Source organism: Panthera pardus, unplaced genomic scaffold, assembly GCF_024362965.1.
Source record: "Panthera pardus isolate Hobbes unplaced genomic scaffold, ASM2436296v1 HiC_scaffold_17, whole genome shotgun sequence".
Classification (NCBI taxonomy): Eukaryota; Metazoa; Chordata; class Mammalia; order Carnivora; family Felidae; genus Panthera; species Panthera pardus.
Genome location: NW_026526732.1, coordinates 19,081,159 through 19,319,518, shown reverse-complemented (window position 1 = coordinate 19,319,518; position 238,360 = coordinate 19,081,159). Strand labels below are relative to the sequence as shown.

General features: G+C 36.7%; 1 protein-coding gene, 1 long non-coding RNA gene and 1 other non-coding gene across 6 annotated transcripts; all 3 read left to right on the top strand.

Annotated features, from left to right (window-relative positions):
- Positions 1 to 602: 602 nt before the first annotated feature.
- STXBP5 (syntaxin binding protein 5) lies at positions 603 to 170,216 on the top strand. Of its 4 annotated transcripts, XM_019425024.2 has the most exons (28): positions 603 to 872; positions 2,186 to 2,283; positions 27,137 to 27,218; positions 31,033 to 31,133; positions 54,101 to 54,235; positions 56,450 to 56,513; positions 61,183 to 61,266; positions 64,590 to 64,713; positions 75,550 to 75,628; positions 92,820 to 92,974; positions 94,136 to 94,208; positions 97,243 to 97,390; positions 97,596 to 97,663; positions 97,984 to 98,024; positions 98,905 to 99,125; positions 99,630 to 99,808; positions 105,358 to 105,483; positions 107,129 to 107,280; positions 114,012 to 114,077; positions 118,768 to 118,827; positions 118,927 to 118,974; positions 130,957 to 131,007; positions 136,367 to 136,606; positions 138,046 to 138,415; positions 139,397 to 139,562; positions 148,855 to 148,966; positions 164,058 to 164,278; positions 166,038 to 170,216. In XM_019425024.2, the coding sequence occupies exons 1-28, from the start codon at positions 720 to 722 to the stop codon at positions 166,077 to 166,079; spliced, it is 3,459 nt and encodes a 1,152-aa protein (XP_019280569.1). In that variant the 5' UTR covers positions 603 to 719; the 3' UTR covers positions 166,080 to 170,216. The 4 variants fall into 4 exon arrangements, with proteins under 4 accessions (XP_019280569.1, XP_019280570.1, XP_019280571.1 ...); XM_019425025.2 differs by lacking the exon at positions 118,927 to 118,974; XM_019425026.2 differs by lacking the exons at positions 118,768 to 118,827; positions 118,927 to 118,974.
- Positions 118,981 to 123,775, top strand: LOC109252504 (uncharacterized). Its single transcript, XR_002074048.2, has 2 exons — positions 118,981 to 123,564; positions 123,674 to 123,775. It is a non-coding gene; the product is annotated as an uncharacterized LOC109252504 (long non-coding RNA).
- Positions 127,188 to 127,295, top strand: LOC128777866 (U6 spliceosomal RNA). Its single transcript, XR_008423183.1, has one exon. It is a non-coding gene; the product is annotated as a U6 spliceosomal RNA (small nuclear RNA).
- Positions 170,217 to 238,360: the final 68,144 nt, after the last annotated feature.

Sequence of the window (238,360 nt, the reverse complement as noted above, 5' to 3'; positions counted from 1 at the left end):
GCGGCGGCGACGGCGCCTGAGGAAGGCAGCGGGGGCTCTGAAGGAGCGAGGGCGGGCTGGTCCAGCGGCGGAGGAGCGGAGCGGAGAGCGCGGGGACCCACCCCGGGCGCCCTGCGTGCGATGCTGGGCGGGCAGCGGCGCTGAGAGGCGGGGAGGCCGAGCGGCGGCCGCCGCCGGAGGGCCGGCGACCCCCGGGAGGAGGAGCAGAGGAGGAAGCGCAGGAGCGGGAGGAAGCGCCGAGGGACTGCGGGGCCGGGGCGGGCGAGGAGCGGCGGGGCCGCGGGCCATGGACGCGGCGGCGGCGGCGGCGGGGGCGAGCCGGGGCGGCGGCGCGGCGCAGAGTCAGCCCGCGGCCAGGTGAGGCTGGGCAGCGCGGGCTCCGGGCGCCGCCGCCACTGCTGTGCCGCCGGGCCGCGGAGCGAGGCGGCGGCGGCGGCGGCTGAAGCGGCGCCACAGCAGCCGCGGCGAGCGGCGGCGGCCTCGGAAGAAGAGGGGTCGCCGCCCGGGGTTCTGGTGGCCGCTGCTCTCTCGTCGTCGCCGTATTTCCTGTTTGGATTATCTTGCGCTTCTCCCCAGCCGCCTCCTTCCCCTCGCGCCCCCGCTCTGCCCCACTCCTCCGTGTCCTCGGTCGACGCTGCCCTCGGCCCGGGCTCGTTTCCCGCGCCGGGGGACGCCTCTTGCCTCCCCTTGCCGGGCTGCGGGGGAGCCCCGCCGAGACCATGAGGAAATTCAACATCAGGAAGGTGCTGGACGGCCTGACCGCCGGCTCGTCCTCGGCCTCGCAGCAGCAGCAGCAACAGCAGCACCCGGCTGGGAACCGGGAGCCCGAGATCCAGGAAACGCTCCAGTCCGAGCACTTTCAGCTCTGCAAGGTGAGCGGAGCGCGCAGCCCCGCGAAAATTGGGGGGTCGTTTTCCGGGGGGCACCTCGGGCTTTTCCCGGGAATGCCAGGGAATAGAACGCCAGTATTAATTATACCTCGGATGGAGGGCTCGCTCCTGCCCAAGGAAGCATTGGCTTAGTGGGTTATTTTGGAGATTGACATCATCTTACTCCTTTTGTTTTTTCGTTTTGGGGTTCCCCCCCCTCCTTTTCACATGCAGCAGTCATTTCAAGGTTGCTTCTAACGTATTTCACCGACCTTTAATTTGTATTGTCAATAACCTTACAGCCTTTACATTCACGCATTTTAATGTAATTCACCAACTTCGAAGTTTCCTTTGGAAACAGTTTCGAATGAATATTGTTCATCAAAAAACCAGACCTGTTCAATTGGATATTTGCTTATCACCTTTCCCTTAAAATGTGGCCGGAAGCTTAAAATACGAAATCACAGGGTCCTTTCAGCATTCTGTTTGATTAAAAAGTTGGTACTGAGATTTTTGCCTATTAATGGCACAATTGCCATAGCGGTCTGTAATTGGGAAAGAATGATGCAGCGAATTAGTTCACTGGCTGCTCAGTGAGATATACAAACTTGTCTCGATGTTAATACCTGCCTTATAAATACCATGCTTTCATATGTCAGTTTCTTAAAAATGGCTGCATACACATTTTTGCCCCAATGCCCTGAAATTCGGGGTTTAACAGCAAAATTCAGAAATAATATGTTGCACTTTATTTTCATTCTGTTACAATTGCAAAATTTGGGGATAGAGGTTTGATAATCGCTTTCCTGAATCCTTGAGGAAAGTAATTGTATGACAGCTTTTCTTTAGCAGTACTTGCATTTGGGATCCAAATAAAGTAACGATGAAGTTACCACACTTGAAATAAAACACGAACTGCATTTTTACGTTAATTTACAGATCTCTTTTACTACCGCAAACTTTGGTATTTTGGTCTGAGACTTGATAGTATAGAGTGTTAAGACTTCCGTAGAATCCCAGTATTATGGAAGGGCAGAAATGAAAGTGTCACATTGGGAGGTATTTGTGTATGTGTGTGTGGTGTGATCTACACACACGTACACACACTCACTTCTTTTGGTTTCAGGTTCTGTGTGCATAAGTTTTGTTGATGTACGTTTTGTACTGTTTTGTTTTTTTTTTTAAGGCAGTAAGTGCATGTGTATGTGTTCTGCATCAGTTATAATTGGCTCTAGATTCTAATGCCTCTACTGACTTTTCTGTTTTTAATTCTGCTTGCTGCCTTGGTTGCTGTGATGTCATTTGCCCATCCCTAGACTGTTCGCCATGGATTTCCCTATCAACCTTCAGCCCTGGCCTTTGATCCTGTACAGAAGATCCTGGCGGTCGGAACTCAGACTGGTGCTTTAAGGCTGTATCCTTTCATTGAAAGTTTTTTTCCACATTTGCTGTATCTCCCCAGTCCTTCTGTGCTGCTGAGTAGTTGCTTTTTCCGTTTAAATTCCAAAAAATGGTATGATCAAGTATATAATATTTGTGAAATCATGTGGTGTTCGCTTTTCTCTTAATTATACATCTATTCAGGCTATATGTTGCCGGGGTGTTTCTCATCTCTCTGTTTATGGTAGCTAACTACGTATCCACATAGAGTTCTAAAGTTTTGCTATAGTAACTACTGTCTTTGCAAGGAGCTAGAAGTTTCTAAGGGGAAATCTCTTTGCTTATACTAGGGGTATATTGAATGCAATATGGTTTGGAATGAGATTTAAAGACAATAACATAGGACGCACCTTAACTGCTTTGGTAGATAGTGAATTTATGACCTATTGTGCTAATGAATTAGAGGTTGAATTTCATTTGGTTGTTTGACTTGCCCTTTGGAAAAAGAAATTAGAAAATAAATCGTGTAAATTAATTTGATGTAAACAGTTAAGAAGGGTTGATATTTCTAGAAGTTTTAGATCATTTTGTTAGTATAATGCAAATGGATAAGTGTATTCTCTTGATGTTTTCCCTTTCGTAGTCATATTTGTTATGTACACGTACTCTGAACTATTAATATAAGGAGAATTATTTTTCCTGACTATAGCATAGTTTTTCCGAATACCTACTCATTCTTCAGAATCATTTTTGTTTTTAATTCTGAACAGTGGAAAATACCTCTCACTTTTATACTATTTAACTCGAAATAGAATTGTTTTTATCATGAAATTTAACCATATTTAACTAAAATACACTTATTTTTAAACATTAAAATTTTTAAAAGTAAATGCTTTATTCATCTTTAGGATATCTGCTTATACATATTAAAGTAATGTGTTGGTAGTAAGAAAAAAAATCGTAAGGTGATCACAAAAGAATTACTATTGTCAAAAAAATAAATAAATAAAAAAGGAGGGAGCTTTACCTTTCACATTGTATCTGGCTCCTGAGAAGAGCGGAGGAAACTTGCTAAGTTAGTTAAACATGTGCTTTGCATTTTCCTTATAATCTTTTAAAATCTTTATTTCAAAGCAGTACTGTATATAGTATCAGGATATGCTTCAAGCTTCATTTGTGATTAGTGTGTTATCTTTCAAAAAACTTAAAAAGTTTTCGGATGGGCCATTAATATGTACTATTGAGTGAAATCTACTTTCATAGTAAATACCAGTCGTGCACACATTCCTGTTGAAATGGTAAAATCTGACCAGGCTAGATCTGAATCTGAATTTCCAAGAGTATGTCTCAAGGGCTCTTGCCCAAATGTCTAGATGGTTGAGACTAGAATTAGTTTTGGCTACAAATGTTTAGATGTTTTTATTCCTAAACCCAGTGATCATTACCTTCTAGTTTAGGGTTCCTGTTTTAGTCTTGTGAAGATGGGACTAAAATTTAATTTTGTCAGTATGGGTTCAAACTATTCAGCAAAACTCCATGTAGTGACAAGAATAGTGTATCGTTGGATCTAGATGGAATGTTTGGAACTAAAAGCAGACATTTTTTGTTCCCAACATAAGAATATCATCACTGGATTAAAAGAAAAAAAAATAAAGTTAAATCAGTTATTTTTAGATTTTGCTTTTCTTTTAAATGGATTCAGCTTTTACTGTTTTCTCAATGTAGTCTCAACTTTTTTTTTCTTTTAACAGCCAATCTGCCCCTTGTACTTTTAATGAGGACCACCGGCAAGTCCAATTTTATAAAACCAAGTATTTTTCTTTAGGCAAGACTGTTACCTTTAATGCATTTGAGTAATGAACAGGTTGACACAAAGAAGTTAAAATATAGGCCTAATTCTAATTGCCAAATAAAAGCAAAGATTGGGTGTCCCAAATCCTCACTTGTATGTGACTTGCTAATACATTCTAATAGCTGAACACTATGTGAAGGTGAACACCTAATTATAAGTTTACAGCTATAATTTTTTTTTTAATTTTAGAATCTTCTTACTGTATTTAGAATGAAGTCAGGAAGTCTTTTTACCAAACATGTTTTTACTTTTTAATGAGATGCATAATGAATATTCCAGAGTAATAGATTGGTTTGCCTTCTTTCATTTGACTGTGGAGGAGAAAGTAGGAAATGTTTTCCGAAGTAGGATTGAGCTATTAGAATTTGTAATACATATCTAATTAAAATATATATATATATATATGTATATGTATATATATATGTTTATTTTTGAACGAGAGACAGTGTGTGAGTAGGAGAGGGGAAGAGAGAGAGGGAGACATAGAATCCGAAGCACACTCCAGGCTCTGAGCTGTCAGCACAGAGCCTGATGCAGGGCTTGAACCCACAAACCGAACGAACTGTGAGATCATGACCTGAGCCGAAGTTGGAAGCTCAGCTGACTGAGTCACCCAGGCGCCCCAGTGCACATGTAATTCGACTAATAGAATGTCTTCTTAAATGTTGGACTATATGAAATTAATCTACTTTGAGGTTTTAAAAAAACTAGATGAGAAAGTTACATCTGATATCTAATGCTTACAGACAAGAAATAGGGAAAATCTGAATTTTTAAATTTCTAACCAGAAATGAGGCAAGATGAATTTAATGTATTTCCTGCATTAGTCTATAGCAAGTGAATGACATTATAAACATGCTTTATGTTTGAACTTCTTGGCTTCTAGAAAGAATGTGAGGTTGGCATATACTTACTGATGGGAAGCAGGAAAGCATAATTTTATATAATACATCATATATAGCAGTGACATGATTTAATTATTTTAATTCTCTTTTTGCCATGTAGAAGTAGGTATGATTTGGTTCTTATGATTAATCTAGGGATGAAAACTATTGGGATAAAATAATCTAATTATTTTCATATCAACATCTAGAAAGGGAAAAAAGGTTTGCATTTCTAGTAATGCTGCTGTTGTCCTTATCTAGATTCCTGGTTTACTAGTATAATTTTGAATTACTATAACCATGGGCTACTCTGATCTTTGTAAGGTATTTTTTTCGAAATGAGGTCATTTTATGTGTGACTCTTTCAAGGACTAAGCAGAAAACTGACATCTCAAGTTTATTGAATTTTTTAATAAAAATGTGTGAGTTTTCATTATAATTATCAAAATTATTTAAAAATCTCATTTATTGTTTTCTTGACTTGTGGAAGATACAGTAAAATAAGCAATCTCTGATAAGGCATGGATTGTCTTTTAAACTACAGTGTAATTTTGCTGAATGCCAACTTACAAGGTGATTTTTGTACCTTGGAGTTCACTTAACCAACATTTATTAAGCGTTAACATTAGATTATAAACTGTGGCCTGAATTCTGGTTCTTTTCTTTCTGTTAAAGAATTAGGTGTCTTTTAATTTTTTATTCTTTCAAAATGAACATGCTGTATTAGATGATTTCCTCGAGAAATAATTCTGTAATTCCAAGTGGCAATGTATTGTTTTACGGGAGTATTCAAAAGAAATGAAAAATGTGATTCTTCGTATAGTTTCCAGTCCTAACTAAAAGACTAGAACTTGTTAAACCATTGAATTTAGAGAATTTAGAAGTCTACTGACATTCTGTAAAGTCAGATTATAGGCAAAGTCATTGCACTTGATGATACTGCTACACATTAGTAGATAAGGATTCAGAGTAGCAGGGAAGGACTAGGAAAATTATTCTAGGCAAGCGATATGGGCAAAAGTAGAGAAAAGCAAATTATGGTAGTTAAGAGGAGTACCAAAGAGAGGCTGGAATAGTGATCCTAATTGAGTTGGAGACAGAAATAGGAGCCAGTTGGTGGAAAACCATGAATGTTCACCTGAGTTATCTGGTTGTTATTTGGTTAGGATTCATTATAGTTACGTATTCTTGGTCAGGATCTCTCAGTAGTGGTAGCATTTTGGGCTGGATAATTCTGTGGGTTTGTCCAGCACGTAGCAGGCTACTTTATATCCCTGGCTTCCACCTAGTAAATGGTAGGGTGCCCCTGCTGTTAGTATGTGGCAGCCTTAACTCGTACAGTTCTGTGTGCTCCACTGAACTATGCCCAAGTTGTTCAGTTAAATAGGATAATAATCCTACTTGGGTCATGCAGTTAGCATCACAATTAAATGCAGTAATGTCTATGTATAGCTTTTAAGACCATGCAGAGACTGTTTTGGTGAATATTCAGTATACGATATTGTGAGAGTTTTTCTGTAGTTTCAGTTTTCAGGTCCTTCTTTAGTTTATTTCAGCAAATACTTGTGGAAAGGCAACTAGTGCCAGACACTCTTTAGGAAGGCCTTGTTTTCATTTATTTTTGTTGCTAGTACAGTCCTAAAAAAATCTTGTAAGAGTACTGTTTGTTTGGTTTTTTTCTTTAAGGGTCATGGAACTGGCTCTTCTTAATCATAAGGCTGCAAAATTGCTATTGAGATGTGAAAGTTTCTTGCACATAGTAGGCATTAAATGATCATTTAGTGACTTTGCACTTGTAAGATAGTATTAGAATGTTTGACTTGCTGCTTATGTTGTAAAACATAATTACAGTCCTGAAAAATTTAGAAATGATTTTTGTTCAGAGTAGTTAAAAGGGAAACAGTGTAGCTAGAATTAAGCCCCATTTTTATCTCCTCTTCTCCCCTGCCATCCTTTTTGTCTATGGAAGAATTCTAGTCATTTGGAATTCTAGCTCCAGAGGAGAAACAAGGACTTTGAAATACTTTTACTTCTCAACTTAGTTCTTTATTGAAGAGGACTTTGTATAAAAGGAAGAACGAGTACTGTGTCAGCAGTAGGTTGTGATTCTCAGCATGAACTACTGCAGCAGGAGGAATAGGCACTTTTACTTTAGAAACAACTAGAAATGGTGCCTGCTTGGAAGCAGTTACTTTGCAATGAATTTCTTTCCGAGAGAAACAAGGTGTGATAGACTCTGAATGGAACTGAAAAGGGATAAGTTAATTAGTAGGGAGTCGAGTCTGCTTAGGAAGCCTTTCTGCCTTAAGTTAGATAGGTTTTTATTCCATATTCTTTGTTTTCCATTTGTTTTTTCGTATTTTTTACTTTTAAAATTATAACCTGATGTTGCCATCCCAGAGGAAAAGGGTAAAGGAATTTTGGAAGGATGGCTTTATCGTTAGAAGTGTTCTAGTCTTCAGACTAATTTTGGTGAAGCCAGCTGAAATGGGTTTCAGTCTCCTTTCCTGTAAAATGGGGAAATTGGGGGTGTGATATCTGGAGTCCTTCCATCTCTAGGATCTTAGAGTTTCATTTTCTGTAGAGGATTGGGAATGTTCTGAACCATTTCTGTCTAATGGGCTGCTTCGAGGACGTGTAACAGAGGATGAAGTATTGGACTCCATCCCATTGTGGGCCCCTTTACTTTGTGTCCGTTGATTACACTCAAAATCCAAGTCAGTAGATGCACAAATGTAAACCTTTGTTTACAAAATGGAGTGGGAAGGAACCTATGAAAAACATGCACTTTTTTTGTTGAAAACTCACGTTGAATACTTAAGATACTAGGTTGTTGCATTTTTATTCTATAACAGATAAGGTCTCGTTATGACATAAACTGGGGCGCTTAAAAAAAATTAACAGTGTACTTTCCTTTCTTGGGTGTAAATAGTAAGGATAAAAAATTAAAATGAAATTACATAAAATTACTACTGGGTTTTGTTAACCTTAAAAGTAAAACTGTAAGTTTTTTAATAGGAACAGATGGGTTTATTAGAGAATAAAAGAGAATTGCAATCCAGGACAAACAAGCTGCTAAAAACGGTAGGCAGGGGGTGCCTGGGTGGCTCAGTCGGTTGAGTGTCTGACTCCAATGATGTCAAGAATTCACGGTTCATGAGTTCGAGCCATGAGCCTGTCAGCATGAAACATGCTTCAGGTCTTCTGTCCTCTTCTGTCTCTGCCCCTCCCCCACTTACACTCTCTCTCTCTCTCTCTCTCTCTCTCTCTCAAAAAAAAAAAAAAAAAAAAAAATATATATATATATATATATATATACACACACACATATAAAACGATAGGCAAGTGCAGGTAAACAAAGGACAGACACCCTTTTTTAAGCAGAAAAGGACGTTGGGAAGGCAGTTAGGATCTACCAGTCCATTGGAGTAAACCAGGAATTCAAATTGTGGGACTTCTCATTGGTGGAGCTGTTGCCTGGGGCGGGGGGATGAGAAAAGTTGTCACCTCCAGCTGGAGTAGTGGAATAGAGGGGACTGCAAGGTCAAGTCCATCTCTTCCTGTTAGGTCTGCAGTTGATGATGAGTGGTAGGATATGAGCTCCCCCTGCCAAAACCTCCCAAATCCATTTTAGTGAGGGTTCCCATTACTAATTTTCACAGTTCCTTATCACGTGATTTTATTAATTTTTATATAAGAGATTGAATATAGAGACTTTTGAATTGTTGGTATGTAATTTGGGTGTTAAATTTGGTAATCATATGGTTACTTGGGGTAGTAGTAACTAGTGATATACATGTAAATAATTGGACGATGGGGTAGTTTTGCTAAAAGGTAAGCTTTGGTTGTTTGTCTTTGGTTTTAACTTCATGCATTGAAAGTGACACATTATTTACAAGAAGAAAATTAATAACGAGTGTCAGTATTGTTTTGTTTTATAATGTTTAAATGAGAATTTTTCTTCAGTGATTTGGCATATTATGATCATAAGAAGGTATACTCAGTATTTGAGGATTACAGATTAATGAAATGTTTTTGGTTTGAGCTACACAAATCTGTCTAGAATATAAGAGAATAATATAGAAAAAGGGTATTTTACTATATCACTACCTTATTTGTGTTCAAATATTATGTATTTAAATATACTACTATATTTGAATAGTATAGATTTTAAGATAGATTTTAAACATAATAAAGTACTACAGAATTTCTTAGGAAGTAAAACAAGGTGATTTTTGCCTTGATTTATGTGCAATAAACTAAGAGTTCATGAAAGACTACCAGAAGGTACTCGATAGACCTCTCTTCCCTTAGTCACGTATGACATAAATCATTCCAAGAAATAGCACCTTCTGATTTACTCAGAATTCTTCGTAGGTAGAAAGATGTTTATGTTTGTAATTTAATTAACTTATGCTTTAATTTGAACCACAGTATATCTAATTTTTATCTGCAACAGAAGAAAGATAAGTTGGTTATCTTCCCCATATTGTATAATTTTTAACATTTTTGGTGAATTTTTTTTTTTTTTTTTTTTTTTTTTTTTGGGACAAAGAGAGAGCATGAACAGGGGAGGGGCAGAGAGAGAGGGAGACACAGAATCGGAAACAGGCTCCAGGCTCCGAGCCATCAGCCCAGAGCCTGACGCGGGGCTCGAACCCACGGACTGTGAGATCGTGATCTGGCTGAAGTCGGACGCTTAACCGACTGCGCCACCCAGGCGCCCCTTTTGGTGAATTTAAATGCCTAGTAGTTACCCACTTTTCGATTTAGTAATCCCAGTCGTTTTAATCTTTCACTCTTGTGTTTCATTTTAAAGAAATTTTGGACATGAGTTATGTTTACTGCATAACTTTTTTTTTTTTCCTTTTTTGGCTGTGGAGGTAAGTAGGGGAAAGAATTGTTGACACAGGTTACTTCTTACTACTCACTCTTTCACAAAGGGCCATGTGTTCAGCAATTCCTTAAGTCTAGAATATATTTTATCCTGTTAAAATAATTCTTATCTTTAAAGCTCAGTTTCTTTGTCTCTGTGATGTATGTTTGATTTAATTTCATCCCCAGTTCCACCCATCTAGCCATCTTCTTAATTTAATGTTTAAAATCTAAATTTCTACATTACCATTCTTTATATTTTAAATGGCTAAAATTAGACCTTGTGAAATTATAACATTGAGTGGTATTTTCTTTTAAAACAAACTGTCAGAAACATTATAGCATATGAAAATATGCGGTGGAGTCTAAAGCAATGCAAATCAGAATTAACCAGTATCCTCTGTTTTATCAAGAGTCCAGAAACTGGAAAGTAGTTGGTATACAATTCTAAAACAGAAGAAATACGGATTCTTTTTTTTTTTTTAATGTTTGTTTATTTTTGAGAGAGAGAGAGAGAGAGAGAGCGCATATGTTGGGGAGGAGCAGAGAGGGAGACACAGAATCCAAAGCAGGCTCCAGTCTCTGAGCTGCCATCACAGAGCCCGATGCAGGGCTTGAACTCACGGAACTGCGAGATCATGATCTGAGCCGAAGTCGGACACCCAACCAACTGAGCCACCCAGACACCCCAGAAATACAGGTTCTTAAATGATCAACCTCATAGGTTGTCTACGAAAGATCATACTATGAGATGGGTGTGTTTGTATGCTCGCATGCCTTTAAAATAACGAGGATCTAAATCTAAATCTTTAGCTCAGGAGTCAGCAGACTTCCTGTAAAGGGCTAGATAGTAAGTATATTAGCTTTTTTACCAGTCTAGCACAAAAGCATCCACAGACATGGGGAGGAAGGAGTATAGATCTGTTTTAATAAAACTTTAGTTCTAAAAACGGGGGACTGGATTTCTCCCACAAGCTGAAGTTTGCCAATCCCTGTTTTAATTCATCAGGCTGCCTTGCTTTTAAATCATTAGTGGAGAGGAATGCTAAGGAAGGAACTACTACCGACATTTTTATAGTAAAGTTTCAAAAATTATACTTGCAGTATCAGTTTAAATTTAATCTTTTAATCATAAATAGAAAATAGTTTAAGAAAAAGTAATTCTTAATGATATATAGTACTTCTGTATGCTAAGTTAAATTACTTTCACAAATATTTGATCCTGTGGCAGAAGCCTTTTGTGTGTGTGTGTGTGTGTGTGAATTATAATTAATATGATAATGAAGATGCTTAGTTGGGCATCTTTTGGGGGCAGTTCAGTCATCAGTTCTATTGAAGTATTCAGCTTGTTTGAACCCTTACTACCTAATTTTAATTAAAAATGTTTGCATTTGTAGCTTTTTCTTATATTTTCATTAATATTATACAGAGATGTAGAAATATTTATATTTAGATTTTAAAAGATAAAAGTGAAAGTAAGCATTTTATTAAAATATTGCAATTTTGTGGATGTCTGCAAATTTTGAATAAAAAAAATTAGTAGAAGAAAACAACCTAAAAAATAACATATAAAAAAACCTCATAAAACCCCTAGAAGCAAATTCGGGTGCATGGTTACCTTCTTTAGAGTTAAATACATTGCATGTCCCTTGGGAAGAATGTGTGATACTTTAACTGAAAACTGAAATTAGATCCCACTTTTTGAAAATTTCTTATAGTTGCTCACTGGATCATTGTCAAGTAGCACTAAGTGTAGATATCATTTTATTCAGTAAATAAAGCTAATTTCTACTTGATTACGTTTCTCCAACTGGTGTTAGTCCTTTTGGAGGTTGTTATATAAGACAAATAAATGAATTGATGACATGCTGAGCATATTTCCTTTTATTTTTCTGAGAGAGCACGCAGGAGGGGGAGGGTGGAGTGAGGGGGAGAGAGAGGGAAAGAGAGAAAGAGAATCTTAAGCATGCCCAGCGTGCAGCCCAATGCGGGCTTGATCCCACAACCCTGGGATCTTGACCTGAGCCAAATAGTCACATGCTCAACCCAGTGAGCCACCCTGGTGTCCCATGAGTGTTCTTCTTTATTGGTGCTATGATTTAAAAATGAATGTTGATCAAGAGTAACTTACATTCCCTTACAGTGGAAAATACAGGGTTTTTAACTAAAAACTCGCTGATATTTTTGGTTTTATAATTCTTCATTTGAAAATTAAGGTTTGCTTAGCACATGGAATTTATAAAATATATAGTCTTAGAAATTATATGGTAATTACTCTTAAACGATGAGATTTTTTATTTTAAATTAGGGTTTTTTGTTGTTTTTTTTTTACATCCCTGGTTTGTTTTGTTTGTTTCCCTTTCAGTAAATGCTGTCTAGAATTTTTGAAGTTTTCCTGGTGAGGTTGTCTGTCGGAGAGTGATTAATCCTACCCTTTCTCGAAAGTACGTAATCTTTTCTTGTAATAGCGGTACCTCTGCTTTTTCACAGCAGTGCTCTGCCAAAGGTGACTATAAATCCAGTGGCACCAGCTATTGCAGTACTTTCTGCTAAATTGCTTTCCTTTTGTGTATTTTTTCTCTTTGTCTTTTGAAAAGGAGAAAAAGCGTCGGAGCAGATTTTTCCATCTATTCAGTCTTTGTACTGTATTTTTCATAATGGGCTGTATTTTTCTTTAAAATTCACTTTGCCGTACTTGAGAAAAGAACTTAGCCATTAAGCATCTGAGAATGGGTGCCGGGATGAAAGATGGTTTTTACTTGATATGTCAGAATACACATTCTTTTTTGTTTCTCTAACCCAGACCACTATTTATGACTGTATTTCTTGTAGACTGAACAAGTGGTTCGTTTAAGAGTGTATTTGTATACCAAAAGCTATTCTACATAATTTCCTGTGAAAATAAGTATAATTCATTTTGACCCCTTTGTAGACCATCCTGATTCCAAAGCAGGACATAATAAGAATGAATATTTTTCAACAACCTTAATTTGCTTACAAATAATAAAAAATTCTTACCAAAATAATGGTGGAAGAGGTAACTAGAGGTCTCTTTTGACCTGGTGAATACTCTAATTGTAAGTTAGTGTGGATGCTACAATTTGTTTTTTTGTTTTGATCTTCCTTTGATTCACATGAAAAGAAAGCAATTAAAACTGACATAATTTTTCAAATATTGTTGGGCATTTATTGCAAAATATTACAATTGTGTTGAATAAAGGAAGTTTTAAATGTTGATTTATGTATCTTTCGCAGTTAATTGTAGCATTTTATTAAATTTTTACTGCAGAAATAGTGCACGTTATAGTTTTGCTTAAATAGCACATTAGCAGGATGTTAACATTGTGAGTGAGCAGTAAAATTAAGTATGTCCACCCTTATTATGAGAATGTGGCTAACTTCATTTATTAATGTATTGATTTTTAATAGGCTATTTTTTGAACAGTTTTGGGGTTTTGTTAATATATTAATTATTTAATAGACTTTTTTGAGCAGGTTTTGGGTTCAGCAGAAGGTAATAGAGATTTCCCACATATCCCTATCTGCACTCAGCATAGCCTCCTTTATTATTCACATCCCCACCAGAGTGGTACGTTTGTTACAATTGATGAGCCTACACAGACGCATAATCATCCAAAGTCCACAGTTTACATTAGGGTTCATTCTTGCTGTTTGTTGTATATGCTATGGGTTTTGGCAAATGAATGACATGTATCCACCATTGAATATCGTACAGAGTAGTTTCATTGCCTAAAAATCTGTGCTCCGCCTATTCGTCTCTCTCTCTCCCCTAACTCCTGGAAACCAGTGATCTTTTTATTGTCTCCATAATTTTGCCTTTTCCAGAATGTCCCTATAGTTGGAATCATATAGTATGTATAGCCTTTTCAGATTGGCTTCTTTCACTTTTAACATCTAAGTTTCCTCTGTGTCTGTTCATGGCTGATAGTTCATTTCTTTAGCGCTGAGTAATACTCCATCGTTTGGATGTACTACAGTTTAGTTAGCTCTCCACCTACTAAAGGGCGTATTGGCTCCTTCCAAGTTTGGTAGTTGTGAATAAAGCAGCTATAAATATCCTTATGCAGGTTTTGTGTGGCTATAAGCTTTCAGCTCCCTTGGGTAAATACCAACAAGCGTCATTACTAGATTGTACGTATGGTAAGAGTATGTTTGGTATTCTAAGAAACTACCAAACTGTCATCTAAAACAGCCATACCATTTTGTTCTCTGACCAGTAATGAACAGGAGTTCTGCTGATCTGCATTGTTACCAGCATTTGATGTTGTCATTCTAGATTTGGGCTGTTTTGATTATCCTTGTTTTAGCTTGCAGTTATTTCTATGGTGACATATGATGTGGAGCATCTTTTTATATACTTATTTGCTACCTGTATGTCTTTGTGTGAGGTATCTATTAAGGTCTTTGGCCCATTTTTCAATTGGGTTGTTCATTTTCTTATTGTTAAGTTTTAAGAGTTCTTTGTATATTTTGGATAACAGTCCTTTGTATATTTTGGATGTCTTTTGCAAATATTTTCTCCAAGTTTATGGCTTATGTTCTAATTGTCTTGACCTTGTATTTTACAGAGCACAAGTTTTGAAATTTAAAGACATCCAGCTTATCAATTATTTTTTCATGGATGGTGCCTGTGGCGTGGTACCTAAAGTGTCATCGTCATACCCAGGACCACCTAAGTTTTCTCATATGTGATCTTCTGGGAGTTTTATAGTTTTGCATTTTGGTCTGTGATCCATTTTGAGTTAATTTTTGTGAAGAGCGTAGGGTCTATATCTAGATTCATTTTTGGTGGTAAGGTGTGAAGGTCTTAGTCTTTTAGTGAGCCTCTGCTTCTGGATTGTGGACTTCACAAGTGAATCTCAGGTGACCCAGGTAAGTTAGGGTGGCTAGAGTGGGTTCGAGTTGGGTCTTTCCCTTCTACCTGGTCAGTTCAGTTCTTTTTCTTTTTAATTTAATTTTTTAAAATTTAAATTCAAGTTACTTAACACACAGTGTAGTATTGAGTTTCAGGAGTAGAATCCAGTGATTCATTACTTCCGCATAACAGCCAGTGCTCATCCCAAGTGCCCTCCTTAATACCCATCACCCAGTTAGCCCATCCCCCGTCCACGTCCCCTCCAGCAACCCTCTGTTTGTTCTCTGTATTTATGAGTCTCTTATGGTTTGCTTCCCTCTCTGTTTTTATTTTATTTTTCCTTCCCTTCCCCTATGTTTATCTGTTGTGTTTCTTAAATTCCACATATGAGTGAAATCATGATATTTGTTTTTCTCTCACTGACTTATTTCACTTAGCGTTAATACCTTCTAGTTCCATCCACATTGTTGCAAATGTCAAGATTTCATTCTTTTTGATCGCAAGTGATATTCCTGTATACACACACACACACACTCACACACCACGTCTTCTTTATCCATTTGTCAGTCTATGGACATTTGGGCTCTTTCCTTAATTTGGCTATTGTTCATAGCGCTGTTCTGATAAACCCCTAGCAGTTTAGGCTTCTGGTTTGTGTCTTCGGAGGGCAGATCTTGTGAAGAACAGAGTGCTCCAGTGTATTTAAAAAATGGTTGCTTTTCCCCCACCCATTGCTGGAAGCAGGAGGGGATTCTTTTCTCAGATATTTGCTGTGGGAACTTGGTGGAGCTCTTTGAGGTAAAACTCACGAAAGTATAAGGATTCCCCCCCACTTCCTTCATGACTGGGTGCCCAGGGATTTGTGACTTTCAGACTTTTCTACTTTAAGATCCCAGCATTTCATCGATTACAGTTTGGATTTTCCTACCCTGGCACTGTTTCCTGTGGAGGTGTCTTACCGGCTGGTTCGTTTTGGTGAGTTGTGATTCATGGTATCGGCCTGTCTTTGCAGTTTTGGGGCCAGCGTTTTGCCCTGTCACCTCACTTGTCCTAGGGATCTAAGAAGAGTTGTTGATTTTTAGTCTGTTCAGCTTTTCCCTTGTTGTTAGGATGGGATGGCAGATTTCAAATTTCTTACGTGTTGGACCGGAAACTGAAAGTCTGTATTAATTTTTATAGGTGAAAAAATACATGATCTTCTAAAGAGGGTTTAAATTTGATGTTTGTCAAGTAGGTGAAAGTAAAGAACAGGGGTACCTTACTATAACAGTGTGAATAATTGTTATTTGACAAAGATTTTGTTTGTACTGCAAATACATTAATAGTTCTAAAAAATACAAAATGAAATGTTCTTCACTGTGTTAAACTGGTAAAGATATACTAAGTTCTTGCATTGACCACATTCCTATCAAGTTGATTAGAAGCTAGTTCAGATAAAAGCAAATTATTAGAAGTTTGGAAAATATACTTCTGATCAGATATTAAGGGGATTCATGACTATTCCACTTGAAGAAAGGAAGTCTGAGAAATTACTTATTGAATCATTCATATATAAATTTATTTTTATGGAAGATAATGCTTAATTCTATTTATGCTCATAGGGTTTTCCAGTTGTTGTTGTTGGTTTTTTCAACCATGGCTATCTGTTAGAATATCTTGTGGAGCTGAAAAAGATAAAATATACAAACAATGCCCAGACATTTACTTGGATTTCTTCTGTAGATATTCTCATTGAGTGAATCTGGCGTGGGGCTTGACATCTATGCATGTTTATGTGAAATCTCCGTGGATGCTTATAATGTAAAGCCAGAATTGAGAAATACTGGCCAAATGTTCGACAGATAGGGTAGCGGTATTCTTAGTGAGGCAGATGGTAGATAAGAAACATGTCTGGGCAGTGTGTGTAAGCTGACACTTTGCTATACCATTGCCTTTGGAGACAGAGCTGTGAAGCTGGTAGGACATATTTATGAAGGTGGGAACGAACTGGAGTCGCAGGATTGAATTACAGTGTTTCCCCATCCTAGCCTCATGTCACTGGACATGGGGACTAGCAATAAGAAAAGTCCATGTAATCTTAATAGGAAGTTGAAAAAGTTTAGTCTTGCAGGTGATTATCACGCTGATCAGGTGGAGGAGGCAGGTGAGGCATTCACTGACGAGAAAACTAGCACACATAGGTTGCCTTATATATCACAGCTCATCTGACATGTTTCCATTTTTTGACGAGGATACACGTATGATGTACTGCTTTTATCTGTTGACTTTCATTCATTCCTCATAACAGTGTGGGACAAAGAAATGAAATCTCTCAGCTGCTAAGTGATTGTTGTTTATTTTTACACTACCTGGTAGAGTTGGTCTGATGTTAAAGCTCCTTCTCTTCGTTTTTAGAATGCTTTCATCAATATTCTTTGACTACATTATGGTGGTGTTTAGATTTTAACTTTGTTATAATCACATTATGGTTAAGTTTCTTCAAGACTTAAGCCATTACAAATAAAAATCATCCACTGAGCTTTTATTCAGAGTGTTAAGCCAGTTGAGAGTAGCAACACCTTGAAGGCTTGCTTACTAGAGGCGTGAATTACTCTGTTTGCTGAAAGTACACGAATGTGCTGAAAGAAATGGCAACAGAGGTTAGTGGAAATCGTCAGAGTTTGTGATGGATTAAAATATCCTCCTGGGTTTATTTTACTGTGGCAGGGATGAACAGTTTACACTTTAAAGACTATTTTTGGTTTGTTAGCAGAATATGTGTTCAATGGAAGTTACTTTCACACAATAATGTATAATTAAATGTATAATACTGTAGGATAATTTATTAGTCACTTAAGGGTTCATAGAAAGTTTAATTATCCGTATTGTCATCTTTAAACTTTGCAGAATATAAATGTATTTTCAGAAACTGCACAGCATATCAGAGTTCTCCAGTTGTTTTCCGTCATTTTCTATGTTTTCCAGTCTTCCAGTCGTAGGTTGGAAAAGTGAATGTGTCACTCCTGTAGAGGTTGGAATAATGCCAGTACTTTCTTTCCTTTTTTTTTTTCCAAAGACAGGAATTGATGAACAGATTCTCTGAAAAGATATATAATCTTGAAAGATCTTAATAATTTACTAAGTATATACCAGTCTTGGTATTTTCACATTCTTCATAAAAAGTAGAGGTTGTCAAAATATGTGTATAATACACAGCAATAGTGAGAGCAGTGAAAACTTGCCTAGGAGCTGTCCTCTAAGAATTTAACCACGGGCTACGGTCCCATTGCCTGCTTCTTTGACTATTTTTTTATTCGGCTTCGCTGATAGCACAGTAGAAATCCCAGGAGGAAGACTAAAGTAAGAGAAATTTTTGTTGTGATGGTGATACCAGCCTCACAAATGATCGAAAGATAAAATGAATAAGCTGACCTTACAGATTCATGGAATTTTAAAAGCTTATAAAGGGTTTTCTTGTTGTTTCTCATCCATTAAATACTTTCTGTGTTTAAATCTTGAACGAAATAAAAATGTTTGAAAATTGAGTGCAAGACAGAAGGAAATGAGCTTAATTGCAAAAATGCTAAACTGTAGTGTGATTTTATTTTTCCTTTTTTTATGCTGCATTTCAGTTAGGTCGCTGAATAGTGAAATTCATTCATTGCTTCTGAAAGATATTTAAATCCTAGTTAAAGGGAAGACTGGATTCTTAAAACATTAAGAATATAATGTTTTAGGGGCGCCTGGGTGGCTCATTCGGTTAAGCGACCGACTTCGGCTCAGGTCACGATCTCACAGTTCGTGGGTTCGAGCCCCGCATTGACCTCTGTGCTGACAGCTCGGAGCCTGGAGCCTGTGTTCTGTGTCTCGCTCTCTCTCTGCCACTCCCCTGCTCACGCTCTGTCTCTCTCTGTCTCAAAAATAAATAAAACATTAAAAAAAAAAAAAGAATATAATGTTTTAACTTGTTCCATTAATAATTGCAATCATTTCCTGCCTTAAATTCTGTCTTTTGTTTTTGCCTATTTGTATTATCATTTATCATTCATACAAGCTGATTGTTCTTTTGTATAACAGCTTTATGGAGTTATTTTTACATACCATATAATTCACCCTTTTAAAGTATATCGTTCAGGACTTCTCATTATATCCACGGAGTATGCAATCATTGACATTTCTTAACTTCAGAACATTTTCTTTACGCCAGTAAGAAACCCCATACCTAGTATCAGTTGTCCTGCCTTACCCTCTTCACCCAGTCCTTCACAACCACTCACCTACTCTCTATTTCTATGGATTTATTCTGGACATAGCATATAAATAGAATCATGTAATATGTAGTCTTTTATGATTGGCTTCTTTTACTTAGCATAATGTTTCTGAGGTTTATCCATATTGTGGCATGTATTAGTGGTTCCTTTCTTTTTATGGCTGAATATCTCATAGTATAAATACACTGCTTATTATTTAATAATCAGTTGATGGACATTTGGATTTTCCTCTTTTTTGACTCTTAGGAATAATGCTGTGAACATTTGTGTAGAAGTCTTTTGTGTATGTATGTTTTCATCTCTCGTTTATATTCCTGAAGGAGTGGAATTGCAGAGTCATATGGTAACTCTGTTTAACGTAGAGGAATTGCCAATTATTTTCCAAAGTTGGTTGCACCATCTAACAGTAGTCCTACCAATAGTAATCAAGGATTCTCCTTTCTCCACGTCCTCACAAACTCTTGTAGTTGTCTTTTATAATCATATTAGAGGAGGTGGAGCGGTATTTTATTGTGGCTTTGATTCCACTTCTCAAATGACTAATGATGTTGAGCATCTATTTATATTTTGGCTCTTTGTGTATCTTCTTTTCAGAAATATCTATTCATATCCTTTCTCCATTTTTATTTTTTAAATGTTGGTTTATTTTGAGAGAGAGAGAGAGAGAGAGAGAGAGAGAGTGAGTTTGCAGGGGAGTGGCAGAAAGAGAGAGAGGGAAGATGAGAATCCCAAGCAGGGTATATGCACTGTCAGTGCAGAGCCTGACACAGGGCCTGACTCCACAAACTGTGAGATCATGACCTGAGCTGAAACCAAGAGTTAGACGTTCAGCTGACTGGGGCACTCAGGAGCCCCTCCTTTTTTCCATTTTTAAATTTGATTTTTTTTGTTATTCAATTGTAAAAGCCCTTTATATTCTGGATATTAAATCCTTAATCAGATACGTGATTTATAAATTCTCCTATGGATTTTTTTTTCATTGTCTTGACGATGTCTTTTGAAACACACAAAGTTTTTAATGTTGATGAAGTTCAGTTTATCTAGTTTTCCTTTTGTGGCTTATGATTTTGGTATTATATCTAAGAAACCACAACCTTATCTGAGGTCACAAAGACGTATGCTTTCTTTTAGGTGTTTTATAATGTTAGCTCTTACATTTAGGTCTCCATTTTGAGCTAGTATTTTTTATATAGTGTGAGATAGGGGTCCAAATACATTTTTTTCATGTGAATATCCAGTTGTCCTAAGGCCATTTGTTGAAAAGAGTATTCTTTTTCTATTGAGTTGTCTTGACATCCTTGTCAAAGTCAGTTGATCATAAATGTTTATTTCTCGGTTGTCTGTTTATTCTATTGATCTAGCCATACGGTAGCTAATTATACTAATACACTGTCTTGATTACTGTAATATTGTATTAAGTTTTGAAATTGGGGAAATGTGAGTTTTCCAACTTTGTTCTTCTTTCTAAAGATTGTTTTGGTTGTTCTGGGTCCCTTTCCACATTAATTTTAATCTCATTTTAGGCTAGGATTTCTAGCAAATAGCTAGGATTGTGACAGACTGTGTTAATTTTATAGATCAGTTTGATGAATATTATTCTGTTCCATGAATATAGGATGTTTTTTCACTTCGCTCTTGTTTCAACAATGTTTTGTAGCTTTCAGCGTACAAGTCTTGCATTTTGTTGAATAAATTTGTTCCTAAGTATTTTATTCTTTGAGATATTGTAAATGGAATTGTTTTCTTCATTTCACTTCTCAGATTGTTTATTGCCAATGTATAGAAGTACAATTGATTTTTGTATATTGATCTTGTGTTGTGTAGTCTTGTATTGTGCAATCACAACCTTTATTTGTTCAGTTGGGTTTTTTTTGTTGTTGTTGTTTGTTTGTTTTAGGGAATTCCTTAGAATTTTCCATATACAAGATCATGTCTTCTATGAGTAGAACAGTTTTAGTTTACTTCCTCCTTTTCCAGTCTGGACACTTTGTATTTCTTTTCCTTGCCTGTTTTCCCCAGCCAGAACATCCTGCATATGTTGAATGGAAATGGTGAGCACTAGTGGACATTGTCTTTTTCCTGAGCTTAACAGGAAAGTATACATTTTAATCTTTCAGCATTAAGTATGATGTGAGTTGTGGGTTTTTCATACATGCCCTTTGTCAGGCTGAGGAAGTTCCATTTTCCTTGAGTGTTTTATCATGAAAGGGGGATGGATTTAGTTAAAGGCTTCTTCTGTGTCCCCTGAGATGATCATGCGATTTTTGTCCTTTATTCTACTAATACAAGTCTTTGATTCTATGGGCTTTTGAAGGATAGGGTTGTTTACTCATTTTAATATCTTGCTTAATTTGGTAAGAACAGTTCCTCTCATGTAGCTTCAGTCTCTAAAATGTTTGTAGGCTGATCATTTTACACATGAAAACATTTGTAAGGAGGCAGTCTCAAAATTTTGACTATAATTAGAATAGAGAACTCAGCTTTTTGCTAATTCTGCTTGGCTATAGTGTTCTACTATTAAAATTAGTAGGTATTTGTTACCGTGAACTAACATGAGGAATGAGTCTGAAAAAAATTTTTTTTAGTGTTTATTATTTTGAGAGCGGGAGAAAGTACATGAGCTGGGGATAGGCACAGAGACAGGGAGAGAGAGAATCCCAAGCAATCTCCATGCTGTCAGTGCGGAGCCCCACGCTAGGGTTCAATCCCAGGACAGTGAGATCATGACTTGAGTGGAAATCAAGAGTCAGGTGCTTAAAGGACTGAGCCACCTAGGTTGTCCCTGGAAAACATTTTTTGATTGGTGTGTTGCTTTTGCCCAGTTGCCTTTATAATGTTTACTTGCTACTAAAAGTTGCATTTGGTCTAATTTTATAGTTTTAGACCAGTCTGACTTTATTTTGTACTCAGGTAAAAAATATTATAGATGTTTCTTCTGTTTTCATTCCCTGGTTTTAAAATGAGTGAAAGCAAGTCGGGAAGTGACATTTACATTCTAACCAAGGCCCATGGATACAAGAGCACCTGGCTGTTGGGAGTCCCAGACAGACCAGGTCCGACCACTCTCTTCTGACAAAATCAAAGCAGAGAGACGAGCGGTGGTGAAACAGGAAAGAAATTTATTTCCATGAGGCTACCACAGGGAATACAGCAGGCTGGAGTCTCAGACTGTCTTCAGTGTGCTTAAAATACTTCAGGAAAATGTGGGACAAACCTCAGTGGGTACACGCAGGTGGGCAGTAAAGGTCAGGTTGATCATTGTCTCAGGGTCAATTCTGTGAGCTCTTGCTGGTGTTGGGGCAGTCCCTGTTGCTTGAGGGGTAGTTTTGGTTCCATCATGGGATGCTTTGCCCAGTGGGTCCTTTGCTTGAGTTAGAAGATAAGCTGGAAAGAAGAACTTAACAGAAAGTACTGATTAAGGTCAAAATGGAGATAAAGTCCTCTTTTAATATGTGAAAATTGGCTCTTTTTTGGTGAATTAAGCCTTGGTGATTTATATATAAATATTTGTATGCATATATGTGTGTGTGGGTACTGGATTTAGATTGCCAGGGTTCAAACCCAGCTTCTTTATTAAGTAGCTGGATGGCCTTAAGTAACCTTGTTGTATCTCAGTTTCCTCTTTTGTAAACAACAGAGCCTATAGTAGAGGTACTCTTGTAAGCTAATACATATATAGTACTTGATACATATTAAGTGTTTAATAAATGTTAATTACTGTGATGATGTACTTAAAGGCTCCCTAATTCCTCCTTTCTTCCTCCTGTTCCAAAACACAAAACAAAAAAACCCATTTAGACAATTGAATAAATGTTTATTTTGGTTTTGAATTTGATTATATAATGTTATAGAAGGTTTAACTGGTTTTGGTCTTTTTTTCTGTTTATCTTTCCAATTACCTCTTTTTGATTATTCTTCAGTAATTGCTAGTTTCATCATGTTTTGTTTTTGTTTTTGTTTTTTTCATTATTTCTTTTCTCCCTGCTGCTTACTTAGAGGTTCATACCTAAATTCAAATACTTTGATTTCAACCTGTTTTAGTCTTGTCTTCTGCAGCTCTTATTCAGGAGTTATGATGGTGCTTGTTTGGACAAAACCCATAAGTAGTTGTGCACGCAGTTTATGGCCTGTGTCATGGGCCATATAAATTAGTTGGTTTACCCCAGAGACAAAGATGACAGTAAGATTAGGTAGATACCCTAGCTCTTGATAGGCGAGCAGTAAAAACAAACAAAAAAACAAAACAACAACAAAAAGAGACTAAAGGTATCCATTATAGGAAGATCAGACCATTTTAAAAAGAGTACACTGGAGTTCAGAATTATAAGGTAAGCTATATTGACAGCAAGAAATGCTCACTGTAGCCTTGCAGTTTGCCTTTGTCTTATAATTGATTGCTGCATATAGAAAGGAGCAGACACCATTATAATTATAGGTATAACTATATTAGGAATCTAATATAGTCAAAGTTGTTTTTTTCTTACATTATGATATGTCAACTGTAGGGTATCTTGAATTCTTGTTAAAGTAGTGAATATACCAGTTAAATAATGATAATGGCTACGATTTGGGAAGTACACTCTCAGTGGTTTTAATTCTCATCATAGTTCTGCAAGCTAGGCTAGATAGGTATCTGCATCTTGTAGATAAGAAAGTGGAGCGTTGTAGTAATTCTCAGGTCACAGCAAGTACTGGTGGAGCCGGCATGTGAGCCGACTTGAAAGCAGGTGTCTTAATTCTCACTGTGCCTCAGATGTTCCTGTGGCACATCAACAACAACAAAACAAAAAAGGATACCTAATTAGGCTACTTCTCAGGCAATTTGGGTTTAGTAAATTTGCAGTGGAGCTGTGATTCTGACACACTGCCTGGATTGAGAACTACTTGCTTTGGAACTTACAGTCTTTCAAACTAATATTTTTTGATTATATGTAAGTAATTTCCATTCCTTAAAATTTTATTTTAAGCTTTTTGTTACAATGAAGTAATGACTTAGGATTTTTTCCCCAACACATGGGACTTTTATAGTATCAGGATCCTTCAGGGCTGGCTGCAGCATAGTACTACCTTATCCAAAGGAAAAAAGAAAGAAATCAGTAGTAACCTTGAGAAAAAGCACTTATCTGAGCCTCAGAATTATCATTTGTAAAATATGGATAATAACTACCTTTCAGCGTTACCGTGAAGATTAAGTACAGTTATGTATTTAAGATACAGAGCCTAAAACTTAGTAGATAGTAAGTGCTTCTTGTTTATTAAAGTATATTGATCATCTTAGCTGTGACTATATTAATATTAATGCCATAAAAAAGTGCAGTTTTTCTGGCCATACATAGAGTAAGAACAAACCTTTCTTGACCTCCATATAACCGACTTCCTGGACTTACAGATACTTTCCAGTCTCTATGAATAAAATATTGATTGATGCTCACAGCATGCTAAAGTTTTCAAACCATTGGGCCCTAATTAGCAGAGCTGTTTGCTTATACTTTACTTAACCAAGAATCGGTTCTGTGTATTCCCACATCTGTTTGTGCCTGTTATATATGATGTTATAATCAAGTAATTAGTTCACTTTAAGAATATATAAACTGATGAAATGTGAATACAAAATGGAGGGTTTTTTTTTTTTAAGTTTATTTATTTGAGAGAGAGAGAGAACATGAGCAGGGGAGGGGCAGAGAGAGAGAGAGAGAGAGAGAGAGAGAGAGAGAAAAAGAGTATCTGAAGCTGACTCCGTGCTGTCAGTGCAGAGCCTGGCATGGGGCTCAATACCACAGACCGTGACATCATGACCTGAGCCAAAGTCAAGAGTCTGCTGTTTAACCAACTGAGTCACCCAGGTGCCCCAGAGGGTTGGACTTCATGAAGGTCAGTCACCTAAAATTTCTCTGATGCTGTATGTATAACAGTAAATGATCAGAAAAGAAATAGATTCTATGTGAATGCTACACTTAGAATGCATTGCCAGTATCTTTAAAGTTCCATTTAAAATATTAAACTACAAATCCTATACCGGGGTAGTTATAGCTATGTTTTATTTAAGAAAAACAATTCTGAACTCTAGTATTCAGTTAAAGAATACTTTAGGGGCGCCTGGGTGGCTCAGTCAGTTGAGTGTCTGACTTCAGCTCAGGTCATGATCTCGCGGTTTGTGAGTTCGAGCCCCGCGTCGGGCTCTGTGTTGACAGCTTAGAGCCTGGAGCCTGCTTCGGATTCCGTGTCTCCCTCTCTCTCTGCCCCTCTCCTGCTCACGCCCTGTCTCTCAAAAACAAGGAAACATTAAACACTTAAAAAAATATATATAAGTGTTTGGATAATATCACAAGATATGCAAAATTATATATGATTTCTGAAAAATACGATAGGTAAATAGAATTTGTATGATTTTTCATAATAGCTCACATTTTTCATTAACTTCTCATCTGATAATAAGAGAAGTTTTACTCCATGTAAAATGAGAATTTTAGAATATGCTGATTGGTGCCAGCAAGACTAATTTAGCTGGATGGATTAGAATTAGACTCACTCTGCTAGCTAAAAAGGCAGAGTCTGTGCTGTCATCCTGACAAAAGAAATGGATGAACAGAGATGTAGGTATTTCTTTTTTCGGCCAAACAGGTGTGATTTGGTACCGTGCCAGTAGAGCCATTGAAATCTGGCTTCCTGTAGATGCTTTTGGGCAATCGCTGTAGTGAAAATAGTACTATTAATACTGATGAGGGTGATGGTGATGGTAAAAGTTTAAAGATGTTTAAAGAGTAGGGTAGTATAAGCTAAACATGCATGATTAGTCTATTAGTTTATGAAATATTAGAGCAATTAATTGCTGGCAATAAAATGAACAAAATCCCTGGAAAATAAATATCTCCTAGAAAAACTTCTAGAACTCAGAAGGAAAAGGTGCAGAGAAAATAAGAATTTAACTTTTAGTGTGATTATTTTTACTTAAGAACCCTAGGGGGCATGTATTAATAGAATATAGGAAATAGTCTATATACCTGAATAATGGCATTGTATAAAGAGAGCTACAGTTTTATTAAATCCCATCATATCTTGCTTTTAGATGTAAATTTTTATTTTCAGTTAATATTTACTAACAATTTTATTAAATCCCATCATATCTTAGTTTTAGCTATAAATTTTTATTTTCAGTTAATATTTATTAACTAGTGAAAAGTAGATTAGCAGCATGTTAAAATGGCTAATTTCTTATTTCAAGTTTATGAAAATAAAAAGCATGTAACAATGTCTGGCACATAGTAAGTTGTGTAAGTGTTTGGATTTTTTGTTTTGTTGTTAGCATACCTTAGTATTAAGAGTAAAGACTCTGGAGCCAGAATGCTTATTCAGATCGCTCCTCTGCTGCTTTCTAGTCGTGTGACTTACAAGTTACTTGATTCCTCTGTGCTTCAGTTTCTTATTGTTCATAGGGGAGAAACTATATATTCTTCATAGATTATGAGGATTAAATGAGTTAATATATATGACATGTTTAGTATAATGCCTGACACAGAAAATGTGTGTTTATTTTTATTATCATGGGGAAATTAATAGAAGTTTGCATATTTTGTATTCAAGCCTGTTGTAAAAGATTGATATGTTCATTGGTAATATAACATGCCACAATTGCAAACATAGTTACGTGGTTATATTAACTTACACTATTGAAAAATAACACTATAGGTGTGAACAATGCCACTAAAAAGATTGGCTCCAAAAGCATTATTCTAAAATGACATGTCTCTGCTTTTCAGATTTGTTTGCTGTCTTGGGCAAAATTGGATGTTCTGCAGATCAACTATCTTTTCTCTTTTTATTTTAAGGGAAAGAAAAAAAAAATACCTGAGCCAGAGTAAAGTGTATTAAATATATTTTGTGTTCTGTATGTTGTTGTTTTTGATAGTTCTTTTGTTTTCTAGAAAGAACAGCTACTTATTTCTTCTAGACCTATAATCTCTGAGACTTCTGATTATGAGCAGAAGCTAGCTGATTTGATTGATGTGTAATAAATGTAACTCTGAATCTCAATCTCAGTAAAGAGCCTGAACTGAATATCAGGTCATTGGAATGTTGGTCTATTATATAACTTAGCAATTGCTACAAAAAGCCCACGCATACTATAGACTCCTTAATGAAATTAATCACAGCTTTGGTCGTCCAGGAGTAGAATGTTATTGTCAACATGACAGTGGAGCTGCAGTAATCCAGCTTCAGTTCCTGATTAATGAGGTTAGTGAATTGCTTTAATCTGTCCTACTTATATATGAAATAGGGGCACATCTGGTCTTTCAGATTTCTTGCATGCATTCATATTTAAATATTTGTACAAAAGTGAATTTCTTAAAGATCAGAGCTAATAGCAGTTCACTTTATGGCATCATCATGGGAAGTTACATAAATAATGTAAGATGTTTCTCAAGACAGTGTTGCAAATAGAATGGAATAAGGTGCTACATTTAAGTTTTAGTTCATGGATATTGAAAGTTATGTAACGTTAAAATCTGTATTAAAAAAATGGTTTTAGAGATTGAGTTTATTATAAACGACAAAATGTACTTCTCTAATAAATTATTTGAAATATAACCAGGAAACGAAAATCCATTAGAAACTGGTTATTGTCCAAAATTCTTGTTTTGTCACTTACTGGTTCAAGTAATTGATGATGCCTTTCTTTTTGATGGAGTATAAAGTTAGGAAGGAGCTCAGGAAACAAATACTATTTTATCAGCAGTGTAGACAGCATGCTTGCAGGTTTTAAAAAAAGTTTTTGCCATGACATGGAGCTGGAGAGTATAATGCTAAGTGAGATAAGTCAGAGAAAGAGAAATAACATATGATTTCACTCATATGTGGAAGTTAAGAAACAAATGAGCAAAAGGAATAGAAAGAGACAAATCAAGAAACAGACTCTTAATTATAGAGAACAAAGTGATGGTTATCAGAGGGGAGAAGGGTGTGTAGGGATGGGGGACAGGTGATGGGCATTAAGGAGCGCACTTGTCCTGATGAGCACCAGGTGAGGTATGGGAGTGTTGAATCACTATGTTGTACACCTAAAACTAATATAACACTGTATGTTAACTAACTGGAATTTAAAAAAGAATAATAAAAAGTTAAAAAATTAAAAATATGAGCAACACTGAGAATGATGTTTATTGTATGCAGTGATGGGCAGGAAAAACTGGTCATAAGAAATTACTCCAGAAAAGTCTCTTCTGTCTTCAGATGTGGTGATAGTCTGTGGACGTTCTTTTTGCCCTCATGTCCTTAGGTTCCGTGGAATAAATTCTTAAGTATATATGAGTGGAAAAAAACAATACTTGATACCTCTAACCTTATGTAAAATGTTTTTATTTATATCAGAATATTAATATGCAATTGTTTAGGCTTTTCAGGGTCAGAAGTGTAATTTAAAAACTTCAGTGTTCTGTGTAGAATTGTGTAATAGGTATTGTAAAATGTTAAAGTACAAAAGAAATCATAATATAGAAAGTTGTGGAACCCTGTTAGGAGGACTCAAGATTAGTTTCCTGTTTTTAAAACACTTTTGTTATGAAATAATTCTATTAGCAGTTAGTTTCAAAATAAAGAGGTCCTGTGTGTACTCCACCCAGCTTCCCCCAATAGTAACATTATGTATAACAGTAGTAAGATCTCAAACCAGCAAAATAACGTCCATATACTACTATTAGCTAGACTATAGACCTTATTTAGATTTCACCACCAGGTTTCTACATGCACTCGTGTGTGTGTGTGTGTGTGTGTGTGTGTGTGTGTGTGTGTGTGGTTCTGTGCAGTTTTATGACACATATAGATTTGTGTAATGACCACCTTGAACAAGATACAGATCAGTTTCATCATCATAAAGAAATTCCCTAAGGCTACCCTTTTGTAATTGTGCCCCTTCCTGCTCTCAGTCCCTAATCCCTGGCAACCATTAACCTGTTCTCCATCTTTATACTTGTGTTAAGATTATTTCTTAAGGCTGTACATGAACCGGGGCACCTGGGTGGCTCAGTTTAGTGTCTTAATTTCGGCTCAGGTCATGATCTCACTGTGAGTTTGAGACCTGTGTCAGGCTCTGTGCAGACAGCACAAAGCCTGCTTGAGATTCTCTCTCTCCCTCTCTCTCTGACCCTCCCCTGCTCACTTGCTTTCTCTCTCTCTCAAAATAAACATTAAAAAAAGAAGCTGTACATGAACCAATGTAAATAACATATTGCAGATTACCTATACACCTAAATTTTAGAAATCTTAAGTAGTTTATGTTGTCATTTGTATTACAGGGTTCTTTTTAATAGGAGTCATCATAGAGTTCTTGGATGTGACTTTTTATTTTACATGCTCAAATGTTACTTTTTGAGTACTTGAAGGTGATGTTACTGTTTTAAAAATGCTTTTCAAAATATGAATATTTAAATGAGGTTAGATAATGGAAATCTGATCATTGAGAGTAGGCATTTGCTTTTGTTTTTAGTAAACCATATATATAGGTAAAGGAGCCATCAGAGGAGGTGGTCAAGCTGTTATTGCCATTTTGGCTCTACATCTCTTCTTGAGATTTCAAAATGGTGTGTACATCATGAGAGAGAAGTTGACATGCTGTGAAACTATGGTGGAAATAAGAATGAAGAGTACAGATCTTTGATACTCTGAATCTTTGAGTTTCACTGCTTCAAAATGATGTATTTTTTATATATTTTTGTTTATCCTTTTTTTTTTTTTTTTTTTTTTTTTTTTTTTATAGGGAGAGAGGGAGAAAGCGTGAGTGGGAGAGAGGAACAGAGGGAAAGAGAGAGAGAATCCTGAGCAATTCCGTGCCCAGTGTGGTATCTGACACAGGGCTTGATCCTACTACCCTGGGATCATGATCTGAGCTGAAATCAAGAGTCGGGTACTCACCCAGCTGAGCCACTAGGCATCCCTGCTTCAAAGTGATATTAGATAAGACGATGCTTTCTAGTGAAAGGGAGAGTATGTGGACTTTATTTCTGCTTACTGGTAGTCATGTAGCAGTAGGAATTACACAATAGAGTAGCCTCCATAGAATTGCGAAAGGGGAAAGGCCTTGGAGAGATGATTTAATGTAAATTTTGCCTTTAGAGCTATTTTAATCCTCTCTGATAAATGAGAAACTCTTAAGTTAAAAAAGGAGATTTTAAAATTTCTCATAATAACCTAAATGATTAGAACTGCAAATCCTTTTTGAAATTAACATAAATTCTTCATATTACATTTTTTAAAATTTATTCTGTCAGTAGAGATGAAAAGTATCTGACTCTTTTGAGGAAAACATGCGCATGTCTTAAGAAATCAGCCTCAGTCCAGAGATTCTTAATCCTGTTCACACATCAGAATCACCTCTGAAGACTTTTATAAATACACAGAGGTCCTTGCTCTGAAAATTCTGGTTTGTCAGGTCACGGGTGAGACTGAGCTTCCTGTGTGATTCTCACCTAGGACCAGAGATTTTCTTCTCCATGCTTAACAGGATTTAATACTATCAGATATTTTAACTTTCTAAATTGGTTGATTGTTCAACCCTTTAAATATTGAAGTTAGAGTGTGCTAAATGGTATCTTTATTTTCTGTACCATTCTAGTAGTAGAATTAGGATCTAGGCATAGTACATTCAGAAGAATTTGTCTTAAGCCAAATAAAATATGAAGGTTCCTTCACATTGTATTTTTCTTTTACCCAAGGAAGATGTACGGTAGTGGTCAAGCCACCCAAATAGTCTGACCTCTAATTTTATATAGCTAGTTATCAACCTTAATATCCAACTAGATTCTAGTATGCTTGTAGTGTATAAGATACGAAATTATACTTTACTGAAGTTAAAACATTTCTTACACATACATATACATGTAACACACCGTTTTACACCTGCTGTTTAGAATTTGGGTGAGGCAAATATTTCTCTAAACTAAACCTATTGGCAGAAAGTTTTGAAGTCTGGGAAGATTTTTTTTGGCAGCTCTTTAGTAGCTTTAGTGTTTGCAAAATATATTCTGTGTAAAATGTATTACATTTTATTTTTAAGGGAGCTCTCGTGAGTGCCTTGGCTGATGACACCTTACATTTATGGAATTTACGTCAAAAGAGACCTGCCATTTTACATTCACTTAAATTTTGCAGAGAAAGGTAAGAATTCTTTGTTATCCTATATATGATATTTGTTATTCTATTTTGAAATGTTTTCTTTGAATTTTATTCTTTGATTTTATTTTTTTGTAATAGACTTTATGCACAATCTAAAAAATAATTCAAAAACTTCAAAGGATATGCAATAAAAAGCAAGTTTCCTTCCTTTCCAGACCCATTTCCCTCTCCAGAGACACCACATAAATTTGTTTTGTGTCCTTCTAGAAATACTTAGTCTGTGCATGTAGGCAAAAATCTCTGTATATAGCTCCTTTTTTTTTTTTTTTTTTTGCATAAAAGGGAAGGCATTATATATTCCTTCTTTAATTTGTGTTCACTCAATAATATATCTGATTGTTAACTATTGGACACAGGCCAGCCTTCCTTTGTCATTTTCACAACAGCATGATATTCCATTGTATGGAAGTACCCTAATTTAGTCAGTCTTCATCAATGGACATTTATATCCTTTTCGGTCTGCTGTTCGTTTCCTCCGCTGTGTTGTGATGTTATGTTACATATATGTCTTCATCCATTTATTCAAGTCTATCTGTGAGGTAAATTCGTAGAAGTATAACAGTTTGGTCACAGAAATCTCGTATATGACTTGTGAGCTTTGTGCTATGATTAGTAAGACCTTGTTTTTTACTTTCTTAATTCCGCTATAATGAACACACAGTGTTATGTTAGTTTTCAGTGTACAATATGGTGATTCAACACTTAGGTACATTGTTCAGTACTCATCATAAGTGTACTCTTAATCCTCTTTCACTTACTTTACCCATTCCCTCACCCACCTCCCCTCTGGTAACCATCAGTTCTCTATAGTTAAGAGTCTGGTTTTTTGGTCTTTTGTTCATTTGTTTTGTTTCTCAAATTTAACATGTAAGTGAAATCATATGGTATTTGTCTTTCTCTGACTCATTTCACTTAGCATTATACCTTCTAGATCCATCCATGTCGTTGCAAGTGGCAAGATTTCATTCCTTTTTATGGCCCAGTAATATTCTACTGTATATTAGACCTTTTCCATCCTAATTTGATTAAACATTCTCCCATATTTTATTTTTTTTTAATTTGTAAAATTTATTTAGTTTGAGAGGAATAGAGAGAACACGTGTGAGTGGGGGAAAGGGAGAGACAGAATCCCAAGCAGGCTCCATGCTGTCAGTGCAGAGCCAACTTGGGGCTCAATTCCATGAACTGTGAGATCATGACATGAGCCAAAATCAAGAGTTGGATGCTTAACCGACTGAGCCACCCAGGAGCCCCTCCCATATTTTCTTATAATGCTCTTAAAGTTACATTTTTGTGCTAAATCTTTAATTCATCTAGAACTTATTTCAGCATGAAATAAAAGTAAAAAATATAGCCCCCCCATTGCTTATGAGATATATTTTTTGATGTATATATAAAAATGTGTGTGTGTGTGCACGCACTCATAAGCAGGAGCAGATGTGAATATATACGTATATGTGCCAAAGTTAAGAAATCTGGGTCTATGTAGTATCTAAATGCAGTGAGGTTAGTGTCTTTAGGCCCTGTTTTCTGTGAAAGCCAGGCATCAGACTGCCCAGTGCATATCCAAGGATCAGACCATTCCTGCTTTGATAAATGTTGATCTGTTCAGGTTATATAAATAGGTCAATTTGTAAGTCTGGGTTTTTGCCCACGGTGGCCCTCCAAAGTAGGCAAGCTAAAAAGGCTGGTGAGAATATAGCAGTTCAGACTTCTTTAGCCAACACCAAGACCTGTTTACACCGTGTGGTGTTCAGAGACCAGAGTTGGCCGGGATCAGTAGCAAAATTTGCTGTTGGGCTACATCTTGCTTGGGAAGATAGATCATCTTAGTAACTTGGAGTCATGGTTCTGCTTCTTCCAGGAGAGGGACAGAAGTGAAGGAGGAGTTAATGGAAGGAGGGAGGGTGACATAGGGCAGGAAAAGCAAACAGTTAAGGTTCAGTTCTTTTCTACCTGCTAGGAATAGGGCCAGGCTCAACTTGCCAGGCAGAATTCCTTAGTCTCCTTGCCACCTGGATCGCAGGGGGAGTCCTGCATCAACTTCAGATGCCATCAAGCAGGTAGAGATAGTGATAGACATCTTAGTGCTAGTGCCCATCTTGTCAGTCTCATAGCACCTGCTGGAAATGGAAGTATAGGTCTAGCAGAGTTGCTGTCTTCCTGGTGTGATTTTACCCCCCACCCCGAGGGCATTGGACAATGTCTATAGACCTGTTTTGTCACAGTTAGAGGAGGGAGGGGTGAGCAGTGCTACTCGCTTCTAGTAGATAAAGGCCAGGGATGCTGCCAAATATCTTACAGTGACAAAGCAGTCAGTCCCTCATAACAAAGAGTTTATCTGGTCCAAAATATCAAGAGTGTCAAAGTTAGGAAACTGGACTCTAGCACATCACAGTGATTTCATTTGGTCCATGTAGTGTTGTGATCTGCTACCCACTGGAAGGATGCTGGTGCTACCAGGATGTAGAATTCCAACAGAAGAATGCCTGTGATACCTCAGTGCCAGTGGCCTGTCCATATTTCTCACCGGGACACAGGAATGTAGCAGTATGTGGTCCAAAATCACAAACATATACTGTGGGTTATTATGGTATATCTTCATGCAGAAAGGTCTGAAGTTCAACGGGTTGCAGAATAGTCACAGTCCTATGATGGTCAGGTATGAAGTAAGTCTCTTCAATAGTGCTTCCAGGGATGGTCTCCAAGAAATTCTGGTAAAAGTGGGTAAAGAATGGCGAGTTCGTCTATAAGGTGCCTGTAGGCACAATCTTGACAAACAGAAGGCACCTTTGTGTGAAGTACAAAAAAGGAACCTGTCTTCTTGGTGAATGCAGCCTCACAGAGTCCACCACTGCCTTCCTGGGTTGGGTGCTATTATGCAGGGCATATTCTGCACAGTTATATGCGATGGTCCTAAAAGTTACAAATGAAATAAACTGATAGAGTTCCCGGTTTTGAGTTTTGTAATAGTCTTTACCCACCTGACCAGCAGAAATTAGTTGGTCCTGTTCAAAGTTCAACTTCCCCTTGGACTTCATTAGGGCAATACTTGTTCCTTGAATATCCCCTTAGCATGAGATCCTCTAGGATAGCTAGACTTGTATGGCAGCTATTGGACCTAAAATGTTAAGGAATGGGCTTGATGTCTCATGGATGAAGCTACTTCTATTCTCTCAAGGCTGAAGTTCAGATTTCTTCAAGGGGCGGGAAGGAGAGAGGTAGCAATTGGGAGGAGCCTCACTTTCTTCCGTACTTAGCTACAGATGGGGAGAGGAAGGCACAGTAGAGGTTTCCTCCAGCTCTAGGAACATACCCTTGGTGGCAAGACTTAGCTGCCCCTCAGCCTGAGCTCTCTTTCAGGACTGTAATCTGTACCTGGATGGAAACCTTCTGTTAGAGCACCTATCTCTAGGTAGGGGAAGAGACAAAATCTTGCCATGCCCTGCTAGTCCTTCCATCTCCCACATTTGTAGGAATCTATCCTTTTTTTTTTTTTTTTTTTTTTAATCACTTTACATTCAGTTTTTATATCTGTGTCCATCAGGATAGTCTGTCTGGGTTATGCTATAATCTTAATGACTCAAGTCTTAATGACTTAATACAACAACAATTTATTTTTGCTTATACTATACATCCTCTGTGGGTTTGCTGGAACTCTGTTCCTTTTCATTACCACTATTCCAGAACCTGGCTAAGGAACAGCCGGTCTTTACAACATTGCCAGTCACTATAGGAGGGAGAAAGAGACTGTGGTGACGTATGTGTTGGCTCTTAAAGTTTCTGCCTGGAAATGACACATCTCTTGCACTCTTATTTCATGGGCTGTGGGAATAAGTATCATGGCCATCTCTCATTTCACTCTCATCACCAACAATTTTAAAAAGCAGGAAATCTTGTGAATATTTTTAATGACTACCAGAGTGCTTATTTTTATTCTTGACATCAAAGTACAATAACGAGTCGCCTAGTTGGTTTTCTCCTTATTTCACAGTGGATTCGGCCAACTTAATAGTTAAATTACTCCATTTCATTTTTATGCCATTTACGTTTTTACTTTTGAGACTAGGAAAGGTAGAAAACTATGAAAATCTTTATTTAATTTAAATAACTTTTCATTTCATTTCATTACATTTGTTAAATAATGTAAACTTTTTATCATAATATTGTTTTATTTTTGTAAGTAAATTTTCTTAATGTAGTAGAAATTTGTGAATATAATGTAAACTATATGTAGTGATTTAAATTATATTTTTTCATAATATGGATTTTTCCAGTTTTGACTTAGAAATTGTGCTAGAATACATGTAAAATTGATTATCGCAACCATTTTTGAGTGTACAGTTCAGTAGTGTTAAGTACATTCACATCTTGTACAACTATGTAATGTGAGTATTTGGATAGAATTTCACTTTTTTGGTATTGAGGAAAATACCAAAAGAAATACCAAAAGAAAAAGAAATTGAGAGTCTCAAGTCTTAGTTTTAACTATATGAAATTGGGCAGATTACTTTATTGCTTTGTGTGTTGGTTTAATGATTTGCAGAAATTTTTCCTCTTTGATCCATGTAATTCTTTATCATTTCTTTTCTCTCATATGTTAAAACAACTTCCTCTTATCCCAATTTATTCTATAGGTAATTATAGAATGCCTGTCATGTGCCAGCTTAATGCTAGCTGCTGAGTGTGCTTTGGTAAACAAGACAGACTTGGGCTTTGCCATTAGGATCTTGGTCAAAGTTAAGACAAGCTTAGCTTCCCAGATAGGCCTGTTAAAATGACATTTGTTCATAGTAAATAAATATGTATCTCAATTCCCGTAAATGATTTTGAGTTGGGGGATAACATAAACTTATAAATCTCCTCCTTGGTTAGCAACCTACGTATGCTGATTGTCAAGTTTAGTTCTTACCGTACGTGGTTACTTAGCTTCAGATATGATTTTCTCTATCATTGAAAAGCATTGTACCATACTGGTTAAGAGTTCAGACTTTGAGCCAAACTGCCTATGTAGAATCTTAGTGCATAGCTCAGTCACCTATTAACTGGATGAGTTTTGTGATCTGTAAAATGGATAATTACTGTCTCACAAAAGCCCCAAGGTGCATATTATAAAGTTAATACATATAAAATAAGTAATATGTACAAAGCATTTGGAACAGTGCCTTAGAAATCACCTATATAGTTGTTTTGTTTTTTTTAAAGGTATTGTATTTACTTAAAGTAATAATTTTGTAACTTGAAGTATCTGCATCAGCTGTACCAGAGATTTGACTTATTAGACAGTCTTTATAGAAACAACTAATTGACATTGGAAAATCCTTAGAGCCGATGATATTGGCTCTGCATGGCTTTATACATGTAACACAGAGATTCTTTGGCTTTGGTGGAAAATGAGAATTTGACAAGTAAAATTCTGTCTGGTAGGTTTTTTTGTTTTAATTAGAGTATGTTCCATTTAGCTTCTCTGTTTGTTTATTTTAAGGAAGTTTAATTGGGAGGAGTTCATGGATTTATAAGCAACTATAACTATCTGTTCTGCTAGTTTTTTATCACCTTGAACATGACCAGTATTCTCAACCATGTTAGAGCAGTTAAAAATATATGAAACATTTTAAGACTGAAGACTAAATTATAGATCTGGGATTTCCTCTTTAAAACCTTCTATTGTCTAATTATTATATCTCTAATAATTATCTCTAATAATTCTGTGTTGTTCATAAAACACTTTCACATAAATTTTATTTAGTCTCTGGGGTCAAGAAAAATTTCCCCAAGTGAAATTTCAAAGAGTAGAATTTTTCTCCATAAATATGTTAGACACCTGAATAGCTGAGTCTTTAATACTGAAATTAATGTATTTCTTTTAAGATATATTTCTTTTATTCTGACACATTTATATCTATTCATTTGTTATTAGATACAAGTACTGGTTTAGAGACTAAAAAAAGCATGCATGCATTCTAATGGTTAGGAAAATGCAATTTTCTATGGAATACATTAGTAATAACAAATTTCATCCTAACAGTTATCAATGGTGCATCAGTGTCCAAAGTCCTTAAGAAAAGAAAATATTTCAGAGATGGAGTAATTTATTCAGATACTAGGACCTCAGTGGAGGAGTTGATGCCTGTAAGGTACTTCAGGAAGTGACTGCTGCTGTAGCATTAGATTTTCTTAGTAGCAAAAAATAAATTATTGTAGAAACAAAAACTGATTTATCCCATTATACTCTTAATTAAAATATTACTTAAATTTGTGCTTTGCATATTCATGAGGCTTATAATTTGCTCAGTATAAACATGAACAGGGCATAGCTGTAAAAGAATATTTGGCTAGCTACCAGCCCTTAAAATATCTGTACAGGTCTTCCAAAGATTTTGAATTAATTCACTGCACATACTGAATAAGAAAAAAAAAATAATCATAATATTGCAACACATTAGAAATCTAGAATTATAGTTTTTGTAGTAATTGTGTCATATTGGCAAAATATTTCTCTTTTAAGTAGCTTAATGAAAAGTGTACAAGCATTAGAAATAAGAGTGATTTTGTGTGATGAAATTGAGGACTAGAACACAGTAATGGAATGGAATGCAGGCTGTTAGGAAACCTGACAGAGGGTCTGCTATTCTGGACCTAATTCTAATCCAGGAAAGAGAATTGCTTGGAGTTCTGTGGAAGTGATGAGTCATCTCAGGGATTATTAGAGAACCATGTCCTGAGACAAAATTTAAAAAGAAAAAGGGAAACTGTCAGTGTTTATTTAGAGGGAAGATGATTGTGATTTGATGACCTTGAGACTGTAAAAGGAAAGATGGTCAGGAAGTGTTGGATAGCTTCCTAGAAGAAAATTATCCATAACTAAGAAATTCTGACAAGGAAGTTCGGAGAGACATCCAAAGAGACTGGTCTAGTTACATAAGGGCCTTATGTATTCAGGTGTAAAAAGATTGTATGGAAGGAGGGGGACACATAATCAAAGGTGAATATAGGAATAATTTATCTCTCTTAACGGGCAAAATGACCTAAGGCTTGTGAAAAATAATAAAGACAAAATAATGAATGAAAACAGTTTACTTTTTATGTTGAGGGCAAGAAAGCTAGGTAGATTAATGATTGGTACAGTCGGGGCATATATTATTCCTCTAACTGTATTCATGTAATACTGGCTCAGACAAATTATGTCTTAGACTGCTAAAAAAGGTTGGCTCCTGTGCCATTATTGATTGGCCTAGGAGGAATATAGAGTGGGAACAGTGCTTTAAATTTGGAAATGAAAAAAATACACTTTAGAAGGTGAATGATGTTCAGTTCAGCAAACATTGGGTGCATTCTGTGTGCTAGGTATTGGGATAAGAAAGATGAATAAAATGCTTGAATAGCTTACATCAGAGCCCAGTCATATAATAAGTATGACATAATGTGGATAAATGTCATTTTAGAAGTTTATGTTAAAAACCTAGGATAGAATAACTAATTCAGTCTTTCAACTTAAAGATATACTGACTTCTTTTAAGACAGAAGTCAGTCATCAGGACAATGCAGACTAAAACCAACCAGATTATCACTACACATCTATCAGAAGGGCTAAAACGTTGGCTTGGATGAGACACTGTCGGAACTTTGCATATTCTGCTGGAAGTGTTAAGTTTTAGTCACTTCAGAAAAATGTTTTTGCAGTATTCACAAATTCCATAACCCAACAGTTCCTGTCCTAAACATATATGTGGGGTAGACAGAACTTTAAAATGGGTCCCAAGATTTCTGCCCCCTCATGTCCACACACCAACTTCTAGTTATTTATACAAACACTACTTAACTCTAGGTGAAGGTTTTTTTGTAGATGTCATTGAGGTCCCAATTAATTGACCTAATGATATAGAGCAGTTATTCTCAGCAAACCTGATTTAGTTAACTGAGCCTTTAAAAAGGACTAGATTCTTCCTGGCACAGGGTTCAGGGCATGACAGGGATTCAGTGCAAGGGATATTGAGTCCTACAACCACATGAGACTGATTTCTACTAGCAACCTGCTAGAGCTTCAGAGCGGATTCTTCCCAGAACCTCCAGAAGGGGACACAGGAGTGTCTCCTGGCTGATGTTTGGATTTCAGCCTTCTGAGTCTGAATAGAGGCTATGAGTCATGCAGTGCCTGGACATCTGAGCTATAGAAACAGAGAATAAATGAGTGTTTTCTTAGGTATTAGTTTTGTGGTAATTTGTTACACAGCAATAAAAAAAAAACAAAAACAAAAAACTAATACAGATTTTGGTACCTAGAAGTGAGGTGCTGCTGTAGCACATACCTAAAAATGTGGAAATTGCTTTGGAACTGGGCAGTGAATAGAGGTTGAAAAAAATTGAGGAATGTGATAGAAGTCGAAATTGCATTGAGTAGGCTGTAGGGCTCTAGACTTGGAGACTACTGCCAATGAGGACATAGAAGGGAGAGAGGAACATCTTTATGGAAACTGGATGAAGTGGTTCCTTGTTATTTAGCGGTGGTGGGAAGCTTAACAGAAGTGTCTCCTGCATAATGTGTAAGTGATTAACTTGGGTATTTACCTAATGAGATTTCCAAGGAAAGGATTGACGGTGTCACCTGATTTTTTTTTTTTTTTTTTTTGCTGCTTTATAGTAAAATGCAAGAGGAGAAAAATAAATTGAAAAAAGAATTATTAAAGGAACCAGGATTTGATGATTTAGGAAATTCTTACCCTGATCCAGTTGGTAAAAAAAATTGTTTCTCAGTATGGCATAGAGAAAAAACATGAAGGTGTGGCTGAACAACATTTTACTAAAAATCTAATGACTAAAGGTCCAAGTATTTAGTCACACAAAGAGCTCTTTTAAGAGATTGCAAATCTTTTTAATAAAACCAGAGAACCTCTAGAATGCTTTAAGATGCACAGTTTGAGAAAATTGTATAGCAGAATATTGCCAGCTTGGCCTGAAAGAGCCAGTACAAAATGAAAGGAGGCTGCCAGCCAGAAGCAGTCTGATAAAACTACCTACTCCAGGCAAGTGCTATCTTGGATGAAAAAGGAAGGATGGTTAAGAGGGTGGAGCTGAGAGCTACAGAGGATTATTCCCAGACCTTGAAACCTAATTAAGAAAATCCCAACGTTTGATTTCAAAACTGTTAAGGACCAGTGGCTCCTTTTTAACTTCCTCTTTTCCCAATTTTGAACAGGAATTTCTGTAACTCTTATCCTATGCTTGTCCCACCATTGAATGCTGAGCGTATTGGGGACAGATAATTTGTGTCTTTAGTTTCATAGGTCCACAGATGGACTGTAATTGTGCCCAAGAGCTATATCTAATGGATTCCAGTTGGGATTCTCATATGCAGCAAATTTAGATGATGAGATTTGGGATTTTTTAGCTGATGATAATTTAAGGGGATTTTGGACTTGATAATGTAACTGGTTGAGACTTTGGAGATGTAGGGATCAAGTGAATGTTTTTTATATTTGGGAGGAATGTGAATCTTCAGAGGTTAAAGGGCAGACTTAGAGCCAGGATTCTAACATGGTTCCCCAAGGTGTTGTCCCCTGGTATACATACACCTTCTCCTAATTATTCAACCAATGCTAATCGAAGTGATGCTGTGAAGGGATTTTTACAAATGTAATTGAGATCCTAAAGAAGTTGACCAGTCACACATGGAGTATATCTAACTGGTTTTAACTTTGGGTTACCTGACTTAAAATGGCAGCAAGTGAGCGGAATTACACTGGTTGGTTTGGCTCACCTCTGGAACTCAGCCTCCAAAGGTATATGGGTATCTTGAGGAAGACATGGGTACTCTAATGAATATCTGAATAATGTTAGGAAGGAGTGGAGTGAGGAATGGATTTTAGGTAGATAAATAACCAATATCCATTATATTTAACTGCTTTCAAAATGAAGTTGATACACTTAAATACTTAGCATCCCCTAAAAGGTATTATAAGGTCTATGATTCTACTTATTACCATAATTCATTTTGCTATGCTTCTCCCTTTCACTATGCATTATAATATAGTCTCCTTGACCTCATTTTTAAAAAATTTTTAATGTTCTATTTATTTTTGGGAGGGGGGTAGAGAGCGCACACGTGAGTAAGAGAGCGAGGGGCAGAGAGAGAGGGGGACAGAGGATCTAATGTGGGCTCTGCACCGACAGCAGTGAGCCTGATGCAGGGCTTGAACTCAAGAACCATGAAATCCTGACCTGAGCCGAAGTCAGACACTCATTTGGCTGAGCCACCCATGCACCTCATGACTTTTAATATATTTTTTTTAACGAATGATCCTCTCTCCTACCTGTTTGTATGAGCTGATCTCCCTGCTTAGAACATACTTAAGATTCTCTTTCCGTGGTTAACTTGTCTTTGTCATTTCTTTTACAGATTTTTCTCTAAATTCTCTAGTGTGGGTTTTGTGCCGGTTTTGTATTATGGCATAGTATGATGCATTTTCCCTAAAATAGCACATACCGTGCTTACTGTAATTGCCTTGGTTCCTTGATTGTCTTATAGATTAGAATGTAAACTATATGTTTTTTTTTTAATTATTCTGTTTCCAGCAGTAATCTGGAATTGTAATGCCTGACATCTGGTAAATGCTCAAAAAATTGGGGATTGGTTGTTAACTCATTGTCTTTGCAGAAACAGGGGAATCTCTTCTTCTGTAGAAGGCATGGTGCTCCACAGACTGTGTTCCTTACCTGGGAGATAAGTTTAAGAAGTAAAGTCTTCAAACAGAAAAACATGAGAGTATTTGCTTTCTGTATAATCTTTATTCCTCCACTAATAGATCCCAAACTAGTTAGGTTGTTTGATTATCTTTGGAGTGCTATTTGGTCCTTGGCCCACAGCAAGGTTTTAAATTTTTTTCTTTTTTGGTAAAAAGAGTGAGATGGGAGAATAAAGAGCTTTGAGCAGTAGCCTTCTTTTTACTGAACCAGCATGCCTGGGAGGTATAGCAGACTTCCATCTGGAATAGTTTGACAGTGATTTTTAAGATGAAGGTTTTATTTTTCTTTTTTTCCCTTACTGTATTAACACAAATTCTCAGAACAGTGTTCAATGATATTTTTGATAGCAAGTATATTTTTCTTAGTGATAATTTTAATAATATTGCCTTTAGGGCTTTACTATCAAGCATAACATAGGATGTTGGTTTAAGATTGAACCTTTTTTTCCTTTAAGAGTTGGCTGTCAATAATGGAAATTAAATTTTAATTGGATGCCTTTTTAGCCCCTTTTTAGATTGTCGTGTGATTTCTCACCTTCCTTTTTTTCTGGATGGCATTAATAGATTTCCCAATACTAAGCATTCTTGTATGCTTGTGAAAATTTTGGAATAGTACTGATAGTTCTTTTATTATATTGTTAAATATGGTTCTTAATATTTTTTTAGAACTTTTACTTTTGTTCAAAAGTGAGATTAGAATATAACTTTTTTTCTGTAACTGTCAGTTTTGGGATCAGGGCAGATACTTCCTTCATACAATGAATTGAGTAACTTTTGTGTCTTTCTCCTTTTCTTTCTTTCTTTTTCTTTCTTTCTTTCTTTTTCTTTCTCTTTCTTTCTTTCTTTCTTTCTTTCTTTCTTTCTTTCTTTCTTTCTTTCTTCCTGTTCTAGAACAGATAGAGAAATTAATAGAGGAATTACATGTTTGCAGAATGTTTTCAGAGTATACTTAAACTTTTTAGAACTGGATTTTTTTTGTATATAATTCTTAGATACATCAATTTCATCAGTGGTTATTGATCCTTTATGTTTTTCTTGAAATTTTTTTATGATTCAGAATATCATCAATTTCATTAAGATTAGAGGCTGTATCTACCTGTATTCTTGTGTGCTTATATTAATTTTTATACTCTTCATATCGTCTTTCTCTATTTTATCATATATGTATTAAATATAATTTGTCAGAGGCTTTTGTATTTAATTGTCTTTTAAATGTAGTCATTTGTGGATTTGTTTTATTTTTATCTTTTATTGATATCTAACTTATTTTTATCTCTATTCTCTCTCCTGTTTTGTTTTTAATCTCTTGACTTAAAAGTAAAACTTAATTATTTTAACTTGCTTAAAAATTAAAACACTTTAGGGCATGACAGTTATAAGATAAAGTCAGAGGATGGAGATTTGAACCTAAGAATTGTAGGGATTTTGGTGATGAAGACAGGAGAAAACAGAACAATGGAGAGAAAAGTAGTGATCAAAGGTATAAAGAAATTTTGTGGAGCTAAAATATCTTGATTTATTTTTTATTTTTATTTATTTTGAGAGAGAGATAGACAGCAAGCCAGGGAGGGGCAGAGAGAGAGGGACACAGAATCCCAAGCAGGCTCCAAGCTGTCAGCGCAGAGCCCAACACGAGGCTTGAACTCACGAACTGTGAGATCATGACCTGAACCGAAGCTGGATGCTTAAGCAACTGAGCCACCCAGCTACTGCCCCTAGCTAAAATATCTCTAGATTGTTAGGGCCAATAAATGCTCCAAAAACTGTGGACATACTGGAATTAAAGATACCTTAAAAATCATATTCTGACATTGTCAACTGTGAAAGAACTCAAAAAATACAGTAATCATCTGAAATTCCTCCTCTTCTCCAAATAATCATTCTTTCAGACCTTGTTAGAAAGCAACGATGTTGAATGTGTCTTAGTGTAAGGATAACTACTAGAAGGATACAAAATACATACTATTAAACTTCTAGAGGAAGAAAAAAGGAAATGAAAATGGAGATCAGGAAAAGCAAAAATAATAGAAAAAATATGGTTAAAGAAGGAAAAAATAGTTCAGCTATATCAGTAATCAAAATCATTGTAAATATACTAAATTCACTTGTTAAAATTTTGAAATTTTTGATTCAGTTAAAAAAATGCAGTTACTAAGCTTTTTATAAAAGATATACCTCAAGCTTAATTACATAAAATTTGAAAGTATGTGGAAGGAAAAAGGGGAAAAAGCACACATCTTATGACAAAATTTACAGTGTTCTTGGAAGTAACACTAGCAAAAATGGATAAGATCTATGTGGGGAAAATATTAAAACTAGTGAAGGAATCAAAAAAGTCTTAGGCAAATGGAGAGCTTCAGAAAAAGGAATATTCAAGTTTTAAAATGTCACTTCTTTCCAAATTAACCTTATAAATTCAGTGCTGTTCTAATTAAAATATTAACAGGGTTGTTCATATAAGTTAATAAGCTGATCCTAAAATGTATATGGGAAAAAAAAGACGCAGAATAACTGAGACATGTTTGAAAAAGAAATGTAAGATGGTGGGTCTTATTTTATTGGACATCAAAAAATATTGGAAAGCTGTAGAAATTAAAATGGTCTGGTAATAACAAAGGGAAGACCAGGGCGCCTGGGTGGCTCAGTCGGTTGAGTGTCCCACTTCGGCTCAGGTCATGATCTCATGGTTCCTGGTTCCAGCCCCGCATAGGGCTTTGAGCTGACAGCTCGGAGCCTGGAACCTGCTTCAGATTCTGTGTCTCCCTCTCTCTCTGCCCCTCCCCTGCTCGTGCTCTGTGTGTGTGTGTGTCTCTCTCTTTCTCTCAAAAATAAATAAACATTAAAGAACAAAAAGAAACCCAAAAAACAAACAAACAAAAACAAAGGGAAGACAAATGGATCAAAACACAGTGAGCAAACTGACACACACACACACACACACACACACACACACACACACTTTTGATATATGACAGAGGCAGCTTTGCAAACAAAAAAATGATGCAGCAAATAAAACAGGATGCAGTAAATTTAAAAAGTTGCAGTAAATAAAAAATACTGGGAGAACTCTTATCTAAATGGGAAAAGTGCTTCATAACAAAATAAATTGCAAACCAGTTAAAGACTTAAATGTAAAATGACCACAGAAAACTTAAAACAGGGAGGAGGATCTGTAAGATCCAGGCAGGTTGTGCTTAAACAACATACATGGAAAAGCACAAAGTGTATTGGAAAGGATTAAAGGTTCTGTATAACACATTTACCATAAAGTTAAAAGGCAAACCCCATCAACCAGGTACTGCTGGATAAGAACACAAAAATCAGAATAATTTGCACAATATTCTTTTTAAAAATAGCGACTCCCTCCCCTCCCCAAATTCCTCATGACTTATGTATTTTATGAATATTGAGAAAAAAATATGAAAGGATATGTTGACCAGTCTATTAATTTGATTTATAGAGAGTATATTTTGGAGGAGAGGCACACAATCACGATAAAACTAATTAAAAAATCATTTGAAGGGCCAACTGTCTGACTTATTAGTGAGTGGAGTATGCGACTCTTGTTCTCGGGGTTCAAGCCCCATGTTGGGTATACAGATTACTTAAAAAGAAAATCTTTAGAAAATTATTTGAGATAGTAAGTTTGTATAAATGTATAAATAAGGTCATATTTGTGTATATGTGTAATTCTGCCTATATACGAGAGAGAGAGAGAGAGAGAGAGAAACTTCTTTAATAATTAAAAAGACATAGCCGTAGACTGGAAGATATTTAGAGTACACCTATCCATACAACAAAGGACAGTCTAATATAAAAATGTAAAAGAGGTGTAGTTAACAGTTGCTGATGAGTATCAACAGCTTTTGTTTATCATAACATTCATTATGTAATACACTCTGGCATTTTCATTCCTCAAGGTAAGATCATTAAAAACAGAACTTTAAGCAATCCCCCATGTAATAGGGACAGTTTTTTCAGATGTTGTTGTTGGTTCTGTAGTTGATACATACTGTTTTCCTATTTGATGTTCATTGTTTTACTTACTGATATTCCGTTGATACTCAGTTTTTTCCATAGTCGTTGATGATGTTAAGGTGTCATTTTACAGGAAAGGTTAATATCATTTATTTGGACATCTTTCCAAAAGTTTTATAAAAACTGAAATGTAAGAAATAAAACAGTAAATCAATACAAATATAAAATGACCTTCAAAAACCTCTGAAGCTTATTTTTTGAAAAACATTTGTTACATTGTACTGCTGGGATATAGATATGATGATTTTTCTAAAGTGGCCATGACAGTTTATCCAGAAAGATAAGAGACTGCAAATAGAAAGGAAATCCTTTGAACAGATTTATAAATTGCTTTCAGCTGACCCTGCTGTTATTTTTAATATATTTCTGTGTCCATTAATGCAAACTTAAGTTTTCTTCTATTAACCGGTACAGTTAATTTAAGAAAAATATCAAATATGTTCTTTTTTATTTTCTTGTGTATTAATTCATTTCATAAACATTGATTGAGATTCTGGTCCATGCAAATACTGTGATAAATTCTGTAGAGACATGGAAGTTATACCTGCCTAAGGGAGATGAGATGGCAAATCATAATGTAATAGAAAATGTGATATAATATGTAGTGAAATTTTCTTATGAAATTTTAAAGATTAACCAGCAAAACAGTGTATCACCATGTTTTGAGAATTTTAGGTAAAGCATTACCAAAGAGCCCATGTGAACAGATGGGTAGGATTGGTGGGAATTCCCTACATTGACAAAGGGCAAAGGGACTTTCCATTATTTCAGATGCACAGTCATGAAGAAATTTCATGTTAGGGCACAGCATCTGTTAAACATGGCTAGGTGTGTGGTCCAGAGAGGTTAACTTTAGAAAGATAGAAAAGGTCTATGCGTGAAAGTCCTTTTATGGAAACATAAGAAATTTATATTCTCAATCTTTATCCAACTTTAAATCATTAAATGAATAACATATGAACAAGATACATTATAAGTGGGTATTGCAGATTGGTACATATCTTGGTTAATGAATAAGGGTTCAGTGGAGGAATAGAAACCATTGTAGGCATTAAGCATAAATGGATTCATTTCAGGGATGTAGCAGTTTATAAAACTTTGAGAAGGGTTCTAGAACTGTTGTGTTAAAAAATTACTGCCCTACACCTGCCTCTTAGCACAGACAATACTGTGGCTGGTCCCCACTGCTGCCATAAGTACCTCTTGCCATTCAGGTTTCCTTGAATATCCTTGTCAGCAGAAACAGCAACAGAAATATGGTCTATGCCTCACTTCTACCTGCAAATCTCAAGTTTGTAGAAACTTAATCTCATCTATAACTCTAGCCATGGAAGAGTCTGGGAAATAGAAATTTTAGCTTTCTAGCGTCTGTGGTACAGGAAGGCATATAGGAGAATGTGGAAGAGGCTGCCGAGTGCTAGTTGACCAAATCCCCACTGTAACTCTACACCGTTTTCCCAGATACATGTACCACCAAGTGTCACTAAATATTGTTTAGGAAGCATTATGGTAGAAGATAGGAAGCTGTTACAGTCTTCTAAGTAAGATAATGATATGATTTCTCTTGTCTTTGAAAAGATAACTCTCGAGGCAGCTAGAAATCGATTCGACAGTCAGTAATAATGGTTTAAATTAGGCCTAAGTCATGAGGATAGAGAGGGAGCAACTCAGGGATATTTGATGATTTTATTAACATAATAAATTCTCACATTTTATGTAGTTTGTTTATTTAATGAATTAAGTACTTATTTAGTAAAAGATTTGCTGAGAATATAGAAGTGATGACGTATTTCCTGTCATGTTGGGCTGATTTTATGGTGATATAGGCATGTAGATGAGCTTATTGGTTCATATGTCTTTATGGCTTAAATACAAATTTGTGTTTATACACTTATTTATAGATGACTAATTTTAACATTACTTAGACTGTGTTCTTCTGTTAAGATTGGTAATAGTTAAATCTTCCAGATTTGGTGCTTGTTGACTATATAACACTTGACAGACTGCTGCTAAAGCTAAACAGTGAATAGGATGTATGTATTACTTCCTGCCACTTAATATGTTACACGTTGTTTAAGTCCCTTAAGTATATACAGAAAGTACTGTGTTCCTAGTAACACTTTGTATAGAATAAGTGTATCTGTGTTTAAGTGCTGTGTAGGGAATTAGAATACAACTCTACTTAGTGACGTTCTGAGGGAGTTCAACTTGAACATCGGTATGTCTCGAATACATTTGTTTCAGTCACGCTTTTTTTTTTTTTTTGGCTCCATATTATTTATTTTAAGGTACATTTTCAGGCTCAATTTAATATACCACTCTTCATAATATCTGACCTTACTGTTTACTGAGTTTTAATGTTTTTCGCATGAGTCTCAACTATGACATTTTAGTTATCTTCAGTATAACATTATGCTTTAATATGTCAGCACATAAAGTTTACTTGCTCTCCTGGTATCAGTAAAAACTGAAGTCACTGTCATCTATTATGATCTATATCACCTTAAAATAAATATCTTTATAATAAGGGGCGCCTGGGTGGCTCAATCAGTTCAACGTCCAACTCTTGATGTCAGCTCAGGTCACGATCTCATCATGGGTTTGTGAAGTAGAATGTTGCATCGGCCTCTGTGTCGACAGCACAGACACCGCTTGGGATTCTCTCTCTCCCTCTCTTCGCCTGTCCCCCATGTGCTCATGTGCATGTTCTCTCCGTCCTTCAAAATAAAGAAATAAACATTGAAAAAAAATCTTGGGACGCCTGGGTGGCTCAGTCTGTTAAGCGTCCAACTTCGGCTCAGGTCATGATCTCACCGTTTGTGAGCTCAAGTCCCGCATTGGGCTCTCTGCTGTCAGCACAGAGCCTGCTTCAGATCCTCTGTCTCCCAGTCTCTCTCTGCCCTTCCCGTGCTCATACTCTCCCTGTCTCTCTTTCAAAAGTAAAATAAACACTTGGGGCTCCTGGAAGGCTCAGTTGATTGAGCATCCAACTTTGGCTCGGGTCATAATCAACATCTTGCGGGTTTGAGCCCCGCATCTGGTTCTGTGCTGACAGCTCAGAGCCTGGAGCCTGCTTCAGATTCTGTGTCTCCCTTTCTCTCTGCCCCTCCCCCGTTCACATTCTGTCTCTCTCTGTCTCTCAAAACAGAATAGAAGTTAAACATTTAAAAAAATTAAAAAAAAATCTTTATAATAAAAGCATATGAACAACAATAGTTAGGAATTTAATTTCAGTCAAAGGTAATGTTTGAGCTTCATGATAAATGCACTGTTGGCATTCTTAAAATTTTCCTGGGGTCTTTTTAATTTAATTCTAGAAATAGGATTTGTTTTCCTCTATGTTTTTATAGCTTTTCAAGTAAAAAGATTTTATTTGAGTGGATTGTACTAAATAACAGGTCACTTATCTATTGCTGCATATCAAAACATCCCAAAACTTGAGAAGCTAAAATAACAGCCATTTTGTTTGCTCATGATTTTGTGGGTCAGCACTTGGGTCGAGCTTAGCAGAAGCAGTCTTTCCCTGTAGTCACTTAATGCAACCACAGTGATCTGGCTGCTCTACTGGGTTGGGTGATCTAGCTTGCCTTACATGTCTGGTGGTTGGTGCTGGCTGTGGGCTGGGCCAGATTCTCCCAACAGGTTACACTGGGCTTCATCATACGTCACCTGGGTTCTGAAAGCACAAGAAACAGGTCAAGGCCGAATGTGCAAGTGCTTTTCAAATTCCTGCTTGTGGCACAGCTGCCCGTGTCTCAGTGGCCAATGGAAGTCACAAGATCCTAGAGTCAGTGTTGGGAGAGACCATATAAGGGGCGGGATACAGGGAGAGAGAGATCTCTTGAGGGACATTACTATAGTAATGTAGTGATACTTAGTTCATTGATGAAACTTTCCTGTTTTCAGTGTTTCTTTGTATCTGTTGATCTGGACTCTTTAAATTTGAAATCTGTTTGTCTGAAAGCTATTCAGTGCCATTTGTTTCATGACTACTTTACTGAAAAATAGTAGATTTCTATCATGGACCACTTTCTTAGAAACATTAACAACAAATCTCTCTCTTCTCTCTCTGTATGTATATACACACATACACACATGTACATATGTACACACACATAATATGTATATATAGTTTTAAGTGCTCCACTTGGCCTTTCCCTAAATCAGTGGCATGGTATTTTATTTGGTTGCATGGAATTTTAGTTTTCTCACTGTTCCTATTCCCACATATTCAGAGCCGTTAAAATTTGCTAATTAAGAAACTGTCAGTTTAATTGTGATAAAAACGACTTGACTTTCTTCCTTCTCAAATGAGTCAAATAACGAGGGTAGTTATGGTACAGAGTAATTTTTAAATTTGGTACATTGTACAAATACACTCCCATTATTTCTATATAAGACTCATTCTAGGGGCCATATTAAAGCCTTGGTGCCAGATCATTAAGTGAACATTTTAATTAAGTCCCTTCTTAAAATGTTAAGTAGTAGTTTTTACTTCTGAAAACAAAGATGCTTAAAATTTTTCAGCAGTGTCAGTTGGTTTTATAATTGAGAAAAAACTTACGATGGTAGCTAATACTGAAAAGGTGAATCCAGGGAAAAGTTCTAGATTTTTTGCTGAACATTGAAGAATTTATTCCTTTTTAAAAAAATTTTTTTAACATTTATTAACATTTATTTTTGAGAGAGAGAGCATAAGCAGGGGAGGGGCGGGGGGGGGTGGGAGAGAGAGAGAGAGAGAGAGAGAAAGAAAGAAAGAAAAAGAAAGAAAGAAAAGAAAAGAAAAGAAAAGAAAAGAAAAGAAAAGAATATCCAAAGCAGGCTCCAGGCTCTGAGCTGTCAGCACAGAGCCCAGTGTGGAGCTGGAACCCATGAACTGTGAGATCATGATCTGAGCTGAAGTCGTATCAACTGAGCCGCCCAGGTGGCTTATTTATTCTTTTTTTATTATTCTTAATTATTTATTCTTATTCTTTAAATTTATACTTATTTCTTTAAATACTTAAGAAACAGTATGCTGTTGCACTGGGAACAGAAAATATTGTATGAATACATCACAAATCTCTGGCCTTAAGATAAGTTTAAATTTCTTAAGCATATTATTTAAACAATTTTGTTAGTATTAAAATCAAAGATGGGTCATGTCATTGTATTAGCAATGTCATTAGTTACTGCTTTTCTAGAGTGAAGAATAAAGGAAAATTGCATAATAGTGGAAAAGATGGGAAGTTAGATATTTCTGATTTTTTTTTTTTTTTGTGAGCCAATCATTATTTTGGCTTATTTATTTTGAAATTATTTTTGAATTTTCAAAACATTTAGCTCTATTCATGTTTTAGTTTATAACACATTTCAAATGAAGTGGTTGTTTTTATGATGTTTATTGCATCGTTCATTTTATATTTGGCTTGCTGTTGGTACTTTTATGTAGCTTAAGTAGTTAAAATTTGCCTATAACTTCTAGTTGGTAGACTATCACGTGATAATTAGCTAACATTTATTGAACACTTCTCTGCTTCAGGCCCCATGTTAAGCATATACCATGCTTTGTCTTATTGGAGACTCAGGGGAACACTGTCAGGTAGATGTCCTTTACTGCTTAGAAACTGAGGTTCTGAGAGATTAAGTGGTTTACCAGAAGTCTCATGCTTGATAAGTAACAGAGCTGGAAATTAAATACAGGCAGTCTAATTCCAGAGCTTGTGCCTATGTGTTATCAGAATCACAATCTATATGCATAATTGCTAAATCCATAAATCTCTGAAAACACAAAATTTTAAAACCGTTTTATTTAGGGTATAATAAACATATAATACGCTCCACATAAAGTGTACAGTTTGATAAATTGACACATACATACGCGGATGAAACTGTCACCATAATCAAGATAACAAACATACACGTCACCCCAAAATATTTCCTTGTCCTCATCCCTCCCCTCTTCTATTTCTAGCCTCCGCTCCTGCAATCTGCAGGTAACCATTAATCTGCTTTCCATTACAATAGTTCAGTTTGCCTTTCGTATTGCATATAAGTTGTATATAAATGGAATTGTACAATGTGTCTTTTTATCTGGTTTCTTTCCCTCATGATAAGGATTTTGATATTCATCAATGCTGTTGCATGTATGAGTAGTTTATTCCTTTTTACTACTGAATACTATTGTTATGAGTATATACCACTTACCTGTTGATGGACATTTGGATTGTTTCCAGTTTTTGGCTGTTACAAAGCTGTTTGTAACATGTGTACAAGTTTTGTATAGATTATGTTTTCCTTTCTCTTGGGTAAATACCTAAATACAGTAGGTGTATGTTTAACTTTTTAAGAAACTGCCAGTGACTATAGTTAATAATACTTTTTATATATTTGAAGCTTGCTAGGAGAGTAGGAGATCTTAAAAGTTCTAACCTAAGAAAAAATATTTCTAACTATATGTGTGGTGATGAATATTTCAGCTAGACTTGCTGTGATCATCTTGCAATATACACACATATCGACTCATTGTATATATTTGAAACTAATATAATATTACATGTGAATTATATCTCAGTTAAAAAAACTGCCAAAAATCATACCTTAAAAATATTTAATGTGTTTGTGAGATACTGCCATTTTAGGTGATCTACAAAATTTGCATTATATATTTTTTTGAAATCCAGAAAATTCAGAATTCTGAAACCTATATGGCCCTGGAGTTTTCAGAAAGGTACTGTGGACTGCTTAGTATTTTGTGAAGTCATATGGGACTATAAAACGTTTTTTTGATGCAACAGACATTTTTGTGCTTTGTTTAATGTAGAAAATCCCTTAGAAATATGACATGTTATTATATAAAACCCTCAACAAGAAATACAGACGATGAACCTTAAATAATTATTTAAATGAACATTCCCTCTAGGAGGTAGACTATGAGTTGCACGTACATTTATTTGATAAGTATTTTCATCTTGAAAATTTTCTGTAATGAAATTGTGTTCATGGGAATAACAATGTTGTGTATGCTATATCTTGCTTAAAACCTAGTACCAGTATTGATGGCCTAGTACTGATTATTACTGTATGTTATTTGAAGTGCTGTTCTATTGAAAATTTGAATATATTTTGAGAGGCACAATAAATAGGTAGTCTAAAAAAATGAGCATTATATGATTTCATAACATACTAATTTTTTGGGCTAAAAATAAGTGCTACAAAAAGGACAAGATAGTTTCCATTCTTTATCTTGAAGTCAAATGATCTAGGAATAGAAAGTGTTTGGAATTACTGGAATGATAATAAACCTTAATATGTGCGTGTAAATTATAATTTGTTAATGAAGTCCTGTCATATCATTATGACATAGGAGAAGAGCATTGTCTAAGTGTGAGAATAGGGGATCTCTGCACTCCCTGAGGCTTACAAGTTACTGAAGAAGGTAGACCTTAACTGTCTTAACAAGGCAAGCCTGATAGAGATAAAAATTATTGGGCTATCAATTTGAATAAAGGTGTATTTGAACTGAATCTTGAATAGAAGAAAAATATGAACGGGAAGAGCCTTTTGCCTGGAAGGAATGGTAAGCACAGGTACTGAGATAGATGAGTGTGTTTAATAACTCCTGAGGAATGTAATAATACCTAGGGTCATGTGGGTATTAATGGTTTGTAGTTTAATGGTTAAATATGTGATGCGCCTAAAGTAACACAGTGGATGACATAGCCAGATTTGAAACACATGGTAACTTTAAAACTCATCTTCTTTCTGTCAAGCCATCATGTCTGTCTACTATAAGGCCTTCTGTTTGACATATAAGTTGAATTTGTATGTCGAATATTAATCACACGGACCCCTGAGTGGCTCAGTCAGTTAAGCATCTGACTCTTGATTTCAGCTCAGGTCATGATCTCAGATCGAGTCCTGTGTCAGGCTGTCCACTGACAACACAGAGCCTGCTTGGGGATTCTATCTTTTCCTCTCTCTGCCCCTCCCCCACTCATCTTCTCTAAATAAATAAATAAACTTAAAAAAATAAATTAAAAAAAATGTTAACCACAAGGAGTGGATAAATCTGGTTTCATATCATTTTTACCTTTCCTAAATTAGACATCATGATTAACCCTCTAATACAATTAACAAAAGTTACAGACGTTTTTCTAATTTCCTTTTTGGTTATATTTTCTCTTGCAGGGTTACATTTTGCCATCTGCCTTTCCAGAGTAAGTGGCTCTATGTGGGCACTGAACGAGGTAATATACATATTGTCAATGTGGAGTCCTTCACACTCTCAGGCTACGTCATTATGTGGAATAAAGCCATTGAACTGTGAGTTTGAGCAAATATTCCATATCTGAAAGTATCAGGACCATGTATGATATCTTTATATAATAGCTAATGAGTAAATCCGTGTGGAATTAAATATGTCAGACATTCTTGATATTAAACACAGATTTATTAGCCTTTTCTAAATATTATACTATTAACAGTTTGTACATTTAAATGTTCTGTATATATACAGATGGATAGATATGTGATCATATGTATATATAAACCTGTGTATGTATGTACCAATTGTAGCATAAGTTTAATGAAACAATTATTAGGTGAAAAACACTCCCAATTTTTTTTTCTGTACTTTTATCTTCTGTTTATTTTTCTTTCAGATGTTAGTCATACCCCACTAAGTTGATTTCATGACCCACTAATGGGTTGCCACCAGTGTTTAGAAAACATTGATCTAAACCGGTACTTGATATGTTTAAATAACCGACAAATATAATGTAAATGTTTACAATATAATATTGCAGAATTTGACAATTTGTTAATTTTGATATAATGATGATTGTTTTCATTTAACAATCCTTAATTTTGATATGATGATTGTTTTCATTTAACAATAGCAACAAAAACAGGGTTCAGCTGTAAGGCCTTAAGGATCTTTAGCACTAACTTTGCACTTTGTTTTAGAATCTTATCTTTATATCTTTTTAAATTTTTTTTTTAACGTTTATTTATTTTTGAGACAGAGAGAGACAGAGCATGAACGGGGGAGGGCCAGAGAGAGAGGGAGGCACAGAATCTGATACAGGCTCCAGGCTCTGAGCTGTCAGCCCAGAGCCTGACCTGGGGCTCGAGCTCACAGACTGTGAAATCATGACCTGAGCCGAAGTCGGATGCTCAACCACTGAGCCACCCAGGCACCCCAACTCTTATCTTTATATCTTATCTCAGGTTTTTTCTCATATTATTTAGACATAAAAATAAAAATGTATGGACATTGACAAAATTCATTTTCGATGTTTCGTTTGTTTTTAAAAATTTTTTTAACATTTATTTTTGAGAGACAGAGAGACAGAGCATGAGTGGGGGAGGGACAGAGAGAGAGGGAGACACAGAATCCGAAGTAGGCTCCAGGCTCTGAGCTGTCAGCACAGAGCCCAATGAGGGGCTCAAACTCACAAACCGTGAGATCATGCTCCGAAGTCGGATGCTTAACCTACTGAGCCACCCAGGTGCCCCATCTTTTGTTTGTTTTTAAACAAATAGTTCTGTATTATTGCATTCCACAGAATTTGACATAAGGATAAATTTGTGGCATCACTCTTAAGCAACGTCTTGGTCAACTATTATAATGTACTAAGCCTGGTTTTTCTTCCTGTGGCAGTAATGTTATCATATCTCAGTGCCTTGGTCCAAGGTGTGGGTTTTTGTGGTTGTTCTTTGAGTTGATCACAACATCCACTAGGTTGGCCTGGTGCAGATAGATGTCTGTATGGTTTCACAAAGGTCTCATGAAGTGGGCTGGTGTCTCAACCCTTGGAATTTATGAATAGGGAGGTGCTTATTCCTACTGTATGGGCATAAATTCAGCTCCATTCTTATCTATATGACTTCTTTTTCTCTGAGCATGTACAGTGGCATTAGTTTTGTTGTTTTGTTAAAAAACATAATAGAATTTTTCCTATTTTTTTGTGGGTGAACTATGGAACTATGGATGCTCCAGTTGGAAGCTAGAGTTGAGTAAAATAAGATAGCAATATTTTAGATGATGCTTATTTAAAAATATTAATTCTGAGAATTCTACCATGAGAATAGATTTTTTTTGTGCTAAAATACTACATTGAATATTCCTATACAGAAAGTGTACTTGTAAATTTTGTGGATTTGTATCAATGTCACTATTTTTCCTCTGATTGCTATGTTTTGTTTTAGTTTTTATTTAAATTCCAGTTACTTAACATACAGTGTAATATTAGTTTCAGCTACACAGTATAGTGATTGGGCACTTCCAGTGCTCATCACAAGTGGCCCTTTAGTCCCCATCACCTATTTAACTCATCCCCCACCCAAATTTTCCTCTGATTCCTATTTTGATCCATAGTAAGAACTATACATTTCTTACCAATTACTTACTGAATTGTTCTCACCCTTTATAAATACATCTTTATCGTCCATTCATTGGTTTCATTATAATGAATATATAGTTGTATTGAAATTTTTAATTGAGAAAAAAAAGTCTTGCTAACTTTTCTTTTTTAGGTCATCTAAATCTCACCCAGGACCCGTTGTCCATATAAGTGATAACCCAATGGATGAAGGAAAGGTAGAATTTTTTCCTAAAAAATGACTTATTACTTAAATGAATGGATCTTGGTATTTTTTAAAAAATATGCAAACTGTTCTAGTGCCACATGTATTTACCTTGCAAAGTTGACATTTCTAACAAATGTTGTCCATCATAGACATTTACTGGTTTATTTAAATATTATGAAGAACAAGTGAAAGAATTAAAATCATTTATAATTTTAAAGAACACAAAAAAACACTAAGACAAAATGTAATAAGTACAATTCAAAGTTATTTTTGGCATATTAAGATTTTGTGGAAATCTGGCAAAAACTGTTTTCTTTGCTTTCAAATTATTTTTAACACTTTATACAAATTTTGTAGCATTTAGCACATAATGCCTTATGTTAGAGGTGTCTCTGTACTCCTCACTCTTCAGTTTTTCTTCATAGATAGCTTAGATTAATAATGTAGAGATTTTTTAAAATATTACTTCACTTTTTATATTCAAAACCAGTTTCATATAGTCAGTATCTAGCTATTGTTTAGATTTGTTAATACATTTAAAAATAAAAATTCCTTTTCCATGAATCTCTTACTTAAATAGTTTTACGATATCATCCTACATAAACGCCAGGAAGTTTATCACTATCAAAAGTCAGTGAAATGAAACTTCTAGATTTTGTGAAGGTTTTTCCTTTCCTCAACTAATGGGAGTGGTCTAGCCTGTGTGTTGTATAACACTATTCTTTTATTTGCTACTGGGAAAACAAAGGCATAGCTCTACTGTTTGGAGTTAGCTTGTAATCATACAAATGTATGCTTTGAGAGAAACTTCACAGGAAGCAAGTTACAGTAACCTATATCTACACTTTATTTATTTGATACAAGGTACTTGTTTAGAAGCCTTTAGGTGGGAGGCATGGCAAGAGAATTGAAAACTTCCCTCCCTTCTTTCTGGATTCAGTCACTAAGTCATTTCAATCATTTCTTTGCAGTGTCTGTTTTTTATTCAACCTCATTACGGCCACTGTAGTTCAAGCGTTCCAACCCATTCATGAGTCGTTTCCAGATCAGTCTTCCTAGAATGCTGTTTTAACGTTATTGCTCTCCTTGTTGAAAAGCTTTCGGTGGTTCTGCAGTATCTAACAAGATACAGTTTCCTTAAAACATAGCTCCTAGGTTCCACTGTCTTTCATAACACCTTCACCTGAATGCTCTGCTGAAGCAAATAGTTATTGTTTCCCAGATGTGAGCTGTTCTTTGCTGCCTCCCTGCCTCCTGTATGGGAGTCCCTTTGTATGCAATGCTTTTCCACTGAATGCTGTCTGCTGAATTCGTACCCACATTTTGAGGCTTAGATTAAATATATATCTTTCGTGATATCTTTGCTGTTAATCCTGACTAAAAATGCTTTCTCTCACTTTCAAATCCATTAGCACCTTAGTTGTGCAAGTTTTACAGTACTTGTCACCTATTGCCATGTATTAGAAATATGTGCATATCTCACGTCCCCTGCGCTCGAGAGACCCCTTGAGCATAGAGAGATTTACAAAGGTTTATGTTTCCCATAGCACCTGACATAGAAATAGTAATTCCTCAGTATATACTTAATTTATTGTATAAATAAATTACGTATAGCTGCTTGTATCATCCTCACTTTTTGAAACCTGGCATTATGTTATTCTCCTTAGTTTCCAGAGTTAATCTCATCTAAACGTTGTTGAAATATTAAGGTACTAGACTAGTTTATATTGTCTAACCTTTGATTTCTAATAGAAAAGCCCACTTTGTATCAGTGACTCTTCTGCTGTTTCCAAAGATCTTTGTAACATTGTGTCACTAAAGAAAGGCGACGGGGCAGATTCCTTCAAAGCTAACCTTATAGGAGATGCCACCACAGTAAGCAAAGGCCTTGGCTAGGGAAGGTTAGGCATTAGTGTAAACTTACTTAGGATAGTAACAGTAATGACTGCCACTTACTGAATTCTGCTTTATTTTGGACACCGTGCTTTCTACTTTATATGCACTATTTTATTCGATCCTCTTAACAATTTGTAAGTTAGTTGTGTTCCTGAATTTACAGATGCTGAGGCTGACACTTGGTGTGATTACGTGTTCCAGAGGTACAAAGCTAGATAGCGACAGAGCTGGAATTTTGAATACTGATCGTTCTGATTCCATCCCCAGAGTTATTGATGTTGCAGAGAGTCCCATTCATATTGAGTGTACCCACTAATTTTTTTAGGAGAGAAGAAAATAAAAGGAAACTGCTCAACAGTATGTAAATTAACATCTCTGAGAAAAGATTCTAGTGGGAATTAATATTGAAAGAATTTTCCATGTTTAAATACCATATCTTTTAAGTTAGCTCTTCTATTTTTATAATATTTAGGAGATTATGGGGATTAAAGTCTAACCTGTTGACACAGATTTCTAACATTCTTAGGATATTAGAGCAGGCTAGAGATGTTAAAACTTACTATAACCCTCTTATGTTATTAACATCTGGATGGATAAAATTACTTCCTTAATGTTAAATGGCTACTAAGTAACAAATCTAAGACGAGAGCTTAAGGGACCTATGTCCTGAGCAATCCCGTGCTGTTTACACTGTATATCAACTCTTAAGTTTTATCCTTTTCCATCTCTTATTCCTGAAGTTTCTCTATTACTTCCCCCTCAGAAAATGCCATATTACATGTCTTAAGGTATTTAGAGGGACTAGGAGAAGGTAAAGGAAACAAATACCAGTTTTTCCAGAAGGAGTATGTATCTCACATTGTCTAGAAAAGAACAGTTTGTATTAGCAAAATTAACTATACTTCCTGACAAGGTGGGGGAAAGTTTGTTAGCTTCAATGATTGTCTTTTCAGATACCCCTGAAGTCTGAAACCCACAAAATTGCTATTTCATTAAAATTATTGGGACCGCCCCAGACTTTGTTCATATCCCCAGATTACATTACAACTATTAGCTACCTACTAGTCATTTATGTGTTTATTAAACAAATATTTATTGTCTTCTGTGTACTAGGCAATATAATAGATATTAGAGACATACAGATGAAAATGCATGTGTTGGCATAGGAGAAGGAAGATCTTAGTCTATCTAGAGAAATGGGGAGTTGGCTTACCCAAGGGAGCATCACTAAATTGAGACTTAAAAATGAATAGAAGATCACTCAGAGAATAAAAGAGAAGGAGGTTTCAAACAAAGGGAATACTGAGATTTGAAAAAGTCAAGTTCGGGGGTTGTGGGCAGAAGAGGTTTGATAGACAGTGGACAGTCTGTAAAGCAAGGACATGCATTCCATTCTGGAATTTATTTATTCCCTCCCAAAATATATTAAGTACCTACAACATATCAGTCAGGCTCAGTGTCTTACAGTGGTGGTGAACAAGATAAGACCAGTCCTTGCCTAAATAGACTAGTATTATAGTCAGTAAGAAAATTCAGCTAAGGAAAAGGCCACTATTGTGTAGCGATCCTTCAGATTAAAAAAATGTACAGAGTGCTGTTGAAGGACATAGGAATGGGATTGACTTACGTTTGGCAGGTCAAGGAACGCTTCCCAGAGGAAGTAATAGCTAAAACAACTTCTAGATGTTAGTAGGATTGGCCAGGCAAAGAGGGAGACATTGAAATGTGGCCCAGGTGGGAAGGCAGCAAAGGTAAGAGAGCATGAACAGAGAGATGTGCTGGAGTGTATTGGGTAAGAGGGATGTGACAAGGGACGAAGCTGGAGAGGTAAGCAGCAGTCACACCATAGTAAATCTTACAGGTCATATTACTCAGTTTGGACTTTATCCTAAAAGTAATGGTAAGACAATAAAAAAGTTTAAATGAAAGCATGCATTTCCATAATCAGGTTTGCGTTTTAGAACTGTTAAAACACTAGCTACAATAGGGAATGAGTTTAAAAAGGAGCAAAACTGGGGTCGGGAGACTGGGAGACCAGAAAAAAAAACTTTGTGTCTTGAACCAGGAGAGAGGTATTGGAGGTGGGGGAAAGTGGAGAGATAATGGAACGTAATTTTAAAATCACCGGATGATTTTCCCTGATGAGGGAGACGAGAGTTAGGGATGATCCTCCAGATGTTTGTTTGAGCAACTTAATGAACATTAAGACAGGAAATAGAGAGACACAGTGTAGGGGGAAAATAACAAATTCACTTTTGGACACGTTTACTTTGAGGCTCTTACGGAGTTAGTAAAGGGAGCCGTGACCACTGGAATTGAGTCTGAATCTCATGAGAAGGATCTAGGCTGGATATAACTTGGAACTTATCAATAGATAGATGAGTAAGTGAGATTATCTAAAATGTGTTGAATTAAGAGAGTTTGTAAACTCGAAAGCACCTACAAATGTTAATTTTTAGTTAGTAATTTATTATGTTATATTAATTAATGAAAATGTACACACCGGACTTCAAAATGGTACTGTTTTCTTTCTCAATAACTAGTTATATATGCTGAGTCACTAATCATCAAACATATATGTATGTAATGTATAATATTAATATATAATATATAATATACTGCAGTGCAGTATCCTCATCATTCATATGATTAGCAATGAAGATGTGTAATTATAATTTTATACTTAAAACGTGAATGATAATATTTATCTTTATTGTCAGCAAATAAATGTTTCACATAATTAATATCATTCCTAGGTCATATGGCATTTTCTTTTATTACAGCTTTTGATTGGCTTCGAATCTGGAACAGTGGTGTTATGGGACCTCAAATCAAAGAAAGCCGACTACAGATACACGTATGATGAGGTAATAACATTAGTTTTGCTACTCAAACGTTATTTTTGTCATTTTTCTAGTTCAGAACAGCTTCTCTAAGAACTTAATTGGTGATTTTAGTTGAGGCAACCTTTGTAATTGTAACACTTTTTAAATATATAAAACAGATAATCACATAGCTTAAAAGATTTAAAAAACAAAAAAATCTCTTCTCCACCCCTGTCTTTTGGCCTTCTAATCCCTTTACCCCTGGGACTAGTGTCAGCCTTTTATCTCGTTGGTTCTCCTAGAAGTATTCTGTCATTTACCAGAAAATTAGTAAATGTATCCTATTTTTTTTTATTATATACAAGTCATAGTAAACTGTAGACAAGTATAGTTTCACTTGTTTTAAGTTCCAAAGAAAGGGGTGCCTGGGTGGCTCAGTCAGTTAAGCGTCTGACTTCGGCTCAGGTCACGATCTCGCTGTCCATGAGTTCGAGTCCTGCGTCGGGCTCTGTGCTGACCCCTCAGAGCCTGGAGCCTGTTTCAGATTCTGTGTCTCCCTCTCTCTCTGACCCTCCCCCATTCATGCTCTGTCTCTCTCTGTCTCAAAAATAAATAAACGTTAAAAAAAAAATTTAAAAAAAAAAGATCCAAATAAAGATTGATTGTGGTTGACCAATGTCTTTTAAGTCTCACAAACTGTAGGCCTCTCCTCACCTTTTGCCTTCCCTCCTTACTGCATTCCTTCTTTCTTTTTTAAATTTTTTTTAACGTTTATTTATTTTTGAGACAGAGAGAGACAGAGCATGAACAGGGGAGGGGCAGAGAGAGAGGGAGACACAGAATCTGAAACAGGCTCCAGGCTCTCAGCGGTCAGCACAGAGCCTGACGCGGGGCTTGAACTCACGGACTGTGAGATCATGACCTGAGCCGAAGTCGGACGCTTAACCGACCGAGCCACCCAGGCACCCCTGCATTCCTTCTTTATGGCCATTTATTTGTTAAAGGTAGAGTCTCCCAAAGACTAGATTTTTCTGGCTCCGTCCCTCTTGTGTTTAACTTTTTTTTTTTTTTTTTTGCCCTTAGATTTCCTATAAAATGGATAGTATGCTGAGGCTTGATCGAATTCAGATTCATTTTTCATTTTTAGCGAGACTTCTTCATAAATGATGCTGATGCTTTTCTGTTAGGTGGAGTGTTAGTGTCTGTGAGGTGAGCAGGCAGTGTTGTTCAAGGCCTAGATTTATTAATGCATAGAGGTTGCAAAACGAAGGTGTAATTCTGTAATTCCTCCTCTACTTATTAACTCAGACACTTGAGTGTAAAGAGAAACTTCTTCTCATCTACTATTTGGTTAATAGTAGTACAGTTCTTAAGAAAAGCATCAATGATTCTCTCATTTTACTTCGATATTTACTCTAAAGGGGTTGTTCTCTAGTAATCTCAATGATGACCAATTTGTTCTTGCTTCTAGTTTCACTATGTACTTAAGGATTTAAACATGTTTGCTCTCCTTTGACGCGTTGAAGTTACTATTCTTACTGATTTTCAGATTGTTCCATTTTTGGTCAGTGAACCTCCTCCTTTTGGTTCCTGAATTCTTTGGTGATAATAGTCACGGATAGCTTCCCTGCCATTATTATAACAAAGTGTAACTATTAATTTTGCATATTTTTGTTTCAAACTTAGGATGTTTTTCTTATGAAATGTGGCTCAGTCAGTGTGAAATGGTATCCAGTAACTGTAATCTGGGGATTAGTAAGGGTCATGATTTCTAATTCAATGACTAGAGCTAGGAGGTGTATCAGTGGTTTTTCTTGTTTTTAAGATAAAATATGTCATGTCTTTGTATTGATGCTTTCAGTTACTTAAATAGCAGATGACATTGAGAAACTATAGTAATACTTGGAATACTTTATTAATATTTGCATAGTATCTTTGTAAGCAGAACTAAAAGAGAATTTCCTTTGTTTTCATAGCAGCATACTTTGTGTCTATTTTTTTCATAGTTTTTTAAGTTTTTATTTATAAGCAGCGTGTGGCTCAATAATCAAGAGCTCGTTGAAAGTATAAAAAAATATTTTTAACAGAAGGTTCCTATAATTTCATTGAAAGTTTTGACCTGTAAATCTATTTTCTACATTAAAGTCAGAGCAGATTTTAAAAACTAAATTGAACGAGATGATAGTAAACGTTGATAGTTTAAAATAGTTCAAGATTAAATCGAATGAGATAATAGTAAACGTTGACCTGTATATGAGTGGAGCTCTTAAGTTTCAGTTATGTGGTTTTGTGCTGCACTCAGCAGTTCTGCCGTATTCCAGTAGGGCAGCTTTTAAAGTCAATTGACCATGAAGAACTAGGAGTGTTATCAACTTGAGTTGAGAAGTTATTTAAAGAGGACCTAGGAGAGTGATTTTATTTTTGGTGGTTTTTTTGTGTGTTTTTTTTTTTTTTTTTTTGCAGACAGAATAATATTAGAACAAAAATTGAAAGGTTACATACTTTGGTCATATAAAAATATTTCTCAGATAGTTTTTAAGTGGCTCAGAGGTATAAAATAACTTTCTAATCAAAAAAGGGTCTCTTCAGATTTTAAAAATCATCTCATTACTGTGAGAGATGGGTAACATGTTGGAGCTGAGTCTGAGGTTTTTTTTTTTTGTTTTTTTTTTAGTTGATCTTAGTTCCAAATCTATGTTTCTGTCTTAGAGTTTTAGTTGATTTAAAAAATCTGTTCTAGGGGCGCCTGGGTGGCTCAGTCGGTTAAGTGGCCGACTTCGGCTCAGGTCATGATCTCGCGGTCCGTGAGTTCGAGCCCCGCATCGGGCTCTGTGCTAACAGCTCAGAGCCTGGAGCCTGCTTCAGATTCTGTGTCTCCCTCTCTCTCTGACCCTCCCCCATTCATGCTCTGTCTCTCTCTGTCTCAAAAATAAATTAAAAAAACGTTAAAAAAATTAAAAAAAAAAAAAGAATGTTTAAAAAAAAATCTGTTCTAATCTAATGCAACCAATTTTTTTTCTGATGGGATATTGATTGTAACTACTTGATAATTTAAGTTTAGCTATAGTTTATTCTGAGAAACTATAAGAATACATTGTTTTCGTGAATGTGTTGCTAATACATATATCACTATTATATCATCCTCATGCTGGCTTAAGGAATAAAAAGAATTAAAACAGTGTCAATATCGTATTAAATTTCATTTGCATTATAAGAGGGCTAATGGGAATGTAAAGGTTGTAACATGTTGACTTTAGCTTGGAAAATAGGAAAAGGTTAAAGTTGAAAATTATAATATTGATTGTATATAGCTTGGTGTTGAGATTTTCTTTCTAAAAATGGAATTCTTCACCCCTCTTCTATAGGCTATTCACTCTGTTGCTTGGCATCATGAGGGAAAACAGTTTATTTGCAGTCATTCAGACGGCACCTTGACTATATGGAATGTGAGGTCCCCAGCTAAACCTGTACAGACAATCACTCCACATGGTAAGAATGTATCCCTTTGAACGCTACAAAAATTGTGTACATTAAACTGTTTTGAATTTGGATTTTTTGTTTTGTTTTTGAGGATAAGGATGAGGGTTTTTTTAAGGAAATTAAAAATATATACACATATGGAAATAAAATGTAACAACCAGCTAATAAACTCTCTAAGTGTATTTACAGTTGATACTTCAAATTTGAACTTTGAGCAAATGAATGGCACATTGTCTTCTGAATATTGTTTGTCCAGTAGTCCAAAAAGTGAATAATTTTGTGAAAGATATAGGACTTTAAGCCTTTCTCATCTTAAAGTTATCACTTGCAAGTTGCATGCAGCTTGTGTGTGTGCAGCTTGTGTGTGTGTGTGTGTGTGTGTGTGTGTGTGTGTACTGAAACACTTTGAACTCTACATAAGGTAATTTTATGCATTGAAGAATTATGTCAAAGGTTCCCAAGGTCACCCCAAGTTTGATGATTTACTAGTGAGACTCCCAGGACTCAGCAAAGGGATGAAGAGTAAAATCAACAAACGGAAAAGGTACATGAGGTAAAGTCTGGAGGAAGCTTCCAATAGCCCTCTCCCAGTGAAGTGACACAGGACATGTTTACTTGCTCTAGCAATGAGTTGTTACCAGATATGTGAAATGTTGTCTAACATGGAACCTCATATGAGCCCAGGGGTTCGGAGTTTTTATTGGAGTCTCTCCACCAACACTTTCTGCTTTAGCGCATACCAAAATTTCAGATGCCCAGAAAGAAAGCAGGGATTCGTCATAAATTGTTTTGTTCATACAGACAGCTTAGGCACACTGTGTCACCCTTATCAGAATCGGCATTGTGGAAACCATCTCAAAAGCCAGTTACCAGATGCCAACCAAGAGCTAACCCTGCAAGCCAACCTTTCTAGGGATAGCAGTCTCAAGCTTGCTGTGTTAATTCTTTTCTGTGCAAGCTCTATTGACAGAACCTCTTAAGAAGGTTTTATTAGGGTGTTTATGAAGAGATTATGAAGGCCTTCTTTGAGTTTTGAATGAAGCTTAGGAATTTGTATTTCTTTATTAATCTGCATTCTCCAACCACCCTAAGAGATTCTTAACCAGTGAATTTAGGGAGATTAAAGGAATTGTTATTTTTTGGTAGTATATTGAAGAATATCCTGTAGCATTGCTAATATTTTATTTTTTGCTTTAAAATGATCAGTTCCTACTTTAAAAAAATATTAATCTAAATTATTGCAACATAGAAATTAAAGAAACAGTAAAATTAACGGTTTATCTACCTGTGTCAGGATGGGTTTTTAGAGTTGTTTTCTAGAAAAAAATAGTAATTCTTAAAGCCACACATTGTGATATACTTTACCATTGCTTTGTGGTAGCAGTCTTCCAGAAAAACTATTTTAAATTTGCAACAGGTGTATTTATGTGTGCATCCAGAGGATAGCCCTTAATGATTAAGGTTCCAGTTTTTCTTAATATATTTTCATTTTTTATTAGTGCCTAGTTCTCTAGTCTTGGTGATACTCCTAGGAATTCCCTTAAATTTTAGGATCTCCTAAGACCTCTACATCCTAAGAATCCTGAAAACCAAAAAGTGGATGATTAGTTTCAAACCTTTCATTTCAAATCCAGGAGAAAATGAAACTAGTATCAAAGATGATAGAAATATACAACATTGGTTTTGCAGTTTTAAGTTTATCTAAATTTTTATCTTTTTACGTAAGAATGGTACTTTTTTTTCTTTTTAACGGTTTGAGAGTAAGTTGTTGACATACTGCTCAGTCACCCCCAAATATTCCAGTATCTATTTCTTACAAATAAGAACATTCTCCTGTATCACCACCTTTTGCCTTTTATCAAAAGGGTCTATATGCAGATTACATTTAGTTGTCATGTTTCTTCAGTGTCTTTCCAACTGGAACAGTTCTTGAGCCTTTTCTTGATTTTCATAACTGACAAATTTTGAATATTGTAGGTTAGTTATTTTATAGAATATGCCTGCATTTAGTTTTGTCTGATGTTTTTTCATGCTTAGATTCCGATTGCACTCTCTGAAAAGGTTTGCTTTCTTTTTGCTGCCTTCCAAGTGGAACTTGTGTTTGATTTGTCCACATTGATGGTATCTTATACCTTGGTCCCTTGATGAAACTTCTGTCAGAGCTCTCTATTACAGCATTCGTTTTCCCTTTGAAATTGATAACTATTTTAACTTGTATTTGTAATCAGTAAATATTTTGATTTGAAGGGAGTACTTTGAGACTGTATCAACATACTGTACCTCCTCAAAATTATACCCTCTGTTTTTAGCACCCATTGTTGTTTCTTGGCTGGATTAACTTTACTGTGATAATTGCCAAATGTTGACTTTCTTGTTTAATCTTGATCCCTTTTTATGCCAAAATCTTAGCTCTTTGAGAGCAGATTTTCAGAAGTGGCATAAAGTTTCTATAGAGTTTGTAGTATCTTAGCAAAGTCACTAGCTAAAATTATTTTTAAATGAATAAGACAGAATATTTGTAGTAATATGTTCTTTTCAAAATTAGAATCCAAATAAAGTGTAAATAAGTTTTTTCTGTGGCAGGTGTGAAAAAGTAGGATGGCATTTATTGCATATAATAGCAGTCTAAAAATGTATATGATCAGAAGTACTCTTAATAAAATATGAATTATTTTCAATAGTAATAATGTTTACTGCTTATTGCTAAGGGTGGGTAACCTACCAGAGTTAAGTTTATGTTAATAACTGATTTCAGCGACAAAACTAAATACATTTTTATACATTAAACTAGAAAAATGTGTTTTTCATGCCGTAACAAGGTGTCATATATTCCATATATAACCATACTTGTGGTGTATAATTTGGGTGTACTAAATGTCTGCTTTGATGGATTGAAATTTAGGGTTATTTTCTCATTAGTGTCTTCTGTTGTTGTCTCTTGCTTTTACTTTCTAACAGTTATGGTAAATTACTTTAAATATACTAGACTTAAAATTTTGTCCATTTTGATTTTTTTTATATTTAAACCCATTTAATGGTTGGGTATCTTCTTCTTAAAAAGCATTTGTAAGCATTACCTTGATAGTCAGGAAATGATTGTACTTTAAGACTTCTGCCAGTACTTTTATTACATGACGTTCAAGGTAAGGAATAGCTTGAGATGTCCTTGAAGAATTTGTTCAGAAGACGTAATCAACCTAACATGGGGTTTTAAAGTCAGAAGATTTGTGGTCAAGCCCTGGTTCCCTAGTTTCTAGGTCTGTGGCCTTTGGGAAGTCAGTTAATATTTCTGAACCTCAACATCCTCAATTATAAATGGGGATAATAAATGAATTTAGCCTTCTGACATGGTTGTTGTGGGGATTATTTTTACTTAAATTCAGCAAATATTGGGGCTACCATGTGATAGGCACTGTTCTATATCCTGGATCAAATAAACAAAATATAAGTGAAAGTACCTGAAAACTGTGATGTGCTATACATATGTGATTATAATAATTATAAATCTGGGTCTGGTATTTATTTGATAGGATAGTACCAAAAGATTTTTAGATTAGAGTATTGTTCCCCAAAATATATTTCACAATACAAATTTTTCTTACGTTAATGAATTTTTTGGTGAAAAAGCATGTTATAGTTGAAGATTAGGAAATGCTGAATTAAAATTGAGCATTTTCTTCACTGTAATACTTCATAACCTTTAATGTGTGCTACGAATTTCTAAGAGTATATATGTATATACACGTACACACATATAGGTACATCCCTATATATATTATTTATACGGTTTACAAATGCATTTATTTTATGTGGCTTTTCACAAACTTATTTGACTTTAGTATCTTTTATTTGGAGGACATCTTGTGGTTCTCTAGTGTTCTATGAAGTACACTTTGGGGAATGATGGGCTTGAACTATAACTGAATCGTAAGATAGTTCTCCAGATGTGTTAGCTATTACGTTCCAGTTACCCTTTGATGATATCTTTCATAGCTAAAGTTGTTTGCCGGACTCTTCTTCTGAGGGGCATAGCAGTTATCTAGATAGTAACGATCAGATTTCCAGTAAAGGAAAATAATTTGAATTCATTTAAGATAATTTTTTGATACAATGTTGGATAACTTTACAATGCATATAAAGATGGTTGATAGTTACATTTTTTCAGAAAGTTTTCATTCGTGTGTCTAAAATACTTAATAGGTGATTTTTGACTAAAACAGTGATAGCTCCCTTTAATCTAGTTTTTATGAATTGCAGAGAACATTTCTTTGGCAATCAGAAAACCTGGAATGTAACTCTAGCTTTGCTATGTGTGAAATGACTTTGTGGAGGTAATTACTATTCTCTGGGACTTAGTGTCATCTAAGGTGAACAAGGTGATTTTTAAGGTGTAAAGTTTTGTGAATCTGTGGAAATAAAGCAGTATTTGTTCAATCTACTGACTGCAAAGTCATTTCATCTTGGTGGGCTATAAATGCTGTATCTCATATGGTAAGCCTAAGGGTGAGTTCCGCTTTTCTCTTTTTACCTGTTTGTCTCCTAGGACAGACAAGCTTTCATAATTTAGGAGGGAAGAACTTGATAATCCTGGAATGGCTCACATATTTACCCTGAAGCAATCATAATGATTCTATGATTTGCTGGTTCAGGGCACCACAGGATCTCCCCTCTAATCCTGGGTATGTGTGTGTCAATCAGAGTGAGATTTTTCTGATTGTCACCTTCATCAAAATCAGATGATTCTCAAAGGAGATAGACGTGATAGATGGTTAAAATCAATAGATGTCCGTTAAAGGACATGATATTTTAAAATTTATTTCCTAAAGCTTATTAATTGGTACAGTCTAATCTACTTATTAAGAAATAAACCAAGGTTGGGAAACTTTAATTCTGTTAAGTGTCACTGAAGAGAAAATAAAATCTTACATAAGTAAAAGTCAATACAGTATCTTAAAGATATGACATGCAAAAAATTGTATTAGTCTACCTTTAAGATTCACCGGAAGCATAAAACATTCAATAAATAATAAAACCATATTGCAGTTCTTTATATAGTTCATTACAAAGTTTTGCTCAGTTTATGAATTTGAAAGGACTTACCAGACTCCACAGAGCATATGCAAATAAAGCTTTTATTTCGAGGCAAAGGATATCATCCTGCAGCAGGAGAAACATAACGCAGGTAAGCATTCTGAGAGACGTCCCATATCCAAGCTCCCACAGGCACTTACATGTACACAAGGATCGTGCTGAGTCTCCCTCCAACCACCATCTGACTTCTGAGGAACTCAATTTACCCTTTCAGTGATCAAGCCAGTCTTGCCAAACCAATTAGGCCCATTGCCAGCCATCAGTAAAACTGTTACACTCGGGGTTACCAGGGGAGTTTTGGGGCGTTTTGGAACTTGAACAAGCATATCATAACTCCCGTTGCCCTTGGCCAAGAGTCAAAAACTACATATTCAGATATCTCCAGCTGGGGTGTCTTCACACTCATTAAAGAAAGAACACCCTCCTCGTTTCAGACTAGTATTGTTAACGGTGTGATTCTCCAGTGGAATCATTTTATTTTCTAGAACATCACCGTCCAATAGAAATGTAATGCAAGCTGCATGTGTAGTTTTAAATTTATTAGTAACTATACCAGTAACTGTTGAAAAAGGTCAAATTAGTTTTAATAATGTTTGAGATATTTCACATTCTTTTTTTATACAAACTTGAGATATTTCACATTCTTTTTTTATACTCTTTGAAATATATGTACTTTACAATTATACCACATCTTGGACTAGCCACATTTTAGGTGTTAAGTAGCCGTGTATGAGTGGTGGCTACCACGGTGGACTTTGTGATGGAGACCTAAATGATTTTACAATGAGAAACAAAATCTATATTTTGGAAATACTACTTTGATGGTAGTGCATCAGTTGAGCTGGCGGCAGAAGAGGGAGACCAATTAAGAAGCTTTTATAAACAATAAATATTGAAGATTTCGATCGTGACAACAAATGGGAAGAAATGGACATACGTGAATACAATTCTGGAATTTAATCTACAGGGCTTAGACCAATTCTTTGTGGCTGGGTGGTTTACAGGAATGGAGAGCAGGGCATAGTAAGAGATAAGAAATCAGATGTGACAAGGAGGTTTATATGATTTATTAAGTTGTTTTATAATTAACCAGCTCTTTTCAACAACTTATCAAGGCAGTTCACAGGTATTTGAACAAGCACAAGCTGAATAAGCACAGATTTTTGCTGCTCGGGTGACATAGCAAGTAAGAGGTAAAATGACACCTAGTGGTGAAATCAGGTGATCCTCTAAACATCCTGTATATGTGCTGTATTAAATCTTATGCCTTGTTACTTACTTGATTTAGAAAATGGTTAATCTAGGATTACAGATGAATAAATTTTTCTGTAATGAAGCAATGATTGGTGACATAATTTTAAAAATCTGAGTTGGAAAAAAAAAAAAAAAAGACTATGCTGATCAAAAGGACTCATTAAGGTCCACACAAGATTAATGAAGAAAGATGACTATAAAAACTGCAACATTTTTGACTTACGGAGATAATGAAACTACTCTGCAGCATCCTTATAGGGGGTGGGAAAAAAAGTTTACTTACAAAGAAATAAAAATCAGACTGGCTTTAAACTTCATTATAAGTTTAAATGCTGGACATGGTGGAACAACATGGAAGACTATTGAGCAAGACAAAAGCTAAGAATTTTGTACCTAGCCATGTTTTGTGCATGACATATAAAAGCTTCAACTTGTAAGGATTCAGTAGATACACCACTCAATGTCCTTCTTTAAAACTCATCCTAGCCACTGAAAGAGTGGTGGTGAATATTGAAATAAATTAAATTGAGCTACAGTTGAATAATTGTTTACTTCATGAAGCAAAATGTATACAAAAGTAACCTTTGAGAAAATAAATATAAAATTTATGTCCGCATTCTCAAGTTTTATCAGTCTGACGCTTTCATTAGAACTTTGGGGGGTAGAAGGAGACTAAAGGCCTGATGCTGGCTGTCAGAGCAGACATTTAACTTACTGGAAGGCCCTATATTTCTGAACATACTGAAATAGTGGTTAAAATCCTGTGTTCCTTGTACAGTGTGAGGGACTAATTTTCAGATTTAGGTGTCCTTTTTTTCTACCTTTCTTTTTTTCTCAATTCCCCTTCCCCACTCAGTAAACCAGTCTTCTCTCCTAGCAGTCCTTTCCAGTCCCTCGGTCTGGTGTTCTGCTTACTTTGTCACTGGCCACTTGGTTTTTGTAAATTAGGATGCCAGAGGTTCAAGTTTCATTACATTGTCATTTCATACAAAGAGGGGAAGAGATGATTCCCTGGGATCTTGAGGCAGGATTAGATGCTCTAATACCAGTTGACAGGTGTGTATTTATAAAAATTTAATGTAATAAAGGTGACATTTTGAATCCGTGGGAAAGCTATGATGGTTCAATAAATAGCGCTGGTAGGTGCATACCTCTATCACAACTCTTCAAATTGTACACTTTAAATCTGTGCACTTTGCTGTCTGGCAATTACAGCTCAATAGAACTATAAAAATAGCTCGGAAATTGTTAGAGGAAAAATACTTTCCCTGTGCCAAAATAAACTTCACAAAATAATGAAATGTAATGAGTGAGACTGTAAAGCAATTATAAGATACTGCAAAAAGAAACTTAAATGATGTGGGGGCAGGGAAGAACTTCGTAATAAGCATGAAACCAAGGAAGGGAAACCAAGGATCCCATAAATGTGATCGTATCTTGCCAGTCCCTTCTCCCTCAGCCTTTCCCCATGTTAGCAGCCCGGTCCCCTTTCCTGTCCTACCAGGTACACTGTCAAAAATCTTAACAGGTGTTCTTCCAAAATAAATATGCTTCTAAAATTATATATATTAGTACATGTATATATGTAAATATGAGGGTTTGGGCATTGTTTTGCAAAACACAGAATTATATTAGTCTTTTTTGTATGTTTTCCGAATCCAGTGTACTTGAGGAAAGTCTCTTCGTGTCATCTGGCATAGTTCTAATTCCTTCATCTTAATAGTCATGTAATAGCCAATTGTTTGTGTCCCAGTTTTTCCCAGTGTTCAGCCATTCCAAAATAATGGACGTTCACTTTATTTTCAGTTCTTGAAAATACACTACAAGTTATGTTGCTATTACCATCTTGTACATATTTGGTAGGCATTGGTCCTTTTGTTTTTATGGAATAAATGTTTAGGAGTAGAATTGCTGTTCCTAAGGGTTAGAGTTTTAAGTATTTTTTTAAAAAAAATTTGAATGTTTATTTTTGAAAGAGAGAGAGGGAGAGAGACAGAGCATGAATCGGGGAGGGCAGAGAGAGAGGGAGACACAGAATCTGAAGCCGGCTCCAGGCTCTGAGCTGTCAGCACAGAGCCCGATGTGGGCCTCAAACTCCCTAACCGTGAGGTCATGACCTGAGCTGAAGTCAGCCGCTTAACCAACTGAGCCACCCAGGCGCCCTATAAGTATTTCTACTTTAAATTAATGTTCTCAGGCTGCCTTTCAAAGAGACTGTATCCATTACACATTTCCTTCAGCCATGTATGAGTACTTCTTTTACAACATTCCTGCTAACAGTAGACATTATAGCCCATTTTACTTCTGCATTTTCCTTTTTTTTTTTTTTTTTAACTTCCTCTTTGCTCAAGGTTTCAAAATCAAAGAGTGACTTCCTTCTTTCCTAGGTATTTTCTGAGCATGCACATGACCTTGCACCTGTATGCAACCTTTTAGTCCTAGTGTATGTCTAGTTTTTCAGGATTTTCTTTAAATTCTTGCCCAGGCTCTTACTTGACACACCTGAAACCACAGCCTTAGGCAACTGTGATACCACCAGCAAATTGTTATTATATCTGTGCTGCCCTGCAGGTATGAGACCTTCTGTCTCCCTAAGCTGATGTCTGTGTCAAATGAAATTGCCACGATATCTTGGGAATAGTTTCCAGGGAGCTGTGAGTTGGGACAAAATATCAATGATTGTGGTCTAACAAAGTTGGTTTTGATGGAATTGCGAAATTTCAACCCTCTGTGATGGCATGTATTATTGCTTTTTCCTGTTTGTCTAGTCACTGAGCTGGGGAGTGAGGAGGTTGGGAATAGCCTTTCATCAGAACATCCTCCCCCCCCCCCCGAGTTTCCATCATTCTGTTGGGTAGACAATGTTCCACTTGTTTTGTGACTTCACAGTTCTGAAGTGGTTAACTTTAGTTGCTAGTATTTAAATTTTTGTGGGAGAGCGAGTTCACAGAGGTCCTTACTTTGTCATTCTGGAAGTCACCTTCCTTTCCTAGTTTTCCTTAGCTTATTCATAGGTAGTGAGCTGACCATGTGAACTTTAAGGTCATTTTGTGCAAATCCAAGAAAAGCTGTTGGAATTCTAATTACATTAAATTTGTGAATTAATTGTGGAAGAATTGGCATTTTAAGATTTTTAGTTTTCTTAACTGGACACATGATTAAGACTGATAGACTTGATTATTTAAATGTATACTTTTGTGCAGTTTTTTAAATTTTCTAAGAATTCAGTCGTAAATGAGTCTAGGAAAAATACCTGTAATATATGATGGATATAGTGTTAATGACCTTTGATTAGCATTTTTAAATGTAAAGAAGGTAAGATATAAGCATAGGTAAAAGACATGAGGTATTTTTCAAAGAAGATATACAGATGACCGGAAAGGCAAAGAATACTCAGAGATTAAAACAACACAAATTAAAATGAGATACCCTTTCCACTTAACAAAAACAAAACAAAAGAAAACATTGTTTACGAAGAGTGTGGCAAACTATGTTCTTACACTGCTGTTGGATGTATGAATTGGTATAGCCTGTTTGGAATACAGTTTGACCCACATATCCCTTTTCCTAAGAATTAATCCTTAGGAAAAATCATCAATTTACACACTCATTAAATAGTAACTGAGTGCCCACTTTATGCCAAATAATGTTTGTCACCAGGAATACATCAACAGAAACACATACACACGTAAAACCTTTGCCTTCATGGCATTTACATTCTTGTCGGTGAGGCAAACAAGAATAAAATTTAAACAATGAAAGTTTATTAGAATGAGCAGGTGTGCCAAGAGGCAGGGGGAAGGTGGGAGAGAAGTATGGGGTAGAGGCATGTGTTTGGGATCTCCCAAGAATATTACAATAATGTTGAGAATGATTAATCTCTAAGAAGGGGAATATGTTTTATTTGCTTTATATTTTTCTGTGTTGTTTCTACAATGAATATGTAGAAATAGCAGAAATAAAACTTTTTTTAAAATAATAAAATTCTTTCACAGTATGAATTTCTGACATTTTATAGAGCTTGGTTTATTTTAGCAGTCTCTTCAGACATTACAGTGGATGGATCCTACTTTAGAATAAATATAAATGAAGTTATTAGCATAGGGTTTAATTTTGCAACCTGTCACACTTGGGTAAAATATGGCTTAATTTATTTTTTTAAATCTAGCTATTTTAAAACTTGAATTCATTTACAAAATTGAAATTCTGTTTGCTTATCTGTAATTAAGAACATTGGAAAGGCTATCAATGTCTCTTTTCAAGAATTTTGTCACATAAATGTACTAAGTTACTCATTTACTTTGCAGCACTGACTTTCAAACAGTAAAAATTACTTGATCATTTTAAATATTTTATATTGAAAACTTCTTTCAAAATTGTTTAAAAATGTTACATGGTTGATTTCATTATACTTTACTTTCATTTTATATATTAACTATCAATTTAAGAATTTAGAGTAATTTAGAATTTTAGAATTTAATGCAGGAAAATATATTTTAGGAAAACAGTTAAAGGATGGAAAGAAGCCAGAACCATGCAAACCTATCCTCAAGGTGGAATTCAAAACGACTAGATCTGGGTAAGATTTTACTTCATTGCCAATATTCATTGTATATAATTACTAAAATAGCACTAAAGGCTATTTTATCATTATGTTTTAAAGCCTACTTTAGAATGTTCTAGCCCAGTCTTAAATTTTATGCATGCTTTATTTAATGAAATAACTAAAATTGGTAAATTTAGGATAAAGTATTTCTTTGTATTCTCTTTGTCTTTGGTAGTTTTGTAATGTATCTTGGAAAGTTTGAATAATCTTTCTTGTTAAACGTTATACATTCAGTTCAGTTACTCTTTAGCAACAATGGTTGCTGCTATTCACTACTATTCACAGTAGTATTCACTACTGAAAACTGGAACAAGCAGTGAACAAATATTTAAAACTTAACCTATTTATACTATATATGTTAATTATGAAAGTTATGTGTGTTTTTCACAAATTAAATCTCATCATGAGAATATTTGGCAAATACAAAAACACATACGGTTTAAATATTAAAGGAAGTTTGTCAGTTGTAGTTTGTATTTCTTATATGTACCAGATGTTTAAATGTATAATAAAGGGAAAAATTATAAATGTTTGTTAGAAAATTCCACCTCATTAACCCCTGAAAGAAGCCTTTTATTTATGTTCTAGTTCCCCAGGAAGAGTGTGTGGTTTTATTTATCATAGCTATGTAAGGGAGTGAATTTATGTAGTGTATACAGAGCATTGGTTCTCAAATTGTGGTCCTTGGAACAGCAGTATTAGCTGAGACCTTGTTAGAAATGCAAATTCTCAGACTCTTCCCCACACCTTCTGGATCAGAAACTATCTGTGGGTGGAGCCAACCAATCTGTATTTTAATTAGACTGAGACGAGATTCTGATGCATGGAAATTTAGAACCCTGGCATATGTTTTCTTTTTTAAGTTTATGTATTTTGAGAGAGAGAAAGAGCACACAGGGGTAGGGGCAGAGAGAAAGAGAGACAGAATCCCAAGCAGGCTCTGCACCATCAGCACAGAGTCCAGTGTGGGGCTTGATCTCACAAACCGTGACATCATGACCTGAGCCGAGATCATGACCTGAGCCGAGATCAAGAGTTGGATGCTTAACTGCCTACGCCACCCCGGCGCCCCAGTTTTTAAATACCAGCTTATAACCACTGGTTGTTATAACTGTGGTCCACTGACCTCTATTTACTCGTCTTCTAATCGTATTCATTTTAGCCCTATTCTCATTTGAGAAAGACAGTGGCTGAAGAATCATAAGGTTGCTGTTACTTGTCCTTGATACTCATCAGCCTTCCTGTGGGATTCGGAAGATGTACTGGTTCCAACAAGAGGTTGAATGAACTCCAAAAGGAATGGCATCTGTTTAATTGACTGTGGCATCCCTCACTGTGTGACCTTTGGCATAGAGTTTTTTGACTTCTTGGAACTTCAGTTTTCTCATTTATTACATAAATATGATAATAGGTCAAAAGGTGGTTGTGATGAATTAAGTGAGAGACAGTCATGTATTGAAAGCATTTCACAGAGTGCCCGGTACATAATAAACTTCCTCTGAATAGTCGCTCTTATTGTTACTAGAAAACTTCCTACTACCAACTGTCCTACTGCCTACTACCTACTTCCTACTACCAAATTGTTTGCATAATTTGTCCTATGGCAAAGGAATGTAAGGAAAGGCAATGACAGCAAAAACAAAAACAAAGTGTGTGGGGTGAACCAGAAAAAAACCTGTGTTTATAGTTTACAATACAACATCAAATGAATTGTCTACACATTTAAATTAACCATGCCTGTTGTCTACTGATTGGAAACAAAGGCGAATGTCCAGGGAGGATTTTTTTTTTTTCTATTTGTGCTTTATTGTTTTCAATTTTTTTTAAGCTTATCTATTTTGAGAGAGAGAGAGAGAAGAGGGAGGGAGGGAGGGAGGGAGGGAGAGAGAGAGAGAGAGAGAGAGAGAGAGAGAGAGAGAGAGAGAGAGAGAGAGAACACAAACAGGGGAAGGGCAGAGAGAGTGGTAGGGAGAGAATCCCAAGCAGGTTTCACATCGTCAGCAAGGAGCCCGATGCGGGGCTCGAACTCACAAACTGTGAGATCATTACCTGAGCCAAAATCAAGAGTCAGACGTTTAACCAACTGAGCCACCCAGGTGCCCCACCTGTTTTCAATTCTTTTATAATGATAATGTTTATGTTTCCAGTTTCTTCAGGATGGCAGCCATACTTTTTCTTAAGATCAGAAATGAAAAAAAAAAAAAAAAGTCTCATTCCTTTGTATGCATTTGTAGATACCTGTAAATTGATCAATAGGATCACCCTCTGGTAATGATCTTCACTAGCTTTACAATTTCTTTTTTCACCTGGCATAGGACATTGGGTAAATTAAACAGGCTCTTATTTCACAGTGCATGGCCTCTTTGGAAACTTGAGATAGTTCCTTAGAATTCCAGTGTGCAACCAGCATTGAGAACTGCACCCCTATTCCACCTACAGCAGAATCACCCTCCTTTAAGTAAGCCAGTCAGCTCTCCCCTTTTCCTGTTCCTAGCAAGTGTCTTGAGCAGGTACTACCTGAAGTTGTTTGTCAGGTTGGCAACAAGTAATATTGGCAAATTACCAAATTTTATTAAAAGAGTCATCCTTCCCTCCTCAAGGTCTGCATTGTCTTCTTTTTGCCTAGAAATCATTTGAGGAGAAAGATTCTCTTTCATCCGTTATAACTCAACAATAATATCACTGCTTTGTGGATGTCTTGGCCATGTTGCCTAGATTAGGACCGCAGTAATATAGTCTCAAAGCATGCTGTATTTTTCCCTTCTAGAATTTTTACTTGTCATTAATGATGAAATTATTAGTTTAATGCATGTGTTCCCTCTTAAATATTCAGCTCAGTGAAAGCATGGGACATACCTGTCTCAGTTCTAATTGCCCTAGCATACTGTTACTGAATATGAGGAAGAAGAACATAGGCCGGTGTTTCGAAAAGTGTATCCGTGAAGAAGTAACTGTTATAGATCAATAATAACATATGATTTGTTTCTGAAGCAAAGGTACACTCTGACAAAAAATGGAATCACGATGTTGTATCTGGCTTTTGTTTCCTAGTAAAATAAAAGCATATGTTGCACCAGGAGAGAGCAGATTTTTCCCCTAACATAGTGAACGGTGACAGTATAATTAATAGAACATTTTAATAGCACTTTTATTAAAACTATGGAACTATTCTTTACATGGCCAGTTCTTAATCCAAAGTTAAATGTGAAGCCAATTCTGTCGAAGTCGGTTTTTTGCAACACTGGCGTGACCCAGGCGTGGAGTGCTACAGCAGATGGTGCTCGAGCAAAGCGGTTAAGGGTGTGAGCTCTGGAGCCGGCCCGCCTGGGTCCGCTGCTTCCTCAGAGCCCTGCCATCTTGGGCACATCAGCTAAGCTTCCTGTGCTTGTATCTTCATCTGTCAGGCAGGAACAATAATAGTATCTGCCTTATAGAGTTGTTACGAAGATGAAATAGACGAAGCACTTGGAACATACCCTTCCAACCGGTTGCCTCGCATACCTCTTGTCTCAGAACAGCATTCGACGAGCCCTGACGGGCATCTCTGATTTTGCTTTCTCAGAGCAGATGTACAAGTTGTAAGGTTGGCAAAACTATAGTAAGTAAGGAGCCTCACTGATATTCTTCCCTGGATTGAGAATTCCACTCTGAGAAACATTATGACATTACATTATTTGTTTGTTTGTTTGTTTGACACACAATATTACATCAGTTTTGGTTGTACAGTGTAGTGATTCAACAGCTCTGTGCATTATGCTGTGCTGGCCACAGGGGCAGCTACCGTGTGTCACCGTACAACACTATTACAGTACCATTGACTGTTCCATATGCAGTAACTTGCATCCCTGCCACCTCTTCATTCTGTAACTGGAAACCTGTATCTCCCATTCCCCTTCACCCGTTTTGCCCATCCCCCCTCACCCCTGATTTTTTTTGTTTTTAAATATTAGATAAGGGTGATCTACTAGTGGGTTACGACAATGCTTTTGTTGGTTGTGACATCAATTTTTAACTTATGGACTAGAATAAGATATAGAGTGCACTGCAGGTTTTAGGTTAAGTATTGGTTCACATGAAACTTGTTCAACCATATGTACTTACGTATCTGTATACTGTATCATGAACTAAAATGTACTTTGTACTATGACTCAAGATCATCATGTTTGAGAGCCCCTGATTTAGGGGAAATAACTGAGGCTTCGGATTTTTAGACTTAGGTTCCAAGCCCAGTTCTGCCACTCAAGTGACGGTATAATCTTTGGCAAGTTGCTTAACATCACTGAACCTCTGTCCTTAACTTGGTAAAATAGGGACAGTAATTCCCACTTAATAAAAGTGCTGTAGAGACCTGAAAGAAATAATATGTGTTTGGCCCATGGTACATGTTTGGTAAATTGTAGTTCCTTTTCTCCTTTACTTCTGCATTTTTTGTTTTGCTAATAGACGGCATTAACAAGTTACAGGCAGGGCCAAACTTTCAACAACAATGAACTCTGGATAGGTTCAAGTTTTCAAACAGGTTTATTTATTTTTGAGAGACAGAGTGCAAGCTGTGGAGGGACAGAGAGAGAGGGAGACACAGAATCAGAAGCAGGCTCTAGGCTCCAAGCTGTCAGCACAGAGCCCGATGTGGGGCTTGAACTCAAACCGTGAGACCGTGACCTGAGCCGAAGTCAGATGTTTAACTGGCTGAGCCACCCAGGCACCGCAGGAGTTAGTGTCTTTTAAGTAATATGCTACCACTCAAAGAATCACCAGTTTGGGGGAGAAGCATCTCTGTTCAGTATCCTAGAAGTGAATGTTATCATAGTTAAAAATGGCAGTTTAGTCACATTTGGAGAACCACATCTAAGAGATTAATTTACTCCCTTTCCTCGAACACGTACTATGGCAAACCCTTTGTGTATAGGGCCAGAGAGAATATTTTAGGCTTTGCAAGCTGGATAGGTCTCAACTGGCAGCTATCCAACTCTGCTGTTGTAGCCCAAAAGCAGCCATAGACAACTCATGAATGAATGCAGCTGTGTTCCATAAAACTTTATGTACAGACACTGAAATTTACATTTCCTTTAATTTTCATGTGTCATGATATATTCTTTTGTGTATTTGTTTTCAACTATTTAAGAATGTAAAAATCATTTTTAGTTTGTAGGCCATACAAAAACAGACAAGAGGTTATAGTTTGCTGACTCCCTTGATATGCACACATGTACATACATATAATGTATTTAAGTTTGTCTATAAGCAAACGTTGCCCCCCACCCAGTGGTGCCTGAATTTGTTTTCAAGTAGCTTAGTAGATGATTTATTTAATTTATTTTTATTTTGGGGGGCACCTGGGTGGGTCAGTCAGTTAAGCATCCGACTTCAGCTCAGGTCATGGTCTCGTGGTTTGTTAGTTGGAGCCCCCATGGGGCTCTCTGCTCTCAGCGCAGAGCCCACTTCAGATCCTCTGTCTCCCTTGCTCTCTACCCCGCCTTCCCTCCCTCACGCTGTCAAAAATAAACATTTTTAATTTTTTTTTATTTTTTAAATTTATTTATTTTGAAAGAGAAAGAGAGCGCTCTTGGGGAAGGGGCAGAGAGAGAGGTAGAGAGAGAGAATCCTAAGCAGGTTCCACGCTGTCTGGCTATCAGCACAGAGCCTGACCCGAGGCTTGATCTCAGGAACCATTAGCTCATGACCTGAGCCTAGATCAAGAGCCGGGTGTTTAACCAATTGAGCTACCCAGTAGCCCTGATGATTTCTGTAATTTTAAAAAAAAAAGGGGCGCCTGGGTGGCTCAGTCGGTTGAGCGCCGACTTCGCTCAGGTCACGATCTCGCGGTCCGTGAGTTCGAGCCCCGCATCGGGCCCCTGTGCTGACAGCTCAGAGCCCGGAGCCTGTTTCAATTCTGTGTCTCCCTCTCTCTGACCCTCCCCCATTCATGCTCTGTCTCTCTCTGTCTCAAAAATAAATAAACGTTAAAAAAAAAAAAAAAAATTAAAAAAAAAAAAAGTGGTGGGGGGCACCTGGGTGGCCCAGTGAGTTGAGCATTTGACTCTTGCTTTTGGCTTAGGTCATGATCAGAGGGTTGTGAGATCCCCCATGTCCAACTCCATGCTGAGCGTGGAGCCTGCTTGGAATTGTCTCTCTCTCCCTCTCCCCACTTGTGCTTGTGTGCTTTCTCTCTCTTAAAAAAGATTTTTTTTTATATGTGCACTAAAAGTTGTAGGATGATTGCCTGTGTGGGAATATGAAAAAAACACAGATTGTAATAAAAACTCAGGGTACATTTGTGATATTCTGGTCCTGAAAATATCTAAAAGTCTATTTCAGTAACACCCACAAATCGCTACCACTGAGTTTCCCCCACAGCTGCTAGAACTGTATCCAATGAGAGAATCCCAGCTCTCTGAAGCCCCAAAACAAAGTCCCTCGTGCAAAAAGATTGTTATCCCCAGAACACAGGCTCACTCTGGTATGTTTTTTTCCTTCTCAACTGTAGATTGTTTTTAAATAACTATATATAAATTATCCATAATCACATGCTGTGCTTACTGTGGCCAGACATTGTTCTAAGTGCTTTACACATATTTTCTTTAATTTTAGCAACCACTTTATGAGGCAGGTATGACAGATGAGGAGACTGTTACAGAGAGGTTGAGTAACTTGCCCAAAGTCATACAAATCATAAGCAGAAGACCCCAGATTTAATGAAGTCTGTACTCTTAACCACACTGTATTTCCTTTTTAGTTAAACCTACTCTCTGTTCGCATTAACCACAGTCCCCAAGATTATAGCTATACCTGCAGATCTGCCAGCAACAATTGCTTGGCTAAACTACCTTGCAAAAACTGAGATGAAAAAAATTTTTGGCCACAGAGCCAAAAGTCTTAGGATTAAAATAAGTTTGGAGTCCTGAAATAGACCACTGAAATCGGCAAAGTAGAAAGCCAGGATCAAAAGCAAAGTAGTAGAGAAGGGTATGCCGGGCAAAGACGAGTGAGGCTGGAAGGATCAAATGATGGGAGACTCTTCGGCCCCTCCTGCAGGGAGCAGTGCGGTTAAGCACTTGGTAAATGCTTGCTGAGTGGATGAATCATAGTAATATTCTAACTTCATTTGTGTAGTTACTCTTGAGTGGCCTATGAGCAGAAAATTCTTCAGCATAAGCTACGTTTTATAGTACCTTAATACAAAGTGTAGTGACAGATAACAGAAATGACATGAAAAGTCGATGAAATATTTTTATGGTATTTCATAGGAAAAGTGCAGTTTTTTTAAAAAAGTATAATTGGTCACAATTGTATAGTAATTTCATTTTTTTAAGATTTTATTTTTAAGTAATCCCTACACTCAACATGGTGCTCAAACTCACAACCCCAAGATCAAGAGTCAACACGCATTTCCGATTGAGCCCTCCAGGCACCTGTATTAGTTTCATTTTTAACCACTATTACTCTCTTCTTCTCTAAAGTGTTTTTGGAAGTACCTATTTTAATTATAACATTAAATAAAATCTTCACAAAAGAAGCATATTAACCTATAATTCCACTATTCTAAAACAATTTTTTTCTTTTCATTTTCCTTCAATCTTTTTTCAGATACATTCCTTAATTGTATTCTTAGAGCATATTCAGTCTGATTTTTTTTTCTACTTAACACGTCTAAAGTCTTACTGGTTTTTATCAGCTTTTTTAAATAATTCATTGTAAAGGCTATGCACTTCACTCAGACTATTGTCCCTTTTGCTGAACATTTAGTTTTTGATATTATAATCAGGTTCTTCATATTAGAGGTAAAAATATAGTAGTGAACAGATTCTCTTTTTTGATGTTGTAGATAACTCCACAGAGTTTTTACTGTTGTACTATTTCTTTACAACAAATTTCCAGTGGTGAAATTTTGAAGATAAAAGATTTTTATGAATCTTGATAAATTCCCACATGGCTTCTTGGAAGTATCTGTGTACCCTTTTAAAGAACTGAGTATAAAATACAACAGTGTCACCAGTCTCATTAATGTGAGATGTTTTTGTGTTATTAGTTTCCTACCTTAAAAGTAAGCATTTATTCTTTTGAATCATCTTAAATACTATAACCACAAATGTGAACTCCTAAATGAGTGCTGTTATGACAGAAAAGGCAACCTGCTGTGATAATAGGGACCTGAAGTTAAATTTGTTTTCATCTGCATACAAAGTGATGTTTCATAAAAACTTTATAACTTAATTTTTTGCAAGCAGTCATCCAGCTGAGCTTTTATGTTTTGGCAGGGACCAAAATTGTTTATATGCTTATCTATGCCCCTTTATCTAGAAACTATCTGATAAATTTAACAAAAGTTAGTATATTAGTGGTTGATATTCATTTGGTAACAGTTCTTCCATTTCTGAAATCCTAAAGTAGAATTTAAAATCTTGTACTTTTTTTTTTTAACCTTGTAGTTTGTGATGTGTTTATTTGTAAAAAAAAAAAAAAACAAAAAAAAACCACAGTTTCATTTCACACCTAATTGTTTTCAAAATTGTTACTTGTTGAGGCTATTCAGATATTTCTTTCTTATACTGCCTCTAGTTTATTGATCCTACTTTTTTTTACTGCTGAAGTTCATTCTGAGCTTTCTAGAGTTTTTTTCTTTTAGAGCTATCCCTTCTTCATCATCTAAATTGATTCTCTGTTACATCCTTAAAGCTTTATGGCTTGTTCGAATTAACCTAAGGATAGATTTTCCATCGTTATTCATCCTAATGTATGTTGGTTTTTTTTTCCATCTCTAAAATGTTTCCATTTCTGATGTGTACATAGATTAAATGTCTTATCTTAGTGATGGTTCACTGATTGTTCTGGTACTTTTACTTGACTGCTTATACACTGATGACAGCTTATATGCTTTGATTATGTTTTTCTAGAGGACAGAGATCAAATCCATTTAAGACCTTGTCTGCAGTAAATGATTTTGAAAACTATGCAGTGTTCTTTCATAGATAAGCTTAGAAATCATACTTGTGACACTATGAACTTCATATATAGTTTATTTAATCACAAAAATCACATGACAAAGATTGCATTGAAGGTTTTAGATTTCTTGTTTGAAAATAATGCCTAACTGTTACATAAATTCTTTCATTTGTATTGATACTAGGAAAAAAAAAAAAAAGTAATGGGCTAGTATGAGTTGCTGTCGGACCTTATAGTTAATCCTCTATATCCTAACTAGCTTGCATTATGAAACTATAATACGCTGAAATCCCAAAGCATAATTTTTCTGAAATTTGTATGGCTAGGATAGGTCTTAAATAACTTTCTTTCTAAAATTATACCCTAGCAGAATTGTTTATTTTGGAAATTTCTTTCAAGTTGAGTATAAAAGACTACAGCTGAGTCTCATATCTGCTTCTACAGTCTTTTGTGATATGTTCTTTTAATGAGGCATATGAAGAAAATTCAGTTTTGCACAAATATGTAGTTTGACTTTTTTTAAATAGATTTTTAAAAAATGTTTATAATTTATTTTGAGACAGAGAATATGCAGGCAGGGGAGAGTGGTAGAGAAAGAAGGAAACCAGGAATCCAAGCAGGCTCTGCGCTGTTAGCATGGAGCCCGATGCGTGGGGCTCAAACTCATGAACCGTGAGATCATGACCTGAGCCAGAAGCAAGAGTCTGACTGAGGCTTAACTGACTGAGCCACCCAGGCACCCTTGTAGTTTGACTTTTAAAATAATGGTAAATATTCCTTGATACTCTACCAAAACTTACCAAGTGGTAGATTCAGCAGTGTGAGAGCTGAATCCCTTTTCAGAAAAGCGTTCCTATTCTGTTTTCTTGAAAATCCTTTGGTGTGTCAGCACTTTCAGTGTCTCTTTTCCTCTTGCATGCTTTTATAACATCATGACACTGGCAAATTGGAAAACATTGATTGAGTGAGTCATTTGTATCTTGTAATGCTGACACATTTCATTATATATTTTCAAATTACTGATACCACCACTGATGTCATCAGGAAAGTTTTCAAGTATTGGGAAACTGTGAAATCCAGCATGGCAGATAGAAGTTCCCAAACTCTTGATTTTCACTTGAAAGGTCAGATTTTATCATTGTAAACAAATATTGTCAGTTGTTTTTCTTAAAGTAACAGATTCATTCATGTTTGAGAAAATGACTCAGTTACCTCAGCCTAAATTATAACTTGTTAGTCATCCTTTCAGCAAAAGTAATAGCAAATAGTTTAGCTCACAATTCAAACAATTGTACAAGTGGTTTTCTGGAAATAAATGTCCATTTCAGTATACAGAAGTGCTTTGTGTATGCTTTTTATTTTCTTAACACAACATTAAAAAGACATATTGGGGCACCTGGGTGGCTCAGTTGGTTGAGCATCTGACTTCGACTCAGGTCACACTCTCACAGTTTGTGGCTTTGAACCCTGCATCAGGCTCTGTGCTGACAGCTCGGAGTCTGGAGTCTAGAGCCTGCTTCGGATTCTGTGTCTCCCTGTCTTTCTGCCCCTCCCCCACTTGCGTGCACGCTCTCTCTCTCTCTCTCTCTCTCTCTCAAAAATAAATACATTTTTAAAATTAAAAAAAAAGACATATTAAGGGTCAAGATTTAAAATTAGTCATTTTATTGCTTCAACAAAGACAGGAAGTGGCAGGAGAAAAATTCTTTTCATGTATGGAAATGAGGACTAAAATGAATAGGTCCAGTTTGGTGCCACTGCTTCGATTCATGCTGAGATGCCAGGGGTTTAATCCACCTACTATTACCTTGTGCCATCGGTGCAAATATCAGCACAGTGTAAGGCAAATAATGTCTTAATGTCATGATGAAAATGGCTTTATCTTCACAGTAAAGGATCCTGAAAACCCCTAGGGGTTCACAGACCACCCTCTGAGTATCACTGTTGTATACTGTAAGGCAATTTATGGAAATGTTTTGAGATTCCACATTTTTGATAACTAAAAGGATACGTATTAAGTCTGATTACTATAACAACTTTACATAAAAATTCTATCAATAAAAATAACCAAATTATATTAAAATCTTAACACTTTACTCAAATACTGTGATATGCAAACCTACTCTACTAAAGCTGTATCATTGTTACCTTGATCATTAAGTGAACAGGAACTTGTCTAAATATATTATGCTCCTTTATTTTTCCCCAAACTTCTATCTCTCCGTGTTAGCAAAAGAGAGTATTAGGGTTAGTCACTAGTGAAATATGGCCTGGAGATGGCTACTCTGATTCTCAGAGAGTCGTCTTAAAATTGGCAAAGGTAATATCTGAACTAGAAAGGCACTGGAATATCACCATCATGATGCTAAAGTAATAGTCACTTTCTGAGAATGTATTTTGTACCAGGCACTGTAATAAGCAACGTGTATATTTGTTACTTAATCTTTACAATAACTCTGTGAGGTGTATATTACAGAATACAAAACTGAGGCTCAGATAATCAAAATTGAAGTAAGTTGTTCAGTCCTTATAGATACAAAGTAATAGAGTTAGGATTTGAACATAGATGTCTTCTTCCAAAACTTGGGTTATGACCCATTATGCATCTCTGTATACCCTTCAGTATCATAATGAGTTATCGTCAGGCTACCATATTATCTTCCTGTTTACTCTAAAAGGTCCCTGGTGAAAACTTGTTATAACTAAGCAGTAGTTCTCTTATTAAAGAGTTGTTTTGGAGATCTGCCTCTCTACTCAGACATGCCCCACTAAAGAGTTCTGTGGTTTCTGATTTAACTTTAGAGTGTCAGGGGGTATGTATGGGGCCTTGAAGTGAGATCTTCAATGACATCTTCACATTTCCCCCTGATGATGATAGGGTAGGTTAAATGGTGTCCTTAGATGGCTCAACTTTTTGTCTTCTAGACTAGTGCTACTCAGAGTATGATGCATGAATGGTTCCAGTGTGCTAACTCTCTGAGACAAAATACGTACAGAAATCAAAAGTAAGAGTATGGAAATTTGAATATCATTTGACATTACCACAACATCTGTGCACACATTTAATTGTTTTTCTTACAAAAGCACAGATTTTCAATGACTCGAAAACTTTTTTAATTAGTTCTTGACCATAGATAGTTCAAGAAGCGTTCTTTGAAACTAACATTAAATGATTAGAAGGGTACTTTTAATTCAACTCCCTATGTTTTAAATTTTATATTCTTTTTATTTCCCAGCCCTTCAACATTTAAGTGTTTCAAACCCTTGTTCTTGATTATTTCATTTTGATTTGATAGCTCAAAAAACTTAGTAGAATTAAGAACTCATTATTACTTTTTGAGTGTGCTTCACAGTTTGTTTTCCACTCTAGCCATGTATGCAGATGAACCTATTATAAATATTAGCACATAATCAGCAAAATCTAAACTTTAAGCTTTTTTTTTTTTAATTTTTTTTTTTTTTTTTACGTTTATTTATTTTTGAGACAGAGAGAGACAGAGCATGAACGGGGGAGGGGCAGAGAGAGAGGGAGACACAGAATCGGAAGCAGGCTCCAGGCTCTGAGCCATCAGCCCAGAGCCCGACGCGGGGCTCGAACTCACGGACCGCGAGATCGTGACCTGAGCTGAAGTCGGACGCTCAACTGACTGAGCCACCCAGGAGCCCCTAAACTTTAAGCTTTTATGTAAAAAGTCAACAATTTGACACCAAATATGAGATCCAAGTTATATAGGTTGCTATTAAACTATTCAAATTAGATAATTAGAATTTACATTTGAAATTTGAACTGAGAATCTTAGAAATTTGATGTAGGGGTCTCATGAAAATCATATGTTCATGGGGCACTTGGGTAGCTCAGTCAGTTGAGCATCCAACTTCAGTTCAGGTCGCGATCTCACGGCTTGTGGGTTCAGGCCCCTCATTGAGCTCTGAGCTGACAGTTCGGAGCCTGGAGCCTGCTTTGGATTCTGTGTCTCCCTCTCTCTCTGCCCCTCCCCTGCCCACACTCTGTCTCTTTCTCTCCCTCTCTCTCTCTCTCTCAAATAAGTAAACATAATTTTTTTTTTTTTTTTTTTAATCATGTGTTCATTCAACAGAAAGTTAAGCACTGGGGTTAGAGTGGTAAAGATAAGGTATTAGTTAGCTTTCAAGAGCTGAGGTATAATTCTGCTTACCAAATATATAGTTAATTGTTTTCTCTGAAATAGAATGGCATATCTCCATTTGAAAAAAGTTGGAGAAATCGATAAGGTTAGTAATGTACAATTACATATGGGATAAGTTAGAGCTTAAATTTCATTTGTAAAAATATATTTAGTAGTGAATAATACAATTGGTAGTACTAATTATATAGAAAGATTATCAGAATAGCATAACAGTTAAATTTCAAACTTCTTTAGACAGCGTTTATTACCGTATCTGGCCATGGGCTCCTCCTATAGCATTTCTCGTTGTTAAGTCCTATGACTGGTGATCAACTGAGCAATAGATTTCGTGGTATTTAAATATGTATGTGGGAGTCACTTTTTGGTCTAGATAGGGCCTGGGAATGCAGAGGTAAATTATACACTATGTGCCCTGAAGGAGCTTAGGTAAACATAATGACAATTCCGTGTGGTAAGTGCTGAAGGGAAGTAGGCGCAGGATGCTTAGGAACACAGGAAAGGCACCTAGCTCAATCAGGGTGAGTGGGTCAGGGGAGGTTTTTCGGAGGAGATAATGATGCAAAATTATAAAATGTCCAGACACCTTTCTCATGTGGAGGTCTTCAAAAATGATGGTCTTGAAGAGCACCCAACATCATTGAAAGAAATTCTACTCAAATTTAAAAATTTTTAGAGTCAACAGAAAGTTAGGGGAAGTATGTCTCAGGCAATAAACAAGTGCAAATGCTATTGTAATAATTTCAGCTATAGGTTATTAGGGTCAGAACAAAAGTAATTACGGGGATGAAATGGAGGAGACAAGTTCTTGAGATTCTAATAGAGAAAACAGGATGTGTTGTACAAGATTTGGAGTCATGTCCTCTATTACCATGGATTGCTTTACTCTGCTGTGGCCCCACTGGCCATTTGGTTCCTCAGGTATACCAACCTCATTCCTGACCTGGGGTCTTTGCAATGGTCATTCCTACTGCCTGGAATGTACATCCTTTCCCCCAACCCCAGGCTCTTTGAGTGGCTGGCTCTTCACTGTTCTGGCCCCGCTCATCTGTCATTACTTAGGGATCTTTTCTGACCACTCTTAAAGTAACTGCCCTATCCCCTTCCTCACAGCCAGCCCACCATTTCACTTCGTTTTCTTTTCTTTGGAACATTGTTGCAGTGTGCTTGTTCATGTAGACTGGATGTGAGAGCACAGGAATACAGGTGCTCAAAATGGGGAATGTTACAGAACTGAGATGAGCAAACTAGTTATACAAATGGAGTTTTAGATAGAAATACCTCCTTAAATAAAGAATGGTTCATATGGAAACCAACTTGAGCCAAACCCTTTGTCAAGGCCAGCCTGGGGGAGGTTAATCAGAAGGATAAAGGAGTTAGAAGTGTCTAGGCTCATAAAATTTTCAATCAAAATTATAAAATGTCCAGACACCTTTCAAATGTGCATGTCTTCAAAAATGGTCTTGAAGAGAACCCAACATCATTGAAAGAAGTTCTACTCAAATTCAAATCTTAAAGTTATGAGATAAAAATTATATTATCTCCAAGCCTTATTATAACATCAAAAAAGCTAACCTTTTGTTTAAAAACAACAGTATTCTCCACCTCCATAATTCTTATTTTACCTAGAAATAATATAGATTTGTAGAAGTTTTTATGTAATTCCAAATGCCAACAAGACTCTGTATTTATATAATTTTCACTATCTGGTGTTAAAATATTTAACCTTGTTTTATCATTGTATTTATGACTACTTTCTTATAAAACATTCATCTCATTAATATTTATTCTTCAAAGTTTGGTTCATTATAATGGAAAAAAATATAACCTGCAAACTTAGATGATTTTTTTAAACAGCACATAAAATAAAAAAGGAAAAATACATCTTTAAATATATATATATAATATATATAATATATATATAATATATATATTATATATATTATATATATATAATATATATGCGCGCATTTATTGTTAGACTTGGGAAACTTTTATTATTATGAAAAAGAATATTACCTTGGTATGTCTTTGAAATTATTTCTTACTCATATTGTTTTCGTTCATATGTTTTTATTCTTATTTTTTTCATTGTATATTTTTTCTCCTAAGTTTAGAAAAGAAGTACAGACAACTGACAAGGCCATTGAATACACACTTAGTTGTCTTTGAGGATAAACCTACCTAGTTGCCATGGTGTTATTTAATGCCATATTAACAGTTTATCTAATAAACTGGTGATTTACCTGGTCATTAATGGAAACCTAGCCAGGTTTCCATGGAAATTTTATTCTGTAATGTAGCTGAGCATCTCCCTTTTCCTGGTTCTTATGTTATTAATACTGTTTTTTTTTTAATATTTTTATATTTAGTTATATTTAGTATATTTACTAAATTACTATATTACTATATACTATATTACTATGTTACTATATATTAGTATATTTAGTATATTTAGTATATATTAAATATATGTATTTATATATATTTAGTTATATTTTATATTTTTTATATTTAGTTATAGATTACACAGTTGTGCTACTACTCTATTAGTGGAGTTTATTCTTGTTTTGATAAAAATAAATATAATTTAGAAATTTTAATGTTTCTTTGCACATATCAAAAGAAGGAAAACTTTCACAATGGATGATAATGGCAATTTGATGATAATAGTAATAATAGTGGATAACTGTTACTAGTAATAATAATACATAACTGTTACCCAAGGTGTACTGTGTTACAGACATTGACCCCAGTGCTTTGTGTATATTAATTCAGTAATTGAGGGTAGATACTTACCACTCAGACTCCATCTTATAGATGCAAAAGCTAGGCACAAAGAGGTTAAGAAGCTTGTCCAACATCACACAGAAAGTAAAGCCAGAGCTGAGATTTAATTTAAACTCAGGTAGTTTAGTTCCAGAAGTAGCACTTTTTTGTTTTAAGTAATAAAATATTGCTTAATCTTATTGTCTCATTATTCACAGCCATATAACAACAAACAAGCTTCAAGTTGAATACAAGAACTAGCACTTTTAACCACTACATGTTATTATATACTGTTTATACCAGATGTAAAGAGGAGGAAGATAGATCTACTGACCTTAGAGGAAACATTCAGAAACTACCTAAAAATCATACACGAAAGATTCAAGAAAATCTTGTATCAAATTTTTGATATCATCTGTTAATGTAAATAACTTCCCCACCTATAAATGGTGAGACATGTGGCAGATCAAGAGCTAATCCCTTAGAATGCAAGGAACTCTTAGTAAACAATTAGAAGAGGATTACTAATCCAATGAAAACATGGACAAAAACCATGAATAAGCAAGACAAAGATAAATACACACAGGTCAAAACATACAGAAAGATGTTTTGTGTTTTGCATATTTAGGAGTTTTAAAAAGTGGGTCTAGATAAATCATGAAGTAATGACTGATAGGGAGACAGAGTTGTAGAGCTGATTAGAAGTGGCAGGCTGACAGCTGGTGATGTACACGGGCACTGTGGTTTGAGAGCATACCAGCCAAAATTCCAGAAGTGAGCCCTACAGAAAATGGTTTTGAGTGACTGTTTTCTCAAGGGTGACTTATAGCTAGTATATTCCTGATACATCAATGAGAAGTTAATTCATTACATACAGTGGATGCCATGGGTCATTAACATTCTCTTTTAGACCTTCTGTTGAGAAGGCCTGGTTATCAGGATTGAAAATAAAAGCAGTGCATTCAAGACACTTAACCAATAGAAACCCAGAGAGAATTTTTTGACAATTATATAAAGAAGGTAAAGGAAAAATTTTTAGGGATCAAGGGGAGGTATGAGAGCGTCATATATGGTCAATGTTCATTCTTACTGTAGGTTAATTTTCATGAATTCACCTGGGTCTTACCTAATGCAATTAAAAAACCCACCTGTGATTATTCAATTAAATCACACATAAAAATGTTAGAATTTAAGATTTCATTATGTCACTGAGTAAAAAATGTATAACACAGCAAGAAAGTAGTCTTCATTATGGTATTTATAATCCCACCTATGTATTTTACTTCCAGGGAACCTTTTATTATTTTATCAGGAGGTTTGTCCTATGATACTGTAGGAAGAAGACCCTGCTTAACAGTTATGCATGGGAAAAGTACTGCTGTGCTGGAAATGGACTATTCAATTGTGGATTTTCTAACGCTATGTGAAACACCATACCCAAATGGTAATAAGCTTTGCATCTTTAAAACGTATTCTCTGTGGATATCTGCTATTCAGAACAGAGACCTGTTTGTTTTCTAAATAGTTTCCTTATCCTAGTATGCTGTCACTCTTCTGGGGGAGAGATTCTGTCTTCATAACTTTGTAAGTTTTATTTCAGAAGTTAATTTTGTTTAATAAGCTTTATCTGTTTAATATGACATAGTAGTAGTTAGTGCTACTGAAGGATAAACAGAACTGCCCACATTAAGCAACATTTTAAAACTCTATAATTAATTAATCAAGGTTCTCCAGAGAAACAGAACTGATAGCACATAAGGAGAGGAAAGAGAAATAAGGAATTTATTTTAAGAAATTGGTTCACACAATTGAGGGTGATGAATCAAATTGATCAAGCACCATGGCAGGCTGAAAATTTGGGAGTTGATGTTGCTGTCTTGAGGCAGAATTGCTTCCTTTTTAGAAAGCCTGTCTTCTCTCTTCAGGCCTTCAACTGATTGGATGAATCCCACCCACATTATACCTGATAATCTCCTTTACTGGGAGTCTACTGATTTAAACGTTTATCACATCTAAAAAATACCTTCCCAGCAACATCTAAATTGGTGTTTAACCAAACAGGTGGGCACCAAATCAGAGACTAGTGACACATAAAATTAACCATAACAGCTAGCGTGTATCCTTTCAAGAGGAATTTAAATCTGGATCTTTTTTGTTTCATTTGAAGCTAATTGAAATGTAAAGCTATAACACATTTTATAATTAACAAGTGCATACAAAATATCTAAGGAAGAGATTATAATATTGTAGTGATACTCTACTGAGTTCCTATGAGAGACAAGAATAAGAATTGTTCTTATGGATATTCAGATTTAAATTTTGCGTTTGTTGCCCATGTCCTGCCTTGGATTTTGCAATACCATAGAAGTTACTGTGAACTTCTTGTTTTATTTGTCTTTACAAAATTGAAGTAATTTTGTATGAGTTATATAGATTTATCTCATTTAAAACCAAGTAGTCTTAAATTACATGAAGTGCAAGATCAGATTGTTACATACTTGAGAGAATGGAACAAAAATTTTTAAAAAAGCAAATGTGTATTATCTAATTTGCTGTCTTATTCCATATTTAAAACTGTTATTTATGCATTGTTTTCCTATTCCAGATTTTCAGGAACCATATGCTGTGGTGGTTCTTCTGGAAAAGGATTTAGTACTTATAGACCTTGCACAAAATGGGTAAGAATAAAATTTGGTGAGAGATTATTTTAGTATATGGTAGAAAAGACTCTTTTTAGCATAGGGTTGGCTATTTCTTTTTGTTTTTTTTTTTTGAAAACTCTATATTTATATCCATAATGTTGTCCTCTTTTAGAGTTTCAGACACACATTTCTAATTACCTGCCAGATTTCGCTAGTATGTTGCTCGCACAGAATTTCTATTTTTGAAGTCAGAATTTCTTGAATTTCTGAAATTTCATATAATTCAACCTAATACTTGGACACTCTGGGGGCACACAAAATAAATAAGTGCAGAATTCATCCCATCACAGTTTACCTCCAGATAAGCTCTGTGGCCTCCCCACCCACATGCACTCTCTGTGGCACTGTCATGAATACCGTTGTCAGAGTAATTTTACATGTAGCACCCAGCTTGTCACTCTCCTCTTTTAAGGGTCCCATACTCTACTGACTGAGCCAACTGGTGCCCTGTTATTCTCCTCTTTAAACCACTATGATCTCTACTGTTTTATTATTTGAAAGCACCTTCTCAGCCTGCTTCTCCACACAGTAGAATTTAGGATACCTTTCTGACTTGATTTCTCACTGTCTTCCTACAGGTGGCTTATTCCCTAGAAAAACTGAACTGTGTATTAAACAAACATCATACTTCAATGTCTTTTCTTATATAGTTCCCAATGGCTGCAAACTCCACTTGCTTCACTGCCATCAAAACTCCATATAACTTTCAAAGTCAGTCCTCTTTTCTTCATTCAACTTCCTCTTCTAGGGGCCCCTGGGTGGCTCAGTCGGTTGCGTGTCTGACTTCGGCTCAGGTCCTGATCTCGTGGTTTGTGGGTTTGAGCCCATGTGGGCTCTGTGCTGACAGCTCAGAACCTGGAGCCTGCTTCGGATTCTGTGTCTCCCTCTTTCTCTGCCCCTCTCCTGCTTGTGCTCTTGTTCTCTCTCTCTCTCTCTCAAAATTAAATAAACATTTAAACTTTTTCTCCTCTCTCTTAACCAGATATATCATACCTGGTGTATAAATTGCCACCATAGCTCCTTTGCAACTTTTTGTGGTATTTGCCATATTCTCCTTTTTCCAACATAGATGATAAATTCTTTGAATGCAAGAATATTACATTATTTATTTGTATCTCTTGAAATAATCATGAAAATTTAATTGTGTTTACCCATTTAGGATCTCAGTGTTTCTCAATTATGGGCAATTTGTCCCCCCCCCCCCCCCAGAAGATACTTGATTGTATCTGTGTAAACATCTTTTCTAGATGATACTGGCATCTAGTGATGGACAGGGTTGCTGCTAAACATCCACAATGAACAGGACAGTCCCTTATAATAAAGAATTATCTGATCCAAAATGTGAATAGTACCTGGATTGGGAAACCCGGAAGTATAAGTCAACAGTATTATTTACCTTATTTTAAGGTACTACTAGATTCGTATCAACTTAATATGTACTACCTGTAATAATCATTTTTTTTTCCTTTTTGAAAATTACAAGACTATAGTGGAAAGGAATTTGAAAACAGTATTTCTAAAGGGCAGTCTTGGAATAACTTATTCTTAATATGATTTTATTTTTGGGGGCGCCTGGGGTGGCTCAGTCCATTAGGCTCCCAACTTTGGCTTAGGTCATGATCTCATGGTCTATGGGCTTGAGCTGTCAGCACAAAGCCTGGAGCCTGCTTCCGATTCTGTGTCTCCCTCTTTCTCTCTGCCCCTCCCTCGCTTATGCTCTGTCTCTGTCTCTCTCTCTCTCTCAAAAATAAATAACATTAAAAAAATTTGTTTTAAATATGACTTTTTTTTCATTAGCTAAGTTTTCAAATAGTGGGACTTTTTGCCTGTGGTCTATACTGATACGTATTTAAGTTAAAGAAAATATTGTCCAAATAACCTGTGACTAGGCATTTTATTTAGCAAACGTATCAGTTAAATGTATGGTAATAGTAGAGTCATTGTGCGTAAGGATTATAAAGTATGTTTATAAAGAGAAAAAAGTTACCTGCCATTTTTTTTAATTCATGTTTTTGTTTGAATTTTTCTTCTGTGTTTTTATGTGTGTTCGAGGAAGGAGTGATGACAGTTCGCTTCATTTTGAAATCTAGAAAGGGCTTTTCTGAATTTATTCTTTTCTAATTTTTAAATTATTGTCAGTGGTAGACTGATGAATACATACAATTTTTGCAGATGAGCCACTCTAAACTTCTGAGACTTTTTAGGGCCAGTTGCTGGTTTTCTAGATATTTTTAAGTAACCATTCTCAAGGAATTCAAACCAGAAAAGAAATATCATTGTACATTTAGTTAGGATTTTACTTTAAGATTTTTGAAAGCATTTTTTGCTTTATTTAATGAAATAATTTCCTATCTAGGAAACCTTTAAGGTAGACTTTTATTTAGATTATCACTAAAACAAGAGAACATCTCTAGATTAAATATTGCACTAGGCATTACATTGATGGAGAAGAGAACTGAAAATTTGTGTTATTTGACATAAAAATGAGGAATCTGCTGATTGAGAACTTTACAGTTAAGAGCATAGTTTAAATTTGGCTTCTCCTTGCCGGCTGGCATGCCTTTGGCACATTACTCTGAGTTTTCGTTCCTCCATAAAATTTCTACATCGTAAGTGTGGTGTGAGAAGTAAAGAAGATAAATGACTATATAAAGCACTTAGTCCAGTGTGTGCCACATGGTATGTATTTCCAGCTGCAGCTTTTCTCTTTACTAGTCTAACTGAGCAACTTGCATTATAGAAGATGTCATTTTTTACATATTTGCATAAATTAAATCTATTAAATCTCTGTGACAGAATGTATGTAATTTCCAAAAATATGGAGAAGAGCACTGTATTCCAAAATTTAAAATATAAATTTAGATAATATGTTATATGGGCCTTCAGAGAATGTTATCTTCAATCAAATTTTAAATATTGTTTTTGTTCCAAAGATGTAAATAATTTTTAAAAGTTTCATTGTGTTAATTTTATTAAATACATAAATATTTTTCTTTTCCTATTGTTAAAGATATCCTATATTTGAAAATCCCTACCCTTTGAGTATACACGAATCCCCTGTCACATGTTGCGAATATTTTGCTGATTGTCCTGTGGACCTCATTCCTGCACTTTATTCTGTTGGAGCTAGACAGAAACGTCAAGGTTACAGCAAAAAGGTATTGAACATGAGTTTTAGTATTTAATGTTGCATTTCAGTATTTTATATTTATCACCTTGGAATATTTGATAACATGTATACCTTTTCTAGAGAAATATATAGAAAATCCTTTTTTGGAGCAAAATACGTTGTTTACTGTTATCATAGAAATATATATATGAAGATGCTTGAAAGTTGCTTTATACTATAATCTTTTCTTATAGGAATGGCCCATTAATGGAGGTAATTGGGGCTTAGGTGTTCAAAGTTACCCAGAAATAATTATTACAGGGTAAGTAAAAGCCTGTTTTCACCACTAAACCAATAATGGCTAAATACAAAGACTACATGGACGTTAATTAATTGGGCAGGTAGTGCTTTCCTTTATGCTGTAGCGTATTAAAAAATGTTATTGTCTGGAACCTGCCAACTTACCCTGAATTTTTTACCTTTCCTCGTTTGGTGGCTAACTTTTCAAATAACAGTATACTTCATCGCTTCTCGGCCTTTTGGCTAAGATCATGTGCAAATAACAGTATACTTCAAAGAAAGAAAAAATGTAATATTTTTTCCTTTGTATCATCACAGTTTTAACTCATTTCCTTTTCATAGGCATGCTGATGGATCAGTTAAGTTCTGGGATGCTTCTGCAAGTAAGTATTTTGAATATTATTTGTTATATGTTTGTTATATAATCATTGCTTTTATATAACCTGTTTTATGATAATTGCATAATCAACATTTAGTTTAAAATTTGGAAGCTATCGATTTAATAACTGATTTATCAAGTATATGAGTTTAGAAATCTTGATAAACGTAAGATATTTTTAAGGATACTGTCTAGTCAGTCAAGAAAAATTCTCAGCAGAAGTAATCAGATCCTTTCTTCAAAATTTCTTCAAACCTTCTCTTTTTAACTCAGAATTAGGAAAAGTGAGAATGTGTTTCAAATCAACAGAAATTTGTAGAATAATGCCTGATGTTCGGCTAACAGTAATTTGTATTTTCTTTGTGGAATATACATGTTGGTTACACAATAGCAAAAAAGGAAAGAATGCTTTGAATCATCAATGTTTGCAAAATATACATAGCAAGCAGTGAGACTCCAGTTAACTCAGGATATTTTGTGTTTCATCATATAGAAATATGAGATGTACTAGCACCGTTTGTAGTGAAAGTAAGTAGAAAATCATTTTAGAAAGCAAAAATGTTCTTTATTTTCATTATATTTATACTTTTTTCTTTTCACAAAATATTTTTGTCATTGATTTTTTTTCAGGTTATCTAAATTCATCATCATGATGAGTTTTTTTGTTTTTGTTTTTAATGAATACAGGTACACCTTTCTTTTTGGTCAGTAGGTCCAATGAATGCATTATCTAAAAGAATAATAGAGAAATGTAGACCTGGGAATAAAAATATGGTTCGAATAAATATTGGCTATTTTCCTTAGATAATATGAGTGATTAGATATTACTTTATATTTGTTCTTTTTATATTAAAATGTTTAACATATACTATCTTTTTTTCTAGTAACTCTGCAAGTATTATATAAACTAAAGACATCTAAAGTATTTGAAAAGTCAAGAAATAAAGATGACAGACCAAACACAGATATTGTAGATGAAGATCCATATGCCATTCAGATCATCTCCTGGTGTCCGGAAAGTAGAATGCTGTGCATAGCTGGAGTTTCAGCTCATGTCATTATTTATAGATTCAGCAAACAAGAAGTGATTACAGAAGTCATTCCGGTAATAGTCTCTTAATTATTTTCAGTGTCAGATGTCTAACATTTAATTTTTTTTTAATTATTTAGGAGATTATTTGCAGTCGTTTTTTTCTAGAATTTTTAAAAACACTTAAGTGTTTACATTGCCATCTGTCTTTTGTGGAAAATAGTGTATTTTAATCTATATCTTTTTAGTGAGCATTTAAAGCCTTATGTATATTATGTGTTTCATTTAAGGAAAGTTAATATGAATATGAGCATACTCTAATTTGGTACTAACAGGCATGCTGTGAATTCTAAAATCATCGTGTGTTCTTGCGCGCGCACACACACACACACAATCATTTTTGAAACGCTGAGTCAGAAACATTTTTTTTTTTCTTTCCTAAATCTTTACCTTTAGAAATCGTGGCTAAATTTTTACCCTTACAACATGTTTCCACTGAAGTGTATGTGTGTATGAGTGTGAAGTGTAATAAAGTGAATAATTATTAGTAGTAGGTGAACTGTCTTTCTTTTATAACAGATGCTTGAAGTTCGATTGTTATATGAGATAAGTGATGTGGAATCCCCCGAGGGTGAACAGGCACCACCTCTGCCGACACCTGTGGGGGGCGCCACTCCTCAGCCCATTCCTCCTCAGTCTCATCCTTCTACCAGTAGCAGTTCATCTGACGGACTTCGTGATAATGTCCCTTGTTTAAAGTAAGTTATAAAAAAATGCAGATGTTTTGGAAACTACTTTTTCGTTTAAGTAAATTATAAACATTACTAGAATAATATTTTCCTGTGATAGAGAAAAATGACATAACATTTCTTTCTTTGTTTTGCTGTGGTTAATCCAATTTCTTTTTCTGTGGCAACAAGAGGAATATGATTGAATTCTGTGATTTTGTCTTTAAAGTGCTAAGATTTGATCTGTAAACAATACTGGTAGGACAGCATGGATCTTTCCTGTGTATGCAGCTCGATCCTCCAAATCCTTGGATGTTTTCTAGTTTGGATTCATAGGTAGATCAAAGGTATATTTTAAAAAAAAATTTTTTTAATGCTTATTTATTTTTGAGAGAGAGAGAGAGACAGTATGAGTGGGGGAGGGGCAGAAAGTGAGGGAGACACAGAATCTGCAGTAGGCTCCAGGCTCTGGGCTGTCAGCACAGAGCCTGATGTGGGGCTTGAACTCAAGAACCGCGAGATCATGACCTGAGCCGAAGTCGGACGCTTAACCGACTGAGCCACCCAGGCGCCCCTCAAATGTGTATTTAGAGTGCTTTCCACCACTCTGAAAATTCTGTTTTTTTGATATTTAGAGATTCAGTTTTCTTGTGATCATTTTCTTGTATTTCTGAATCTTGTGTAGCACAACAGTATCATTATTTAAATGCCTTTATTGTAGCATTCCAGATTTGAATACATTTTGCTTTTATATAGGAATAAATTAGATAAAACATTCTTTTCTTCTATCTAATTTATATTACTGAGTATTAACTTTTTCAAGGGTATGGGCCTTAAATATGGCAGAGAAATAAAACAATGAGGAAAGAGTTAAGACCACTGAAAAATTTTATGAAGACTGTGATTAATTACATTTACAGAGAAGTCAGTTAGGGTAATGAGTGTCGTTGTGGAAAATGTAAACAAAAATCCAGTGTAAGAGTTGAGCCAAAGCCCAGATTAGTAGATTCAAGGTAGAGATGGCTGCTGAGAGATAATTTACGTCAGTTGAAAGAACCAGGTTTGTCCTGGTTTTGTTTTAGATCTGCCAGCGTCTCTTCGCTTCGTGAAGGAATTACTATGGAGAAGGCCTTGGTACCCAAAAATGCGCTCACCCCAAACATAGGGCAGATTTTTTTTATATCATCATCATTTAAAATGTATAGACTTTTTAAAAATTATACCTTATGTGTTTATATAAATTTTAGATTATGTGTTTCGTGTTAATATTCTCAAAAGGGATGATTTTGCTCCTCTGCACGCATTTGGCAATATCTGGAGCCGTTATTACTTGTCACAACAGTAGGAACAGGGTGCTGTTGCATCTAGTGCATGCAGGCCAGTGGTGATGCTCAAGTGCGCACAACAGCGCCCCCAACAGAGAACTTTCCAGCTCAGAAGGCTGCGGATGCCAGCAATGAGAAATGCTGATCTGATCGAAAACATACAGGCATCGAGGTTAAGCAACTGCATTTCTTAGAAAGGCCTCACGTTTTTTCTTTCTCATGTACATACATGCACACGATTCCTTTTTGCTGCGGTTCTGGCACATGTTTAACTAGAATGAGACTTGGAAATACAGAATTCTACATTCTTCCCTTTTACTTTTTCAGTACTATTTTGCTTTAAACTTAAACTTGTAAAATTTCTATTAATGCTCTTCTGATTTTAATGTGTATTTCTCCAGACTTTTATTAAATATAAGTCTTATAAGCCTGTATAGTGCAATTTGTCTTTGACGTTTATTTTGGTAACCTTTTTGGTGGCAGAGTTTTGAGATTTTTGTCTAAAATCGACATATTCACTAGTGCTTTTGGAGGCAATTTGAGTTATACCTCATTTTTTCTTTTTAATAGTTTTCTGGTAACTTCACGTTGTTTTTGTCCACAGTCCCAAAATTCGGTTTTTAAATGTCAGAGATCTAACTAAACTGATACTAAAATAACTAATACTGAGTTTCGTTTTGCTTTTTAAAGTTTATTTATTTTTGAGAAAGGGAGCATGAGAGAGAGAGAGAGAGAGAGAGTGTGAGTCCCAAGCAGGCTCCACACTGTCAGCACAGAGCCCCAGGCAGGGATTGAACTCACAACTGTGAGATCATGACCCAAGCTGAAACCAAGAGTTGGACCCTTAACCCACTGAGCTATCCTGAGCCTACTCAGGTGCCCCGAGTTTTTTGTTTGTCTTTTATACAAAATGTTTTTGTATGTACTTGTTCCTTTGAAGAATCATTTTAAAAGCTATTTGATTTATTCCCTTTACCAATAAAATTTTATGTTTTTAGTATTTTAATTGTACTTTTGCGGTTTATTTGTCAAAGCAGATAAACAATTGAAACTGCAAAGCCTCCAAACATTATTTTGACATTTAAAATACATTTGTACAAATTATGGAGCTTTTCACAAAGGTTCAACCCCTTGTCTTTAAAAAGTAAACCTTAATTTACATATATTAAAATCATTAAAATAACTTGCATGTAATCATTATAGACATAAAATGTTACACCCACCCATCCCCATTTTGCATTTTTTTCCCTCATTTTGAATTTTTTTTTAATGTTTGTTTATTTTTGAGAGAGAGACAGAGCATGAGTGGGGGAGGAGCAGAGAGAGAGGGAGACACAGAATCTGAAGCAGGCTCCAGGCTCTGAGCTGTCAGCACAGAGCCCAAAGTGGGGCTCAAACCCACGAACCGTGAGATCATGACCTGAGCTGAAGTTGGACGCTTAACCAACTGAGCCACCCAGGCACCCCTCATTTTGCATTTTTAAATCTAACCTATCCTGTCATTACTTGATCCAATTTCCAATTTTTTACCAATTAGGGATTTTGTAGCAGGCTTGCTTGGCTTATTTTTGCTTAATAACTTTTTTTTTTTGGTCTCTTGTAAGTAATTTAAGAATTCCATGAATTCTGTGTGTCTTTATCACTGAAGTTTTAAATGTGCCCATATACGCACTTGTAATATTATCCGTGAATGCTTGCTCTGCTCTTGAGGTTCTAATTTAATGTGCATATTAAATTTGCCGGCATGAGGTAATTAGGTTTGACTTCTTTGAAGCTTACCTAATTCATATAAGGAGAAAATAACACACTCAGAATCTTCTATTCAGAAAAATACTGTGTCTTCATTTCTATCTCGAGATGGACGGCTGCCACTGATTAGGGGGTACGTCCCTGAGAAAAGCCAGAACTTGTGCCTCAGCCAGCATACAGTTCCGAGTGTATTGCCTTACAGACTTTGCATAGGGAAAAGCAACTGTAACTTGGTTCATATTTGGAGGACCCTCAGTGATTCATGTTTACCCTAAAATTTGGCTAACACACCCTAAAGGCCAGGGGTGACGGTCTTCTTCACTACAAGTATCAACTAAATGACTCAAAGGCATCCTTACCTCTGAGATTGGTATTAGGAGATTTAACATTGCGTAGTTTTCTTTCTGCCCTTCCTTCTTCCATTAGACTGTCCCTCCAAGGCAGAAGCCTCAAAAATTGCTGAAGTAACCAGGCTTTGCTTAAGTTTCACAAGAGCAGTTATTGGAGGAGTCTTAGCAATCAAAAAATGTTCTCACCTTAAAGTCAAAGTAGGTTTTTTTTAAAATAGTAATCACCCACAAAAATAAATTACTTACATTAAAGAAAAAAAAATGTCATCTTCCAAATCCACTTGAAGTTTCCTGGTACGCGTATTAAAGGTATGGTATTTAAGTAACCGTATGCCTTAGAAAGTCTCCGACTCATAAACCACTCCCTCACTCCCCCTGACATGTGTGTAACAAGTACTGTAAAAAATTTTGTATGAATTTACTCAATAAAGTGAAGCTTGGGAATACATTTGTTTTTTTACTAGTAGTTCACTTGAAAATCCTACCATCACCTCAAACTTACCGCATATTCCTGTAAAAGTAGCTCTTCATTCTGACATTTTATTTTCTTTCTCTTTCTTTTCTTTTTCTTTCCTTCTCTCCTCTTCTTTCCTTCCTTCTTTCCTTCATGCCTTCCTTCCTTTCCTTAACTTACGATCACTCTGTATTCTTTTTCTCCCGTGATCTACCTCTGATGAACCTTCAGCTCATTCATTCATTCAGTAAATATTGAGCGCCTCTTCTGTGCTAGTGTAAAAAGTAACTGCAGGGTTTTTGCCTTCATGGAGTTTAGAAGCATTTTTCAATTCTTACTTCATAATATGTTCCAAATCTACCTTTTTCTTACTGTTTTACTTCAGAATTACAGGTACTTCCTAATTGTTCTCCGACCCTACTTCATCTTGTAAATTTCCACCAAATTAATCTTTCCAAAGTATTTCTTATAAACCTTCATTTGGCTTTTAATTCCTTAAAATAATAAAAATATATTACTTTTGTGTAATTTGACCATTGACAGCTCTTTCATAGCCACTCAAAATGTCTCCGTACTGTGATTAGGTAGTAATATTCCCACTTTTTAGATAAGAAGATAGTTGGAAAATGGCAGAGCCAGGACTTAAATGCTAGCTTTTCAAAAGCCCTCAGTTCTTTCTACCAATATCAGACTTTTGCAGTGAGGCGCTGAAGACCCTCTAACTTCTCACCCTGGCCTATCCTGCTGTACAGATTTCTCACTGTTACTACACACACTTCCACTGTGGACAAACTTCCACACTTGTTAATCTTTGACTAAGGGTTTCCTCCTTGTTTGCATATGTTTGCAAAAGCAATATATTTTGAACACCCATTCAGTAATTATTGGGGAAAGAGTCTGCAATCAAAACTCAAAGAGTACTTTTTTTTTTAATCGTTAAAGTGTCATGCACACAAAAATAAATTTCTCACAATTTTTTTTTTTTACTCATTTAACTCATTTTGTTTTGGCCACTTTTAATTAAGCCATATATTTACAGCTTGATTTTATGTTTTTTTAAGTGTTTATTTATTTTGAGAGAGAGAAAGCATGCAAGGGAGGGGCAGAGAGAGAGAGGGAGAGAGAGAATCCCAAGCAGATTCCCTGCTGTCAGTGCAGAGCTTGATTTAGGGCTTAATCCCACAAACCGTGAAATCATAACCTGAGCTGAAATCAAGAGTCAGACGCTTAACCAACTGTGCCACCCAGGTGCCCTATATATTTAAGTCTACTTTTACTCCCCCCCCCCCCCCCCCCCCCGCTTTTTTAGGTACTTTTCTAACTTCCATTTTTTTTTTTTTTTCTAACTGGATTTTTTTCCCCCTCTTGTTAATTCTTGGGCTTCTCGTTCTCCTCATTCTTCTCCCCATTTCTCCTTCCCTTCCTACTCATTCTTGTTTTCTCCCTCCCCACTTCTAAGCCCTGAATTTATAATAGGAACTTACATATGATTTCTTATTTTTGTTTTCACATACGGGTTTTGTTTCTAACCACATTAAATGCCTCTAGAGAACAGGATTCGTTTTTTTTTTCATGTGTGTAGTACAATTTCATATATAAAGTTATGTTTTGTATAGTTATTTATGCATGACTTTATAACTACATGAGCTAATAAGATAGTTGAAGATGGGTTAAAAGGTAATATATTATCCTTTATTACAGAGTTAAAAATTCACCACTTAAACAGTCTCCAGGTTATCAGACAGAACTAGTTATTCAGTTGGTGTGGGTGAGTGGAGAACCACCACAACAAATAACCAGCCTGGCAGTCAATTCTTCCTATGGATTGTGAGTATAATTTATGTGTTTCTCATACATTCTTTTATTTTTAAAAATAGAAAAGATGATCTTCATTATAGCATCAATTAAAAAGTTGTATAACTTTAATTTCAGATCAAATTCAGCATTTGTTTGGAATATAATTCTGTTTCAGATAATTTACTCTGAGTATGCTTATACTGCTTCCTAATGAATTGGGATAAAGGTTTGAAGTCAATATACCATCTCCTGGCTCTACTCTCAGAAATGATTTCCTTATTAATACTCAGCATAATGGAGGTCTAACAACATGAACTCAGAAGACTTTGTGCTAAGCTGATTCTGTAAATGTTGAATCAAACCTATATAATGTCTTCTTGCTACTTTCAAAGTTCACTTGTATAAATTGTAAAAGCATAGTAATAGTTTATTGAAGTATTTATACTGCAGGTGTATTATCAATTCATGCCTTCAAGTATTTAGTATTAATTAGACTTACTTTTTACTATAATTTGGTAGACTCATAGAGTATTTTTGGTTTTTTTTAAAATCAGCACTGTGGTATCAGAGAAGCCACACATTCACTGTGCAGTCCCAGGGCCATTTGCTGGTATGTGGGTCTCCTTGATGCTAGTCCTAGGGACTCATTGATCTTTCTTCTTCCTCCTCTGTCATCACTCAGTCTGTCTCTTGCAGATGTATACCTAGCTAAAATTGACTATAGTCTGAGCTGGTTTTCTCTCATGTCTTTGGTTTGCTGCCCCACAATATAAGAACACAAACCTCTCCTTGTTAATATTTCACTGCCCACAACCATAAAGGAAGGAAGGAATAAGAAAAATAACTAGTAGGAAGTTTTAAAGGAAGTTGCACATCAGTTGATCACAGGCTCATTGGGCTCACAGTTAACCTTGCATTTAGCCCTTTTTGTATATTTTTGACATTTGAACTACTTGCCAAGATAATTTACTATGCAATCCATATTTAGAACTTCAACTGAAAAACCTGATCATCTGGCCCATGTCTCCATTCCTCCTTAACAGTCGTCAGCAGAAATGGAGTTGAAGCTTTTTCTCTTTAGATGGGTCATACACTCTCCAGTTCACTCCAGCCTTTGTCTGGCCCGTTCGTGTTACTTACAGAGCCCCTCCCTCTATACATTTCAGTTTTCAACTCCTGGTTTAAGACATCTTAAAAGAGTAAAATTTCTTTATTCATAATTGTTTGGTTTGTAGGTCCTGACTTATAATTGGGAAGGTATTTGGAATACTCCAAAGGGAGACCTCCAAGATTTAATGCTTTCTAGTTTTATTCTGACTGTAGGGATTATCACAACTTTTGAGCTGCTCAAAATGCCCTTAAGTCAAAAAAAAAAAAAAAAAAAGTCACATTTCCTAGGATAGGGATTTATGACTATGATCATGTTTCACTTCCTATGCCAACTTCTTTTTTAATGATGTTGATTTGTAATCATTAATGTCTGCAGAAGATCTGTACAGTTCCATGAGAAGGCATATGTAATGTGTAACCTGTGTTTCCATGCCTCTGATAGTCTGCAGTTTCAGAGAGGAATTTTGTGAAAAACCCATCCTTCTTCTTTTTCAGCCTTCAAGACTACAAGTATGTATCCTCATACTTGTTTATGCTAAAGTATTTGCTCTTTTCCTATTCCCAGGGTAGTTTTTGGCAATTGTAATGGCATTGCTATGGTAGACTACCTCCAGAAAGCAGTACTCCTCAACCTGGGCACTATTGAATTATATGGCTCCAATGATCCTTATCGGAGAGAACCCCGGTCTCCTCGTAAATCTCGACAACCTTCAGGAGGTATAAAGAAAAAGCCCTGAGTTTTAGGATTTCTATAAATACTAAAGCTACTTCTGTGACTATAAGTACTTCAGTGAGATAAATAGCTTGTCTGACTTAGTCTATATGTATATATATATATATATATATATATACTTGTCTGACTATATGTATATATATATATACTTGTCTGACTTAGTCTATAAGTATATATATATATAGACTTAGTCTATATATATATATAAACTGTCAAAAACTAGTAAAAGTTTAGAGCCTTCTTTGTTTTGTATTATTATTAGATTTTGCTTTTGTTTTAGGATTTTAATTAATGTTGGGAAAGAACCACAGTAGCAAGCTTCTTCAGCTAAATTATGAGATGAAAATTTGTCTCATTATTGTGAAACAAAAGTTAATTTCAAAGTTTTGCCCCTTTTATTACTTGGTATTGTGAGACCAAAAATTCATTGTTCCAACTATTTAATTTAGAGGGAGCATTTCCTATGTGAAAAAAATGTAAATGCAAAAGTGAATTTGAATTCTATGAAAATACAGTGTTTTAGGTAGCTTTGATTCAATGCAAACCCAAACCCATTAAGAATTCTCTTTGTTAGGACTCTTTTGTGTTTTCTGCATAAGTAGTCTAATTTTAAATGTTTTCATATGTCTGGTTGGTTATCTATACCAGTACTCCTCACCCCCCGCACTTTTTTTTACCCCCATAGTATTGGATCTCTAGCACTTGGGGTATATTAGTGAGGCCTGCAGCAATTACTGGCCTACAGGTTCCAGTCTCCTCAGGACCTGTTCCACTGGACCAGGGATTAAGGGGAGCCGTATCTCTAGCTGACTTAGCCTGTTTGCAGAATGCCAGTGTGCAGTGGAACACTGGGAAGCTCACGTATATACTTATAACTCAGTCTCTCCGAATTAAAATTCTCCCTGAGATTCATTTCTCATTTTCTCTCATGACATAATTAGCTAATGCTACCTTTATCACAGTTCGTGACAGAAGAAGAAAAAGGTGGTGAGATATAGACCTTACTGTCACTTTAGCTTGATGGTTGAACTTTCTTTTCCATTTTTGTTTTTGTGTGTGATCATTTTGTCTCGCGTTATCTTCAGAAATTTTCCCAACCATACCATTCTAGTATCTTTGTCTCCTTTTTTTTTTCTTCTTCGCTTTTCATTGCTTCACTAAGGTGGGCTGATTGTGACTTCTTGCATGTGCGGCCTTTCTAGCTTATATTCTGAATCTGTGAAAAAACTCCGTTCTTCCTTAAGTAAGTTATTTATTCCATATCAGTTAAGTCACAGCATGTTTGTTTGTTGTATGTAAAATCATTTTTTCTCATTTATTTTTAAAAGAGCTTTTAACAGCATTATATTTCTAAATTACATATCTAAATGTTTGTCCTCGTTACTTAAATTCATCTATAATATGTATGTGAAAATAGCCATTGAAATGTTTGCATCCGAATCCAGTATTTTTAATAAAGCAAAAGAAACTAATATTTAGTTTAGACTAATATGTATTTATAATGTTAGAAAGTTAAAACATTGTCATGGTAGAGAAGACAAGTACTTTTGGCAGTTTTACCACAGAGCAAGTAAAAACTTGCTCCTAAAATTCATTTATCTTATTCCTGATACCACATCATAGTTTCATAAAATTTCCAGAAATTAAATACCTAAACTAATCCAAGGATAGAAACCAGTTTTACCATCTGATTTCAAAAATATTTCTTTCTTAAATTCTGTTGCATCTTATTCTAGAGTAAATCTTGTAATATTATTTATATTATTATTTGCTCTATTTGTATTGAAGAGTTAGATGTTTAGGCACAGGAGAACAATTCGAATTTTTCTTTTGTCATCTTAAGATACTTATTTATGCTCAGCAGTAATAACATTTAGGATTATGTATTAAATAAAATTAAAAGAAAGTTATTTTAAAATGTGATTTAACATTTTAAGGATATTTATGCCTTAGTTCTAAAATACTGTAATTATTTATATTTCAAATAAAATTAAATGTGAAATAATTGATACTAAAATTCTTTAATTGCATTGATAAAACATATATTCTTGCAAAAAAGGTGTGTTTTATAATATATTCTGGAAGTATAGCCCAAATACCACCAGGTTCTTCTATTTTTTTTAAAGATTAGTTTGGAAAAATGTTTTAATACTAGTAGATTCTAATACATTTTCATAACAAGTAAGGTGTCAGTGATGAAATTATTTTATAGGCATTACTGTCTAAGGGTTTTACAGCTGTATTAAAATATAGTTGAACCCATAACTAAAATATGTACAGTGTTTTCATAATAAAAATTATGAGACTGTTACAGGGGCAAGTAGTGATAAAGTATTTCAACCACCTGTGTATGTCTGCTGAAAGTCTTAATTATAACAAAAGTGAAACAGGCTAGTATGTGTCATGTTTTGCTGACCACTTTTTGACTCCGTGAAGGATACAAAAGGGAAATTTCTGTTCTGAATATAATTTTAAACCCTAATAAGATCTGCATAGTGATGTGAACGTGATAGACCCATGAGAAATAAGTTACTTAGTCTTAGAAGTTGATAATTATAAAGAAGGGAATTAGAGGGATGAAGCTGTTCCTGACTTTAGGAAACATATTTTCAAAAGTTTTGGAGAAGTGTCTCTGAAAATGAAGATTTGGGCTACAAAGTTGTAGTTAATTTCAAGTCTTCAATATTCTCAGTAGGATAGAAAAAGAGAAATAGCTATGGAGCCTAGTAATACTAGTTGATATTTTTGTGCATGTGTGTGTTGTAAGAAACAAAACACTATATAAGAAATGAGGGATATAATCAAGGATGCATAATAAGTGTTGCATAAATCAGTAACTACTGTGTTGAATATAGGCAGGTTTTCAAAAAATGGGAAATAGCAAAATGTTTGGTTTCATTGAAAATATAATTAAGGAAGGATTAGGACTCTAGGGATCAGTTGAAGTGATAGTTGAAAAGCAGAAGGTAGAGCTAAATAACTTTGTTTCTCAACACTCTCTTAATGAGAAATTATTTATGTTTCTGGAAAGTGAAAAATAATGAAGAGAAATGAAAATCTAAGCTACATTATGTATGCAAGACAGAGCTTGGTAATGAACAGTAATAAAGTAATAAAAAGATCTCAAGAGAATTTGTGAAGAAAATTTGTAAACAGTTTCCAAGTTTTCAAAGGTCAGATATGTTATAAGTCATTAAATTTGATGTACAAATCAGTCAGAATTCTCAAATGATTTGTGTGCATATTGAAATGCCTTGTGTGCATATTGAAAATAGAACTGTCAATTGAAATCAACAGGAATTCACTAACAGTACGAAAAATCAGTGTTACTTTTTTAATCTCATAACTACATTAATGGTTTATGGCAGCCTGTTGACCTAATGTTTCCTAAAGTTAATCAGATATTTGATAAAGAATTCCATGTATATTTTTTATGAACCGAGCAGATGGAAGCAACCTAGTTCAGTTTGACAATTGCAAGATTGATTAAACCAGAGTCAGCAAACTATGGTCCGTGGGCCAAATCTCTTCCACTGCTATTTTTGCTAATTAGAACATCATCCTTGCTTAGCTGGCCCTAAAACCAATCTAGGCCTTCACATTTGCCAATCCCTGGACTAAACCGTGGTATCTATTTAGTGGGTCAATTTATAGCCTAATACTAATTTCTGTGGTGTGCCTCAGTAGATATAGAATGCTGAATAACATGATTATGCTTGTTGTCCTTAAAGGATAACTACTACATCTGGTAGCGGAGTAAATACCCATAAAGATATTGGTAGGTAGAAATCATAAACCTAAATGATATACCATAGTCACATAGTATATACCATAGGATCACATATATCAATTAATGTAGGGTTGGACTTTGACTTTTACCCTAAGCCAGATGGAATGAATGGAAGGCTTAAAATTTCAAAATTGATTATTTTTATTCAGTATTAGGCTCACTGTAGTGCTAGAGTATATTAGAGTTTACTATCACCACTATCTATTATTGAGGTAAAATTGGCACATAACATTATTTTAGTTTCAGGCATGCAACATACCAATTTGATATTTGTATGCATTGCAGAATGATCACAGTAAGTCTAGTTAACATTTATCACCTTGCATAGTTACAAAATATTTTTTCCCTTGTAATGAGGACTTTTAAGATCTACTCTTTTTTTTTTTTAAATTTTGTTTAATGTTTATTTATTTTTGAGAGAGAGAGACAGAGCATGAGTGGGGGAGGAACAGAGAGAGAGGGAGACACAGAATCTGAAGCAGGTTCCAGGCTCAGCTGTCAGCAAAGAGCCCGACTCAGGGCTCGAACCCACGAACTGTGAGATCATGACCTGAGCTAAAGTCGGACGCTTAACCGACTAAGCCACCCAGGCGCCCCTAAGATCTACTCTTAAGCAGCATTCAGATATCCAATATAGTATCACTAACTCTAGTTATGCTGTGTATTATATCTCTTATTTATTCTATAACTGGAAGTTTGTACCTTTGACCGCCTTTACCGGTTTCTCCCAGCCTCCATACCCTGCTTCTGGCAATCACCAGTCTCTTCTCTGTATATATAGGCTTGTTTTTTATTGTTGTTTTGGGGGATTTTGGGGGGCTGCAGGGTTAGATTCCACTGTATCATACAAGTGATATCATACAGTACTTTTGTTTTTCTTTCTTATTTAACATAATATCCTTGACATCCATCCATGTCACAAATGGCAAAATTTTATTTTATGACTGAATATATCTATTGTGTGTGCGAATGTGTGTGTGTGTGTGTGTATCCCCCACATTTTTATAAAGCCTACATTTTCTTTGTCCATTCATCCATAGATGGACACTTAGATTGTTTCTGTATATCACTACTATTTAAAGATCTGCTGTTTTAGTGTTTATCAAAAAGAGTTCATTCGGGCTCTGTGCTCATAGCTCAGAACCTGGGGCCTGCTTCAGATTCTGTGTTTCCTTCTTTCTCCACCCCTCCCCCACTTATACTCTCTTTCTCTCTCTCTCTCTCTCTCTCTCTCTCTCTCTCTCTCTCTCTCTCAAAAATAAATAAAACATTTAAACAATTTTGAAAAGTGCTGCCTAGGTGGCTCAGTCGTTTAAGTGTCCAACTTCGGCTCAGGTCATGATCTCGTGGTTCGTGACTTCAAACCCCACATAGGGTTCTGTGCTGACAGCTCAGAGTCTCAAGCCTGCTTCAGATTTCGTGTCCCCATAAATATTAAAAACATTTTTAAAGGAGTTGATTTATATAAACAAATATTTTGTCAAAGATTAAATTCATACCTATTACATCCATCATCTTTGAAGTATAAAAACTAGTTTTGGGTTTTTGTTTGTTTTGTTTTGTTTTTCCAGAACAATTAGTGTAATAAGAAAAAAGTGTAAAAAGAAAAAAAAAAAGTGGTTATCATTCAAACAGTTCCTACTTAATGAAGAAAAATATATAATTCAAAATAGAAAACATTTTTATAAACCCAATTCAGTACTCCATGTTCTCTGAAAATGTTATTCTAAAAGGTTTCTTAGTGACTGGATTGTGACATTATGTCTTTTACCAAAAGATTGGAAAAGTAGATACTGGCCACACATGTACATATGTTGACATGATACCTGATTTCTGAGGTCTAGATATGTAGCCCCTTGTGTGTTGCCCAGCCATCCCAAACTCTTGACATGTGTTTGTTTGTAATTTTCAAAGAATTTTCAGGAATTCTTTTCATTCCAATCACTAAACAACTTACTGTCCATATTGATTGTTTACTCTGCATGTTACCATGTCTTTTAATTCTTGTCCACAGCATAAAATACCTTGTTACAGTTTCTCCCAAGAATTTAGGCCATCCCCTAAGATAAATTCTATGTAATTCATATACATCTATGAAAAGAAAGTATTTCTTTAGAGCTCCTTTTAAAAATGTATGGTTTAATTATTAAGAGGTATAGTCCTATAAGAGGAGTAATGTACAATATTTTAAATATTGTAAATGTGGACGTACAAAATATTTTCTTAATTACTCATAAATATTCAAGGCATGTGTTTGAGACATACTGAGTGGAAACCACTTTGAGGTTTGAGTTGAGAGTTCCTATGATGTAAAAAATTACCAAATTTATTACCAAGTACTTATTTTCCCTCAAGAGAAGTCCAATAAGTCCATCATATACTCTCAAATTAGTTTTTTTATTTTAATTTTTTTTTAATGTTGTATTTATTTTTGAAGGAGAGAGAGAGACAGAACATGAGCGGGGGAGGAGCAGAGAGAGGGAGACACAGAATGAGAAGCAGGCTCCAGGTTCTAAGCTGTCAGCCCAGAGCCTGATGCGGGGCTCGAGCTCACAAACTGTGAGATCATGACCTGAACCAAAGTCGGACGCTTAACCGACTGAGCCACCCAGGTGCCCCTCAAATTACTGTTTTTCAACAAAGTTCTACTTTATGTCTAATGTCCTTGAAGAATAGCAGATTATCTCTTGGAAGTTTTCTTTTTGCTTAACTGATGACTACTGTATTATTTTGAGGTGATTTAATATCAAATGCTCCTATTTCCTGTCTCAAGATTAACAGGCACAATGGTATCAAGGCCAGTACGCTCCAGTCATCTGCTTTTTTAAAAATGGTCAGTCGTTAAATGTATGCTGTAAATAGGCGATGAAACTGCTCTTACATAAATTTGTGTTGTGATTTGGATTTTGGTTTTGTTTTTTTTAGCAGGTCTATGTGATATTAGTGAAGGGACTGCAGTCCCAGAGGATCGCTGCAAATCTCCAACTTCTGGTAATTTGTTTTTTATTTTATTAAGAATTATAATCTATAGAAACCATTGTAGTGTATCAAAATTCCTTTTTACAGATAAGTATTTAAAATAACACCTATAAGAAACTTTTGTGTTACATATTTATTCTAAAAATCATAACTTTTCTTTGCATTCTCATTAAGTGAAAAGAAATGCACTAGACAAAAATCCACAGCTCTTACCTGCTAAGAGTCCTATAGCTGTTCACTGGCTTTCTAATATTTACACTTTTTTAGAGAAAATATGTTTTACTCCTCACCATTGGAGCAGATGGGTTAGTTAATCTGCAACCTTGTCTCTGCTCTAGGCATGCATGGTATCATCTGGTAGAATAGTGCCCTAATTCTTGAAAAATGTCCACTTAAATATTACCAAAGATTTTTAACATTTATAATCCAGTGGTGACTGTAGACAAAATAATTGTAGGCCATATGTGTTTTTGTTTTTGGTCAAAGTGGTATTTGATATAATTTTATAGCTATATTATACCTTTTTGTCCATATTATATAGGTTTTTATGTGATCTATGTATATATAAATATTTCAGTGCAACATAATTTTTGGTACCTTTTCAGTCTCCTTAAGATTAAGAGGATCCTGAATTATTATTATTTTCAGTGGGTAGAAACTTTGCCAGTCTTTACTAAGATCAACTTCACAATTTTAACTACCATATTAAATCATTTTGGCTGGGAATATTTGTCAGCTTTGTACTGGAAAGATTGTTCTTAGCATAAAGTAACACAGTTCTTACATAGATTTGGATCCTTCCATAGCTGGTTCTCCTACATCAGAAATCATTTTAAGCATGGGAAATATTGAGAAGTGCATTTTACTTCACTCCCTCCTGTTTCAGTTTAGCATTTTATTAAACCTAGAACTGTAAAAGTTTTGTGATAATTTTCTTTTTGAAATTCCTTTTCCTAATACACAAGTTATAGCTTTTCTTAAGATATATCCACCTTCTGGTTTTCTTAATCTTTAAATTTCATAATTAAATTCACTCATTATTGAAACATGGAGCCATCAGAATTACATAGTTAGCACCTACTGTTAAGTCTGGATATCGGTACAGTAAACTTTGAATGATATGGAGCAAGTAATTCTATTTCTGATCTGACAGACCTAGAGTGATTTCTGAATTTGGAATTTAGAATTATAATATCTTTTCATTATTGCTGTTCTGTGTCCATCTACCTACAATACTGTTCTGGTCTTCTCACCTCTCTCTCCAAAGACCATGTGAATGCCACTGTCAATGTGTTAAGGCTGTAAGCCAAATTGGATGATTTGGACATGTAATATAGAACCCAAGTAAACTAATATTCCTCATTAGCCTAAGCCAAATTTTCAACAGGTGTACAGGTGTGTGTGTGTATATGTATATATATATACGTATATATACACATATATACGTGTATATATATATACATACGTATATATATATATACGTATATATATACATATATATATATACGTATATATATATGTTTGGAATAACCAAAAAGAGGTATTTATAAGTAAGTATTTAAGTATATTAAAATCTCATAAGTATATAAATATAAAAAGTGCATAAAAGTAAAAACCCTCCAAATAGCTCCTTTTGTACCTGAGGAACTCACACATTGTTGAACATTTTCAAATATATTATGCTTTTTTGTCCATGTGAAAGGACAGTATAGTTTTAACATACAGATGATATGATACTGGGTATTGTTTCGAGTGAGTTTGAACTGCAAAGTAAACATTGTGACTGAAAAAATCATTGATAAATCACAAATTCTTATCTTAGATGTAAAACTTTATTTAGTTTAGTCTTTGATTATGCTCTGAAAGATATAAGAATTTCTGAAGAATTATATCCATTCCTGCATATGAGGAAAGACTGCTTTCACAAAAAAACATATCAAATTTTGGTAGATAGTAGTTGTGCCTGAAACGTGTTTCATAGAGCAGGAAATAGATCTCCCTCATGCATACATACTAAAACATACAGTAGAAACTAGAATAAAATTCTGGAAAACTAACCCTTTGACACTTTTTCTTACAGCTGTGTCTTTCACTACTTGTCCATTTTAAAATAGCTAATAGTAATTTTTGCTACCCATGTTGGGCCAGTTGTCTTATTCTTTGCACATTTGTAACTTTTTTGCCTTCATTGCTTTTAGAATCCCAATAAAGGAATAATTTAGTATCCTTCCTCTCTCCAGTACATGAAAATTCTTTTAGTTTAGAATGGTCAAAAAAGAAAAAATGGTTGGGGTAAGTTTGAGGTGAATCAGAGGAACCACAAGGCAATCGTGTTATTAAAACCATGGAAAGTAGTAATTAAATTACTAGCCTCAAATACTTTCTGCATTGTGATAGGATATCTATCTGTGTATCTATCTATAATTAAGTGATATAATATAGACTATTAAAACCAATATAGTTAATAGAAAACAGTGTATCTATGAGAGAAAAAGAAATGCATAAAAGTGGGTTGGAAGTTAGGTGAGTCTTTCATAAATACTAGGAGAACCACTATTATAGAAGTGAAAAGTAGCCATATGTCCTTTATCAAAATCAGTGTGTTTACTCAAAATAATAATATAGATGGAGAAAAACTTTTTTGAAAAACATTTCAATCCATGATCAAAATTGGTGATCCCAACAATTTGGCTGGTCAATATCAAAGCTCTATTCAAAAAGTATACTGAGAATATCCAAGTTATGAATATAGTTTGCCTTTTCCACTTATTTTTAAATAAACCAGGAGTCTCTCTGAAGTAGAATATTAATTCTGTCATCTTGAATTAACATAAGAAATCACTTCTTCCATTTCCATTTGATCTCTATTTCAAAGAACTCAGATTTCTTTACTGAGCACTTTAATAATGGAATTTTGTTTTAGTACTGCATCAAAAGAGTGTGTGTGTGTTTGTGTGTATGTGTGTGTGTGGTGTGTCTACACATGTGAAAATGATAAAAACATCTGTTAGGTTATTTCAGGTTGAAGAAGGCTCAGGGCCACATTAACCATGATATAAACAGTGCCTTCAGGAGTTTCCATGTACCCTAAAAAAAAAAAAAAAAGCTGTAGATAAGTTCGGTGTTTATTTTATCACAGTTATTTGGTAAATATATTCAAGTGAGATATGCTGAAAACATTTTTGGAACTTTGACAAAAATTCTGACAAGTAGTGAGAGGCGTTTTCAGTTAGGGGAAAAATAAATCTGTTTTACATTTGTGGCTTCTGTTGCCTATTACGTTGGAAATAACTAAAAAACATTTTTATGATTTGATATTCATGTTTGATATGTTACCTAGCTATTGCTCTAAAATGAAATATATCACATAAAATAAGTATTAATAATTTTTTTTACATTCCTGTGGCTAACCTCTTATAACCATTATCTTTAAAAAGCAAGTATATCCATCTCTACTCCTGAACATGTTCCATCGAGTTCAGTGTTACTTATGTGGTATTTTTTGACATAGGATTTATAAGGATCCATAAGTGCTATTTAACAAAAATAATATGGTTTTTAAGAATAATCTTTTAAGACTATTATAGAAGTAATTGGATACTGCCAATGTTGACAGGTTTTACTTGGTCCTTGGAGAGACTTCAAAGATATTTTCCACTTGGCCAAAGAAAGCATCATTTTGACCTTATTTATTAAGGTTCAGTACTTTCACTGGGATAAAAAAGAAAAACGGCCCGGTGTTTTAGAAGTGCAGTGCAGTCGGGAAAAAGACGTGTGTGTGAACTTAAAATATGAGGTATTAAGTGAAGTACACATCATAGGTGAAGTATACAAAGGGTTGTTGAAATTCAAAAGGGGGGAAGTGATTTATATCGAGGAGACTGAAAATTTATAGATGAGATATCATTTGAAATGTGCTATTATAAAGAATAGATCATTTAATAATAGAAGTTGTCAACTAGAGTGGTACTTAGTACTACATTTATAAATGAAACATTAATGTCAGAAATCAAATATAAAAAGTTAGAAACACTTTTTTTAAGGAAAAGGCAAATAAAATCTTAACTGTAAAAATATTAGATAAACTTATATTAGAAGTCGCAGCTGGAATAAAATTAACTATTTCTTACCTCATTAAACATAAGTAAGTATTTGAACATACCTAAAATTATAAGTATGATCCTCAGTTTTTTAAAGATCTCTATGGTAATAGTAGAATTTATATATGATTTTAACATTGGTATCTGGAAAGCTAACTCTGAAGTAAATTTTGTCAGTATACTTCTTGCCCGAGATTCTTAGTTCTAGATGAAGCCTATTCAGTTAACTAATATCGAAGAAGTTTTGCATTTTCGTTCAGAAACTGTTTATTGCTGCTTATATTGTTCTTTACCTGTTCTCTAACGTATAATGTATACCAGGATTTTTCCAAATGGTTGTAATTTATGGAGAAATCATTATAGAGTTAATATTTACATATATTAAGGAATTCTCTACCATGAAAGATAATGAACTACTGATTACTTTTCTTACTTTAATATTATGAGAATTGTTATTGATTATATGCATGACATCTCGTGGCTAATTGTATGGAAACTTACCTTAGAGGTTACCAGATTATTTTGTTTGTACTTTTCCCTGTGACAACTCGTGTTTGTGACTGACTATGTGCTTGTTCCTTCCATTGTCTTGATTCGTGTAGGTTCTTCATCACCACACAATTCAGATGATGAACAAAAAATGAATAATTTTATAGAAAAGGGTATAGTATCTTTATTTTAAAGCATTTTCTTTTAATTATGTTTAATTTTAGTTTACTTTGAATAGATTTTGACATTTTATATCAAAATATTATTTTCAGTGAAGACCAAAAGCAGAAAGTTTTCCAAGATGGTAGCCAGTGATATAGGTAGGAAATAGAAATTTCTCTTTTGTTTCTAATCCTTGCTATATGCAGTGTTACTCAACACCAGAAAATGATCTAATGCATTGCATTTTGTATATATTAATTTGTCATTTCTATGCTAAACAATAATCTCTTGGGCTGTTTCTTCTAAACTCATTGGGGCAATAATTATTGAAAATCAGTTAAATTGGTGTTGCAGTTTTTCCTGACTTACAATGTGAATTATTCTGTTTTTATTTTGGCTTTATTTAAAATAAAGCAGGGTTCAATTTATGCCGTAAATAGTACAGTTTTATACCAAATTTTGAGATTTTTCCTTTATAGTTTTTATTTGTATTTTCTCCTACCTTTTTCCCATCCTTCTCAAATTTTTACAATCCCCAATTTCAGTGGTTCTCTAAAATATTGACTCTGTAATCTGCACTGCCCTGGAGTTAAATGGGAATTTTCTTAAGACTCTCCCCCCAATCCCCACAAGTAAAACTAAGTGATGGAGAGTATTTTATATTAATCTCTTTGGCTGTTTTTATGAGTATACTTTGAATTGAATTGCCCAGTCTAAGGTTTTCAAAGTTTAAAATTAGAAGACAAAATACATAATCAAACTTTGGGGATATAATCAAACTCTAGGATTTTTAGTTCGTCATAAAAATTTGAGTATTCTCTGAAGATTTTTAAAGGCTTGAGAAGTACTGTTTTACAAAAAGAATAAATTTAATCTTCGATTTAAACCCACAATTTTTATTATACTGTTTTTTGTTATTTATTTCCTCTGAAATGCCTATCACGTGTTCCTTGAATTATATTAAATGAGGAGCATTTCTAGGCAGCTGAAATAGATTTACCTTTGGTCAACTGATAAAGTTTAATATATAGTAAAATTAAATTGCCAAAATTCTCAGAAGTAGCATCTATATTGTCTGCATATTGTAAATTGAACCCTGTTTAGTCATGTTAACGTTGGCTGACTTAACATGTCTCGTCATTTTTTAAATAAGATGGTTTATTCTTGGGCAAAGGGCTCTTCATATATGGGGAATTGATTATCTCTTTGTGGTTTTATAGTGAATCAGTTGGTAATAGTTAAATCGCTTTAATTATGTACTAGCTCTATCGCATACTTTTCAACCAAATTTTTTATAGTATATTTTGTCTTAATAGTACTTACTGTCATATAATGTGAAAAGTTATAAGAGACCTTCCTACATACACTTTTGCAAAGAACCTTTATGATCTATCAATTATCTAGGAATTTTACCTTACATAAAAGGAACTTTGTATATGATTACATTTTTTTGAATAATTTCTGTCTGATTTTTGATCCTGTATTTGCTTTGTTAACTATGTGTTGACTAGCTCCTCTGTTTTTTCTGTTGTGAATAGAACACATAACATGGAATATCTGAGTTTGAATATTTGAAAGTTTTCAATTAACAAATTTCTTAGGATTAAGAACATTACTAGAAGGATAGTTCTTTGGTAATGTTCTTGCTTTTTATGTCGTTGGCAAGTTTTTGTTTTTGTCATGCCAGTTTTTATATTTTTTGGGAAACACATTAACTTTATTAACCATTTCAAAGGTTAGGTTAGTTACAGTTATACATAATAATTTTACATCTTCAGAAACTACTGCTCCTATTTTATATGTAATTTTGTTTGGTAATCTTCCAATATAGGTTTTAATCCCAACATATTTACAAGAAAAGCTCTCTTCTCAATTTTTCCTTTGTTCAAATGGAGACTGCTCCATTTTAGACTGTGAAGTTTTTACAGTTTAAAAAAAAAAAAAGGAGTTTATCTTCCTACATTAGTATCTAGTTTTGTAATAAGAGTTAACATAAAATATGCTATTGAAAGCACAATAAAATGTCAGTGAAACATTTTGGGGGGGGGGCGGGTTGGAGAAACTCCTACAATCTCCTGAAGACCTCTCTGTCAAGACATATTTTCTGTGTAAAGTTTATGGTGTCAAAAGTGCTAGGATTCCTTGAGCATTCTGAGCTCACTGTGTTCCCTAGCATGCAGTCCTGTACTTGCTCCGAAGTTCCCTGGGCCTCATCAAATTACCACCTCTTTCTTCCTCAGTCTACAGACATTTACAGCTTCAACTTTAGGAAGTTATGAAGTGGCCTCGTAAAGGAAGGCGTTAAGAATTAAGTCTAGACCCCTAAGATTGACACTGGTTAAAAAAAAACAAAACAAACAAACAAAAAACCCTCCTTGCATGGGAGACTGACTGAATGTCTTGGCTCTGATACTTTGTTTCTGAAGCTTTACCTTTTCTTTGAAAGTAACTGCTGCCGACATTGGAGGAGTAGGGAGCAAAATGTCATTCTTATTTAAACAATCTAAACCAAGCTTGGAAAATCAACCCCCCCCCTTTTTTTTTTTTTTACTGCCTAACAGAACAGCAGAGTTAGCTGAGATGGTAGCAGTATTTTAAATATGTGTGTGTGTGTGTGTGTGTGTGTGTGTGTGTGTATACATATATACTTAAAAATTACAATTTTTCTGACACTGTGCCAGCCCTTTATAAATAATATTTCTTGTTTAACCCATTCAATGTAACTGCATTTAGCTACTTACTATTTCCCTGTTTCACAGAAGGGGAAACTGAGAGGTAGAGTGTAAGTAATGTATCTGTTGGTTACATATCTAGTGAATGATGGGGCCAGGGTTTACACCCAGGTAGTCTGACTTCACTGTTTGTCCTTTCAACACTGTACTGTATTACCTCTTAAGACAATTTACTGGAGTCTGGAAGGATTCAAAAGCAGATCTGTTATGTGGTTTCTAACTAGATATTCTGGTTATGACCCTGTTCTATCCACATAGTAACCTAGAAAAAAGGATGACTCATGCTAACTTATGCCCTCGTACCAGATCACGGTTGTCATCTTGGTGCCTCTCACCCAAACGTAATATACCGTGCCTGGAAGTTTACCTTTCTCAAAACTCAGACTCAAGGAGAGTAACTACAGCAAACAGTAGAGTCTCCTAACCCATCTACCCAATGCCCAGCTTCTTTGTTTCCTGGCTGACAGCTAACTCAGGTAAACGATACTGACAGTGACTTCCTTATTCATGCATAAGAACAGCAGCCTAAAAAGGCATAACTTTAGCCTTAGGAGTTCAACAGCAAAAATACAGCGGAATATAATACAATTGCAGCATCCCTAAAGAAAGGTACATGTATGTAATACACAGATAGTGATTTGTTTTGCCTGTTCATACTTGATGATTAATTTTTGTTAGTAAAATCTTAATGACCAGTATTTCCAAAATCAGTCTTTCCTGTAGTGGTAGCCATTTCTGTAAATCATTTAGAAAATAAGAGTGGTTATCAATTTATTATTTGCTTATTATTTATATTTTACAAAGCTTTGGAAATGCAAAATTCTGTAAAACTTTTTGTTATCTTACGTTTGTATAAAAAGTCCTAAAATGTATGTCTTTGTTAAAGTGTTAATCAAATTTTTCATGGTACCTTATGAATAAAATATGGTCCAGATGCTAGCATTGTTTGGTAGATTTTGAAACTACATGATCAACCTTTTCTAAAGATTATTAGTTCTATTTCATTATGATTCTCTTTCATTGTGAAAGATAGATTTCTAGCTGGATCCTGTCCATGTTCCCTATTATTACTAATTTTCATACAGAAGGAATGATTACATGAAACTGTGAGGGGGAAATAATAACTAGAGATTAAAATATAAAGATTCAAAAGTATAGTGACTTAATGAGTGCTGTGCCAAAACAGATAGAAATCAAAGCTCCATTTAATGAGCACCGTTCCAGACACTATAGATATTTTTCAGGTTGTATTTGTTAACCTAGGCAGGATTGTACCTCTTTTTAATCTCTCAGATTCTAGGTTAGCAGTTACTTGGGTAATGAATGATTTTCTTTTTTAGCAAAAACTAATTTTTGAAGTCAATTGATCAATGAAAATAATGATCATTGGTCCAAGTATTGTTTTCATTAGTTCTCTTTTACATAAGTCCCAGTGATTCCTTCTTTAAAGTGTTCTAACCCAACTTAAATGGATTCATAATCATTATATTCTAAATCACTAACTCATTAAATTCTATACTTTTAAATCTGCTCAAGCTCCCTTGTTTTTCAAGAAGAGAGATTGAGCCTCAAAGAAGTTAAGTTGCATATCCAAAGTCATGTCCCATAGTAATGACCTAGTCGGGACCAGAATCCAGGTCTCTCGAACTCTTGTTTTACCTATAGCGTGTCTTCACTCTCATGCTTTCTGGCCTCTTTTTCTTGTGCTATTTTCTGAATTCTTTTATATTTACATTGAAAAATAAATTCTCAGAGGCCCATTTGGAGTTTGCCATGTGAATACAAAGGTATGCACCAACTTAATGAAGTAGAATTTTAAGTTATAAAATTATTCTAATTCATTATAAAACTCAAATTAGTACTGATACTTCTACATTATATTCCCCAATATTCAATCTCAAATGTGTGGCTGTTACTTCTGTAGAAGTTCATCTTTATATTTAATCCCTCATGTGGCTTTTAGAAGACTAGAAGCTCATCTTGAAAGAGAAGATGAAAGACGAGTCAAGTGTGCAGGTAAGATTACTCTTCCTCAGTTTGTAAAGAACTAAATTGTTTACAGTTAGGTACTTTGAAACTATTATACATGTCTGAGTTTTTCTAATGAGTTCTTTTTCTTTTTCAGGATGACTAAAATCTGAAGAGTATGGCATAGTGTGTATTGGGTTTTCATTTTGTTTCAGAATGTATTTTCTGTCAAACTTCATAATAAAATCTCAGCAAAGTCTGTTTGTCTTTTCTCTGTCAGTATTTCCTGTGTATGCATTTCTTTCTCCATAGAACTGTCTTTTCCTTACATTGGAAGAATGTAAAATGATCTTCTAGAAGTAACTTCCTGTTTGGTTCATAACATAAAATCAGTCCAAGCTAAAGTTAAATTAGTGAAATAATTTCAAACGTCATCTTTTTGATGAATAGGCCCGTGTTTAATTTGCACTCTTTTTCTCTTTATTTCATTTGTGAGAAAATTCTGCTGCTTTCTGTAGAAGTAAAATTCCAGTGACAGTTTGTTTATTCATTTATTTACTCATTCATCACCATGTTCATTGACCAAACATTAAGTGCTATACACATACACAGACACAGTATTTTGCAAGACAGATTTTATTTCCAGACTCATGGAATTTAGATTTCAACATGGGAGATAGACATTGATATTATTAGGTCTGTTGGCTATTAATGTGTGATAAGTGGTGAGAATTTCTACTTCTTGGTCCTCCTTTTCCCTTGGCTTCTTTGCCATATCCTATAAGTTGACTTTTAGTTTCTTTATTATGTTTTTTTTTTTTATTTAATATGCGTACATTTCAACATTTTGCTTGAAAAGAGTGGTTTCCACTCATAGGAGAGCAGAGACTCAGGCTTATAGCCTGCCAAGACACAGCTCTGATACCAGTTTTCTTCAGATTGAAGAAACTTTATTGTCATTCCTATTATTTCTTCTGTGGACAAAAGTATAGAAAAAGAGATCTGGTTTATACTCTCCAGTGACAAAACATTTCAAAGCAAGTAAGATATTGGGTATAAAGAGCAAGAGTTGAAGAATGCACAGTTGAACATGAGAGGAACAGACAACTTGTCTTCCAAGAACTCATTCAAATTATGTCTTCAGTTTGAAAGCTGCGATGGAAGTTCAGTAACTTCAAAGCATGCCTGGAAGTTTCTATATACACGCAGTGAAATCAGCTGACAAGGTAACTGGGTTGGCAAGTGCTTCTGAGACTCCTGAGAAGTAAAAATGTGATCATCAAAAAATCATGGATAGTCTGTGACTGCTTCATCCACAGAATGATCCCAGGGTACAGAGTGTCGGCCAGGAGGCCTGACTAGAGGTTCTCCGGATTGGATCTGCTGCTTGTGAACCTGCCATCAAGGAGGTTGACTAAACAGACCTGAAAACAAGTATACTTCCCAGAAGTCACAAAAATTCAAAGATAAAAACATTTGGCCTAAATTTTAACATTAGACCTTAGGTTTGGGACTTCGCCTTCCACAACTGTAAAACTAGTCAGACTGGATGATGAGCTCTTCTTGCTAGGCATTGAGCAATAGGCAGTGTAGGGCTGCCATCCTTGAAAGAAGGGGAAGTATGAAGCGAGCCCCACAACCTCTCCAGGTTTCTGTCGTGGAACACTTTCCTGTTGTGGTGCAGGGTGGGTAGAATTCAGGCGAAGGTGGAGTCCCATCCAGCTAGGGAGGCAGAGGTTAGAGTTCTGGGCTGCTAACATGGCTGCAGTGTGTGAGTTAGTGTGCTAGAGAGGAAGGAACCGCACAGAGGCAGACTCCTAGAAGTCTGTGTGCAGGTTCGCCTCCAGTTCAGCTCAGGCTAACACTGTACCTGAGCTAGACCGTACGTCACAAGGCCTAGCACCAGCCACCTGCTCTAAGGCTGAGAGCTGACGGGGATACCAGCAGTCACCAAGTTCTGGGACTTGTTGACATTAGACCCTGCTGAGCACCTTGGTGATTCTCTTGATATCCCAGCGAGGCCCTCCGTAAGAGTAAGGATCACTTCTTAGCATAAAAGCCATATCCTAGAACTAAGTTCAAACTGAAATAGACCTGCTCTAACAAAGAATAAAGTGAAGCCTGATAAAACCAAAGGATTCTCCAGTAGTTTAACGGCAAGGTGTAGAGCAAAGCTCACCACCTGTGAAGATGGATGACACAATACAGACTCCCTTCAATGTATTATCCACTCTGTCCAGCATTCAATCAATGAGAAGTTCCTGGGCATGTGAAATAAAGATTCAAAGTCAGAAGTAGGAAAATGTGACCCATAATAAAGAAGTTGGGGCATCTGGGTGGCTCTGTTAGTTGCACACCTGACTCTTGATTTTGGCTCAGGTGATGATCTCATGTTTCATGCGTTCAAGCCCTACAAGACCTCCGCTCTGACAGCATGGAGCCTTTGGATTCTCTCTTGCCCTCTCTGTCTCTGTCCCTCCCCTGCTCTCTCAAAAACGGAAAGAAAGAAAGAGAGAGAGAGAGAGAGAGAGAGAGAAGGGAAGGAAGGAAGGAAGGAAGCAAAGAAGAAATTAGAAACAGACTTCAAGATGAACTACATGCACAAATTAGCAGCTATGGGTTTTTAAAGCAGCTGCTAAAGTATGTTTTAATATTGAAAAGAAAAAAAAAGGCCATAAAGAGTGAACAGAGAGAATATCAGCAGAGAAAATAACAACTTTATAATGAATAAAATGAAGTCTAGTACTGAAAAGTTCGATATCTGATACATAAAATTACCTGGATGAGTTCAGTATCACTGGATAGAGACTGTAGAAGAAAGGGCTATGGAACCTGACGACAAATCCAAACACAGTGTGCAATGCTGAAGATTTAAATCCCCTTCCCCCTCCTTTTGCTCTTGCCAAAAGATAGACAAGTTACATTAAAAGGTAGGCGATAATCTGGCTTTAGATTTCTTAGCTATGTAGCTACATGCAAAGCTGTAAGAAAATGGAGCAGCTTGAGTTTTGAGGAGGTAGAGTTGTGAATTGGGATTTTCTCTGATTCATGTTTTTTTTTAACAAGTTTGTAAAAGATTATGTTTATATGCCTTTCTTTTAAACTTAAAAAAAATAGCTGCTACTTAAAGACATACTTTAGAAGACCTTGGGATGTGGGGACAGTTGTACTAGAAATGATTATCCTTTATGGAACTCTCTTCTAAGGAAATAATCAAAATATGTGCAAATATTTTTGTACATTTTTTGTTGCCATATGTATTGGAAAATACCTTATTGCTGAGTAAGTGTTCATATAAGTAAATATGCAACCATTAAAATATACTAACAACTGATGTAAGGAAATGCTTTTTTTTAATAGTGAGGAAAAAAGCAAGATACAGATTTGTATACTAAATAAAAATGTATATTAAGCGGCAGGAAATATGGCAAATTTTGTCTCTTGATTATGGGAATTCATGATGGCCTTATTTTCTGTTTGTATATTTTCCAAAATTTCTGTAAAGAACACATAATTCAAACCTTAAAAAATTAGATCCGTGTGTATAGGGGGACAGTTAGAAGAGATTAATCTGATAATGCCTGTGAATCTATTAATTGAGACTTTTTCATCTAAAAATTCTAATTATAAACATGGAAGAAAGAATGTAACCTTTAAAATGTTTTGGGAAGGTGCTCACTTTAGCACCACATGTTACTAAAATTGGAGTGACACAGAGAAGATTAGCACGGCCCCTGGACAGGGATGACACACAAATTCGTGAAGCTTCCATGTTTTAAAAAATAATAATAGAATATTTTGGGGAAAGATAAAAAACATTGTCCCAAGTGAAAGATGACTTACACGAGAGTTTATGCCATGATATCATGCATATGAAATTCTAGAATAGGCAAAACTGATCAGTGGTGGGGAAAACATGTCAGAGCAATGGTTATTTCTAGGGACAAGGACAGGAATTGATTGGGAGGAATATGCACGGTCTTTCTTGGATCATGATGAATTTCTATATCTTGTTAAGGATTTGAGTTATGTAGGTGTGCACATTGTCAAAACTCAATATATATTTAAGATCTATTCATTTGTATGTAAATTTTACATAAAAAGAAAAATACTGCCAACAAAAAGGTGGGGAACAAATAGTTTTGTGAAAATGTACAAAGTCTACTCCTTGCTGGCTTTATCCTCATATCCTATGGTCTTAGATAAGTATTCCAGAGTTATAAATTCAATGTACTCTAGTTAGCACCTTGTGCTTGCTTCTCTTAATACTTGCTACATTGCACTGGACTTATTTCATACCTCGAATGGACTGTGAACTCTTGGAGGGCAGGAAATCCCTGCCTTCTGGCACATAGCTGGTGTGTGCCCAATAAATATTTAATAGGTTAATAAGTAAGTATCCCTCGGCCCTTGTTTCCACCTCTTACCTGTAACAAAAATGTTTCTCTATTCATTACAATTATTAGTTCTGTATCTTTTATTTTTTATAATATTAATTGGTAAGTGGAATTAACAAAGTAGCAAAGTTAATCTTTTAACATTTGTTATTTCAAGTTGTTTGTTCAAGGGGCTTGCTTAAAATTGTATCAAAATGTTACAGTAGTGTGGCTTAAATATCTGTCTTTGAAAACTATGAGTTTGTGGTCAGGTTGTGGGTCTCCAGTTGCAAAGTGTTTTAGGAGGAAATATTAGACACTATAATTAAATCATTTTGTGACATTTATAGTGAAGTTACTACAGTAAAAAAAAAAAAAAAAAAAAAAAAAAGCTGCCTTGTCATTATTGTGTGGTTCTAACCTCAATAAAATGTCAAAGTTAGACCAACGGAAGATTTATTTGAAAGTTGGTTAGTTATGTTCAGAGATTTTTTTTACATGATAAATTAATGCTGGACAAAAAAAAAATTGTATTTTATGGGAAAGAGTAACTTAAGTTTTTTAAATATTTGAGAATTTTATATAAAAGGATTTCTAGTAGAAAATCCTGAGGGAGATTGAAAACATACACTTAAGAAATTCAGAAAGAAATTTCATGCTAGTGAAATTTTTTGGCAGAAATATGTATATGGTTATTGAGTGAAAACTTCAACAGATACATTTCTAATTGACAAAATAGTTACTTAATACATTTTAATTTAATGAGGACGAATGATATAGCTTGTAAATTATTCAAGTCACTTATCTTTGTTATGCTTAGCTATATATTGAATTTAGTTTTTGAAACAAACTTAAAAGAGGTTGAACTTCAGTGGTTCATTACTGTTCCATACTTATGTCTTAAAGTGTTTTTTGTTTTGTTTTCCATTTTGTTGTTTTAGTTACTCGGAACATTATCACAGAATTAGACTAAAGGAATGCTGGGTAGTTTACAAGTATATTAGTAGCCCATTAGGATAGCATTTTACAGTTTATTTAGAAATCATTGCATTTGTTTATTATTAATAACTAGCATTTATCAAATCCGTATTGTGTGTCAGGTGTCACGCACAGCGCTTTGCTTACATCATCTTGTATAATCTTCACAGCTATGAAATTGGCATTATTATCTATCCTTTTTTAACAAATGAGGAAATTTCAGGTTTAGAGAGGCAAAGTAATCGGCCTAAGGTCACACACACTTGGTAGTTGGATGAAGTGGCTTCCATCTCAGGTTTGATCTGATGCCTAATCAAGTCCTAACCACTACATTTTACAAACTAAGTATTGAAGCTTGTCCTGGGAATGTTTACAGTGAACTAACATATACATATGCATACTGGGTTTGCTCAATTAGTTTTGGTTCCTCTCCTGAAGTTTCTTTTGGTCTAGGGATCTGGTTCCTCAAAGTGTGGTTCATAGACCAGAAGCATTGGCATTTCCTGGGAACTTGCTGGAAGTGTAAGATCTCAGGCCCTAGTCCAAGAGTATAGAATCCGAATCTGATTTAACCAGTTTGCCAGGTGATTGATGTGTACATTCAAGTTTTGGATAAGCACTGGCCTGAAAGAATAACTGGGTCAGAGTAGAGTAGTGGAGTCTAGAGAGGCATCGGCATCATCCGAGTCATATCTTTATACTCTACCAGACTGATTTTTTGAATACTTCAGATTACATGTATATTATACAGATGTTATTTATCAGTCTATGTACATTGTACTTATGATATTTGGTGAAAACCTTTGAATTCTTTTGAAAGTATTAATACTATATTCTAGAAGATGGTTTTGGGAGTATAATATCTTCTAATTTTAGGGAATTGGATATTAAATACAACAGCAACCATTTATATAAAATCAACTAACCGTAGGTTTCACTGGCTAGTTTTGTAGTACATTTTATCTTTTAACTGACATTGATTACATCTGGGTGAAAATGGGATAGGACTGATTTTATATTTGACTCATTTTTATTTTTTAAAAGATGATGATTAATGAAACTTGGAAATGAAAACTTGATTTCCCCCACCCCTTCCCAGTTTGCCTAATGCCTCTTGCCTAATACTGGATTTGTCATTTTTTTAGATGTGGAAGTTATATACTATGACTGGATTTCTCTTTGTTTACATGGCGCCCTTATGGACTAGCAGGGTCTGTGCTTTAAGTATCTCTTAACGGCCCGAAATTTAACCCAATATATGCATTCATGTATTAACAAGTGCTTTTTCAGTATTTTACATAGGAAGCACTATTCTGTTATGCATGCATTGCCACTAACACAATAGATATAAAGAACTCCTAACTTTAAGTCACTTCCTAGATTAAGGCAATAACTGACTTTGAGGATGGAAAGTGAATTCCAGTAAGTTTAGAATAGGCTTTTTTATTATTCTGATGCTAAATTAGAAATTGACATACGCAGAGTTTATATTTTTGTAAATACCATAATTTTAGATTGAGCAGGACTTTTGTCTTTCACTGACATGTAAATAGTGGTGTTAATGTATATCCAGAATAGGTGAACCCAGATAGTTTTATGATGTAGTCAAACACTTAAATTTAATCTTAGATAGAGGTTGTCCTATGTTCTAAAGATTAACTTAAAAAATAATGACCTCAGTGGCTATGAAGATGAGCTGGAAAGGTTTTATTATATCGATTACCCAAACTCAGTCTTCTGCCTCTGTTGTCCTTATCTGCATCTTCCTACTAAGAAATGACTTTGCTTCTCTTAGAAAAGCCTAACCCTTTCCTGTGAGCCTGAGAAATAATTAACAGTTAGAATTTAAAAAGCTTTCTTGAAGTAAGAGCTTCACGCACACAAAGATAGTGTACCAAGTAAGTACAAACTTCTTAAAAAATTGAAAATAAGATTTACTTTCCACCCATAATATTATTAATCATATTTTAATTATCTTAGCATCTAGATGTAGTAATAAAAGTATTCACTTCTATCTGGAAGAGCAGTTGGTATTAATATGAATCATATACTCTTCAGAACTTTAAAAATGCGTTTTATTTTTCAGCAAAGATGTCAAGGAAGTTAAGCTTGCCTACTGACCTAAAGCCTGACTTAGGTAAGTAAAATAAATAAATGAATAAAATCCATAGTAGTTAAACTCCCTTCAAGGGGAAGACCAGGAAATCAGAAGATTTAAAATTACGATAGACTAGATTTTTATCAGAAATCAAGTTTAAAAGGAGTAAGAAGTTTAAGGATTAATAGCCTCTAGAATGTCATCTGTAAATTATAAAAGATTATAATTTCAAGCAAACCAAAATAATATATTTTCTCAGTTCTCATACTTTATTCTAAACAAAATTTAGTGTAAGATTGAAATTTGTGCAATTTCAGATTAAGTTCTATTAAAAGTTATTATGTCCCATTTATCTGAAAACTTATTTGAACTTTATAAACTTACAACATTTTCACAGTAAATTAGTTTTCTGTATTACATTGAATTTCTCGTATCAAGAATCATTATTACTTTTGGTGATAATAAATTGGGAAGTATTCCTTTTTCTATAGCACTTTCTTTACAACTAATGCACTAGGTAAACAGAATGAATTCATTCACACATTCCTTTTGCTTTATACCAACTCAAAAACAGCTCCCTAATATCACAGAATAGGGACAAATGACATTCCAATAAAAATAAAAATAAACTTGCAACATTTCTTTTTAAATAACTCACCTTTTTTTTTTTAATTTCAGAAATTGCAATTATTTTTAATAAAAAATAGACTGGCTGAAGATGATTTCACCCATCTTTGTCATAGAAATAACTAGATTTCCTCCCTTGCATTTGCTCACACCCATTATCTTTTCACTATTTATTCCTTAGATTCCTTGACTGTCTTTTTAAGTAATACAAACTTAGATATTGGCTCATTTCACCATTCTAATTTTAGCATTTCCATGTCATAGTCTTATCTCAGTTGTACTGATAGAGAGCATGTGATTATTAGTGAGAAGGCATAATATCTTCCGTTGTCAGAGTACAAGGTTTCATTCCTGAACATAAGGAAAAACAGTTTAGTAGAATCCTGTACTAACACTGATGTTAAGGGAACCAGAATTAATTCTAGAGTGTAGGATAACATGTTTTGAGAAGGGAATAGTTCCCTTCACTATATAAATGACAGATGTAATTTGAAACCAAGTGTATCTGAGAGGCAGAGTTTTCATCAGACTCTCTAAGAGGCCCGTAATTTCATTAACACTAAATACTGTGAGTTAAAATGTTTTTGTCTCTTCTAGTATCTTAAAAATATGAGACGACATATGTAGAAGTACTTTTAAAATTCATAAAAAGAGCATAATTATTTTTAAAAAGAATATTCACACTTATAAATTATGTAAGTAATGTAATCAGCAGGTATACTCCATACTTATTTATAGATCATCTTTATGAAGTTCATGTTTTAGCTTACGTGCCCATGTATTTCACTACCCTAAGCCAATAACTGATTGCTACATACCTTGGAACAGTCTCTGTGCTGCCTAAGTAATTTCCCTTCGTGTCATTGTGCTGCTAAACTATTTTTAGAGATTCTTAGCTGGTAATTGTTTTATATTGGCTGGGGAGTCAATGGGGAACAACAACTCTATTGATAGGCTCAAACTGTCAGATGTTCCCAAAGCAGCTGAAGCTGTTGGGACTATTCCTGAAGCTCTGGAACCTTCTGTGACTAGAATTCACTTTGGCTTATAAGGAAATTGTGCAACATTGCACTTGTTCTATATCTTCACCATCCTGTATTCTATGGCCCAGTCTCAGGAACCATGGGTGATATTGTTAGACCTCTGATGTTACTTTTCAAGTGTCAACCACCAGAGGGGGGAAAAAAATTAGACTTTTATACCTTGATGTGAATTAGTTTTATGTCCTAGAATTTACCCTGACCAAACTCATCTCTTGGCATTATGTTTTGACGGAGGGAATAAAATATTACATAAAGCTCTATGTGGGAAGGAGAGGGGAATATACATAGGTAGAATGTTCTAAGCATCCAGAGTAACATGAAAGCAATGATTTTGTGACATGCTTGTAACACCTACAGTTGGATGGCATTAATGACAAATGTTATCTGAGTTTAGATCTTCCAGAAACACCCCATGTTCAAATATATTTTTTGTATTTAAAGACTGAACTTTAATTCTCAATAATAATCCAAACCCTCCCTTTGTATATTGGTGGTGTGACTAATCCCTTGTTTATATGGAGTTGCCTAAGAAAGTTTTGGACTTGGACATGACTCAAGTCCTGACTCCTACTAATTAGCTTTGTCATCCTGGGAAAGTTATTTAACCTAAGTGTCTGTTTTGTTATTTGTTATATTGTGGTCATAAAACTTTTCAGTTGTTAAGTGGATTCAATAGAATGATAAATGTAAAGTGTTAATGAGAGTATGTATCATATGGTAGGCCTTGCTTAGCGATAGCTATTTTCATTTCTGCTCTTAATAAAATTTCTATTCCGTTTGTTTAGCTTGCCCAATTTCTAAGATTCAAGCCACAAAGATCGACAACATGTGATTTAACAATAGTATAAATTATAATTCATGAACTGCTAAAAATTCTAACTGGTTTTCAAACAGTTCTGGGCATATAGAATTTTGTAAGTTCAGGGATGCCTGGGGGGCTCAGTAGGTTAAGCATCCAACTCTTGATTTCGGCTCAGGTCAAGATCTTGCACTTCGTGAATTGGAGCCCAGTATTGACTCTGAACTGACCATGTGTGGCCTGCTTGGGATTCATTCATTCATTCATTCATTCTCTCTCTCTCTCTCTCTCTCTCTCTCTCTCTCTCTCTCTCTCCTCTGTCTGCCCCTCCCCCACTCTTTCTTGTGCCCGTGCACTCTTCTCTCTCTCAAAATAAATAACCTTGAAAAAAAGGATTTTGTAAGTTAAATATTGATTCTGATTCAGTTCATTTTCACAGTTTCTTTGGTGATCTAATTTTTATAGAGAACTCATAATACAAATGCAGTTGTAGCTTATGAATTTTATATAGTTAAATTATTCCATTAAATTAAAACACTGTTTATTTGTCCTGTAATTAACATTTGAAGTATAGATATGTTGTGAATCACCTATTGTAATTTTAACAGTAGATAACAGTAAGAAATTTTACACAGATTAATTTATAATGAAATTTATATTATCAAATTTTCTTATCAAATGTATATTTATATTAGATTTTCTTGTATTATCAAATTTCTATGGATTTCTGTCTTTATACTAGGTCACAACTGAAAATATATGTCCAATCACCTTGCATGTGTATGTTTCGTTAAATATTTTATTGATTGATTTTTATTTAAATTTTAGTTAACACACAGTGCAATATTGATTTCAGGAGTGGAATTCAGATTCATCACTTAAATTCAACACCCAGTGCTCATCACAAGTGCCCTCTTTAATATCTATCAGCCATCTACTAAATTTAAATTTTCTACTATTTGGGGCACCTGGCTTGGCTCAGTTGGTAGAGCATGTGACTCTTGATCTCGGAGTTATAAGTCTGGGCCCCACATTGGATGTAGCAGTCACTTAAAATTTAAATAAAATAATTAAATTTCTATTATTTTACTAAAATAACTTTGAAAACTTCAGAGTTAACATTTGGAATCAATTTATATATTTAACATTACCACACTCATCCAGTAATGAGCTTTTGCTTATGGAAAGTTGTCATATTTACAGGAAGTAGTTCTTTTTTACTGTGTCAAACAGGGTATAAAAGAGACATGTTTAGGAACTATAGTTAGAGATTGCCCATCCTGTTGCCATAACTAGTAGCTTTATTATTTTCAGAGGCCAGTGATAATCAAAATTCTGTTGTATATAATTATCATTTGGGGAAATATTGTCAATGTATGAATCTAAATTTGATTACAAACGCTTTTAGAGGAGGTACAGTTAGGATTCATTTATACGTTTTTTATTTAATAAAATACATTTTAAAAGACTTGAATGTGTTTTTATTTTTCATGACATATGAAGTCATTTCTTTCATGATAGCACTGAAACTATGTGATTGGAGGAAATAGTTATTAGATATGAACAGTAGAAAGTACTAGAAGTTTTAATATCCCAAAGTTGTTGCACCAGCACATACCATTTTAGATACTTTCACCTACAGATCTGTCTTCAGCAAGTATTTGTTGGATATTAGTATATGCCAGACACTATGCTAAATCTTATAGGGCATCAAAATGACACAGCACCTGTACTCAAGAAACTCAGAGTCACTTGAGAGTGAGGCCTAAGACAAGCCCAAAAGAACTACAGAACAAATGTACTCTTAGTGCCATGGGAGAGAAGAAGCTATCGAGATTCAAAAAAGAGAAAAACCATATACAATTTTCGGGGTCAAGATAAACTTCATGAAGATGACAGTACCTGAGATAGCAAATAAGCACGATCTTGATAGGTAGAGAAAAGAGTGAGACGGAGGAACCAGTCAGAAAGAAATCACAAGCAAAAGTCTAAAGTAGGTGAGTGCAAGGTAGGTCTGGAGAACAATGAATGACTCCTTTTGTTCTCTCAAGGTTCTGAAAGCAGGGTAGCATTGGAAGATAGGGCCACCAAGGAGAGTTGGAAATATTTTGTGGAGAGTCTTAAAAACCTGAGTAAAATATTAAGCATGCTCAAATAAAGAGCCACTGAAGAGTTTTTAAATAGAAGTGATAGAATTATGACTGTACCTTGTAAAACTCAATTGAGTTATGTTAGAGCAGTGACAGAGTGAGGGTGGGGAGACTACTTGGGAATTGTGCGGTAGTCTATGAATGGTAATGAAAGCCTGAATGAAGGGTGATGGAAGTTGATTGGTAATGGAAAGAAGGGAACAACACTGGGGTAAAATAACTTAGGACTTGGCATCCCACCAGATATATGTAGGTAAAGTGAAAGGGAGTAACCAAAATGAAATGCATCTTAAACGTTGCTCCCTAGAACAGGATTTATAATTTCGATTATAAATAATTGAAAGTAACCATGCTTTTCTAGTTCTGCCAAACCATGACATTGTATCACCAAAGGAAGAAACAGCATCAAGAGAAAAGATGGTGCTGGTAAGGGCCAAGATTCGAAAAACAACCAGGATACCAACAAAGCACAGCACCAAAACCCGTACAGATCACACATCCACAAATTCACTGGACTGCACCCAGCTCGCTTCTAAGAAGTGTGAATTTATCTGTTTGTATTTTATATTTCAGCAAAGGAAAGTAATTATTAGCATAGAAGTGAATTGTTTTTCTTTTTAATTAAAAGAGACTAAATAATTAAATATTAATTAAATTAATTAAAACATGCGATAGGTTTTGTCTTTTTGCAGATTAACTCTTTGGCCAAATTTATACCAAATAAGAAAATAGGATACTTTATAACTTGGACAATCTCACAACATTTTAAATCATTTCAGATATAAAAGATAATTCCTTCAGCCGATCACGGAGTTCTAGCGTAACCAGCATTGATAAAGAATCCCGAGAAGCCATCTCTGCTCTTCATTTCTGTGAAACTTTTACTCGAAAGGCAGATTCATCTCCTTCCCCATGTTTATGGGTTGGTACTACTCTGGGAACAGTGCTTGTCATTGCACTGAACCTTCCACCCGGAGGAGAGCAAAGACTTCTTCAGCCAGTCATTGTGTCTCCAAGTGGTATGTATGCTTTCATGCTGTACTTACGTTAAAGATCGGACTTTTGGTAGAAGCCCTTGTTCTTCGTTTTGGGATCGATCTAAGAATTCTAAGTGGAGAAATTTAGTCTTGTGTTTTTAGCGACAGAATACATGGAATAAAGTTCCAGAAAATCATGTATTTATACAGCCATTCTGGTCTTGCTGCTTTTTTTTTTTTCCCCCTTAAGTCTAGAATCATGTCTATAATGATTACTATGTAAGAAAATGGAAAAAAAAAAAAAAAAAAACCTGTTCTTCTAATGCATTGTAGGATACCTTAAAATACTGTGTTCTGTAAGCAAAAGGATGGTACCGTAGTTAGGAGAAAAAGCAAAAAGCATATTCTAAAACATCATACAGTTGGCTATTTTTAATCTCTAAATGTGAACTCTTAAAATAGGTTATTTTTCTCCTTTGAACTATTAGGAAAAGCTGACTTAATAGCAAATTTTAAGAAGAAAATATTTATGATCTTCATATGTTGAAAATGAGATTGAATTTCATCAAATGTATATGGAATCTGAAAGACCTGGAAATAACTGAGAAACCTGGTTTTCATTACTAATTTATGCTGATTTAGATAGAAAAAAACATGATTGAACTCATTAGTGTATCCCTTGTTTATACAGTGGACTTTAACATTACTTGAAATTTAAAATATAATTTTGATTTTAATGATAATTTGTAAAATACCAAAGAAATAGTTTGATTTACTCATTCAACTCAATAAATATTTGAGTATATTCTATATGCTTCACTGTTAGAAAAGGTTCCATAATGATAATCTTCTTACTAATCTTGTTTCTTATTAGTAAACAACAAATATCTGTATAGGAAGAAAACCTGGAAAGAGAAATCACTTAAAGAATTTTAAGTACTCTAGTAGTCATATTAAAAACGTTTTAAAAAAATGAAATTAATTTTCATAACACTTTATTTAGCCTAATGTATCCACAATGCTATCATTTCCACATGAAATCAGTATTTTTAAGTTGTCAAGGTATTTTACTTTTAACTTTTTTTGTACTAAGTCTTCAGAACCGGCACGTGTGTGTTTGATTCTCAGAGTGTGCCACCATGTGGACAGGCCGCATTTCAAGGACTTTGTAGCCACGGTGTCTGCCATATTAATGCAGCTCTAGGTGTCACCTACCTGCTCTCACACTCGTTGGTAGTACACTTGCCAGATAGGAGAGAAGACATAGCTCCAGACATACGGTGTGTCTGTCCGGGGCATGTAGTTCTGATATCATTTTCCAGATTCAGCTACATGCTTGAAGATTGAATCCCTTCGGGAAGCCGGTGTACAATTCCAGTCTAATGTCCATTCTGTGTGTTTTTGAGTGTCTCCTGTGTGTCAGAGTTGGAGTAAATACATTTGCTGTGGCGATTCAAGTAGTTGTTACTTACGTGTTTTAGGTACTATATTGAGGTTGAAAGGAGCAATCCTGAGAATGGCATTCCTGGATACCACAGGCTGCTTAGTACCGCCCGCATATGAATCCTGGAGAGAACACAATGTTCCTGAAGAAAAAGATGAAAAGGAGAAATCAAAGAAACGACGGCCTGTCTCCGTATCCCCCTCCTCTTCTCAGGAAATTTGTGAAAACCAGTATGCAGTGATATGTTCTGAAAAGCAAGCAAAAGTCATCTCACTGCCATCTCAGAACTGCGCTTACAAGCAAAACATTACAGAGACCTCGTTTGTGCTTCGTGGAGACATCGTAGCATTGAATAACAGTATCTGCCTTGCCTGTTTCTGCGCCAACGGACATATTATGACTTTTAGGTGAGTTACACATTTTCCTAAAACACAAATAGAGCATATACACCCTCAAAACACAACATTACAGAGTTATATTCCATTGAAATGAAACGCTTTTGTTTACGGTCTTATACACTGAGAATTTATTGTTATTCACTTAATTGTGAACAACTTTATGAGGAATACAAATCAATTTTATCTCCCTCTCAAGTATACTAAATCATCAGGTTTGTAGGATCCTGCCATTTTTGTCTTCTATAATACTCTGTTCAAGTCGAAAACCTACTCTGTTATTTTTTTGAATTCCAGTTAGTGAATGTACAGTGTTCTGTTAGTTTCAGGTGTGCACCCTGGTAGTTCAACACTTCCATATGTTACCTGATACTCCTCATGACTAGTGTACTTCTTCATCACCGTCACCTATTTCACCCATCCCTTGACCCCACTCCCATCTGGTAACCATCACTTTGTTCTCTGTAATTAAGAGTCTGTTTCTTGATTTGTCTCTCTCATTCTTATTTTTTCCTATTGCTTGTTTGTTTTGTTTCTTAAATTCCACACGAGACTGAAATCATACGGTATTTGTCTTTCTCTGACTTATTTCACTTAGCATTGTACTCTCTAGTTCTGTCCATGTCCTTGCAAATGACAAGTCTTGATTCTTTTTTATGGCTGAATAATATTTGTGTGTGTGTGTGTGTGTGTGTGTGTGTGTGTGTGTGTGTGTAGAATATATGGAAGAAGATGTGGATCTTCTTTATTCCATTCATCAGTCAATAGACACTTGGGCCGCCTCCATATCTTGCTGCTGTAAATAATGCTACTGTAAACATAGGGGTGCACGTATCCCTTTGACTTGGTGTTCTCCTATTCTTTGGGTAAATACCCAGTTGTGCAGTTGCTGGATCATAAGGTAGTTCTAGTTTAACCTTTTGAGGACCCTCCATACTGTTTTCCAAAACCTACCTTGTTTCTTATTAATGACTTTTCAATATTTTTCTCAAGTTTGCCTAGTTTAAGACCTCTACTGGATGTGTATTACTTGCCCCTCACCAACATGCGGATAGCCAGAACATTCTGCTTCACCAACAATGGACAAGCATTATATCTTGTTTCACCTACAGAGATCCAGAGACTGACTTACAGTCAAGAGACCTGTGAAAATCTTCAGGTAAATAACAAAAATATTGCTATAATCTCTTCAGAGGTGAAATACTCTCTGAGGTCCCTTATTTTTGTTCATCTCTTACACTCTCAGGAGTATACAAATGAACCTGCATAGGAAAATTCAAAGCCTGACTTTCAGACCATATGCTTTGAGACTTGTTATAAAGTATCTTCATCAGACTCTTGTTACAAGAGGGACTTCTCTCATTGATCCGTATTTTTTCTCTCCAGTGATGGCAAAGAAATATGAAATGTTATATACATTTTATACACACTTTCCATGTATAATAAATATCTATTATACACATAGGAAAATCCTTTTGAAGGAAGTAGGTTAATGTGAAAATAATTATGTCTGTTTTATGGCTAATCGTGTCATCCCTTCTTATATACTCTATTCACGAGGATATATATACGTAAAAGAAAAAATAAGGTTTTGTAGTTTTTCTCTGAATATTTTGGTTGATCTGACATTGTTTAAATACAAAATGGTTTCTTGTTTTAATATTCAAGTGCCTTATGTGCTTGCATATACAGTTGACCCTTGAACAAGGTATGTTTGAACCACACAGGTCCACTTAAATACACAGATTTTTTCAATAAATTCAGTATATTAGTGCAAATGTATTTTCTTTGCCTCATGGTTTTAACATTTTCTTTCCTCTAGCTTACTTCAGTGTAAGGATACAGTATGTAATATAATATGTAAAATATGTGCTAACCCACTGTTGATGTTGTCAGTAAAGCTTCTGGTCCACAGTACACTATTAGCAAAGTTTTGGGGGATTCAAAAGTTATACGTGGATTTTTGATTGTACGTGGCAGTTGGCAGTTGATCCTTCACACTGTTCAGGGGTCAACTGTATATTAGAAATGACCAGTCTAGAGGCGCCTGGAGGGCTTAGTTGGTTAAGTGTCCAACTTGTGATTTCAGCTCAGGTCATGACGTCGTTGTTCATGAGACCGAGCCCCACATCTGGCTCTGCACTGACAGCACAGAGCCTTTTTTGGGATTCTCTCTCTCCCTCTCTGTCTACCCCTCCCCTATTTGTGCACGCTCATGGGTGCACTCTCTCAAAATAAACATTTTTAAAAATGATCCATCTAGTTTCACATTTTAAAATAAAAATGCTATTGAAATACTGAGCTAAAATATTATTTGATATTTAGAGGAAACCCTTATATAAGGGAACTTTTCTTTTTAAGGGAACTTTATAATGTAAGATTTTACAATTAATTAGCCCTGTTTTATTTATTTGTAAGTTTAAATTTGTGGCTTTTTTCGAATATGAGCTTTAGAGTCAAGACTGAATTTAAGTCCCATTCTTGATAATAATTACACAATTATATGACCTTGGACAGGTTACTTACTGCCTCTAAGCCTCATCATCTTTAAAAATAGGATTACAGGGGTGCCTGGATGGCTCAGTTGGTGAAGCGTGCGACTTCGGCTCAGGTCATGATCTCGCGGTTTGTGAGTTCAAGCCCCGTGTCGGGCTCTGTGCCGACAGCTCAGAGCCTGAAGCCTGCTTCGGATTCTGTGTCTCCCTCTCTCTCTGCCCCTCCCCTCGGAGCTCATGCTCTGTCTCTCTCTGTCTCAAAAATAAATAAAACATCAAAAAAAAATTTTAATAGGATTACAAAGAATATGGGGTGAATTAAAGAAGACAGTGCACATAAAGGGCTTAGCATCGTGCTTGATAAAGAGTTGGTGCTGTCAGATGTTAGTATTTTTCAGTAAGCTAGACTGTCCTGGAAATGTCCTTCTAATGATATTATAAACCTTGAGAGTGAAATAGAATTACATACATGACATTTTAGATATAAATTTCCATTTACATTTGGGTGGAGTTGTTTTTACAAAGATTCCTCGGTTTCTGAACTAAACTTTTGCTTTTTCTGGGAAAGGTAAAATTTTTCTTTAGTTTACTTTCACTAGTAAAATCGTTACAGTATTAAGTACAATATTAATTCAATGGACAATTGAATATATTCCTAATTCATTTTCGTCTGAAGTGTGGCCTTAATTCAACTATTCAAAATTTTAAACTTCATCACTTTTTGGGAATCAGATCTATTCTTTGGTCAGTGTTTTATTTCAGTAAAAATCAGTAACAGCTGCAGTAAACTTTACCCATTTACTTTTTAATGAAATGGTCATTTAGTAGTACACTCAATTTATTTTAATAGCTATCTGCTGTCTGCCTTCATGATATAAATGAAAAAAATGAACTCTAAGCAGTTTGTGATAGAATGTTCTCTTTGGACATTACTGACATTTTATTTACTTCTGTGTTTTCAGTGCTTAAAAATAATGCTTTGGTAAAAGTCTGATTTAAATACCATGAACTTTATAAACACTAATCCTTGGTTTCCAGAATGCCCTAATACATTGTGCATTCATTTTGCTTTAACCAAAAAAATAAAGAAGATGCCTACAAACATTAATGGAGTTTCCAGCCCACAGGGAATAATAGGGACCAGAGTAATAACCCTCCTGCCTAAAGCCACCCAAAAAGAGCAGACATAAACACGAAACAACAGTTTTCACAATCCTGGGCATTAAGCAGTGAAGGAAAGTAATCCCCGAGAGACAAGAAACAAAGAAGTACCCCAGCTTTAATGCCTTGATAGAGGTTTCAGAGCATGGCATAGAGGGAAGGTACTGAGGTGGAGTCTGAACAACTTCCCATGTAGAAGAGACAGAACCAAGAGTCTGGGAAGACCAAGTAAGTTAAGAGTTCTTAGAAGACAGTACCCAGAGAGGAGAGAGCTGTATATAGAGAGAACCCTGGTCCGCTGAGAGTACTCAGTAGAGTATTATCGAGCACATGCACGTGGATAAACTCTCCGGCCTGGGAAAGAACCATCTGAAAGGAGGGGAGAATTAGAGGGAATTGTGCCTGGTCCCAGGGCCAGAAACAAGTGCCTGTTCTCAACAGCCAAGCTAAAAAAGTTTATAATTCATGAATGTGTTAGTTTCCCGGAGCTGCTATAACAAATCACCACAAACTTGGTGGCCAAAAACAACATAAATTTATTCTCTCACACTTTGGGAAGTCAGAAATCTGAAATGATTTTCACTAAGCCAACATCAAGGTGTAGAGAGGGTCATTTTTCTTTTGAGTGTCGGACTCTTTTTTATTTTTTTAATTTTGTTTAATGTTTATTTTATTTATTTTTTGAGAGAGAGAGACATAGCGTGCTAGCAGGTGAGGGGCAGAGAGAGAGACACACACACAGAATTTGAAACAGGCTCCAGGTTCTGAGTTGTCAGGACAGAGCCCAACATGGGGCTTGAGCTCACAAACCGAGAGATCTTGACCTGAGCCGAAGTCAGACACTTAACCTACTCAGCCACCGTGGTGCCCCTAGGATTAGAACCTGATATTTTAGATGGCCATTATATTCAGACTACTTCAGTGAGCAATTAGGTAGAGTACTCAGGACGGTCCAGGTTCATTATTTGAAGAATAATTAGCCTTAAAATAATCACTGCTTGAGACCTGCCTAACAAATCATAAAAGGAAAACCCAAAAGGATCGAAATGTTTCCTAGTATCCCAGAATGAAGCTGAAGATGACTTAGAGAAATGAAAGATATCTAGTACTTAACAAGATAAAAATCAAAAGGTCTGGCATCCAGTCAAATCAATAAGAAAATATCCATAATGAGAAGAAGAATCGATCTTTAAAAGAAACCAAACCAGAACTGACACAAACATTAGAATTAGTACAGAAGGGCATCAAACCAGTTATAATATTTCACATATTCAAAAAGTTAAGTGGAAACATGGAAGGTACAGAAGACCAAAATCAATCTTCTAGAGATGAAAACTGTAGTTTTTGAGATGAAAAATATACTGGTTGGGATTAACAACAGGTTAGACAATGCAGAAGAAAAGATTAAGTAACTTGAAAACATAGCAGTAGAAAAAACAACTGAATGTTTAATTTTTTTTTTTTTACATTTATTTATTTTTGAGAGACAGAGTAAGCGTGCGAGCAGGGGAGGGGAAGAGAGAGAAGGAGACACAGAATCCGAAGCAACCTCCAGGCTTTGAGCAAGCAGTCAGCACAGAGCCCGACGCCGGGCTCAAACCCACAAACCATGAGATCATGACCTGAGCCGAAGTCACACACTTAATCGACTGAGCCACCCAGGTGCCCCAAAGCAACTGAGTGTTTAAACTTGACAAATTTGTAGCACTAAACCACTTATATTAAAAACAAAAAAAAAAAAAAAAAAAAAAAAAAAACATCAAATCAGTGACCTCAGTTTCTACTATAAGAAACTGGAAAGGAAAAGCAACTTAAACCCAAAGTAAGCACAAGAAAGAAAATAATAAATATCCAAGTGGAAAATAGTAAACAGAAATAGAAACAAGGAAACAGTAGAAAAACATCAATAAAACTAAAACTTGATCTCTGAAACCAATAAAATTGATCTCAGGCCAGTCGATTATTAAGAGAGAAGTTACAGATTACCAGTGTCAAGAATGAGAGAAGTGGCATTACTGTATTCTACAAATATTAAAATGGGTAATAAATATTATGAACAACTTTATGCCAATTAACTCAAAAACTTAGATGAAACGGACAAATTCCTAGAGAGACACAAATTACCAAAGATGACTAAAAAAAAAAAAAAAAAAAAATAGATAACCTGAAGAATATCTATTGGAATAATTGAGAAGAAAATTGCAGGCCCAGATGGCTTCACTAGTGATTCTGTCAACATTTTTAGGAGGAAAAAATACCAGTTCTACACAAAACTCAAAACTCAAAGTGGAAAAATCCTTCCATACTCATTCTAGAAGCTACAATTAACATGATATGAAAAATAGATATACATTACAAGAAAATTCTATATAGACCAATATACTTCACAAATACAGGTTTAAAAATTCTAAATAAAATTTTAACAAATTGAATCCAACAGTATTTCGAAGGATAATTCTGGTCATAATTCATCATGACCAAGTGGGATTTATCCCAGGAATGTAAAATTGTCTTTAACATTTGTAAATCAATCAGTGTAATTTCATCATATTAGTAAGCTAGCAGCAATTGACAAAATCCAACATCCATGTCTTAATTAAAAGAAGAAAAACCTCAGCAAAGAAGGAATAAAAGGGAGCTTAAAGGACGTCTAGGGAAAATCTACAGCTAACATATTTAGTGATGAGATACTGAATTATTTTTTCTTAAAATCAGGAGCTAGAAAAGGATGCTCACTCTCAAAACTTCTATTCATTGTTGTATTTAAGGTTCTAGCCAGTGCATTCAGGCCAGAAAAAGAAAGAAAAGGCATCTCAGTTGGAAAGGAAAAGTAAGCCTGCAGTTACTCATAGATGACATGATCATCTATCCAGGAAATCTATCCAAAAGCCTACTAGAAATAATGAGTGAGTTTGACAGGGATGCAGGGTATGAGATCAATATGCAAAAAAAAAAAAAAAAAAAAAAAAATCTATACTAGCAATGGGCATTGGGAAATTGACATTTAAAAAGCACCTCTATAATAGCAACAAAAAATATGAACTACATTGGGATAAATCTTACAAAAAATATCAAAGACCTGTACATTGAAGATCACAAAACACTGAAATTTTTAATGACATGAATAAATTGAAATATGTACTTTGTTCATAGGTCAGAAAATTCAATATTGTTAAAATACCAGTTTTCCCAAAATTGATCTATATTGAGGCAATCTCAAACAAAATACCAGTAGGATTTTTTTTATAAGAATTGATAAGTTTATTCTAAAATTCCTATAGAGATTCATGGACCTAGAATAAGCAAAACAACTCTGAAAAAGAATAAAGTTGAAGGACTTACACCACCTGGTTTTAGGAGTTATAATGCTACGGTGATAAAAAGAACATGATACTGACATCAAATTAGATAAATGGAGCAATGTAACAGAATATAGAGTTCAGAAATAAACCCTCATATATATGGACAATTGATTTTTGATGAAGGCAATACACCTGAGAAAGGAGTGCCTTTCCAACAAATTATGCTGGAAAAATTGGAAATTAAAATAAAAAAAAAAAAGAACTTTAATTCGTGCCTTACAATATATACAGCATTTGATTCAAAATGAATCATAGACTTACATGTAAATCCTAAAACTATACAACTTTCAGAAGGAATATAAGAGAAGATTTTTGTTAACTTGGGTTAGGCAAAGATTTCTTAGCTACAACACCAGACTCACTGCCCATAAAAGAACAAATTGACAACTTCAACAAAATGTAAAACTTCTGCTCTTCAATGACATTTAAGAAATAAAAAAGATAAGCCACAAGCTGGAAGAAAGCCTTGACAAAACATATATCCATAAGGGACTTAAATCCAGAATATGTAAAAGATTCTGTAAAAGTCCTCAGAAAGTAGATAAAACAACCCAATAAAAACATGGGCAAAGTATTTGAACAGATGCTTCACCATGAAAAGATGTTCAATATTCTTAGGCCTTACAGAACTGCAAATTATAACCACACTGAGACACCATTAAACACTTACTAGAAAGGCTGTAAAAAGAATACCATGTCACGTTCTCACAAGGATGTAAAAGGTCTACACTGCTTCAGTACACCCACTTTGGAAGACAGCTTAGAAGTTTCTTAAAAAGTTAAACATTCATAAACCAAAGACCCAGCCATTCTACTCTTAGTTTTTTAACTCAAGAGAAAAGGAAATTATATTCATAGTTATTTTATTTGTACTAGCCAAAAAACCAGAAACTACCCAAGTGTCCATCAACAGATGAATGAAAAATCAAATTATAGTATATCCATACAGTAGAATACAACTCCGCAATAAAAAAAGTGAACTGTTGATAACACTATTATGAATGAATCTAACAATAATTTACTGTTACTAGATGTAGAAAGATATCATAGGAAATACAAACCTAATTTAGATTTCACCAGCATCACCAGAAATTAAAATTAATCATTCTAAATAGTAAATTTAATCATAGGTAAATCCTTACTTTTTTTAATAATTGTTTTTAAGTTCATTTATTTATTTTGAGAGAGACAGAACATGAGCAGGGGAGGAGCAGAGAGAGAGAGAAACAGAGAGAATCTCAAGCAGGCTCTGCAGGGTCAACATGGAGACTGACAAGGGGCCTTGAACTCACAAAACTGAGATCATGACCTGACCTAAGCCAAAATCAAGAGTCAGAAGTTCAACCGACTGAACCACCCAGCTTCCCCAGTAAAATCCTTATTTAAGCACAAGCAAAAAAATCTACAGACACTATTTAATAGTTTCGTAATATATACTTTTTTAATATCAGTGTTTCTCCCCAAATCTTAATACTGAGACTGCAGACTCTAAGAAATCCCTATTAACCTTCCTTTAAAGATAATCTATTCATATTGTTGATCTCTTGATAAGTAATTTCTGTATTTTATAATTTGTTTCATCTTTAATTGTGTGAAAGGAGTTTTTTCTCTAATTTTAGTGTTTATATCATTGAGTGTCTACTCTTGGCTCTTTATATGTTGTTCATTATCTTTAATCTTGATAACATTCCTGAGGGTAAGTGTTATTATCTTTTCTTTTTAAAGTTGAGGAAACCAGTTCTTTGAGAGATTGATTTGCATAAGATTCCTCTGTGAGTAAAAGGCAGAGATGAGAATCAAACCCAAGTCTATGTGGTTCCAAAGTTTATACTGGTTCTAAACAGTCATTTCTCCACTATAAGTGACTCTTCATTTATAGCTATAATCTGTTTTTTTTATATTTCTTACTTTATATTTATCAAATCGTAAGCTTTAAGCACCAAATAAATTCAGAATTCTAAACCATGATTTTAAAATAAACTTTAAAATGCATATCTTTATACTGTCACTCATTATATGTCATATTACTCTTGATTTAGCATAAAAGACACTCAAATGGTAGCTGTTTGCCATTTTTTGTTGTATCAATTTAATAAATATAGTTTAAATGGGAATCTGTATAGCACAGTATAAAAATGATTGGAAATCACCTTTGTTATATCATCTAATATAAATTTGAATTAAATAATCATTATCAGTTTCTACGGTGAGTTTTAACAAGTTTGTTTTATTGACTAAAGGAAATTTTACATTCCAGTTTTACTCCACTTTGTAGAAATTTGGAGGAAAGAAAACTAAAATGTATAGGTTTCAATCCACTTCAACATTGTAGGTGAAACTGTGTTATATAGTGTTAACAATTCTCTCTTCCGTTTATAATCTGGTTGGAGAGACAATATTAATATGAATATGTTTAAAAGTAAAGTCTTTGGACATTCATCGTTAACTTTCTTAGCCCAGCCCTAAGGAAATCAAAAAATACATACTTCATTTTCAACTATAATAATGTAAAATCAGATACAGCAGAACTCCTACCTGGAACCAATAATGTACTTGTCTTTTTTATCATAGCTACTTCTCATCAGTGGGCAGAAGTGCAGCCTCCAAAGTTCACTATAGTTTTATTTTGCTTCTAAAGCTTCCCGGAGCTGCCTTATATAATGTTGCTGCTTTCCTTCTTTTATAGAACTTCCTCTTCCCTCTCTATGTATTTATCTACAAAATCATTAATATGTCAGCAACCTTTCTTGTCTCCTGAGATAGTTTTACCATTTCTGTGCTCTGAAGAGTAGTGACAGTAATTTCAGACAAGGCAGAAAGAAGCCTTTCAATCTCCCTACCAGAATTCTGAAGTTCCAGGTGTATGTTGGCATAATTCTTTTCCTGGGCTATATTTATGAAAACAGAAGTTGATGTGTCTTTCTAAGTTATTAATTTTCTGACTCAGCTGAAAGTGATAATTCCCAAATCATGTATCATCATTACACTAAACTTCTCATCTTCCTAGTAGCTTTTCTTCTTTCTAATTATTAATTATTAATCCAGTTATCAATTATTAACTGATAGGAAGACCTAATTATTAATCCAGTTATCAATTCTTGATATTAAGAATTAAGGGATAATGTTGTCATAAAGATTGGAATCCTCTTACAGTTTAAGCAGGAATATTATCTTTGCTTGAAGTGTGATGAAGATAATCGAGACAAAGTAGCAAACAGCAAGTTCATTTTAGTCAATTTAGTCTTAACTGTTTGATTAAGTCAGTATGTACTAGATCTTAGATCTGATCACTTGAAATATGCTCATTAATTGTTTCTGAATCTCAACAGGTAATGTTATAAGCTTAAGTTGAAGAATTTGCAGTGATGGTTTTGTGAATTATAGTTTAGTCTCCCTGTAACTTTACCAATTACAATTTGTTTTGATTTTAAAGGAGATGTTGGGCGAACTCTTCACTCCTGTAGAAACACCTGAAGCACCAAACAGGGGATTCTTTAAAGGCTTATTTGGAGGTGGTGCACAATCTCTTGATAGAGAAGAACTGTGTAAGTTGACTGATTTAATTTGGATATTATATCTGTAAAACTGAAGCATTCAAGCCATGTAGGCTTTTCTTACATGCATAAATTATGTTCACCTTTTTCCCTTTGTCACAACAATTAATATATCCATGTTTTTAGCAAAAGGACATTTTTTTTTTTTGGTCATTCTAACCAGTATCAGGGGAATATATTGCTCAGGGAACCAAGATCAGAATAGGTTCGGGTGGTTAAAAATGAGTATTCACAACTTAATGAATAATTTAGAAAGTGTTTTCTTTATTTTCATTAAATATGAGCTTTTATTATTTCAATTCTATTATTAACTTCATTTGGTGACCTTAACTTTGAAAAAGTGTTTTACCTAAACATTTATCTTAGGAAACCCCTAGTACTATTCTCATTGCAGTAAAAAGTTACTTAAAATAGCAAAATCTCGTTCATTTACTACCTTCCACATAATTGGCACAGAGTAGAAATTGGTCCTTGAATGAGCTAATGAATCCTTGAATGTTTGACCTTTCTTTCAAATAGCTGTTATCTATCCTTATTTTTTTTTCCTTTTATTCTCTTTCTGTTTTGCAAAGATACGTTAGAATTTTCCTTTTGTGTTTGCTTGACTAATTAGAAAAACTATAAGATTAAATATCATTAAGTTGCAGTGCAGTGCAATTTAACTTTCAGGACTTGTCCAGATGATTGATCAATCATCTTGGTTCTGGGAATCAGTCAGTTTTAGTTCATTGTGAAAAATGAAGACTGTTCTTCAAGCTATGGGCAGCTGATAATTTGGAATAACAGTCTCGCCAAGGATAATTGATAGAGTAACACAAAATTTTAAAAATGTATTTTTTTAAATTCTTTAAAATATCAAAGAGTTAATGGTATAGTAAAGAACACTATTCATAGGGAAGGATGGGAACCCAGAGTGCTGAGCCTAAAAAACTGAAGCCAATCTTCCTCTGGAGTGCTTTGCTAATCTGAAGCAGGAGGCTGAGATACTAAACTGTGTTCATATGAGCTAGGCAGGCTCCTAGAACAGGCAAGGATGGGATCGTTTTTTTTTTTTTTTTTCCTTTTTTTACAGTTTTTACTTTCAATTTTTTTAATTCAAATTTTAGTTAATATATAGTGCAGCATTGGTTTCAGAAGTAGAATTCAGTGGGCGCCTGGGTGGCTCAGTCAGTAGAGAGTCTGATTCTTGATTTCAGCTCAAGTCATGCTCTCACAGTTTCGTGGGTTCAAGCCCCACATCGAGTTCTGCACTGGCAGCACAGAGCCTGCTTGAGTTTCTCCCTCACTCTCTCCCCTCCCCTGCTCACAGTCTCTCTGTCTCCCTCAAAATAAATAAATTTTTAAAAAATAAAAAATAAAAGAATTCAGTGATTCATCACTTACATACAACACCCTCTGCTCATCACAACAACTGTCTTCCTTAATACCCATCACCCATCTAGCCCATCTCCCACCCACGTCCCTCCATCAACTCTCAGTTTGTTTTCTGTCCTTAAGAGTCCCTTGTGTTTTTTTTTCCCTTTCTTCTCTTCCCCTCTTTCCCATATATTCAGCTGTTTTGTTTCACATCAGTAAAAATTATATATTTGTCTTTCTCTGAAAGGTTTATTTCACTTAGTATAATACATTCTAGTTCCATCCAAATCATCGCAAATGGCAAGATTTCATTCTTTTTGATGACTGGGTAATATTATACACACACACACACACACACACACACACACACACACACACACACCATGTCTTCTTTATCCATTCATCAGTCAGTGGACATTTGGGCTGTCTCCATAGTTTGGCTATTGTTGATAATGCTGCTATATAAACATTGGGGTTCATGTGCCCCTTCAAATCTGTATTTTTGTATCCTTTGGGTAAATACATAATAGTGCAATTGCTAGATTGTACAGTAGTTCTATTTTTAGTTTTTTTGAGGAACCTCCACACTGTTCTCCAGAGTGGTTGCACCAGTTTGTATTCCCACCAGCAGTGCAAGAGGATGAGGATGTGGAGAAAGGGGAATCAACACCTGTTGCTTCTTGTGTGATTCATTTTAGTCATTCTGACAGATGTGAGGTGGTATCTCATCATGGTTTTGGTTTCTATTTCTCTGATTATGAGTGATATTGAGTATCTTTTCATGTGTCTGTTAGCCATCTGGATGTCTTCTTTGGAAAAGTGTCTATTCATGTCTTCTGCCCATATCTTAACTGGGTTACTTGTTTTTTGGTTGTTGATTTTGATAAGTTCTTTATAGATTTTGGATACTAATACTTCATAGATACATTGTTTGCGAACATTTCCTGTTCTGAAGGCTGCCTTTTAGTTTTGTTGATTGTTTCTTCACTGTGCAGAAGCTTTTTATCTTGATGAAGTCCTCATAGTTCATGTTTGCTTTCATTTCCCTTGCCTTCAGCGACATGTCTAGTAAAAAGTGCTACGGCCCAGGTGAAAGAGGTTGCTGCCTGTGTTACTCTCTAGATTTTGATTGTTTCCTGGCTTACATTTAGGCCTTTCATCCATTTTAAATTTATTTTTGTGTATGTAAGAGAAAGTGATCTAGTTTCATTCTTCTGCATGTTGCTGTCCAGTGTTCTCAGCACCATTTGTTGAAGAGACTATCTTTTTTCCATTGGATATTCTTTCCTGCTTTGTCAAAGATGAGTTGATTATGTAGTTGTGGGTCCATTTGTGGGTTTTCTTTTCTGTTACATTGATCTATGTGTCTGTTTTTGTGCTAGTACCATATTGTCTTGATGACTACAGCTTAGTAACATAGCCTGAAATCTGGAATTGTGATGCCTCCAGTTTTGTTTTTCTTTTTGAGGATTGCTTTGGTTATTTGGGGTCTTTTGTGGTTCCATACAAATTCTAGGATTGTTTGATCTAGCTCTGCAATAAATGCTGGTGGTATTTTGATAGGGATTGCTTTAAATGTGTAGATTGATTTGAGTAGTATAGACATTTTAACAGTGTTCTTCCAATCCATGAGCATGGAATGCTTTTTCATTTCTTTGTGTTCTTTTCAGTTTCTTTCATAAGTCTTCTATAGTTTTCAGAGTACAGATCTTTTACCTCTTTAGTTAGGTTTATTCCTAGGTATCTTGCTGTTTTTGTGCAATTGTAAATGGAATTGATTCCTTTATTTCTTTTTCTGTTGTTTCATTATTGGTGTATAGAAATGCAACAGATTACTGCACATTGATTTTACATCCTGCAACTTTGCTGAATTCATGTACTAGTTCTAGCAATTTTTTGGTGGAGTCTTTTGGGATTTCTACATAGAGTGTCATGTCATCTGTAAATAGTGAAAGTTTAACTTCTTCCTTGCCAGTTTTTATGCCCTTTATTTCTTTTTATTGTCTGATTACTGAGACTAAGACTTTCAATACTATGTTAAATAAATAGTAATGGTGAGAGTGGGCATCCTTGTCTTATTCCTGTCTATAGGGGAAAGGCTCTTAGTTTTTCCCCATTGAGGATGATATTAGCTATGGGTCTTTCATATATGGCATTTGTGATGTTGAGGTATGTCCCATCAGTTCCTACTTTGTTGAGAGTTTTTATCAAGAATTGATGCTGTATTTTGTCAAACACTTTCTGCATCTATTGGCAGGATTATATGGCTCTTATCCTTTCTTTTATTAATGTGGTATATCAAATTGATTGATTTGTGAATATTGAACCAACCCTGCAGCCCAGGAGTAAATCCCTTTTGATCACAATGAATTAGTCTTTTAATGTACTGTTGAATTTGATTTGCTAATACCTTGTTGAGAATCTTTGCATCCAGTTTCATCAGAGATATTGGCCTGTAATTTTCCTTTTTAATGGAATCTGGTTTTGGAATCAAAATAATTCTGGCTTCATAGAATGAGTTTGGAAGCTTTCCTTCCATTTCTATTTTTTGGAACAGTTTAAGAAGAATAGGTGTTAACTGTTCTTTAAATGTCTGGTAGAATTCCCTTGGGAAGACCAGTTGGCTCAGGATTCTTGTTTGTTGGGAGATTTGTGATTACTGATTCAGTTTCTTTGCTGGTTATGGGTCTGTTCAAATTTTCTATTTCTTCCTGTTTCAGTTTTGGTTATTTGTGAGTTTCCAAATTCCAAAAAAAATGGAATTTGTCCATTTTTTCCCAGATTTCACAGTTTGTTGGAATATAATTTTTCATAGTATTCCCTTATTATAATTGTTTATATTTCTGTGGTGTTGGTTGTGATCTCTTTTCATCCATGATTTTATCTACTTGGGTTCTTTCTCTTTTCTTTTTGATAAGTCTGGCTAGGGGTTTATCAATTTTGTTTATTCTTTCAAAGAACCAACTCTTAAGTTTCTTTGATCTGTTTTACTGGTTTTGTTTCTGTCATTTATTTCTGCTGTAATTTTGTTTATTTCCCTTCTGCTGGCTTTCGGCTTCATTTGCTGTTTCTTTTCTGTCTCCTCTAGGTGTAAGGTTAGATTGTGTATTTGGGACCTTTCTTGCTTCTTGAGATAGGCCTGAGTTGCAGTATAGTTTTCTCTTAGGACTGCCTTTGCTTCATCTCAGAGAATTTGAACTGTTGTGTTTTCATTTTCATTTGCTTCCATGTATATTTTTATTTCTTCTTTAATTTCCTGGTTAACCCAATCATTCATTCTTTAGTAGGATGTTCTTTAACCTCTATGTATGTGAAGACATTCCAAATTTTTTTTTGTGGTTGATTTCACGTTTCATAGCATTGTGATCTGAAAATATGCATGGTATGATCTCGATCTTTTTGTACCTGTTGAGGGCTTATTTGTGACCCAGTATGTGATCTATTCTGGAGAATGTTCCTTGTGCACTCGAGAAGAATGTGTATTCTGCTGCTTTAGGATGAAATGTCTGAATCTATCTGTTCAGTCCATCTGGTTTAATCTTGTTACAGTCTTTATTGTAAAATCTAGTTTGTCTGATACAAGGATGGCTACTCTGACTTTCTTTTGACGTTCATTAGCATGATAGATGGTTCTCTATCCCCTCATTTTCAATCTATAGGTATCTTTAAGTCTAAAATGAGTCTCCTGTAACCAGCATATAGATGGATCTTGTTTTGTTTTGTTTTTCCATTCTAATACCTATGTCTTTTAATTAGAGCATTTAGTCCATTTACATTCAAAGTGATTATTGAAAGATATGAATTTAGTGCCATTATGTTGCCTGTAGAGTTGATGTTTCCGGTGATTTCTCTGGTCATTTGTAGCCTTTGTTGCTTTGGTCTTTTTTTTTTTTTTTTTTTTTTTTCTTCTCCACTCTAAGAGTACCCCTTAAAATTTCTTGCAGGGCTGGTTTAGTGGTCACAAACTCCTTTAGTTTTGTCTGGGAAAGCATCTCTCCTTCTATTCTAAATGACAGCCTTGCTAGATAAAGGATTCTTGGCTGCATATTTTTCCTATTCAGCACATTGAATATTTCCTGCCACTCCCTTCTGGCCTGCAAAGTTTCAACGGACAGGTTTGTTTCTGGCCTTATGTGTCCACCCTTGTAGGTTAAGGACCTTTTGTCCCTAGCTGCTGTCAGAATTCCCTCTGTATCTTTGTATTTTGCAAGTTTCACTGTGATATGTCATGGTGTTGACCTGTTGTTCTGTTTTGTTTTGTTTAAGGTGAGTCATCTGTGCCTCTTGGACTTGGATGTCTGTTTCCTTCCCTAGATTAGGGAAGTTCTCAGCTAAGATTTGCTCAAATAAACCTGCCCTTTTTCTCACTTTTCTTCTTCTGGGACTCCTATAATACAAATACTGTTTCACTCTGTGGAATAACTAAGTTCCCTAAGTCTCCCTTGTGATCTAATAGTTTTCTTTCCCTCTTCCTTTCAGTATCATTATTTTCCATAATTTTATCACCTATCCTCTCCTCTGCTTCTTCAGTCCTCATCATGACTCTATCGAGTAGGTTTTGCGTCTCAGTTACAGCATTTTTCTTTCAGCCTGACTAGCTTTTAGGTCTTTGATCTCTGTAGCAAGGATTTCTCTTGTGTCTTCTGTGCTTTTTTCAAGCCCACTAGTAGTGTTATGACTGTTGTTCTAAATTCTTGTTCAGATATATTGCTTATCTCTGTTTTGAGTAAGTCCCTGGCTGTGATTTCTTCTCAACATTTCTTTTGGGAAGAATTTCTCCATCTTGTCATTTTGGCTTAGTTTCTGTCTTTTGCATGTTTTGAAAGTATGTTATGTTACCTGTATCTGAGAGTAATGCTGTATTATAAAGGGGTCATATACTGTCCAGGGCCTAGCACTTCAGGAAGTTTTTCTGGTATATGCTATGTGCACTCTGCTGTTGTGTTTTGGCTGCTCTTTCCCACTGGTCAGTCCTCTATAGGACTCCTCCTTACCTGCAGTGGGGAGTACTTGGGCCTTTAACTAGGTGTGCTTTGATTTGTTTGTTAAAATAAGCCTGAAAAATAAGGGGGAAAAAGCCTGATCCCAAAAAGGAAAGGAAGAGGAATGGGGAAAAAAAAGATAATGAAAAAATTATAAGCCTGATTCCAAAGAAAAAGAAGTGAAAAAAGGAAGAAAAAAAAAAAAAAAAAAAAAAGAAGACTGATCCAATTAAAAAAGAGAAAAGGAAATGGAAAAAAGCAAACAAAAAACTATGAGCCTGATTCCAAAAGAAAAAAAAAAGAAGAAAAAAAAAAAAAAAAGTAAGCCTGGTCCTGTTTTCATCAGATCTGCAGATGTTGTATTGAAGCACCTCATTTTCAGTGCACTTGGTGCAGGGGGGTGCTGTCTGTGCTGGTCTCCTGGAGGAGAGGCCTGCTGCATTGATTGGCTCAGAATCACTGTCTTGCCCCAGTAAATGAACAGTGGCCAGGCACAGGGGGTTGGGGTCTGGTATAAACTGGTCCCACCTCCACTGGTGGCCACTGTGTTGCTCTCTGATGTCCCACTGAGTTGGTGTTTTGGGGATAATGACACCACCCAGTCTCTTGTCCCCAGATAGGGGATCTCACACTCTCTGCTGTTCAGGCAACCCTCACAGAATAGCAAGGGCAGTCAGCTCGCCCTGCACCACAGCTGTCCTGCGTTTTTCTTTGGCACACACCTGGGATTCAAAACTCAAAATCCTAAAGGATCTGGCACTGCAGCCTCTCCATGCTGCGTCCGATGTCCCTTGTCTCCGAAAGACAATCCCATGCCTGCACAGTGCATGGAATCTATGGTGCAGCACCACTAAAAGCAGCAACAAGGTTATATGCCCTCTGGGTGTACCTCTGTCCCCTGCTGATGAAAAGGCCTTTTGCTGGTGCCTACAGGTCTTTTGTCCTTGGAGAAGCAATATAACCTCTTCCAAAAGTAGTCCAAGAAGGGGACTGTTCTCTCCCAGTGCGCCCAGCTCAGGAGATCCTTACATTACGCTGTGTACTCCGGGGCCAGCTCCCTCCTTCTCCCCGGGAACGTGAACCACAACTCTGCTCTGGAAAAAGTTACACACTTCAAAAACCTCAGAGTGTGAGCTCCGTGTGCTGTTTGCAAAAACAAACAAACAAACAAACAAAAACGTGTGACACTCCTTCCCCAGTCCATGGTCCAGAATGGTTTTCCTCTCGTGCAAACCCAGTGTCACACTGTCTCAACCCCTCTCTCTTTCTCTCCCTTTTGTCTTCCATGGAAAGGATTCCTCCATGCACCACCATTTTTCTCTCCCCCAGTTCACTTCCACGCACCTGCCACACTGTCTCCCTCCAACCATGGAGATCCTTCTGCCAGTTCATAGATCAATTTCTTGGGTATTCCAGGTGATCTGACTCAGTACAGCTGTGTTTGAGGGACAAGGAAAGCTCAGGGTGTCCCTACTTCTCTGCCATCTTCACTCCTCTCAAGACTGGGGATCTTATTAAACAACTTCTCTTTGCAAGGAACCAAAAGGCCACAGCTTAAGACTAAAGGTGATCTGGAAATAAATTAGCCCTCCTACACACAGACAGATTAGCTTTAAATTATCTGAGTGTACCAGAAAACTTTCAACCTTATTTAAGTATTTTTTCAGACTGCTCAAGTGCTCAACATCTGGCAAAAGCAAATGAAAATGTTCTCTAATGGAAGGTTACATATTGCAAATCCTCAAATTATTTCTAGAAATAATTTTCAAATATGTCATCCAAATTAACCAGCAACACTAGTGACCAACACCGTGAACAATGAAACAGAAAAAGCAGAAACAGAATCACAGGTACTTCAAATATTATAATTATCAGACACAAACTATAAAATAGTTATGTATATTATGTTTGTAAGTATAAGTACCATGCCTGAACATTTTATCAGATAACTGAAAACTATAAAAATCAACACAACAAATGTATAAACTAAAATGAAATTCTAGAACTGAAAGATTCAAAAACAGAAATTAAAAGCTGAGTAGATAAATTTAACCACAAGTTTTACACAACTGAAGAGAGAATTACATAGCTTGAAAATAGGCAAAATAAATGATCCAGAATGTAGCACAGAGAAACCAAAAAGATGTAAAATACAAAGAAGATAAAAGAAATAGAAGTTGCAGTGAGAAGTTCTAACAAGTGTTTAGACTTCTCAAGAAAGAAAGAGGAAAGAATGTGAAGAAGAAGCAATACATAAAGACATATGGTTGGAAATCTCTCATAATTGACAGACGATACCAATTCACACAGTCAAAAAACCTAATGTATTCCAAGGATATTTTTTAAAAAATTCACAGCTATATATGTCACATGAAAATAGAGTATATCAAAGACAAAAAAGAAAATATTTGAGGTGGCTAGAAGAAAATGAGGTATCCTTTAACAAGCTATATACTGATTTCTCAACAGCCAAAGATATGGGATGATCTTCTGTATGTTGACAGAAGACAGTACTTAATGTAGATTTCTATACTCAAAGAAAATAGCCTTCAGGAATGAGACATTTTTAGGGGAATAAATGAATAAGACTTGCCACCACACTAAAGGAAACTCTAAAGGCTGTACTAATCCTCCATGGAATGTCAGAGATGCAGGAAACAATGTTCTGGAAAGAAAGTAATAAGTTCATGCATAAATATAATGAATATAATCTTTACAACTGTAAAGCAAAGTCTTATGGTATGTGTATACACATATACAAACACAAAGAAAAATAGTACACTCATAAAAAATACATAAATACACAAAAAATCGTATAAAATCAAGAGAGTCACAAAGACTAATTGAATTTAAGGTGATCTGAGATGACACATTTTTAAAGAGATTTTTTAAGAGTATCTAACAGCTTTTAATAAGCTAAGGATGCATGTTGTAATTTCTTTTTTTAATATTTATTTTGAAAGAGAGAGAGAGTATGTGTGTGTACAAGCAGGGGAGAGACAGAGATAGAGGGAGAGAAAGAATCCCAAGCAGGCTCCATGCCACCAGCACAGAGCCTGACACATCTTATGAACCGTGAGGTCATGACTTAAGCCAAGGTCAAGAGTCAGATGCTCAACCAAGTGAAGCCACACAGGCACCCCAATCTTTGCCTTTTAAATTAAGGGCATAATTACTATGGTTATTTATATTTAAGTCTGCCATACTTTATGTGTTTTCTATTTATCCCATCTGTTTTGTGCATTCATTGAGTGCACCTTATATATTTCTTTTAATATTTATTTATTTTTGAGAGACAGAGCATGAGTAGGGGAGGGGCAGAGAGAGAGGGAGACACAGAATCTGAAACAGGCTCCAGGCTCCAAGCTGTCAGCATAGAGCCCGACACGGGGTTTGAACTCATGGACAGCAAGATCATGACCCAAGCCGAAGTTGGACGCTCAACCGACTGAGCCACCCAGGTGCCCCATACCTTATAATTTCACTAAAAAATATATTTAAAAAAATTCATATAACTACTAGAAGAGAGAGACCATTTCCCAATCATAGTGGGAACTGCTAATATGCCTATTGATTGAGATACAAAAGCAGACAGCAGTAAAGTCAGTAAAGGATATAGAAGGCATGAACAAAACAATTAATGAAATTAAAACTAATGAAGAGATACAGAACATTGCAGAATACATGTTTTTTAAGCACAGACAGAATGGTCATAAAATGTATTTGTAGAGAAATTACAGATGTATGCTGAATTATTTTGAGTAAAATGTCATAATGTCTATAATGAATTTTAAATATTCAAAAATTTTACATATAGACACCCATATGTCAAAAAATGTTACCTATTACCAAAATTAGATAATGAGTATATGGATGTTTATTATACAGTTCTTGTACTTTCCTTTATGTTTGAAACATATTTTAAAAACTTGTTTTTTTTAAGTTGACCATGTGTTAGACAGTTTTTTAAAAATTATGTTTCAAAGGATTGAAGTTAATTGTTTGTGACCTAATCACAATGCAGTTATGCTTGTAATTAGTAACAAAGCTAATTTTAAATGCCACGTTTGAAAATTAATACAGTTTTGAATAACCCATGTGTCAATTCATAATCATTGGTAAGCATCTAAAGTAATATTGATATTTATAGGGGCGCCTGGGTGGCTCTGTCAGTTAATTGTCCGACTTCAGCTCAGGTCATGATCTCGCAGTTCATGAGTTCAAGCCCCATGTCAAGCTCTGTGCTGATAGCTCAGAGCTTCGAGCCTGATTCAGATTCTGTGTCTCCTTCTCTCTCTGCCCCTCCCCTGCTTGTATTCTCTCCCTTTCAAAAAATAAATAAACACTTAAAATGTATATATTGATTAGTATATATACAATATTATTAGGAAAAGAAAACATAAAAGTGAGTGAACGGAACAGCCGTCTCAAAAAGATAGAAAACACAGCATTTAATAAACCAAAGAAAATAGAGGATAATAAGACAGTAATGACTTAGTAAATAAATATACAGTAGAAAAAATCAACCAAACCAAAAGTTGATTCTTTAAAAATCTAATAAAATTGATAAATTTCTGGTGAAACTGAGCAAGAAAAAAGGAAGGCACAAGTAAACATTATCAGAAATAAAAATAAAAAAGAAAAGAAAAAAAAAGAAGATAACAAAGGATAAGAGGATGTAATCGCCCTAAAGGATCAAAGATAGCAACTTTGTTTTATCTATTTTTCTGAAGCCACATCTCTCTCTCTGCCCATAGCTAGGAAAAGCTCTTTGCTTGTGATTACATTGGGTTTACCTGGATAATCTATTTCTAGGTCCTTAACTTAATCATATCAACAAACTTCCTTTTCCTATGTAAGGTAAAAGTCACAGGTTCCAGGAATTAGATTATGGTCATCTTTGAGAGGAGTGGTGGACATTATTCTACCTATCACAATCATATTTAAAAAAAAAAAAAAAGGTCAAATACTTAGATATGCATCTTAACAGAAGATGTTTAGGACCTCTATAGGGAAAATAGAAAATTATAGAAGTTTGTTGAAAGAAGTTAAAGACCCAAATAAAAGGAGAAATATACTATGTTCATGCATTAAAAGATTCTTGGGGCACCTGAGTGGCTCAGTCGGTTGAGCATCCAACTTTGGCTGAGGTCATGATCTCACGGTTCGTGGGTTTGAGCCCCACATCAGGCTCTGTGCTGACAGCTCAGAGCCTGGAGCCTGTTTCAGATTCTGCGTCTCCCTTTGTCTCTGCCCCTCCCCCACTCACGCTCTGTCTCCCTGTCTCAAAAATAAATATTAAAAAAAAAAAAAGATTCAGTAAAAGGCATCAATTCTCCCAAAACTGATGTATGTATACACACGCAAATATACACTTAATGAAGTCCTTATCAACAACCCCCCCAAATTTTGTAACTGATACTAAACTTTAGATGGAAATTCAAAGGGTTTTAGCTCTTCTTTTTAGCCTTGTACTAAAAGCTTTAACCAGGACAATTAGGTAAGAAAAGGAACTAAAGGGCATGCATATTGGAATGGAAGAAGCAAAAGTCTGTATTTGTAGATGACTAATCTTACAAATAGAGAATTTTAAGGAATCTATATATATATATACATATATATGTATATGTTATATACATTTATGTATATGTTATATATATTTTCTATATGTGTATGTTTTATATTTTTATATATATGTTATATATGTATATATAAATTATAAACAAGTTCAGCAAGATTGCAAGGTACAAGATCAATGTAAATAATCAATTGCTTTTCATATACTAGCAGTGAAGAAACTGAAAATTTAATACAGTTCCATTTCTGATAATATCAAAAAGATAAAGTACTTAGGAATAATTTAACAAAAGAAGTGTAAAATGCACTAAAAACTTAAAAACATCATTTAAAGAAATTAAATCATAGATAAGTGGATTGACATCCTATGTTCATGGATTGGAAGATTTAATATTGGGAAGATGGCCATGCTCCTCAAGTTGATCTGTGCATTCAACACAATCCCTGTCAAAATCGCAACTATTTTTTTTGAAGAAAGAAAGAAACTGTTCCTAACATTTACATGGAAATGGAAAGGATCCAAAACAGCCACATATACACAAAAATTGTTTAAAGAAGAAAAAAGATCGAGGACTCACACGTTTCAATTTGTAAATTTACTACAAAGCTATAATCATCAAGATAGTGCAGTAGTGGCATAAGGACAGGTAATATAGATCAATGGAATAGAATTGAGAATCCAGAAATAAGTCCATACATGTATGGTTAATTGGTTTTCTATAAGAATGCCAAGAAAATCCAAAGGTGAAAGAATGGTCTGTTCAACAGATGGTGGGGACAGCTGGATATCCACATGCAAAAGAATAAAGTTGTTTCCCCACCTCATACCATACATAACTCAAAATGGATCAGTGACCTTAATGTATGAGCTAAAACTGTAAAAGTGATAGAAAAAAGCATCGGTATAAATCTCTGTGACCTTAGATTAGCCAGCGGTTTCTTAGATGTGACATCTAAATCACAAGCAACCAAAGAAAAAAATAAATTGGATTTCATTAAAATTAAAAATCAAAGAACGCTGTCAAGAAAATGAAAAGACAACCCACAGATAGTAATAAAATACTACAAATCCTATATGTGACATATCTGGAATCTGGTAAGAGTCTAATATTTAAAATATATAAAGAGGGGCGCCTGGGTGGCTCAGTCGGTTAAGCGTCCGACTTCAGCTCAGGTCATGATCTCACGGTCCGTGAGTCCATGAGTTCGAGCCCCGTGTCGGGCTCTGGGCTGATGGCTCAGAGCCTGGAGCCTGCTTCCGATTCTGTGTCTCCCTCTCTCTCGCCCCTCCCCTGTTCATGCTCTGTCTCTCTCTGTCTCAAAAATAAATAAACATTAAAAAAAATTTTTTTTAAATAAAATAAAATATATAAAGAATTCTCACAACTTAACAGTAAAAAGAAAAATAGCCCAGTTTTTAAATGGGTTTGAATAGACTTTTCTCCAGACAAAATATACAAATGGCCAATAAACATGAAAAGATCTACATCATCACTTGTCATTAGGGAAGTGGAAATCAGATAAATGCCGCTTCACACTAGAATGGCTGTCATTGAAAAGCTGTTCAATAATAAATGTTTGCATGAGGGGTGGGCAGCTAGGTGGCTCAGTCCATTAGCTGTCTGACTTTGGCTCAGGTCATGATCTCGCAGTTCACGAATTCCAGCCCGACGTCGTCAGGCCCTCCAATGACAGCTCAGAGCCTGAAGCCTGCTTCCGATTCTGTCTCCCTCTCTCTCTGCCCCTCCCCCGCTTGTATCTGCTTGCTCTCTCTCTCAAAAATAAATAAAACATTAAGAAATTTAAAATAAATGTTTGCAAGAATGTGGAGAAATTGAAAATCTCCTACATTGCTGGTAGAAATATAAAAATGCTGTAATCTCTCTGGAGAGCTGAAAGTCCCTCACAAAGTTAAAACATGACTCAACAATTCCACTCCTTGGTGTACACCCAAGAGAATTGAAAATGTATGTTCACACAAAAACTTGTACAAATGTTCATTAACAGCTATTCATAATAGCCAAAAAGTAGAAACAACTCAAAGGTCCATCAACTGATGAACTGATAAAATGTCATATATCCATTCAATCGAATATTATTCAGTCATTAGGAGGGATGAAGTACCAATGTGTGCTACAACATGTTGGGCCTTGACAACATTATTTTAAGTGAAAGAAGCTGGATACAAAGACCACATATTGTATGAATCCATTTATATGAATGTTCAGAATAGTAAAATTTATAAAGACTGAGTACATTGTTGATTGCCAAGGACTGAGAAGAAGCAGGAATGGAAAGTGACTCCTAATAAGGATGGGGTTGTTTTTTGGTTTTGGTTTTTTTGTTTTATTTATTTTTTTGAAGTCATGAAAATGTTTAGGAATTAGTGATGGTGGTTAAACAACCTTCTAAATAAACTAAAAGTTACTGAATTATTCAGGGGCAAATTTTATGGTATGTGAATTATATTTCCAGCAAAAGAAATGTATGCTGAGGGAAGAGGGGAAATCTGACCTCAGTCTTTAACATAATGTAAGACTTTTACAGTAACCTAGATATTAGGGAATCAAGGTCTGGATTATGGAGGGAAAGGAAGCAGTGAATTCCTGAGATCTTTTGAAGGGAAAAAAATTGGTCTGTTTGTAAGTGACAAGATAAATGGAGAGAAAGAAAGAGATTCAGCGTATCTACAACTTTTGAAGACTAAAGTAGAATAATAAATGAATTCTGCATTTTCCTCTACTTCTAAACCTAAGCACAGTATTTAAAGGATGAGAAAGCATGGAAGAAACTAAATCAAATCTGTATGTTTAATTTATCTTTAATTTTTTGCACACCTAGGTAATTTTTACTGTTATGTAAACTAGTATCAGTATACCTATTATTCATTGCAAGAAAGAATTATTAGTACCTTTTTACACAAGTTTTGTGACATAAACTAGTATAGAGGACACTATTAATGTACATTCTGTTTTTACACGTTTAAAAACCTAAAAAATTATTAAAATCATTATAATGAAAAACATACAGTGAATATATACATATTTCAATTTGTTGTCAATGTCAACCTGAAAATTGTGTTTTAATGTTATCATGTATACTAGTATCATATATATAAATAAAATTTTCATTTCTTGAGTTACTCTTTCATTTATCAAATCATTCAGTTGGAGAATCGTCCTCAGGAAAGGCTTCAAGGAGTCTTGCACAGCATATCCCTGGCCCAGGTGGCATCGAAGGTGTGAAAGGGGCGGCATCTGGAGTCGTCGGTGAATTAGCACGAGCCAGGTTGGCCCTAGATGAAAGAGGGCAGAAGCTTGGTGATCTGGAAGAAAGAACCGCAGCTATGTTGTCTAGTGCAGATTCGTTTTCTAAACATGCTCATGAGGTATGTCTAGCAGACAAATATTTAAACAAAATAATCTAGGTGAAGCAAGTATGAAAATTGTTTTTTTTTTTTTCTTTTAATAGCTATTATATTTCTTCAGGAGAACTTTCATTTATTCTCTGTACAATCAAGTTCCTGATTCTTGCCACCAGAGGGAACCACGACAAGGATATGTCTCAGTAGCCTTTGTTCTCTTACTGAAGTTTATAAATTTTGAAGGAACCTGCTCACCTTCAGGCTTTTTGTAAATTTTGTAAATAAAACCAATGGCTTTGCAACTGTTTTTAGAGAATGCAGAAGGCTCAGATGTTACTACTAATTTCTAGAAAAGGAAATCATTTGCTTCTCTTGATTCTTTAGATCTAAATAACTAAAATTGACAACCATTTTTATTCAAGTAGACAATACTAAATCTGTCTGTAGACCAATTCATCCAGAGGGCTAATGAGATGGATTTTTACAATGAATTCATCTTGATGAATTCAGGAATCGTGGTGGATCTTAGAAACATACTTTAAGAAGGGACCCCTAGCTGGCCTTCTTACAAATATGCTTTATTGGCCAGCATAATAACACTTAAAAAATTGGATTTAAAGGCCCCTTCGGTAGACTCTACATCTTCATTTTGACACATAGTCTGCCAGTCCTTGATGCTTTCCACTGGGCTGCTGTACACATTGAGTTCCTAGCCTAGGCCTTGAGGACGTTTTTAGTTTGTTACCTGAAGAAACCTTATTAAAATTATTTTTATATTTGAGTAACCAATCTATCAGCAGCTCTTTAAATCTTTCATTCAAAAGTCATCTTTTCCTTGCTCAAGAATGCTGACATCTGGAATGCATGAAAGAGGTAACTTGACCTGGGAGAGATTTGTCCAGGGCTTCAAAGAGATTTGGAGATGCTTTCACAGTGCTGACACACACCTCAGATACAGGCTCATGACCTTCAATCTAGGTCAAGAATTTTGTTGGCATAACCCTGCATCTGACTGCGATCTCTAATGCATATAACCCTTGAGCTGATTTCAGAATATCCACACTCTAAATATTTAGCCAAGAGCTTTGTCTCAAACTGTTAGCTTTTCCCTTGTACCAAATGTTGTTTGTGAGCCGTATTTAAGAGTCTGTGAAGACAATACATTGAGGTGGTTAAGCTCATGGGTTCTTGTATAAGACTATGTGTGCTGAGATACCAGTTTCACTTTTGTGTTACCTTGGGTAACCCATATGAGCCTCATTTTCTTCCTTTATAAGATGAGGAAAATAATAATCTCTAACCCATAAAGTTGTGAGAACCAAATGAAGTCGTGTCGGGAAAGACTGCTGTATAGTGCCTGGCTCAAGACTATGGGCTCAGGAAATTTCGGATGGGAGCAAGAGTAGTGTTTCCAACCTCTCATTCCCCACGTTCTTTAACCTCATTTTTAGTTCAAACCAGAGAACTGAAAATTACCTTATTTGTAAGGTATTACCTTAGGTCACCAAAGAATCTACTGAGCCAAAGTTGAATTATGTCACATCTCTAAGAAATAAGAGGACCTTCTAGGCTACAGTTCTTAATGGTTACGGTCTTTTTTTTTTCCTCTAAATGGAACAGTTCTTACTGCTTTCTATATCAAATTATTTGAAGTAAGCAACATAGTAACACTGTAGAATCCTTCCGAATGATATATTTTGGAAAAACATGGCAATGATTTATCACATAAATGTTGTCATTCTGGCATTTTTTAAAAATGTTTTTCGTGTTTTCTCCCCTCTAGATGATGTTGAAATACAAAGACAAGAAGTGGTACCAGTTCTGACAGCTAGAAATCCAACTAAGTACAACGTCAGCCAGAAGGAAAAAGAATTTTCCTTTTTTATTTTCTCGATTTCACTTTAGGAAAGTTAACATTAAAGGGATGTTCGTCACTGGATACTGTTCTTTCCTAGCACAATCACGCACTGTTTTCCCTCAGTCATGTGGCTTTAACTGAGGAGGAGTGTCCACAGACACTCAAAGTGGAGTCTATGGTGTGTGCCAGCTCTGAGGTGACGGTTTGGGAACTAAGCAGGTCACGTGTAACAGACGAAGAAACAAAGGGGGATGTCGAGGAGACCTGGCAGGGACTATTCCTGGATCATTCCTGTATTAAACTTGCATATGCCAAAAGAGTTTGTGCTGTCGTATCTGCCTTCAGTGTTTGACCTCTTTGAGGGAGAGGCAATAAGTCAGAGGTCCCGAAGCTGAAATAGTTACGTTTGTGTCACTGACTGAATTATGAACAGCTGTCTTGGACTTTCCCTTCCTTAAACAGACTGGTCATCAGTATCATTAGTGAAAAAGAAACAAACTGTTTGTTACCATATCTTTAGACAGATAAGCTGAATGGTGGGCTTTAAATAATAAAAACATACACATAGTTGACTTGTGTATGGGCTACTCTTGGATTCTTGTTATTGTATATTTGTGTTTAGTCCATATTTTGTCAAAAGCAAAACAAGGTGATACATCACTTTTCATTGAAAAGAAAAGTGTAGAGCATGACTGAACTGCTCATCATTCTGGGAGTTTCCATGTAGTGGCTATACAGTGTGGAAAGTGAGAAAAACCTCCATTGTGGTGAGGAGAATACTTCAATGTCCCTTGTCCTTGTTCTCATTAATTCAGCTAAAGGTGGATTTGACCAAAATAGTTACTGGTTACCTTTGTAGAAATGTTGAAATTGGCTAAATTTTTAATTTTGCTTGAATTTTTATAAAATGTTTAACCAAATGTACCTTTGCATTATTTAATTAAAATTGCTTAAAAAAATGTTTCTTTATTTCACTAAAATGCTCAGCTCCCTTTTTAAAATGCCCTTTATTTGCTAACAGTTCCAGTACACTCAGGTGATGAGCCAATTAAATCTTAGTGCACATGCTGTCGCATGGAAAATTACAAGCATCTCTTGTCAATAATTATCTATATAAGAGTCTAGTCTGATGACCTACAAAATATTTTCTGTAGAAATATACTATAAATCTGTACATGTCCTTTCAAGGTTTTAAAAAGCCAAAAGGAAAGAAAAATATGTGCATTTTGGTAACTAAATTATTTCTGTATTGGAGTATAATACAAATGAGACCATCAGTGGACAATAAATGATTGGTTCCTAGAAGAGCATTGCAGACAGGAACGAGATGGCTTGGAAGGAAGTAATCTCATAATGCAGGCTCATCTGAGATTATTACTGATTGTTCTTAAGGCAACAAAGGAGGAGCAAAATAGAAGCATTACACTTACTGTTAATGAAATTTAAATATTTTCTTCTATAAAAAATTGCTTAAAACAGTTTTCTTTTTTTCCGTAAGAGAGAATCAGAGCACAAATTGATAGCAAACTTGATGGTTGTTTTGCTATCCCATAGGATCATTAAAGGTATATGTACAACACCTTAATTTCGCACAGTCTGTTAGGCGTTTTTTCCTCTTGGTTATTTTCATTAATAAAGCTTTTATGTTTACATTTTTATAATGTGCACTATGGGATACAAAAGTTTACATTAAAATTTACTTTAAATATCATTATGGAGGGACTAAATATATGTGATAGAGATAATTGATCAAGCCAAAACATTTCAGAAGTCATTTTCAAAAGTTTCTGAATTTGTAGAAAATACCTACAGATAACATATTTCTGTTTAGTTAATGTCAGCAGTATGATGAACATTCAGGAGTTTACAGATGGCTTAATTTGTATCCTGTATTATCTAATAAACCCGTTGTTCCATGATCTGTCACAGGAAGTATTAGGCCCTTTTTAAAGGTACAGTTTTAAGAGTGTCCTCAATTATATCAACAGTTAAAGGATTTGAAGTTGAGAAGCGTTAAGTAAAGTAATAAACTGACGATTCCCCATTTCGTAGAAGGGCATATTAGCTCCAACTGTTTAATTTGCTGTGTTATTTTGTGTTAATTGTACATCAACTTTATTTTCACTGTCATTTTTCCTGTTGTATATAAAATGAGCTAATCCTGTAATTATTTTCAAATAGAGAAGTAGATACATTTATCGGAGATGGATTTTATAAGAAAATGTTAAAATCAATATTTTGAGTTATTTTATTTCATTTTTAAATTAATCTACAGATTATGCACAGCAAACTAGAAACTCACTTAGGATTAGAAGGCTTGAAGTATTTTTGAGAATAGGAAATAGCTTCTCTGAGTTATACTTGATTCAGTCTGTAGATAAGAGACAGTCTGCAGTAATAACTAACCCAGGGAATTTATTGTAATTTGAGAGAGAACATCTCTATTTTTTTTCTTTTTAAGCGCAAAAAGTAACAGTCACCAGCAAGCCAGGATTTCAGGAAAATAAACCAAAAAAAAAAAAAAAAAGAGTCAAAAATATTAGAAAAGTGAAAGATGTGTGTGTGCTTCCTCCATATCTCCATATCCTCATTTGAGGACATTATTCTTTGTTTCATGTGTCGTTGGCTCTAAAGTCATTGAAGTATTCATTGATTAGCAGTTTGTCAATAGGAAGTTGTTTGCCTATATGTGCCATATATCCAGTTCACTCTTCAAGCTAAAATTCATATGTATTTGCTTAAAAAGTTATTTGAAATCTTACACTCTGACAAATTCTGTGTATTACATCCATTTGAAGTTTTGCATCATCTTAATCCCCTGGGTTTGCATTTCATTTGTACGGAGCGTTTCCAAAAATGGTTATTGATCTGAGCTGTTATTAACTTCTTAATTCAATTTTCTTTATGGATGTGAAAAAATGCTGCTACCTGTCTATGTTATGTGTGGTATATCCCAGTTTAAATACAGTACTTTCTAGTAAAGAAAGAAGCTTTTCTTTTGCTTAGAACTTCTTAATTGTAGGTTTCTCTGAAGTTATTCCTGTAGATTTGTGAGTGTTTTAAACAAGTCTGAAAGTGTTCCACATTTTTAGGTTACAGGGGGTGGTGGGGAGACAGCTGAGGGAATGGAAAACACGTGGTAGACCCCACGGAGTACAAAGTTTTACCCTGAGTTCCATATTCCATATATGTTTTGCTTAAGGCATTTTCTCATATGACATTAGAAAAGCTATATCCAAAGGTAAATTTTTTGTGGCAAAGATTTATTTTACATTTTAACTTTGGGGATTTCATTTATTTGTTTTTGCAAAATAAAGAGCACTGAACTTTAAACTTGAATTTTTTCTGCACTTTTTTAGGTAATGAAAACTTTTTATTATCAGTTAATCCACATTTCTCAGTTAAAATCAAGTGATACATATGTATAAAACATACCAAAATCATGACTATGCTGCTAGCTGCACCTTAAATAATTAAACTGATCATAGTCTTAAAACCTTTAATAGGGCTTTATATAGTTTTCAATTAAAAAAAATAGTAAGATCATTTGCTGTATGTTTCAGTGTTCTAGGTCTTAAATATTGCAACACTTTCAGATTTGTTTTAAGATCATACAGTAACATGTTATATTTATACATATGGCTAGAGAATATACTTTTAATTTTAAAATAAAATTTTTATAAATGTACTCTTTAATTTTAAAAATGGTGAACTTGTTAAGTTTAAGTCGAAGTACTTAAAAAGTATGTATATTATCCATACAAAAAGTTATGTTTTACGCTTATAATAAGAAATATTGGTATCTCATATCGAGATACAATTAATTTTAAAGAATCATACATTATTCAAACGTCTTCACACATTGACAGGAAAGAAAATCATTACTATGGTTTAAAAAAAACCCTCTATTGAGCATTTTCAAATATTAATTTTACTTTGGGGAAAATGCCCACAACAATAATTGCAAGATCTTTCTCACTAGCTGCAGCTTGCTGTTGGATGCCTACCTTAACTATTGTTTTAAAATATATATATATTTAAAATAGTTTTCCAGGTATTTTCTTCTACCTTTTTTAAAAATAAATTTCCAAAAATGAAAACAGAGTTTATGTATTTTTGTCAATGAAGGTTTTTATTTTGTAGTTTATAGAATTTGTTCCTTATCAGTTTGATACTTGATCAATATTCCTAGACTTTTTAATCTGTATTTACTTTGAAAAAGAGCACTTCTCTATCTTAAGTGTCCTCCTTTTTTTCTTTTCCCTTTTAGAGTGTTTGTTCTCTTGGATTGAAATTTATGCCCATAAGTGAGTTTTTTTCATTTGCAAATGAATGTGAAGATACTGTTTACAGCTTTTGTTAATTACACTTTTCATCACGGATCAATTTCTTGTAAAGTGCTATGGGGATTATTTTTCCTGCGAATATTAGTGATCTTACTGCCACAGGAGTTTTAAATAAGGTTCTGTGGACAGGAAATGGTTGTAACAACAACAACAACAACAACAAAAATTAAAGGGAAAACTTTAGTTTACCTTTCTCAGCTGAATTAAATGGTTTTAATAACTTCCCAATTATCAGGATTTTCACATGGCTTTCTTCAGTTACTAATACAGTCTTAAATTACTCAGCACAATTCATTTACAAATTGAGTACAGCCCAGGACTACATGTGACTGCTCTTTTTATTGCACTCTTTACATCAGAAAAATCATGAATGTCAGTTTTGCCAGTATTTTGCAATGAGGATCATAGTTATTAAAATTTTTATAGTGTATGAGATGTAAATAAGTCAGTATTCATTTATTGAAGGTTGTTTGGTTCAGGCATTTAAAATGGACATAGGCTAATGGCAATGGAATCCAATTTGTTCGGGAATTTCATTTTTTTAAATATACTTTTGCTAAGTATTTCATGTTGTTTGAACTTTGCTTCAACTGAAGACAATGTGAGGAGTTAAACATAGACTCAACATGTCAGTAGAAAGCAATGCAAAGAGGGTAAATCATGTTTTAAATTTTTTATTTATTTATTTTGTTTTTGTAAATAAACGGTACTGTGATACTTTAGGTGTGACCTCTGCTTAATATGATAGTTAGAACCAGAAAAACATTTCTTTCTAGGTATACTATTGGTTCATTGTAAATGCATCACCAAAACAATATTAAAAAGAGCAAGGATAAGTTTTTCTAACATTGTCCACTTCGGGGGCAAGCATGCTTGGTATAGAGCTCTAGCTTGTGTATACCTTAAACCGTGCCCGCAGGCAGTTTTCAGTTTGCTGCACTTTTTATTTTATTTTTTTTAATTTTGCTCAGTCCAGTAACTATCTCAAAGGTAATTGCTGGAGTATGAATTTTAAATACGGTAAAAAAAAAAAAAAAAAAATCTCTGTGTACTGTTTCATTTTAAACAAAAACAGAAAAGCACTATTGCTAACACTAAAAAATGTGTTAAACTTTGTAGTTATTTTGCATTCCTGTACTTTACAAAATGTCATCACAGCAAAAGGTTTAAAATTAGGTAATGAAATATTTTTGTAAATAAATACCGATAAGCTGGTATTTTAAAAAAATGTATTATAATGTTTCTGGAAAATGTTCATATATATGTATATGAATGTCTCTTTATGCTGAAGGGCTCTGATTGGGCAAAATAAAATACTCTAATCTCTCCTGAAACTAAACAAGCCCTTTTTTCTGGAAAATCTGTTTTAATTTTTTCTCTGAATTGTGGAATTAATCCATTTGTTAAACCTAAGCAAATGGTAGATAAAATAGATTTCTACATTTGCAAAGATAAAGTTAATCAAGTACTTCAAGTAAGACAAACTATTTTTCTTAACTAAGTGAGCTTTTTGGTAAAAGTCGCCTTCCCTTCATGGGGTGAGGGTGCTTGTAGGGGGTGAGAGTTGAGGAGGTAGGTACTTAGCTGTACATGAACACTTCTTGGCCTGTAGTGTGTATGGAATCCCCTGGGCATCTTGTTAAAATACAGATTTGGATTCAGGGCATCTGAGGTGGGGTCGACTGCATCTCTGACAAGCTCCCAGGTAATACAGATGCTGCTGGTCTGTAGAACATAGTTGGAGCAACAAGGCTGTAGATAATTTCCATAACTGGCATTCTGTTAAGTAGTGTCCAACAACTTGTACCAAGAATGGACATCACATTAACGGATCTAGAATAATGTAACTCAAGACCAAACAGGACTTACTTATATCCATTGTATTTCCAAGTAAAGAATATAGTAATTCTCTTGTTAAAGGTTTATTTAGTTTTGCAATCTAATTATACTGCCCACATGGTGGCAGTCGTGCCTCACCTTACTGTCTGAGCCTTTAACCAAAGCTTAGTAGCATGTAACAAGGGAAAACCACAGATGTTGCAAAGATTAATTTTCATTATAATTAATTTTTATCTGGAGAATTATTAAAGTCGTGGATATGGGACAAAATGTCTTCCTAACCTATCTGTTATGAAGTGATATAGAACATTTGGTAGAACAATCTGGTTTATTATCAAAACTTTTAGTGTTTTTCCAGAAAATCTAGGTATAAAGTGATAAAAATTTTAGAAACTAAAGACAGATTGTCTTCATATCTCTGTTCATGGTCTTTTTAAAGAAACTCAATTAGGGTGTGTCCTGTGTAAATGGTACAGTGCCATCCACTGTTTAGATGGAAGGATACTTGTCAATGTAACCCTTCATAGGAATCTGTAGGAAGATTCTGGTTATTTTCCATCACTTTAAAGTTAATATGATTGCTACATCATCATACTTTTGTCAGTTCTTCTTCAAGAAGAAACCTCTCTAAGTCATTTTACTTTTCAAATTTTATCTGTTTAAAATCAATACTCTATATTCTATTGACTCAAAACTTACATAAATATTCCAACCCTTAGTTTTAGTCATATTATCTAATTTTATACTATTTTAAGAAGCAAAGCACCATAGCCTTTTATAAGTTTTTTAAGCCAACATAATACACATTTCATTAATAAAAACAAAGTTGCAGATAATACAGAATATGTTGTTACTAGCAAACTAAAAAAATCTCAAGTTCTTCATTTTCATGTCTGTTGCAATTTTCTGCCATCCATGGAAGACCTAAAGTTCCGCTTAACAATATTGAGGGACAATTAACCAACATCTTTATAATTTCAAAATGAGTGTGTCTTCCCAAACAGAAGACCGTTTTGTGCATCTCTCCCTGACAGAGTTTATCTTTGAATCTTCTCTCCTCCTCCCTCCCTCCCTACCTCCTCCAGTTCAGTTCTGTCCCTAACCGCAGTGCCTGTCACCCCAAATCCCTTTCCTCTTTGGTGTTTCTTTTAACCAAGCACTTTTGCCAATTTAGGGGGAAATACTATAATTCTTTACAGTTTTCAGAGGGTTCCCCCCCTAAATACTGGGTGGATTTGTAAACTTTATAAAAAATAACACTATCTCTATTCCTTGCTGTAACCTCCAGACACTCAATGGGTGTGTGTGTGTATATGTGTATATATATATATATATATATATATATATATATGCATGGATATAGAAGAAGACCACATTTTAGAAAATGTTACCACAGATACCATTCATCTAAGCAGGGGTTCTCAAACCTGAGCATCAGAATCTCCCAGAAACCCTGTTAAAACACAGATTGCTGGGCCACATCCCCAGAGTTTCTTAGTAAGTCTGGAGTAGGACCCAAGAATCTGTATTTTTAACAAGTTCCCAGCTGGTACTGGTGCTGGTGTTCCACAAACCACACTTTGAAAACCCTGATCTAGAGCAATTCTGTAGAACCAGTTTTCCCTTCATAGCACAGATATTTTGGATGTTTCCTTTATTCTCTAATGAAGCTCCTAGGTAATAATATAACTTGCCTATACCTGTAATTTTTTTAATTGGTATGTCCTAATACACCAGTATGAAATGAATGTCATTAATAATTTTAAAAATGGATTTCAGTATGTAAATCCCAAGGTTACACATTAGAAGAACAACAGAGCTCCCACAAATTTCCAAAACATGCCCAGTAGGAGTGACCTCCCTCCCCTCCTAGTACTGCCTCCCACCCTTTACCGTGTGAACTGTTGGCCCAGAGCATGAGACCAGCAGTAAGACACATCCTTTTTCATATCTTCACATCCAGGGGGGCTGTTGAGAAAATGTTCATAAATGCTATGCCATAATGTTTATAAGAAAGTCTAGAAAGAAGACTTACATGCTACTTTGTATTTGTCATGTATCTGTATGAAGTCCTCTAGTAAATTCACGTTCCCTTTCATTTAATCCATGCTTTTGAACAGGTCAGAATGGATGAGAGAACAGGACTTTTCTTTGTACATTTGTGTCTGAAACTCACTAATCTTAATAGCTGGTGTGGTGTGGTTCTCCTAACAAAAACTCCTCTTGATAAAATAGTGAATCCATGTATAAGATTCTATTACTTAACCTTACCTTACTAATGGTAAGATGGAATAATATATAACCTCTGAAACTCATTTAGAAGACAAATTAGCCCACAAACACAAGGCTTGATGATCTAAAGAATATCAGTCCCTTGGAAGCTTTGTGAATCAGAAATCTATTTGAGTAGGAAAAAAGTAACAGGTCCTGTACAGGATCAGCAAATCAGGGAGTATTAAAAGTGCTAGAATGAAGATAAAACCCAGATACATTGTCTTTAATAAAGTAATTAATGGACATCAGTGAATTTAAAATGTGAATTCCATAACCTGTAGTTTCAACTGAATTTCATCTTTGTGGTCTATTATTTCAGGATGATTTATTGCCAACAATCATCAAGATATAAGATCTTATTAAAATTAATATGCAGTTGTCTTTCAAAATAGAACAACCGTAATCCCAGTGCCTGGCAATTTAAAAATGTTAATTTTTTCTCTCTGGTATAGAAAGTAAATACTTTTTGGTGTTTAGTCATAGTATAGTTGACATTTTTCAAAGGTCAGTGATAGACTCTCTCTAAATAAATATAAAAGTTGTCTGAATTTAGCGTGTTGCTTTCCTGTTCTTTTACAGAGCACATTACCTTTAAAAGACTTTGTTTCTAGTTAGCCAGGAAAAGACTGGATCAGGCCAAGGTCCAAGCCCTTTACTTGGCTGATTACCACCAGTATGACCCTAAGTTACTTAACCTTTTTTAGACACTTCCCTCAGATATTAAACAGAAATAAAAGCAGTATCAATTTTATAAGAGTGTTTTAAGGATATCATGAAACTCAGCAGAGGGACCCTGCTATAAGGGTGCCCGTTGCACTCTACCCTGAACGACAGCATGGCGTCCAGAGAGCAGGAGCTCTGAGGGAAGACTGCTTTAAATCCCTGCTCCATGATATTCACGTTACTCAACTTCAGCGGGTTACTAACCACTCCGTGCCTCAGTTTCCTTGTCTGCCAAATGGTAGTGATTATTAAGTTAGTACATCTAAAATGCTCAAGACAGTATCTGATTCATACGGCACTTCTTAAGCTAAGATGTCACCGATAGTAACACATACCATTATTGGTGTCACTAACAAAAATGCTGAGAATTCTAAAACGCATCCTGATTTTCAAGATGTAAACTGCATGAAAATAGGTCTAAGAATTGATGAAATGTCGTGGTAAGCACTCAAAATGTTTACCGTTTTTAGGAAAACTAGGAAATGAGACCCCCTCTGCCTACTTTCAACCACATGTAATCCTAGATGAATGACCTTGGAGTGAAGGACAGAACTTCTAAAACTCCTTCTCTTCAGTATTTTCCCAGGCACAGGTCTTGTCAATGTGAAGCTACTGAAGCTACAACTCACACGGCTCCATCATAGGTAAGGTGGTGTTTCGGGAAGCGTAATACAACATAATACAATACAATACAATATAATACAACAAGATGAAAATTAATTTTAGAAGAATCTCATTCTTTATTAACTCTCTCAGAAGATGCTAAAAGGAACTCAATTTGTAGCCCCCAAACACACTCATATCCATTCAATGTTTTGAAGTTTTAATTGCCTCATATTCTCGGAGACTTTCAGATGCCAAAACCTTCAGTATGCTCTCTCCCTCTCTTCCCTTAGACTCGGCTCGAAGAATGACCTAAGTCCTCTCTCCCCATCCTGAGTCTCAGGTAAGATGCTCTCCTTTGTCAGTCTGGGTTGCTGGACACTTGGGGAGCTCTCTCAGTCCCTCTGCCTAGCCATCTGGGCATCTCTGCCATCATGCCGTCGTGAGGGGGCAACTTCTTTGAATTCCACGGGAAATGGAACCTTAGTCCTCCCGACTCTTAGACCCTCAAACTTTTCAGGGAGTTCCATTACTCCTCTATCCTCCTTGGAGCTGATCCCTGATGGGTGTGTGGCTCAGAGTCCTGTTGTCTTCCTCCACTCCAGCCTGTAGGATTATTGTCCTGTCTGGACAGACAAGAGAAAGTCATTCTGCATGCTTCTTCTTTGGACCAGTCCTCAGCTCTTATGCCCAAGCTGTCATTTACTCAAAATCTTTATTCTTTTTTTGCCTCAAAGCTAGTATCTATACCATGAGCTCAAAAATTCCATCTTAGGGTACTTGGGTGGCTCCATTTGTTAAGTGTCCCACTTAGGTCATGATCTCGTGGTCTGAGGTCGAGCTCTACTTTGGGCTCCGCACTGAGTGTGGAGCCTCCTTAAGATTCTCTCTCTCTCTCTCTCTCTCTCTCTCTCTCTCTCTCTCTCTCTCCTCTCCCTCCCTCTGCTTCTCTCCCTAGCTTGTACTCACTCACTCTCTCTTTCCCTCTCCCTCTGTCCCTCCCGTGGGCATGAGCATGCTCTCTCTGTCTCTCTAAAATAATCAAACAAAACAAACAAAATAAAACAACCTCCTTTCTGTTTTTGCTTCAAAGCTATTATCTGTACTATGAACTCAAAAATTCCATTTTGAAATTCATATACAGACTTAAAAAAAAAAAACCTCAACAGATATTAATTAGACACCAAGACATGTCAGATTCTGTTTTCAAATATTGGAAATAGAAAAGCAAACAAAACTGAGACGCTGCCCTGGAGTTTACATCCAGTGACAGTGACATTTTCCTTTCTGTCTGTTTCCTCAGTAATGGTCCCGACTTGAGGACAAGGAAGTTCAAAGGCCTTTGCCACCTGAGCAAGTGAAAATAGGAATTTTATATGCGGGGTGAGGAAATATATCATTGAAAACATTGCAACATTATCCCGCCATAAATATTCATCAAGCACCTAATCTTCTCCCTTCGTCAACACCCACATCTAACCTGTCACCCATGTGTCCTTATTACCTCACAAATTATTCTCCAACATGGTCTCTTTCTTTCCTCCCTCCTCAGGGGCAGCCTCTGCTTCAGCTTCCTGGTGCTGATTATCCTCCTAACTCCACACCCTTTTAAGGCTCCTCCCTCTCTAGTATGTATCCCAGCTCAAATTAAGCTAAACTTTTCAAAGGCTCCTCTAACCACCTACCGTGAATTGCAAAGTTTTCATATGGCAATATGGCTGCTTACCAGTCTAACCAATATATGCCGTAATTCTGGTACCATTTACCATTCCAAACCCATTTCCTGCAACTGCCTCCTGCCCTAACAACACGTGCTGTCACCTCTGTGTACTCTTGCTCGTGCGTCCTTTCTTTCTTAGCCTGGAAAAATCATACTAATCCTTTACGGCCAAGCTGCAATGTCATTTTCTCTTGGAAGACTTCCATGCCCCCAGGAATGATTGATTACTCTCTTCTCTCTGCTACAATAACCATTCCTCATACCACTGGTTGGGTCCTTATCACAATGGGGTCCAGTTACTTGTTCATGCATCTATCTCTTTAGATTAGGAGCTCCTTGAGAAAAGAGACTGTCTTACCCATCTTTATAACTCCGGTATCTGGCATTCTACCTGTTAAGTAGGAGACGTTAATTAATCAATGGACAAAACTCAAGCACTTATGTATACCTATATACATATATTTATACATATGCATAAGCGTTCATATAAACCCCACATTCACATATATTTTATATATTTCCTATCTTATCTAAGTTTCAGTAAGTCTGTACTGCCACAAATGTTTCATCGCTGCTGCTATTTCTTTTGAAATTTCCCTGTAAATATAAAATTGCCTTTATTTCAAATGCACTAATATTCTATTTGAAGGCTTTTATAGTTTTGACAGTTTTGAAACCCTGACTGGCTTCTGACAGCTTATTATTAATTCTATAATACTTTATATTCTGTACTGTGTATATTTAATACTCTGTTTAACTTAAATAAGATTTCCTACATGGTTAATAAGACACAAGTCAAATATGTGAGTCAGAGGCAGGAATCTACACGATGTCTAGTCAAGTGATATGACAATTTGAAGTAAGCAATCAGGCACTCATTTTGCTTCATGATCACTAATTCTCAGAGAAGAACATTTAAATTTAGCTTTTTAGATGAAAAATTAGAATAGTATAATAATCCACAGGAGAATCATTTTAGTCTTATTGTATTTTTTTTTCATTAATCTGTGAAGCAGTTTCATGTGGAAACACTCGAGATCTCATTTGAGACTACAGTCTAAAGAAAGGGAGAAATGTAATAAACTAGTAAAAAGTGGGTATCATGTGCTAGGTTAAAGATACCTCCCTTTTAACAAATCACAACTTCCCAAGTGACTAAATTCAGCTCTATTCGCTGGGTTGGCAGTGGGGGGCGGGGGGGGTCATAATATAAGGTAACTTTGGCAGACTAGAAAAATTTTCCATAATCCAGGTGTCTGAAAATCTAAGTAGTAACACAGTTCCTTAAGAAATTAATGTTTTGGGGCACGTGGCTGACTCAGCCAGAAGAGCACGTGACTCTTGATCTCAGGGTTGTGAGTTCGAGCCCCACATTGGGTGGAGGGATTACTAAATAAATAAATAAATAAATAAATAAATAAACTTAAAAAAAAAAGAAATTCATCTCCCTTTCTCTCTGCCCCTCTCCCACTCATGCTCTTCTTTCTCTCTCTAAAAAATAAACATTAGGGGCGCCTGGGTGGCGCAGTCGGTTAAGCGTCCGACTTCAGCCAGGTCACGATCTCGCGGTCCGTGAGTTCGAGCCCCGCGTCAGGCTCTGGGCTGATGGCTCGGAGCCTGGAGCCTGTTTCTGATTCTGTGTCTCCCTCTCTCTCTGACCCTCCCCCGTTCATGCTCTGTCTCTCTCTGTCCCAAAAAATAAATAAAAAACGTTGAAAAAAAATTTAAAAAAAAAAAAAAACAAAAATAAAAAAAATAAAAAATAAACATTAAAAAAAGTGTTTTAAAGGGGGCAGGGTTACCTGGGTGGCTCAGTCAGTTAAGCATCTCACTTCAGCTCAGGTCACGATCTCATGGTTCATTGAGTTCAAGCCCCATGTCCGGCTCTGTGCTGACAGCTCAGAGCCTGGAGCCTGCTTCAGATTCTGTGTCTCTGCCCCTCTCTCTGCCCCTCTCCTATTCACACTCTTTCTCTCTCTAAAAAATAAACATTAAAAATTTTTTTAAAAAAAGAAATTCATGCTTTGATGGTTTCTCTCCATACCTAAGACTGACTTGTTATTATGATTATAATTAATACTAACCTAATTTTTTAAACCATAACTTAGATGTCATTACAACTAATTCAAGGAGAACGAAAATCACTCTGCAGCTGTGTAAACGTAGGATTCCAAACCTCACACTCAGAAAAATCTGATGTCAAAAGAATTCTGAGTAATATGCCCAGAGCCACAGGGCTAGTTGGTGGCAGAGCTAAGATTAGGATTTCTCAGACCCAAACTCCCCGCGGCAGACAAGGCTTTCCAGACCAGCCTCTTCTGGTTCCAATACCCCTTGCTCTTCATGCTAAACTCAATCCACTTCAGCACTCCTGAACCTGCTGTTCCTTCACCCAGAACATTCTTTTCCTGTCTTTTCACAGGGCTGGCCCTTTCTCATCTTTCAGGTCTTGGTTTAAATATCACCTCCCCAAACAGGTTCTTTCTTGAATTCTGTGTCTGAACTTGAGATTCTAAAATAACCTCACCATGCACCGCCCTCCCTCACCTTATCAAGTCAACCCTCTCTGAGGGAACCTATTCAATTTCTTCTAACAGCACAGAAGCCCCATGGCTGTGGGAGTTTGGGCTATATTGTTCCTTGCTTCATTCCTAAACCCAGAATGCGGCCATGTACACAAGTCAGTCCTACTTACTGATGAACTTAGATCTCTTTGATTCAGTTTAACTGGGAGAGGGAAGCAGTGTTGGGCTTAGAATTAGAAGAAGAAGCTTTGTGTTCTTCTGAGCAAGTCACAAATGGTGAGTTGCTGTTCTCACTTTTGGAACAGGGACAACAATGCCTCCTATTACAGGGCTGCTGAGGGGAAAAAAAAGCAAATGATGTGTGTAAAATTGCTTTAAACAGAAACATATCCATAAGTGACCCTGAGCAAACTCGTCTCTATGTCTCAATTTCCCCATCTATAAAATTAAAGGTTTGAATTCATATATAGCTCTAATTGGTCTTCTAGTTATAAAACTTTTGTTTCATTTATGGAAAAATCCTGAAAAACTCTCCCCTTACTTTATGTGTCACCTAAATGGAACCATGACTTTGATAGTATGTTAAAAAGTGATGTCTCCCTTTTCCTATTTTCTTAGCTAATTGGCACTTCTGCTTAACTCCTACATTGAATCAGAAGGTATGCAGACATAAAAGAGGTAAGAATGCATTCAATATGTAGCGAAGAGACGTGAATGTGTCTTAAACCATATTCAAAATAAATGCAACTGGTAGGGTAGGTCATCATCCTGTTGGGACTGGCACCAGCCCAATCCAGATCAGAAGCCAGTCATAAACACCTCCAACAGCGGCACCAAGGTTCACAGCCACACTTTCTTCAATGTTCAAATGATAGTAACCCTAAATTTTCCATTTGCCCTGATTATAAGGAATTCAGTCTTTTCTAGAGCTTAGCTTGCCAAATATACCCAAGGGTCTCCTAAAATTGCTTATTTGTCCAAAGATCATGCTTATCTGCCTGCTGCTGCACAAATCACCTGTGTTTCAGGAGTTCGGGTGTTCAGGTGCGCCCCTACCGGCAGAACTCGCCCACTGCAGCTGCCCAGTGAATTCAATATAGGAGAAAATAAAAGCTACCCTGGCATTGATATGAAATTCTGGCCTATTTTATAGGCTGTGTGTAAAATGTGGATTTCACTAAGAATGTGGGAAACTGGAAAGAGTATGTCCCACCCTAATAATAAAAGAAGACACATAATCTACAAAACCGTAACTTTTCTTGAACCCATCAAAGCTAAGGTTATAGGGCAACCAACTAGTCTGAAATCTGAGTAAACACAGTAACTTTCAAGGAGAGACAAGAGTCAGACCCCAACTTGCCTGGGGCAGAATGTGGAAGAAAGATAGGGCTGACATGCATGTGGGCAAGAAGTGTGGAAGGGTCACCAAATCCTGATCAGGGCATAGATGAAAACCCACTGCATCTGGGAAAAGGAAAGAGAAAAAGCAAGAAATCACTTTGGGCCATTTGGTGTTCTCTATAGCTGCAGGAGAAGCAGGGTCACTAGGAAATTTCTACCCCAGACACTTAGAGACACAAAGCCTACCAAATACTGAGGTTGAACCAGTACAAGAGAGAATAACAACCACTCCCGCAACACCACCATCAAGTAAAAACTAACAGCGGTCCACTACTGGGAGAGAAGCAAGAACATGGAGAGAAACACTCATCTGATGAAGACTTGGAAGCAACTGTTATACAAATGCTCCAACAGATAATCATGAACACTCTTAAAACTAAAAGGAAGTTTAAAAAGTTCAACAAAAAGATATAAAGCATAAAAAACTGACAGTTAAGGAACTAAAGAATTTAACAGCAGAAAACTCATCGGGATGAATAGGAGAGAATTATAATAATAAAAGAAAGAATCAATGAAGTTGGACATAGAGCAATAGAAATAATCCAGGACAGTTGGTAAGTGCATTTGTGGTGAACATAGCATAATGCATAAACCTGTGAAATCACTTAGGTGTATACCTGAAACTAATGTAACATTGTGTGACAACTCTACTAAAATTTTCAGAAGTAATACATTTTTTAAAGTAGAAGTAATCCAATTTTTACAATAAAGATTTCAGTCTAGATTTCAATATCTCGGAAAAATATCTTTCAAGACTGAACATGAAATAAAAAACATTTTCAAATGTTTCAAATGAAGTGTAGCATTTCAAGTAACTATAGCATATACCAGAAGGTCTCCTCTCAAAGAATTGCTGAAGGTAAAGGAAAATAAGGCAGAAGAAAACCTGGAACATCAGGAATAAAAGAAGAGCAATAGAAATGTAAATATTTGGGCAAATATGATAGACTATTCTTCTCTCCTATTGTGTTCTTTAAAATATGGTTGATGGTGGAAAATAGAAATTATAACATTTCCTAAGAGTTGTGTCAACAGAGGTAGATATAATATATAAAACAATGATAACATGAATGGAAAGAAAAAAGATCTATAGGTGGTAATATTTCTACATTACACTTGAAATGGTAAAATATTAATTCTAGTATGTTGATAAAAGTAAGGTATGTACATTGTAATTCCTAGAGCTATGACTAAATACAAAGAAACAATAGTCAAAGTCACAATACATAAAACAGAATACTAAACTTTGTTTAAAATATCCCCAAAAAGGCAGCAAAGACAACAGGGAAGGAAAAACTTGGTAAACAAATAAAAACAATTAATAAAACAACTGTCCTAAATCCCAACATATCAATAATTACATTAAATGTAAATGGTCTAAAAAAGTAAAATAGATATAAATAGTCTAACCACCATTTAGAGAAAATTTAGAGAGAAACTGTCAGAACGGATAAAAACATGACTAAACAACATGTTCATAAGACACGTCCAATTAATGATAAGGTAAGTTTAAAAGTAAAACATGAGTCAAAAAGAAAAACAGAATGACTATATTAATATCAGATAAAATAGGTTTCAAAGCAGAAAAAAATCATTAAGGGTTAAGAGGGACATTCCATAATCATAAAAGAGTGGATTCTCCAATAAGACATCATAATCCTAAATGGACATGCACCTAACAACAGAGCTTCAAAATGCATAAAAAAAAACCTGACAAAACTGAAAGAAGAAATAGATATATCTATAATGATTATTGGACACTTCAACATGCTTGTCTCAGTAATAGAACTAATAGAAAATCAGCAACAAAGTAGAAGAATGAAAAATACCATTAATGACCTGGATTTAACCGACATTTGTAGAGCACTCTACCCAGTAACAGCAAAATATATATTCTCCTCAAGAGTGTATGGAACATTCGTTAAGATAGACTATATCCTTGATTTTAAAACAAATCCTAATAAATTTGAAAGAACTGAACTTATTCAAAATGTGTTCCCTAACCCTAATGTAATTAGACTAGAAATCAATTAGAGCAAGATACAAGAAAAATCTCCAAACCTTTGGAAAGTAAACCACACACTGATTCCAAAACCAATGATATTAAAAGAAAACTATAGACAATTATCTCTCATGAACACAGACACAAAAGTTAAAAGGGTATAAAGAACAATCCGGCAGCTGTTTTCAATGTTCCCTGAAGGACCAGAAACTCATCAAAGAAGAGGTCATTTGTGTGGGCAATCCACTGTTTCCACTTACAGAAGAAAGAAAACTGAAGTAGATCCCCATACTTCCATCTACGCTGTCTCCCTTAATCTCACTTAATCGGGGGAATGTCCAAGAGGACCACAGAAGATTGCCACTTAATTTAAAACCTAGAAGAAAATGGACAGTGAAGAGACTATTTCTGAGAAATGCAGTCTTGTTCAATACAGATCTTTTTACTTGAGGAAATCACCAGTCTGAGGAGTGATGAGTGAACTTACCTGTATCCTTGATCATCTGCCCTGTCAGTGCTTTTCATCTCTGGGCAGCTTTAAGCAAAGATAGTGGTGAAGGCTTTAGGATTATGCCATAACTGTTAATATTTATTCAGTACTTATTATGTGCCAAGCAGTGGGCTAAGCACTTCAAATACACAATTTTACTTAATTGTTCACAATAACACCGCAGGATAGGTAATATGAGTATTCCCATCTCAGAGACAAAGAAACTGAGGCTCAGAATATTTAAGTCAGAAAGGTGTTGACTTATAAATTATTTCCTTCCATAGATTCTAGAACTGGAATTGGTGAGTAAAATAGACAAGTGAAACTTTTTTAAGATTCAAATATATTTTGCCTTTATTGTTCTGAGTAAGGGTGCCAATGTAAATTGTATAAACTCCCACCACCAGTGGGGGGGGAAAATGTGCCTATCTCTCTCGTGATATTCTCATCCAGGCTACTTATTAGGGTTAAAAACTTAGTCTCCAGTTTGATGTGCCAGAAATGGCACTTCGTTGTTGCTTTAGTTTGTTTTCTGTTAAAATTAGTTAAAATATACATTTAAAGTTTTTGGTAAATGGCAATTTACATGTTTTCATTGAAAAATTATTTCTTTCCTTTGATATTTCTCTTTATTAAGTTTCTCTTCCTTTTTTTGTTTTTAAACAAAAAAGATGCCCGTTATAAAAATTAAAAATAACAAAGAAAGGTGTCTACTCCAGATCCTCCAGTAGCTTAACTCTGAGAGCCACTAATTGTTTTCTTGTCCAGCCCCCCAAAACTAAATGACACCCTTTACTATTTGCTTTAATGAGATGAAATTCTGACTACCCTTACAAATCTTAGTTAACAAAAACGCAATTCTTCTTTCGTCCTCAGACTGTCTATAGCTTTTGTCTGAATCAAGAGGAACATTCAGCTTCTTTTCATGGCTCTTTTTCCAAGGGTGGTCATTTCTGTTCATTGGCAACCAACAAATTACTATGGACTTAGCTTAAGGACTAAAGTTGCATTCAGTATGACTTTTGATCAGTAAATAAATGTTTCAAGCATTATGATGTCTTTGGCATGGACCACGAGACCAGGGTTCCAAAAGAAAATAGAGTTTCAAACCAAAACAGGACAAAATTTAAAAATAAATAAACCTCACTGAAACTTGCCTCTGACCACTGTTTTGGGACATCCCTAGGTCTCTGTAAAATGGACTCTTCCTCTCCCGGGTTATCTCTTGAACTACCCAGTGGTATCTCAAAAGCAAGTCACGAGACTTCCTTCCAGCACCTGTTATTTTCTTTCCTTCCAACTTGGGTCAATTTGATAGCACGTGGAACCAACTGTCCAAAACTGCACCGTAGGCCCCAATGGTAGCGCCCCCTAGAGTCTGCACAGGGGTCTGCTTCTCGCTCTGCCTCTTTTGCACAAGATGCTGGAATGAAGCCACATACTGCCTGCGGGTGCCCCAAAGTCTTACAGAATTTGTAGTAGCAATGGCTCCTTTCTTTTCTATTCTCAACCCTGGAGCGCAGGTTCAGACACAGTCCCGTGGGCTTGGGAGAAGGCCATTCCTTGAACTTGACATCTCACCGGCCTGCTTGCCTTCTCTCAACACGCCCTTCCCTTCCTCTGGGGAAATCTTCTTCTTCTTGCCTGTTATCCACCTGCGCCAGAGTTTCACCATCAACCGTTTGACAGGAGGCTCATGCTTTGTTTTGAAGCTACCCTACATAAGAGTGTACGTCGTGATGCTTTCCTTGGGGTCTGAGACCCAGAATGGAGAGAGAAGGTCCCGGCTGCCTCACTATGTGCGTGAGAAGGGAAGAGACAGGTTATCCGAGTGGGCCAGTCATCTTTCCCTTCAAGCAGTCTTTCTCTGAAAGGCACATGACTACAGCTTGTGTCTTCCCGCCAAGAATCTCCTGGTAGAGCGCACGGTGGAGAAAGGCCCCTGGGTGTCTGCAAGACACTGAAGCCTGGTCACTCGGAGGGTCCTGTTCCTAGTTCCGGCACTTAATTCCCCGACAGCTGGGAGAAAACTCTGTCCCGGTGGCTTCCACACTGCTCGTCCTGTGCATTCTGGGACGCAGCGTGTGCGGGTCAGGGTGCTGTGCAGTCCCGCTCTGCTTCAGGCCTCACGACTGTGGGCTGGGAGTAAACCTCCCCCAGACCTGCACTCGTGTTCCAACTCCCCAGCTGTGACAACGGCTTAACTACCCTGCCATGCCGACTGGAAAAAATCCAAGAGCAATAGTGATCAGCCTTACCTGTCAGCTTTGAAGATAAACAAGAAATCATATTCCAGTCCCAATATTCAGATCAATTACTACTATGTTTCCCTGGGATCAGACATCATAAATTCAGTGGATCATAGCAATTCCCCTGGAACCACCTGGGGTCCTCTTGCCTTCCCCAGGTCTGGCCGTGGAGCCATGTGTCTTCAAACACAGCCGGGAGTCCTGCTTTCCTAATTCTGCCCGCCTGGCAGGGGTCACTCTGACTTTGACCTTAAGCGTGTCTTCTGATCAGACCTCCCTTTCTCGCTTCGGTCACTCCGGTCTTAATGTCTTGTATGGGTCCCGTTTCAATTTCACTTTCCCAAATGAATGGCTATGGTTTGAATTATATGTGTATGTTTAGCTTCCTCTGCACAATTACCTCTTCAGTGCCTCTTCTTTCATGCTTCCCTGAGCCCATTACTCATCCTCCAACCTCTGTCCTGCCAGCAGCCCTGATAACGCCCCTTCCCCCCTTCTAAGCTCATTTCAGAACATTCCAGAAGCTTTTTCAGAGACAAGTTACTCCTGTATGGCTCGTTCTTCCTTCCTTCCTTCCTTCCTTTCTTTCTTTCTTTCTTTCTTTCTTTCTTTCTTTCTTTCTTTCTTTCTTTCTTTCCTGTCTTTACAAATCCCTTCCAACTTCCACATTCGGAACAGAGTAGAGAAACCAACTTACCTTCATTACGTGCCAGGTGTGTTCCAAGGTCCCCCTTTAGTGCTCTAGACTATTCTCCAAGAAATAAATCATTGAACACACGAGGAGGCTTCGGCTTTAAGAAAAGAGATTTAGTAACTTGTCCAGGGTTGTAGAGCTGAGGACAAGGTGCAGATTTGGGCACAGAACCTACAGGATTCCAAAACTCCGCTAGTCTTTCCTTCATGTGACGCTGCCTCCATAACATTTCTTTCTAGTCACAAAACTGAAGTTTACATAAAAGCGTCCAAACACACTGATGTGTTCAAATTCTACCGGTTGTCCTCTAGAAGACTCGGTGCAGTGTTTCAAACCACACATAGGCGATCCCTTGATGGACAATTTCTTAAAGTCTAGAATTCCAGAACTGGAAAGCACCTGAGAGAGTATGGAATCTCCCTGTATGTGAGGAACCCACAGCCCTTGGAGGCTGCATGTCCTGTCCGTGAGCTCCTGCAGGGAACTTCCTTCAGTGGCCCTTTGCCTGGAGTGAGTGGAGCCAGGGGTCTGTCTTCCCAAGACGCTCTCAGGGCGAATCCGTCACTCCAGCATTTTGCCTCTGTTGCCACGTGATGACAGAGCCAGACCTCCATCGTCGCCAGGGTTCTTTGTCCACGCTTCTTCCCCCATTCCTGTCACAGGTACCCCCGTCCCCAAGCACATACCTTCCCAAGCCTTTCCTCGTGTCCCCTAAAAGTCAGAGGCTTTAGCAGATGTCCCTACTCTTCCAAGTGTTCAGAACATTCACTTTGTTGCCCTAACTCTCTCTGTCCTGATGACACTTCTCACTGCAGATTTCTAAGCAGAAGCTACGTTTCCGCCTCCTGTTCCAAGCCCCTACGGGTCTAGAAATGGAGCAGCCATCCTGCTTGCTCTCCTTCCTTAATAAGAAACAATTAGAGCGTTTCTGCATTATCCCACACAAACTTTACCAGCCTACAGGCATCTCGCTCAGATTCCCTGCCATCCCGTGTCTCGATAGGAGAATTCAGGGGCCACCCTCCCCATCTTGTGCCCTGTATTTCATCACTTCCCCATCCTCGAGGATTTGCCTCCAATTTCCCCCTCCCCTCCCTGTATCAATTTGTCTCTTGCTTCTGGATCATTATCATCAGCACGTAAACCTACTCTAGTATCTCTCACATCTGAAACAGACACTCCTTGACCCCCATGTCACACCTTTCCAGTTACGTCCCCAATAATCGGCAAAGTGATCAGTTATCTGTACTCAGTCTCCTCACCTCATTTGTCTGTAACTCTCCTTGGTCAAGCTTCTCTCATTAAAAGTTGCCTAATCCTGCCAGGGTCACGGTGACTTCCATGTGCCAAATCCAATGGAGTCTTCTCTGCTCTCAGCAACATTCCATGTACTTTCTTCTCTTGGCTTCTGGAACGCTGCTCTCTCCCGACTTCCCTTCTTCTACAAAGTACACTTTTCCTCAGTTTCCTTTGTTAGTTCCCTCTCTCCGATGAGACAGAGGACACCTTCCCCACTCACAATCCCTCCCTAAGTGATCTCGTTTAGGTCCCATGGCTTGAATCCCATGACTCCAAAGTTTGTGTCTTCAGCCAAGATCTCTCTGTGAACAACAGAATCACATATGGAATCATCCATTTGACATCACAAAGTTAACATGTTCAGAACAGAACTTTTATATTTTGGAACTAGGTTCAGGTGGTGGCTGTACAACATTGGATGTACTGTAAGTCCCTAAATTGTTGACTTTGAAAGGGTTAATTTTATGTGGTGGGGATTTGACCTCAATTTAAAAAACTCAGAAGGCCCGCAACTTTTCATTTCATTCTACACCAAAACTTAGTCCTCCCCAGAATTCCCTGTCTTCATAAATGCACCCCTCCCTTCTTCACCTTCCCACTCCCCTGACATCCAAATAATCAGCAAATATTGTCACTTCTACCTCCAAAGTTTTTCTCTAACCAGTTTACTTCTTTCCATCTCCCCTGAGGCCACCCTCACAGGAACCTCAACCACCTGTCCCTACAATTATGATTAGTCTCCCTGCCTCTATTCTTGCGTCTCTATAGTGCTTTCTCCATATAGCCATCAACTTGATGTCCTAAACCTGTAGATCAAACTATAATACACCCTCATTAAAGCATCTAATGGATTCTCATAATACCTAAAGAAGAAGAAGAAGAAGAAGAAGAAGAAGAAGAAGAAGAAGAAGAAGAAGAAGAAGAAGAAGAAGAAGAAGAAGGGAAGCCTGCAAGACTCTCCATGAAGACCCCGTTCTGGATTGGAGACTGCCTACTTTTCATTGGGTCCTCACATGGCAGAAGGGGCTAGGGAGCGATGTAGAGTCTCTTTTGTAAGGCACTAATCCCATTCATGAGGCTCCTCCCTCATGACCGAAGCGCCTCCCAAAGGCCCCACCTCCCAATACCATCACATTGGCCATTAGGATTTTAACACGAATTTTGTGGGAACACAAACATTCAGACCACAGCAGTAAACTATTGAAGCAGGGACTTCATCCATCTTGTGTAGACCCATATCTCCAGTAACTCAAAAGTCCCAGACACATAGTAGGTGCTAAATAAATTGTGTTAAATTGGGTTTTCAGCCACTAAGATTGTCGGTGGTTTGTCAGCAGAACAGGAATGAATTGCTGCTACCATTAAGTAAAGTAACCTGCGACACTACTAAAATAAAAAAACGTAATACCCCTCCAAGTAGAGATACCACTCTTTGGAATCTATCCTGGGGAAACAAAAGCACCCGTGTATGGATATATGAACAGGCATATTGATTACAGTATTTAAACAGTATTTGTTGCAGGATTAAAAAACAAAACAAAACAAAACCCCCGGGAACAGAGGCCCATCACTAGAGAAATATCGAATGTATTAGAATATGTTGAAAAGGATGAGAGTTTTACCATTTTTCTTAGAGGGATTTCTACAAAGTAAAAAGAGAAAGGAGAGGTACAGACACAATTGTGTTTTTAATAAAGCAAACAAAGAGACGAAAGGCTGTCAAATATATGAATGCATACCATATTTCCTTAAGGCTAGGATCACAAGACCGGTCACAATTTCCAGAAATGTTAAAACATGGAAAAGCTTTGCCACTCAGATCTGATGCCATACGGCTTGTGCACGTGGCACATAGCTGAGTGAAAGCGGAAAGAAACCCAACAGTTTGTTGATGCAGCCCGGAGGCCTTGTGTTTGGAGGAAAGGGTGAGGAAAGGGGTAGGTAGGCATGCACACAAAAAAAATCAAATCAGATCAAATTAAAAAAGGACACATAACATTCCATTTATATAAAATGTGTATGTTCACAAAGAAACTAACTTGTAGGAATGCCCATGAAAAGTTGTCACAGAAAAGAAGCAAACACCAGAGAGTGATGAACACAGTAGGACTCTATTTTGGCAAAAACCCAGATCTGCCGGTCCTCGCAGGTCTAAGGGCATGGGGAAGGGGGCAGAGACCTCAGACTGGACGTGATTGTTCTTCGTATTGTTCCACTTGCGGCAAGCATGATTATTTTGTTTTTTAAAACTACACAGAATGAAAAGGGACAAAAATCGAGGGGGAAACGTACGTCATGTCGCCGTACAGCTAAAACTAAAGGTGGGGCTTTCCTTTACATTTCGAGCATCCTTGTTAATAACCACCATCATCATCTCTGGGTCACCAGAAGGGAGCAGGTGACCTTCTGGTTCCTCCAAGGTGGATTACAAAATTTAGCCAAGCAGTTGGACGGTTGGGGTGTCTTAGTCTATTCTCAACACTCTTATTACCATAACTACTTAGTTCATACATGTAAAAAACATTTAAAAACGTTTTTTGCATTGATTATGCAAAAATTAAAGGCCTTATGTCTATCTTAACACTGAAAAAAAAAGAATGTCATGTTACCATTAAGCAGAGATAAAGTAAAGCTAAATCTGTCTCCAAGTGTAACTTAACCCCCCCCCCCCCAACCCTTGAAAGGTAACTAAAACACCACCAGAACTAAGGGCTAGAGTGGAGATGATGTGGGTCTGAATCTTAGTCGTAGGTCTAGCTATGCATGCCCAGGAACAAATCATTCCCTCTTTCTCTTTTTTTAAGTCTATTTATTTATTTTGAGAGAGAGTGAGAGAGCACGCAAGCAGGGGAGGGGCAGAGAGGGGGAGAGACAGGGGGAGAGAGAGGGGGAGATCCCAAGCAGGCTCTGCACTGTCCGTGCACAGCCTGATGCGGGGCTCGAACTCACAAACCTTGAGATCATGACCTGAGTTGAAGTCAGATGCTCAACCTACGAGCCACCCCCCGGGGGGGGGGGGGGGGGGAAATCATTCTGGATGATTTGTTCTGGATCTTCTTCTGGATGCCAGTTTGTTCATTTGTAAAAGGAGGATGAAAATCCTAATTCCACTGATTTTCCAGAATTGTTATGAAAACCAAATGAGAAAAGCATGTGTGAAAGCATCTAGTTTGTCTGCCACGTGAGAGTTTTTGCTAGACTCCAAGGGTCTTATTAAAGATACAGTAGAGGGGTGCCTAGGTGGCTCAGTTGGTAAACGACCGACTTCAGCTCAGGTCATGATCTCAGGTTCATGAGTTCGAGCCCCACATCGTGTTCTGTGCTGACAGCTCAGAGCCTGGAGCCTGCTTCGGATTCTGTGTCTCCCTCTCTCTCAGCTCCTCCCCTGCTCACACTCTGTCTCCCTCTCAAAAATAAATAAACATTAAAAAAAAAATTAAAGATACAGTAGAAAGAGAAAAGGAGTCAGAATCAGAGATCAAGGGTTCTCTGTCACTGTCCAGCTGGGAGACTATCACCATTCCAGGTCACCAGTCCCGGGCCTAATTTTTCTAAATTCATTAATACGTATTTCTTTTTGGGAAAAGAGAAATTCCCCAATCCTTCAACTATCCCCATAAAGCTAAATGTTATTTGAATTCAATGCACTTCATGCACATTGAGGCACCAAAACTGTTTCTTTAGCACCAAATGATAATGGAAAAGTATTTCACTGAAGTCCAGATAACAAATGAAGACAAATGTTTTCTCTAATCCTCTTTCTATAAAAGTACACAATCTTCATTTATCTTCAGGGATGACGTCCGTCCCTTTAAGAATAGTTCCTTTAGGAGATGCATTTCATTGTCTGAGCCTCTTGACAATTCTTACATCTTCTACCGTGAACTGTTGAGCCCTCCAATGTCTCGCGGAGTCTCAGTTCTGCTGACGTCCTACGTCCTGCCTGCTGATTGATGGGGCTTCTTCCTAATGGAGCTGCCAGAGAGCAAATTGCACAAATTGTACTTTGGCCCTCGTATGACTATAGTCCCACCCAATTCTTGTCACATACTGTATCTCACTTCTGCTCAATAGCATGCATGATTTCTTTTGTTATTAATAGTGTGTTTTTAAATGAATTTAAAGTACCATTGCATTCAAGCTAACTTTTCAGCTTTTTGTTTTTAACTGATTCAATATCTTTCTCGACTCAGGATTCCCTATATCACTCAGCTGCCCCAAATATCCAGTGGTTTCGATCAGATGCCTCTTTTTTTCTTTAAGTTTATTTATTTTGAGAGAGAGAGAGGGAGGAAGAGAGAGAGCATGAGTGGGGGAGGTACAGAGAGAGAGAGGGAGAGAGAGAGAGAGAGAGAGAGAGAGAGAGAATCCCAAGCAGGCTCCAAGCTGGCAGCACAGAGCCCCATGCAGGGCTCGAACCCACGAACCGCGAGATCATGACATGAGCCAAAAAGTCAGACACTTAGCTGACTGAGTCACCCAGGCGCCCCAGTCAGATGCCTCTTTGATAGTTAATTTGATGCGTTAACTTCACGGGAGCGTGGGGTGCCCGGATATTTGGTCAAATGGTATTCTGGGTGTGTCTATGAGGGTGTTTCTGGATGAGGTTAACATTTGAATCAGTAGACAGAGGGAAGCAGATCGGCCTTCCCCTGCGTGGGTGGGCCAGAGATCCAATAGACACCTGACCTGAACAAAGGCTGAGTGGGAGGGAATTTTGCCTATTTGTTTGAACTGAGAAGTCAGTCTTCTGCCCTCAGACGGGAAGTTAAACCATCAGCTGTCCTGGTTCTCATGCTTTCGGACTTGGATTAGAACTTACCCCATCGATTATCCTCTTGGGTTTCAGGTGTTCTCGTGCGGACCAGAACAACACCAGCAGCGCTCTGGGGTCTCCAGCTCGCCAACGTCGTTCACATCATAGGACTTCTCAGCCTCCATAATCCCGTGAGCCAACTCCTTACAATGAATCTCTTCATATATGTTTATATGTATTTCTGCAACATGTATCCTATTGGGTCTGTTTCTCTGGAGAACCCTGAGAAGGACAACCTCCATCTAGCCTTCAAAGTCTTCCTTAATTTGACCCCAACCGCATATCCAGACTCATTTCAAAAGAATAGTATTATATGACTGTAACAGTTAACATCATAGCATGCCAGCCGCATGCTAAGGGCTTTAGATGCATTACCTCAATTAATCTTTATAACGATGCCTTGAGGTAGGCTATTTTATTTACATTTCATAAGAAAACAAAAGGACGCTTATATTTAGAGTAATTCTGGGATTTGAAAACATTTTTCTTTTTTGTGAAGTACACTGTATCCCCACTGTGGGGCTCAAACTCAGGATCCCGAGATCAAGAGTCACACGCTCCGCTGAGTGAGCCAGGTGCCCCTGATTCTAGGACTTACGCCGAAGTCTCTCTGACTCCTAAATCCATATTTTTTAGACTCGCTCGATGCTACCTCCACAACTCGCTAAACAAGCCCTTGTAGAATGAGGCCAAATCTTTCCATTCATTTTGACCTCGGCGTCTTACAAAGAGAATCGCTTCTAAAGCTTGATGAAAAACAATCACCGGGAAAGTTTTTCAAAATCTGAGTCATTCAGCTCTAACCTTCAGAGCTGCAGAGTTTCTATGGTGTGGTTCAGGAATCTGCCTTTCATGGTTTCCAGGTGAGTCTAGTAGGTCAAACCACAGGCCCCAGTATTTGGGAATAAGGGCCTTAGGTTAAGCCAGTGGCTCTCAAATGTTAGCCTACCTCCGAATCACTGGGAAGGCATGTTAAAACACAGACCGCTGGGCCCCATCCCCAGTGTTTCTAACTCAGTAGATTTGGGGTAGAGTCTAGCCATCTGCATTTCGAACAAGTTCCCAGGTGGTGCTTCTGCGGCTGGCACAGGGACCACACTCTGAGCACTACAGGGTTCGGCTGTTCTTGCTTTGAATAGTCTCCTTTGTACCTTCCTCTAGTCCAAATTTCCACCTGTTCTTCAAAGCCACCTTCTTCACAACACCTGTCTGCTTCAGTGCTTAGCCTCCTTCTTCTGCTTGCGGGGTCAGCTGGCTTCGCAGGTCCTGGCAGACTCCGCTGAACTCTGGGATAAGAAAAGAACATTCTTTGTCTCTGTTCTTTCCCGTAGCGGTAGGACTTCCCACCCCCTTTTGAAACAGCCCAACAGAAAAAAATAAAATAAAAAGAAGTAAATAAAAATAAAAAGCCCAATAGATGTGTTTAAGGGTTGCCGAGGATGTCCCCTTGTGCACCTGCTCTGAGCCACTGGCCACACCCCTCCTGGCCTTCCCCTCCCCTCCCCCCATTCATGGGCTCCAGTTCCCTTTGAGGACGTTTACTGAGGCAACTCCCCTGAGAAGCTGCCCACGGAAGGCTCAGGGAGCTGCTGGGAAGTTATTAGAGTTCCTGCAGCTGCCCTCGAAAGCCTGCCCCACCTGCCGGCCACACCTTGCACTTGGCACTTCTCAGAAGTTTGGATAAGACTGCCCTCAGCTGTCCTCCCATCCTTTCATCCCCTTGCTCTGCCCCAGGCCCCTTGCCCCGGGCCCCAGCTGTGAATGCCAGTCACCATCACTTTTGTAATAGAAAGTTGTGTAGACTGACCCCAGCCCCCGAGTTCTTAGGCTGTGACTGATGCTTCTCTCGGGATGAGTTCACTCTTACAAGGCACCTGGTCCCTCTTGCTAAAAGAACCCCCCTCCCCCTAAAGCTGCACCACTCACCCTCCCAAACACGCCTAGAGGGCAAGTCTGGAGTTTAGGGTGGAGGGCAGCTGAAATTCGTGGTGGGATTCAAGCCACAGGTTTAATACTTACTAGCATTTTATAACAAAGAAAAAACTCCTTGAAGTCAGGGATTATTCCTTAAAGTGTAAATGTTTTGCTACTTCTATTTGGCCCACAATGCCTAGAACAGTGTTAAAATACATGCGGTCACCTCTTACATCCCTGACATATGCAAAGCAACCTCGCCCAGCACCTGCCTCGCCTGTCCCTCCTCCCTGCCCAAAACACCCTGTGCATTTCTACCCCTTCTCTTCCCAGGCCTGCTCAAATGCTGTTCCTTTACGAACTTGTCCCCTTCCCCACTCCACTCACTATAGTTTTCCCTTGCTCATTGGTAGTGAATTTCTCTTTCTAACACCCAGAATTGCCAGAGGGGAGTTTAGGTGCCTCTTCTGGCACTTGGAGCCCACCCACTCCAATCAACCATCCCCATCCCCCACCAGCTATCACCCCCTAAGGCCCCAACTGGGAGCAGGCCTCACCTGTGCTGCCGCCTCCCTGTCCCTCCACCTGAGGAAGGCAGCTCAAGGCTGGTCAGCTCAGGGACACCTCTGCCCCTCCTCTCCAGTCCTCCTGGACTGAGCCTGGATCCCAGAGACTCCAGAGTGTGGTTGGAGGATGGAAAACCAGGAGGACTGCTCTCACTTTACCATTACATCAGGAACTCTCTCTGGCTCCCCCGGCATGTTGGCAGCCCGCGGGGCAGAGCTTTCACTCTGCATCCGATAGATATTTTGCCATGCATACATTCTGTAGACCCTTCTTTGGTCCTGTGACTACTGAGACTAATTTCTCTTCCACCAGGACCCCAAAGCCCTCAAACCCACGTTCAGCTCTACCAGCTTTGTGTTCCTCACCACTGGCTTCGAAAGCACTTTTATGACGTCCATTTCATTTCATAATCAAGGAAATTGGAAATAGTTTTGCACCAATCTTACCAGATTCTCTGTGCGTATACCTACGACACATCCATAGACATTTATGTCTACGGATATCCAATAGCCGAGGGTTCAGTGCCTTGGCGGGAGACAGAATAGGGTCATTCTTTTTTTCAAATAGAATTCGATTTTCTTAGCCTGTGAACATCCCTACATCATCCTTCTTGGCACAACTGTTACCATTTTGTTCCTGGGCTAGTAATCGTATCCAGTCATTAGAATTAAGTTGTAGACTTTTCTGTCGCCTTTCCTGCCTGATTATCAAGCTTGGTTTTCTCTTCAGATTGTAGATCTCTGTTTGTACTGTAACCATCTTTACTTCAGCTCCATTATTCGCACTCATCCTGTTTGGGCCTCTGAACTTGTACCCTAACACTTACCAAAAAAAGCATAAAAAGACACCCAGGAGTTTCTTTGTTTTTCTTTACCTTCTTTTCACTTGTCTGTATCAGAGATGGGAAGAATGACCATGGATCTCTCACAAAGCGGACTAGAAATTCCGAGACTGTGAATTCCGGCTATGGCTCTGCCATTCACGTATTTATGACCCCAGGGAATTTACTGAAGCTTTTTCTCTGGTCTATGACATACTTGTCAAATCATGTAGGATTTATGATCAATGTCATGTGTGATCTATGATCTATGCTGAAAACGAAATACGGGCTCATCTCTTTAGCCGGATATAATAATTAGCAAATCCATTCATTACAGGAGTAATTTCCAAACCCTACAGATCTACAGAATCGCCTTTTTGACTTAAAAAAACAAAAACAAAACACAGATCACTGAGGTCCATCCAATCCTGCTGCATCTGATTTTTAAGTAATTCGTTGATGTGGAGGCAGGCTCGAAGAACCCTAGAATTGCAGGCCAGGCTTCCGAACTGCTTCTGCAGTGGGCACTCATTTTGGAGAAACTGGTTCAAAATTTTAGTCCTCCTGCCTAATTTATCAGTAACGAATGAAAGATGACCGTGTTTGAATGATTGCAGACGTGCCAAATGTTGAACTCGTGCTGTTCACAGCAAGATCAAAGCTGTCAGGATGCTCACGCACATTTTCGTGGAACCAGACACGGGAGTGTACTTAAACCAATTAAAGATTAGTCTTTATTTCAAATAAAAAAAAATAAGTAAATGGCAAGAGGAGGATGGAGTCAGTGTTTCCCACTGCATAAGCTTCTGTTGTATATTGCAACGATATAAAATATTCAATATATTGAGTTCAATATATTGACTTCAATATATTGAATATTGTATATTGTTGCCTATTGGATTAAGGGGCATTCAGCCTCATTATTACACCACCCAAAAGGAGAGTCTTTAAAGAAGAATCTCAGATGTGGAAATGTGCCTTTTGGGATTAAGATAAAATGAGTCTCCTCAGCAAATTTGCCACCTCTTGGATAACTTTATCACCCCAAAAGCAAAATTTTTCCTCAAAAAGATGTGTTAAATTTTTAGACCAAAAAGTATTCCATTCTCCCCAATCCTACCCTTTTGTATACATTCTTTTTCTGCCATTTCAAAATCATACTCTGAGTTAGTGGCTTAAAAGGCATTAGGATTTGTATCTCTTCTAATACAATAGACTCTCATGGGTTGTAAAGAATACTTATGACACATAAGTCAAGCCAAGTCAAGTCTCTTAATTTGCCTAACCCACTCTCCCCCTCCCCGTCCAATTCCAAATCAAGGACTTCTCTTGCAGAAGCTGTGCTCTTCTTCTAACTTTATCAGTTAAAACTGGGACTTCCTCTCTCTCTTGGCCCACGGGCAGAACAGTTTCTTAGAGTCACGAGAATCCTAACTACAGTGTTTCTTTGGGTTCTGCTTCAAGGGTTACTTCCCAAAGCCCTTCATCTCTTTTCCCAAAGTACCTCCTTTGCTTCAGACACTCAACCTCGGTTATTACAACAGCTCTCTATTATGCCACTGTTATCTCTAGGCCATTCTGTAGGAAACAGCTAAAGTGTTCTATGCTCCCTGCAAAGCCAGCTGGGTAGCCCTCACTTAAAATCATCTTAAATGAGGTCCTAACACACCTAAAGTAAGGCACGCGCCCTTGCTGATAAGGGTGGCGCATTTCAGCGATAAGAATCGGAATGATGTGCCCACCTCCAAGGCAGAGCAGGTAGAGTTTGAGGAGCCACACCTCGTCTCAAGAATTTGGAACATGGCCCCTGTTACTCCGTCTGGTACTCATTATCTTCTCTTCCCAGTAGCCGTACCCCCTGACCAAGGGGTAACTACACATTCAGCATTTACAGAGGACTTCCTGGCAAAAGGCAGGCCCTTGCACACCTCTGTGCTACAGTTCTTGAAGGGCATTCTGTTCCATGGAACACCCTCTGGGGCTCTGTGATCAATGGCATAAAGTACAATCTGCCTGCTGTCCCCAGACAGACGTTCCATGCCACAGCCCCCCTTCCCAGTCCTCCATGGGGTATATTTAGCCACTGAGTTGTGACAGATTTCAGGCTCTGGGGATGAAGCCTGCTGCTATACGGGGCTTTGTGGGAACAGCGACTTGGGTTTGCAGCTGGGAACCCTTCAGATAGAGACTCCTTTAAGGTCAACAGATGGAGTTGGAAGATTTGTTTGGGGATCTGGGTAGGGTGTCGGTGGAGCTAACTGACAGGTGACGGGAAGAAGGACATATAGGCTGGATTTGGAAATTGTTCTTTTCATACCAACTTGTCATTAAAATAAAGGATTTAAAACTAAGATAAAATACTAAAATGAAAGTGAAACACTTACAGCAACAGGATACAAAAGAGAAAAGAGTTTATACATCAAATGATTTATGTGTAAGTCTATGTATAAGAGATCGTGTCAAGCAATATTCTTGAGCTGATTTAAATAGCTTAAAGCTCCCAACAAGTGGGGGTGCCTGGCTGGCTCAATTGGTAGGGCATGTGACTCCTGATCTTGGGGTTGTAAATTCAAGCCCCATATTTGGTGTAGAAATAAAAGCTTAAAAAAAAAAAAAAGTAACTGACAATTGCTCCGAGGAACACAGCTTTCTGAGCTGGGTGGTTATTTTCAAGGGAGAGGTTGTTAGTCTAGAAAGTGGGTGCTGCTCGTTCTTTGGGGTTTCTTAATACTTGGTGTTGCCGTTAGGCATCTGCATTTGACTAGTATAGGCAGCCAACCTGGCTCGTTCTGTGTTGGAGCTAGAACACATGACTGCTAGAATCATCCTGGCTTCTCCTTCTTTCCAGCTCACTTAGACACAACAGTCGGAAATGAGGACAGAACCCTTTGAAAAGAATGGAAGCAGGTAGACAGCAGGAGGCGGAGAGCCATTTTAACTTATTGAGTTAAATGAGAGTGACTGATTCCAAACTTTAGCCTAAAGCTATGAGCTATGTATGGGACCTGTGAAAGCTGATGTCAATCATCCCAATTCTTTGCATCTATAAACTGAGAGCCTTTACTTGTATATTGAAACAAAGAGCACAGAAGACAGAACCCTAAATAGATATGTGCTATGATCCTGATGGCTGCCTGCCATATTACTGTTAAAATCTAGACAACAGACTCAAAATGGAGTCACTTATGCTAAGCCCCATGTCACCAAACCGAGACTTGATTAAAAATGCAGCTCTCCCGAAAATGGAATCTTGAACCAGCCAATCAGGAATCACCTGAAAGGCACAGTTAGGTTATCTGCCTGATAGGCACATGCCTTCCCCTAAAAGAAAGGAACCTTGTAATAACCAGCCGGCTTTTTTGCCTAGCACACCTTCCTTGCTCCAGCTCCCTTCTGCCTATAAAGGTCTGTTACTCTGTACAGCTCCTCAGAGCGCCTTTCTATCTGCTACTGTGAACACTGCCCAATTCATTAATTGTTGAATGAAGCCAAAAAGATCTTTAAAATTTACTCAGTTGCGTTTTGGTTTTTTGACATTGTAGATTCTCATCTGGTAATAACGCACTCAAGGAAACTATTTTGCAGCAATACAACCACTGATTACTATCAGATGACCATCTCACAAGCAGAGAAGACAGCAGAGGCATTTCTGCTTCTATCCCTAAACCGACACTCAGCATCTCAACACTGCAAACCTGAAGACTCTTCAGTTGCTACGTATATCGTAGTATCGTGCTGTTTACAGAGCTCGTGACAATATACCCCAATGACACATCTCCTGCCAGAAACAAACTTAACGCCTTAAGTCAAAAAAGGACCCTATCCAGTGAGACTTCCTTCCTTAAAATCTTAAACATCAGAACTACATATTATTTTTATTCTTTTTAATTTTTTTTTGTTTTTATGTAGGCTGCACGCCCAGTGCAGAGCTCCGTGTGGGGCTTGAACCCAGGACCCTGAGATGGACACCTAAGCTGGGATCAAGAGGCAGATGCTTAAATGACTGAGCCACCCAGGTGCCCCCAGAACTACATTTAAAAAATAAATTCTGGGGTGCCTGGGTGGCTCACGTCATGATCTCACAGTTCATAGGTTGGAGCCCCGTGTTGGGCTCTGTGCTGACAGTTCAGAGCCAGGAGCCTGCTTTGGATTCTGTGTCTCCCTCTCTCTCTCGGCTCTTCCCCCCTTTGTACTCTGTCTCTCTTTCAAAAAATAAAATGTTAAAAAAAAGATGAAAATAAAATAAAAAACAAAAATAAATTCTTCCCCACAATTCTCATGCTGAAAGCATTCACCAGGGAGACGGCAGAATCAAAAAAGCGTACATCGATGAGAGCTTGAGAAAAATTCCCCTTTAGACAAGACTACCCCCTCCCGTTATATTTGAAATATAACTGTGGGTTGGCTTTTAGCAGAACTTTTTTAGAGAACTGGTGGCTGTTAAAGAAAAGAATGTCCTGACACTTGTGAAAGTCAGACAGACTTTATTCGAGGAAAGACTACTGCAAGGGGATTTTTCTGCAGGGGAGAGACCGGGCAAGATAGGGCTCAACTCTGAATACAACAGGGACAAGTGGTATTAGCCAAGGGACTGGGGGGGGGGGGGCAGTAGATGGAAGATTACTGAGGAAACATCAAGGAAAGGTGGATTCTTGCTGAAGGCAGGCCAAGGTGATAAGATGTGGAAGGTGAGGGATTTTCACTAAACCAGTCCAGCAGGATCTTGCTGAAACTGGACTGATTGGCCCAAGGACTGAGCACAAGGTCAGGGCTTAGTTGCGAAGAGGGCTCAGAAGAGTCTGACTCCTACGGGTCAAGCAGAAAGCATTGTGGTTTACTAGCTGCATATAACACGGTTTCTGGTGTGGGATCGCTCTTGAAGAGAACAGACACACGCCCGGCTGGTCTCATGAAAGGGAAGGTTCAATGGGTGGCTGTTGCCTCTCTCTCCCCTCCTCGGAGAAGCCTGAGGGAGCAGCATGAGCACTGGTCCCCACTGTGGCTGCTCCTGGGAGCCGGTGGAAGGAATGCTGACCTAGACCAGACTCACAGAACCTCAACTCCTTGGGCCTCACATGCTCCTGGCGGGACCCCTGTGTCACCACTGTCAGTGTGTGCCATACTGGCCTGAGTGATGAGAAAGGAAGCCTTGGCTCTCCCCCACTGCCTTCCCCTTCCCCCACCCCACCCCTGCCTCCCAGACCTAGGGAGGATGAGAGGCAGCCTTCAAGGTCACTCTTGGTTTTGCCTATGCCTTGGTGAGTCAACATTCTCTTGTAAAGGCCCACTGTTTGTGATTTAAAAAAAGAAGTCTGTGCCTGGTTGCACTTTTAGAAGTGGATAGTTTATCTTTAATCAGGATGAAAATAAAGCTTCGAGGTCTGATGCTACAGAAGGTTGCTCACGGTAGTCACAAGGAGGCCATATTTTCACATGGAATTGATTGAACTAGACCAAAATGTAAAAAAAAAAAAAAAAAAATCAGAATCATCTGGAATCTTACAACATTCTTCAAGGCCTGAAAAAGGCCTGGGTTGGCTTGTATTTGTGTGACTTTCTTGTAGTTCCTCTCTTTGACCCCAACTAATAGCTTTAGAATATGCCTTTTATTCTGTCCTTTGTAATTTCCTGAAGCTCTTCGGGGCCCAGGTCTTTGATATGTAAAATGAGATCTTAAAAGGCACGAGGTGGGAAGTCAAGACTGACCTGGCAGTTGAGTGTGGGAGGACCAGAGTCTGCAGGAAAAGACCAAGTAAATACCTGGAGTTTTGCCTTTAGACCTTTCTGGTTAACATCATGAGGGAAGGAGCTGGGGGGATGTGGAGGGAATTGGAACAGTTTCCTTCTCTCTGTGTAAATGTTCTGTTCCTCATCAAACTTTACCCTGCCATTTTAAATATCCCCTCGTGCTTTTTTACCCAAATCCATTTTGACTATGGTGATGCCAAATGGTGAACTTCAGACTTCTTGACAACATTTACTGGAAAGCATAAAGATCTAAAAGAAACAAAGGGTGGCCCAGGAATATCATAAGCAGTCAACTTATCAGGAAGGCAAAAAACAGTAGATGTCCCTAAATGTGAAAGAGGTCTGGAAATATGGTTTCTATGGGCTCTCCATAAAAACCAGAACAAAATAACACAACAAACAAAAACAGGCAAAAACATAACAAACAAAAGCAAAAAACACCATGGAAGAATCAAAACTAGCCAAACAAGAAATAAAGTTTAAAACAAACAAACAAACAAGAAACCTGGGAGAAGTAAAAATTAAAACAACTGAGGTACACTTGAAATCCATTTACACATAGAAATAAGACTCAACAACCAGACATTATCATTGTTCTGTAGGAATTAAATGCTATAAACTTTATTGTTGGGAGACAATTCTTTATGGATCTCTCGTGTTTCTGGTCAGCAGTGGCACTGACTACTTTTGTCCTGAACTATCTTTTCAGGGAGGTTTGTATAGCAAATAGTCTTGGAAGGTAGAAATCGCGTCTCCCAAGGACAGCCACGCTTTAGGACGTGGTTTCAAAAGTAAGAAAATGTGGAAAGACCACCAGAACCAGGAAACACGTGTCCCATCCACCTGTGGACATTGAGAAAATCTGCACACACACCTCTTCCTCCCAATGAGCGATGTGTACATCCTTCCAGATGTCTATCCCTATCCACATATACCCCTGGACCAATGTCAAAAAGGCATCGGAGGTGACAGTCTCCAAAATGCGGCGTCTGCTCCCCCAGGAAACAGAACAATGAGGGGAAAGCAAGAGGAAAACACAAGGTAAGCTGTGTGTATTTGTTTTTAAACGTTCTCTTTCTGTGATATTTATAAATGTATAGATATACTTTCACATAGGTTTGGGTACTCGAAAACTCTTTTTTTTTTTAATTAAAAAAAAAAATTGAGAAACAGAGCGAGACAGCGTGAGCAGGGGAGGAGCAGAGAGAGAGGGAGACACAGAATGTGAAGCAGGCTCCAGGCTCTGAGCTGTCAGCACAGAGCCCGATGTGGGGCTCGAACCCACGAACCGTAAGATCACTACCTGAGCCGAAGTCGACGCTCAACCAGCACCCCCGAAAACTCTTTCTTAATAAACATGAGAGATGATGAGGTTTAGAGCTAATGACTCTAAAGACATTCAAATTAATAAGATGTGCTTGCAATCTCAAAAGCCTGACCACATTCCACTTACTTATACTTTCAGACTCCTGCCCTTTGGGGGTTTCTGGGCTGTCTGTTGCCCTCCACATGAACCCCCAGCACCCGCTTCCCCTCTCCCTCCTCCCCCAGATGCATCCAGTAGACCAGGCCCTGAGGAACAGAAGCTGCTGGAAGGCACTGACACAGCCTCATGGTTTCAGGATCATTAAGAAATCATTAGCGAGGAGGGATTGCTGGTTTAAATTAGAATGACACTGATAGACCTATAATTAGTAGAAATGAAAATTGTTAATTAAAAGTGTATCTTATTTCCCCCTGGTGTGATCCCTATTTGCCACTTGGTTTTAACAAAAATGAAACCCTATGATAGATTTCGTCAACCCAAGACAAACATTAAAAAAAACATAGAAAAAAATGTTTTAAAGCCTAATGAACTTTCTAAGGCTCGAACTACGTCCACTCAGGGCTCATGTTTAAATTAGATTGCAGTGCGCTGATTCTGAAAACAATTTTTAAAACATTTTGTAGCCAATTGTCACGGGCTGGATTGTGTCCACTCAAAATCCATAAAGGGCCAGGAAACTGGAGTGTAAAAAAACCACAGTTGGCATAAGGAAAGCTCAGCAAATTGCATTTATCATAGCAGCAGGGCGCCTGGGTAGCTGAAGTTTAAGCGTCTGACGTCAGCTCAGGGCACCATCTCACGGTTCATGGGTTCGGGCCCCGCATCTGGCTCCATGCTACCAGCTCGCAGACTGATTGGGATTCTCTCTCTCTCCCTCTCTTTCTCCTCCCCTTCCCTTACTCTCTCTCTCTCTCCGTCTCTCTCAAAATAAATAAAAAACTTGAAAAATATAAAATATTCGCAGCAGGGAAAGGATACTCACAATCCAACTGGATCTCTCACTAAAGTGACCTATAATTTATTGCAAAATTTCTTCTGATATGGCAAGGTGTCCAGTTACTAATTACTCTAGGAAAGAGGTGGAACTTGTGGGGGCTCCATCCATCACCACCCGTGTCCCGAGCACCCCCTCATATGCACCCACATCTGTTCTTGAATCTCTTGCTCTTTTCACTTGATCTGAACCTTTGCACCCTCCCACGTCGATATTGAAATTGGGTGCTGTAGCACTAGAACGCTTATATATACTTTTTGTAGTTAATTCTATGGTGAATTGTTAAGCGTTGTCTGAATAAATCATAGACCGAAGGCTCTTCTCTCAATAATAAAAATGCTGGTCAGACAATATATTCAATGAGAGCCATAAAAAGCTTCATAAAATGAAGACATTCTGAGGTCAAATAGAAATTGTGTTCTCCAGAATAAGCACTTAGAAATCTCTGCACTGAGATTCAGGCTTTCTGACAAAGGTGACTGGGATGTAGAACCATCCATTAAACTCATTATATTAAACACAAGCCTCTTTGGCTCGATGGGAATACATGGCTTTGTTTGATTGCTTTTCAGAAACTCTTGGCACTCATTCAGTAATACAATAAGTGTGTTTTTTTTTTTTTTGGGGTGCCTTTGGTGTTGCTTTCCAGAGAAATTTTCAATTTTTTTCCCCCAAACAACAGCAAAAGCCCTGTTCTTGAGGGTTCCCATTTTATTTATTCTCGTTTCCTGTCTAAAATCTCCAGTATATGTGGAGCAAAATCACTCTTCTCATAGGTTCCAGAACTTGTGATTCCAAGTTTCATAGAAGGAAATAGAATCTAATTATTTCAGCTGGGGTAAACTGCAAATTACTTCATATAAATAATGACTTCCTAATTTTGATAAACCTTCAATTTTGCAATGGAAATTTGCGTGTGTTATCTCACTTAATTTTTTATAACCAACCCACAGTATGAGTCACTTTTATGCCATTCTAGGGCAGAGAAAAACGAAGCTCAGACAGGTTGGGGCATTTGCCCCAGATTGGAGAGTCTGCAAATGTCAGAGGTAGCCCTGTACCCAGTGGATTTGTACCCATTCCTCTTCCACAATGTCACCATTGCCTCCTGATATTTCATCTCAAGACAAATTACAACACCTGAATTCAGAATGAGTGGCTCCACCTTGACTCCCACAATGGAAATCTTCCTAATGTCTGGATTAGGCTCAAACTAAACCAACTGTCTTCTAATTCCTTGGTCTCCTCCCTCCTTTGAATCATGTAATTTTTTTTCCTTTGGCATTTTCATGACTATTCCTGCTTTTCATCTCATTTCCACAGCAATGTAAAAGAGTTACTTCTGGATCTTATCAAACAGAGCCATGGGCTGAGCCTAGGACACACATCTAGTTTGTGGAAGCCCTTATAGAAGATCAAACAAGGTAGGGAAAATCTACTTAGGAAATCTTTTCTCTAACCAACCTTTTCCTCTGAACTCCTTTTCAGAAAGAATTTAGACTTAAAGTTCCTTGCATAAAAGTTTGTTTTTGATTGTCTTTTTTTCTCCAAAGGAAACAGTGAAATGGCACCCGTGGCCCTTCAGCAATACAAGTCAGCGTGTAGTATTATTAACCTTGATACTTTAGGGTATTTCAAACAGATCATCTGCAGCAGAACGATGTGGAGTATTTGTTTAATGTGAAATTCTTGGGTTCAATTCAAGGCTTACAAAATCAAAATATCTGGCCGAGCAGCTGTGGGATCTGTACCGTAAACAGCGACCCGGGTGATTCTCTGGTGAAAATCTGAGTACCACGGTCAGAAGGAACCAAGGCCACCCGGATTCATGGGGTAGCCCCCTGCATGCTCCTTGAGCTTGTAAATCACAGCACTGAGATTCAGACCTTCTGAGAAAGGCGCCTGGGATGCTGGGCCATCCATTAAACTCAGGACAGCTGGACAGACCTTGGTGGGATTACAGTTCAAACCCACAAGGCAGAGAAGGAAACTGAAGCCCAGGCAGAATAAGTGATTAAGGAAAAGTCCTTCTCAATATTATTCACAGTTGCAAGCAAAACAACAAATGAGCTGTGTCTGTTGTTTTTAAATCTCTGTGAGCTCTAGGTACTCCTCCAAGGAGGTCTCCCTGGAGCTCATATTGTATATCACTTGCAACTTTACAAGTGTTGGGCTTAGATACAGATGGTCTGTTGACATATTTTATATCTTTACTTAGTCAAACATTTGTTAGCATTAATTACTTTGATTTAGAAGGTCTCCTTCAAAATATGAAGTCGCCCTCTTTTTAAAAAAAACACAAACAGTTCATCGTATCCAGAAAAGTTCATAGGCCCCAGATACAATGGATTAAAGAGCTCCGGCCCTCAGTGTGACCTCAAAGACCAATGGGTTGGTGCAGTGTGCCTGGCTGTCAGGCGTGTCTTATAGACTAGTTCTCAAATTTTCAGGTTTTGAAACGGCTTAATCCGTTCACCAGGAAGTGTTCAGGTAAACATTACTGACAAGAAATGAAATTGTTAAACTGGAAATATCATGGAATAATTAACATACAGCACAATAATCAAGAATTCCCAATGTTCGGGTCATTGTTGTAGCATGGAATCATCTCCGGGTGGACACTGACTCAACTACATTAACTTGGGAAGTCAGCCTACAGGTCCTTCCCGCACAGCTGAGACCGAAGCCCTTCTTGGCTACCTGTTTTGACTCAGGAGCATCCGGCTCTTTGATTGGATATTTGTGTACGTCATCCAGAACAGTGCTCTCCAACATTTCATTTGGCACTTTTGGGTTGTATAGTAAGTGTATGTTTAATGTAAAACACACACACACACACACACACACACACACACACACACAAACAACCTACCAACTTCTTTTCCAAAGTGGCCACAAAATTTTGCATTGTTCTCAGCAATGTATGAGAATTCCAGTTGTTCCACATCCTTGTCAACACGTGGTGTTGTCAGCTATCTTCAATGATAGCCATTCTAGTAGGTGTGTGATGGGATCTCATTGTTATTTTGATTTGCATGTCCCTAATCACTAATGAGGTTGAATATCTTTTTGTGTGCTTGTTTGCCATTTGTATCTTCTATGGTGAAATCATATGTACCCAGTGTTTTGTGGTGTTCAGCTCACAGATTCGGTGTCAGAATCGGACACAAAATTTTGCTACATCTATAGCTAAATTTTTCTGTTTTGCTGTTGTAAATGGTACTGTAAAGTTTTCAGCACGTTGCTAGTAGATAGAAATATGATTCAGTTGTGTGTGTTGATCTTGTATCCTATCCTGTGACTGGCTGATCTCCCATATTCGTATTAGAAGTATTTTGGTACATTCATTGGGATTTTTTTAAATGCAGATAATCATAATTTCTGCAAATAGGGATGGTTTTATTACTTCATTTCTAATCAGTATTGTATGTATGTATGTATGTATGTATGCCTCTACCCATCTATCTATCTATCTACCTACCTACCTACCTACCTATCTACCCATGCATCCATCCATGCATCCATCCATCCATGCATTTATCTGTCCATATCTTGCCTTATTGCACTGGCTAAGACTTCCAGTACCATGGTCAATAGGAATGACAAGAGTGGACATCCTTGCCTTGTTCTTGATCATAGTTCTTTTTTCAGTTTAAAAATTTCAGCTTGTGGCACAAAAACAGACACTCAGATCAATGGAACAGAATAGAGAACCCAGAAATGGACCCACAAACGTGTGGCCAACTCATCTTTGACAAAGCAGGAAAGAATATCTGATGGAATAAAGACAGTCTCTTCGGCAAGTGGTGCTGGGAAAATTGGACAGTGACATGCAGAAGAATGAACCTGGACCACTTTCTTACACCAGACACAATAACAAACTCAAAATGGATGAAAGACCTCAATATAAGAGAGGAAGCCATCAAAATCCTCAAGGAGAAAGCAGACAAAAACCTCTCTGATCTTGGCCGCAGCAACTTCTTACTCAACACGTCTCCAGAGGCAAGGGAAACAAAAGCAAAAATGAACTATTGGGACCACATCAAAATAAAAAGCTTCTGCACAGCAAAGGAAACAATCAGCAAAACTAAAAGGCAACCTACAGAATGGGAGAAGATATTTGCAAATGAATATCAGATAAAGGGTTAGTATCCAAAATCTATAAAGAACTTATCAAACTCAACACCCAAAAAACAAATAATCCAGTGAAGAAATGGGCAATAGACATGAATAGACACCTCTCCAAAGAAGACATCCAGATGGCCAACTGACACATGAAAAAATACTCAACATCACTCATCATCAGGGAAATACAAATCAACACCACAGTGAGATATAACCTCACACCTGTCAGAATGGCGGACATTAACAACTCAGGCAACAACAGATGTTGGTGAGGATGCAGAGAAAGAGGATCTCTTTTGCACTGCTGGTGGGATGTAAACTGGTGCAGTCACTCTGGAAAACAGTATGGAGGTTCCTCCAAAAATTGAAAATAGAACTACCCTACGGCTCAGCAATTGCACTACTAGGTATTTATCCAAGGGATACAGGTGTGCTGTTTCGAAGGGACACATGAACCCCATGTTTATAGCAGCACTGTCAACAATAGCCAAAGTATGGAAAGAGCCCAAATGTCCATCGAAGGATGAATGGATAAAGATGTGGGATATATATACAATGGAGTATTACTCGGCAATCAAAAAGAATGAAATCTTGCCATTTGCAACTACGTGGATGGAGCTAGAGGGTATTATGCTAAGCGAAATTAGTCAGAGAAAGACAAATATCATATGACTTCATTCATATGAGGACTTTAAGACACAGAACAGATGAACATAAGGGAAGGGAAGCAAAAATAATAATACAAAAACAGGGAGGTGGACAAAACATAAGAGACTCTTAAATATGGAGAACAAACAGTGGGTTACTGGAGGTGTTGTGGGAAGGCGGATGGGCTGAATGGGTAAGGGGCATTAAGGAATCTACTCCCGAAATCATTGTTGCACTAGATGCTAACTAATTTGGATGTAAATTTAAAATAAAATGAAGCAAATGAAAATAATTTGGAGGTATCAAACCAAAGAGATTTTAATTAAATGTGGATTTCCCTCAGAAAAAATAAATGAATAAACATTTCAGCTTGGTTCTTCTTTGTATCTTCTGTTTCTTTGCTGAGGCTTTCTATTTTTCCATTTATTTCCAGAATGTTCTTAATTACTACTTGGATATTTGCTTAGTAACTGCTCAAGCTGGACATCCGTCCAACATCCGTGTCGTCTCAGGATTGGCACCTGCTGATTCTCCTTTCCTGTGGAGGTTGAAATTGTCTTCGTTCTTTATATCCTGAGCAATTTTAGGTCTGGAATTTGGGTCCCATTCAAATCCTATGGAGAAAGCTGACATTTTTTATTTTAGTAGACAATTGACCTGGTTAGGTTCAGGCCACAAGGTGCAACCTGCCTTCTGAGGGTGCATTCCAACCAGCTCTGCTTTCCAAGATTTTGCAGTTCTCTTCAAATCAATCCCATATGTGTGCCACCTGACTGTCAGCTTGGGTGTGAGTGCAGCTGAATGAAGTGAACGAAAAGAAATAAATATTTCTGTACTTCCTCTGCTCCTCAAGACAGAAGTACGCAGTTTCTCCTGAAGTTCTCTGTCTGAGCCGCAGTTCCTAATGCTATGTTTCATGCTGCACTGTATTCAGTATGGAAGATACCAGAGGAAAACAGTTTCAAACTGTCAGTTTGGTAGCACCTTGAATTCTGGTCGTTTCCTCCAATCTTCCTGGTACTATTTGCTTCTTGGGGTCCTCAAATCGAGCCTTCATGCATTGGTCCAGTTGTTTTAGTTTTAAACAACTTTATTGATAAGTTGCATACCATAAAATTCGCCTACTTAAAGTAACGAGTTCAATGGTTTTTGTATATTCAGAGTGTGCAACCACCACCACAATGAATTTTGCAATATTTGTACCCTCCCAAAGTAATCCCATACCCATTAGCCATCATCTCCTATCTCCCCCTATTCTTCCATCCCTAGTCCTAGGCAACCATTAATCTACTTTCTGTGTGTGTAAATTTTCCTATTCTAAACATTTCATAGAAATGGAATCCTGCAACATGGTCTTTTGTCATTGATTTCTTTCAATTAGCATACTGTTGTTCCATGTCATAGCCTGTATTAATACGTCATCTTCTTATTGCTGAGTAATTTTCCATTGTATGGATATGACCCATTTTCTTTATTCATTCATCACTGATGGACATGTGAGTTGTTTCCTCTTATTGGCTATAATGAATAACGCTGCTATGAACATTCTTGTGCAATTTTTGGCGTGAAGGTGTTTTCATTTTTCTTGGTTATATACCTATGAGTGGAACTGTTAGGTTGTATGGTAACTGTACATTCGTATTTGAAGGAACTTCTAAACTCATTTCCAAAGCAAATGCATTATTTTACAATCTCATCAGTACCGTATAAGTGTTTGAATTTCTCCACATTCTCACCAACACTTGTTATTTAAATATATATATATATATATATATACATATATATATATATGTATATATATATATATATATATATATATATATGTATATATATATAGCCATTCCCATGATGGCTAATGTTTTTTGTTGGGGATCTTTTCACACACTTATTGGCCATCATATACCATCTTTTGAAGGAATGTCTATTTAAATCTTCGGCCCCATTGTCGTTTGTCTTTTTATTATTGAGTTATGAGTGTTCTTAATATATTCTAGATACAAGTCCCTTATCAGATATGTGATTAGCAAATATTTTTCCCTCTCTTTAGATTGTCTTTTCAGTTTTGTGGTATCCTTGGAGGCACAAAAAATTGATTTTGATGACCTTCTGTATTTTTTCCAACTTATCTAACTTATTTATTATTTGCTTTGGTTGCTAATACTTTGAATGTCGTACCTAAAAAACCATTACCTAAATTCAGATCATGAAGCATTTACACCTATGTTTCATTCTAAGACTTTTATAGTTTTAGCTTTTACATTAAGGGCTTTAAGCTCTTTTGAGTTAATTTTTATATGTGATATAATATCTATATTTTTAAATACATTTTTTATTTTAATAGCAGTTAGTTAACATACAGTATTGTATTGGTTTCAGATGTACAATATACTGACTCAGTGCTTCTATGCATCATCCTGTGCTCATTATTACAAGTGCACTCCTTAATCTCCATCACCTATTTAACCCATCCCCCAACTCTGGTAACCATCAGTTTGTTCTCTATAATTAAGAGTCTATTTCTTGATTTGTCTTCCTCTCTTCCCCCCCCCCCAACTTTGCTCATTTGTTCCTTAAATTCCACAAATGAATGAAATCATATGGTATTTGTCTTTCTCTGACTAATTTATTTCACTTAACAGTATACTCTTTAACTCCATCCATGTTGTCGCAAATGGCAAGATTTCATCCTTTTTTATGGCTGAGTCATATTCCATTTATATATACCACTTCTTTATCCATTCATCAATCGATGTACACTTGGGCTGCTTCCATAATTTGGCTATTGTAAATAATGCTGCAATAAACACAGGAGCACATGTCCCTTTGAATTAGTGCTTTTGTATTCTTTGGGTAAATACCCAGTAGTGTGATTGCTAGATCATAGGGTGGGTCCATTTTTAACTTTTTGAGGAAACTCCATACTATTTTACACAATGGCTACGTCAGTTTACATTCCCACCAATAGTACATGAGTGTTCCTTTTTTTCCACATCCTTGCCAACACCTGTTGTTTATTGTGTTGTTGGTGTTAGCCATTCTGACAGGCGTGCAATACGTTTTTTTGACACAATATATGATCAGATCCGGAACTTGCTCTGTATCCAGTTATTTCAATATCTGAAGTCTCCAGGGTATGTGTTTTTCCCCCCTTGTTCTCTTCTATGTCTTTTCCACCAAGATTTCTTTCTTCTTTTGCTTAGTTCTTTGGTACTTCATTTACAGGAATGCTGTAGGGCTTAGATTGAAGATGGTCAGAGAGCATGTGGGTTTGCTTCTGCCAGATCCCATGATCACTTGGACCTGAATTTTCAGGTGGAGTTTCACCACACAGGAAATATACGTTCGTGTTTCAAATGTATCTGAGTGTTCAGAATCTTCTGGAGGACACTTGTGTTTTCTCTGCCACTCAGCCAAATTGGAGATAAGCTTGCTGACTCTCTCCCTTCATGTGGAGATAGTTTTTTATTTTACCCCATCACTGAGGTTATCATCCTTTTTTTTTTAGTGTTTATTTATTTTTGAGAGAGAGAGAGAGAGAGAGAGAGAGAGAGAGCACGAGGAGGGGCAGAGAGAGAGGGAGACACAGAATCTGAAGCAGGTTCCAGGCTCTGAGCTGTTAGCACAGAGCCCAACGGGGGGCTGAAACCCACAAATAGCAAGCTCATGACTTGAGCGGAAGGTGGATGCTTAACCCACTGAGCCACCCAGGCGCCCCAGAGTATTGTCCTTTGCAAGCTGCCACTTTCTATGGGGGTCAGCTGTCCAAATCCCCACTCTACTCAGGCTTCAGATTTTGTATGTATATCTTTAAATCTTTAACAGCTCTTAACCTCCAGGGATGTCAAATACAGGGCAAACACCTCTCCCCAAGCTACATACCGCTTTAAATCTGTACTTTCTTACCATTTTTGCGCATTATTTGTACTTTTCTTCCAGCTCAACCATGCGTTATAAAATACTTCAAACAAAATTATACAGTAATTTTCCTTTCTTCTGAACATTTAATCCGCAATATTGCTTGCGATGGAAACTAATTAATGTCTTTTTAATTTTACTCCAATTGAAGTTAGAAGGTGTGGAATCTGATCCCGGCTCTAGCAGCGTGACCTTTGGTAAGTCTTTCATTCAGATAGTGGGAGTTCTTATAGTGGGGCCTGTATACCTGATTGATTACAATCATAATTCCATTTTAAAATATTGTAGGAATTAGATAAAATGTACCAAAGTAAAACTTTGTTATGTTTCTTCACATGGATTTTTAGTAGTACCCAGGAAAGTTAAAATACTAATGTTGTCTCCTTGAAAGTAAGAGATTTAAAAAATACCAGCCATTTTTGTTGTTGTTGTTTATTTTGTTTTTAAGGTACGGTTTGGATTTCTTTAAAATAGCTCCTGGTCACATAAATTCTCCTACCATTTCTGATAAAATTCAGAGATAGCTAGATTTTTCGCAGATTCAAAATCATCAAAGCCCTTCAAAAAACAAACTGTAAATCGGCAGAAGGCGTTGAAAAGGAAAAATCCTCTGAAGCAAACACCGTTTACTGCTGAGAACCCATGAATCATAGAGAACAACATAACCCGAAAGTATGTTTTCCTTCTGATATTCAAAGTTGCGGGAGCAAATCTGTGGCCTTAAAGTAATGAAATGCACTGAGATTGTACAAAAATACATTATTCAGTTGCTTGCTACATAATGTGATTTAAATTGTTTTTGTCCCATTATCCTCGGCTCTTGAGCACTTAAGTTGAGGCAGATTTATGAGTGTTTCATAATTAACAAGTGTTCCTCACTGACAGAAAAAATAGTCTAATTTGGGCGAAGGTGGGAGTCTTTGCTCTTGTCCCTGCTAAGCTTCTCTCCTTCAACACCTTTGTTTCCTACTCTACTGAGATGCCATTAACTTTAGACGCAAATTAGAATCTAACTTCTATAACTGTTCTCACTTTACTCAAATCAAAAGGCATTTAATTAGTTTGCTTCTAGGATATATTAGTGCCATCACAGCATCCAATATAAATAGCATAATACGATGATCTAATACTACAAAGTTTCAGTAAAAGATTTTAAAACTGAATTACAGCCAATGCCCCAGGGACATCCTGGACGAAGTCTGTGACTCTATCCTACATTTGTAAGATTGTCACCCATATATAAAGCCTTAAAAGGGGCTCCTGGGTGGCTCAGTCGGTTAAGCGACCAACTCTTGATTTCAGCTCAGGTCTTGATCTCACAGTTGTAGGATCGAGCCCCGCATGTGGCTCTGAAATGACAGTGAGGAGCCTTCTTGGGATTCTCTCTCTCTCCCCCTCTCTCTGCCCCCTCCCCTGCTTGTGCTTTCTCTCTCGCTTAAGATAAATAAATAAACTTAAAAAAAAAAGGCTTAAAGATCCATTTCCCCATGTTGGGGTGGTAATGAGTCCCTTGACAAGAGTAAAAGTTTGAAAGTTCTTTTCTCCAATGTAGTCTTAGCAGAACCTGTCTATTCTCAACAGTATGAGGGGCTCTGGAAGTAAAGTGATTTATCTCCCTTTCCTGCCCTGTCTCCGACATGCCCGGCACTGCAGGCCTTGAGGGCCCCTCGCTGCTGCTGGCAAAGCAATGCTCTGGTCCACTCAGCTACCCAAGAGCTGTCACAGCCTTCAAAATATGATGTTGATGAGCTCTGTTCTTACATCCTGTGATCCCTCGAGGGGAAGTGACATGGGCATGTCTTAAATTGAATCCCTCTTTGCCCAGATTTGGAAAGCACCGTATACGTCCTGCTGTGTCCTTCCCCGGATGACTTAGTGGTACAGACACCATGAAAAGAAAGTACAGTTCACCCTTGAACAGCACAGGTTTGAACTACTATGGGTTCACTAATATGCGGATTTCTTTCAATAAATACACAACAGTACTAGACATATATTTTCTCCTCCTTAAGATTTTCTTAAGCCTTTGGATTTAACGGTAAAAGTCATTGGTGACCATTCAAAAAAAAAGAGAGAGAGAGAAAAGTAGTTTGCAAGGAGCCGAGGAAAGATGAAGAAGAGGAGATCATGTGTAAAGATAACCAGTAAGATTGATGTAAAGAACAGTAGGAAATAGCAAGGTGACTAGAGAGGGCCACGGGGTCACAGAAGTGTTCTTAAGAAGGAAAATATCAGACAGGGTGCCTGGGTGGCTCAGTCGGTTAAGCGTCCGACTTCGGCTCAGGTCATGATCTCACGGCTCCTGAGTTCAAGCCCCGCGTGGGGCTCTGTGCTGACAGCTCGGAGCCTGGAGCCTGCCTTGGATTCTGTGTCTCCCTCTCTCTCCGCCCCTCCCCCACTCACACTCTGTCTCTGTCTCAAAAATAAATAAACATAAAAAAATTAAGAAGGAAAATATCAGAGAGGTGTGTGTGCAGATGAGAATAATCCAGGGAAGATGGGGACACTGATGCAGGAGAGGGAAGAGAAAATTGAGGATCAGTCACGGAGAAAGTGGAAGACAGGGATGCCATTACTCGCTTGGAAAGGTGGGTGGAGCTCCGGGCATGACTACTTCTCCCACTGAAATAGGGGGACAGCTAGGGGGTTGGATATGTTTTATTATATGGGGAGGTTCTCAGCTAATTGTATCTATTTTCACAAGGAATCAATGGGAACAAGAAAGGCACCTACACTATTCTAAGCTTTAGTTTTTGAGGCTTATAAGAGAAAAAGCAGCCTCTACTTAAGGAGAAATGAATTTATATTATTATATATTAATATATTATCATATATTAATATTATATAATATTAAGTAATATGCTTACTATAATTGACAAGAACTCATTTTCTAATGGCAAATGATTAGGGGCAAATAAACGAATGAACTTGAGATAAAGTAGTAAGATAAATTAAATAGTGTTTAAGGGCTAATATTTTAGAGAGATCAGTTTTGCTGACATCAGAGAAAAGCTGCAAGATGGTAAAATTGACTCATTCCAGAAATTTTAGGGAGTCATGTGAAAAATATATTAAAATATTACTGAAAATGACTAAAGAAAAAAGTGAGATAGAGATTCTATTGCTGAATTACAAGACTGAATTAAGGCAACGATACTCAGAAATCTTACTTCTTAAAGGAACTGAAAGACATTATTATAAAATGCATTGGGAAGAATAGATAGGCTTGGTTAAAATTTTTATTCCAAGAAAGAGGCCAGGGATGCCCAGGTGGCTCAGTTGGTTGAGCGTCCAATTCTTGATTTCAACTCAAATTATGATCCCAGGGTTATGGGACCAACACCTGTGTGTGACTCCTTGCTGAGCATAGAGCCTGCTTGAGATTCTGTCTCCCTCTGCCCCTCTCCCCAGCTCATGCTCTTTCTCTCTCTCAAAAAAAAAAAAAAAAAAAAAAAAAAAAAAAAAAACCAGAGAGAGAGAGAAAGAAAGAAAGAAAAAGAAAAAAAAAAGCAGGCCAGATTCCAAACATCTTGAAAGATTAGGAAAATTGAACTCTTAAAAACTGACAACAAGCTGAGGGTTGATGGGGGGTGGGAGGGAGGGGAGGGTGGGTGATGGGTATTGAGGAGGGCACATTTTGGGATGAGCACTGGGTGTTGTATGGAAACCAATGGGACAATAAATTTCGTATTAAAAAAAAAGATTAGGAAAATTGAGTTAGGGTGATATTGTCATAGGAAGAGATAAACTGATGGAACAAAAAAAAGTGTAGAAACAGACCCCCAGCTTTGGAAATGTTGGCATTACACACTACTGGAGAAGGATTATTCAATATATGAGATAAGAAACTGTCTAGTTATTATTTTTTTTATGAAAGTCATATTCCCACTTAATAACATACTATAAATAAAGACGAATTAAAGACTCAGATATAAAAAAATCAAACCATATAGAAACGGAAAGAGATTTTTTTTTTTTAGCGTTTATTTTTTATTTTTGAGACAGAGAGAGACAAAGCATGAATGGGGGAGGGTCAGAGAGAGGGAGACACAGAATCTGAAACAGGCTCCAGGCTCTGAGCTGTCAGCACAGAGCCCGACTCGGGGCTCGAACTCACGGACCACGAGATCATGACCTGGGTGAAGCCGGCCACTTAACCGACTGAGCCACCCAGGCGCCCCGAAAGAGATTTTTTTTTATCTGATTAGCTCATCTTTGATTAGGGGATGACTTCCTGGGGTGCCGGGGTAGCTCAGTTGGTTAAGCGTCTGACTCTTGATCTCGGCTCAGGTCGTGATCTCACGGTTCATGAGATCGAGACTCACATGGGGCTCTGTGCTGACAGCAGGAAGCCTGCCTGGGATTCTCTCTTTCACTCTCTCTGCCCCTCCCTTGCTTGCATGTGCTTTCTCTAAATAATTAAACAAACAAACTAACAAACGTTAAAAAAAGGGGAAAAGATTTCCTAATCTTAAAGCAAAGAAGGAGAACCAGGAATTTATCCAAAGCATACAGGAGTGCTGATGCATAGGGGATATGCACCCCAATGTTTATAGCAGCACTTTCAACAATAGCCAAAGTATGGAAAAAGCCCAAATGTCCATCAACTGATGAGTAGATAAAGAAGATGTGGTTTATATATGCAATGGAATACTACTTGGCCATGAATGAAATCTTGCTATTTGCAACAACATGGATGGAACTGGAGGGTATTATGCTAAGTGAAATAAGTCAGTCAGAGAAAGACAGATATCACATGTTTTCACTCATGTGTGGAATTTGAGGGACTTAACAGAAGACCATCGGGGAAGGGAAGGGGAAAAAATAGTTTCAAACAGAGAGGGAGGCAAACCGTAAGAGACTCTTAAATACAGAGAACAAACTGAGGGTTAATGTAGGGGGTGTGGGGGGGAGGGGAAAATGGGTGATGGACATTGAGGAGCACACTTGTTAGGATGAGCACTGGGTATTGTATGTAAGCAATGAATCATGGGAATCTACTCCCAAAACCGAGAACACACTGTATACACTGTATGTTAGCTAACTTGACAATAAATTATATTTAGAAAAAAAAGAACAAAAACAAAGAAAGAGACCAAAAGATTTGACAACATAAAATGTGAAATATTCTGTTAAAAAATTAGAAACAAAATTAATAGAAGGACACTATTATGCATAAATAAAGCTCTCACTAAAATCAGTAAGAATATATTAAGTCCCAATAGGTAAATGAACCAAGTATGAACAGATAGCTTACCATGAAAAAATATAAATTATTACCAAATATCTGAAAACACATAATTTCTTTCATAATTAAAGAGATGAAAATGTAAATAATACTGATATGCTAATTTCCGTCGTCAAAATAGAAAGAAAAAATCTTTATATTACATAGAACTTGGTAAAACATATATGCCTTTGGTGGAGGGGAAGTTGGTAGAATCTTCGTGGAAAGTAATTACAGAAGTACATATCGACCGCTTTGGCAATGTATTGCCTCTTCCTGGAACTTAACCTAACAAGAGGCGAACAAAGAGGAAGGTGCAAAAATGTTCATTGTATGTCTGTTTCCACTAGTGAAAAAATGTTATATGTACACATAAAAGTGGGAAGGAAATGTGCCAAAATGTTCACAGCTGTTATCCACAGCTGATCAGATTAAGAATAAGTACTATTTTCTTCATTATCTAATTTTCTAAAATTTCACTGTGAATATATATTTCTCCCAAAATTAAGAAAAATACTTTCTTTTTAAACAGGTGACTGTGTCAAAAGCCACCTCAAACATGTGAAGATATTGTTTCTCATGATTATCATCTCCCAGAGACAGTTTGGTTAAGGAAAATGATATTCTTATTTGTAGTCAAAAGCCCAGGATAGCCAGAACAGACATATGTTTGTAGGATTTTCTATTTTTTCGATTCACCATTTTAAGACAAGGATACTTACTCTCAAACCTGGTATATATAATCCTAAAAATTCTCCAATAAAATTTACAGACCATATTTATTGTTTTCTAAAAAAAAAAGAACTGCTTACCTTTCTACTAGATCCTACAAGCGTTGGCTATGAACACACAGTTCAATCAAATGGATTTATGGACATTTACAAAAATTACATTAGCCATATGAGTTATGATCAAGAAAGATGCCTTGGGGTAAGTTAAGTGTGTAAGCCAAATGTTTAAGAATACCTCTTTTAATTCATTAAGTGCAATAGTTCTGCCAGATGCAGGCTGTCCGGCTTAAACCTCATAATTAGAATCTAGTCAGGCAGGTGACATAATAGATGCCTAGAATACAAATGTGCAATTTATCCTTGTATATAATTAATTTATGATTCCTCTGTTTTGAAAATTTTGAAATAAGCTTCTGTATATCTCAAAAGCTTATTTCTATCATAAATGCTTTCATCAACAGCACAATGATTTTGTATTTAATTCAATTTTCATTATTATCACCTAGAGCCACTGTTTTTCCCCTGAAATATTAAAGAAGAAAGATGTTGTATTGGGCCTATAACTTACTACAACGGCAGGATCCGCTCCTTTATTTTTTTATAAGATATGTATTGTCTTGTATTTTTAAAAATTCACAAGACATCAATTCATGAATGAAATACTTTCCCGTCTTCAAAGCCCTGCTTAGCTTTTTTAAATCTGGTTATGTCCCAATTTATAATGTGTCCATTATTTTTCTGAACGTTGATTTCAAACACGGTAGCCAAAAGCCAACCAAAAATCTTTGTAATGTGAAAAAGTATCTGAAATATTTTATAAGACTGCTATAAAGAAATAGCACCATAGATTGTGACATTAGTAAGACTGCTTACCAGCCAACCCTGCGAGGGTCCCACTGAACTATAAGCTCTCTCTCCCTTTCTTTCTTTTTTTTTTCTTTAATGTTTATTTATTTTTAAGAGAGAGAGAGAGAGAGAGAGAGAGTGGGGGGGAGGAACAGAGAGACAGGGAAACACAGGATCTGAGGCAGACTCTCTCTGAGCTGTCAGCACAGAGCCAGATGTGGGCCTCGAACTCAAGAACCATGAGATCATGACCTGAGCTGAAGTCGGACACTTAACCCACTGAGCCACCCAGGTGTCCCACCCCCATCAGTTTTTGAGTGTTCATGAGGTTCCTCAGTCCAGGTGCCCCCCCTGTTCACAGCTGCTCCCCAGAAATGTTCACAGCACAGAGGACATTTATTGCACGATCAACATCTTTGTGTCTTTGTGGCACCTCGTTTTTACTTTATTTTGACATTTCTTTTGATGGACACTAACCACTAGTTTACTTTCTGCCTCTGAACCTCTTTCTTTAATTAAAATAATTATGGAAGACCGAATCTGGGCAAAGTTTTATGCCATTTTCGACAGGGATGCCTCAGGGATGTTTTTAAACATCTGTTTATTTCAGGTGCTTTGATCATTTTTGATCAAGGACCGATTAGTATGTTCACCTGATTCAGTGAAAAGAACATATAATTTAGAGCTGTGAGACGTGGGGTTGATAATCCTTTGTCGCTTAATAGTTATGTGACTATAAATGACCCACAACCTCTCCGAGCCCCGGTTTCTACGTCCTTAAAGTGATAAAAATACTCATTTCAAGGCTTATAGTGAATGAAGCACACAAAAGATAAAGTTCTCAAAGTGCTCTGTTCAGTGAAATACTAACATTACTATTTTAAGACTCTAATGTTTCTGACTTTGTCTTCCTTTTCCTCCTAGTGTCTCTGAGGCTTTCCCCATCTATAATTGAATCTGCTATTTTCTCTTTGTTAATATTCTAAGTTTATGCAAAAACCTAAATGCAACCATGCTCTAAAGCCCACACATGAGTAGCTCATTCTTTCCCAGTTTATCTGGAAGGTACAGGCACTGTTCTAGGCAGACGAGCGTGCGATGTAGCGCATTAAACTTTAAACAATGGAAGGACAGATAAATTAGAAAAGTGTTAGGAAGAGCTAGTAAAGATAAGACCAATTTTCATTTTACTGTGAACTTGTGGCTGCTATAATCACTCTGCTATAAATCTGTAAACACGGTAGACACTGAATGTTTTAAAATGAAATAATCCAGGGGAACAGTCCAAGAGAGCCAGGTAACTTAGAGGCCTTTGCAAATCCCAACAGTGTCTTTGAATTCCACCAGGCATGTGTTTCCAAATTATTGGAGTAATGTATATGATTCTAATTAGGCACATGATGAAAGGAATTTCTTTGCCAAAAACTGGCACAAGTGAGGCCAACTCTTCAAGAAAAGTTGTTAGGTCCAGAGGTGCCTTGTGGATTATTCTACCAGGCATGTCTTTACAGATATATATTTTTTAACGTTTATTTATTTATTTTGAGGGAGAGAGCACGTGCGAGTAAGTGGGGAAGGGGAAGAGAGAGAATCCCAAGCAGGGTCCATGATGTCAGTGTAGAGGTTGGCCTGGGGCTTGAACTCATAAACTGTGAGCTCATGACCTGAGCTAAGATCAAGAGGCAGACGCTTAACCAACTAAGCCAGCCAGGCATCCCTTTACTGATCTTTTTAAGAACATCCCAAGAATTCCAAGCTCCGTGTTGACAGCATGCAGGGCTTGATTTCACAAACCATGAGATCATGACCTGAGCCAAAAGCAAGAGTTGGACGCTTAGCCGGCTGAGCCACCCAGACGCTCCTGGTGGTATGGATATTTTAACAATTATTCTTCCAATCCATGAGCATGGAGTGTCTTTCCATTTCTTTGTGTCGTCTTCAATTTCTTTCATCGGTGTTTTACAGTTTTCAGAGTACAGGTGTTTCACCTCTTTGGTTAGGTTTATTCCTAGGTATCTTATTAATTTTGGTGCAGTTGTAAATGGGATTATTTTCTTAATTTATCTTTCTGCTGCTTCGTTATTCATGTATAGAAATGCAACGGATTTCTGTACATTGATTTTGTATCCTACAACTGGACTGAATTCATTTATCAGTTCCAGCAGTTTTGGGGAGTCTTTCGAGTTTTCTCTATGTAGTATCATGTCATCTGCAAATAGTAAAAGTTCTACTTCCTCCCTTCCAATTTGGATGGCTTTCATTTCTTTTTGTTTTCTGAATCCGTGGCTAGGACTTCCAGTACCATGTTGAATAAAAGTGATGAGAATGGACCACTTGTTCCTGACCTTAGGGGAAAAGCTCTCCGTTTTCTGCCTTTGACTGTGATGGTTGCTGTGGGTTTTTCATATATGGCCTTTATTTTGTTGAGTTATGTTCCCTCTAAATCTACTTTGTTGATGTTTTTTTTTTTTTTATTATGAATGGGTGTTGTACTTTGTCAAATGCTTTGTCTGAGTCTATTGAAATGACCATGTGGTTCTTATCCTTTCCCTTACTGATGTGATGTATTGTGTTGATTAATTTGTGACATTGAACCACTCTTGCAACCCAGGAATAAATCCCACTGGACTGTGATGAATATTGGATTTAATTTTCTAGTATTTTGTTGAGGATTTTTGCATCTATATCCATAGAGATATTGGACTATAGTTCTCTTTTCTTGTGGTATCTTTATTGATTTTGGTATCAGGGTAATGCTGGCCTCATAGAATGAATTTGTAAGTTTTCCTGACTTTTCTATTTTTTGGAATAGTTTGAGAATAGGTATTAACTCTTTAAATGTTTCGTAGAATTCACAGGACATCCAGTCCTGGACTTTTGTTTTTTGGGAGTTTTTTGATTACTGATTCAATTCCTTTATTGGTTATTGGTCTGTTCAAACGTTCTATTTCTTCCTGTTTCAGTTTTGGTAGTTTATATGTTTCTAGGAATTTATTCATTTCTTCTAGGTGGTCCAATTTGTTGGCATATGGTTTTTCATAATATTCTTGTATAATTGTTTACATTTCTGTGGTATTGGTTGTTATTTCTCCTCTTGTTTGTGATTTTATTTATTTGAATCTTGTCTTTTTTTTTCTTGATAAGTCTGGCTAGAAGTTTATCAACTGTATTGATTTTTTTTTTTTTGAAGAACCAGCTCCTGGTTTCATTAATCTGTTCTATTGTTTTTTTAGTTTCTATATAATTTATTTCTACTCTAATCTTTATGATTTCCTTCCTTCTGGTAGTTTTTAAGTTTTGTTCGTTGCTCTTTTTCTAGATCCTTTAGGTATAAAGTTATGTTCTTTGAGTTTTTTTCCTTGTTTCTTGAGGTAGGCCTGTACTGCTATAAACTTCCCTCTTGGAACCACATTTGATGCATCCCAAAGGTTTTGGACTGTTGTGTTTTCATCATTTCCATGTACTTTTAATTTCTTCTTTTATTCCTGGTTGACCCATTCATTGTTTAGTAGCATGTTATTTAACCCCCAGGTATCTATGGTCTTTCCAGATTTTTTCTTGTGGTTGACTTCTAGTTTCATAGGATTGTGGTCTGAAAAGAGGCACAATATGACTTAGACCTTTTTTGAACTGTTGATGCTTGCTTTATGACCTAAAACGTGATCTATTCTGTGGGGATTAAGCTTAGAATTAGCTTAATTCTAGCTAATTAGGCCCTTAATTAGGCTCAGGCTTCCCTGAGCCTGTACTTATGGATCAACAAGGCATAACGAATTAGAAAGCCATAGGATGAACACACGCAAGTTTGGGTAAACAAGATTAGGTAAATAAGATTAGGTAAACGGGGCAAAGTCTCCCAATATAGGACAAATGGGGCAAAGGCCCCCAATATAGAACAAGTGGGGCAAAAGCCCGCTGTATAGGACAAAGGTATAGGAATAGGGAATCTCAGGATGAAAACATCCAAGATGAGGTAAACAAGATTAGATATTCAGGGTGGAAATGCCCCCCAACTTAGTATAATAGCAGAAAGTTGCTTTCATAGGAAGGAAGGACCAAATTAGGTAAACAGGTAAATAGGGGTATGGACTGCAGCTGGCAAATTTGCCCAGAGCAGAGCTAATTAGCAAAAGAAAGATGCCTTGCTGACCCTGAGGTAGCATGCTCAGTCTTTCTTGTCCCCTAGACCAGTTTAGGTAAACAGAGGTGGTGCCTCACATCTGCTGTAAACAACCTTTGCCCAGTGCCAGCATTTTGTCTTGTATTAACCCAAACCCCTAACACCGCATATCTTCAAAACCCCCTTTCCCTCATGCCCATGAGTTAATGATTACGATTTCATTGTCTCTTTGTGCACGTATATCACCACAATTGTAAGCCTTCTGATCCTAATAAAAATGGAGCAAGGACCCTTACTCGGGGCTCTTGTCTCCTCCCAGACATTAGCCTCTCTCACATTTTTGATCCTGCATCCCTCTCTCTTACTGGACAAGAGAGAACTCCAGACCAAGTCTACGACACTATTCTGGAGAATGTTCCATGTGCACTTGAAAAGAACGTGTATTCTGCTGGTTTAGAATGCAGTGTTCTGAATATATCTGTTAAATCCATCTGGTACAGAGTGTCAGTCAAAGCCACTGTTTCCTTGTCGATTTTCTGTTTAGATGATCTGTCCATTGATGTAAGTGGGGTGTTAAAGGCCCCTACTATTGTAGTATTATTGATTAGTTCCTTTATGTTTATTATTCACTATTCTACGTATTTTGTTAATTACTTAAATTTCTTAACCCAATCTAAGTTTCTGCTTTCAGTACTGCCATTGTAGAGAGAAAAAATAGGATAATTTATTGTGATAAGTAATAGCTTTTAGTTCAATGTCTGCCATTTTGCTTTATAGATTGGTAGTGTTTTCTTTCTGTTTAAATTTTTTTTGTAGGAAAAAAACTTGCTTTGTACATGGAAAGAAACAATACAAATTCAAAACTTACAGATAAGGATTAACACTATCACTCACCTCTTTAAAAAGTTTATATGAATACCCAGTCAAAACCAACAGGGTATCTCCCTTGAAATGTTATCTATATGAACTTCCAAGTAGACCACAGGACCATATACTATCTTGGAATGTCCTCAGAAGGACTCTGTCATTGATCAGGTATCTTGCAATTTTCAAAACTTACCTTTTCTCAGGTGTAGTTTATATCTAGTGACATTCACTCATCAGAATTGTGGCGTTCTGTGAATTTCATTATACACGTACCATCCTGAAACCTGCATGACGATTAAGATGCAGAACATTTCTCTCACTCCAAAATGTTCCTCCTTCTCACTTTGCTGTCCAGCCCTGGATCTGTCTCAGCCCACCAATGAAGTGCTCTATAATCATGGTATAGATTATGCCTTTTGTAGGATTCCATATAAATGGCTTGAGAGAGCAAGGGAAAAATACTGGTTCCCTGTTTTTATTGTGGTTGATGGGTGAGGTTGTTGTGAGAATTCTTGCGGATGGGCAGGTGTTTGTGGTCTAAATCTTGAGCTAGATCCAAAGGAGGGAGCACCTCCTCTTTCTGACCAGCTTACCAAGGTGTGGTAGACAAAGGAAGGAGAAGTGAGGCTTAAAGCTGTGGGCAGACATCAAAACTGAAGTCTGATTCTTTATCATAGTCACAAATTCAGTTTTAGAGGAGTAGGGTCCTCTAAAGGTTTGGAAGCTTTCCTGGAAAAGGTAATGTCAGAGACAACATGATTATTAAGAAAGGAATATTTTGGGGTGCCTGGGTGGCTCTGTCAGTTAAGCATCCAATTCTTGGTTTCAGTTCAGGTCATTGTCTCGTGGTTCTTGGGATCGAGCCCCGCATCAGGCTTTGTACTAATAGTGTGGAGCCTGCTTGGGATTCTCTCTCTCCCTCTCTCTCTGCCCCTGGTTTCTCTGTCTCTCTCAAAATAAATAAACATTAAAAAAAAGTTTTTCTTTATTCATTTATTATTTATTTTTTTATCGGCTCATAAATATATTGTAATTGCAAAAAGTTGAAAAAATACAGAAAAGTATAAATTCACTCATAACCTCATCATCCTACAATAATCGTGGTTAACAGGTTAACACTTTTGCAGTCGTTTTCCATATGGATTATTTTGATAATTAGAAAAGGTGAAACATGAATTTTTTTTTCTGATGTGCTTTTAAGTACTTTCACCCTTTTCTCATCAAAGTCTTGGTAAAATTGTTGTTTTCAAGCTTTGTAATAGAAATGTTAACATTTATGTTCAATTTTACTGTCTCTGGTGATGCTTTTATCCTATTTTCCTGTTTTCTATCAATGTGGCAGAACGGAACCTGCTGCATTTTTTAAGAGTTTACAAATCTATGTTTCTTTGTTAGAAAAGTGTTAATTTTACCACATCTATTTCATTTTGCTGCCAGGAGACCGCTAGGATTCCAACTTGAACTTTCCCATTCAGCACCTCTACTGGCGCTCAGAATCCCAAAGAACCGACAGTTCTGCACGGCACCACGAAGAATACACCTGACGTTTGGATATCCACCTTCTATAACCACCTTCATCTTTCAGGTGTGTAAAGAACTTGTCGAGTCCAAAGGGAGAACTGCAAACGTTCATGTTTCAAAGATTTTGAGGAGGTTTGGTGATGTTTTTAATGATTGACAGAGTGGCTCTGTTCATTCCTGTAATTCTTGCCTTTTCAAATCCCTTCCTGGTATTCCTCAAATTACTTTCATTGCCACCACTCAGGGACAAATAAGAAAAAGAATTCTCTGTCACATCTTGCCTGTCACTTACCTTTCTTGGCCATATCTATTTTGCTGTATTTTATTTAGTGAATATCAGGCCACATAGTTCAACTGTAAAATGAATGAAGGTAGCTCTATCATAGGGCAAGAGCAGGCATGGTGTGGGATTTTGCAAAAAAAAAAAAAAAAAAGAAACAAGAAACAAAAAACAAAAAACAAACAAAAAAAACCCCCATCAAATGTGAAAGGACCTTGGTTGTTAAGGTAAAATCCTCTTGTGGCTTGTCCAAAGAAGGTTGACTGTGGATCATGGAAACATGTGACATGTTGCCCCTTCATATACATCAGAGACTTTTGTCTAAAGTATACAGAAAAAAAATGTATGAAAACTGACAGTTCTTTTTTAAGGGGAGGATTTGTGGACTTTGTGGAATCATTGAGCAGAGTGTTTCTGGATATTTGTGTAGAACATAAAGCCTAAAACATTTACTCTGGGCCCTTTACAGAAAAAGCTTGTCAATTCCTGCCCCAGTCATCCATGATCACATAGAGAGAGAACTGTTTATGCCAAAATGCATGAAATCAGTGGTTACTAGTAACATAAGTAACATGGATTAATTCAAAAGTAAATTTTTATTGGTTACTGACTTAGAAGATAATAAGATTACACCCATCGCAAAAATGTATAGGAATGGGAAATATTCCAAGGCAGGACATTGAAATTACCCATGGTACAAAAAAACCAAAGCAAGTGACTTTGGAACAAGGGGAACTGTGTTTAACTTTTTTTTTTTTTTTTAAAGATTTTATTTATTTATTTATTTATTTTGAGAGAGAGAGAGAGAGAGAGAGATTCAGGGTCAGGACATGAAACCAGGCAGTGTAACTAAAACCTCAGGGACTTAACCATTCTGTATACCACTTTACCCAAGGATTCCAGTCCTGGGTGGCAGGTGCTCAGATCAGGGATCCATAATAAAACACTGTGGGGAGTGTGGAGTTTGGAAAGACAGGGATTTGGTGGTAGTCAGAAAACACATGTCAACCTTGCCGAGTAATTCTTAGCTTCAGACACAATGAACTTTGGGCCACAGACTTACATTTACCTAGCCTCTGAACAAATCCTGTTCAAACTGGAGGGTAAATTAGGAGCAGAGCAGCCTCCCTCTCCCACTCCTTCCGTCCTCAGCCCTTGTTAGAGACGCCAAACTGAAATTTCCTCTCCCTCCCCCGCCCCAATTCTCACCTGTGCCTTCCGTTCTGAAAGACAGGGCTGCACCCCCACTTTCTTGTTTCGTATCTCCATTATATGCAGTACACCCACCATATTTTTACCTTTCCCCCCTCCCAGTGATGAACAACAGGTTGCCCCCCTGTCCCTATCATCACAAATAACATTGCAATGAACATCCTTAGAGACCATTGTGAGAGTCTGGGGGGGATATATATATAGCGGAATGGAACCGTTGAATCTTTGAACCAATCTGTGTGCCCCCCCCCCCCTCCCCTGCAAGGCATGAAGGCTTCTATATACCAATTAATAGCAATATATAGTGTAGGTATCATACTTGACATTTTATTGGCAGAATAATACTCGGCATTTTCCAGCTGATCCTTCACAGCGTCGTCCACGTATCCAGCCTAAAACCGCCAATCAGATAGCTCATCATTACCTGTGGCTCATTGCTCCGCTTGGAACCGGCAAGGCACCTGTAGCCCTTCATACTTACAATCAGCCGAGCACTTACTTATTGTGTTAACATCCGTGTTTAGGCCTCTGTGCTTACCAGTGCAGCAGGGCCCCCAGGGTAGCGAGCGAGTGTCTTTTCTGTCCAGAGGCTTTTCACCACACCTGGCACGAGGGCACTCAGCACACGGTTGTGCATTCAAGCAAACGGAGAACAGAAGACCTATAACTTGCCAAGAAAGATGATTCGATTTGCAGCAGGTGGGATGAAAAGATCAATGTCATTGGTAGGGAGACATTCGCGCGCACGTGTCCTTCAGGGAAGATCTAGGACTTTGGATTTGGAGCAAAAGAGATAGTTTGGGGACAGAGCCGAGGATCAGCAAATTGCATGGATGGAAGTATATTGAGCGGGCGAGAGACCACAAGTGTCTTCAGCAATACAGGAAGGGTGGTGTTGGCCAAATCGGGGCCACGGGGAGGCTCAGTGAGACAGGATCAGCAAGGGGAAGGGAATCAGTGCAGTGCTATCAAAGCCACGGGAGGTGTGGATGACCAAAGGGACCACTGTCTCATACAGCAGGGCGGTAGACTCAAAATGAGAGTATGCAGGGGCTGCTGGGTCTGAAAATTCGTATTTCACTGGCATCTTTGATAAAGCTCATTAATTTGTACTAATATGAAGACGTGTATGACATTTTTTTCTACTTATCTACAGAGAACATTTTGAACTTCCTTTTGTCTTAACTATTGTATGACGCTTGAAACATCTGTATAAAAGGGAAATTTAGAATGTAATATTATTACAGGAAAAATGGAATTTTGCTAAAAGAAGTCATGTTAAAATACTTGGCTTATAGATTCCTTGCACTCTGTGAGGCACCTTTTAAAAAAAACCATTAACCATTTCCCTTGTTTCATGATAGCAATTAAGAGCTCCTTTGAAAGTGTAGGAGCCCTGCATGTTTTTTTAAAATTTATTTTTAATGTTTACTTATTTTTTGAGAGACAGAGCACGAGCAGAGGAAGGGCAGAGAGAGAGAGAGAGACAGAGAGAGAGAGAAAGGGAGACACAGAATCCGAAGCAGACTCCAGGCTCCAAGCTGTCAGCACAGAGCCCGACATGGGGCTCGAACCCACAGAGGACCGTGAGATAATGATCTGAGCTAAAGTCAGAAGTTTAACCAACTGAGCCACCCAGGCGCCCCTCTTCATGTTTTAAAGAAAGGCACAACCCGGTCTTTCTAACACACAGTAACATTGACACCACTGGCTTCAAAGAAATCTGCTTTTACCTGAAATTCCATAGGAACAAGAAGATACATGGACCTAACTTCCTGTAAGTTTACATAATTTATTGTTGCATTCTTATTTATCATCTAGTATTTTCCTCATAGACTTTCCATTTTTTAATGGAGACACTAGGATTTTTGTCAAAAAAATTTTTAAACACTTTCTCCATTAATCTCATAGAACTTGCTGGAGAATAGATTTTTCCAAGATCCTAAATTTTGATGTCTTTGGAAAAAGTCTGCTTGATAGCTTTTATATTTTACAAATCTTTCATGGTATTTTTTGTCAGTTATTCTCCTTCTCCCGATCAAAAGCGTGATCTTTCAGAATTTTCTGGAAAGAAAAAAAAAATTGCCTTAAGTCATTTTCACTGCTTCTAGGTATAGAATTAAATTAATGCAATAAAAGTTAAAGAAGAAACTCTTCCTTTCCTATAGCTGTTGTGCTCATTTCTTTTATTTCCTTTGTGCCTGAAATTTATGTCTCTGTGTGCTCACAGTGACTTGTAAATCGTCTTTACCCGTCTACACCAGTAATCTCAGGCCCTGGAAAAACATTTCTGAGTCCTGTGATTTCCTTTCCTGTAGCATTTTCAGGGTGGTAGGTTATACCAAGGAATTTCAATCAGAATGTTAAGGTGGGTTGTCTGGAATTCTATCAAGTATAATCATCATTTCCTTGTCTCTCTAACATCAGGACTAGTATTTCTTTTAAAGTACGGTAATTGATGCTCATAATTATAACCCCAAGCAGCCACGCTGCCTTCTGAATCAGGAAGGTTGCCAGTATGGTTTTGAGTAGGCATTTTATTTATACGAATCCATTAAAAATGTATAATCCCATATAAGAAAGTTTTTGATTGTATCGTTTGATTAAGTAGATCAATTCTTCTGCTTTCTCCCAGGTAACAGAAAGACTGACTGTTAAACCTCTAAGTTTGTTTGATTATTCCACTTCTCATTCCTTGTATGTAAAGCCAGTCTTGTATTTTACCCCGTGTTATTTCTTTAAGTCCAAACGTGGTCAAAGCAAACCCTCCGTCAGCTCTGCACCTACACCTGAGCATCCTGTCACAGCTGAAGGAGGACACACGGTCCCGCTGACTGGTCTCATTAAATTTATGACCGTCAGCCTCGAATATGACCCCAGGATGGCTGGCGTCCCTGCTCTATTTTTCCAGTCAACTCACGCTCCCATGCTCTAGCAGGACTGAGTCTATCCCATCTCTTATCTCCCTTCCCTTCCTCCTCTCTCTCATCAGGTGACCTTGCCTTCGGTCACCAATCAGAATAGAACTTCCACATTCTCTCATTACCAAATCTACTCACCTCCCTGCATCTGTCCCCGCAGACACTGTTTTCCCACCTATAACAAATAAAGTGAACCAGCTGGGCTCCTGCCCAAGGCCAGACCCTCCGCTCACGCCCTGGAGTCCTTCCCCTCCTGGCCACCCAAGGCCTCTGTTCCTGCATCACCTGCTTCCCCGCTTCCCGGATCATTTTCTCTAGAGCCCCACATACGGCAATTTCTCCCATCCCTCAACAAGACCTTCCTTCACCACTCTCCTTCCCTAGGCGCAGCCCCATTTGTCAGATCCCTTCTAGCTACGCCCCTGAACCAAGTGGGGTTTTTTTGCCACGCCCACTTTCTTCCCTCCGTCTCTCCTGAGCCCACTCTGACCGAGACTGTTCCCCACGAGGCCAGACACTGGTCTCCCTATTGCCCCATTGGAAGTCAGTTTTGGTTCCCGCATCTCTGAATCCCTCTGCAGCAGTGACCACAGTCATTGTTCATTCCCCTCTTGCAGTGGCCTGGTTCACATCTCCCAGATCCCCACCTCACTGGCTTCTTCTTCTGCTTCTCTCCTGTGGCTCGTCAGAGTCCCATCCAGATTCTCCACGTTGTGGTGCCCTGAAGTTTCATCCTTTGCTTTCCTTCATCCAGTCTTATTTCATCTTATGACTTTAAATAGCAACCGCCTCTGAAACGGCCCTTTGCATTTCTTCCCAACGGCTCTCCCCTCACTACAAGCTCCCCTCGATGGCTCCACTTAGATAGATGCATCAGGCGCCTGAAACTCCCTGTGTCCAATGAAGACCTTTGCTTCCTCTCCGCCCCCACTCCCCAACTCACTCCTCTTCTGTCTGCTCTATTTCGGGATGTGGCAACTCCTACCCCCATTCGCTCGTGCCAACAATTTAGGGGTCCCCACAGGTTCCTCCCTTTTCAACAGTCCACACCCAACAAGTACCACTAGTATATCACACATTCTGAACACGTCTCATCATGTTTGCCATGGTAGTGGTCTAGTCCAAGGCCTTGCTGGGCCCGCTGAAGTAGCTTCTTGTGAGGTCTCACCTCCTCTGCGCTTGGTCCCTGTGGTTTCTACTCCACGGAGCAGCCAGAGTAGCCCTGTTCAAGTATAAATCAGCTCAAGGTCCCCTGCTCAGAACCCTCCCGCGGCTCTCCATCACATTTGAAACAAGCTCCGGGGGCGCCCGGCATCTGACTTCGGCTCAGGTCATTATCTCGCAGTTCTTGAGTTCGAGCCCCACGTTGGGCTCGCTGCTGTCAGCACGGAGCCCGCTTTGGATCCTCTGTCCCCCTCTGTCTGACCCTCCCCCGTGCATGTGCACCCTCTCTCTCAAAAATAAATAAATATTAAAAATAAAAAAAGAAGAAGAAAGAAGCTCCAATGCCCTTGTGGTGATTTGGTCCTGCCTCCCTCTCTACTCCGACTGCTACCACTCTCCCCCACTTTCACTTTGCTCCAGTACACAGACCTTCTCCCCAAACGCAGATGCTTGATGCTGCCTCAGTGCCTTTGCATTTGCGGTTCCCTCTACCCCGCACATTTCTTCCTCCAGGTGTTTCAGGATATTCTTTCTTCCTTTCTATATTTTTCTTCATATTTTTTATCTTCACCCGAAATATAGTTATTGATGCAAGCCTCATGAGAACGGAGACTGTCTCTCTCTGGCACTGCTGTGTCTCCATGCTTAGAACAGCACTTGATATTACAAATTAAAACAAAGAAACCCCAAAACAAAAACAAAAACAAAAACAAAAAGGAGCACCTGGGCGGCTCTGTCGGTTAAGCCTCTGACTTGAGGCTCAGGTCATGATCTCGCGGTCCGTGAGTTCGAGTCCCACATGGAGCTCTGTGCTGACAGCTCGGAGCCTAGAGCCTGCTTCAGATCCTGTGTCCCCCTCTCTCTGTGCCACTCCACTGCTCGCATGCTCTCTTTCTCTCTCTCAAACATAAATAAACATTAAAAAATTAAAAAAAAAAAAGAACAGTGCTTGATGCGTGACAGGCACTTAAGAAATATTAAATGACAAAAGAAATAATGTCATAAAGTATTTTTCCAATTTTTAAATTCTAGTTCCACCCTACTGGTGCACCAAACATAGATTGTATGTAAAGCTCCTTTCAGCCCTTCTGGTTCTGACCCCCTGCAACTCTGACCTCCACATAGTATCTCTGATCTCTGTCATCATCAATCACCCCCTCTGAGAGGCGGTAAGCAGTGTATTTTAATTACAATAGACCATCTTGTGTCTGTCTGCAGGGTTGTAGGTCGGCCCACAGGACAATGTGGAATTTGCATACCCTATGAATTTGTTTAACTTGTTACCCTGGACATTTGAAAACACGTAAAATAGTAAAGAAAATAATATAATGAGCCAGATTTAGTATCTCCCAGCATCAACAATGAATTCATGGCTAATCTCGTTTCATGTATCATCACCTCTTGCCTCTCCAGGTTATTGTGAACCAAATCCCGGGCTTTATATCATTTTGCCTCCAAAATTTTCATCTCTATAGAACGTCTCCATTAAAAAAAAAAAAGGAAAGCACACATACCTATGGTACTATTATCACACCTAAAAATTATCAGTAGTTTCCTAATATCAACAATTTTTTAGTCAGCGTTCACATTTTTCTCATTTTCTTATAGCAATATTCAACACTGCTGTTTGAATCAGGTTCCAGAAAAAAAAAAAGTCCGTATTTTATTGATCTGCTTGTTATTTCTCTTGTCAAAGCCTCCTCTCTCTCTCTCTCTCTCTCTCTCTCTCTCTCTCTCTCTCTCTCCCCACCCAACCCTACCCCGCCATTTTTGTTTAAGGAAACCAGTTGGTTTTTTTCTCCAGAGTCTCCCTCGGTCTGAATCTTGCTGACTGCATCTTTCACAATTTCAAGAAATTGGTAGATGTAGAGCTCGGAACAGAATCAGGCTCGGTATCACTTTTGGCAAGACTACTTTATAGGTAGTGTCTATTTCCAATAGGAAGTAATAACGAGTAATAACAATGTCTGAATGTCACTCTTTTGGTGATGTTGTCAGCCATTGACATTATTTAGATCAGCATTTATCAAACCTTTTGTTTTATGAGTACATTATACTCTTAAAAAATTTTGAGGATCCACAGAACTTCTGTTTATGTGGACTTTATCTACTGATATTTATCACATTAGAAATTAAAACTAAGAAAACTTTAAGTGATTTTCTTCTTCTTTCTTTTTTTTTTAATGTTTATTTTTGAGAGAGACAGAGTGTGAGTGGGGAAGGGGCAGAGAGAGAGAGAGGGAGACACAGAATCTGAAACAGGCTCCAGCTCTGAGCTGTCAGCACAGAGCCCTACGCGGGGCTTGAACCCATGAACCGTGAGATCGTGACCTGAGCTGAAGTCGGACACTTAACCAACTGAGCCATCCAGGCACCCCAAAACTAAGGAAACTTTAAAACATTTATTTGTTTAAAGTAACAATAATAAACCCCTACATGTTAACACAAATACCATAATTTCATGGGAAGTAACTATATTTTCTAAAATAGAAAGTTCACAAGAAAGGAAGCATTGTTTTACATTTTTATAAATATATATATTTTAATTTTTAATGTTTATTTTTTAGAGAAAGTCAGAGAGTGAGCGTTTTTGTATCATTTTGTATCAATTGCTGGGTCATAGGGTCAGCCTAGTACTTTTCAAAGATTCTTGGGAAGCTCCTCTCTATGTAGTTATGCCACTACCAAACAATTATATTTCTTTTGTTTTATTTCTAGTTTGGGGAGGTTACCTCTTAAAATTTAATTTTATAATTACCTTTCATGGCTTCACAGTCAAATCTACAAAGTAAAGTTATTTAAAGTCCCATCCCCGTCCCTTCCATCCTTTCCATATATCTCTTTTCGGGTAACCATTTCTGAAATTATAGGGCATATATCCATACTTCCTCTTCATTGAATAGAGAGTAGCATGTTATAAGTACTTTCCCCCATCTTGAGTTTTTGTTTTGTTTTCTTTTGTTTTTGTTTCAAATGGTAATATGTCCTGGTATTTCAAATAGTGATATGTCTAGTGTATGGAGATAGTCCTGATCCCTTTAACAGTTGCCGCCTACTTCATTGTGCTGACTTATTCCGTAGCCTATTCCATCAGTCCCTTATTGATGGGCATTTGGTTCTAATAGTTAGCTAATACAAACAGGACTGGGATAAATAGTCTTACGCATACTTAATTTTTAGAAACTTTGCTAGTATTTGTGGGAAAGATTTGTAGAAGTGGGATTGCTAAATTGAAGGGTAAATGAACATGATGTTTGGGGGAATGTTGCCAAATCCTCCTCCATCGGTGCGGTGCGGGTTATTTTTTCTCATTTCTCAGATCCACCATTTTATCCTCCACTTAAAGCCGCTGACACCTGAACTCAGCACACCACATTTCTGCTGTACCGGCGGGCTCCCTGTTGAGTTCTGGTAAAAGTGTGCTGGAGGCAGAATGCAAATCAGGAAAACGGACAAGGGATTTACTGCCTTCTGCTTTGTTGCCTCCAGTAAGGGGAGGATATGGTTTCTGATTTTCTACACTCCTAGAACCCACTGTTAGGTTTCTGCCCCAGGCAGTCAGTAACCTACCCTAGAAACCTCTGCTCTGTGGGGCCTCCTTTGAACTCTTGGGGTTCGTGCCCAGTGAGATGGTACCCTTTCTTCAAAGGTCCGATCCTAGCTCACCGGGTCTTTTCTCCTAACCAGTCAGGTCGCCTTTCTCTTAACCAGTCAGGCAGTGCGACTTTCTCAGGATTCTGGGTTCCAGCTCAAAAGGGATCCTTCTCCAAGTGTCCGTATTCGAATCCCAACCTGTTTCCTTGGTTTCCTCAATTTCTAGGTAAAAAAGCTTCTTCCTGGAATTACTATATTGTGAGACTGCAGGGTTTACTTTTGGTCTTTTAGATTCAATACCTGGTTAACAGTTCTCTTTTAATTAAATTAGATAATGTGAATTTTATTTCTCTGAGTCTGACCAATGTATGGGTTTTGTCATCTTGCATTTATTTACCCTCAATCTGTGAGAATGTTCATTTCTCTACAGCCTCGGCAACAGAGTTTGTTGCTAAACTTTTGGATTTTTGCTAATCTGTTAGGTAAGCCATGGCTTCTCAGTAGAGTTTGAATGTGTTTTTCTTTTATTTGGGGAAGGTGGAGAATCGCTCAAATGAATATCCATTTGTATTATTGCTTGTAACTGGCCCATTTCCCCATAGGTCTTCTGCCTGTTTCCTTCTCTATTTTTTAGATGCTTTATTTTTCTTTCTTTGCTTTTTTTTTTTTTTTTTTTTTTTGGTATTAACTATATCAGTCCTTGATTGTCATACAAATCTGAATATTTTCTCACAGCATGTCATTTATCTTTTTACTTTGCTAGTGACAGTTGATTTTTTTTTTTTAGTTTTTATTTTATTTGTTTGCCATGCATGCATTTTTTTATATTTATGTAATCAAATGTTAGCAATTTTTTTCCCATTCTTTCTGGAAATTGAAGCAAAATTAAGAAAGTCTTCCCCATATACTTATATTTTCTTTTAATAAGTATATCATTTTATCTTTATCTTTAAGCTTCTGATCCATTTGGAATTTATCCTGGTGTACAATATAAACAATGAATCGTTTATGTTTTTCTGGGCAGGTTTCCTGAAGACCCCCTTTCTTGGCCACTAGCAAGTTCTCTGAGGTCAGAACACCCTGGCTGAGAGCATGTTTTCAAGACCATGACTGTGGTCCAAGGGGGTCTGGGCTCACTCAGACAAGACAGCTGAACAACCCTAAAAGAGAGTCTGAAATTTGGTTTTGATGAAACTGTTAAACTGAAAAGTTTTAAAGGTGTAGCCAAAACATCTGCTATTCCCACATTTGTCAACCATCCTTTTAGGAACAGGGCTCTGCTGGCCTAAGGATCTGATGTTGCACTCAGGTTTTATGTTGCCACATCCATAAATAAGGTCTAAGATGTCATATATATATCAAAAGTGACCCCAAAGGTTAGCGTTTCGAAACTGCAATGCACACTACCTGTCTCCAAAGCTGGAAAGACCTCAGGCTTCCACAGAAGTTCTAATTATGTGCCAGTTTCTTGCAAGTCAAGGATTCAAGAGTTTTAGCCTACATATTCCAATAGCAAAAATTTTCTTAGAAGATTTTATTTTAATTTTTTAATTTGAGAGAGAGAAAGAGAGAGAGAGAGAGGGAGAGAATATTAAGCAGGCTCACTCAGTATAAAGCCTAACATGGGGCTCGATCCCACGACCCTGGGATCAGGACCTGAGCCAAAATCGAGTCAGGTGTGCAACCCACTGAGCCATCCAGGTGTCGCTAAAAAACTTTATTTTTAAGTAATCTCTACACCCAATGTGGGGCTTGAACTCACAACCCCACGATCAAGAGTTGCATGGTCTACCAAGTGAGCCAGCTAGGCACCCCCCAATAGCAAATTTAAGTCAAATAAGAAGGAATAGATTTATTTTTTTATTTTTTTATTTTTTTATTTTTTATTTTTGGGACAGAGAGAGACAGAGCATGAACGGGGAGGGGCAGAGAGAGAGGGAGACACAGAATCGGAAGCAGGCTCCAGGCTCGGAGCCATCAGCCCAGAGCCTGACGCGGGGCTCGAACTCACGGACCGCGAGATCGTGACCTGGCTGAAGTCGGACGCTTAACCGACTGCGCCATCCAGGCGCCCCAAGAAGGAATAGATTTTAAAACAAACCTATGAAATGACTTTGCTTCAAAAAAGACAACCTACAACCTCCCAGTCATCTGGAGCCAGGTAGATCTCAAGAAGTAGCCTCCATCAAATTCTTTGTCCTAACTCTGGAATGGAAGTCACTGTTAGATGGGAACAGCTAATATTTATTTGATTTGGACACCTGGTTATCAATTGAGTGATTGCAATGTTGTGGTTACATAAATAACTTTCACTTTTCTGAAACAGCTTTGAAAAAAAAAAGTTCATTTGTTTTTTGAGAGAAAGGAAGAGAGAGAGCATGCGCACGTGCACGCCTGTGTTTGTGGAGGAGGGGAGTGGGCAGAGAGGAAGGGAGACAGAGACTCGAAAGCAGGCTCTAGGCTCCGAACTGTCAGTGCAGAGCCCGACTTAGGGTTCAAACTCTCGAACCGTGAGTTCGTGACCTGAGCTGAAATCAAGAGTCCGTCGCTTAACTGACCGAGCCATCCAGGAGTCCTGAAATAGCTTTTCTCAATATGGTTTCATTCGTAGGAGATTATACAACCTAACTTTTAGGTTCATTTTTGCTGACTTAGACTGGAAAAAAAAAAAAAAAAAAAAGGAAGTTCTGAGAGCTGCTTATGGTTATTTAACGAAATACCCCACC

Bases quoted from the DNA above. Each gene is read 5' to 3' on its own strand.
- STXBP5 (XM_019425024.2), top strand. From the start codon at position 720: ATGAGGAAATTCAACATCAGGAAGGTGCTGGACGGCCTGACCGCCGGC. The intron at 27,219-31,032 runs GTTAGTGAATTG...TTTATTTTTAAG, and splicing joins TTCAGTTCCTGATTAATGAG to GGAGCTCTCGTGAGTGCCTT. The intron at 105,484-107,128 runs GTGAGTATAATT...TCCTATTCCCAG, and splicing joins GTCAATTCTTCCTATGGATT to GGTAGTTTTTGGCAATTGTA.